Here is a 288,358-nt window from a genome sequence, read left to right as displayed (position 1 = left end):
CTATTTTACCTCCGGAATATTTTACCCAAGAGGACGCCATCATCATTTAATCATACAGTAAAGCTGCATGCACGCGGGAGAAATTACGGCCGTAGTTTCCCCTTGCTTTCAGCCGTTCGCAGTACCAGCACACCAAGGCCGTTTTGGTTATTGTTACAAGGCCAGATCAGTCAATCATCCAGACTGTTGCCCTTGCAACTACTGAAAAGGCTGCTGCCCCTCTTCAGGAACCACACGTTTGTCTGGCCTCTCAACAGATACCCCTCCTTTGTGGTTGGACCTACGGTACGGCTATCTGTATCGCTGAGGCACGCAAACCTCCCCACCAACGGCAAGGTCCATGGTTCATGGGGGAGGGGGGGGGGGAACTAATACGCTAATAATCTTGAGGGTCAATATATATAAAACGTGGCAAAGATGGTTCAAATGGCTCTGAGCACGCTAATAATCTTGAGGGTCAATATATATAAAACGTGGCAAAGATGGTTCAAATGGCTCTGAGCACTATGAGACTTAATTTCTGAGGTCATCAGTCCCCTAGAACTTAGAACTACTTAAATCTAACTAACCTAAGGACATCACACACATACATGCCCGAAGCAGGATTCGAACCTGTGATCGTAGCAGGCGCGCGGTTCCAGACTGAAGCGCCTACAACCGCTCGGCCACAACGGCCGGCAAATGTAGTTAAGTCGCGATATTTAACACATTAGATTTCTTCTTATGAGAAATAGGACACATACCGGATGATCAAAAAGTCAGTATAAAATTGACACTTAATACACCGCGGAATAACGTAGGTAGAGAGGTAAAAATTGACACACATGCTTGGAATGACATGGGGTTTTATTAGAACCAGAAAAAAAACAAAGTTCACAAAATGTCCGACAGATGGTGCTGGACAGCAAAACTGCTACCGTGACGGGTGAGAGGTACGCCGATTTGTTACAGAATCGCATCATCCCCAGCCTGGCTGATAAACACCTGCTGGAGCGTACGATGTGTATGCAGGATGGCGCTTCGCCGCATATTGTTAGACGCGTGTAAGATCTCTTGTGCGTGTCGTTTGGTGATGATCGTGTGCTCAGCCGCCACTTTCGTCGTGCTTGGCCTCCCAGTTCCCCAGACCTCAGTCCGTGCGATTATTGGCTTTGGGGTTACCTGAAGTTGCAAGTGTATCGTGATCGACGGACATCTCTAGGGATGCTGAAAGGCAACATCCGACGCCAATGCCTCACCATAACTCCGGACATGCTTTACAGTGCTGTTCCAACATTATTCCGCAACTACAGCTATTGTTGAAGAATGATGGTGGACATATTGAACATTTCCTGTAAAGAACATCATCTTTGCTTTGTCTTACTTTGTTATGCTAATTATTGCTATTCTGGTCAGATGAAGCGCCATCTGCCGGACATTTTTTGAACGTTTGTATTTTTTTGGTTCCAATAAACCCCATGTCATTCCAAGCATGTGTGTCAATTTGTACCTCTCTGTCTACATTATTCCGTGATTTATTCAGTTTTCAAATTTATACTGACTTTTTGATCACCCGGTATATCACAGAACAATATTTCACATGAAGTCTTATAAATGAATAAGTGAACGGTCAATAATTGTATCGCTGATGTTGGTACGACTACACAAGATAGCGAAATGAAATTTCTGTTCAAGGTTTTTAATCCAGAATTTGAAAATAGTGAACTTTAGAAATTATGTAAAAACTGTGAGAGTTAGAAGAAAACAGATCAAATTTTCGTAAACAGTGAGAAAAAGCCACTCTAACTGACCCACTTTCACGTAAGGCGCCTAAACGTCGCAAGGACGCCCAAGGACTTCAGTAATTACAGATATAAAAGATTTTAAAAACGTACCAATAGGTCTTCATCTGACACAGTGTAACTTGCATAGTACGAAAATGTTGCAAGTAAGTAGCTCTTGACTTGAGCTTTAGTTGATCACAGTGAGGTAGATTTCTTCCACCATCAGGGTCGTGGCCATATACACTCCTGGAAATTGAAATAAGAACACCGTGAATTCATTGTCCCAGGAAGGGGACACTTTATTGACACATTCCTGGGGTCAGATACATCACATGATCACACTGACAGAACCACAGGCACATAGACACAGGCAACAGAGCATGCACAATGTCGGCACTAGTACAGTGTATATCCACCTTTCGCAGCAATGCAGGCTGCTATTCTCCCATGGAGACGATCGTAGAGATGCTGGATGTAGTCCTGTGGAACGGCTTGCCATGCCATTTCCACCTGGCGCCTCAGTTGGACCAGCGTTCGTGCTGGACGTGCAGACCGCGTGAAACGACGCTTCATCCAGTCCCAAACATGCTCAATGGGGGACAGATCCGGAGAATCTTGCTGGCCAGGGTAGTTGACTTACACCTTCTAGAACACGTTGGGTGGTACGGGATACATGCGGACGTGCATTGTCCTGTTTGAACAGCAAGTTCCCTTGCCGGTCTAGGAATGGTAGAACGATGGGTTCGATGACGGTTTGGATGTACCGTGCACTATTCAGTGTCCCCTCGACGATCACCAGTGGTGTACGGCCAGTGTAGGAGATCGCTCCCCACACCATGATGCCGGGTGTTGGCCCTGTGTGCCTCGGTCGTATGCAGTCCTGATTGTGGCGCTCACCTGCACGGCGCCAAACACGCATACGACCATCATTGGCACCAAGGCAGAAGCGACTCTCATCGCTGAAGACGACACGTCTCCATTCGTCCCTCCATTCACGCCTGTCGCGACACCACTGGAGGCGGGCTGCACGATGTTGGGGCGTGAGCGGAAGACGGCCTAACGGTGTGCGGGACCGTAGCCCAGCTTCATGGAGACGGTTGCGAATGGTCCTCGAAGATACCCCAGGAGCAACAGTGTCCCTAATTTGCTGGGAAGTGGCGGTGCGGTCCCCTACGGCACTGCGTAGGATCCTACGGTCTTGGCGTGCATCCGTGCGTCGCTGCGGTCCGGTCCCAGGTCGACGGGCACGTGCACCTTCCGCCGACCACTGGCGACAACATCGATGTACTGTGGAGACCTCACGCCCCACGTGTTGAGCAATTCGGCGGTACGTCCACCCGGCCTCCCGCATGCCCACTATACGCCCTCGCTCAAAGTCCGTCAACTGCACATACGGTTCACGTCCACGCTGTCGCGGCATGCTACCAGTGTTAAAGACTGCGATGGAGCTCCGTATGCCACGGCAAACTGGCTGACACTGACGGCGGCGGTGCACAAATGCTGCGCAGCTAGCGCCATTCGACGGCCAACACCGCGGTTCCTGGTGTGTCCGCTGTGCCGTGCGTGTGATCATTGCTTGTACAGCCCTCTCGCAGTGTCCGGAGCAAGTATGGTGGGTCTGACACACCGGTGTCAATGTGTTCTTTTTTCCATTTCCAGGAGTGTATATGCAACGACCTTGAAAATGAAATTTGTGTTTTGAAATTCGTTACAGCCTTCAAATCGATGTTGCCTCTATCTGTCATCCGCCTGCTGTGGTATGTACTTTGTCGCAAACCACGTCATGTTCAATTCTTTGGAGAATATTTGTTAATAGTTTTTCGATTAAATATTGATTTCCCGTGGGTCCTGCACGGACCGAATGTTCGCGCAGTGTGGGGGACAAGCCTACTAGTGTGATGTCACAAGTTCGTTGCAGGGCCCGGCCTCGGATCGTCTTCACGCAGTAAAATTGCAGAACTGTGCCGATTACGCAGAGGACCAAATTCTGCTATGACAGGGTTCCATGAAGACTCCAACTGAAAACCGCTTTTCCAGTTGATAAGAGCGTCACACAGTGATGTTTCTACTGATACTTTGATAATGAAGTTCCCAAAGTTAGAAATTCAGGGCACAATTTTTTTCACTATATTTCATCGAATGAGCAATAGAAATAATGTTTTCTGCGATAGCAGATTTGCTGTCCTAAAAGCCGTGTAGTAATTTGAACAGCCGAACTTTGGCTTCCCCTTTTTACTAAAGGAAGTCATTAAAAGGCTTAGACTATATAATTCATTTTCACTTAGGCTGTAATATTGGAGCGGCTACAAAAAATTTGGCCAAATACCTTACTCAGACCCGTTGTAGGCAAGTGCCCATATCCTATAAGAAATTCCACTGATTTTCATCAGAGGACTTCATTCATTTAAGCTGAAGCTACAAGCTATTGGTCAGTTGCGATGTCTCCCTTTTTACGAAAGTGTCTCTGGTGGAACTGCTACATCTCATTGGCAACAGGTCTGAGACTGACATTACAGTGTTGTTCGAACACACTCTCTTCTCGTCGTACTTTTCATCTAACAGTGAGATTTTTTTAACAATTTGGTGGTGTCGTCCAAGGAGCCCTTTGTCTCCCTTAGTGGCCATCCTTTCTACAGAAGATTTTGATGAGCTTGCACTCGACTCAACTGTTTTAAAACCAGTAGCATTTTGACTATAATTTTGTAGTTTGGTCCCATGGGTTGGACAGTCTCCGAGAGTTAATGCAACATTAAACTCCGTACATGAAACAAAATGTACCATGAAGATAAACAAAGAAAGATGTTTTCAGATTTCAGACACCTTACTGCGACATAAGAGAGATGGTACACTTCCACACTCAGTATCCCGAAAACCCACTCATAAAGACCTCTGTATTTGCAGGCATCTAGTTGCCACCACATGACACAGACAAAGAGCATTTTGAAGACATTGATACACCAAGTCCATACCGTCTAAGATGCAGATAATTCGAGAGCCTTATTGGAACACACCCAAACTGTGTTCCTAGAGAATGGACGTTCATCTCATCTGAACAAGACTATGAAGTCGAGGCATTGAAGTTGACAGCCTACCTGTCATATATTGGAAAGGTTTCCCCGAGAATAGGGAAAGTACTTCGAAAATGAAACGTTAAAGTGACCTTTCCGTCCTCCATCAAAATTTTCGACGCTTCTGAGATCGGTTGAAGACGAATTATAATCGCGCAAGGCAGGTGTTTATAAAATTCCGTGCGAGCGATGCAAATTATATATAACACAAACGAGCGAATTGTTCAGGAGTGTGTTATGAGCGTCAGCAGCGTTCTCGCCTCCACCAAAGCAGCAAATCGACTTATCGTTTGATTAAATATAATGCAACAAAAATTGCGGTCCATAGTACAAATTTCTCGATCTCCATTATCAATGAATCAGTAGAAGTACGGCTGTCTGAGGCCCTAGACGGCGGTTTCCAGTCAGATTCCGCATCAAATCTTTACACAGAAAAACTTCGTGCTCTGCATAGTCAGCGCCGTTCTGTACTTTTACCACGTGAAGAGGCTCGAGCTGATATCTCTGAAGCCGGTTTTCACCAAAGAAAGCGATCTCAGCAGCGCACAGACTTGGGGCAGAAGCGCGTGCGCTTAAGCATCCCATACACAGCAACAACTGGATACCCCGCGTAAGCGCCGGCACGTTTTTCAGTAGGGGAGCTTAGTGCACTGTCACCGTTATACGAGTACACTTGAAGATGGCCACAAGACTCTGTGCAGAAATATCGTTGCACTAAGTAACTGATATTCAGCAGTTCGTCCGTTATTTTATAGAACAGCCTATGTACTTTGAAAGGTAGAAATTTCAAATTTTTCTTGTTGTTTATAGTGGAAAATATCACTAGGAAAGCTTGTGTCGTTTGTAGATTGACTGTCAACTATCTGTTACGATAAATACTTTATCAACCTGCAACTCATGGAGAACGCAAGTATCAAGTTATTTGAAATGTAATACAATAGAATAGCCTTGCATTCGAGTCCCAGATGACAGTTTATAACCTCCCCCTTCGTAATAGGCCTAGTGAATTGCGATATAATTGACTGTGATCGCATATGCCTAATGAAATTTTACAGTGAGTGAGGCTATCGTTAACCAAGGAAGATAATACCGAGTAGTAAGAGAAAAATGTACAAAAGACCCTTCTGAAGTTTTATTCGAAAGCTAATGTAAATAGTGATAATAATTTTGAAATTAGTGGAATAGAGTGCAATCGCTCACGAACCACTGGGGGGGGGGGGGGGGAGGGGGGGGGGGTTACCATATAATATTTTAATACAAGAAATACTGATAATACAAAAAATATTGATCATCAAAAAATGAATAATTAAACGGTCGCCAGCCCATATAATGACAAAGAAAATCAAGCAAATAATCACTGGCATGGCAACAGAACGTTGTCGCGCTTTTTCACAACACAGCATTTCAACAGAAAATAAGTGAATCAGGAAGCGCTGAGTTTGCAGTTGCTTAATCTGAAGTACTAAATTTTAAAGGCAAAGTCAAATTCAGTTACTCGTTAAATAAATGACTGACTGTAATTGAAACTTTGATACGTAAAAAAAATGACTTTTAGAAACCTCAGCCTAACGTAGTGCAAAACTTGGAAAATGGCAAGCAACTTACTTTTAATTATTGAAAGATTGAATTGAAATTATTTTAAGCAAATGAGCAAATGAATTCACTTTTAACACAAGAGCAGTAAGGTACTTACCAAACCAGCAGGAGTCCCTCGCTAAGCTAAATATAAAATAAATGAAATTGTGCACTCTTAATTTGTGCTGTATCTTTAGTTATTGGTTTTGCAGTGAGATATTAGGTTACTTTCAATGAGTGAAGTTAATACTCAAAATTGAAAATTCTTTGAGCGTCTGTTATGCAATAAAAGAATGAACAGTTACTGAGACAGCAAAATTTAGATTGCAACTGGTCATTAGCAAACAAACAAAACTGGCAGTAAACAATTAATCAATTTTCATGTTTTTACGACACTCTGTGATTGCATGGAAAGGACGGGGACTCTACTTGGTAATAATGTCTGAGGACAATGAAAACACAGGTGCCCCACAAGTTTTAACTACTGCAGATTATTATTGGAGAAAATTATTAAATTTTGTGAATGAAATGCCACTGAGTAATTCCTGTACAATATCGGTTATACTCTGTGAGTTAACAGTCTTACGATGTTGTAGCTATGCGGAAGACGGAGAATGTAACCGACGACAATGCTGAACAGTTGCTGTTGCTGCTGTTTGCGAACCACAAGTCGGTTCCAGAGCCGTGGATAATTATGAGACAGGCGACAGTTAGAACTGCAGCTTCCTCCGTCTGTCCACTCCTACAGCGCTCTCAATCCTCGCGGGTTGACGAAGTAGGTGTGCCTGGACTGGCGCGTTCATAGCTGCACACCGCGTCTGCGGAAGCGCTCAACAAACACTTCCGCACGCTTTCATGACTCAAGCTGCTCTGCTTCCAATACCCCCCATATACAAAAATAAACAACGGCATTTTCGTCGTTGCCACCGATAAATTTAAATAAAGTTCCCTTGGCTATTTCCCAAGTAGTTTCTGTAATAAAACTTCCAGATTCAGAATTAAAAGTATATTACAAGTTATCAACGGATATTAAACGGCGAAAACTTTTTGATGGTGCAGAAGATATTTTATCTGCATTTTCCGTGTTACAAATTATCGCTGACTGAAAACAAACTAATGTCGATGATAAAACACTACTGGCCATTAAAATTGCTACACCACGAAGATGACGTGTACAGACGCGAAATTTAACCGACAGGACGAAGATGCTGTGATATGCAAATGATTAGCTTTTCGGAACATTCACACAAGGTTGGCGCCGGTGGTGAACCTACAACGTGCTGACATGAGGAAAGTTTCCAACCGATTTCTCATACACAAACAGCAGCTGACCGGCGTTGCCTAGTGAAACTTTGTTGTGATGCCTCGTGTAAGGAGCAGAAATGGGTACCGTCACGTTTCTGACTTTGATAAAGGTCGGATTGTAGCCTATCGCGTTTGTGGTTTATCGTATCGCGACACTGCTACTCGCATTGGTCGAGATCCAGAATACGGAATCGGTGAGTTCAGGAGGTTAATACCGAACACCGTGCTGGATCCCAACGGCCTCGTATCGCTATCAGTCGAGATGACAGGCATCTTATCCGCATTGCTGTAACGGATCGTGCAGCCACGTCTCCATACCTGAGTCAACAGATGGGGACGTTTTCGAGACAACAACCATCTGGACGAACAGTTCGACGACGTTTGCAGCAGCATGGACTATCAGCTCGGAGACCGTGGCTGCGATTACCCTTGACGCTGCGTCACAGACAGGAGCACCTGCGATGGTGTACTCAACGACAAACCGGGGTTGCACGAATGGCAAAACGTCATTTTTTCGGATGAATCCAGGTTCTGTTTACAGCATCATGATGGTCGCATCCATGTTTGGCGACATCGCGGTGAACGCACATTGGAAGCGTGTATACCGGCCGGAGTGGCCGTGCGGTTCTAGGCGCTACAGTCTGGAACAGCGAGACCGCTACGGTCGCAGGTTCGAATCCTGCCTCGGGCATGGATGTGTGTGATGTCCTTAGGTTAGTTGGGTTTAAGTAGTTCTGAGTTCTAGGGGACTGATGGCCTCAGAAGTCGAGTCCAATAGTGCTCAGAGCCATTTGAAACACTTTTTGAAGCGTGTATTCGTCATCGTCATACTGGCGTATCATCCGGCGTGGTGGTATGGGGTGCCATTGGTTACACGTCTCGGTCACCTCTTGTTCGCATTGACGGCACTTTGAACAGTGCACGTTACATTTCAGATGTGTTACGACCTGTGGCTCTACCCTTCGTTCGATCCCTGCGAAACACTACATTTCAGCAGGATATTACACGAACGCATGTTTCAGGTCCTGAACGGGTCTTTCTAGATACAGAAAAAGTTCGACTGCTGCCCTGGTCAGCACGTTCTCCAATTGAAAACGTCTGGTCAATGGTGGCCGAGCAACTGGCTCGTCACAATACGCCAGCCGCTACTCTTGATGAACTGTGGTGTCGTGTTGAAGCTGCATGGGCAGCTGTACCTGTACACGCCATCCAAGCTGTGTTTGACTCAATTCCCAGGCATATCAAGCCCGTTATTACGGCCAGAGGTGATTGTTCTGGGTACTGATTTCTTAGGATCTATACACCCAAATTGTGTGAAAATGTAATCACACGTGAGTTGTAGTATAATATATTTGTCCAATGAATACCCGTTTATCATCAGCATTTCTTCTTGGTGTAGCAATTTTAATGGCCAGTAGTATAAATTAGAGAGTATAGCCAAAATTCTTAAACAAATATGGTGCAAAGCACGCATCACAAGCTAGTCTTACCTTCCTGCGTTGTAGTGTGAGTCGTGTGTCACATGTGACTGGACTGTATCTTTCTGAAAAATGTGTTTCAGCGTTAGCAAGGTCAATTAACACGCACGCAACAAATCTGTGGAACAGTAATCATTTATCCTGCCATCTTCTGTTTAAATCTCAGAAGTGTGTGACCTGTCAGTGCATAAATTTAAAAAAATGTATTTTTGTAATCAAACCCTCCTGAAACACACGTTTACTTATGAAGAAATTCGAAAGTGTGCTAATGTGTGTACAAACATCCAAATGATCTAAACTGTGTATCGTATAATTTGCAACAACCCATATAACCCCATATTCCTGTGTGTTCTCTAACCACATGGCTGTGCAGTCCTGTGACTAGATGCAATTGTTACCACACGATACCACAAAAGAACACATCCAACAAGTGCCATTTTAAACTTGTAACTCTCAGATTAGGGTAGAGGGGAAGTGCTGATTTGGGGCAGCCAGCATTGTTCCCAGATTTCCCTAAATTCTTTCCAGACTTCCCTGACCTTATTTCCCTATGATGTCATGAAACATCGCCAGGTTTCCCTCTCTCATTCCACTTCCCCAAACCCTAGAAAGGCCTAATCCAAGACGGCGGTTCTAGGCCATTTATGTTAAGTTTAAAATTGAGAGGGGGGGGGGGGAGATAAAAAATCCAAAATGGCCCACTTGTATTAAGCTACAATGGCTGGAAATTCAAAAAGGCCACTTTTGATAAGTTTAAAATTGCGGGAAATTTGAGGTAGCCCAATTGTGTTTGACGTTATTAACCTGCATCATTTTTATTCAAACAATTATAGTGTTTAAACAATTACCACCACCATATTTGTGGTAGTACAGAAGAGAGCAGGAACATTTATGGACATTTTACTTAAACATTTGTCAATGTCTGCAGGCTGTGACCTTTCTAAGACGTCCGCAATCTAACCATGCCTCGTATTCTAATACAGAATGCTGTGCTAGCCACCCAAGCCGACAGCCACCGAATCGCACTGCCACCCTAGGGTTCTGCACCACCAGCTCTTCAACGTTTCCATTTAAACGATTTGGCTTTGCGTGTGAGCTGAAGCATAAGAGATGTTTTTAACATTTTTGTTTAAAGAATGCTGCATAAGACATAAAAAAGTAGTCTCGAGTAATATCTTGAGTTATATATAAGAACGGATTAAAATCAGGATCCACACTTCTTTTGTGGTCTAATTTGAATCATCTTGAAAATCAAGGACATGAGCAACTTCATTACATACTGGTAAGTAATGCACTGAAAAAAATTCATCGGCTCCAATAATCGTATTTTACATCAACATTAATCCTGATTAACAAGATAGGAAGACCAGTAAAACATAATTTTTACAAACAGATTTAACTGTCGAATAAAAGTTCAGAACATAAAAATGTGAAATGATGTGCTGCGTTAAAAAGAAAAATAAAGCTACCATTATGAGTAACTATGCTGTACTGTATTACTGTACATAGCCAAAAGCTCGTATGGTAGCTCTTCCACCATTTGGTGGAAGATATGCTACTATAGCACACATGTGGCAAAACAATCGGACTTTTTCCCTATCTTTGTATTCCTCCGTTAACGCCAGTTCTTGCATTTTCTTCCACAGGATTTGGTTGAAGTAAAAATTCCAACTGGAAAGTGATGTTTCCGGGAGTACTGTTTTCATAGGTGTGATTGTACCCATTTCAGTGTCTACCACTGCAGTTTTGATGACCACTCAGGCATCTTACTTTTCAGTCTAGGAAAACGTTTTGACTGGGAATAAAGCAAATAAAACAAGAAATAACTTCGTCTCTTCTTCTGCGCTTCCGACGTCAATACATATTCTGTACAGTTGTGTCAATTGTTTGGAAGAACTGTCAAATGTTCCGCCCAGTTCAATTTTCACACAGAATTTTTTCCGATTATTTACAACCGAACACCAGGATTTTTTTTATCAGTAACAAATCCGTATCAATTTTACCTTCAGTCAGTTTCAAAATATCTTCGGTCAGCTGAATCTCCAACTAGTGCCGGGATTATGGGTTAGACCCAGTAGCTTCCCTTCTTTCTTCATACAGTGAATTCTAGGAGATCGCAAAATCAGGCATATTTGCGGTGAAACGCAAACCTTTATTTCTCCGATCTTCATATTCCTCTTCAGAAATTCAAAATAGACGCTGTTTTTTTCTTCGTGGACTGTTTTCCTCCTTTTATGCATTCTTTTCTGATTCTGCACACCTGCTTCGTCATGTGGGCAAAATAGTTGCTGTTCAGTCATGATTCTACCATTTACAATTCTTGAACAACCTCTGATCAACCTCTGTTCGTAATTCACACACAATCAGTTCGTATAATCATCACATTTTCTGTGTATGTGGTAACGATGACCATCCTTGATAAGACACGCCTTCCCTTTCGCCTTTATAATTATTTCCGTTACTGACAATGTGTAGAACTAAAGTAGCTTAGGCATATGAAGCTATAGGGGAACGAAGGCTGTCGGCGAGGACACTGCCTGCCTGATGGTGACAGCACATCCGCTGCTGGTGAAAGAGTGGCGTAAATCAGCAGTGCTCTGGTCGGAAAAAACACGATGCAAAACTGCTTTGTCGGGAGTCACACAGCACCTGCTGCACCTACGAAGGGGTCGGAACACAACGGTTGGAAAATTCACGTAGCTGCAACCCGCAGTGGAGGGTTAAGCTTTGACAACGGTGGCCACACGTGCTGGCGAAACGCCAGAAATAATGTCAAACCGACGTCGGATGAAGAACCCAAAACTGGAGCCAACAGAAATACGTCACGACCACATCATCACTAATCTCCTACAGCAAATCTCACAGTAAATCTGTCGAAACTTTGTAATTTATCTTAGGGTAGGCGGAGGTACAGCCATGCGTGGGGCAAAAACCCGCAGCGAGTTTTTCAATTGGCTGCCGTCGATTAAGGTGTTATAACTTAATTTTCCATGAAAGTAGGTCCCAGCAGATCGCTGCAGAGATGAGAAAATAAGGTAAGTCTATTTTTTGTCGCTACTCACATCTAACTTCTCTGATGTTTTAGTTGAACATTTTGCAATTTAGGGTATGAAAAGAAGAATCAACGAATGATTCGTTAACACTACTGTATTTAAGCTTCACTTTCAAGTGTAAATAATTGCTACAATTGCTCCACAAATTCAACACGCCTCATTTGTCAAAAAGTGGCGATATGGGGCAAATCCCACTAGGTGTTCTGGGGTAAATCCCGCAGCTCCGACAATCTGACAACAGCTCATCAATGATAACCCTCGAAAAAAATGACATCCACACTAGGTAAGATTATCTCACCTAGAGATATAATTCCGCTGCCTAAAATAAAGACTAAGACGAAAGGCTTTGGCAAAACATTGAAACGTCGACTCCCTACAAAGAACGAATGGTAGAAGAATCCATGGGAAAAGAAAAGCTTTTTATTGTGAAGGAAAGAAAAGAGCGTGCTTTATAAACAGAACGACGTAAGATAGATTTCACTACGTCATTGGATTTTTCAGAGTCAGATTCAGAGTCTCAGTTTATGACAGTAGGTCAGATATAGATATGGGCTTCCTGCTCGGAGAAGAGATGTACGGAGAACAGAAAAAAGAGCTTGGGACTTCACGGATGAATCATATTTTCCTATCACTCAATGACTTAGCCGTAGTAAAAGTGCAGGGAATAACCAAAAACTCATTCCAGCTTCTTCTGGCCAAGATAACTTCAGTATACCTAGAAGTATGAAGATACGTTTTACGAAAAGCTTGCAGGAGCCTAAAAATTTACTGAGATACACGAAGAGTCATTTACTGGCACTGAAAAAGTGTTAATGAAAGTGTCAAAATCAGCAGGGACGAACACAGTAAGTTCTGTAACACAATAACTTTTGCAGGGGACCCAGGAAAGTACACTATTTACTAGATACCTCCCGTTCTTAGTCTCAGACATTAAACACTTTCAGATGCCCTAATAATCCTCCTTTCGTGAAGAAGAAAATCTTATTCTTGTAAAAGTATTTTTAAGCATTATGTTCGGATTTAAGAGATATTTAAGTTCAATATTATCTCGGATAAATTGGCTACCATACAAGAACGTTAAAAGGATTACTTCAAATGCTTTTATTATGGAATCATCATTTTTTATCGAAGTTTGAAATGGGGCAAATACTTGCACTGCTGGTCTCCACTCCATTTTTTGCGGTAAAACACCGCGACTTTTTTTTTTCTCCGTAAATAGTAAACAGACTGAGTTGCAATTTAAATGGATTATAGCTAACGACACAATATATGACTTCACTTTACATTGGAGAAAATCTACCCATTATTGATCACAGTGTTAGAAAAAACTAAAATTTGTGGTGTTTTACTCTCACCTGCCCTACATGGACCAGCAAGAATAATTTGGCGCAGATATGTAGGAAGTTTCGTAAGATAAAGAGGAATCAGCACAACAGGACTATAAGGATGGTACAAAAATCGATTTTTCTATAACATACATTCAAATAATTGCTCAGAATGATTGAAATTTTGCACATACTAGCTATCACGCAAAGAGATGGTACTTAATAATAATAATCAGTGCCCATTCTGCATCTGAATATTGGATGTTAAAATTGAATAAAAATGGTATTCTTCAATATCATCGCAACACAAGATGATGGCTTGTGACTGTGGCAAGTTTAAGTAAATTATATAGAGGAAAATACGTCTCTGGCAAATTAGTTCCAAACACTTGTTCTCATTACAAAATATTATCCTTTAAAAACAAATCAAACGTTTTACATTTTCGTGTGGATAATGCAACCCACACTTCTCGTTACACGAGCAACATTCTATCATCACAAAGATAATCCAGAAACATCTGATCAAGAGACACCTTACACTCCATGAAAAGTTAACAAGGGAGAATTTAAGATTTTACGGAATGAAATGTTATGATCTATGCTGTAACCAGCCTAAAGAACTTGATAATTCGCAACGTTTCCGAACCTATTCCACCGTGCATAAGCACGCGGAAGGATACCAGGGCGAAGAGTAATGCCAATAAACAAACCCGCTAATCTCGCACGGTAAACTGTACTTCAGAACAGAAAATAAAATGAACTTATCGTACCCGGCATTTCCAAGCTGTAAAGACCATTAGATAACATTGATCTATCAGACAAAAGTGATTTCAACAGAATAGCATGCATCTTCAAACATAGCTCGCGTACCAGATACAATTCAGAGTACTGTACGGCAATGTAACTAAGCAAAGATAGTAACGGCTGACAACCTTCGAAAGAGGAGCCCATACGGCTTGCTAACAGCGAACGGAACGTATTGGCTTTAGGCCAACCGAGCTTTCAGAGACGTACCACTGATGTAGTGGTTTAGCAAAGGGTTTGAGAAATAATCTGAAACACTATGTATCGGGACTTGTTAGTGCGATATTTCAGTGATATAGTAACGGAATATTTGTTTCTTGCAGGTACTACGACAGAATGCTAACAAAAGAAGAACAAATAGCTATTGTTTCTGCTCGTCTTTGTGGAATGACGTATGAACAGGTGCGGACAGACTTTGCCCGTCGATTCCAGAAAACAGGCCCCACCAGGCTTGCTATCAGGACCATCGTCTATAAATTCCAGCGTACTGCTAGTGTCGTAGATGAAGAACGTCCGGGGAGGCTGGCCATAACGCCAGACGCCGTGCAAAGTGTGAAGGATGCGATCACACGTAGCCCTTCTGCATCTACCAGGAGATTTAGTAAGGAGCTTTGCGTTCCTCAAACAACTGTATGGAGAGTTCTTCGTAACAAGCTGCACAAACGTGTATATCATATCCAGGTCGTACATAAGTTTGAAGCGGAGGTCTACGCAGCCAGACAAGCTATGTGTCATGACCTGCTACAAGCTGTGGAAAATGATAATTTGATGCAAAATGTCTTGTTCAGTGATGAACCTACATTTCATACCTGTGGACATGTGAACAGACACAACTGCAGGATCTGGGCAGACAAACAACCAAGTGTGCTGCAGGAATGGCAACGGGACACAGCAAAAGTGAACGTGTGGTTAGAGATAACGAGGTCAACAGTGTACGGAACCTTCTTCTTTGCAGAACAAACCGTTACTGGTACCACTGCAACCATATGTTGTAACAGTTTTTGGAGCCCCAGTTGATATCTGATGGGATTCTGGATACTGTTGTTTTTCAACAGGATGGTGCATCAGCCCATTTTACCCTCATTGTTCGGTATTATCTGAATCAAGCATTTCCCGGCAGATGGACTGGTCGTGCCTCTCCATGGATGTGGGCACTCGGCTCTCCTGACTTGACACCCTTAGACTTTATTGCATGGGAGTTTATCAAGTCTAAGGTATACCAGGTGAATATCCGCAGCACTGAATACTTAACACAGCGGATTCGAGCCGCAGCTGCTGAGTTTACACCAGATATGCTCGGGCAGGTTTTTCGGTCTACAGTGGAGCGCTGGGGGGTGTATCTAGGCATGCAAGGTGGTCACACTGAAATGTACTGAAATTATGTCCTATTGTAACATAAGTTGTAGTGCCAGTACATATTGGTTAGTAAAATTTGTTTAAGTACAAAATGTATAGTGACTTTAGAATCACCCTGTATTGTGCCTTTATATATGACAAGGCTAACTGACACAAATGCCGGGTGCTACGGTTATACGGTCAACATGGCGTGTAATACATCTAATAGACCGAAAATACACTGATTACAATCCGTACACTTGCCCACTGTAAGTTTTGAACCCTGGCACCGACTGTTCGCCTTGTCAAGACTCGCTAACGTGGTGGGATATTTGTATAAGTAAGAAAATGTAGGGCGTCAAAACAGTTTGAACTTAAATTCGGTACAAATGAAAGTGAGCTACGTAATCAGACACAGGATAAAGTACAAGAAGTAAAATTTAATATCATAGACCTTGAAGAAAGAAAATGTATTTGCTCACCTTAGACAATTGGTCACTCTGGAATAGAGTTTCCTGCAGATATTATTCATACAGTAACTACAAAAGGCACTTATATCTAGTAGTTGTCGCTAACGTCTGCGCAGTGGCACACGACTGGGAGGTATTGGTAATAATACTTGTGGTGGAAAGAATTTTTACATCCAGTATTTCGTCCTAAATAGGAGGAAAGGTGGTGGCATAAAGCTCCGAATTACCTCACTTTGCGCTGGATGAAATCACCACTCCACAGTGTCTCATGAAGTAAGGACGTGACACGTTCCATGGTCATCCTTCGGTCTGATGGGCATATTGAGTCCGGTGATACCCTTGGCTTTATCCGAGAGGAAAAAGCCATGTGTACGCACTTGGTTCTACCCTCTCCCTTCTTTCGTCTTTATACGAGACCACACAGTACACAAACCCTCATAGTAACTACATTCAACAGACAAACATAAGGTACATCTCACATCTACCGCGTGGAAAGGGCCCATCGTGTGCGCAGGAAGAAATCTCTTTCTCAGCAGTCGAAGTCGGCAGCTCGTGATCTAGTGGCTAGCATTGCTGCCTCTGGATCACGGTGTCCCGGGTTCGATTCCCGGCCAGGTCGCGGATTTTTCCCCGCCCGGGCACCGGGTGGTTGTTTTGTCCTCATCATCTCATAACCATTCGGGAAGTGCTGAGACTGGAAATTGACAGATTTGGAACTAGTACGGGCGCTGATGACCACGATGTTGAGCGCCCTCCAAAAGAACATCATCATCATCGTCATCAACACCATTCGACGGAAGTACCCCTCGAGGACTCCCACCCAACAATGTCAGAAATCACTTTCTTTCTTTAATCTCATGTTTTAAATCTATGGAGCAGTTGCCTTGACTGACAGTTTCCATATCCTGTGTAAGTACATTCATGAATTAATTATGCAAAAGTAACCTTCAATTGTGAAAAGGGTAAACAACTTACAGGAATGATTGATACAGCACTGGTCGCAGGTTCGAATCCCGCCTCGGGCATGGATGTGTGTGATGTCCTTTGGTTAGTTAGGTTTAAGTAGTTCTAAGTTCTAGGGGATTGATGACCTCAGAAGTTAAGTCCCATAGTGCTCAGAGACATTTGAACCATTTGATACAGAACTGAATGCAGTATATCTTCAAGTTTTATTCCCACCTAACATTGTTAGTTCCCGACGTTCCAGCTAGGTGGCATAAGCGAATGAGTTACTCCAACAGTCGCCATGAAGTTGTATAACGGTGCAGAGCGTATACAGTGTTGTTTGTGGTTTCATGAATCCAAATCGCTACTACAGTTCAAAGACAATTGAGGACTAAATATCGCAAGCCGCCACCTCAGAGACAAACTGATATTAATTGATACAACCAGTGATCTCTATACAACCTGGATGTAGAAGTCTGTTCTCTGAGTATAGAACTACAGCGTGTCTGCAAGTACAAGTACTTTGCATCGTCTGCCATATATTAGTTTGACAAACAAATTTCCATCGGTCTGCATGCGACAAAGAATTGGAGACTGATTTCTTGTACTGAATTTTATGTCAACATATGATGTAATAGGCTGATGAGGGACCGGAATTGAAAAGTATTTTCTTTTCGTGTTCTAGTGACATTTCCTAGTTTGACAAACATCCAGGTAGTATAGAGATCACTGGATACAACCGTCTCACCAAAACTGACTGTGTACCACATAGGACCCCAGGTCAGGGTAAGCCAGCAGTCTCTAACGCAGCGATTGAATAAGTTCGGCAGTCTCATTTCGTAGCCAGAGAGATGTACCAGATTAGGATTGAATATGCCTAGTGTTACAGTGCGGAAGGTATTACGGGAACGCCTCTCACTTAAACCCTACAAACTACAACAGTTGCTAGCTTTAAGAGAATGTGACAAAGAAACACGAACTGAGTTTTGTGTAGAAATGCTTATCAAAATGAAGACTGGAGATAATTTTCTTAATGAAATCATGTTCAGTGACGAAGCGATCTTCCACAGCTGTGGAAAAGTGAATTGGCGTAATGTTCAGATATGGGGTGTCTGTACAAGAGTAGTGCAGCTCTGTTACGATCTTACGATCTGTCGCAAATAACGAAACGGTGCGCACACCTGCTTTCAGTAACAAGTATTCAGTGAGATCGTGTCGGAATGAACCACGTCTCGTAATCGAACATGTACAAGACTTGTCTAAGGTGAATTATTTTTGCGCTGTAAGCGATAACAAGATTTTTCGGTAGCCGTATTGAACATTTGCAAATTAAACTTGGAGATACACTGCATCCAGTGCTGTACCAAACATTTCTGTATGTGAATTAGCTTTTGCACAATTAAACGTTACTTTTGTATCATTATTTTATAAACACCACGTACAATGTGATTGTGCATTTAGAGGATCACAGAGAGTCAGACGCCACCTTAGAAGATAATATTCCACACTTATTCTACATATTGTTACAAATGGGCAAGTGATGTTCAGTATTGATCGTGCTGGTTGTGAGTAAGACCACAATGGGTAGCACAAACATGTCTGTACGTGAGTAGGGCAGCTATGTTATGATACGATCTGTCCCATATAACGAAACGGTGCGTCGACCTACTTTCAGTAACAGGTAATCAGTGATATCGTATCAGATATTTTGGTCCGCCGCTCCTGCCCCACCATCATTTAAATTTCCTGCCACGACACAAGGGTGAGGCAATGAAGGTGGGAGAAGAATAGGACGAAATGACATAATTGAGTAACATTACTAATTACCCATTGATGAAAGTAGGTCATAGTACCATTAGGCAATTTGGAGGTGTATGAGCGTTATCTTGCTGAAGAGCAGATCTCCGTCGGCCGCGGTGGTCTAGTGGTTCTGGCGCTGCAGTCCGGAACCGCGGGACTGCTACGGTCGCAGGTTCGAATCCTGCCTCGGGCATGGGTGTGTGTGATGTCCTTAGGTTAGTTAGGTTTAAGTAGTTCTACGTTCTAGGGGACTTATGACCTAAGATGTTGAGTCCCATAGTGCTCAGAGCCATTTGAACCATTTTTGAGCAGATCTCCCCGAGATTCTAGAAATAACAAGGGATCAGCATGAAGGTCTGCGCAGTCATTAAAGGTTATGGCTTCCCGCATCATGACGGATGGAGGCAAACTAACAGTCCGTTATCTGATCCTTTCTAGTACTTGTTGCTCTCTTGATTCAAGCATTCGCGCCGATAGGTGACTGGTCAGCACGACGGACTGTTATGCCAACAAGTCCGAGTTCGATTACCGGGTGGGTCGGAGATGTGCTCCGCTGTGTTGTGTTATCCTAATTATCACCATCTCATCCACATCGACATGCAAGTCTCCAAAGTGGTGTCAACTCAAAAAACTTGCACCAGGCGACCGGTCTACACTACGGGAGACCCTAACCACATGACATTTCATTTCTTGACACAAGCAGCGCTTATGAGCGGCCATCACTGGTGCCATGGCAGAATCTTTAATCATGAAACATTTCTTTGACGCAATTTATCCCTTTAGTTCAGCCCGCACTATTGTCTACAAATTGATTAGATGAAGCGATTCAGGTGGAGAACTCATTCAATTTGAATGGTCTCTATTAGTTACAGCTGACATTCCAGGTGTTGTATATGTCGCAATGATCTCTCAGCTTCCATTAGGGCTATAATACTGTCTTACTGAAGATCAGTTGACTGTATGAATTTGACGCGACGCCGCTGTCCTTTTCAGTTGACAATGTTTGCTGGTAGGAGTTCAGTAGGACGCTCGCAGCAACAGGCCACGATCCTTATCTTTCTTCTACTTCTTTTTCATTTTTCTTTATCCAATATCTAAAAGAGGGCAGCATGTTAATTATTGGAACGAGAATTGTTAATGATAGGGAGTGGCCAGATGCCCTTCTGGCACCACCTCCTAGCCCCCAGAGACAGAATTTGTGTACCCTACTGTCTGCGTTGAGTGGAATCCTACGTGAATGTGTACGAACAGTTTCTTAATGTTCGCAGATCGTGTCTCTGAGAAGGGACGGGGGCACTAGGCCGGAATTCAGCTACTCGGATGTGGGAAACCGCCTGAAAGTTACATAAAAGTTGGCCGGCACACCAACCCTCGTCGTTAATCTTCATGGGAGGGGGGGGGGGGGGTGGAGGGGGATTCGATCCATGGCCACTGCAGCTTCCTGAATTCCAACCCTCAAGATTGGCCTTGTGTTCAAAACTTGACATAATCAGGCACCATGAGTAGTGGCAGGAGGCAGATTTTTACCCCACATGGTAAACAATCCACTGCTGTTGAGAATACTAGGACCAGAGACTGTCGGATTCTGGGGCGTCTGAATTGACCCACAGACGGAGGGAGTCATCGTCCTCTGGCTAGCTTCGCCTAAACACCAAAAACCTTTCAGCATACTAAGTGTAAAATACCTACTGAACCAGAAAGAACTATAAACAAACAAAAAATACAAATATTGACACTCCAGGAGGCAAGACCGACTGGCGAAAATGCAATGGATTTTGGGAACAACAGAGTCATCAAAAAAGAAATGGTCAAATGAGTACTGAAAAACACAACACCTTTTAGGACGCGCTTTTATAATCAAGAAAGACATACAAACCTCCATAGTATGTCAAGACCTAAAAACAACAGACTAATGACAGTCAACCCGAAGGCTGCAAATAAGACACACACTCTAATCAACGCACATCTGCCAGTCAATGTTGAAAATAAAACCAATACTGAAATATTTCAAAGAACTACTTAACTGTGCAGAAGAAGCACGAAGATTCCCACCACAGATGAAGAAGTTATAGGCAGACAGATCAGAAGATACATAGGGAGAAGATAGAATCATAACAGCAGCCCTCAAATTACTAGGCAAAAACACCACTAAATAAAGCACCAAATTGATGCAAGACATTTGCAAATAGAACAAGTTACAGCAGATTGGAGAAAATGTGTTAATTCTCCTATTACACAAGAATGGAGACAGCACAACTGTAAATAACTATAGGGGAGTCTCGCTACCTGTCGCATACAAAATTCTATCTCAGCGTCTTCTCGATAGAGCTCAGGAGCAACTTGAACTAAAAACTAGAGAATATCAGGCAGGAGTGAGATCAGACCATTCGTGTCCAGAGCAAATATTGAACTAAAGCTAATATGTAAACATCAAATAATTTGTAGCAGAAATTTAGTCTGCACATTTAATGATTTCGAAATAGTCTGGAATCAAAAGAAAAGTAAACGAAATTAGATGGCAAAAGCTGGAAACGACTTACCTAAACTTTATACTACAAGAAATATATCTCGAAGTACACAAAACAAAGACATTACAGTACAGTTGTTAAATCGGAATATGTCTATGGATCCGAAACACTTTTTTCGAACAGGAAAACAGACACTGAAAACATTGAGGAAAATGAACGCAGAACCGTAAGAAAAACTCCAGGCCTACAACTTGTAAGCGAACAGCGCCGATTCAGGAAATCAAATAATACGCAAACATCCATAGTGGCATTAAAAACGCTGGTTAGGATTCTACGGAGATATTAAGAAAATCAGCTCATGTTATTGTTGTTGTCGTCCTCCGTCCAAAGACTGGTTTGATGCAGCTCTCCATACTACTCTATCCTACACCTACATTTATACTCCGCAAGTCACCCAACGGTGTGTGGCGGAGGGCACTTTACGTGCCACTGTCATTACCTCCCTTTTATGTTACAGTCGCGTATGGTTCGCGGGAAGAACGACTGTCTGAAAGCCTCCGTGCGCGCTCGAATCTCTCTAATTTTACATTCGTGATCTCCTCGGGAGGTATAAGTAGGGGGAAGTAATATATTCGATACCTCATCCAGAAACGCACCCTCTAGAAACCTGGCGAGCAAGCTACACCGCGATGCAGAGCGCCTCTCTTGCAAAGTCTGCCACTTGAGTTTGCTAAACATCTCCGTAACGCTGTCACGGTTACCAAATAACCCTGTGACGAAACGCACCGCTCTTTTTTGGATCTTCTCTATCTCCTCCGTCAACCCGATCTGGTACGGATCCCACACTGATGAGCAATACTCAAGTATAGGTCGAACGAATGTCTTGTAAGCCACCTCCTTTGTTGATGGACTACATTTTCTAAGGACTCTTCCAATGAATCTCAACCTGGCACCCGCCTTACCAACAATTAATTGTATATGATCATTCCACTTCAAATCGTTTCGCATGAATACTCCCAGATATTTTACAGAAGTAACTGCTACCAGTGTTTGTTCCGCTATCATATAATCATACAATAAATGATCCTTCTTTCTATTTATTCGCAATACATTACATTTGTCTGTGTTAAGGGTCAGTTGCCACTCCCTGCACCAAGTGCCTATCCGCTGCAGATCTTCCTGCATTTCGCTACAATTTTCTAATGCTGCAACTTCTCTGTATAATACAGCATCATCCACGAAAAGCCGCATGGAACTTCCGACACTATCTACTAGGGCATTTATATATATTGTGAAAAGTAATGGTCCCATAACACTCCCCTGTGGCACGCCAGAGGTTTCTTTAACGTCTGCAGACGTCTCTCCATTGATAACAACATGCTGTGTTCTGTTTGCTAAAAACTCTTCAACCCAGCCACACAGCTGGTCTGATGTTCTGTAGGCTCTTACTTTGTTTATCAGGCGACAGTGCAGAACTGTATCGAACGCCTTCCGGAAGTCAAGGAAAATGGCATCTACCTGGGAGCCTGTATCTAATATTTTCTGGGTCTCATGAACAAATAAAGCGAGTTGGGTCTCACACGATCGCTGTTTCCGGAATCCATGTTGATTCCTACAGAGTAGATTCTGGGTTTCCAAAAACGACATGATAAGCGAGCAAAAACATGTTCTAAAATTCTACAACAGATCGACGTCAGAGATATAGCTCTAAAATTTTGCGCATATGCTCGACGACCCTTCTTGAAGACTGGGACTACCTGTGCTCTTTTCCAATCATTTGGAACCTTCCGTTCCTCTAGAGACTTGCGGTACACGGCTGTTAGAAGGGGGGCAAGTTCTTTCGCGTACTCTGTGTAGAATCGAATTGGTATCCCGTCAGGTCCAGTGGACTTTCCTCTGTTGAGTGATTCCATTTGCTTTTCTATTCCTTGGACACTTATTTCGATGTCAGCCATTATTTCGTTTGTGCGAGGATTTAAAGAAGGAACTGCAGTGCGGTCTTCCTCTGTGAAACGGCTTTGGAAAAAGGTGTTTAGCATTTCAGATTTACGCGTGTCATCCTCTGTTTCAATGCCATCATCATCCCGGAGTGTCTGGATTTGCTGTTTCGACCCACTTACTGATTTAACGTAAGACCAGAACTTCCTGCGATTTTCTGTCAAGTCGGTACATCGAATTTGACTTTCGAATTCACTGAACGCTTCACGCATAGCTCTCCTTACGCTAACTTTGACATCGTTTAGCTTCTGTTTGTCTGCGAGGATTTGGCTGCGTTTAAACTTGGAGTGAAGCGCTCTTTGCTTTCGCAGTAGCTTTCTAACTTTGTTGTTGAACCGCGGTGGGTTTTTCCCGTCCCTCACAGTTGTACTCGGCACATACCTGTCTAAAACGCAGTTTACGATTACCTTAAACTTTTTCCATAAACACTCAACATTGTCAGTATCGGAACAGAAATTTTCGTTTTGATCTGTTAGGTAGTTTGAAATCTGCCTTCTATTACTCTTGCTAAACAGATAAACCTTCCTCCCTTTTTTTATATTCTTATTAACTTCCATATTCAGGGATGATGCAACGGCCTTATGATCACTGATTCCCTGTTCTGCACTTACAGAGTCGAAAAGTTCGGGTCTGTTTGTTATCAGTAGGTCCAAGATGTTATCTCCACCAGTCGGTTCTCTGTTTAATTGCTCGAGGTAATTTTCGGATAGTGCACTCAGTATAATGTCACTCGATGCTCTGTCCCTACCACCCGTCCTAAATATCTGAGTGTCCCAGTATATATCTGGTAAATTGAAATCTCCACCTAAGATTAAAACATGCTGAGAAAATTTATGTGAAATGTATTCCAAATTTTCTCTCACTTGTTCTGCCACTAATGCTGCTGAGTCGGGAGGTCGGTAAAAGGAGCCAATTATTAACCTAGCTCGGTTGTTGAGTGTACCCTCCACCCATAATAATTCACAGGAACTATCCACTTCTACTTCACTACAGGACAAACTACTACTAACAGCGACAAACACGCCACCACCGGTTGCATGCAATCTATCATTTCTAAACACCGTCTGTGCCTTTGTAAAAATTTCGACAGAATTTATCTCTGGCTTCAGCCAGCTTTCTGTACCTATAACGATTTCAGCTTCGGTGCAAGCCTCTTCATCTACAAGTAAATACTTCAACCTACATCCCTCTGAATCTGCTTACTGTATTCATCCCACGGTCTCCCTCTTTGTCAAATTCTTCACTCAGTATCATATCTCCCTTCTCATCTTCCTTTGCGTCCTCTTCCATTTGCATAGTATTGCCCTCAAGTACATCTCCCTTGTATAGACCCTCTACATACTCCTTTCACCTTCTTGCTTTCCGTTCTTTGCTTAGGACTGGTTTCCCATATGAGATTTTGATATTCGTACAGGTGGCTCTCTTTTCTCCGAAGGTCTCTTTAATTTTCCTGTAGTCAGTATCTATCTTACCCTAATGATATATGCTTCTACATCTTCATATTTTCCCTCTAGCCATTCCTGCTTATCCAATTTGCACTTCCTTTCGATTCCACTTTTTAGTTATTTTTCTTCCCTTTCGCCCGCTTCATTTATTGCATTTTTATATTTTCTCCTTGCTTCTCTTGTTACCCAAGGATTTCTACTAGCCCTCAACGCTTTCCTGAGTAGTAATTTTGAAAATGCTTAAGGTAACATAATTAAATGAAATAAACAATATTTTGGCCCATAAGAATTTTATTTCATTCAAAGTAAATGGTAAACTTAATGAGATTTGTGATATTGTTTAGTCTTGGTGGAATGACACTTTCTGTATCTGGATGAAGCTTGTTAGTTTTAATCGTAAATCTTTTCCACCCAAAGTTTGTTTCTATATTTGTTTATTAAAAATACCAAGCGAGAAAAATCACGTTCACATAAGTAAGTAGTTGTGAATCCCATTAGTTCCTTCAAAGCTATGTTTGCAAGCACTCGATACTCTCCTTTTAATTTGATCCAAAATGAGATTTGATTTAATTCTTGAAATAAAGTTTGCAAAGAAGAATTACACTGTAGTTCCATCAGGGAGTCTTCCGCAGATGCCGACAGTTTTAACTTTTTAAGGTTGACCTCTTCAAAGAGATTTCCAATCATTAGCAGTTCATCAGGAATTCTTGGAAAGTAATACCTACAACAAGAAATCAATATTAAGTAACATTCTTGAATAAGCAAACAACTATCATTGGGATTAACGTGAAACTAACAGTTTCTTTTGAGTTCGGTATGTGGCGACGGCCTAACTGTCATTCTGAAAATGGAGGTGGTTGTACTTAATTGTTATTTTTCTATATTGGATGAAAAACAATAACATGAAAATTATAAATATGTTTGATAAGGAATACTTCAAATCTAAGTGATTACAAGTAAAATTATTTCAGAATTAGTATCTGAAACTAGAGGCCAGTGCTTCATGGCAGCTGCTGTTTCCTTGTTAACTTTGATTCCATATGTTTCTACGAAATCATTGAGGAGTAGGAATGCATCAGAACAGCTCTCTTTCACTTTACTGGACCATCTTTGAAGTTTTTCAATAGTTCCTTCTATTTTATCTTGAACATAGAACTTGTGGACATCCTTCCCTTGCGGCGATGAATTGAGGCTATTAATAGCACTGAATGTATCACCCAAATAAGATAAACGTATTAACCAGTTTTCGTCATTTAATATGTCCAAGAAACTGCTCACTCATTTCGCATCACTTTTGTGCTCCAACAGGAAGATTCTCAGTTCATCACGAAGCTCAAATAATCTTAATAGCACTTTCCCTCTTGACAATCACCGTACTTCACAACGCAGAAGTGTTTTGTGTTCACTGCCCATCTCATCGGACAGTATGGCAAACAATCTTGAATTTTTAGGTATAGATTTAATGAAATTCACAATTTTAACTGAGCCATTAATGATTTTCTTTAAACTTTCAGACAGACCTTTACATACGAGGGCCTCTCGGTGCAGGCCACAGTGAGTCCACTGAAGACAAGGAGCAACTGCCCTAACTTCGGCAATCAAACCTGAGTAAACGCCAGACATAGCACGGGCACCATCAGTCGTCAGTACATCACATTTTGTCCACTCTGTTTCATCTTATACCATAAACCCATCAAGACATTTAAAAATTTGTTCCCCTGTTGTTGTCACTGGCAAACATTTACATAAGAGCATTTCTTCTTCTATACTCCAATCAAATTCAAACCTAACAAAAAAAGCCTCGCCGTCCATATCTGTGCTTTCATCAAGCTGAACTGAAATGTAGTCACTTTGCTTGAAAACAGTGATCACGGACTGTTTTACAAACTATGACATTTCATCGATCCTTCTCTTTACTGTTGTGTTTGATAGAGGTATTTCGTCAATTAGTCTTGAGTGCTTTTCGCTAGATAATGCATCAGATATTATTTTCGCCACTAGTAATATAATCTCCTCTCCTACGGTGTGAGCTGCCCCTTTTTGGCTATCAATAATGACAGTCGATACGAAGCGATTGTAGCTTGCTTATTTTGTTCCCCAGAAGTCGATTTTTGTTCCCCAGAAGTCGATTTTGTCATCACTAATCTTAATTTTAAAAACCCTCGTTTTTCATTTTGGAAAAAATCGATTGACTTAGTTACGTATTCTGGATGTTTCTTTGATAAATGTCTTTCCAGTTTCGAGGGTTTCATACTCTCGTTACCAAGTACTTCAAAGCACACAACACACTAAGGAAAAGACTTTTGATCTCTGCCTGAGAACACAAACCCATATTTCAAATAATCATCATTATATTTACAAAAGCAAAATTTTACCTTCTTCTGGAAGGAGTTCAGTTCACTAACTTCACTAACATAGTCACCTTTAGGTGTATTACACGATGCACTTACCGGATGTGGAAGATTCGTCGTAATTACATGAAGTCTGTCTTTTACGGCACGATGCTGTTTTAATCCACGCGTCATATTTTCATTCGGTAAGATATTTTACTTACTTATTTTAAAAATCTTTCAGCGAACCACTTGAAAAGGTCTCGCGACCCTCTCCTGGGTAGCGACCCACTGTTTGGAAAGCACTGGTCTACTGTATTCCTTTCCCCCTGTATTCCTTCCCCCTGTTCTGGTCAATCGTTTCCCAATGCTCCCTCTGAAATTCTCTACAGTCTCTGGTTCTTTAGTTCATCCAGGTCAAATCTCCTTAAATTCCAGCCTTTCTGCAGTTTTTTCAGTTTTAATCTGCAGTTCATAGCCAATAAATTCTGGTCAGAGTCCACATCTACCCCTGAAAATGTCTTACAATTTAAAATCTGGTTCATTAATCTCTGTCTAACCATTATACAATCGATCTGAAACCTTCCAGTGTCTCCAGGTCTCTTCCACGTATACAACTTTCTTTCATGGTTCTTAAACCAAGCGTTATGCTCTGTGCAAAATACTATCAGGCCGCTTCCTCTTTCATTTCGTTACCCCAGTCTATATTCACCTACTACTTCTCCTTCTATTCCTTTTCCTACTCTCGAATTCCAGTCCCCATGTCTATAAAATTTTCAGCTCCCATAATTATCTGAATAATTTCTTTTATCTCTTCATCATTCCTCAGTCTCCTCCTCATCTGCGGAGCTAGTTGGTACATAAACTTGTACTACTGTGGTGGGTGTGGGCATTGTGTCAATCTTGGCTACAATAATGGGTCCACTATGCTGTTCATAGTAGGTTATCCTCGTTCGTGTTTTTTTCTCATTATTAAACCTACATTTGCGTTACCCCTATTTGATTTTATGTTTATAGCCCTGTAGTCACCTGATCGAAACTCCTCTTCCTCCTGCCACCGATCTTAATTCCCACTATATCTTATTTTAACCTATCCATTTCCCTTTTTAAGTTTTCTAAGCTACCTGCCCGATCAAGGGATCTAACACTCCACGCTCCGATCATTAGAAAGCCTAATTTTGTTTCACCTGATAACGACGTTCTCCTAAGTAGTCCCCTCCCGGAAATCCGTATGGGGGCCTATTTTACCTCCGGAATATTTTACCCAAGAGGATGCCGTCGTCATATAAACATGCAGTGGAGCTGCATGCCCTCGGGAAAAATTACGGTTATAGTTTCCCGCTACTTTCAGTCGTTCGCAGTTCCAGCACAGCAAGGCCGTTTTGGTTGGTGTTACAAGGCCCCTGAAAGTACTGAAGAGGCTGCTCCTCTTCAGGTATCACGCGTTTGTCTGGCCTCTCGACAGATACCCCGTAAGTGGGCTGTTTAGGTTTTTATGTTGGTAACGCCACGTAGTGCTCTGTATGAAAAGCGCTGACTGCGCTGTGTGCATTCTGTGGCTGGTTGGACTCATTGTTGGAATATTCGCTTGTGTAGTGTTGGGCAGTTGGATGTGAACAGAGCATAGCGTTGTGCAGTTAGAGATGAGCCGCCAGCAGTGGTGGTTGATGTGGAGAGAGAGACGCCAGAGTTTTGAGAGGTTATTATAATCGAACGATCTGGACGTGTGCCGACCAGGTAAAGGAAATTTGCGAAGATGGATGTCATGAATTGATAGATAAATATATATGATGACTTTCGAACATTATTAAGGTAAATACATTGTTTGTTCTCTGTCAAATCTTTCATTTGCGAACTATGCCTATCAGCAGTTAGTGCCTTCAGTAGTTAGAATCTTTTATTTAGCTGGCAGTATTCGCGCTCGCTGTATTACAGAAGTTCGAGTAACCAAGATTTTTGTGAGGTAAGTGATTCATGAAAGCTACAGGTTATTGTTAGTCAGGGCCATTCTTTTGTAGGGATAATTGAAAGTCAGGTTGCATTGTGCTACAAATATTGTGTGTCGGTTTAGTGATGATCAGAACAAGTAAAGAGAAAACTGAAACTTCCTGGCAGATTAAAACTGTGTGCCCGACTGAGACTCGAACTCGGGACTTTTGCCTTTCGCGGGCATGTGCTCTACCATCTGAGCTACCGAAGCACGACTCACTCCCGCTACTCACAGCTTTACTTCTGCCAGTATCTCGTCTCCTACCTTCCAAACTTTACACTCCGCTGCAGAGTGAAAATCTCATTCTGGAAGCATCCCCCAGGCTGTGGCTAAGCCATGTCTCCGCTATATCCTTTCTTTCAGGAGTGCTAGTTCTGCAAGGTTCGCAGGAGAGCTTCTGTAAAGTTTGGAAGGTAGGAGACGAGATACTGACAGAATAAAGCTGTGAGGAGCGGGCGTGAGTCGTGCTTCGGTAGCTCAGATGGTAGAGCACTTGCCCGCGAAAGGCAAAGGTCCCGAGTTCGATTCTCGGTCGGGCACACAGTTTTAATCTGCCAGGAAGTTTCATATCAGCGCACACTCGGCTGCAGAGTGAAAATCTCATTCTGAAAGAGGAAACTGTTTGAGTACGTTGATTTTTGCGCAGCTGTTTGACAATCAAATAACGCAAGAGTTTTTCCAGCATTGTCAGTCACAATTTTTCTAAGGGTACGTTACAACCCCTCCACTGTGGTTGCACTTACGGTACGGCTATCAGTATCACTGAGGCACGCAAGCCTTCCCAGTAACAGCAAGGTCCATGGCTCATGAAGCCACACAGAAGTGCAAAACAAGTAGTCGGTTTTTTAAAAAAATGAGAGGAAAGACAAAACGGCCACGATGAAATGAGTTGGCCAGATGAAAACTGACCTGAAATTGGAAAGAATTACTCCACATGATGTTCAAAACCATGAAATCTTCAGATCCAAAATTCACAAATTACAAATTAACCAGAAAGAAAAATCGAAGGAGAAGAAGTAAACTTGAACACATGGTCAGAAAAGAGAAAGGATGCCCATAGGAAGAGATTGAAAGAAGTATGGGCACAAAGGAAGGCAGATGCCTGCCTCTGAGTACTTTGCGTACTCGTAATGGGCGTATTCGCAAATAATAATCAAAATGAATACATTTTCGTTATGTCACTGATACAGTTCTTCCGTGTTTAATTATACAATACCGGTACCGCTGGAGGTGACGACGTCACTGGAACCTGTGAAGCTGGAGAGAGCGATGAGTCGCAGAAACTGATGACGGGGAATGTGGTAAGAATGATGTAACAGAGGTTGTAGAAGCACGTGATATGCAGAGGGCTACATAGGGCACCTGGACCTGGAGCATAGATGTAGACGGCTATGACTGGAGACTGTTAGCGGGTACATGTACAAAGGTAAGGTTTAATGCGATGAGGCGTAACAACTCAATGAAACGCAATGGTTAGATAGTGGGTTAAATACCGACAAGAATACCTAATATGGATCAAAATATTATTCAGATTCTGTGGGAAGGCACAAACGAGGAATGTATGAATTGCTAGTTTGTGGAGTATCTAGAACTTGCAAAGGTGTTCTGTTTAATGATAGTAGTGAAATTAGTTCGTTGGTACTTAGTGCATATGGGAAAAACTATTCATGTGCAAAGTAGTAGATGTATTTCGATATTCTATCCTACTCGGCGTAGATAAAACTCAGGTTACGACGTTCGCACTGGCGGTAATGGATAGACCGGTGATGGCGGAGTTCTTGAAGTGAACGGTTAGCGAAAAGGAAAGTCTAGGGTGCAGCAAAGTTCTCGTAAGCATCCACAAACAGTCCAGGGAGAAGTACGATTCAAAAACGTAATACAGACAAGCTTAAACACTCTACTAATCAATAAATTAGCAAGACTGACTGCTAATTGTCGGGCCTTGGTATCTCCAGGCACTCTCACGTACGAGGACGGCCGCACGTGACATGCCTGCAGCTGCGGCAGCACCTAATCTGGAAAAAGGCTGCGAGCGGAAAATTTAAGCCGGAGTATCTTTGATATGTTGTTCATATCGATACTCTGGCTGGGAGCGTAATCCAAATCACTGTCGGAAGCTAAACTCGGCATTGTAGAATTTTCTGTAGATACAGACATAGATTATGTAGAAAACAGAAGGCACGAAGTGGAGGGGGATCCTGTATGAGGATAACAAATGGCTGTATTATCCATTTTCAGATGGCTAATAGTTTTACTTTATCCCGAAATATATTATCATTGAATAGTTGGCAGTCCTTCATACGTCTGTAGGAACATCCATAAAAATATAAATAGTATTACTGACGACCGTGACGAACCAGTTAGAATTCAGCCACTTTCGATGAGCGAAACGCCGAGCAAACGTTTCTCTGTGGAGCAGGGACGACCGAAGGATGCTTCCGCATTCCTCCCGTAGCTAGGTGTTGTCATGCTTAAAATACTGCCTGTAGAGTTGCCTGAACAAGTCTTTGATGTATCGACTGTTCATACTGTCATCAGCACATGGAACCTGAGATTGTATGGTGTATGGCCAAATTCGTTACTCTTGGAGTAGGACAGCTATGCTGCTCAACAGTACAGGCTCTCAGAATGAAGTCCTCACGGTAAACTCTTATACCCACGCATTCAATGACCCATCAACGACTGCGGCTATTGGAGAAGGTGCTAGATGTAAGTAACAGAAAACAAGTAATTCTTCAAAGTCATTTTTCCGAACGTACGCTGTGCTGCAGACACTGAGTCACATGAAGACCTCCACTTCAAAAGTTTTCATAGGGCATCTCTACGTCAAGTCTCCTCCGGACATTTTTCCAACGGAGAACATACCACGCGGCCCATCCAGTATGGTATCTCATCTGATCGCAACAACGTACCCGTGCGTCACGACAGTCAGTGCTGGGACCAATTTTCTTATTTTTCCAGCTTAAATGCGTAGGGACGATTGAACTGGATTTTTATGAAGAAAGAACGCCTGGAACCTTGTCTGACGCCTGCAAAACGCGAGTACCACCACCTTGAGCCTCTGTAGGGGAAGCAGCCTACTCACGCCGTATAAAATTCACATCAGTCTTTCCATTGTGTGTCAGCCAGTCCGCTGTAACTAGCTCTGACGTCATAAATGTTGCGCAATACTTCAAAAATCAAGTAAATAACCTGAAACGTTTCTAGTACGTCAGGAGTAGTACTAAATCAATATGTGTTGAATATCAGTTCAATAACTTTAACCATTTTCCAAATTTGGATGTTTTTCTGTAAAAATCATTGGCACAACAGAAAAGAGGTAGAAATTTAAAAATTTATATTTAGATTCCTTTTGCATAATAACTTAGTAGAAGCAGTATTCTGGATCTCACAAATTAAAATTTTAGTTGAAATTCATGATTTTCTGGTTTTTGTCTTAAACATTAAGGAAGCAAGATAGATTAAGTAGGCGAATAAATAAGGCTAGGATGTTTAAATTTAAGTAGAAGAGAGATCCGCTATAATCATAAAGACGTGAGAAGTTTCAACTGAATAACTATAAAAATATAGCGATAGCGTATCTCCAAAGGGCAAGTTCAGAGCTCGTCTATTGCGTGTAATGTAATTAAATTAATTCTCTCGCCCAAAATATTTGACTTAGCCACGTCAGACTTTTATTATGATTACTTACCTGTGTGCTGATTGCACATTTCAACTGAGAGCTTCATCGGCCATCAGCAAAGGAAGCAATGATTTATTCGATAACTTAAAGTGGTGCATTACTAGCCCAGTGGCTAGTCGGGAGAGCGGATTTGATCAGGCGTTCCCTTAGCCGTCCGCACCGCGGCTTTATATATAAGAACGCTGCATGAGAAAGGGAGGCCCCAGTTCTCTCCAGACGCTGATTAGTGCACCACCTGTGCCGGAAGTCGCGTCGCGTCGGTATCATTGCTATAAGCAGCCTCGAATGCCGTAATAAGTTACTCGGGAGTGATGTGTTAATTCTGGGATGACTTTAATAATCTATCTTCAGTTTGCGTATGTCGTATTTTCACGACAGACATTCTACCATTATTTAGCGTGGCGTTTGATGAACATTATCATCAAATTATGGCGAGCACTCACTTAAACATGTAATTTGAACAGTTATAGTTGCATCAGCGTATTAGACTCTGAACTGCTCTGGTAGTTGGATTGTGTGGATTCTTTTTGGTCTGTGACTTTCAGAATATAGTGAACATTTTAGAGAGAATGGTTTTTTGATTATGAATCCCAGACAATCTCCTAATTCCTCAGAGCTATAAGCTGTAGCTATAAATGTATTTCTCAGATAAAGTGGGCACTAGGAATTCTAATTACAGGTTTCACATTTTGCTAATCACTTTCTGGTTGCCAATATTGTAGTTAGAGATCCAGTATTGAGAACAGCAAACAACAGCATTAAATAAATAGTAGGAATATTTTATAACAATCATTCCACCCACCGCCCCACATATGGTGCATTGGCCAGGAAAGAAACTGAGTAAAAGTGAAAGTGATTTTTAAATATTCGGATTCGGAAGTGAAATGTGACACGCAACTGAGCAATGGAACAGTGATAGACAGCGTTACGGGTGCATATGGACGACGCAATTGGATTAACAACGCATCTGGATTGACGGAGCTGGCACTGAGTCTAGCGGCGCTGCCGGCATCGCGAGAAGCCAGTTTCGCCTCACTGCAGTTGTCTGCCGGAGCAACCGGAGCCGCGCCTGCAGTTGTGGGCCACGCAAAAAACATACAGCAGCCGTCGAAGTGCCATCTGCAGTTCAACGCGCCGCGTCGCATCTGTAATTCTGGTACGCCGCGCCGGCAACGCCATACGTCGTGCAGAAGGAACTAAGTTAAGTGAAAAGCTGTTAAAAATTTTACTAACCTGCACTAAAAGACTGTCGGCGATGGAACCTCCAGAAGAAACTGAGGTTAAACTTAAATCAGAACCTATGTGTGTTGAGGGAACTGTAAATGCAGACAACGGTCTAAGTGTAAATATGCATGAGAATAGTAATGTTAAAGTGAAATATGTTGTCTCCTGATAGTAGTGTGAAAAGGGGCAATGATTCAATAATAGAGACCCCTGTAGTAAAGCAGAATTCAGAAATTGTTAATTTATTGGATGATAGTTTATCTGATGAGATAAAAACGAAACAGTCATCAGAGATGGTAGAATTTAAGAAGGAGAAGTTAGATATGACTGATCGATCAGAAGTTTCATTTAGTTTTGATGATTCTGGTACTGGAGCTGGTTTTTCGTCACCTGAGTGTGATAAAAAACCAGTTAGTGAACAACCCAAAGATACTGGGGCTGTTGATTTAAATGTTATATTACAAGCAATAGCTACCAGTAATCCTAAAATGACAGCTGAATTAAAGTCTGAAATAACTGAGGTCAAAAGCAGTAATGCAAAAATGTCAGCCAGTAATGCTAGAATGACAGCCGAGTTAAAATATGATATAATTGAGGTAAATAACAGGATTGTGGCCAGCCAAACCAATTTTAATAAACGGTTTGAGGCAATGGACAATAAATTAGAATCCAATAAAGCTGAATTAGTAACTTCTTTCAAGACTGGCTGCAATAAGTTGAAAGAGGATCTGGACAGTTTAAATTACAAAATTGATTACAACCATGAGGATATTAAGAAAAAGGTTGCTCAACAGTTATCTGAAATGTATAAAACAGTAAAATCCGAAGTTGCTGAGGTTCGCAAAGACTTCCAAATGGAAGATGCGAAGCTGGAGCACAAGTTAACCAACAGAAAAGATCGCGGCGGAATCTGAACTGTGCTCAGATAGGTTTAAAGATGTTAATATAAAAGTAAACACATGTCAAGCAGAAGTAGATGCAATCAGAACTGATACTACTCATATTGTGCAAAGAGCAGATATGTTGAAATGAGAGTAGAAAATATTGGTACTAACATTGCTAACATTGAAAGTAAAGTAGGTACAGTAATTTCTGGTAATGGTAGTATGCAACAAGTTGTAGCTGCAAACGCCGCTTTTATCGGGTGTCGGCAGTTCTTGCGGTTCGATCCAGATAAAAATATCCACCCGCTAGATTTCTGGAACGGTTTTGAAGATGTGATTCTACCAACTTGGTCTGAACGAGAGAAAATCTCATTTATTAGAAGCCATTTAGCAGGTGACGCCATGCGTTGGTCAGCTGATGTTATGTTGAAGTGTAAAACATTAGCGGAATTTAAAACAGCTTTCATTAATGAGTATTGGTCTAGCAATAAGCAAAATGAAGTGTTGAGAGAATTTGGGAGTGGAAAACGCTTCAATGCAGGCAAGGAATCTATTAAAGAGTTTGCTAGGTCATGGATCTCACGTTTGTCACATTTGGCCGAAAAGCTAAAACCTGAAATGATAATACTAGGTCTTGAAGCCAAACTGCCATGGTATTGGAAAACTAGAATTATATCTGCCCCTAGAGACAATCTGGATCGTTTCATTGAATATTTGGAACGTGTAGAGCGTGTGGCTGCCAATGGGGAGCAAGCACGTAATAGCAGAAATGCTAATAACACTAGTAGTAATTTTAAGAACGAGCAGAATGGCAATGTAAATATCAGAACAGTAGGTGTTCGTCATCCTAAGAGAGGTAGGAATTGGAGAAATAATTATCAGAACCAACAATGGCATCCAAATGATAGTAATTTTGTTCCGAACAAAGTTATGCAGGTAAACAACAGTGCAGAAAGCAATGCTGTGCCAGTTAACTATAATAGAAATAAAGGAAACAATAGTAGGTCGAGGCAGAAAAACTAGTTCCCGTCTATGAGGACACTGGCGCTCACCAGGCGGTTACTTTTCCTAAGCCAGTAATTACAGTAATTGGTAAGACAGATCAGAATACTCAGACTGAACATGTGGATGAGGGGTCGGTAGCATCTAAGGATACAACAGAAATATTAGATCACTCACAGTATTTGATAGATACCGTGTTAGAGACGCTTTCTAAGTGGGAAGAGAAAGAGAAGGCGCAGCAGTGTAATGGTAGGGAAGAGCTACAAAATACTGAATTGTCAGGTGAAGAAGCAGAAGAAATTCATGCTTATATTTACGATGAGAATGATGTGCTCTTATCTAAAGTGCCTGTGCAGGATGTTGATACTGTACTAATAGATTTAGGACAGGAGGTAAGTGAGAATGTAGAGGATAGCCTGTTGGGGGTCGATGAACCCAGTAGCTGTGACCAGTTGTTACTTGAGAAGGAACCCGACGATAATAGTGAAAGTGGTTTAGCTGTAAGTAGTGTTATGCCCGGTCTGGAGGCGCAGAATCGCTCAGACTAGAGTAATTTTGGTCATGTTCAGCTAACTAAATGTAATGAAGTCGAACGTGTGTTTCGATTTGAAACTAATAGACCAACTGGAAAAGGCAGCTGAAAACGTAATTCAGGAAACCCTTACACACTTTGACCTAAATGTAATGAAGACAGATGTCGATCACTTTAGTTGGAGACAAATCCAAAAGGAACTATTGGATGAGTTTGAGGAACCACCTGTACAAACTAGAATAAGCCACCCTATAATAATAGAGAATATGTTGGGTATCAATATACGTTGTCTCTTAGGCAGTGGAAGTGAGGTGAGTGCGATATCTCAGTCCTTCTTTGATGCATTACCTGGTAAAGACAAGCTTACACTAATGAGGGTATCAGGACTAAGAATAATTGGTGCTACTGGCAAGGTGTCAAAAACGGTAAAGCAAGAAGCTTTGCTGCCATTTGATATTAATGGTAATTTAATTGATCATCCATGCTTAATTGTAAACAATCTCTGTATTGAGGTTTTAATTGGCATAGATTTCTTGTCTGAATATCAGAGTGTTGTTGACTTTGAAAGAAGCCAGTTAAAAATGGTCTTGCCGATAACCGGAGTAATTATGGTATTGATAAACATGTAGTAGCTAATGATGAAAATTGGGAGCTGCCTATACGAGTTCTGAAAATTAGGAGATATTGGGACGAAGGTGTTAATCTTAGTAAATACCAAGCACCTTTCAGGATCATAGGAAAACCACATGCCAATGCATATAGGCTAGAGTACCCTAAGAGTAAAAAGATATTAGGTCTCACGAACGTGATCGACCTAAAGAAGTTCATAGGTAGTGAATGAATTCTATAGGGAGGAGGTTGTTCTGTAACATCTACACAGTGTGGCAGCTGTGCAATCCCAGCTGTGTGAGATCTTCTTTCCCATTTCAGATTTCACTCTCTCTTCATCTTTTCTATCCACCAAAAATTTCGACCTCTTCTTTCCAACACATTAAATTTTCCGTTATGGTTATCAAGCCAATAATAAACTAATGAATTCTGATGGAGGAGGTTGTTCTGTAACCTCTACACAGTGTGGCAGCTGTGCAGTCCCAGCTGTGTGAGATTTTCTTTCCCATTTCAGGTCTCACTCTATCATCATCTTTCCTATCCACCAAAATTTCGACTCCTTCTTTGCAATACAAAAATTTTCCGTCATGGCTATCAAGCCATGAGTTCTGTAACCATTCTATCCATCGATTAGTGAAGAAAATACCTAATGTGACAAACCTAACAGTGACATAAACAACAGAGAAGTATGATGTAATTAAGATACAAATGTATTTGAGTAACAAGTATGTATAGAACCCTGGTAATATTGTAAGTACAAAGTGTTGTTTTATTGGAAATGGTCCACCAACAGTAATTTAAAAAGAGATACAAATTCGTGTACAAGCAGGATCTGAAGAGGCAGTGAAACCTATTGTATGCTGTAGAGCTAACTAATTAATAGTGAAAGAGATTGCTTAGTGTTATGAAAAAAATGTAGATAAGTTGTAAGAATGAACTCACCTTGTGTAGCAAGGAATGGCAGAGTAATGGAATTGAACAGTGTTTGTGGTTGAGACGTGAAGGACACGTCCTTGAAATATTTATAAGGTTTAAGCTGGCCGTTATTTGGTGTAGTGACATGACACACCTACACGTATTGAGGTTATGAGTTGGAGGCGTGAATGTGACCATAGGTACCCTTATGTTAGACGAGACAGAGCAGCTCATGGTGTCCTATAGGTTTAAGGAATTTAGCATTACGCTCGTCCATAATTACTTAATGCACTTCAGTGGTAGGTCGAGAGAGACTACCTGTGGTTTCAGCGTCCGATCGAGTGGAAATGGATTGCCACGTGAGCAACCTGATCAGCTGCAATACACTATAGATATGAAATAAATGTGCTATACTATGCGTTAAATGTTAATAGAGTGAGTGTTAAATAAGTACATACACTAGCGACATAATTGAGTAACATAATGGCAGACGTGAAAAATTATTTATAGCTCAGCATAAATACACTTCGATGAAGTGAGTACATAATTGCAGATGTGGAACTGACACAGCAGCAGAAGGCCAATAAGTGGATTTAGTAGTCAACTAAACGTAGTGTGTTTTGAACATTCAGAACTGTACTATTACCACAAGTTACTCACATGTACAAAGAAGCCGAGAAGACAACTACTAATCAAACATACTCATACTATTTCTAAGAACAAGGTAATCGAAGACGAGTCAGCTAAGCAAATAAAATAGAAATGTGTCAAGAATGTACTGAGCATTGGTTCAGTGTTCCGCCCAGAAATAATAAATTGAGATTAAAATAGAATTTATGATTGTATGCCTTGAGCAGAAATTTTATCTAGTACGTGACTAACGGCGTTTTGAGCCATTTGTTTACTGATTTTATGACAGTTAAGTAACCGCGAAAGTAAAATTGAAAAAGTTCTGTTAACATTGTTCCATAATATATTGAAAGATAAAATGTATATATCCCTATTTCATTGTGACCCACCCTTAGATATTAAGTGAACAGAGTCTGAGGCACTCTTTTTGTTTGTTCTACAGGACAAACCAGATAATGGCAGCCTGGTAGCTGTGTGAAAGCGTGGAGTGACTTGGACACAACTCACAGTGACCCCTCCCCTTTCCCCATGTAATTTAGAGTGAACGTGAAGGACGCACTCCATAGCAACTTCCCCTCCTTTACCCTTGTGAATGGAAGTGTAGAACGCCAGCCAAAGCAGCTACTATCACGTGTGTAAAAATGAAATTGTCATGATTTGTGAAATTTTCTTTCAGGTTTAGAAAAGACTGCTAAGAGATAATTATCTGTTTATGAATCATGAATAACTGTGTTATTTTCTTTGAATTTGTGTATGTAAAAATGTATTTAATGGATTTAAGATTTTCATAATTTTACATATTTTTATGTGTTTGTCTGTCTAAGGCAATATGTATGCCAAAGTGTTTCATTGATTTTGCTTAAATTTTGAGTGATAATGTTGCTTAAGAGGCAGTGAACATGCCAGCAATTTAAATAACTGAAGTAGGTAATCAGTTTTCCTTTAATATTTCTATATGTTTACATTTCAATTTTAATTTTTCATAGGGAGTTAAGCTGTACTCTTGCTTCCCTTTTTGTAATTAATTTTTTTTCATTTACATTCAAATAAAAAAATTAGGTAGAGGGTGATGTAGGGAAGCAGCCTACTCACGCCGTATAAAATTCACATCAGTCTTTGCATTGTGTTCCAGCCAGTCCACTGTAACTAGCTATGACATCATAAATGTTGCGCAATACTTTAAAAATCAAGTAAATAACCTGAAACGTTTCTAGTACATCAGGAGTAATACTAAATCAATATGTGTTGAACATCAGTTCAATAACTTTAACCATTTTCCAAATTTGAATGTTTTCTGTAAAAATCATTGACACAACAGAAAAGAGCTAGAAATTTAAAAATTTATATTTAGATTCCTTTTGCATAATAACTTAGTAGAAGCAGTATTCTGGATCTCACAAATTAAAATTTTAGTTGAAATTCATGATTTTCTGGTTTTTGTCTTAAACATTAAGGAAGCAAGATAGATTAAGTAGGCGAATAAATAAGGCTAGGATGTTTAAATTTAAGTAGAAGGGAGATCCACTATAATCATAAAGATGTGAGAAGTTTCAACTGAATAACTATAAAACTATAGCGATAGCGTATCTCCAAAGGGCAAGTTCAGAGCTCGTCTACTGCGTGTAATGTAATTAAATTACTTCTCTCGCCCAAAATATTTGACTTCGCCACATCAGACTTTTATTATGATTACTTACCTGTGTCCTGATTGCAGATTTAAACTGAGAGCTTCATCGGCCATCAGCAAAGGAAGCAATGATTTATTCGATAACTTAAAGTGGTGCATTACTAGCCCAGTGGCTAGTCGGGAGAGCGGATTTGATCAGGCGTTCCCTTAGCCGTCCGCACCGCGGCTTTATATATAAGAACGCTGTGCGAAAAAGGAAGGCCCCAGTTCTCTCCAGAAACTGATTAGCGCACCACCTGTGCCAGGAGTCGCGTCGCGTCGGTATTATTGCTATAAACAGCCTCGGATGCCGTAATAAGTTACTCGGGAAATGCGTAACCATGAAATCGTTTTCGAGTGAAGTGTTAATTCTGGGATGACTTCAATGATCTATCTTCAGTTTGCGTATGTCGTATTTTCACGTGCCGTCGCGGGACAGACATTCTACCATTATTTAGCGTGGCGTTTGATGAGCATTATCATCAAATTATGGCGAGCATTCACTTAAACATTTAATTTGAACAGTTATAGTTGCATCAGCGCCTTAGACTCTGAACTGCTCTGGTAGTTGGATTGTGTGGATTCTTTTTGGTCTGTGACTTTCAGAATATAGTGAACATTTTAGAGAGAATTGTTTTTTGATTATGAATTCCAGACAATCTCCTAATTCCTCAGAGCTATAAGCTGTAGCTTTAAATGTATTTCTCAGATGAAGTGGGCACTAGGAATTCTAATTACAGGTTTCACGTTTTGCTAATCACTTTCTGGTTGCCAATATTTGAGTTAGAGAGCCAGTGATGAGAATGGCAAACAACAGCATTAAATAAATAGTAGGAATATTTTATAACAATTATTCCACCCGCCACCCCACACTTCGAGCGGCTTTCGACGCAGGCAAAATCCAAACGACACTCTAAGCAAAAATAAAAATGAAAGACGCACAACGAAGGCATGTGACGTACACATAGAAGCAAACAAGTGATTATAATTTCAGAAAAATAGAAATCATCCAATTCTTCTACATTTGTAATCATTTGCTTCCCTGTAAATGTGCAGCACATCTATCGATTTCCGATCCATTCTGATAACTCCTTCGTGATGCGTCGCATTTTTGGCTTAGTGTGTATTTACTGTATCATAATGTACAAGGTGTACAACTTCGCTTCCGCCGTTTTTGCCCCAACATTTGAGGCTTTAATGAAACAAATTGTTTACACATGTATCATTCAAAGTATTTTCCATCGCTGGCCACTACTTTCTCCCATCTTCTGGGCAGTGTACGAATCCCGCGTCGAAAAAATTGTTCGTCTTTTGAAGCGATCTACAAATCGATCCAAGTTTTGATTTCTTCATGAGATCGGAAGTGCTGCTCAGCCAAGCCGTGAAATCGATCCAAGTTTTGATTTCTTCATGAGATCGGAAGTGCTGCTCAGCCAAGCCATGCGCCATTTATCTAAACAGGTGATAGTCAGTGGGAGCAATGTCTGGAGAATACGGTGGGTGGGATATAACTTCCCATTTTAACATTTCTAATTACGTTTTGAACTCTTTTGCAACTTTGGGTCGAGCGTTGCAAAATCACTTTATCGTGCCTCTCGCTGTACTGCGGCCGTTTGTCTTTTAATGCTCTGCTCAAACGCATTAATTGCGTTCGATAACGAGCACCTGTAATTGTTTCACTTGGTTTTAACACCTCATAGTACACGACGCCAAGCTGGTCCCGCCAAATTCAGAGCATGATCTTGGAGCCGTTAATATTCGGTTTGGCCGTCGACGTGGAGGGATGGCCAGGATATCCCCATGATTTTTTGCCTTTAGGGTTATCGTAATGAACGCATTTTTCTTCCCTAATCACAATTCCACGCAGAAATCCCGTTTTGCGTCTGAAGCAACTGTTCACAAGCGCCGTTCAACGACTCTTGGTTTCGGCTCAAACGGGACCCAAGTTCCTTCTTTCTGAATCATACCCATAGCCTTGAGAAGTTTTGAAATGGCTTTCTGTGCCACTCCCACTAATCGTGCCAATTCTTCTTAAGTTTGGCGGTAGTCTTCACTCAGCAATGTCTCCAAATCTGCATCTTCGAAAACATTCTTTGTTCCACCACTATGCCGGTCTACAAAGTTAAATAATCGTTCTTGAAGCGCTGAAACCACTCACGACACGTTCTTTCACTAATTCACTAATAGCGTCCTTACCATACGTACTTGAGGGTATTCGATGAGACTCAGCCACTGTTTTCTTCATACTGAAACAAAACAGTAACACCTCCCGCAGATGACGAAAATTAGGCACGTAAACTGACATTTTCAATCAACTTTATGATGCGTACACAAATCGACTAATGTTTGAATGAGGTTATGTCGACCGAGGTCCAAGCTAACAGCCTGACGTCTGCGATCTGTTTCTTTCGACCGCTACTTACCGTTGTTGCCACCTATCGGCAATTGGCGGAAGCAAAGTTGTACCCCTTATAAAAAAATCGTTTTTCTCATGCTCCTATTTGGCCTTCTGTTTAAAATCACGAGTAGTTTATATGTTTTTATGTCTTCTGTTGCTAAAAGCGTTTTAATGTTTGTTGGTAAAGGATTTCCAGAGGTCATCACATGCTGTACTAGTTTCCTAGTTTCTTGATAACTTCTGGGACAGTCAAAGGTGATTAACGTCATACTCAGTGCGACGAAGCTTTGACGTTAGTGGTACGTGAATTGCGTGGAAAGCAGGGATGACAATTTGACTCCACGTTGAGGAGGGACGGAAGCATGTTTGATACCCACTATGTAATAGCGCAAACCGTTACTGCGTTTGAAAGGCTCGCCACATCGACGTCGCTTTCTGACTCTTCAATAACAATCACTGTGGGTGAGTCAAAACGGACGCTACACTGCTCCATTGCCCACCCGCAATGTCTGTCTACCTCGGGCGACACACAAAGCGAAGACAGTAATTTTCTCTTATCTGTCCATCGTTCGCATTTGAGAAGACAAATCAGCTACACAGTGACACGATGTCACAAATTGCATAACTTGAGAAGAAGTTTTTCTCATTTCTAAAATCGTTCTCAAAGTTATGTTTTCTTCCTGAAACCCAAGTCCTCGAATTCGACCAACAATTGTAGTGTCACGTAGTATTTTAAACGCTAACTGCATCAATGACAATCTGTCTTTCATCTGAGTAGTGCCTGCCAAACGAATGCTTCCTTTTTCCAGTTGGTTCGTCTTTCTCAAAGAATGTCATTGCATACGTCTTCTAGTATCAGTCTTACAGGCTTATTAATACTGGCACACAATTTATGAGGTGTGTTCTTTTTCCATAATGGAGCAAAGCGATATGCCGCTAAATGTAAAAGACTACAAGTAAATTTAGTATCTGATTAGAAATTAAAACAGTGAACAACTTGTGTGCTGCTTCGCATGAGCTCCGTAACTTGGTGGAACATACTGTCGCCATATGCAGGAAGGATTTCGCTTGCCTCTTTGCCCTCCAGAAGTTCCGGTGCATATTTATGCAGGATATGAAAAAACTTCTGAAGTTACTCATCCTACTGAAACTACACTATTGTGATCTCTCACGTTTTGTCGGAGTGATGATCAATGAGGTACTTATGGGTGTACAGTCGATTTGGTCGCACGGTTAGCCCTGCGGATTAGTGTCGAGGACCGGTGTGCCGGCCAGTCTGTGGATGGTTTTTAAGGCGGTTTTCCGTCTGCCTCGTCGAATGTGGGCTTGTTCCCCTTATTCCGCATCAGTTACACTATGTCGGCGATAGCTGCGCAAACACTTTCTCCCCGTACGCGTACACCGTTCCCGGAGGGTGGGGGGGGGGGGCACTGGGGGCCGAACCGCTCAATAACCCTGGGTTCGGTATGGTGAGGTGGGGTGAGTGGACTGCTGTAGCCTGTTGTGGGGTTGTGTACCACTGCGGACTACGGCGGGGAAAGGGCCTCTGCCGGCCGCTGTGACCGAGCTGCTCTAGGCGCTTCAGTCCGGAACTGCGCGATTGCTACGGTCGCAAGTTCGAATCCTGCCTCGGTCATGGATATGTGTGATGTACTTAGGTTAGTTAGGTTTAAGTAGTTCAAAGTTCTAGGGGACTGATGGCATCGGATGTTAAGTCCCATAGTGCTCAGAGCCATTTGAACCATTTGAAAAGGCCTCTCCGTCGTTTCTAGGTCCCCAGTACAATACAGTCGAATTATTGTTTCCATTTTTGCTCAGTATTTCTATAACCGAACCAGTAGTCTTCTTCAGTTGCTGCGAGTTTTGCTGTTATCTGTACTCGCTGCCTGATCTCCAACGAGACTGTGTTGTTGGTTTCGGCCCACTATTGATAGCTGATTGTTAGTTCGACTCTCGACGACCACTGCACCTTCTGATACTGTTTTGCCTTTTCTGTTTTCAGAGCTCGGACTGATATTTCGTGAATCGTACACTGTCTCAGTGTTTCCCATCTCTGATGGATGTGATAACAGGCAACGTCTTAATGAACTGAGTGCCAGGCTCCAAGCCTTGTTTAAATCGAAACGTCAGCCTATATCCATTTCAACCTAATTATTATAATCAAATCTGATCCCTCCGTATACATCCTATGAACTGATGCCATTTTTAGTAAAGTTGTGCCATAAATTTCATTTTTACCCAACTCAATTCAATGCCGTCTTTCGGGGAGCCATCATCCAGGTTTTCGAGATGGCAGCTCATCCGGCAGTGTAAATAGCATGTGTGGGAACGATGGTCGAAGGACTATGTACCAGAGTTGAAGCAAGGGACTAAGTGCTCGTCAACGGAAGACAATCTACAGCCACGTACATTGGGTTTCCTGAAGGAATAAAACTTGTAAGCCCTCGTGTGGCGATATGGGGCCATTGTTTGCAGAAATGCTGATCCTGACTGTTTGGTGCGGGTTGTTTCATTGCACGCAGTAACGGGAATCTATAAACGACAGCTGTCGAAGATCTCTGTTGTTGCAAGGGAAACATAGATATTTGTGCTCGTAACTATTCAGTTGCTATCTGATCTTACGTTTCTTTTGTATACAGTGGATATAATTTCTTCAATCATTTTATTTCCTTGTTTATTTGCCTAAACTTGCGCTGCCTGTGATTATTTGTATTAGTGTAGTTTATATAAATTACGTGGGCGAAATGTTCTGTAAAGGTGTAAGGTGCCGCAAGAGTGCAGCGGAGACTGGACACTCGCTGCAGTAAGAATTTCTACCCGACCTTCCGCACAATGGGATGGCCCACTAGGCAAAGCTAGCAGAGACGCATGGCCGCCAAATCGCAAGGACGCAACTGTAACTGTGTCTCACAGTACTGTGATAAACATATAGTCTACTCTTAACGATCATTTACTTTTATTTTCAGCCGTTTTTCCTTTGCAAGGAATGTGTACATTCGTCTCAAGTGTCGAAAGAGCGAGGCAGCGCAAAATTACCGCGCGTTTTGGAGCTGGCTACAGATAACCTTTCGTTCCCTATATTTTATTCCTGCTACCTTCAGAGTTTCAAAAACCGAACTCCAGTCAACAGTGGCTAAAACTTTCTCTCAACTTACAAATGCTACAAACATACGTTTGACTTACTTCAGCCTATAAGGTGCAGTCAATGGAAAACGAGACACATGGAAAAAAAGTAAGTAAACTGTTCGTTACTGCAAAAGTAATCGCCATAACTGTTAATACATTTATCTCACTGTGAGATAAGATGGTCAATGCCTTCATGGAAAAAATGTTTGCGGTTTCCTACGGGACCATGATTATATCCATCTTTTCGTCCGAAGTAAACTGACAGCCACGAATGTCTTTCTTTAGGGCTCCAAAAATATGGAAATCGCATAGAGAGAGATCGGGACAGTTTGGAGAATACGTACGACTAAGTGCTTCCCAGAGAAACTTCTGCAGCGTACCCAAACCAATCTTTGTAATACATGGGTGGGTCCACATATTGGTACAGGGTGGGGCAAACGAAAGTGGCAGGGAGAAACAGAGTTCCAGGGTACAAAGTAAAGGAAGTACGGTACTAACCTGACTACAATACATGCTGAAAGTGACCATCATTCATCTCTAGGCACGTTTGGGCCCTGGTCAGCAAGTTGCTGAAGACGGATCGAAGGTGGACTGCTAGAACTGCGGCATTCCCATCCGAAATGTTCTGCTGCTGTTCTTGAAGACTATGAGGGTTGTTGCGATATACCTTAGACTTGAGGGCTCCCCCCACAAGGTAATCGTACACTGACACATCACATGACCTGGGCACCAGCTAAGGCCACGACCAGACTGCAGGTCGACGTGAATATTCGTCTGTTCGTCGTGATATTTCTTGATTGATTTGATAAGACTCTGAAGCATTTTCTGGTGAACTGCAGGCAAATTTTCCGGTATGCGGGCACGTTCCGAAATATTTTTTGACTTGTTCAAAACAGATCCTGTCTGACGCTATTTTCGGACAAAGCGTCGCATGGTACTCTTTGCTAGCACCTTGACAGCGTTAAACTTTTCAGCAAACAATTGACCACACCGTTTCCACGACGTTGTTGTCACGTAAAGCTCCGCTGTGAGTGCCATCGACTCCTTTGCGCTGCTCCGCTCACACTGACACAGCCTACACTACTCTCTGAACCGGATGCATACATTCAAGCCCATTCGTATCCACTCGTCCGGGCCACTTTTATTCGCCCCACCCGATATCTAGTAGCATGGATAAAGATGAGTTGTACCGATGTGTCTTAGTACACATGGTGCCCGCCAATAGTTAGGTACGAGTATAACGAAACCCACATGAGTTGTCGGTTGTGCGTTTATACTTTAGAATGGCTCGTGGAGTCTATGCTGTGATATCTGGCCACCGTCATCAGAATGCGCTACCTGCTAGTGTAAAGGTTGCCATCCTTTTTGAGCCCGTTACCCTTGAACCACATCAGGTGTCATCCAATACTGTGAGTAAACTCTGGGACCTAATTCAACATTAAACTGTTAAAAACTTACACTCCTATTTTTAAATTGACAATTCGTTTATAAAACTTAGTTAATGTTCAAACAACCGATACTCACACGTTTTACTACGTTTTTCACCAAACCAAGACGTAATGAGTGAATGGGGTGTCGACTCTTCCTTATTTCTAATAATACTTTTTTATGTATGGTTTGGTGTCCGCCTTTGCACGTCATGAGTCGTGTTTCAAGTTCGTTCAAGCCTTCACTTGTGTTTGCATTGCTACTGTAGTCGAAGGTGAAACCTTCACGCCTTTTGGGATGATAACTGTTGGAAGGGAAGGAGACGGACTGTCCCGACTGTTGTTTAATTGTGTACTAGAATAGGTAATCAGGGACTGGAGGAAAAGAACAGAAGAAGAAGGAATTTTTAAAAAATAATAATAATTTGGGAGATACTCTGAGAATTAATTGTTTAGTTTTTGCAGACGATCTTACCATCTTAGTTGATGCTATAGAAGATGCAAAAATGCAGACACATCTCGTGTTATAGAAAGTTCAAATGCAGGTCTAAGTGTATCTTTTGAACAAAGGATAGAATATATGACAGACGCGAAAGAGACACCGAAATACACGGAAACTGATGGTGGAAGAATAAAAAAGGCTACAAAATTTAAACATCTAAGTGAAATAATAGAAACAAATGCTTTGGACTAAGAAGCTGCCTTAGTAGGTACAAGGGAAATGGAAGTACTTTTACAATTAACAAAAAAACAAAGCCGGTGTAACAAGAAATCTTCATCCATAAATGTAAAACTCCGGCACTACATCACTGTCATTAGTCCAGAATGCTTTTATGTTCCAGGAAGCCTTTCGTTAAATTAAGCCAAACCAGGTGAAATAGAAAAAAAGGAAAGGAAAATAATCAGGAAAATCTTGTAACCAAAATATGACAACGGGAAATGGAAATTAATAGACACAATTGGAAAGAGAAGAATTGCTTTCTATGGCAACATAAAAAGGCTAGACGGAAAAATAATAACAAAAAGAATTTTTTACTTTTTTGGCGGGAATCCAAAAACATCAATGAGGTGAATGAATGAAGTTAAAAAAGACTTGAGGAAAATGTAAATAACGGCGGAAGAATCAGGAGAAAGAGAAAAGTTCAGAGTAAAAGAAAAACGTATCAGGGGCTTTCAGGAGAAAACAAACAGACAGATTAATATGGACAGAAGAAAGACGAGAACGTAAGAAAACGAAAAACTAATAGAGAAAAAGAAACGAGAAAAGAAAGAAGACACAAGGAATTTCATGTGGTCCTCAGTAGGCCAAACCAATTACTTGGTTGGTGCACAAGTTCGTAGCGTCTTCCCATATGTTTAATAAACACAACACATACACATAAAAGAGGTTTTACTCATCAATAATATATTCTCATTCACTATTTACAACAATCTGCCAACGCTGGGTTAACTTTTCGATTGCGTGACTGTAGAAAACACGTGATTTTGAGGTGAAGAACTCGTCTGGTAAGGAAGTTCCTTGAAGGTTCTTCGAAAGAGAGTGGAAACGCCGAAAATATTAGGGTAAAAGATCTGGTGAATAAGGTGGGTGCGTAACTGCTTTCTAACCTAACTTCTGCGTAGTGTTTTTGTCAGTCTAGCAGAATGTGGGAGGGCTTTGTCGTGGATTAGCATCACTAGCCGTCTCTGTTGTTGACAGTAAATGTCAGCAGTGATGGTTACACCTCGGGGAAGTAATTTATAGTACACCATGTCATCATTGTTCCACCAGATGCATAACATTATCTGTTGTATATGTATGCAGGTCTTTGTACGGGGGGTTGCTGCTTTGTTTGGGCTCAAACATTCCTTCTTTTACTTATGCTGGCATAAAGCCACCATTTCTCGTCGTCAGTAACGATTCAGTATAGGAGTGGTCGGTGTTGTTCAGGAACCAACTGATGACGAATAAGCAGATATGAACATACACCTGATATTTGAACCTTTCCCATTGCATACAAATGTCGGACGATGGTGGAATGATCACAGTCCATCACACTGACCACTCAAATATTTCTGACTACCTCCGCTGCTGTCACCCCTCTATTGAACTCAAATAGAAGAATATGTCTAAAATATTCGGATTTCTCCATTTGGCACTCTGTTTCCTAGCGTCTGCGGCTCCACTTGCTATCTCCAAATGACAATACCATATGTAAACTCAAGTAGAGACAATGAACTGCAAATAAAAGAGAATCGATAAATAAACTCGTAGCAACAGGAATATCAACATGCAAAACAAAAACACTACGGATTTATGCACCAACCTAATACACAGAAAAACAATAGCTACTTTCCACATCTCTTTCGCTAAAATAATGTCAGTTCTGTTTCATGAATAAGCCCGCCTGCATTCTGCTAGATTGCCAAAAAATACTATGCAGGAGTTAGGTTAGAAAGTAGTTAAGCACCCACCTTATTCACCAGATCTTGTACCCTCATATTTTCAGCGTTTCCACTCTCTTTCGAAGAACCTTCAAGGAACTTCCTTACCAAACGAAAATGCGCTCGATAAGTTCTTCACCTCAAAGTCACGTGTTTTCTACAGTCACGAAATCGAAAAGTTAGCCCAGCATTGGCAGATTGTTGTAAACAGTGAATGAGAATATATTATTGATGATTAAAGCCTTTTATGCGTATGTGTTGTGTTTATTACACATATGGAAAGACGCTACGAACTTGTGCACCAACCAAGTAATTGACTTGGCCTAATGAGCACCACATGAAATTCCTTGTGTCTTCTTTCTAGCTGAATTCAATCTTTTCTGAAAATACTTGTTTCTAGTGGATTTAGTTTAATTTGAAACTCAGGGACGGCAAGTCACAGAGAAATTTTTTATGGTTTTTATTCTGAGGACTGGTTTGATGCAGACTAATCTATCCTGTGCAGGTCTCTTCAACTTTGTGTAATTGCTGCAACCTATCTCGATTAGAAACTGCTTACTTTAGTCAAGCCGTAGACTCCCTCTGAAACTAACATCTCCTCTTACCCCTTAAATCCGTCTTGATAAAAGATGATTTGTTGATGCCCCAAGATGTACCCTAGCAACCGATCCCTTCTTTCAGTTAAGATGTGCCATAAATTGGTTTCTCCCCAATTATATTCGGTACCTTTTCATTAGTTATCTACTCTATGTACATAACCTTCAGCTTTCCTCCGCAAAAAAAAAAAAAAAAATTCAAAAGCTGAACCTTCTATTGTCCACGTTTTTCTGCTGTGTAATTCTACAGTAATCGTCATTTTGCTGTCCAAACAACAAAACTCATCTACTACTTTCAATGTCTCATTTCGTAATGTAGCGCCCTTGGTATCACCTGACTTGGTTCGACCACATTCCACTAATGTTATATCTTTACTGTTGCTGTTACTCTATCAATATTTTTTCAAGACGGTATCCATTCCGAGGATCTGCTCTTCCAAGTCCTTTGGCATCTCTGGCAGAATTACAATGTCATCGATAAAAAGCAAAGGTTTTTTTTCTTCCACATATCTAAGGTCTACTGCGATGTGGCATCTAGAAACAATGTACGAAAATAGATGTGGAAAAACGCTTGTAGAAATAAGAAAATAAGGGAGATGTCCAAGAAACTGCTAGGACAAAATTTATTGTAACGTTGTTCATATATTTACACCTTGGTCTCCGCATACCATTTTTCTTCTCACACTTCCATTACCAAGTTTACGATTTCTTTAAGTTTCAGGACGTGTCCTATCAATCGATCCCTTCTTTTAGACACGTTTTATCATAGCAGTGAAATACAAATACAAAGTAAAATAAAAATTATTTGATTTTGTCCAATACAAATGGTTTTTTGAACCTGCAAAATAACATGACGACACACATACGTAATACAGACACTCATTAGGAAAATTAGAGAAAAATGTCAAAGTACTCCATCAACTAAATGAAGGGCATAAAATGGATTTGTTAGAAGAACTGGAGACGTATTCACATTACAGAAAATATAAGGATAAAATATTAAGCGAAAAACTTGGAAGTGATACAGTGAATTTCTTCGGATGCTTTGGCAATACACTTAAAATGGTAACACAAAGAAATAAGCATCATTAAAAAACAGGTTAATAAAGTATTATCCAGATTGCTCAGATAAATGCCCTCTATACAAAAGCATATCACACTCTGTGACAGGCCTGTAACATTATCTCTGTCAACTAGATATAAAAAAAAATCTTCGTAACTCTTTGTTTATGTAAGTTAATCTTGATGTATATTGGGTACAGAAAATTGTGTGTGATGCTAAACATGTGTGAGACTTTGTACAAATGGAGCACAGTAAAACTGTAAGTATAAGTTTTTCCAAGTTTCGTCACTAACTACAATTAAAAATCGATAACTAACCAAAAGCTGTGCGTTTTTATACATTGCAATAAAGCCAACGAAACGAGCCAGAACCTCACACTTTGAAAACATTACGCAAAAGTGGCACAACAGACAGAGCAAACGCACTTCAAAATGGAAATCATTTTCCGAAATGTATTGTGCAAGATATGAATAAAAGAAAGTCGTGTCTGGTAGCAGAAAAGTTATATATAAAGAAACCCATTAAAAATATTTATAATCATGACAGTACCGTTCCTCTCTCCGTATCCTCCAAGTGTGGAATCATTCCCTAGACACTTACGTGGCTTTAACGTTTCCAGTATTGTCGAGACTTCCAGCTGTTCAGACTTTGAGGCTGGGATTCGCAGTGTACATAGTAGTCCATCCAAGGAGCCAACATTTAGAGTCAGTTAACGCCATTCTCAGACGTTTTCCTACTCCAGACCGCAGCAGGATCGCTAATAGAGTAGTTCCCCGCCTTGGAGCAGTAACCATGTAAAGACTCTTTTCCTGTATGTGACCAGCGAGATCAGCAACCTACCTGTCGCCTTCATTTCGTTCTTGTCACAGGTTCTCTCTTTCTAATTCCTTCAAGCCACGTGAAACTTAATGTATCATCAGTGAAAGTCAACAACTTTCTCTTAGGTAGAAGTTCTGGATTCTCATATTCATTCTGGTAGAGAACAGAATATTCTTCCCATATTATGATAGTGTACCATTATTTCGTATTTGAATGTATCTGACGCAGCCATATGCTGTGTGATAGCGGTGCAATTTGCCATATTAATAATTATTTCAAATAGCATTTTTTTTTATTTGATTCAGAGATGTCCTGATAAGGCTGCGCGTACACAATTTCTGAAATGAATAAATTTCACATGTAGCCTCTCATCGCTCTGTTTATAAATAACTTGTGGACGGAACCATTTTAACGTGGTATCATTTCTCTTGAAGTAAATTGGACAGGAAAAAGTAATAAAATAAATATGCACCGATATAGAAAAATTGGGAAGAATGAAAGAGGTACTAGAGTGTAATTAAACTATCCAAGAAGAAACAAGTTGTACCCCAATTCGGATGGTTATCAGTATGGTTAGCAACAATACTTACACGTCGAGCGATGCCGGCGTAACATCAAATTTCGTAGATATCTCTAACTGCAGAAAAATGTGTATCATGAAGTCACTAGGCCTGTTACTGTAAGAAGAAACGTTTTCTGTAAGATGGATCTGCTATTTGCCAAGAACTCATTATATTTTTCTTTAATTTATGTTTATATTTTCCAGTTTTTTTGGATATTTACGTTACATCTAAATCTTTCATTTCATGTTTGAAATTGATAACTTCGTTATCATCAAACGATTTTCGATAACTTGAAACTTTAATGGATTACCTACCCAACAAGTACAAGAAAAATTGAAAACTGACAAACGTCATGCAATACCAGGAACAGAAAATGTACGAAGACAGAAACGCTAAAAATTGAAGATAGACATGGAAAGCATGTTATTTCCCAACCAGATAGTGCTGCCATGAATCAAGAGTGATTCATCTGGCTCCTTTGCAAGACACACTGCAAGTAGTTTTTCCGGTTGGCATACACAGATTACGCAATATGTCACAGATCTTTCGCAATACCTGTTTAAAAATTTGATTACGAAGAGATTAAAAAATTCGTAGTCATAATCTTAGAAGTATTGTTCACTTTTCCTGAAATACACAGCTTTTGAGAAATCCTTCGGTTCAGGTTCAGTAATAACCCTCGAGAAGGAGTACTGACTCAACTTATGTTAGTATACTGAAGAATACATACATCAGAGCCACAGATTTCACCGGGTTAACAAAAAATTCCGAATTGAAAGCGGAATCAGTCGAGGAGGTTCCAGTTCCTCATTACATCTACATCTACGTGACTACTCTGCAGTTCACACTTAAGTGCGTCACAGAGGCTGTTTTCAGCAGACCTAGAGGAACTCCGCAAATCTTTAAACTGTGAAAGGGCAAAAAGAATGTTTATTGTTAGAACAAATCTGAAGAATTTTAGTTTAATGCCTTTCTACTGTTTGCCTCTATTGCACACGTACTGCTATAGCGTTATGCAGTCAACCCAGTATTCGGCTAGTGAACCAGACCATACGCAGTATGCAGTAGCAAAGGTTATGTTCAGTAAACTATATAAATGTGACCTGATACCACTTTTAAATTTCTTCTATTTGCATATAGTGCCAACAGAAGAACCCTTGCTAGTATGAAAAGAACAGAAAAATGAAAGTGACTGATGATGCCAACTGTGAATAGGATAAACATGTTTGGTTGGAAACAAAATAAAAATTCACTCGAAGAGACGGAATTGTTATGGTAAACATATTTAAATAACAACAATATGAGAATGGCTGCAGTTATTAACAATGATAGAAAGCAAGTTTGAAAGTAGACCTGAAAATGAGTAACAATAGAAGTAAAATGTACACTTAACGCATCGAAATAAAAATAGTACAAATTAAGAATTAAGTCGTAGAATTAGCACAGTTTAAAGATTGGAATCAGGAGAGTTAGAATACAGCGAGTGAACGGACAGAAAAAGAAAGAAATGGAAGATTACGTATAGATTTAAGTGTTTTTTGTTAAACTAAACAGAGTTTCCAAACCCAAGTTAAACAGAAAGTTTTTGATCAGTTTATAACATCATTTTTCATTTATGGCAATGGAAATGGAAATGAGCGTTTGGTGTCATTGGCCGGGAGACCCCTTACGGGGCAGGTCCGGCCGCCTTGGTGCAGGTCTTATTACATTCGACGCCACATTGGGCGACCTGCCCAGAGAAAATCCCCGACCCAGCCGGGAATCGAACCCGGGCCCGTAGGACAGCAATCCGTCTCGCTGACCACTCAGCTATCGGGGCGGACATTTATGACCATGAACCATCACTTTAATTGTGGAAAACCATCAAAACTGGTAGTTGCTCAGCGAGCAATGGTGTAACACATTTTGGAAATCAGTGGCGTAAATATACGGTTAAAAAAAGGAAAAGACAAGCAAGTGGGGTTGGCAACAGGCAGGAGCAGAAGGCGTAAATAGGAAGGTAAAGGAATTGAAATCTGCGTCTACACATCTCAAGCCCTTTTCGGTGTGTGGCAGAGTATATTTCGTGTACAATTTGAAATGTGCCTATGTTCACATTCCGGCCGCCATCAGTAGTTTCTCAAATCTACAACTCCCGTGGATATATTTATCGTGTTGCTGTCTTGTTCATGGTAACATGTTCACAGCTTCATTTTATGTCTGAGGTGATGTGAAAGGTTTGTGTAACAAACAAAAACTTTGCCCAATATCTCTTTATTTCTATTACGCACCAGTACAAATACAAACATGTATTTGCTGCACTTCAGTACTGTCGATGTCAGTATCATCACCATACTATTATTTAAAAATGAAAACACAGTACTATCTGTAGCTGTCAAGCAAAACCATCACCACCTGCCCCTGTCGCCCCCGTCACTCTGCTGCCATAGCTGCCCACTCACAGCTGGAGTAGCTGTTTTTACTGTGATATTTTGTGAGGTCATTCTAATGTCGTCAACAAAGTCAGAATTACACAATGTCTTTTGAATCAAATTACCATCCAAAGAATTTAAAATTTTCTTAAGGCTAGTTTTAAGCGCGAATCAGTAGGTCAAAGCAAAGTTTAGGAACTCTCATAAATTGTCGGTTATGTTGGCCTGCATAACATGTTGTGTCAGAGATAAGCGAATTCGAACGTTGGAAAATTGTTGGTGCTCGTATGATGGGTGCTTCCGTAACCAAGATGGCCGAAGTGTGTGGTGTTTCAAGAGGCAGCGCATCGAAGATTTACTCCGCATACAGCAACGCAGAAAACCGTCAGCCCACGAGTCACAACGCGGACGAAAGTGTATGCTGCGAGATAGCGACGGACGGTCAATGAAGAGCACGAACCCTGTCAGCAGCAAAACAGCACGAAGGGAGCTCCATAATCGGGGAATGGCACAGCGAACTGGAATTCAAAAACCACTCATCTGTGATGCAAATACTCGTACCAGGAAAAACGTGGTGCCGAAGTCATAAAACCTAACTATGAAGCACTGCTTCCAATTTCTGACCGTGTTAATGTCCCAGAGGTGAAACATGATTGGATTTGATGATGATTTGGGCAGCCACATCGTGCTTTTCCATGGGCCCCATGGTTACTCCACAAGTCAGGTTCCTGCCTAGGATTATGAAACCAGACTGGCTGATCAGGTCCATCCCAATGTACAGTGTTTGTTCTCCAATGGTGATGCTGTGCTCCAAGACGACAGAGCCCCCCTTCACACAGCTCGCATCGTCCGGGATTGGTTTCGTGAGCACCAGAATGTTGTCGCATCTCCCCAGTCACCATATCTAAATATTATTGAGCCTTTGTTGTCTACGTTGGAGAGAGGGATGCATGATTGCCATCTACCTTCATCACCGGTACCTAAACTTGCCACTATTTTGCAGGAATAGCGGTATAAGATTCCCTTGAAAACCACAAAGGGTTTGTATTTATCCATTCTGGGGCGTCTGGAAGCGGTTTTCAATGCCGACGGTTTTCCTACAGCGTATTAAGCATGGTAATGTGTTGTGTCTTTGCTGTTTCCATATTCTTATTCACCCCTGTATATCTGTCTGATAGAAAAGTTATGGCCAACCATATTGAGATCCTAAAGCAATCTTGTTTGGCGATTTTATGGAATACGGATGATGATTATGTACAGAAAATAGCTGTGAGACGTTAAGAAAACACAGAAGAGCCATTAAAAATAAGCGACAAGGTGTCTTGTTCATCGCTATCGTGGTTTTACGTTTGACAACACTTTTCCCAGCATAGACGGAAATTTTTGCGTCAGTCCTGTTTTCTAACATCTGCCCTAAGCCCACATTTGGCTCTAAATCATTTCCACTTGTTCGTGATCGTGAAGAAACGGTAGGGATGGCAGTTATAGCTGAAACAATCGGTTTTCGGTCATATCGTTTTTTTAATCCGCGCTACTTTAAACTGACTGTTAAAACACGCTCAAAGTAACCATCTTCTGAAGTAACCGATTTTCTTTTCATATATATCTATTATTTCCCGCAATAAACGTAAAAATCGAAAAAGATTAGAAAATATTAACATTTTCAGTTTCAAAATACATGGAATTCAAATATTACAGTAAATAGGCAAATTAGAGAAAAGTTAGTCCGTCCACCGTTAGCTGCTGTTCTCATAAACTAGCAAGTGGTTGAACACGACAAAAAATCACGAGTATTCTGCTACTGATACCAATTTTTTAAAACTCTATTCAAAAATTATGTTGCTACTATCTGGATATTACGAACAGTCAGTGCCAAAGGTTGAAAACTAAGTTTGAAGAACTCTTGTTTTCTGTGTTAATTTGTCAGTTTTCCAAGGCTACAAGCAGATGAAGGTATATTACGTGAACATAGGTAGCTACACTTTATTTTTACTCTGTACTATGAATGAATTGCTGTTAAATTTTAATTTATTTCTGCTAATTTTTTCATAGAAATGGCCGACAAATTTTTAATATTTTAAATCAAATGAAGCATTGTACTTCATAGCTGCTTCACTGCACAAAAATTTGGCATTCTGCAATACAACGTTTGTCCATCGACGACAAAGAGAAACTGCCGTACAGTCCATGTGGAGACAGTCTTACTTACACTCTGCGCGTACACGGGTACCGACACACAGCAACAGGGACATTTTTGTCTCAACAACGCTGTACAGATCTTATGCCATGAGTTTTTTGCTCGTATCTCTCGACGTTGTTATTAAAATAGCACTGACCGCTTTTCCTATTTCCTATAATAATGCAATATTTGAAACCAATGCAAATATTACGAATAAAAATTACTCAGTTTTTTAAAAAAAAGTCTATTTAGAAACGAAAAATTTTAGCTCTGCTCCTACGAAGAATGGATATTTCGTTTTTTTTACTCGGTTATCAGCAAAAAATAAAATAACTCTGCTGTAACCGAGACCAGACAAACACCGAAAAATACTAGTTATTCAGAACTAAAATACCAGTATCTGTTTTAACCAGTCGGTTTCTCTTATCCCAAAATACAGTAGCTTGGAACTCATCACTTTGACTTGTAAGAAGTATTGCAACTTGCTATTATGGTCAGGCTGCGATCTCACGCCGTTCATTTTTACATAAAGAAAACCTCTCAACTTGGCAAGAGATACGGTAAAAGCTTAAATCTGAAAACTGGTTTTGTAGAGAGTAATACAAAGATATAGTTTTAAGATATTTCTAACAAATTTGCTTTAACTATTCCACTATTTTACTTCTAGCCTAATCAATGTTAATTTCCCTACGGTTAGTATACGGAGATGTGAAAACATCCGCTTGTTAATGAAACGTCCATTCCACGAGGTTTCTCGTGCAACTATTGCGCAACATGTACGCGACCATGCGAAATGCGAACAGCAGCGTGCTAACCAGCTACAGAGCGGCTAACTGGACTCTCTGGCGCAAGTAGAAAGATTTGTAAGCGCGGCGACGAGGAAGCGTGACTCATCGCTCGTAAAGGTGAAAGGAAGCGAGTATCCGGCAGATAGCACGAACCACGCCCGAAACACGCTCTCGCGGTGTGAAATCCTCGACTCTGACGCTGACTGCTCACGACCACGATCGTCAGGGGTCGTTTTTTCATCTCCAAATAGCCAACATGCAGAGACACAACATAACTAGTTTCGACAGCTCAGTCGTCATATAAAAAACTTAACTTTTGAAACAATAGCCATTTCTGTACTAGTAAGTTGACAGCACTATATTCATCTGTTTTCATTGTGTTTGCTATAGGGGTGCTTAATCACGGAACAGCATGTTGTTAAAGTCTAAACGTATTACAAATATGGAATAAGATTGAGAGAAAGCCGGTCCAGCTAAAAACGTTCCTTTAAGTTTAGTGAAATTTATTGGACGATGTTTACAACTGAATATTCCAGAACCAGCATGCAACAAATTCTGAGAGAAGACCTGGGCTTATAAAATCCAACTGACACAAGAAATGAAGCCAAACGGTCACGAAAAGCACCAAATATTTGCCTGTTGGGTATTTGGAAAAGAAAGATTGGACAACTATTTCGTTAAGAAAATAATGTTCACTGATAACGCGTACTTTCATCTGAATGGATTTGTGAGCAAGCAGAACTACAGAATTTGGGGCACAGAACATTCTCGAGTAATTATGGAGAAACCATTACATCCGCAACGAATGACTGCTTGTATTGGCATTTCGGCTAAGGGCGTAATTGGGCCGTACTTCTTCGAATATGGCCAGGAAGCGCATTAACAGTGGAAGGCGAATACTACCGCAATGTGTTAAAAAGTATTTGTGGTATGAACTGTAACGTGTGAATGCTGCAGAGGTCTGGGGTGGACAAGGGGTGCAGCCTGTCACAAATGGACTGCAATAGTTGACTTACTGTGGAGACGTTCCCCTTAACAACAAAATTAAAAAGAAACAATGCACACCTCCTAAATTAGGTTCACAAGAAGGAAAAAACACATTTGCCCGCATACCATTTATAGGTAAAATATCATACCAAATTGCCAACCTCATTCGGAAAATTGATATTCAAATTTCTTTCAGCACAAACAACAAGCTACAACTGCACATCATCCGCAACAGTAACACAAATAACCAATGCCACCACAAATCAGGTATTTACAAACTTTTATGTGACAATCGCCCACAGTTCTGAATAAGCCAAACTGGAAGAAGTTTCACTATAAGGTACCGTGAGCGTATGGATGCCTTCTGGCTGAATAACTTTGATAAATCCACCTTTGCAATGCATCTAAAAAAATCATGGTCACTCAGCCACAGCCGTTACAGACAACCTACAAATACTACACACTGTCAACAAAGAAAAGAAAATGAATCTGCTCGAAGAGCTAGAAATTTACATCCACAGCTCTATTCACAACACTTTATTCTCAACAAACAAGTGTAGCTCGCAAACAAAAATCTTATCTCCACATATTTCATGAAATATTCGAAAACAAAAACCCATTATCCTCTGATATAATAGCAAAGTAATATTGTATGGAAATCCAATGTAGCAATCATACAACAGTTCAAGTGTCATTATCGTAACTTGTAAAAGTGATATTGTAAACACAAGCTTTAATTGTCAGTTTCGCAATTTGTAATAGCTTTCAAAATTTCATGTGTATAACATCATCGTAGTTCCTAGCACTAAGTTCTCTGACAACAGTGTGGCTCAAAACAGTTCTGTCATTTTTTTAATTTTTAATAGCGTGTAGTAATTTCACATATGTAATATCATTGTAGGTCCTAGATCTAAGTTCTCTGAGAAAAATGTGAATCAACAATTTCATAATGTGGATCAAAAAACTTCACAATTTATAGTAGCTTTTTAACTTTCTACGTGTGCAACATCCTTGCAATTCTTATGGCTAAGTTCTTTGTCAATAGCCCACATGTCTGTATGAGCATCATCTTCACACCTCCTACGTCTAAGTTCTTTGACCATAGCCGACATGCTTGTATGTAAACACGGTGTATATCACGAGTGTACGTCTCAATTGTGTAATATTTTGTCAAACTGAAACATGGACGTGAAAATGATAACAAATGTGCAACTAAGCGGAAAAACTGTCACTCCAGCGTAATTGTAGTAATGATGCTTCAGTTTTATGTAAGTATAGATATAATTTCGACAAATGCTGCCTTGCCACTTACAATTGTTCCAATTGTATCTGTTTAGTCACCAGCAAATAATTTTCTTTGTATTTATACAGTGACCTGAACCAATATAAACATGTACATTAATGTATAAACACCTGAGGATGGGCACATACCCGAAACCGGTCGTATGACGAATAAATAATCTTTTATTGTGAGCTGGCCGGCGTGGCCGTGCGGTTCTAGGCGCTTCAGTCTGGAACCGCGTGACCGCTACGGTCGCAGGTTCGAATCCTGCTTCGGGCATGGATGTGTGTGATGTCCTTAGGTTAGTTAGGTTTAAATAGTTCGAAGATCTAGGGGACTGATGACCACAGATGTTAAGTCCCATGGTGCTCAGAGCCATTTGAACCATTTTTTATTGTGACTGGTAGCGGAAATTTTTCTACACCACATACAGGAACAGATACGGAGTTCAACAGCATTCACTACGGATAAAATTCACTTATTTGATACGTCTTTCATCGCATATTGTCCAAGAAGTCGACACTATCTCTTGCTGTCCTGTTACTGCAGCTGCAGTCGGCCTTACGCCAATCTTCTGTGTCCAAAAACCTACGTCGTTAATCTGTCTGTTAGTGAAAAATGTATCAAACTCTATTTATTGAAATTATCCCGAACATACAGACAGAAATTGTGGTGGGGCACTTTAATTTACATATGTGTAGAGAAAAGATAGATAGAAGATAGTCCTTTTCACACTGTGCTCTAGATACACACTTCCAGGAACATTTTCAAAGTTGCGCTCAATATCTCTCACTGGTAGAGATCTTTTAATGAAGAAAGCATTTATTCTCGGTGTCTGTCTTCGTCTGGTATCTACCTTCCTTCTTTATTCTCCATTCTATTATACTTCATCACTTTCTACTTTGCTTTATTTTTCCTTAAGAATTTCCTGTGCTGGGCGTAATGTCCTTCCCTTGCAGATCCTTTCTTACGTCCGACCAGAAGGGCACCTTTCAGTCTGTCCGAATTGCACTTTTATTCCTTTTCAATAATTATCTTCAATATTTCATTATTTCAACATATAGCTAGAAAACACTGATGTAGGAACGTTAGTGGTGACTGAATATACGGTTCTCGCGTCTTCTGCCAGATCACATTGTGTAAATTCCACAATATTTCTGGGAGGCAACATTGGTCAGTAATAAAAGATACAAAACCCCCAGGGGACATGTCCGATCCGGTCTTCAACAAATGGTAGCTTACAATTGGCGAACAGTACTAAATTCTGCGAAACCTCTAACTACCACAAGCGCAACAAGAAACCTGATATTGACAAAGAAGATGAAGCTAATAACGATGCATTTACTATAAAACTCTTGGTTCATGGCCCAAATTCTAAACCTGACTGAAGAACTTGGGGAGAACTATAATACAAATGGTCTCCTGGTTACTGCGACATGGAGACGTATTTCATGTTTCATACACCACATGCAACCACATGAAGGGAGCTGTGATACTGTGTGAAGAACTTGACAAAGCATAGAAGGGCTTAAGTCGAAACAATTCCCTGCGAGTAGACAACATTCCGTTCTAGCTACTGACAGCCTTGGAAGAGGCAGCCGAAATACCCTATGACTTCAAGAAGAATATAATAACTCCAGCTACAAAGAAAGTAGGTGCTGGCATGTGTGAAAATTACCAAACCATCAGTTTCATAAGTCACGGTTGCAAAAAACTAAGACGAATACTTTAGAGAAGAATTGAAAAACTGGTAGATGCCAACCTCGGGGATGATCAGTTTAGGTTATAGAGAAATGTAGGAACAGGCGAAGCAATACTGACCCTACGATTTCTCATAGAAGGTAGGTTAAGGAAAGGCAAACCTACGTTTATAGCATTTGTAGACTTCGAGAAAGGTTTTGATAATGTTGACTGGAATACTCTCTTTCAAATTCTAATGGTGATAGGGTTAAAATACAGGGAGCAAAAGGATATTTACAATTTTTACAGAAATCAGAAGGCAGTTATAACAGTCGAGAAAACACTACAGGAAACAAAAGGGAAAAATTTTGTGTAGGAATTGTAGTCCACGAAGAAGAAATAATAACTTTGAGGTTTGCCGATGACATTGTAATTCTGTCAGAGACGACAAAGGATTTGGAAGAGCAATTGAAAGGAATGGACAGTGTCCTGAAAAAAGGATATATGACGAACATCAACAAAAGCAAAACAAGGATAATGGAATGTAGTCGAATTAAATCAGGTGATGGTGAGGGATTTAGATTAGGAAATGAGACATTAAAATCAGCAGATGAGCTTTGCTAATTGGGAAGCAAAATAACTGATGATGGTCAAAGTAGAGAGGATATAAAATGTAGACTGGCAATGGCAAGAAAATCATTACTGAAAAAGAGAAATTTGCTCACATATAGATTTAAGTTTCGGGAAGTCCTTTCTGAAAGTATTTGTGTGGTGTGTCGCCGTATATGGAAGTGAAGAACGAACGACAGTTTAAACAAGAAGAGAATTGAAGCTCTTGAAATATGGTGCCACACAATAATGCCGAAGATTAGATGGGCAGCACACGTTACTAATGAGGAGATACTGAATAGAAACAGGGAGAAGTGAAATTTTTGGTGCAACCTGACTAAAGGAAGGGATCGGTTGTTCTGAGGCATCAACGGATCACCAATCAAGTACTGGAGGGAAGCGAGGGGGGTAAAAATCGAAGAGGGAAACCAAGAGATGAATACAGTAAGTAGATTCAGAAGATGTAGGTTGCAGGAAGTACTGGAAGATGAAGTAGCTTGCACAGGACAGAGATGCATGGAGATCACAACAACACAACTCTCCATACACTCTTTTTTTTAAAAAAAAAAAAAAAACTGCGGCGCTGCTCTGCTGATACACAGAACATTATCAAACCAATACTGCCATTCCGTCACCGGCTGAGGCCACAATACTAGATGTAGTGTTAGCAGTTAGCCAACACTACGACCACTACCTGAGTGAGGAAGCCGATATGCACGCGTTAACCCACGCAGGCTAGAGATAGGTCTGAAACAGGATACGTTATGAATGCTATAAAGAAAAGTACGTAGCTGCTGGAATACTTAACTTTAATCCATCATTGTTGTACATCGCTCTTGACGATACAAGTGAGACTCTGTAGATACATGCCATGTTACTAATGGCGCCTTGCTAGGTCGTAGCCATTGACTTAGCTGAAGGCTATTCTAACTATCTGCTCCGCAAATGAGCGAGGCTTCGTCAGTGTGCATCGCTAGCGAAGTCGTCCGTACAACTGAGGCGAGTGCTAGTACGTCTCTCTAGACCTGCCGTGTGGTGGCGCTCGGTCTGCGATCACTGACAGTGGCGACACGGGGGTCCGACATGTACTAATGGACCGCGGCCGATTTAAGGCTACCACCTAGGAAGTGTGGTGTCTGGCGGTGACACCACACTAGACCTATATGCAGCAGAGCTATTGCGCTCAATCTCAGAGAGAAGACTGCAAAGAAAACACGTGACGGAGTCAGAGGAAACTCATTTAAGAATATCAGTGAGTCAAAATTTCAGCAATGCCAGCGGAACATCGTACGGCAAAATGTCTCATCGTGGTTTTTATCATCAGAAGCTCGCAGCACATGTTGTTAATAGAGCGATACCGCCCAAAGTAGATCCCGCAGGTTTACACCTGAACAGCACAGACTTCTGCAACAAGTGCAGACACAGGATTCTGTGTCGAACGATCGCAGACGTTTGAAAAACTAGTAGACTGATACTCAACCTGATACATAACTGCGCGCCAAATCATTTCGCCACAAGAACAAGCATGTCAAAGTACTTAAACCCTTCTCTGCCTGCAAGAGATCTGTCACCACATCGTTAGTCGCCCGCCAGTCACACTCTGCCACCTACAAAACATTGAGAAATTACCATTTCTAAGTTATCAGTGGGATGAAGATTTGAAAACAAGGAAAATACCAACATATGGGGAACTTTTTACGAATTTGTCAATGATGCATTAGACACAGTCCTCAAAAAACATCGGTTACTGTCGGTGACTATGCCAGCCAAGAAACAGTTCAACAGCAACAACAGACCGATGGGCACCTATGAATGTCAAGACGTTGCAATACAGCGCATCAACATCTGGGAAGGAGAAAAGCGGCAGCAGCCGGACCAACGTGGCATCCCCGTACATAGAGTCGGCTTCCCAATAACACCTCGTCACAGTGAACTATATCAAGTGCCAGTCAATATGCGGCTTACATTATTGAATTAACTATGAAAGTTCGTAAGGCAATAATAAAAATTTATTTAAAAAAAGTATCCACACTCTTGCTGTCAACTTATGGAATCTCCGTACGGAAGTCGCGCGTCCGCGACAGAGTTACTTCCAAGAGGATGACGGTAGCCTGCCCAGACCAACCCCCCTTCCGGGAACCAAGGTTTGACCTTTCCCACATGCGCTGCTGCCGACCTTCGCTGTATCCGGGAGCCAAACCGAAATTGGAAGCTAGTTGGATCCAACACCTGCTGTGGCGAAGCAGCAGTCAGAAATTCTTATTCTACTTTATATCTAATGACAGCTAGCTTGGGGTTCCGGGCACTTTCAGTGAGACGTCTGTATGTCTAAGGAAGACTGTCAGCCTCTTCTCCCTCGAGAGCCAAAAACAGATAAGGTATTTACGTTACACGGAGGATTCTGGAGCGAAGTCGACGTTCTAACTCATCCCAAAAGTGTCCCATTGCCTTCACGTAGGGACTCGGGGTAGGAGGTCCATTTTGGGAATATTGTTCTCCACAATCCTTTGCCTCACAGATGCTGCTTTATGACAGGGTGTGCTGTCATTATGATACAGTCACTGCCACCGTACTATCCACCTACTGCACGCGGTACAAAATGCTGCAAAATGTGTTCATGTCCTTCCACAGTTAGCGCTTTCCGGTGGTCTAGCAGGCCATGCTACAGGGCCTCCACAACCTTTCCAACGTCCGGGGAAGACGTTGTTGCCGGCCGCGGCGACCGAGCGGTTCTAGGCGCTTCAGTCCGGAACCGCGTGACTGCTACGGTCGCAGGTTCGAATCCTCCCTCGTGCATGGATGTGTGTGATGTCCGTAGGTTAGTTAGATTTAGGTAGTTCTATGTCTAGGGGACTGATGACCTCCGATGTTAAGTCCCATAGTGCTCAGAGCCATGTGAACCATTTTTGAAGACGTTGTTGAGGTGTCGGCGAACTGTAACGTCGATCAGTTGTAGAATTTTGGAACACGTATTATGTTCGAGTATAATGACTTCTCTGGAGATTATAAATCTACTCTGTAAGAATCAGCATGGGTTTAGAAAAAGACGATCGTGTGAAACCCAGCTCGCGCTATTCGTCCACGAGACTCAGAGGGCCATAGACACGGGTTCCCTGGTAGATGCCCTGTTTCTTGACTTCCGTAAGGCGTTCGATACAGTTCCCCTCAGTCGTTTAATGAACAAAGTAAGAGCATATGGATTATCAGACCAAATGTGTGATTGGATTGAAGAGTTCCTAGATAACAGAACGCAGCATGTCATTCTCAATGGAGAGAAGTATTCCGAAGTGAGAGTGATTTCGTGAGTGCCGAAGGGGAGTGTCATGGGACCGTTGCTGTTCACACTATACATAAATAGTCTTGTGGATAACATCGGAAGTTCACTGAGGCTTTTTGCGGATGATGCTGTAGTGTATTGAGAGATTATAACGATGGAAAATTGTACTGAAATGCGGGAGGATCTGCAACGAATTGACGCATGGTGCAGGGAATGGCCGTGTAAGTTTGCGCCATCCTTTTTGATACACCCTGTATATGCCTTCAAGTGGCAATGAGATCTGCAGCTTTGCACTTCGCTGCTCCCGTGCCGTGCTGGCGAAGCGATTTCGAGAAGAAAGAAGGAAAAAATGGCAATATGTTGCAACGAACACGTGACTGTTCTAATTGACAGTATGAACTGAAGCCGTGTCTCTTTGACATCAAAAGTAAAGTATATCACTACAGACACAGACATGATCTAGCATTAAATGAAATATGCAATGTATTGAAAAAACGTAGACTGCAGATAAGAGGGGAAGAAATTATGGAGAAAATAAAAACTCTGCGTTCATAGTTCTGCCGAGAAAGAAATGTCATTGTGACCTGTAAGAGTAGCTGGTGGCGAGGATGTTTGCGTACCACAAGTACAACTTTTTGACAAACTTCGATTCACCAGTGGCTTGGAATCTTGCAGGAGCCGATAGTTTCTCGAAAAAAAAAAACTGCTTTTTCATGAGTGGCCTGGTTCGTTAATTTCTGTTACACAAAGTATAATAAGAATCCATAATTATACTCACTCATCCTCAGTTTAGAAACGTTCTGTAAATGGAGTTATTTATGAAGAAATGTTAGGGTTCCCGCCTGCTTATGTCTGCTCATCTATTTTTTTCACCCATAATGACCTTTTTCTTCTTTCCGTGTTGTTCACTGCCACGACATCCGCCTCAGAGAAAGCAAGAACTGCTGACTTCCCCTTAGCACCTGACGTCAACACAGCTTGTTTTCTCTGCGTGCAGTACTGATGTGCGCTTTGTCGCGCCTGACCTGTCTTTTCCCGTTTGCTTTAGCGCGCACTTTAAATGATAAGCATTGAGGCCTCCGAAAGTAGACACTATCATGGCTGCTATAATACGGCAGTATTTCTTGAAAATTCAGATAGATCCTCAAAAGAACCAACATTAAATGTGTCTTCCGTTCACCAACGAAACTGAAGAACCTTTTGGGTTCTGACACAAACGATATTGATCTTAGGAAACTAAGCTCATACGAGACTGAAGCAACGCTGAACTAAAGCAATAGCTGGCAAATCTGCATTAGAAATCTTTTAGACCATACAACTTTATATTTCTTTCACGCTCAAACTCAGAATTTGATTACAAGTATTATCGCTTGAAGTCGCATGCGTAATTTTGACCAGCATCGGTAATGAAGGAAAACTATTTCGTTTGCACAATTAACAGAATTTTTTATATGAAAAAATTAAAGGTATTTGAGTGTAATCCAAGTGCCTAAATTACACTATTGATACTTTGCCAGATGATTTTCTTCATTTCTATGAATAATGTGAGGTAAAAATGTTAGTTTGGTGCATGAAGTCGTAGCGTTTTTGTTCTGCATGTTAGTATTCTGATTGCTCTGGGCTTATTTACCAAATGTTATTTTTTATTTGTATTTCACTGACACTATTTGAGTTTACATATTGTCATTTTGTCATTTGGAGATAAAGAGTGGAGCTGTGGGTGCTAGAAAATGGAGGATCAAGTGGAAAAATCGGAACGTTTTCGACATTTTCTGCCACGGGTCTCCAGCCACCTAGGGCACAACCGACATGGTCACGAGCCCAAGAGAAGCGCTGCAAGCGATGTCGTGCTATTAGCAAAGGCACTCCCGCTGTCGTCTGCTTGCACAGCCCATTAACGCAAAATTTCGCCGCGCTATCCTAACCGATAACTTCGTCGTACGTTCCACATTTATTTCTGCGGTTGTTTCACTCATGCTGCTTGTCTGTTAGCATTGACATCTCTCCGCGAACGCCGCTGCTCTCGGTCTTTAAGTGTAGGCCGTCGGACACTGCGTTGTCCGTGGTGAGAGGTAATGCCTGAAGTTTGGTATTCTCGGCACACTCTTCACACTGTGGATCTCGGAATATTGAATTCCCTAACGATTTCCGAAATGGAATGTCCCATTGGTCTGGCTTCAACTACCAGCTCGCGTTCAAAGCCTATTAATTCCCGTCGTGCAGCCATAACCACGTCGGAAACCTTTTTGTATGAATCACCGGAGCACGAATGGCAGTTCCGCCAATGCACTGCCCTTTATACCTTGTGTAGGTGGTAATACCGCCATCTGTATATGTGCATATAGCTGTATCATGACTTTTGTCACCTCAGCGTATTTCTCTTGTGGCTCCCTTCTAAAAACTGTCAGTGTGTGTACGCAGATGTAATTTTATAACTCCTTATATTATTTGATCTGCCGGCCGGGGTGCCTGAGCGGTTCTAGGCGCTACATTCTGGAACCGCGCGACCGCTACGGTTGCAGGTTCGAATCCTGCCTCGGGCATGGGTGTGTGTGATGTCCTTAGGTTAGTTAGGTTTAAGTAGTTCTACGTTCTAGGGGACTGATGACCTCAGAATTTAAGTCCCATAGTGCTCAGAGCCATTTGAACCATTATTTGATCTGACTGAGTTTACTGAGTTTAAGATGTAAACTGACAACTTTTCTGAAAATTATTTACAAGTCCTGCGAACGTGCAGATAACCTCAATATAATCAAATATCTTGAAGAATCATCCTCTTCGTCTTGAGAATATTATCCTAACTCCTGTAAAGTAATTAACCTTTTCAGACTTGATTTTTCCTCTGGAGGAAAGAAAGTTTTTTATGTGGTAATGCTGTTAGGCGATTTTTTAATGATTTTAGATACAAGATTTATCCAAAAATACTTACTTCGTTCAATTGGCTTTATTTTATGGACTAAAATAACCAATTACGAAATATTCTCTATTGCGATAATAGAAGAATGATAGTGCAGGTATCTACCATGCAAAATTATAATTACAATATTCCACTATACAGTGGAACATAACGAATCAACCTCATCCGTGTGCTGTGGTGGTCACGGCTGCTGCGCACTGCTGTGCGCAGCTTCGCTGACTTGCTGACATATTCATAGTGATGCCCAACAGTTGGCTTCACTTGCATATGATGAAAACGTTGAACATCCACAAATGTGTACCTAAGATTCCCACTGGGAAAAAATACTTCTGTAGCAGCCAAGAGGCAGTAAAAGTTAATGTATACAACTGCAGCCAGAGGGTCTGAAAAGTTTAATCTGTTGTCTTCTTGTGTTGAATTGGCGCTGTGATGGGTTGCGTCGTTGCTGTCTAGAGTAACTTTATTGTCAACGCGCTAACCTGAAAATAAGGTCTATGGCCACATTTTTTATTATTCCCATTCGAATTTCACTGTAGTTGTGACACACTTTTTACCTGATTGCATCATCTTTGTTCACTCATTTGACATAAACTTGTGCACGCATTTGTAATCACATTTTAGTTCTCTTTAACATACGCCTTGTACTGCCTAATCTTTATCAGTTACCAATTTGTTCAATTCGAACTAACCACTCCCAGTGCGCCATCAATCTTCAGACCTCTTCCGCCAATCTCTTTCCGCATCTGCTGGCGTCTGCTGCCTGCTTCGGTCAGTCTCCCTCTCGTCTTCGCCCCTCCCTTCTCTCTCTTTTTCCGCCTCTGCTTGGCGTCGTTCCTGAGTGTGTATCTTCCGGGTGACGTTGCCGGTAGCGTTCGGACGCTATCCAAGCCGCTTGCCACTTCTTGCACCATATGCGTTCACTGATCCAACAACGTATTCATTTTTTTCCTAACAATTGTCTTTTCCGATTGGTGCATCATGACAGATCAACTTTTAACTCGTCTGCAGCTTGTGTTGTTTCAGTACTGGTTCATTTCAAATCATACTTCTCATACACAAAATCTGATTGTTTTCCGATAAATAAAACGGTGACGAAACATCGGAGTTCACAGTAGAAGCCGTCACATTACAACGTACATACCAAAAACATAAATCACATAGAAAATGCAAACTAACGGCGAAGTTCTCTCAACCCAGAGATATTAGAAATGTACACTTAAATTTACTCTGATTACACAGCTAGTACGTCAATTAATCTTCTATCCACTTCTGATTCGGAAATATAAACCCTAAACTCAGCAAAAATCGCCGTTAGCTGTGTACTGATTGTTTCAGTTAGAAATCTGCTTTGTTGCAGCTCTCCGCAATTGTCGACTCTGTGCAATGTTCTTAATATCCGAGCAACTAAGGTTGGGTCGGTAACAAAACAGAGTAGGAAGAAAAGAGTATTGCTGCTAGGTATTATTCATGGGCGAGGGGGTGTAGCGCAGATGGTGTAGGACAAATTAGGACCAGGGTACCAGGTCGCAAGCATTGTAAAGTCAAGCGCTGCTCCTAGTCAAGTGACAGAGGACATAGGGAATCCTTGTAAAGATTTTGACAAGGAGGATCGCATTATCGTAGTAGATGCAGCAGGGAACAGCCAGGGTAAAGAAAGAAATTACAGTGTTAGGGGTTATCTGGATGAAATAGGAGTAACAACTACACACACAAGTGTGGGTTTTGTGGAGGTCCTGCAGCGCCATGACCAGTTGGTTCAGGCATCATAACCGTTTCCCAGCGCTTTACATGTCTTGTGGAGTCCATGCTGTGACGGCTCGTCGCCGTCATCAGGATTCGCTACCAGCTAGTACAACTCTTTTTGAGACAATTACCCCTGAACGAGATCAGGTGTCATACAATACCCTGAGTAAAGTTTAGGATGTAATTTAAAAAATGAATGTGACTTGTAATTGAAACAGCCGGCCTAAGTGGCCGTGCGGTTAAAGGCGCTGCAGTCTGGAACCGCAAGACCGCTACGGTCGCAGGTTCGAATCCTGCCTCGGGCATGGATGTTTGTGATGTCCTTAGGTTAGTTAGGTTTAACTAGTTCTAAGTTCTAGGGGACTAATGACCTCAGCAGTTGAGTCCCATAGTGCTCAGAGCCATTTGAACCATTTGTAATTGAAACAGAAATACCGTTGTTCGCGCTAATAACTTTTCAATCACTGAAGCCAATACTAGTTATATCCAGTTCTTCTTTCTCTTAAGAAATCAATACGCTACGGTAAAAAGGCACTGAATAAATACCAACGAATAGAATGTAAATGTCGTGTGACTAGGGCCTTCCGCCGGGCAGACCGTTCGCCGGGTGCAAGTCTTTCGATTTGACGCCACTTCAGCGACTTGTGCGTCCATTGGGGTGAAATGATGGTGATTAGGACAACACAACACCCACTCCCTGAGCGGAGAAAATCTCCGATCCAGCCGGGAATCGAACCCGGGCCCTTGGGAGTGACTATCTGTCGCGCTGACCACTCAGTTACCGGGGGCGGACAGCAACGAATTATATAGCAAGATTAAGAGTTACTTACGACACGTTCCCTTTGAGTGCTCCCGCATCCTTGCATTATTCGTGGCTAAATAAAACATTACACTGCTAAGAATAATTTAGTTATCGGACCAGATTATACACACTTTAAGACGGGCAGTTAATCAGATGATGGTACACATTCGAAAGCAAGCTTCTAACTGCATATCCTTCACCAAGAACTGTCAGAAATAAGAAATGGTTGTCTTTTGATATTGGTAGCTTCGTAACTAAGCACAACTCTTCAGAAGACTCTCTGTCTACATCACGAGATTGTTCATGATCGTTAACGTGTAACGGAGTTAGGATGTCTTGTATTCCTCCATCCCTGACTTACTCTAATGTCGTTGAGATTTGATGCTTCCGAAAAGTTGTTAACGGATGTGAAGGGTCTAGTCACTCGTGACTTGATCACTGCTCTTTACTTAATTCAACTTCGTTTTTGGACAGCATCCATGTTGAAGGGTACTAGCACAGGATAACAGATGAAGGAAATAGAGCCAGACTGCTTACAGAGCAGCACGACTTTACCTGCGGCTGTGGCGGGCTGATTGAGCTGCAGCTGCTCACCGGCGTTAGATCAGTCTTGCCTCGCGAAGTTCCTCCGAAACCCAAAACAGTCTTCCACGCGGTCGATTTCCAACGGTTTTTACACTCTTCCATAAAATAATTCGAGTTAGTATTTTGCAACCATGACTAATTAAGCCGATAGTAGGATAATATTCAGCACTTGCGTCTTTCGAATTGGGATTATTATATTCTTCCTGAAGTCAGAGGGCATTTCGCCTGGCTCATATATCTTGAAGATAATCTAGAATAGTTTTGACATGGCTTGTTCTTAATAATTCAAGACGGCCGAAGTGGCCGTGCGGTTAAAGGCGCTGCAGTCTGGAACCGCAAGACCGCTACGGTCGCAGGTTCGAATCCTGCCTTGGGCATGGATGTTTGTGATGTCCTTAGGTTAGTTAGGTTTAACCAGTTCTAGGTTCTAGGGGACTAATGACCTCAGCAGTTGAGTCCCATAGTGCTCAGAGCCATTTGAACCATTTTTTAAAATAATTCAGAGGAAATATCGTCTACTCCAGAGGCCTTGTTTCGCCTTAGGTCTTTCAGTCCTCTGTCAAATAATTCCTCCCGCTTTATCATATCTCCTGTCTCATGTTCATCTACTTTCTCTTCCCTTTCTTTAATACTGCACTGAAGTTTATTCAGCTTGTATACTCGCTGTATATATTTCTTCCGCCTTTCCCTTCTTTGCTCAGTACTGCCTTGCAGAATGGGAAGTCGGACCGCATTCAGATTAAAGGCACTTCGACTGTCAAAATTTTAGTTGTAAACTATCGAAGTATTCATAACAAAGTTCCCGTATTCACTGCCCTCCAGGAAAGTTCTCGCGCTCAGATTATTCTCAGGACCGAGCGCTGGCTGAAACCCAAAGTGAAAAGCTAGTTCAAAAATAGTTCAAATGGCTCCGAGCAGCCGACCCGAGCGGAACGCTGCTCTCTGCACCTGGCGTAGCTGCCCGCTGATAGCTCCTCGGAGTGGTGTCTAATAAGCTGCAACTGGCGTAGCTGCCAGTGACGCTCTACTGAGCGGCACGAACCAGCGCAAGCCGCTTAACGCTTTCGGGCGCTAAGTGGTAAGAGCTTCGGCTCAACTTCCTGCAACTTCGGTTGTAAATCTCCCCAGCGGGACTCTCCCGTTCTTTGGTAGGGTAATTTCAGTGTCAGGGGCCCGTTCACGTCGGATAACCCCGCGCACTGTAGGCCGCTCTCTTCAACCCGCGCTCTCTTGCGCCGCGCATTGCACTCCGCGCAGATAGGTCGTAGGGACACCCCTCTTCTGTAGGAACACGATACACAGCGTTTTCGCTAAAAAGCAAATGTTGTCGCTTCGTGAAAAGAGCAAAATTGTCGTGCATCCATCCTTCCCTATCCAAATAAATACTCCCGAAACAGCAAAGATGTCCGATCTTTCCTGTGCTTCCCCACCACTCACCCGCAGCAAAGCTGCAGCACAAGAGGCGGTAATGCCGGCTACTCCCGCCATCATTTCCGTCCCACTGTCCACCTTCCAAGAACAGGTTGCCTTGAAGGACAAACAGATCGCGGAACAGCTGGAGCTGATCGCAGAGCTGATGGGCAGTGAAAACACACAGACAGAAACACCCACACCACACACACACAGGCACCTGCTGAACAACAGAAGGACATGCCCCCTATTTCACCTCTGGCGGCCCAGGCACCGACGGAACCGGATCCAGAGCCGACAGAGGACACAACAAACACAGATGAAGACGGGCCGTGGCAGCAGGTCGGCCCAAGGCGCAAACAGCAGCCAACTACGCAAACAAGTGAGCCCACGAACTCACGAGGCAACGGCCGAGCGCTGCTGCCAACACCATCCACGCCGCGAACAAACAACACAGGGACCAACACAAACAACCCTGCGACTGCAGCAACCACAAATATACAAGCAGCTACGCAGAACACAAACAACACCGCGACTGGCTTCCCACCGGTCATCATTCACAACTACGGAGACCTAAGTCTCCTAAACAAGGAATTTAACAATCAGCACAGCCCCACAACATACTACTCTAAGCTCACCGGGGAACACGCCGCACTGTACGTGGCGAACAAGGCAGACTACACCGATCTACTGGACTTTCTCAAAGAAAGGAAGGTAGAACACTTCACGTACAGAACAGTCCTGGAAAAAACACAGCAGTACGTGATGAAGGGGATAGACTCACGAACCCCGACCGACAAAGTACACAATGAACTCTCTGCTCTCGGGTGGGAGTGCATTCGGGTAAACCGAATGTCAGAGTTCGGCACAGCAAGACCGTCTCATAACTACATGGCGGAATTGGCCGACACGGCCAAGTCCCGCGACCTGCTGAAGTTAAAGCTATTTCTTCACATGGTCCTCAATGTAGAGGTTTACAACATGCCGCGCACCCGCCAACAATGCCACAACTGCCAGCGCTTTGCGCACGCGGGTATCAGATGCGGTCTCGCACCCCGCTGCCGCATTTGCGCTGGCGGTCACACGACCCAACGCTGCAAACTCCCCCATACAGCACCTCGCAAGTGCGCCAACTGTGGTGCTGCCCATCCGGCAAACTACAGAGGGTGCATTGCTTACAAAGCAGCTCTGAGGAACAAAATCGCGAAACATGCGAAACCTACCGCCATCACAGTTCCAAAACCGCCCCCGCGCCCAGTAAGAAGTGGAATATCCTTCGCTGGAGTGGTCGCTGGTAGCCCCAGCAGCGCGGGACGGTCAGAGGGGCCCCAGAGCTCAGAACACGCTCGGCAAACACCCCCAGCAACAGACACACAACAGACAAACACAACACCTGACACCAAACCCGCACTGGGCACACAACACGAAACCAGCAACAACACCACCCTACCCCCTGAGATCGCGAACTGCAGCCCACCACAGGCTACAGAAAACGCACCTACTCAGGGACAACCACAGCGCCAGAGGAGGAGGAGAAGGAGAAACAGCCGCAGCACGAGGAACACAACCACACCACCACAAGTACACAGACAACAGGACACTAACACTCACGAATACAACCCGGACACCAACTCAACAACCCACATAACACACCCACTCACCACAGAGAATACACAGGCGCCCACAACTGCCACACGAACAACCGACTTGCAGGCCAGCCCTCACCAAACGCCAACACTGGAACAAGCGGCCGCTAACACGACCAATAACTCGCAGGCCGACATGACCAACATTACGACAACATTCCAGAGAATAATGGAAACATTATTCCCCGGACGCACGACCACCGAAATAGTCTCGAAGATTATGGGGTGTGTCTCACAACTCTTCATGCAGTTCATGTCGGGTACGCTCAACTGGACTAGCTTCCAAGCCACTATCACACCGCTTTTCACACTACTACATGGATAATACACCACACCAGCCCCGAAACGCAGACTTAAACACAATCACACAGATCCTGTTTTGGAATGCCAACGGGATCGCAAGCAAAAAAGCCGAGATGGCCGCGTTCATGGAGCGAAAGGGTATCCGAATCGCTCTTGTGAACGAAACACTGCTTACGCCTCGCAAACAACTAAACTTCCCAGGATATTGCGTCTATCGTACCGACCGGGCGGATGGCAGGAGGGGGGGGGGGGGGGGCGGCACGGCAATCATCATACACAGAGACATAGAACACACGAACATCGAGCTCCCAGCACTTGAAAGACTAGAGGCTACGGCCGTCAGGGTCAAGTTCAACGGGGCCAACACCACACTGGTATCACTATACAACCCTCCTAAAAACATAGTAACACGTGATATCAGCACAGTACTCAACATAGCACCGCGGGTAATCGCCGCTGGAGACCTCAACGCAAAACACCCTGATTGGAACTCACGAATACGAATCTCCAGCGGCAAGAAACTGTACGAACACGCACTAGGCCGAAACTACATTATACTTGGGCCGGACGTTCCCACGTTCGTGCCTACACAGGCTCGACAAAGGCCAGACGTGTTAGACATAGCCCTCATAAAGGGCATCACATGCGCACTGAACCTAACGGTTGAAAACGATCTGGACTCGGACCACATGCCTGTAATACTGCACATGGAAGAGACACTGCAGGACATCGAACCACGCAGGATGCTTAACTACAAGCGTGCGAATTGGACACTGTTCAAGGAAACGCTTGATAGTCGCATTCCTAACACTCACGAAATTAACAACACACAGCAAATCGATGAGGCTGTGGAGACTCTCACAACTGCCGTCCAAGACGCAATGATTGACGCCATTCCATTTACAACACCAAGACAACACTCTACGGCCCTGCCCCAGGAAATCCTGGGCCTTATCTCAATGAGGAACCGCCTCAGGAGATACTGGCAGCGTACCAGGCGCCCGTTCTATAAACTGCACGTCAACAGACTCCAGGGCATAATACGGAATAAAATACAAACATTCAGAAACGAGCAATGGGGACAGAAACTCGCTGGGCTGGATACCACACGTCCTGGCGTGTGGCAGCTGGCCAGACACTTCACCAGGGAGAAACATTACATTCCCACGTTACAAGGACCAGACGGCCCAGCCTACTCCGCGACGGAGAAGGCAGAGCTTATGGCCACAACACTTGCAGCGTCCTTCATGCCGAATCTGGTTCCTTCAGACCCAGCATTCACACTTGAAACGGACCAGGAGGTTACACGACTTGTAGCCCAGCCCTCGCGCAACGAAATAAGACGTACTAGCACAAATGAAATCACATGGGCTATCAAGCACACCAACGCTAGAAAAGCCCCTGGGCCTGATGGCATTCAAAACCGTGTCCTCCAGGAGTTCACGGATAAAGCCGTAGAGTACCTCACACACTTAACGAATGCCATCCTGACACACCAACACTTCCCTGACTTTTGGAAGGCGGCCAAGGTCCTGATTTTCAGGAAGCCAGGGAAAGACCACTCCCTCCCACAAAATTACCGACCCATCAGTCTGCTGTGTTCGCTCAGCAAGATTGTTGAGAAGGTAATACTGAAACGTATCACTAGGCATTGCATCGCCAACGACACCCTAAGACTGGAGCAATTCGGCTTTAGGAATCACCACTCGACAACACAACAACTCCTCCGCGTAGTCGAACATATAACACACGGCCACAACATGAACAAAGCCACAGGGGCCGTGTTCCTAGACATCGAAAAGTCTTTCAATCGTCTCTGGCACAACGGACTCATACGCAAACTAAGCGAAGCTGGTTTCCCAGACGGACTCGTACGTCTCATACACTCATATCTCACGAACAGATGTTTCAACATTAACGTGCAGGATAAACAATCAACACAACACGGATCCAAGCTGGAGTACCCCAAGGGAGCATCCTAGGGCCCATCTTGTTTAACCTGTACATTAATGACTTCCCAGCGACACAAAACACGACATTAGCCGTCTACGCGGATGACACAGCCATCCTCGCGCAAGACTGGAAACCGTCGAACATCAATTCATGAATACAGACAGCACTCAGAACAGCTGAGCCTTGGTTGGAGCGATGGCGTATTAAAGTAAACGTCGACAAGTGCGAAGCAGTTCTGTTCACAGACCGAAACTACTGCTCAAACACCAACACTGTAGACCAATAACACTATATACACGCCCCATACGTTTCCGAGAGAAAGTCAGGTACCTTGGTGTCTGGCTGGACCGGAAACTTACATGGGGGGACCACATCGAATACGTTGCCAACCGAGCGCACGCGAGGCTCAAACAGCTCTACCCAATGCTCAACAGGGAAAGCACACTGAATAGGAGGCTGTCGAGGTCCTTATACATGACACTGATTAGACCTCTGATGACGTACGCAGCTCCCGTCTGGGGATATGCAGCTCCCACACGACTGCGCCGCCTGCAGATCATACAGAACAAGGTGCTACGAATCATTAGCAATGCTCCACGCTACACACGCACCGTGGATCTTCACTATGAATACCGCCTTGATACCCTCAAGGAAGTATTCAAAAAACACGCCACACGACTATACAGGAACTCGAGACACTCGAACAATCCTTTCATCCTCACTCTGGGAAACTACGATCACAACCACAGGTGGCAACACAAGCGCCAAAGACACTGCTAGCTAGGGCATAGCCACCTATGGTTAACTAACATACGCAAACAGCGACAAACGTCGGCAAGCCCCTGCATATCAGCAACACTGACTGGCAACTACCAGCTGCTATTAGTGCCGACCAACAGGCCACAGCAGGGACATCGACGAGCTCGCCCACAGACGCACAAACAATCTGCTAACATTCCCTCACACTGTGCCTCCGGTATATGACCTATCGGACACAAGATCGATAACAAACCTAACTGTTGCAGGATGCTGACGCTGAACGAGGACTCTGTACCAGCAACCAGCGCCAGCCAACGAGCAGCACAAACGCACAACGTCATGGTATCGACATGCATGATACCCACTACTAACAAAGCCTATCCTTACACAACCTATCGCAGGCAGCAAGACAACCGCTACTGCTCTTGCCGCCCGACCTAACTTTCGCAGAGGTTTTTTTCCCTTGGTCCTTGCCTTGGCACTTTTTTTCCTCTGCCCTTCAAACCGCTACCCTTCGTCAGATTTCGACCAATCTATCTCCAGACGAGCGCGTATTAATGGTTAATCCTAACCAGACGTACGCAAACATCGCAGTACCCACATCCTGCGACACCTCACTTTAGTGAATACTAACCCTTATGCAGAGATGGCAGTAGACCTTTTGTGTTGGCCATCATGCCGGTGTGGGCGTGGAGGGGCTCCACCTCTAAAAAAAAAAAAAAAAGAGTACGGAAAATCTAAATGAGGATGGCCGGACGCGGGTTTGAACCGTTGTTCTCCCGAATGCGACGCCATTGTGCCAACCACTGCGCCGCCTCGCTAGGTGGCTTTCATGATAGAGACCTGAAGCATCTCTGAGTCGCCGCAGCTATTGTACCCACTGTAGGTGGGGATACTAAACTTAGTGTAGGGGCACACAAAGTGCTGTATATCGCCAAATTCAATATGTCTAACACTGTGTAATACGACACACTGGAAATAGTTGTACCCATTTCCTTTCACAAAACCCCAAAATATGTAAATCTATATAAATAAAATTCAGTTGCATTTTTGAAATATCATCTCCTGAGAACGTCTCGACGAATTTGGTCGATTTTTTGTTGTCGTATTCGTTATTATCAAGACAAGGTTTGTATGGAAGAAAGTTCTTTGGAAAATCCAATTGTGAAAGATCATCACTTGAGAACGGCTCGACCGATTTGTATGATTTTTTTCGTAATTGTGGATGTTCATAGCATTGCTGACATGAAAAAGAGACTTTAAAAAAATTATTTTCCGTTTGACAGTTCTTGTGTCAGATGTTTTCGTAACAAAAAATCACTTTGACAGTTATGTATTTGATATATAGGGTGTCCCATTCTTCTTGCTCATCAGAACAACTTTTTTCTGATGCATTAAATGAAAAATTATTTCCATCAATATTTTCCAACATCATTGGGTAGTTCTTGTTGAGGATATACATTTTACGATGTAGGAGATACGGGGTAGAGGCTACATTTTTTGAATGGACCCCTGTACATTTATTCAAAATCACGCTCACCTTCTCAAAGAGTTATTCAAAAATACCTGTATATTACACTGCACCATTTTATCCACGAAACTAGCAGATTTGGAAATGTGAAATAATATATAAGTTCTCTAATTTAAATATCACTTCAGTGCATTTCATTAACTAAATCATTTTACTTCTTCAAGTCACGTTTGTACATTTTACAAATTACCGATGAAGATTGCACGCAGCAATATTGCACTGTGCAACAACTGGATCTTTAGAACGAGATTTTCACTCTGCAGCGGAGTGTGCGCTGATATGAAACTTCCTGGCAGATTAAAAGTGTATGCCGGACCGAGACTCGAACTCCGGACTTTCGCGAGCAAGTGCTCTACCGTCTGAGCTAGCCAAGCACGACTCACGCCCCCTCCTCACAGCCTTACTACTGACAGTATCTTGTCTCCTGGATCTTGTTATTGTGCGGTACCATATTACGGTACTCATTACAATGCCGAAATAACTTGCCCCTTTGTAGTAACTCTTACTGTGGTACTACCACTACATGAAAAACAGAGCGTTTACATTTTACGCTCAAAATGGTGCCCATTGGTATTCATACATAGGGTCAATCTGTGGATGAAGGACGCCCCGCATCGTGCTGATACTTCCTCTTTGATTACTGTGCAATGATCAATAATCCGTCGCTGGTGTTGTTGGAACATTATTGTAGACGGCATCCTTGACTGCTCCCCACAGAAAAAAATCCAGCGTGTAAGATCCTGTGATTGTCCAGGCCAACTAAATGGCCCACCACATCCAATCCATCTACCCGGGTATTAAGTTCAAGAATTAGTCGTGTTCGTAAGGTGTTAGGTGCATAGTATCCATCATGCTGATGCCACATGACCATTCTCTGATTCAGAGGTATGGCGTCAAGAGAACAAAAGAGTGTGTCTTAAAAATCAGGCATACTTTATGCCATTTTGGTTGCCATTTACCAAGAAATACGAATAATGGTATCTCCAATAATTCAGTACCAAACATTAACGTTCCATGGACTTTGATGCTCTACCTGTCAGATTCATCGTGGGTTGTTGATGGACTAATAATGCCTAGTGGGAAAGGTACAAAGCCCCTCTTACTCCACGACGCACAGCACTTTTTTTTTTCGATTGGCGGAGTGTACGAAAGAAGTACAGAGAAATTTTAAACCTTATTATTTCTAGAAAATTATTATTTCCAAGGAAAAGATTATTTCGAAGAAAATAGTTCGTTAATGTCAAGTTCATTACAATTCGGGAAAGGTCCAGTACGTAGTACCTCGGTTTAATTTTGGGTCTCCAGTGTAGCAAGATTACATCCATATATATTATTTTTAAGATATTGTCACCTGATGTGAATTTTTTTCTCTTACCTTTATTCTACCCGCATATAGTTACTTACGTAATTTACGGGAGGTATGTGCATGAATATTTCAAAATGTTACCTAGGCTGAATTTCACTTAGATTCATTGGTCAGGTTTTTAATTTAAATGGGTTGATTCTTCTAGTTCGTGTAGTTTTCATGAAAGTATTGCTAATTATAACACAAGAATAATTTAGCTTTTATACAGTACGACTTGGCAAATATCATATGAGCTAATACGTATCTATGGACTTAATGACACCACTCATTAAGGATTGGTATTCAGATTTTTCAGTATCGTACTTCAAATTCTGCGAAAATAATTAACTTAAACTTAATTAACAGTTAAGTTCAGAAGCAGTTACAATTTCCTTTGCACTTTCGCATCTGTGCTTGTCTCATTCTGATCTTTTCCATAATATTTTTGTGACCTAATATGTATGCAAGATGTGGCGTAATTCATTAATTTATTATGACATTAATTTGGATTTTTGCGTAATTTACCACAATTTTTCATATGGCTCTTGTTCTTGTAAACAGGATACTCTGACTGTGGATGCATAAAATTATTTCGTAAATTTTCTAAAATCCTAGACAGAGGCATATTTTGCAACCCAAATTTTTATCCATTGTTGCGGTTTGTCCTGTGAAACAAATTCAACCTAGCAGTTTTTCAAATGATTGCATAATTTCCGAAATAACAGTTTGTTCATACACCAGTCTTTGAAGAGTCAGACGTCATGCAAAATAGTAAGTCCGCACTTGAATGTGAACAACCGAACGTCTTCGTGAGAGTTCCAATCTTATGAAGTTGAGAAACTGTTAGCCATTCCAACAATAGGACAAAGGATAATAAATGCATGAAAAAGTAAAACTAACAGTGTTGTGCTGTGTACATTATTGAGCGTTGTTAAGAATTTAGTTTTCACGGTTACAAGCTGACATGCTACTGAGGAGGTTAGGCAACTCAAAATCTGGGTTAGGAACTGTTCCACATTGGCGCATTCATAACCGAACTTACGTAGTTAGGGATGCTGGTTTAGTGAAAAACAATTTATTAAGTGATGGACAGTGAAGTTAAGATCAAAAGTGACATCGGAGGTAGAGAGGAAAAGACGACGAAAATCAGGTTAGGCAACTCAAAATCGGTGCCTTTCTGTGTTAGGAACTGTTCCACACTGGCGCATTCATAACCGAACATTTATTACGTGATGGGACAGTGAAGTTAAGATCAAAAGTGACATTGGAACCTGTGATCCGGGGGGGGGGGGGGGGGGGGTCACAGTGGCAATGATCAGTATGGACATCTCGTGTAGCACAAGCAAAGTAAAACGGTGTTTGGACGGCGAACAGAACTGTGCGTGGAACATTAATGACAAGAGGATAATTATGCCGCTGTATCAACAAATAATAAATGGACGCCACCATCCTGTAAACTTCAGCCAATCCGGGATGCCGAGATTGACGCCATTTTCGACAGACAAGCCAAATGGGGATCCAGAGTATAAACAACTCGAGGAGTTGACGCGGGAGTTACGACGATCAGTAAACACAATTACGAAAAGTTGCAGCAAATGGTGCCAAGACAGTTCAAGATAAAAGTATTTGTGTTATCAAGCTGACGAAGTAAGTGACGGAAGGGTAGAAGACAGTTCGTTTGGGTGTAAAATACAAGGAAATTCTATAGGTGAAAACATTAAATTATTATTGCTGAAATCAGTGACAGAGAAGGGATCAGAAATTGATAGTTTTAAGGGAAACATTGATGACTTCAGCTGTTTAAATTCGAAACTGGGCATAATTAACAGCAACCTCAATAATACGAAATCAGGTTCGCAGGATGTAAAATTGCTTATATAAGGATACTGATGGCGTGGGGAACAATTGGGATCATCATTGTGTGCTTGGAGGCAGAATCTTTGGGATAGCGGAGATAAGCTTGAAAAACTGTGTATTTAGGAGATGGAAGTTGAAGTTGTTGATTCCTGTCAGTCTGAGTTAACGGAAGTAGTGCATATCTGTACTGATGATAGTAATAGAACGGTTTCTCTTACAAAGCAAGAAAATACTATTGACATCAAAACTTTTATGGTAAATCAGAAGCTTGTAATGTAAATTTTGGTACAAGTGATGTTGTTGAAATAGAATGCCTTCAGTTAATGAATGGTGTTTTTGAGAAACTAGGTGAGAGCGTGGATGAGCGTCAGTCTGAAAGAGAACGTAAGTCATTAGTAATATGCAATTATGTACGTGAGAAGGCTGATGATGTAAGTAATGAAATTGGAACAGAAGGTCTATTGATAGTAAATGAAATGATTAGCAGGGTTGATGAGCTTGTTAAGGAATAACGTAAGAAGTGTGAAATTAGTAACATGTTAAATGGAATGCAATTAGAAAAAGTTAGTGTGAGTAATGTTGAAATGGAATGTGGACAGGCAAAGAACGTCAAACGTGCCAAAATAAAGATGCCTGTTGTAAAGTTACCAGCAGAACCTATGTACAAATTATTAGAAACAGAAGAAATTTTCAGTATAATATTCATAAATTGATTAAGAATGTAGAAATAGTATTCAGTGTTTATGTGTTTGTCGGTGGTCAAATGTTTAAAGATTTTGTTGTGTTTTGCAGACAATGGCAAATGTTTCGGAAGGTAAATGTGGAATTTCACCCATTGTTACAAAATTGCATGGGAGGAGCAGGGGTCAATATAATTGTGAACCCACAAGTAGATAGACAGGGGCTTCCCTGCTTTGAATGAATACATTACTTGGTGAACAATGCCTCTCTAGCTGGGTGATTCTTTTCATACATCACTATTGTCCTCTCTATATCAATAATCTCCTATCAATAGATTATAAGGAAATGTAATCATCTACTTTGCTCATTTCTCATGTGCGTAAAAGTTAATTATTTTAACCGTTGCTTTTTTGTGTATCAACATATGCCAGTAGTGTTTCAGAGGATGGAAGCGTATGATGTTTAAATACTATGTCAGCTAAAATTTTGTGAAAAATATCTTCGCTATGTTTGGATTTAACAATGTCGAAAAATTTGTATGAATAATTCCAAAATCTTTCCCCGCTCAAAATACGAATTTAAGAATGCATAATGTGATAATACAGCAGCACTAAGAAGAAATTCACATTCGTTTTGGTCAGTTTAATATTTAAATAAAGTTAGCTTGCTATCATAATGTGCCAGTGTTCTTAGGAATATGTCAACATCATGTCCATAAGTCTAAAGTAAATAACTTTGGGATAAAAGGTACAGTAACACCTACAATATTGATTATGAGATAGAAGTGCGTGTCATGAGAAAGTCCTTGAGATATAATGAGAGCAAGACAGAGATTTTAGACTAAAGTAATAGCCTTGCGTAAGATCATAAAAGATGGTTAATATGTTTTATTCAGGTGATTAATAAAGAGTAAAGTTTTGTTGGTTTGTTGCTGTACTTTGTATGTAACATTTCGTTTTTGAGTCATTTTCGTAGAAGAGAACAGAGAACCGACGCGTTTGATTCTACATTTCATTTATGATGTAAATGTAAACCTTTTGTGTTCTAACGGTTGTTATTTCTGTTCGAAATTTACTTCATTGTTACAAATGGGATTGTAGAGCAAAATATGGCTAACCATTTTCAATATCTGATGAGAAACTACGTTTATCATGGTTCAGGAGCGACGACGTGAATGTAATAGTTTCCCGTTCCTATCGGGATGCTTGATATCGTTGAGTCTCCTTGCCCCTCACCATTGGGGTGCTTGATTCCGGTGAGCGTACATGTCACTATAACTTCACGGACATTTTACCTGATTACAGTGCTTGATGCAGATGTAGACGTTGTGGTTTTTACTCCACTGGCAGCCGCGTAACGGCCATCGCGAGAGTTACTGCGGTTGAATGGAAACACACATCGACATCAGTCACCGTGACTGCGGCATTCGAGGATGGCCATCGAAATCAAGCAAACCGATGGTTTGGAAACTCACTAGAATCATCATACAAGTCGCTTACTTGCCAGAAATGTTAATGACCAGCCATATTATTTGTGCTGTACAATGACATTTGCAAAACTCAAGTAACATTTGAACAAAAGTATCCATCTTTAGAATACAAAGGTTCCCGGCAGTTGTATCACAGACAGGTGTCCGCTTTACTAACATTCACTTTTCACCTAGAATTTTTGTTTTTCGTATGATGCGTCATCTTCTGTACATTTAGTTGTCTCCGTTAAAATAAACACCCTGTGTATATCTCTTGTCTACATGTAATATGTTTTTTGTTCTATGTGTTTTTCGGAGAAACTGTGTTAAACAAAAAAAATATTTTTGTAGCAGTGCGTACAGTGACACGCACTGAGAAAGATTTTCATTTGTGTATGACTCATTTTTTAATAAACTTACGAAAACTAACCTTTTCATGTACAGTAAAACTACTAAACGTTAGATGTGTTTTCTTTAGATGTAAACATCTGCCTTTTGATGTCTATTCCATTATTACAGGTATTGATGTATTTTCTTTCTACAGGTATGTGAAGTAATGCTCCAGGACCCCCCAGTCAAAAGACTGAACAGTAACTGTCACTGACACAGAACTTTAACGCCTCAACACTAATCCATGAAACACAAAACCATAGCAAATGTATTTTTGTATACCGAATGTAGAAACTTTCACCGATAATGTTTGTAAGTTCTACTTACCATCTTAATACCTACGTCAAAGTAATTTGAACATAGGCAGAAATGATTCTAACTAAATAATGTCAACCTGTGCGGAGGCAGAAGTATCTCAGTTTTATTTGGCGCCTCCAAAGAAGCTAGATTCGTATCCATACGTATTATTTTGAAGATATTGTCATCCACTACGCGTGCAGCAAAGATTTAATTTACACTCTCGGTGTTCAATTGTCTCCACTACGGTAGCAGGTTCGAATCCTGCCGCGGGCATGGATGTGTGTGATGTCCTTAGGTTAGTTAGGTTTAAGTAGCTCTAAATTCTAGGGGACTGATGACCTCAGATGTTAAGTCCCATAGTGCTCAGAGCCATTTGAACCATTTGTATTAGCCAGTAACACTGTTACTGTATTTGGAAGTGAGAGTTATTCGGTCGTCTCGTGTGTTTAAATGTGCGCTTGAAGCCGACCACAATTTTCTCTGGTGTTTTAACGACCAGACGGCTTGCCCGCGAAGTTATTCGGAATTCAGTAGTATACACGACAGTTGAAAAGACTGATGTGGTTCGTATTTATTGTAATGTCACCTCGAGTTTCCGATAACGGCACGGGAGGGCAAGTGTAACAATTTCGTGGTACGGTGGTACACTCAGCATAATCAGCATCATAATATTCAGCGAAAATAAACAAATTAATCTTACATAACCGTGTCAAAATGGTGAATGTTTGTGGCATTGTCAGAGTTTTGCTCGATGCAAAATAAACAACATAGATAAAGAGAATTTTATTTCTGGGACTTCCCTGTTAGTAATGAAACTTGACTTTCACTTTTCCAGAATCCTGGACACAAAGGACCAGAAATAAAAGAAATTTTTTTATTAGATTCCCTCTCCCATGAAAAGAGGCAACGTGGACAACAAAATTCGAAAAAAATAGGCATAGACAAAACAAGAACCAAATCAGATGATTAAAATATAGATCTGCCGAAATAGCAGGGACTAAGTAACAGGCATCGTTTACAAGTAGACGACCTGTCCCTCTGCTCTGTGCCTGCATTTATTTGAAATATTACAGGAATTTTTCACTGATTACAGCTTTGCCGGGCCATTTCCCTTGAATAATTGAGAGTAACAGATATGATCACAAGTTGAGACGCAATTATAAACTTATTGAACTGTTACGTATCCAGTCAGTGGTCTCACATATAAAGTCTCTGTTCTGGCAACAAGTATCGTTTAACATGACTAATTCGTCCCAAAAAGTTATCTCCGGTCAATGTTTCGCTGTTGTTAAGTTTTATAAAGTTTCTGGGACGGAGCACTGTGCTGAAGTGTCTTTCTTTGACGAATTACCTTGTAACAAAAAGGAGAGCCAAAAACAGGTATTTTGCTTGTTTGTGTGTGTATGTGTGCGGGCGCTTGTGTGTGTGTGTGTGTGTGTGTGTGTGTGTGTGTGTGTGTGTGTGTGTGTGTGTGTGAGAGAGAGAGAGAGAGAGGGGGAGAGAGAGAGAGAGAGAGAATGAGAGAGAGAGAGGGAGGGAGGGAGGGATAGAGTTAATGCGGATGAGTAAGGAAATCACCCCATAATGTTCGGATGCAGCATTTGTAGTGCGCTGCTTCACAGAGATGCCTCGATTAGATATATAGGCGTAACGCTGCAGAGTAATATGAAATGGAATGAACACGTAAGAACCGCAGTAGGGAAGATGGATGGTAGACGTCAGTTTTTTGGAAGAATTTCAAGAAAGTGTAGGTCATCTATAAAGGAGACTGCGTGTGGCATACCAGTGCGAGCCATTCCTGAATACTGTTTGAGTATGTGGGATCCCCACCAGGTCGGATTAAAGGAAGGCATCGAAACTTTTCAAAGACGAGATGCTAGATTTGTTACTAGGAGGTTCGATCGGACCCCCAGTCTCAAATGGGAATCCTTGAAGGGAAGACGACTTTCTTTCCGGTAGGCGCTATGGAGAGAATTTAAAGAACCGGCATTTGATGCTGACTGCAGAACGTCTCTGCAGCCGCCAACATACATTTCGCGTAAAGACCATGAACATAAGAGAAATCAGGGTTCGTACGGTAGCATAGAGATAGTGAGCCGTGCGCTATTAAGTTAGTAGACTGTTCCATCTGGCGCCACTAGCTCAAGGGTAGTATCGACTACCCCACTTGCAGCCTCGTGGCCAATACCTATGCGGAAGAGTTGGTATCTGTGGGTTGTGTCCTCAGAAGATCTTTGCTTTCCGATACATATATGGGTTCGCTGGCCCGAGAAGAGGGGCAATAAGTTTGGGGATTGGCGGTAACGTAGCGACAAGAGGCGGTCACGAGGTCTGAGCGGCCGAAGCCATGAGGTACGCAAGGAGGGCCTGCACAGAGGAAGGATTCCGGAGTACTTCCTGGGGTCAGCGTCCACTACAAGCAGCAGGCCGACATCCAGTCGGTCGGCAGGGAACAGGCCTCGTGGCCTGGCTCCCCTCCTCTACCTGGCTGTCATCGTCACCACCCAATAACCGTCGCGACGCACCATTGATCCATGGAGTAACATTCTGTAATCCTTGTGGTGATTGGTGTCATTGTCTACCCGACCTCCTAATTATATTCTGGTTTGTACCCGACCCTCAGAGTTTCACTCGGTCGGCTCTTTGGTCGTAAATATGGATCGTAGTATTGTACTAGACACTGGTTGTCGGTTGAAAATTTGTTCTGATATTATATTGCCCTTCCTTTCTAGTTCATACCAAATCATTAATGTTTTAATGAATCTGCTCCTGGTCGGAAATACAATCGGAACAATTGTACCAAGACAGAGCTTGCCGTTAAACAAACAGCGGTCTTGTGGTTAGATTTAGATGTTAACCGGTTCAATTCCGTTATTGTTATTTTATTTGAACTAATCTAAACTACCTGTTGTATTAAGCTGTGCGTTCCTGTCTTTGAAAGACCGTGCCATTATTGGTGTATTTTTATCTGGATCTTGTGGTCTCGCCGAGTCTCTTCTAATAAGTGTTCATACGTAATGGTTTAAAACGTTCCATCAGAGAGCGGCCTTCATAACTGAGAAGCAATTTAACGTTTGACATAAAAATGTCGTATGACTAGGACCTCCCGTCGGGTAGACCGTTCGCTGGGTGCAAGTCTTTCGATCTGACGCGACTTCGGCAACTTGCGCGTCGATGGAGATGACATGATGATGATTAGGGCAACACAACACCCAGTCCCTGAGCGGAGAAAGTCTCCGACCCAGCCGGAAATCGAACCCGGGCCCGTAGGATTGACATTCTGTCGCGCTGACTACTCAGCTACCGTGTTTGACGTATTAACAGCCAACTGTCACCAGGGCTTTAGTCACAATAAGATTGTTAAAAGGGAAGGGTTGAGATGAATTGAAATGAAAAGGTTGCTCGCTTTGATGCAAGCATTATCATTGTCATAATTGTTTGTTAATTTGTTTAACCTTTAAGCATAGGTGCGCATCTTAACCCCGGACCTTTCGACATGGTTTCCAAATTTTAAAAAAAAATTACGTCATTTGTTTGAGTAATTGAAACACTCTTATCAATATTACTGATGTGTTTTCTTGTGTTGCACAAGGACATTTAATAAGAGAAACTGTGTACAGCTCGGTAGTAAACACCGCTGTTTCACCCGATAACGGGCGGGCTGCAGGTCCGGGCCCTTGTAATTATTGTGACCTTGTTCTTCTTTTGATTTCTCTTGTAAAAGCTTATTCATTCCACAAATTTGTTGATTTGTAAAGAAAACAAATTTATGATTATATATTCTTAACTAAACAGGCCGTGTGAAAAGAAAGTTACATTGGTGGGTCCCCCCTTCCACGTTTTCCTTAACACCGGTAAATATCGCGTCTCAGATAGCAATTCTTCCTCGTTGCGTTTTCGAGTGGAACAGAAAAGGAAATGGCTTGTGGAGTATATATGTAAATGTAGATGTAGAAGAGAGGAAGTAAGCTCACGTAAAACGTCGAAACCGACACACTCTAGCAAATATTAAAATAAGGCAACATGAGTAATCATAATATAAGGTTACGAAGCATTTGAAATACAGCGGTTGGCAGATCATATACTTAAAAAGAGGAATAACATGGTTAGGGCGTAGCACACAAATCTTTGTTTGTTCTTTTATTGTAGGGAGGTGTCCAGCCCCACATGTATCTTCAGTGTTTTCATCAGACTTCTCTAATTACCACTTAAAATGAAGGTTAGGTTCCCAACTGGACATTGAGATTCACCTCTGTAGGCACATTAAACATAAGTGTTTGAAATGACCCAGACTGGAACTCTTCTGCCTCAGGAGATGCAGGATATTTGTTCCTCCCACAGAGGGAGGCACCATGTCTGTCAAAGGGCATGTGTGTGTTATTCTTAGAAATTACTCTAGTGACCTTTAGTGACTGCGAACAGGTTTGTACGCCATGCTTTAACGAACTCAGGTTTATTTTACACTTCCAGCCAGTCATTTTCCCATTGACGCACAACTTTTCTGTTGAGCGGAAAGGTAATGATGTCATGCGGGAAGGCACACCGTGCCAGTTTGCTACAATCAAGTATGCATTAACTCAGTAACAGCTTCCTCGTTTTCTTTATTTTCTTGTTTCCTGCTAAACAGTAGAATGCCGTTTTCTTCCCTCACTCATGGTCGCATGTTACATTTCAATACCGCATGTTGCTGAAAAGGCTGTGCATACATTAGATGCGTATAGATGCGTATACATTAGATGTGTCAACCGGACATAAATCCCATAATTTATCGAGTATTATAGGGTAAGGCGGTTGCACGAAAGGAGATTGTGTTGACAAATAAGGTTTTGTAGCCAAAAAATTGGGGAGTAATATGGTGTATTGGAACCACAATGAGTTGCATTAGTTATTGAACCCCTTGCACTACGCTCACGAGAAGGGTTCCATAGTTACAAATATGTTACCCTTTAACACCCACACTACCATGTATTCCACTCAGTGCCAAGACCACAACTCAAATGGTATTGTGCGGCGCACGCACAAGCAACAAAGTAAGGAGGGGTAAGGACTACACAGCTTTCCGTTGTGACCGCGTTCTTCAATTCCAGAGTATGATATTATACCATTTAAAAGTCGATGCAAGAACCATTACCTACATATTATACGATAAACAACACTCACAATTTATGAGAATTTTGCGTAATGAAACGAAAATTTTGCTCCGGCTGTTGAAGGTATGCCTGAATTCATAAAGGAAAGAATTACTTACGTCAAACTTTATCGTTTTGGTAGCGTGATATCAGTATTTTAAGCGGAACCTTATATGACGTGAGTTTAAAAAATCTGTGAATGATCCAGAAAAAAAAAACGAATTGTCGCCGAGGTGCAGAAGACTCACGTAACTTACCACCTACGCAACACTGGATCTAACAGAACTTATGGCTACGATTACAGAAACATTTATCCATCCCAAAGGGTTGCACGTCGTATGGGGCATTGTCCGAACGGCAGTGATGTTCGTTTATTTCGTAATTTTGTTCATATATGAAATACGGGAAACAAATACAGCAACCAGTCATTAGTACTCCAGTTTTGTTATACGTATTGCAGTCAACTGTCTGTGCGATATGGAGCAGAGTTTAAGACGTGGATACCTGTTAGAAGTAATGGAGTCATATTGTCCTTCACGACTTCCTAATTCACACTTCCGATGTTTCTCTAGGTACTCGTACTTACAGAAAAAAATTGGGTATAATTTCTTAAATGGGCCACGGGCTTTTTCTGCCACATTGTTCTACAAACATTGTAAGGGGAACCTTCCACGTGAAAATTATTGAACGATTCCAGGACGAATGACGCAGTTCATTTTTATTGTCTGCAACGTCCTACATTATTTCGTCTGATAAGGATCACTCAAAAAGCACTAGATCACTCGGAAAACACATGAGGAATATTTCAGCTACAGCGGGCTAATTTATCTGGGACATAGTGGGCATGATAAGATATGTTACCAGTTGTAACCAGATAGAGGACAATTGCATACTCAACAGGTGAAAATGCAACTACAGCAAAGTTATCGTTGAGGACTCAGCAGAAACCAGAGTTACATAGCTACGGGAAATCCATCGTAGAACTACTGACACGTTTTAATATCAATGTGTAACCAAAGCGTTTAAGCACTGCAACTCCCAAAGAATTGGAATTCACCATTTATTAAGAAAACTTTAGTGATGTGGGGTCAGCAGGTCTTAAAATTCCATTCGGGAGAGTTTTCTATTGACTGCATCGTGGCGTATTTAGACCCAAGCAAATGTTTATCAATTGGATCGTCGTGGATATGTTTAACATGACAATGCTTTCGGCTGATTATATTCTCACAGAAAACCTCAAGTGTTTAGAAAGATCGTAAGTGAATCACTAGTGAGTTTAAAAACGTCTCTAGAGGAAGTCATATGAAGCAAGTTTCTAAGTTTCTTTCAAAAAATTGAAATAGCAGTGGCTAAAGAAAAACGTTTGCGTACACAGACATGGTAGCATGAGACCAGCTTTGCTGCCGCTGGCGATACACTATCTTGCCTTTCAGTTTCTCATCGTGATGAGTGTCACAACTGTAAAACATCCATTCTTGGCAGTTGTGATGTCAGCCTTTCCTCGCCTGTCGTACTGTTTCTCTACACTTTAAATGGATCAGCCGGTCGAACGCATGTTATTAGTTAATCGTTTGTGCTCGTACAGCACCTCCATCTGTCACATAAATCGCTCACCGGGGGAGATCGTGCCTCAGTGACGTGTATCGTAACGAAAAAACGGTTTCCATACCATTACGCATACGTCATTGGTACAAACCGAGTGTTTCACCGTAAACGCTAAAGATCTCCGCTCCTAGCAACAGGTGTGTGGTTTTCCCCATCCTCAACTCGCCAACCTGAAATGAACAACAGCTTTCAATTTTTTTTTTTTTCCCCTCGTACGAGGGTCGTTCAATAAGTATGTAACATTCAAATAACTTCTGGGAATTCAGCCAGGTAACACTTTCAGCGACCGCTGAAAGTGTTACCTGGCCGAATTCCCGGAAGTTATTTGAAAGTTGTATACGCCAGGAGAAACTCAGGTATCACAAGTGTGTAACACTTTTCTCTGGAAGGAGATTGGTTTTATTCAGGATTCCAATATACCATAATATTCCCCACTCTTGTGGCTAAAAAACCTCGTTTTTTAACATAATCTCCGTTTAATGCTTTACTCCACTTTACTGGCGGGGGGAGGGGGGAGGGAAGAAGGCGGCGGGAGGGCTGTATGTCTGCAGAGCATCACTCGACGTCGGAACCAACGTATTGCTGCATCAATAACCTCCCACGCATCCACGTACTGCTTCCTGCGGAGTGCATTCTTCATTGGGCCAAACAGATGAAATTCGGATGGTGCGAGATCCGGGTTGTAGGGAGGATGACGAAAAGCAGTCCAGTGAGTTTTGTGAGCCCGTGTCGAGTGCGCAGACTTGTATGAGGCCTTGCGTTGTCATGGAGCGAGAGAAGTTCGTTTGTATTTTTGCGGCGCCGAACGCACTGAAACCGTTTTTTTCCATTTGCTCAGAGAGGCACAGTACACTTCAGAGTTGATGGTTTCACCATGAGGGAGGACATCAAACAGAATAACCCATTCAGAGTCCCAGAAGACGGTCGCCACGACCTTGCCGGCTGAGGGTGCTGCTTTGAAATTTTTCTTCGCAGGAGAGGTGGTGTGGCGCCACTCCATGGAGTGCCGTTTTGTTTCCGGTTCGAAGCGATGAACCCATGTTTCCATAGTCTTCTGTTAGACGGCGAGGAAACCAGAAGGCACACTGGTGGACGAGTGTGTCAATACTGCTGAGACGTCCAGTCGAGCAGCGAGGTTTTTGTGATAAGTCGATCACCTCGAATGAGAGTGTCCGCACTTTCCAACAATACAGGAGTCATATTGTGTACAGCCGTCCGGTCCGCTGGAGATCGGACAGTTTTGTTGCCATGATGGCAGATGCCTCGCCCAACGGCTCACCGTGCTTTTGTTCTCTGCCAGGACTCCTTAGACATTCTGCAAGCACCTGTGAATACCTGCGATGCTCTGATTTTCCGCCAAAGGGAACTCCATGACAGCTCTCTGCTTGGAACGCTTCTCCGTTACAGTTCGAAGGCTACGAAACTTCGTGTAACTATAGGTGCTAAAGTGGGAATTTTCCACGATGTCCCATAACAAAATCCTGATTTTTTTCAACCGAAATTGGCCTAGGAAAGAATATATTGCATTACTTACTGAATGCCCCTTGTGCAAGCAATGGGGGAAGCTGAAAACTCAGCTGATAAAGCAAAGATCACAGCCAAAAATTTTGCAGTGACATGCTCTCAAAGAGCATGAAAGGGCAGTAAGCACAGAAAATCCCCCTTCCCCTTTCCTAACTTTAAACTAGCCAGCGTGCCTTAAGACGGCCTTTGTGAACTCGCCGCCTCCGTAAGCTCGGAGACTGACTCTCGACGCTACACCGCCGCCCGTTTAACTGAAAACTCGTCACTTGAGCTTGTTGTTCGGTATAACTGGACTGTGTCAGGGTAGAGAGGAGAGCGAGTGGACGAGTCCGCAATCATAATTGTGGATTCTCGTTATTGTCGCTACTTACGCAACAGTTGAGCATGACCATTATTATACAGAGGGGTCCAAAAAAATGTATCCACTGTTTAAAAGTCCATAACTGGCAAACTAATTTGGTAGTGTAATAGTTTGTAGTTCCGGCAATCTCCACACAAGCGTTGTATTACGTTGTTTTGTTTTGTCAGATGACAGTCGCCAGATAGTCAGTGTTTTGTTCGTAGTTGCACCTAGTTACTCGAGTAAACATGGCTGGCGCAAGGCTCACATTCGATTAAAGGAAGTCAGTTTTGAAGTGGTATTTTAAGTACAAAAACATTAATGACGTTAGACGGCAATGGCGAAATGAGTATCAAACAGAGCCACCGACACGTTTAACGATTCGTCGCATTCGAGACAAATTTGAAGCCGAAGGCTGTGTTAAAGATGTACACAAACAACGATCTGGACGACCTGTAACAGTAACAAGTCTAGCGAACTCCCGTCGTATGTTACTACAATTCACTCGCTCACCACAGAAGTCTGTGGGACAGTGTGCCCGTGAAACTGAAATGAGTCGCTCAAGCGTTCGGCGAATTTTGAAGACAGCAAAGTGGAAGTGCTACATCCCACGATTGCTACACGCAGTGAACGAAGACGACCCAGATAGTACAATGGAGTACTGCGAGTGGTTTACTAACATGGTGCGCAACGATGAAGAGTTTGCAGAGATGATTGTGCGGTCTGATGAGGCACAGTTCAAACTCAGTGGTACAGAAAATCACCACAATTGCATCTACTGGGCCGCCGAAAATCCGAACGTCCGTGTAGACAAAGCCGTGAATTTTTCCAGCAGTAAATGTGTGGAGTGGGTTGTCATACCGGGGATTCTTTGTCGACACATTTACCGGTGAGGTGTACCTTCAGAAGCTTCAGACGTCCATTTTACCTGCCATCCGAGACTCTTATGGAGACGGAAGAGTGTACTTTCAACAAGATGGTGCCCCAGGTGTTAGGGCGTATCTCGACGAAAATCTACCAGGAAGATGGGTAGGCCGTAGAGGTGCTGTGGAATATCCACCACGTTCCCCAGACCTGACTCCTCTGGACTTTTACCTGTGGGGAACACTATAGGACGTCGTTTATCGACAAAAGCCACGCACATTGGATGAACTTCGAGAATCCATCGTACATTCGTGTGCAAATATCCAACTGAACACGTTGCAGCCAGTAGTTCGTGCTGCAGTTCGGCGGCGCCGTTTGTGTATGGATGTTAATGGCGACCATTTCGAACACCTACAGTGATATCTTTAAGTTAGACTTTAAGCTATACTTTCACCAAAAAGGAGACAACTCCGTCAATTAGTTTGCAAGTTATGGACTTTTAAACAGTGGATACATTTTTTTGGACCCCTCTGTATAATGACTGATTTGTAAGCATGGAATATTGCTCTTGTAAAATATAGATTTATAAAGATGAATGTGTATGTATGTATTTATGCACGTATATGTATGCGTCTGTGTATATTTATACATTCGTTTGTGAACGTGTTACTTTTGTGTGTGTGTATAAGACCTTCTTGAAAACTGCTGTAAATTTATTTTAATATGTAATCTCTGTTCAGAGAATGTCTAACAATTACGTTAACATACACAAACCTTCAAAAAGTTATCGAGTCTGCGACGACAGTAGAACAAAACAGGACACGAGAATGAAGTATATTCTCTAAATGATTATTATTTTTTAAATTAATCTGTAGGAATCCTCGAAAAAGTTACGGGAAATTACTGGTTGGCTACACAACTTACTATTAGCCCATAAAGGTGGGTTGCCACGACTGAAGGATTACGCAAACTGTTTGCACTGAGAGAAGAGTGTGTTGCTCTGTGCCTAGTTCTCATCTGACTGAGCACATATGTTTTCCTACGGTGCAGGTGGAATGAACAAGTATGTAACCATTTTCTTTTCATTGGACGAACTTTGTATCCTTTTCGTCATATGCATGGACCATAGCATCGAAGTCTACCTCTAGTGGAGCACATTTGCAGTTGAGTACAATACGTCATTGAATTTTATATATTACACAATGTCACAAAGAACAATTTCGTTAGAGTCCATCTGATCCCGACAGTCGGTCATTTCGCCCTGTCACTTCTACTTTCAAACAGCAAGATTGTACCCTCAATATCCATACGACTTGTTTCATTCCAGCACGCCTCAGTAAGAGAGAAAGAATCGACGAAGAAGTCACCGTAGCGCAGGTGTTCTCATTGTCGTCATACCTGCGGAACAATGCGGGAAGGAAGGAAGCCGATATAGTACCGGATTGACAGTGGAACCTTGATTTCTAATGTACGCAGCCGTAAACATTAGATTCGTAGTTGCTCCGTTTCTGGTTTCTAGAATACATGTGGAAGTACTGTAGAAAGAATAAACTACCTATCAAAATTATTTACTCGATGTTTTAATCGTGAAGCATGTTCAGGAATTAGGAAAATTTATACACAAATCACAGAGAACAAAGTTTTACCACTTGCAGAAGATTACTACCAGGTTACAAAAGAAGGCGTCAGAGAATCAAATTAGTTCTAGCAACTCGTATTCGGAAGGACCAACTTTCAAAACCCTACCCAGCCAATCAGGATTAGGTTGCCTGTGGTTTCTCCAGATCAATTAAGACAAGTGCCAGAGTGCTTCATTTGACAATGACATGGCTGATTACGTCTGTCCCCGTCTTTCCTGAGTCAGACCCCGTACTGATCTCGTTACCTTGTCATCGATTAGTTGTTAAGCGCTAACTGTCCTTCCTTCTTGCATATCGAAACAAGAGACCATTTTTGGATAAGTGATGTCTGGGGACTGACTGTGCCAGCCATAGAAACGCTTCTTGACGGCAGAAGAAGTCGCGTCCCCAGTGAGGCAGAGCCCTTGCTGAGGGGGTTATTTAACATCTCGCTTTCAAGGAAAACTACCTTCCTGCATAGTCAACCTAACTGCACTGTTTTTAGTAATGTGCTTTCTTGAGTAAGTTGCCTGACACTAGCTTCATATAACGGCCAGAAACTATTCTGTGGCGCTTCTCCATTGTATTAATGCACGAAGGAGCGTTAAACAGCTCAAAGGGCTCCCTTATAGCTAGAAGCACCATCTTGGGCAAAACTACCATTCTCTGCATTAGCTGAAACTACGGCCAGCAAAATTTACGGACAATACCTCTGCAACGTGACATCATTGCGTATGTGGTATCTTTCGTTCGCCCTCGCAACAAATGTAAATTCACTAATCGAATTAATTAATATCATTGTTAGTCTCAAAGACTTGTTAATCTCTAATTAGTCTAATTCTGATATGGTGATAATACCTTGCCACCCATGGAGAATGTGGCATTGCAGTCTCCGTGACATTAGCTTTCAATGACATAACGCAAGTCCGGATGTTTCCCGCTCTGTTCTCACCTGCCTCAACACAGAGGGTGGTCGATTGGTCCAAGCCAGCACGTTTTCCAAATCTCTCATCCACTGAAAACAAATGAATATAGACTGCCGAGTGTCTGGCACACCACCACTCGTAAACTACTACCATCTAAGACTATTAGCGTCGAGATGAAGCAGTCTGGAATAACGTAAGAGCATCTATCAACAAACCTCAGTCCGAACTTATGTTTATTTGGGTTAGAGCCACGGTTGCGAAGTGAAATTCCTGTAGCTCCGTGTAGTAAATTCCCACCCTGTACACCGCTAATCACCTCGTGATTAATGATGTATTCTTTCTAATATACGTAAGCACACAATAAGTAAAGCCTCGTTATTTCGTAACATTCACTGATGCAATTTTAATGAGGAACCATTTAGTTCAGAATTTCTATGGCTAGAGGCTGAAATAGAACCTGTACCAACTGTTTAAGTAAAGAAAGTTTAAATCGATGTTCATCTTGCACCTTCTTAACATAGCAACTAAGATTTGTGAATTTATGGATACAGTGAATAGTACCATATCAATGAAGAAAATACTCATCTTTTCGAATCCTTTTATGGAAGTCGTCTTCAGGATTATTTGTATGGTCCTTGGGTGGTGGTAATAGCGAAAGAGAAACCTATTAATTAATCTTTTTGAGAATTTATTGAGATAAGAAAGTGAAGACATTGTCATAATAGTTACTCCCGCTATTTCACATCACCTCTTTCCAAAGCACTTCCACAGCTTTCCAATCACGATAACAATTGCGTAACAAAGAGCGTATACATGTTTCCGCTAGGATAAATGTGAAAGACGTTGGAAATCTACATGAAGACTATCTTTGGGGCCGAGCGCTAGTATTTATAATGAATTTCATTGTTCTAAAATATTCTGGGATAATGCTATCATATTAATTTACACATTTAATATCTGGTACTTCAAACATTGAAGAGAAATGAACAAAGAACATTGCTGGTTCTCAAACAGTCCGTAAACCATACTTGATATGATAAAAAGTGCAAAAAACGTTAGAATAACAATTAAAGTGTCCAAAATACATGCCTCGGAAAATATTTTTACTTTCGACAAAATTACATTTTTTATGCCTATCACGATTTTGTGTGAAGTCATATACGGTGTTACTATCAGTGAATAATTAAATGCTGCTGAATACATTATGGAATAGATTTGGCGAATTCATAAGTACACTTGCTTTCCTTGAAACAGATCATTATCTAACTGAAATTAAATTACATATTTTTGGTATTATAATGTATTTCAAAATTATGTTTTCGGACCTTTTTAGTGAATAATTTATAGGATGGTTATTGCCTTGAGACTTTATGTCAACTTCAGAAACAAACCTGAAATTTTTGTAATTTGGCAATTTAGCTCTGTAGATCAAGTACCTCATTAGCAATCTGGTATAGAACTGACATCGTACGCTTCATTATATCAGTTTCCCCCGATTGTGATCTGCTGTTAATGCCTAAAAGATGAAAACTTGAGACTTATGATTTAGAGTACATTAACATCACGTACAAGACTAACATTCCCTTTTTAGGTCGTATTAAGAAACACTATTGCTTGTGGAATAGAAGATTTACATAAAAACGTACATCAAGAATTAGCGGTGTGGAGAAGTGTTACCTGAGGCAATGTTATGCTACCACACCAAAAGTGAAACAGGTCTGATGAAATTAAACAAAGACGATTTAACTGAATAGAGAAATATCAGAAGTTTTGGTACGGCTACATGAGAAAGCTACATGGAGAAAGAGGGCAACAAAATGGAATGAAACGAGGTACCTGCGCGACGAGAACCAGAAAAAGACAATACAATCGGTAAATCTACTAAAATAGATGTAAAGAAAAGAATGTGGAGAAAAAGAATACAAATATATCAAAGGAATTATAGGAACGGAAAACGGCGAATAGAATAGTAAAGTCATTGTTATTGTTGTTGTTGCGGTCTTCAGTCCATAGACTGGTTTGATGCAGCTCTCCAAGCTACTCTATCCTGTACAAGGTTCTTCATCTCCCAGTACTTACTGCAACCTACATCCTTCTGAATCTGTTTAGTGTATTCATATCTTGGTCTCCCTCTACGATTTTTACCCTCCACGCTGCCCTCCAATACTAAATTGGTGATCCCTTGATGCCCTACCAACCGATCCCTTCTTCTAGTCTAGTTGTACCACAAATTTCTCTTCTCCCCAATTCTATTCAATACCTCCTCATTATTTATGTGATCTACCCATCTAATCTTCAGCATTCTTCTGTAGCACCACATTTCGACAGCTTCTATTCTCTTCTTGTCCAAACTATTTATCGTTCATGTTTTACTTTCATACATGGCTACACTCCATACAAATACTTTCAGAAACGACTTCCTGACACTTAAATCTATACTCGATGTTAACAAATGTCTCTTCTTCAGAATCGCTTTCCTTGCCATTGCCAGTCTACATTTTATATCCTCTCTACTTCGACCATCATCAGTTATTTTGCTCCCCAAATAGTAAAACTCATTTACTACTTTAAGCGTCTCTTTTCCTAATCTAATCCCAGCTGCATCACCCGATTTAATTCGACTACAATTCATTATCCGCGTTTGCTTTTGTTGATGTTCATCTTATATCCTCCTTTCAAGACACTGTCCATTCTGTTCAGCTGCTCTCCAGGTACTTTCCTGTCTCTGACAGAATTACAATGTCATCGGCGAACCTCAAAGTTTTTATTTCTTCTCCATGGATTTTAATCCCAATTCTGAATTTTTCTCTTGTTTCCTTTACTGCTTGCTCAATGTACAGATTGAATAACATCGGGGAGAGGTTAAAACCCTGTCTCACTCCCTTCCCAACCACTGCTTCCCTTTCATTAGAGGATGAAAATCTAAATATGCTTATTACTCCATGTTCGAACCACCATTGATCACTTTACATATTACTACAGTACGTGAAGGAACACAGTTGATTCAGGTGTCTCTCGTTTATCGCCGAATTTCATGATGGGAGAATAGTTGTTAAAGCTATCTTGACGCAATTGCAGTTCAACCATCTCTCTTTTTCATTGATGCGACATATTGAGAAAGACTAACAATGAGCCAGTCGTTGGCAATTTCATTGTGCATGTTTGATGGTGCCCTTTTTCACAAGTCTTTCTGTACTTGTCCGTCCGCAGCTCGTGGTCGTGCGTTAGCGTTCTCGCTTCCCGCGCCCGGTTTCCCGGGTTCGATTCCCGGCGGGGTCAGGGATTTTCTCTGCCTAGTGATGACTGGGTGTTGTGTGATGTCCTTAGGTTAGTTAGGTTTAAGTAGTTCTAAGTTCTAGGGGACTGATGACCATAGATGTTAAGTCCCATAGTGCTCAGAGCCATCTGAACCATTTTTGTACTTGTCTAAAGAATGGTTGTGCCAGTGACCCGAGAAGTACCTCATATATATTCACTGCCTGAAAACCTACTTTCTTCCGCTTCTGCTGCCACACTCTGGTGCAAAAGCCTTGCCAGTTTCGCTTGCCCTGAATCGTCGGAGATATCCGTTTCTCAGCGCCTGCTTCCGCCACTACCGCCGCCAACAGGTGCGTCCGCAATTTTCCGGGGATTTCCTGTTGCCTCGTGGCCTCTAAGGTGCAAGATATCCTCATTCAGACGACGCATGGGAGAAGAAGCGTCAGTGCAACGGCGGGAGAGACGTCAGTAACACCGTGTCAGCAACAGCAGTGACGTCAATAACTCCACGTAGGCTACAGTGACGCTCCAGCACCCCAGGTCGGAGCACGTCTGATGGGAGCCTACGCCCGGTCTCGCTTCCCGCAGCTGTCAGTGGGAAGGAGTGGGGGGAAGGAGTGGCCGTGCGGGTGGTGGGAGTAATTCGCGGAACCGCAGGAGCCCGGGTTCATCTCGCCGGCTCCTCGCCGGGGAACCTCAGTAGCCCACCGCCCGCCCGCCTCCTCGTAGCCCACGTGCCCGGCTGCGTCTGGACCTCCGTGATAAAAGCGCTACAGGTGCCTCGTTGCGCTGCGTGATCCCGGGTCACTGGTGTGGCTTACCCTGTCCACTGAGAACGGTGAAGCTTAGGTTTTATCTGGTAAGTGTTACCACTCACAAATACATTTACTTACTGGCATCATTTCATGAGCCTCTCGATGAAATACTGAGGACCTTGGGGCGCACACGATTTTCATTGTTTCTGTAGATATTTATTTTTTATTTCTTTATTGAAAATTATATACTTGTTACCTGATGCTTAAAACAGGTCGTACATCTTACAATTTTCGTTTTTCATCTTTTTAGAGTTTTCTTCTGTTTTGTTTTATCTACAACATTTACGAAGACTGTTACTTTTCAAAATAATAATAATTTAAGGTTGAAATACAAATAAATTTTGTTGTTTTTAAGAAGAATGTAAAAAGAAGGTAGGATAGAGGAGAGATTTGTTAGTACCATCACCGAATGTGACTGACGGTGAATACCTCGGAATGGTTTCTTCGAGCCGTTGACCGCCAGTCACACACACACACACACACACACACACACACACACACACACACACAAATGGTTGTTAGTAGAGAAATAAAGTTGCTTATCCTATTTATTACTAATCCTATGTGTTAACTACTTTAGGTGCCCATCCATGTACAGCATTTGGTAATTTCTTGGCTAGATTGCCAGAACCTTATGCTTATTTACTGTCACATCTCAGCTTCCTCCTCCTGTTCCTCCTCATTTTGTAGATAACTGAAAGTCGTATCGGACTGTTGTCACATGTACTTTCGACTCGAGCTGAATTAGAGCTGTGTCTCTGTTCAGGATGATTCAATGGCCACAGAATATTTTGTTTCATATGTTTCACTATTCATAACATAACAATACTTTTACTTGTAAATAGTGTCGTATTACAAATGCAAAACACAGTAGCGAAAACGAAACCTTAAATTGAGACAAGCGCTATGTTTTATTGTAAAATAATTTCACTGAAAATGTGAAACAACTTTGGCGCTGCTATTATCTCTTTTCTGGTTCTTGATACCTTTACACTTATTCAGCTACGACTTTGTCGCTAATTCTGGAAGTGTAGGAGAACGTGAGTGAAGATAGAGGTAGACAATTTTTTATATACTTCGTTACTTCCGGACTAGCAGGTTATCGTAGCAATTGAATACTGTGACACAATATTTCATAAGAAATTTACCGAAAACGGCCTTGCCGCAGTGGTAACAACCGTTACCGTCAGATCACAGAATTTAAGAGGTGTAGGGCTTAGTTAGTACTTGGAAAGGGTGACTGCACGGGTCTGCCGAGCGGTGTTGGCAAGCGGGGTGCACTCAGCCCTTGTGAGTTCAATTGAGGAGCTACTTAAATGAGAGGTAACGGCTCCGACCAAGAAAAATGATAACGACCGGTGTTGGAGGGACGGGGTTGGAAGGGGGCCAGTGTGCTGAACACATGCCCCTCCTTATCCGCATCCAGTGGCACCTATCGGCTGACGATGACACGGCGGTCTGTAGGTACTGTTGGATCTTCCGAGGACTGTTCGTACTGGGTTTCGTTTATACATAAAAAGGAGGGACCCAGAGTAACTTTCAGTGAAACAAAATATGTAACAGGTGGACGAATACAAGTATTACAATGTGTTACTTTCTAAAGAGGGACGTAATAAGAAAGAAATCTCTCTAAGGACGCCTCAGGAAAAATTAAATAAAATTCAAATGAGTTCTGTTTTATTGTCGTAAACAATTACGAAGGCGACAAAGAATAGATTGAAATGGAGTATCATTCAAAGTATGTTACACTGTGAAGGATAAATATTGACAATGACGCAAAAGGAGCCACGAAGATTGGCAGCTGTATAAACTGATTTAATGACAAGAAGTTGTCGATTATCGAGACTGCAAAAGAAGACATATTGACGAAAAAGGGTAGTGAGAATGTAATACGGTACGGTGGAAGAAACAGAGAACCGAAAGCTGAAGTGAAATGGCCTTATAAGGAGACTGGCCTAAAATCACCCCCCCCCCCCCCCCCCTTTGCTAAAGAATGTGTATACCCCATCTATCCATCTGTCTGCATCTAACGCAGACCTCATATTGAGGTGTGGTAACATTTTCGAATTATTTGCTTACTTTATATCCGAGGTGGGGACGTGAGAACCAGACCATTATTTACGTAGAAGAATGTGGGAAACCGCCAAAAATTACATACAGGTTAGCTAGCTCTCCAGCCCTTGTTGTTAATAAGCGAGGTGGATTCCACTCGGGGCTGGATCGACTCCCAATATCCCGGAAGCGAGTGCTTATCGGTGTCGTCTATCCCAGTGGGTCCTCTATGGCTATAACTGTTAGTACGAGAAGAAAATGGTTGTTTTATCTACCAGACAAAGCCGTACACAGTAGTCAAATAACGGAACAAAGAGTTGATTGTAAACCAGTTTAAGTTAAATAATGGCATGGCTGGCACGCGTGCTTCCAAACAGCGAACGACTGTTACAAATTGCAGAGCTTTGCAAGTGTGCGCTGTAGGGCACGAGTAAATATAATTCATTGATTTTACGAAGTATCTGAGAGGAAGATACTACGTTACACACTGAGGTGACGAAAGTCAAGGGACAGCGATATGCTCATATGCAGATGGCGGCAGCATCGCGTGCACATGGTACAAAAGGAGTTGTCATTTTTCCTCAATTAATTCGAGTGGAATTGTTTCCTACGTGAGTATGGCTGCACGACGCGAATTAACAGCCTTTGAACGTGGGGTGGTAATTGGAGAAAGACGGACGGGACGTTTCACTTCAGAAACCGTTAGGGAAATCAGTATTCCGAGATCCGTAGCGTCAAGAGAGTGCCGAGAATACGACATTTCAGGCGTTACCTCTAACCATGAACAACGCATTGCCTGATGGCCTACGCTGAACGACCGAGAACAGCAGCCTTTGCGTAGAGTTCTCAGTGCTAACAGACAAGCAATACTGTGTGAAATACGTGCAGAAATCAATATGGGACGTACGACGCACCTCTGTGAAGTTTCGAAGGTAGGAGATGAAGTACTGACAGAACTGAAGCTGTGAGGACTGGTCGTGCGTCGTGCTCCGGTAGCTGTCAGTAGAGCACTTACCCGAGAAAGGCAAAGGTCCTGAGTTCGAGTCTCGGGCTGGTACACAGTTTTAATCTGCTAGGAGGTTTCGCATCAGCTCACACTCCGCTGCAGAGTGAAAATTTCATTCTGATAATTTCACTTGTGCGTGGACAGTATAGAAGAAAGAATACATTATTAAATTTGTAGACGATATGAGGATAAAAAGGGGCACCATTTAGTACACAGGTATGGCAGCAACAACGGCTCCAACCCGTCTGGAATTCTAGTTGGAGTGAGCTTGGAGGACAAATACGGGTACGTCATCCCATTCTACTGCAACTTTATGCCAAGAGTTCGTGAATCATACAACCTGGTGAGTGGCGGCAGGCCCTCAGCAACCCACGACCAATTGCTTTAATGGGTCAAGGATCTGCAGAAGATGGAAGCCAGTTCGCCAGTGGAACATCTCCTGTATCCAGATTGATCAGAACAGCTGAGACAACATGCGGTCTGGCGTTATTTTGTTCAAATACACTGAAGGAACAAAATCGCAACACCAGGAAGGGGTTGTGCGACATCTGAAAGATGATGTCTACTCCACTTTCGTGTAAGAGTGACATTAGTAGCGCCACTATGAGAATCCAAATCAGGTTTGCTTTAAATACGCGCTGTAACGGTCATGAGTGTTAGCTATCGTTCAGATTGGAGATGGTGAGTTGATGTCAATCAAGAATGCCTTTAAGGCGACAAAGTCGCCGCTATCAAGCCTTCACTGAGTCTGATCGAGGTCGTGTAATAGGGCTACAAGAAATTGGATGCACCTCTGGCGATATTGCCGAAAGACATTTCAGGAATGTAACCACTGTACATGGTTGCTGGCAGCCGTGGTGACCAGAATTTACAGTCGCAGGAAGATCGGGATGAAGAAGGTCTTGTGTCACTACCGAGTGGAAAGATCATCGTGTTCGGCATATGGCTCTGACGCATCGTACTGCACGTGCAGCAGCGATTTGAGCAGCAGCTGGCACCACCGTGACGCAACGGACTGTTGCAAATCATTTACTTCAAAGACAGCTCCGATTCAGATGCCCTGTAGTGTGCATATCACTGACGATAAATAACCGCCTTTTGCGGCTTCAGTGGTTTCAAGCGAGAGCTCATTGGAGATCAGGGTGGAGGTCTATTGTGTTTTCTAATTAAAGCTGATTCTGCATCGGTTCCAGTGATGGCCATGTGTTCGTTGGACACACCGTCTCCGTGCTGGTCACACTGTACCTACCCCACCTGGCGTGCGATTTCATATGACTGCAGGAGTTCTGGCGTGGCTACCCCACACATACTCGCTGCAAATCCGACCTGTTGTATTGCCATTCATCAACAGCATTCCAGGCGGTCTTCTCCAAGATGATAACACTCGCCCACATACCGATGTTGTAACCCAACATGCTCTACAGAGTGTCGCTGTGGCCTGCTCGATCACCAGATCTGTCTCCAATTGAACACTTATGAGACGTCAACGGACGACAACTCCAGCGTCATCCAACAGCATTAACCGTCCCTGTGTTGACCGACCAAGTGCATCAGGCATTGAACTCTATACCACAAACTGACATCCGGCACCTTTGCAACACAATGTGCGCACGTTTGCATCCTTTCATTCAACATTGTGGCTGTTACACAGGTTATTTAATGTATCAGCAAATCACATTTTCAGTGTTTTATCTCGCGCTTACATTAACCTGCTATCTTGCAATGTTAATCACTTAAATATGTTACCTACTACTCTACATTAATTATATTTTGGTACTACGATTTTTTCCCGTTTGTGTATATCAGGGAGACATCGCAGATTGGGCACAGCCGCCGGCCTTAACGTGTCAGAAGGGTAACAGTTACTGTTTAAATTACCAGCTACTAGAACCAGAGAAGATCGTCTTGTGTACAAAATGGCACTCCGTTCCTTTGTACCAGGTGGCGGTCCCGTTTGACAATGTTCGTTCTCATCGGATCCTCTACACACGGCTGCGTCTATCGTGATGCTGAACCCAGGATACGGACTCGTCTACTAAAACGACGGTGGTCCGTCGTGGCATTTATTACATCAGAAATGGAAAACCTTGGGGAACCACTCTGAACTATGATTATTTAATAGTCGCCATTAATTCACTATGAGAGTTTGAAGCTGTGCCGAAGGGTCGTTTTTCTTACATCTATCTACATGGATACTCTGCAAATCACATTTAACTGCCTGGCAGAAGGTTCATCGAACCACCTTCACAATTCCCTATTATTCCAATATAGTGTAGCACGCGGAAAGAACGAACACCTATATCTTTCTGTACGAGCTCTGATTTCCATTATTTTATCGTGGTGATTGTTTCTCGCTATGTAGGTCGGTGTCAACAAAATATTTTCGCATTCGGAGGAGAAAATTGGTGAGTGGAATTTCGTGAGAAGATTACGTCGCAACGAAAAACGCCTTTTTTTAAAATGATGTCCAGCCCAAATTCTGTATCATTTCTGTGACACTCTCTCCCGTATTTCGCTATAATACAAAACGTGCTGCCCTTCTTTGAACTTTTTCGATGTACTCCGTCAGTAGTATCTGGTAAGGATGCCACACCACGCAGCTGAATTCTAAATGAGCACGGACAAGCGTAGTGTAGGCAGTCTCCTTACTAGATATTGGTACATGGTTTCCTAGATATGCTCAGTTTGAATGACGTGTATTTGGCTGTGATGAGCCGCCGAAGCACGCTCATTTCAATGGAAAAGTTCCTCGAGCCATTGTAACTCAATTCAAAACCGATTGACGGCACAAGTCGCATCCAGATTCCCTTCGATGAACGAACTGCCGGTTGCGGTGGTAGATAGTTCTTGATTTCCCGCTGCTAGTAAGGGAATTAATGGTTCAAATGGCTCTGAGCACTATGGGACTCAACTGCTGAGGTCATTAGTCCCCTAGAACTTAGAACTACTTAAACCTAACTAACCTAAGGACATCACAAACATCCATGCCCGAGGCAGGATTCGAACCTGCGACCGTACCGGTCTTGCGGTTCCAGACTGCAGCGCCTTTAACCGCACGGCCACTTCGGCCGGCAGTAAGGGAATTAGGTCGCGGTGGTTGGAACTGGGTAAGTGTGAGTGGCAAAAACCGTTTTCTCACACACTGTGTTTATGAACAACGTCTAAAAATTGTTTTAGAATTTTCTAGCAAGTTCCAAAATTTAATCTCACAGAACATTCTAAAATATTCAGAAAGTTTTATATTTCCGCGCTCGACGATGTGTAGGACTAAATTCTCGCAAAATTTCTTCAAGTTCCGAGATCGAGTAAGTTCAAATGTTTTACTGCAGAATCTAGATTCGCCGAAAATGTGTAACGGAACAATGCTCTGCAGAATAATATCATCGAAGCCTAATGACTGGCAAAGAAAAAGAGCAGACGATATTTACACTGCCCTTCGGTTTAAGGAGATAGCAATTTCCAGTATAGTTGGCTTACAGGACGACTATCATCAAAACACATGGCCAGACACTCCGATATTGAGGCGTTAACTTAAGGGAATGATGTTTTTCGCACGACCCGTTGTACATCGCTTTCTCACTTGTTGGATCACCTCAAAATTTATTTATTTATAGTCCGAAAAATACAATTATAAATGTTGTGTATAAGCAAGTGCTCTGAAAAAATTAAAATATAATACGTGCATACAATAAAAATTAAATTTCTTATTAAATTAAGTGACATTTTCATTTTGACATGTTTTATTTAAATAATAATAGTCGTATTTATCGCATCGTTGGTTAATTAATTTGTTATACGGTACACTAGTTAGTTAGTTGGTTGTGTGTTCCATTGACCAATCACACGGTACGGTGGCGGTTATGATGTAGAACGTGTCAAGTGCACAAGAAATGCACATATGAAACAAGATTTTTTTATATTATATATTACAGTACAGTGTTAAAGATTAATATTTCTGTTATTTAACCCATTCCCTTAAATGGCACACATGCATACACTACATTTATAGATTTATTTATTCCTCTTCAAGAATTCATCTATGGTATGCAAATACACTCCTGGAAATGGAAAAAAGAACACATTGACGCCGGTGTGTCAGACCCACCATACTTGCTCCGGACACTGCGAGAGGGTTGTACAAGCAATGATCACACGCACGGCACAGCGGACACACCAGGAACCGCGGTGTTGGCCGTCGAATGGCGCTAGCTGCGCAGCATTTGTGCACCGCCGCCGTCAGTGTCAGCCAGTTTGCCGTGGCATACGGAGCTCCATCGCAGTCTTTAACACTGGTAGCATGCCGCGACAGCGTGGACGTGAACCGTATGTGCAGTTGACGGACTTTGAGCGAGGGTGTATAGTGGGCATGCGGGAGGCCGGGTGGACGTACCGCCGAATTGCTCAACACGTGGGGCGTGAGGTCTCCACAGTACATCGATGTTGTCGCCAGTGGTCGGCGGAAGGTGCACGTGCCCGTCGACCTGGGACCGGACCGCAGCGACGCACGGATGCACGCCAAGACCGTAGGATCCTACGCAGTGCCGTAGGGGACCGCACCGCCACTTCCCAGCAAATTAGGGACACTGTTGCTCCTGGGGTATCGGCGAGGACCATTCGCAACCGTCTCCATGAAGCTGGGCTACGGTCCCGCACACCGTTAGGCCGTCTTCCGCTCACGCCCCAACATCGTGCAGCCCGCCTCCAGTGGTGTCGCGACAGGCGTGAATGGAGGGACGAATGGAGACGTGTCGTCTTCAACGATGAGAGTCGCTTCTGTCTTGGTGCCAATGATGGTCGTATGCGTGTTTGGCGCCGTGCAGGTGAGCGCCACAATCAGGACTGCATACGACCGAGGCACACAGGGCCAACACCCGGCATCATGGTGTGGGGAGCGATCTCCTACACTGGCCGTACACCACTGGTGATCGTCGAGGGGACACTGAATAGTGCACGGTACATCCAAACCGTCATCGAACCCATCGTTCTACCATTCCTAGACCGGCAAGGGAACTTGCTGTTCCAACAGGACAATGCACGTCCGCATGTATCCCGTGCCACCCAACGTGCTCTAGAAGGTGTAAGTCAACTACCCTGACCAGCAAGATCTCCGGATCTGTCCCCCATTGAGCATGTTTGGGACTGGATGAAGCGTCGTCTCACGCGGTCTGCACGTCCAGCACGAACGCTGGTCCAACTGAGGCGCCAGGTGGAAATGGCATGGCAAGCCGTTCCACAGGACTACATCCAGCATCTCTACGATCGTCTCCATGGGAGAATAGCAGCCTGCATTGCTGCGAAAGGTGGATATACACTGTACTAGTGCCGACATTGTGCATGCTCTGTTGCCTGTGTCTAAGTGCCTGTGGTTCTGTCAGTGTGATCATGTGATGTATCTGACCCCAGGAATGTGTCAATAAAGTTTCCCCTTCCTGAGACAATGAATTCACGGTGTTCTTATTTCAATTTCCAGGAGTGTAGTTGTCAAGGAGATATGATTTTAATTTATTTTTGAAGCTATTACTGCTGTCTGTCAGACATATTATTTCATCTGGTAATTTGTCAAAAAATTTAATAGCAGCATACTTTACCCCTTTCTGTGCCAAAGATAGATTGAGTGAAGGATAGTGTAAGTCTTTCTTTTTTCTGGTATTATAATCTTGAACGCCACTGTTATTTTTAAACGTGTCCATGTTGTTGAGAACAAATTTCATTAGTGAGTAAATGTACTGTGAGGCTATTGTAAGAATTCCCAATTTTTAAAAAAGATGCCTACAAGATGTGCGACTATGAACCCCATACATTATTCTATCCACTTGCTTTTGAGCAGAGAGTGAAAGTATGCAAAGTATGCCAAGTATGTTAGCTTACTAATTTCTATATCCTCAAAATTGGTAATTATTCTGATTTCAAAAAATGCTGAACCTAGTCTCTTTAGAAGGCCCAAAACATGAATTTTCCAATTAAGATTCTCATCTATATGTACACCCAAAAACTTCGTATGCACTACCCTGTCTACTGACTTCTTTTGATGTGTTATATTTATTGAAGGAACTTTACTTTTTGCAGCAAAAAATTGGATGTACTGTGTTTTTTCAAAGTTTGAAGCAAGCCCATTTGCAGAAAACTAATTAATGACTTTTCCAAAGACCTTATATGTATCATTTTCAGTTGGAGTTTCTTTTACTGGATTAATAATAGTATCATCAGCAAACAGTGTCAGATCGCATATATCAAGAACGGAAGGGGACCCATGATTGAACCGTGTGGAACACCTAATGTAATTTCACCCCAGTTAGATGAAGTGGCAAACTTATTCAAATCACTTGACCCATGCAAAGAAACTTTTTGTTTCCTGTTCTGCAGGTATGACTTAAACCACACATATGCTATTCCATTTACACCATAGAATTGTAAGTTCTGAAACATGATCTCGTGGTTCACACTATCAAATGCTTTGGTCAAGTCACAGAAAATTCCTATTGGTGACATTTTACTATTTAAAGACTGTGTTATGTGGACAGTGAAGTTGTATATTGCTGCCTCAGTGGGACAGCATTTCTGAAATCCGAACTGCGATTTACTAAGTATCCCATTACGGCTGAGATGGCTAACCACTCTTGACTACATTACTTTCTCAAAGATTTTTGAAAATGCTGTAAGCAAGGCGTTCTCTTTTTGTACAGTCCTGACAATGGCATATTTTAACCTGTCTGCATGCATCGTACGTTGAATTGAATATGCGTCTGTATATGTTATCTGGAAGGGAGAATGGTCCCATCCCATCAACCGTGCGACCTATTCTGATCGAGACAACACCATAAATTGCAGCTAGTATAGCAATAAAATGTACGTACTGCAAATCACTGCAGTTAATCTTGCGACATTTTTAGTTGTCGAGCAAGGAAACGCAGTCTCTCGCCATCATTCTGCAGATGTCTGAACACCATTCAGAACGTAAGTTTGATGGTAACAATACATCTATAGTGTAAGTAGGCTGTTTAGGTTTTTATGTTGGTAACGCCACGTAGCGCAGCGCGTAGCGTTGCGCAGTTGGAGGTATATATATATATATATGATGACTTTTGAATATTATTAAGGCAAATGCACTGTTTGTTCTCTATCGAAATCTTTAATTTGCAAACTATGCCTATCTGTAGTTAGTGCCTTCAGTAGTTAGAATCCTTTATTCAGCTGGCAGTATTGGCGCTCGCTGTATTGCAACAGTTCTAGTAACGAAGATTTTTGTGAGGTAAGTGGTTCATGGAAGGTATAAGTTATTGTTAGCCACGGCCATTCTTTTGTAGGCATTATTGAAAGTCAGACTGCGTTGCGCTAAAAAATATTGTGTGTCATTTTAGTAATGATCAGAATAGGTAAAGAGAGAAATGTCTGAGTACGTTCAGTTCTGCTCAGCTGTTTGAAAATCAAATAACGTAAGGGGTTTTCCAGCACAGTAATTCATAAATTTTACTAAGGGGAGGTTTCAACAGCCGTTAAAATGTTCAACTGTATCGCATTTACCAAAGAACTAATCAATTGTTGCATGATGAATTCGACAGATCAACGTCATGTTTAAGCTTAAATATTCCAAAAACACATTGATGAGAAAAAACAGTATGGCCACCCGCTTGACGGAGCGTTGATCCACTTTTCGAACGCAGTACATTAATGGCTCTGCGTGCCGAGGATTCGACAATCCTTGGTAGTTTTGCAGTAGCATTCATCTACACCAGAGTTCTCGAAGTTTCCGTAAATTATAGTCCAGTGGTATGTGGAAGCGGAGCTGGGGCACAATAATGTCCCATATGTGTTCCATAGGATACAGGTCAGGTGAACATGGTGGCCAAGACATCAATGTGAGTTCACTTTCATGTTCTTAAATCACTTAGCGTGATTCTGATCTTGTTACACGATTAACCTGTTTCCCCTGTCGGAGAAAGCATCAAGCATAAAAGGAGCCTCACTTAGACCCCAGTTTCTGCCGGCGTATACAGTGTTAAAATAACTTTCAGGAATATAGCCGGGTGGCGTCGTCAACAACCGCCGATATTTTGCCAGGAGCACTACGCCCTTTATTTTCTAGGTCTAACTGCAGCAAGTAAGCGCTGTGCAAGGGAATTTAAATCCTCGGTTAATAGAGAAATTACGGAAAGATAACACACACAGATACTGTAAACACTAGCGCCATCGCAAACCAAAGACGATCGACATCAGAAGTTGTCGATAGTAAAATTAGTAACAACGGAAAAGGTAGCATTAACTCTGTGACTCTTTTTTTGAGAAGGGAGAGAACAGGATTCCATGTAGAACTAAAACAAAAACCACTTTCTCTTTTTGTAAGGTTACTTACTAATTTAATTTCGGCAACTTCCTTAATAACAATGACGCCAACAGCTGTAAGTGCATGCCAGAATCTCCGTGTTAGCCGGCCGTTGTGACCGAGCGGTTCTAGGCGCTTCAGTCCGGAACCGCGCTGCTGCTGCGGTCGTAGGTTCGAATCCTGCCTCGGGCTAGGATGTGTGTGATGTCCGTAGGTTAGTTAGCTTTAAGTAGTTCTAAGTCTTGGGGACTGATGACCTCAGGTGTTAATTCCCGTAGTGTTTAGAGCCATTTGAACCATTTGTTGGTAGTTCTGCAGCAGCAACGAGCAATTCTTCTTCGATATTTTCTTTAATCATGAATGTAGAAATAGGTTTTGATATCGATGCTACCGCGAATCTCTTTGTAAGACTCTTCGTAGAAATGTGATGCCTGACATCTGCCTTGCCTCCAAGAATTACTGAAACAGCTACAAATCTGACACTACGTTTCCTGGTCCGTACATCCTTTTTACACTCTTTTGTGTACTCATCCGAAAAGTCACACTTTCATCTACATATACATCTACATCTACACAGATACTTCGCGAGCCACCATACGGTGCGTGGTGGAGGGTACCCTGTACTACTACTAGTCATTTCCTTTCCGGTCGTGCGGTAGCGTTCTCGCTTCCCACGCCCGGGTTCGATTCCCGGCGGGGTCAGGGATTTTCTCTGCCTCGTGATGACTGGGTGTTGTGTGATGTCCTTAGGTTAGTTAGGTTTAAGTTCTAGGGAACTGATGACCATAGCTGTTAAGTCCCATAGTGCTCAGAGCCATTTGAACCATTTCCTTTCCTGTTCTACTCGCAAATGGGGCGAGGGAAAAACGACTGTCTATGTGATTTTGTGTAACCCTCAATTTCTCGAATCTTATCTTCATGATCCTTACTCGCAATGTATGTTGGTGGCAGTAGAATCGTTCAGCAGTCAGCTTCAAATGCCGGTTCTTTAAATTTTCTCAATAGTATTTATCGAACAGAGCGTCGCCATCCCTTCGGAGATTCCCATATGAGCTCGCGAACGTCTCCGTAACACGTGTTGTTCGAACCTACCGTAACAAATCTAGCAGCCTGCCTCAGAATTGCTTCGATATCTTCCTTCCATCCGACCTGATGAGGATCCCAAACACTCGAGCAGTACTCAAAAATAGGCCGCACTACGGTGCTGTATGCGTTCTCTTTTACAAGTGAACCACTCTTTCCTAATATTCTCCCAATAAACCTAAATCGACCATTCGCCTCCTCTAGCATAGTTCTCACATGCTTGTTCCATTTCATATACCTTCACAACGTTACTCCCAGATATTTAAAAGACTTGAGTGTGTCAAGCAGGACACCAGTAATAGTGTAACCGAACATTACAGGTTTGTTCTTCCTATTCACCAGCATCAACTTATATTTTTCCACATTTGTAGCTACCTGCCATTCATCACACCAACTAACAATTTTGTCTAAGTCACTCAACTTCGGCACCTTATCGTACACCACAGCATCACCAGTAAACAGCCACAGATTGCTGCCCACTCTGTCCGCTAAATCGTTTATGTATGTAGAGAACAACAGCGGTCCTACCACACTTCCCTGGGACACTCCTGACGATACTCTTGTCTCTGATGAACACTCGCCGTCGAGGACAGCATACTGGGTCCTATTACTTAAGAAGTCTTCGAGCCACTCTCGTATCTGTGAACTTATTCTATGCGCTCGTACCTTCGTTAACAGCCTGCAATGGGACACCGTGTCAAGTGGTTTCCGGAAATCTCTTCCCATCCTTAAGCATTTTCGCGAGTTGTGATAAAATAAGTGTATTAGACGGTAAATAGTCGACAGTAACATTTTAGTCTTCGAAGTACACGTCACTATACACTTCAAGCTCTATACACTTCAAACGTTTCTAACTTGCACTCGTAGTTCGTATTACGTTTAGAAAATATGTTCGTCTTTTTAAACCGCTCTTCAAATGGGAACTGCCCGATTCTTCCGCGTTGCGGTGCTTAAGTAGCTCCAGCCCCGTACTATCAGAGAAATCTGGTTCAAATGGCCCTGAGCACTATGGGACTTCACATATATGGTCATCAGTCCCCTAGAACTTGTTGTTGTTGTTGTGGTCTTCAGTCCTGAGACTGGTTTGATGCAGCTCTCCATGCTACTCTATCCTGTGCAAGCTTTTTCATCTCCCAGTACCTACTGCAACCTACATCCTTCTGAATCTGCTTAGTGTATTCATCTCTTGGTCTCCCTCTACGATTTTTACCCTCCACGCTGCCTTCCAATACTAAATTGGTGATTCCTTGATGCCCTACCAACCGATCCCTTCTTCTAGTCTAGTTGTGTCACAAATTTCTCTTCTCTCCAATTCTATTCAATACCTCCTCATTAGTTATGTGATCTACCCATCTAATCTTCAGCATTCTTCTGTAGCACCACATTTCGAAAACTTCTATTCTCTTCTTGTCCAAACTGTTTATCGTCTATGTTTCACTTCCATACATGGCTACACTCCATACAAATACTTTCAGAAGCGACTTCCTGACACTTAAATGTATACTCGATGTTAACAAATTTCTCTTCTTCAGAAACGCTTTCCTTGACATTGCCAGTCTATATTTTATATCCTCTCTACTTCGACCATCATCAGTTATTTTGCTCCCCAAATAGCAAAACTCCTTTACTACTTTAAGTGTCTCATTTCCTAATCTAATCCCCTCAGCATCACCCGACTTAATTCGACTACATTCCATTATCCTCGTTTTGCTTTTGTTGATGTTCATCTTATATCCTCCTTTCAAGACACTGTCCATTCCGTTCAACTGCTCTTCCAAGTCCTTTGGTGCCTCTGGCAGAATTACAATGTCATCGGCGAACCTCAACGTTTTTATTTCTTCTCCACGGACTTTAATACCTACTCCGAATTTATGTTTTGTTTCCTTTACTGCTTGCTCAATATACAGATTGAATAACATCAGGGACAGGCTACAACCCTGTCTCACTCCCTTCCCAACCGCTGCTTCCCTTTCATGCCCATCGGCTCTTATAATTGCCATCTGGTTTCTGTACAAATTGTAAATAGCCTTTCTCTCGCTGTATTTTACCCCTGCCACCTTTAGAATTTGGAAGAAAGTATTCCAGCCAACATTGTCAAAAGCTTTCTCTAAGTCTACAAATGCTAGAAATGTAGGTTTGCCTTTCCTTAATCTATTTTCTAAGATAAGTCGTAGGGTCAGTATTGCCTCACGTGTTCCAACATTTCTGCGGAATCCAAACTGATCTTCCCTGTAGGTTGGCTTCTACTAGTTTTTCCATTCGTCTGTAAAGAATTCGTGTTAGTATTTTGCAGCTGTGACTTATTAAACTGATAGTTCGGTAATTTTCACATCTGTCAACACCTGCTTTCTTTGGGATTGGAATTATTATATTCTTCTTGAAGTCTGAGGGTATTTCGCGTGTTTCATACATCTTGCTCACCAGATGGTAGAGTTTTGTCAGGACTGGCTCTCCCACGGCCGTCAGTAGTTCCAATGGAATATTGTCTACTCCGGGGGCCTTGTTTCGACTCAGGTCACCATGTAATCATACAGTAAAGCTCCATGCCCTCGGGAAAAATTACGCCCTAGAACTTAGAACTACTTAAACCTAACTAACCTAAGGACATCACACAACACCCAGTCATCACGAGGCAGAGAAAATCCCTGACCCCGCTGGGAATCGAACCCGGGACCCGGGCGTGGGAAGAAATCTGGTATTTTCTCGAATGATAACGCTGGATCTAGAAGGTGCATGCACATTCGACAAAAAGTACGCAACATGCAACGCCATCTGTGAGGCGACCTTGTCAACATAAACTTGTTGACGTAAATAAAAATAACAGAGGCTGAATTTACATGTTGCGCTAATTCAGTACTTGAGTCAAGTTAGTAAAAGTATTCTACAAAATATGGGCAAAATTGGGTCTTGTCGAGATGGCGGGACAAGGAGGTCCATAACGGTGATGGTCCCAATACATCGGGACGGATGGCAACCGTGCTTGATGACGAACTGCCTCTCAAGGTTAGGCCATACCACGAGGTCTGGCGCTGAATGTAGCGAGCTCGGCTAAACAATGCAGTCGCTACTTAGCTCATGCAGAACTGTTTCACGTGTTCTGTACGTTACGTAACGGCGCTTCTAAATGTTTACAGAGCTCTGTGCCTGTAACATTCTCAGACGGCTTTGAGGGAAATGCTGTTACCATCGTATAGTGAACCTGTGGCCGGAAAAATCCTGGGTCCTTAGTCATATTTCGGATACACACAACAGTCATTGATGTTAGGGTTAATAGGCAATTCACTTTAATAGTAATGATGGTTTGTTACCTTTTATTTATGCTTGAGCATGAAGAATTGAGTTAACGCATCTTCATGGCACTTTTATAGAAAATGCGATTCCAGAACGAAGTTTATTGGACTTCCAGCTGTGTCAAGTGGTTATATAGTCACAAGCTTTTGGCCGAATGCTCCTCAGCCATTGACAATGGCTTAGGAGCACTTAGCCGAAAGCTAGTGGATATTTAACACACTGGAATGGCTGGCACCCGAGTAGATTTTATTCAGTCACACAGCTGCGAGACCATGCGTTCATACACAGAGTTTTATAAGCTACGCCGGCCGGGGTGGCTGAGCGGTTCTAGGCACTATAGTCTGGAACCGTGCGACCGCTACGGTCGCAGGTTCGAATCCTGCCTGGGGCTTGGATGTGTGTGATGTCCTTGGGTTAGTTAGGTTTAAGTAGTTCCAAGTTCTAGGGGACCGATGACCTCAGAAATTAACTCCCATTTTATAAGCTACACAAGTACTTACTTCTAAAAGTCCTGTGTCGTATATTGAAGTTCATAGCATGCACTACACATAATTTAAGTAACAAGTAATGTAATGTGGTGGCTTAAACCATTTTAACACTTATCCGTGAAGATGGTCCAAGACTGAAAGCGGTTGATATTTGGCTTTAAAATGAAAGCAGCTGATGGTCAAATACGCATTTTATACATTACTTGACGGCTGTTGACAGTCACCTTCCAAAAATGTTTAAATTCAGGAGATAACGACTGTTATGGGAAGGTTTGTAAAGGCGAAAAGATGTATATAACGCAAAATGTAGGGTAAAACAATTCCAGAATTAGGTCAGCTTAACATGGAGGGATGGCGACAACACTTTTTTCCTCGATCCATATCTGAGAGCGACATAACAGGGGGGCACCCTCCGATGAAACTGTTTGCTGCACAAGTGTTTTGATTACATGCTCACGAGAATAAATTCAATAATGCATAATTAGGTGATGAGCTAGAATGAAATTTTCGCTCTACAGCGGAGTGTACGCTGATACGAAACTTCCTGGCAGATTAAAACTGTGAGCCGGACCGAGACTCGAACTCGGGACCAGTGCCTTTCACGGGCAAGAGCTCTACCAACTTTTTTTTTTGTGTAAGGAAGGTAGGAGAAACAGAAACCTATATTACTAGTACCTCCTTATACATTATAACTGTCCTGGAAGGAACCTCGGTGCCGTCCTACCCTGCTGCGTGAAATAACAACAAGGTCAGAGTGGGGCCACCTCCGGCACCCGAAAGAAAAGTATTTATAGACATGAAAACAAAATTTGAAGCACATCCATTGCTAACTGGGAAAGCGTTATTTTTTTCCTAGGTCGCATTCTCGCATAGTTGTTCTTAGCTGATCACTTTACTTGGTCGGCTTCACAACAACAGCACGGCCGCTCATCTTTGCGCACCCGGCACACCCCAAGTATATGGCGGGTCCGCAAAAACCGTTACTAGGAAATTGGCATACCAATCCTTGTACTTTTGTAGCCGTAACAGTTTTGTGTGTCCACCTTGCAAGTATTGCCAGTAATCCAGTACGTTCCGTAAGTTCAGAGGCGTGTCTATAGGTGTATTTGACCGTCATACCTGTGATCCACGCCACTGCGTTCGTCTTATGACGCGGAAAAGACGATTCCTCTGGAAGAAATATTATGTGTGAAAAGACTGCTGTATAGATAGTGCGCCGCATGAACGTTATCATCTTCCTTGCGAGAGTCCAGGCAGCCAATGCCTCGCCGCAGACCAGCCGATGGTCGTCCGTATCCAGCACGCCGCATTGCTGACACATGGGCAAATCCGCCAAACGTATTGCGTACTTTTTATCATTCGTAGGGTATTTTCGGTTCACTACAATGTACCATGTTGATCTGGCTGTTGTAGGGAGGTGAGGGTGGTGTACCGTGCGCCACACCATGTGCCAATTAACGGCTGGATGATTCCGCTCCACCCTATTCCGGGCGATCTGTCGAAGAAGCAGATGATACACGTCCTTCGATGTCGACTGTCGGGTCGTCGGTAAACGCTCTCGAACGTAACTGTGTTCCACGATGAACGTGCGCACATACGCTAACGGGGGCGATATAAGGCCGACGGCTGAGCTACCCAAGCACGACTCACGCCGCGTCCTCACATGTTTCCGAGTTCTAGTCTCGGTCCGGCACACAGTTTTAATCTGCCAGGAAATTTCAGATCAGCGCACACTCCGCTGTAGAGTGAAAATTTCATTCTGAAAACATCCCCCAGGCTGTGGCTAAGCCATGTCTCCGCAATATCCTTTCTTCCAGGAGTGCTAATTCTGCAACGTTCGCAGGAGAGCTTCTGTGAAGTTTGGAAGGTAGGAGGCGAGGTACTAGCGGAATTTAAGCTGTGAGGACGGGGCGTGAGTCGTGCTTGGGAAGCTCAGTTGGTAGAGCACTTGCCCGCGAAAGGCAAAGGTCCCGAGTTCGAGTCTCGGTCCTGCACACAGTTTCAATCTGTCAGGAAGTTTCAGGTGATGAGCGTTGTTCACACAAGAACTGGATGAGAAACGGTTGTGAGCAGAGTTGGTGTGGTACATCGTTCACGAGCACGTCTAAAACGGATATCTGCCCATTGTGATGTGACACGGAAGACCGAGACGGTGCGAGAAAAGACGAGAAACCAACATCGTTGCTCTGTTAGCATCTGTCAACGCGCCTCCACTACTCGGCGTCCTACCACTTGCTGAGTGCTCGCCGAATGTGACATGTCTGACGCCGCCTTTATACACTCCTTGAAATGGAAAAAAGAACACATTGACACCGGTGTGTCAGACCCACCATACTTGCTCCGGACACTGCGAGAGGGCTGTACAAGCAATGATCACACGCACGGCACAGCGGACACACCAGGAACCGCGGTGTTAGCCGTCGAATGGCGCTAGCTGAGCAGCATTTGTGCACCGCCGCCGTCAGTGTCAGCCAGTTTGCCGTGGCATACGGAGCTCCATCGCAGTCTTGAACACTGGTAGCATGCCGCGACAGCGTGGACGTGAACCGTATGTGCAGTTGACGGACTTTGAGCGAGGGCGTATAGTGGGCATGCGGGAGGCCGGGTGGACGTACCGCCGAATTGCTCAACACGTGGGGCGTGAGGTCTCCACAGTACATCGATGTTGTCGCCAGTGGTCGGCGGAAGGTGCACGTGCCCGTCGACCTGGGACCGGACCGCAGCGACGCACGGATGCACGCCAAGACCGTAGGATCCTACGCAGTGCCGTAGGGGACCGCACCGACACTTCCCAGCAAATTAGGGACACTGTTGCTCCTGGGGTATCGGCGAGGACCATTCGCAACCGTCTCCATGAAGCTGGGCTACGGTCCCGCACACCGTTAGGCCGTCTTCCGCTCACGCCCCAACATCGTGCAGCCCGCCTCCAGTGGTGTCGCGACAGGCGTGAATGGAGGGACGAATGGAGACGTGTCGTCTTCAGCGATGAGAGTCGCTTCTGCCTTGGTGCCAATGATGGTCGTATGCGTGTTTGGCGCCGTGCAGGTGAGCGCCACAATCAGGACTGCATACGACCGAGGCACACAGGGCCAACACCCGGCATCATGGTGTGGGGAGCGATCTCCTACACTGGCCGTACACCACTGGTGATCGTCGAGGGGACACTGAATAGTGCACGGTACATCCAAACCGTCATCGAACCCATCGTTCTACCATTCCTAGACCGGCAAGGGAACTTGCTGTTCCAACAGGACAATGCACGTCCGCATGTGTCCCGTGCCACCCAACGTGCTCTAGAAGGTGTAAGTCAACTACCCTGACCAGCAAGATCTGCGGATCTGTCCCCCATTGAGCATGTTTGGGACTGGATGAAGCGTCGTCTCACGCGGTCTGCACGTCCAGCACGAACGCTGGTCCAACTGAGGCGCCAGGTGGAAATGGCATGGCAAGCCGTTCCACAGGACTACATCCAGCATCTCTACGATCGTCTCCATGGGAGAATAGCAGCCTGCATTGCTGCGAAAGGTGGATATACACTGTACTGGTTCAAATGGTTCAAATGGCTCTGAGCACTATGGGACTCAACTGCTGTGGTCATAAGTCCCCTAGAACGTAGAACTACTTAAACCTAACTAACCTAAGGACATCACACACATCCATGCCCGAGGCAGGATTCGAACCTGCGACCGTAGCGGTCGTGCGGTTCCAGACTGTAGCGCCTTTAACCGCTCGGCCACTCCTATACACTGTACTAGTGCCGACATTGTGCATGCTCTGTTGCCTGTGTCTATGTGCCTGTGGTTCTGTCAGTGTGATCATGTGATGTATCTCACCCCAGGAATGTGTCAATAAAGTTTCCCCTTCCTGGGACAATGAATTCACGGTGTTCTTATTTCAATTTCCAGGAGTGTAGCTCTCCAGGGAGCCTACCGTGACCAGGGCTTTCCCATTCCAAAATAGAAAATATCCCTGATCAACATCAGAAAATTTTGTTAGTGGAGTTGGGGTTCACGCTAACAAAAGCAGCGGCGGCGGCCCTCGCCCAGGAGATGCCGACGGCCGGACTTCGGCCCCTGTTGACTCAGACGTCGGAGCCGCGCGGCGCAATCGCCGCTGCTCGGTATCTGGGGCGCGCGCGTGCTGTTATCGCTCAGTGGCCCGCGACAGCTGACAAACGTTAGCAGCTGCCAGCACCGCTGACAGCCTCGCGATATGCTGTAAGTACCATCCCAGCTCCTTTGTCGTTTCTCTCTGTTGGGCCGCTACGTACGTTGGTGCTCACATGTGATACCTCTGCGTACACGTCCGTTTTCTTACCACTGGCTTGCGAGTCCTATCTCAATTCATTCGATCTTACGCGTGGTAAAAGACACCTGCATGAGCTACCTCTTTACCGCGCACCCACTGTACCGAGCCATTCCGCGATTATGAGCTCCTCATTAAGTTAAAGGGGAGAGTAAGTTAATCTCGTCAGCATCGTTGTCATTAGTAATGGAATGTGCGACCATCGACCTCGGCAGTTTGGATTTTAGGTAATTTTCATTTTGAGTCTGATCACGTTCTTTTGCTGATATTTTCATGGCAACTCCGAAATAATTGATATTAACTTCACAATGGTGAGGGAATTTTCTCCCATCTTCCCCATGTGTGCGTGGTAGTCCCGTCTACTACTGTGCTCGCAAGGGTCAGATTTCGGTTGCAAGAGAAAGGATGTTTTTGTTCTCTCTGAAAATTATAGACCACTCCAGTGGTCGCATCTCAGTATTTGGAAAGTGGTTGGATTGCTACAGGGTATTAATTATTGCCTTGGGTGTTGTGAGAAGTTTAACCCTGTCTGGCGGGTCAAAGCGAGGCTACCGACCCTCGGTTCCGCCAAGTTTTCTATTAAAGGCGCAGAGCAAAGCTTTGCACAGTTTGTCCCGCATGCCTCGCATCTTCCAATTCGTGGATTCGGGCCGCGACCGTCAACAAGCTACGCCAAGGAATATTCGAGGTATGGGTGGCGCAACTGCAGTGTGACACGGGATGTAACGGGTGCTTCGGAAATGTCTAACAATATTTTTTTTCTAATTTTTTACATCGTCTATCCTAAGGTATGGCGGCATGTTTGAATTCAACTCTGCTGTAGATCTCGATTCATTTCAGTTAAGCGCAGTGAACTAGCAGATGTATTCTGATTGGGAATACATGTTCCGGCATGTGGCCTTACAACCAACGGAAAGCTCTTAGTAGGCTTGGTCATAAACACCGAGCGAGTTAGCGCATTGCTAAGACACTGGACTCGTATTCCAAAGGACGGGGACTCAAATACCTGTCAGACCTTCCAGGCAAACGCCTGGACGATTCCTCTGGAAGGGCAAGGTCGATTTCAGTACCCCGTCCTTCGCCAATATGATCTTGTGCATCTTTTCTAGTGACCTTATCGTTGATGGGACATTAAAACCTAATCTTCCTTTCTTTTCTTCGTCTGATCCTGGGAATTGGGGCTGTTGTTAGTGGACAAAACGCCATAGACGTATGAACGCCAGGTGTATTCTGTGCGTCTGCGAGTGACGGTAAACTGAGGGAATTTAAAGATTACGTGGGTGCTTCCATTCGCGAAAGTAATAGGGAATGGGGCAGGTCAAGATTTTGGAACTTAGATGTAATACATGCTATAAAGTCGTGTGTTAGACTTTAGGCATGATAATAACGCTAGTTTTGTGGAATTATCGTGGCAAGATGCATGTGAGAGATATAAAACGTTAATAATATCTCAACAATAATGTTATTGTTGTAATTAATCCAAAAATATATAAAATTGAAATGCTTCAACACATGATTTCTTTTTCCTTCTGTTCCTCTTCACATCTGACAAGAATCACTGAAACAATCAGTTGAAATACAAGAATTCCTTCAAGGATTCGAAGAATTATTTTCCTAAAATAGCAAAAAAAAAAGGGAAAATCGACACATTTGGATTAGAATCGACCGAGAATTCCTCCCGTTTCGAAGGTTCAGCCGCCATCACGGCAACAGCAGCTGTTTACATAGCGGCATGCTTCCACTGCTGGACGATTCCATCCCGTTACGATATCTGTTTCAGTCACTTGACGCCCTTTCTTGTCTTTGTGGAAGAGGACTGCGACGCAATAACAAGGTTTACTAGAGGAGATTAACTGATATCGCTGTTGGGACTACGTGTACCCCTTATTTCCTTCAGAGTACACAATTACTATTAGGAAAACAATACTTTCAAAATTAACTTTTACTTTGAGGACAATTTTCTAAACGAATTAAAGAGGTTTCACTGTTGTTGTTGTTGTGAATATTACGAATCTGTAACACAAAACTTTTTTAACGGAATCTTTTCTATTTCTCCATTTCATCAGACCTTTTGCCATATTCTTGAACATGAGCACAAATCTGTTTCTTAGAACTGCTGCGAATTGCAATGCCTGCTTTCTCGTACGAAATCATCTGCTGCAGATGTGTTTTACGTGAATATTTCGCATAGCTTTTGCTTATTCTTTACAGATAAATGATATTTTCGTCAAGGGCTTGTGTCTCTGCGATCAGAAATGTAAGATGATGCTATCCTTAATTGTGCAGATTTGAGTTTTGACAATATTAAGTTGAGGGTTAAAAGTAAAACAACTGAAAAATTGTATCTTATCGCATTATTTTTCTAAATATTGGCAATGTTAGCGTTACAGCCAGTAAAACACATATTTCTATTTTTTGTCATTTGAATGAAAACACAAACTTGTGTAATACATAGTACACCCTTTCTTTCATGAATTGTTCAAGAAATCAAAATGTCAAATGGTACGACGCAGAAGTATATGTAATTCTGTTGTATGTTTAGCCCTTCTTGAATCAGCAAGATACTGAAGCAAGTAGTTTTTCATTGCAGCCAACCTCGACCCTGGCTTCTCTACAAGCTGCAAATTGCATTTCATTCCCTTTATTTTGCACCTGTTACCTTCAGAATTTCAAAGTGAGTATTCCAGTCAACATTGCCGTAAGCTTTCTCTGCCACAAATGCTGTAAACATAGATTTGCCTTCCCTTAACCTATGTTTTAAGATAAGCCGTATTGTCAGTATTGCATCGCGTATTCCTGCATTTCTCTGGAATGGAAACCGATCTTCCCTGATGTCGACTTCGTACAAAATTTGTATGTCAACTAGCGTCGCAACGTTGTCATATACCACAAAAAGACAGGACGACGCCGATATCGTAAAACGTATTTCATCTTGGTCCCACTTCATACGGCCTAGACACAAAGTCAACCACAAATCTTGTTTTCTTGTAAACAGGGCTATATGCTGACTTCTAGCATATTATAAGAGACTTCGTAAAACTACTTCCTAAGTGAGTATGTTCTTGTGCTGAAGCGAACAGATTTCGTGGAAGCGCGTAAGCACACGAGAGGCTGCATACAACGACATAGTCATGCGTGAGAGCCATACTACGCGGTGGTCACAACGCAGTGAACGAGTCCGCCGCCCACCTTTCCTATCAGTTTTGGTGCATTTCTGGGATTTTGCAAAAAGTTTCAAACTTTAAACGTCACCGCTAACGAGCGTTATCACTGTAATAGACTCATCTCGAGTTTTCGAATGCCGTTTCTTGAAGTGAATAAGTCTAACGAACGGAAGTGTTTCAGGTTTCAAAGGTATTCTCAAAAACATGCATTGCTCGTAATGTATATTTGTAGCATAATTGAAACTGGCACCAATAAACTTCCACTTTCGTGGCAGTGTCTTTTGTTAACAATGCTACCTGTTTCGCAGGACTGATCTTGCTTGCCCAGGCCAATAAACGTAAACATTAACATGTCTCGAAGTGAAGGAGCAAAAAGTTAAAGTACATAAATATGAAATGAACATTCCTAACGAACGGAAGTGTTTCAAGGTTTAAAGGCATTCTCAAAAAGACGCATTGCTCGTAATGTACTCTGTAACTATAACTGGCACCAATAAAATTCCACCTTTGTGTCAGTGTCTCTTATTAACAATGCTATAAATTTTGGAAGATTAACCCTCCATATCCAGGCTAGTAAACGGTAAAATGCCTCAAAATGAAGGAGTAATGCTCCGAAGTTTGTAAAGGACGTTGCGGCGTAAGTACACAGGGACAGCGGTTATCGCTGAAACAATAGGTTTTCGGTTACACCGGCTTTTTCATCTCAAGTTAATCAGATTGTTAAAACCGCTCACAATAACCAGTTTCTGAAATAACCGATTTTCGGTTTCTTATTGCTGGTATATCTAGCTGTAGAAAGTTTTTCGAGTTAAATTATGCTTTCCAAGGCCTACAAGAAGATGAAGGCCCTTTATGCAGACACGAGCGGCAGATGAGCCAATTTCTATTTTTAATCTATATTATGAATGAATTATTAAGTTTTCACTTTATTACTAATTTCCTTTCCCTTTTATTATTTCATAGAAATGGTAGACCAATAGTAAGCTTTTGTGTAATATTTGTAGTGTTCTATTTCTATTAAAAGACTCGTTTTATAGTCAACTATTTTTATTTATGGCGAATTTGAGTACGACTGACTTCAAATTAAAATGTTCTATCAAAAAATTAAATTCAGGAGTTTAGATAGTTGGTTAAATATAACACTTACCAGCAACAGTTACATGACAGTAGATAAAATTTCAATAATGACATAATCCACTGGCCATTATTTATTGTCCAATCTTGTAAAGTACATGGAACATTTTACTTCATTGCTACCTAACTTCATAAAATACTTCAAGATCAGGGATGAAGTCATTCTGAAACGAAAACACCGTCCGGCGACGGCAGAGAGAAGCTACTCTATAGACCAGGTGGGAACAAGTCTACAAAACTGCACGGACACGTGCATCGTATAATAGCCTACACCACAATGCAACACATACGTTATGGTTTCAGCAACGTGGTACCGATTCTTATGTCTTAATTGCTTGTTTCTAATTGTTGGTGTTGTTATTAAAACAGCACTGATCGCTTTTTCCGTTTTCAATAATAACACAATATTTCAAAGCAATGGAAATAAAAATTGCTCCTCTTTTTTTTAAAAAAAAAATTAAATTAAAACCCCAAAATTTTAGCATATTTTGTGGCAGTTTGGTAGATGGGGTTTGGCAAGTTATTAATAAATAATAAATCAAATCTTGTTATATCCGAAAACAAAAGAAATACTGTACCGAAAAACAGCTGTTATTCAGGATTAAGATACCGGTATTGGTTTCAACTGCAACCCACGGAACGTTGGTAATGTACTTCCGGTGACTCATTAATCACGCATTTTACGATGAGATCTCTCAGTGTCTTAGAAACCAAACTACGTGGTGGCATATCTGCAATCGCATGTGGTTATGTGGATCCAGTAACTATTGGGTTGGTGCATAAGTTCGTAGCGTTTCACCATAAGTTTCACCATAAAAGACTTTGGTCATCAATAAATATTCTCCTTCATTATTTGTAACAGTCTGCCAATGATGGGGTAACTTTTCGAGTCAGTGATTGTAGAAATCACGTAGTTTTAAAGAGAAGAACTCGTCAAGCCATGTTCTGAGCACATTTTCATCCGGATATGAAGTTCCTTGAACGTTATTAAGGGGCTACGGAAAGGTTCAAAATCATGAAAAGTTCAATTTTTACTTTTTTGCGTTTTCTGAATCTTCAGACTATTACCTTTTAATAGATATATAATTTATTCAATTCCGAAGACTACAACTATTTTTAAATTTTTTTGAAATGTGTTCTACATGGGCGTGACCCACTGTGGCGCTGTTAAACTGCTGTCAAATGGTGTTATTATTAACGTCCGTGTTCATCAGGTACATTTTAGTGATGTGAGATAAAGTATGTGTTGTGGCTAATCTGTGATGGTTCAATACATATCGCTGGTGTGATTGTCGATTGTTTCATGTTTATTTACTCTGTCGTTATCTCGAAAATATTCGTCTTTAATTCTGTTTCTTGAGTCTCTGTTTTGTTGAAGTATAATAATGAGTAAAAGTAAAGTTATTAGAAATCCTCTGAAGGCTTTTAAGAAAAGGATAAATGTTGGAAAGCCAAAGGTATGTGTTATTACTGTAAACAATAAAGACGATAACCAAGTGAGTGAACCTAACCTCTCAAGTACACCTGCCCATAGCAGTCAAAGTGGGAAAGAAAATACTTCACAGAAGAAGCTTGGTCCAATGAGTGAAAACTGTTGTGTCGGTAGCTGGGCCGACACCGTGAAGTTGAGATGGCTGAAAAGGCAAGCTAGACTAACGCAGACGGGCGTGATGTACTGGAACAGGATACGTAATTAATGTTAGGAAGAAAAGTACGGAGCAGGATTAATACTTATCTTTAATATCATTGTGGTACATCGATCTTGACGATACACAGAAGACTTTAAGTACAATCACTGTATGGCTAATGGCGCCTTGCTAGTTCGTAGCCATTAACTTAGCTGATGGCTATTCTGTCTCTCGGCTAATGAGAGAGAAAGGCTTCGTACAACTGGTCGGTAGCTAGGTTCGCGTACAACTGGTCGGTAGCTAGGTTCTCGTACAACTGGGGCGAGTGCTCTCTCGTATCACGAGACCTGCCTTGGTGGTGGCGCTAGGTCTGCGATTACACAGTGGCGACACGCGGGTCCGACATGTACTAAATGGACCGCGGCCGATTTAAGCTACCACCTAGCAAGTGTGGTGTCTGGCGGTGACACCACATTCCTCCCCCGCAAATCGGCGAACGGTCGTGTGATAAGGCTTCCGCCCGCCGTGGGGAGGACCACATGTTGACGTATGCGATGAGGTGGGGAGCCTAACAACAGGCGAGGCTGTGCCACCCGCACCCGGCCATTCGGTCCGAGGGGAGCTAGGAAACGCCTGAAAAACTAGTCCAGGGTGCACGTCAACATGCGGGGTATGCGCCCGTAAAGAGACAGGAGGGACCGAAGGATCAACCTCCATTGCGTCGGGGTAGCCGACGCGCGATGACGTCATGTGGTCCGGAGCGGGCGGGAGTTCCATGGCGGAGGACAGCTGGTCACGGGAAGCGATCGGCGGCGCGTGACCCTGGGAGGCGCTTGGCGGCTGCAACGAAGCGTCGAATGCGGGCGGTGCCGGCGGGAGAACAAGCGGCGGCGGCGGCGGCGGCGGCTGCTGCTGCTGCTGCGGCGGCGGCGGCGCGTCGCCATGGGGCAAAATGGAAGGCATCGTCGGTAACACCTGGGGATGAGGCGAGCCAGTAGATGGGTCCCCAGGGCGCTGACCGGACGGCACCGTCGCTGAAAGCAGACGGGGAGCGGCAGAACCCGAGCGACGACAGAGGCGCAGCTGATTGAGATGCCGACGCACCTCACCAGAGGCTCCCAAAACCAAATACATCGCGCGGCCGAGGCAGCGAAGAATGCGCCCTGCGAGCCAACGCCGGGAACCTCGATAGTTGCGATAAAATACAACGTCGCCTGGAGCAAAAGCAGGAGTCTGCCGCTGCACAGGAACCTGATGCGGCGGATGCAGCAAAGACATCAAGGTGCGATGAGGACGACCGTGGAGCAACTCAGCCGGCGAGCGACCATCTCGGGGCTGAGAGCGATACGAAGACAAAAAGAGCAACAATGCGTCCTCCCGAGAATGCGACTCTTTCAATTTCAACATCTGTGACTTGAAAGTCCGGACCAATCGTTCAGCGGCACCGTTAGACTGAGGCGAAAACGGCGCGGATGTCAGATGTTGAATACCATTGGCCTGGCAGAATGACTGAAATTCTGCGGACATGAATTGTGGGCCATTGTCGGAAACAATAGTCTGCGGCAGACCTTCAATGCAAAAAATAGCAGACAACGCTTGGATGGTGGCGGAGGACGTCGTGGAAGACATCCGGACAACAAAAGGAAAATTACTGAAGGCGTCGACCAGAACCAACCATCGAGCATTCCAGAATGGACCAGCAAAATCAATGTGCAAGCGTTGCCAAGGGGAAGTGGCTTTTGGCCACGCAAAGACCTTCCGCGGCGGTGCGGACTGTTGTTCGGCACACGCCGGGCACGAAGAACACATATTCGTAATCGCAGCATCGATTCCGAACCAAGTACAGTGCTGACGAGCAAGTTGTTTCGTTCGCACTATACCCCAATGTCCTTGGTGAAGAAGCCGTAAAACAGAGGACTGTAACGAACGTGGGACCACGACTCTGGACTGATCATTATCAGAACGCAACAACAAAACACCACGTCGAACAAAAAGTCTCTCCTTGTGAGCAAAAAATCGGCGAACCAACGGATCCTCGATCCGAGACTTTGACAAAGGCCATTGCGTAGCAACAAAACGTAAAACAGTAGCAAGGACAGGGTCAGCAGCTGTGGCTGCAGCGACACGACGAAAATCAATCGGAAACGATTCGACCACTTCATCGGTTTCCGAATCAATGAACATGCAAGCAAGTTCGGAAGAATCGAATGCTTTATCCTCAGCAACAGGCAAACGGGACAACGCATCGGCGTTTCCGTGCTTAGCAGTGGACCGATACAAGATATCGTAGCGGTACTGCGAGAGGAAAATAGACCAGCGAATGAATTTCTGCGCTGTACGTGGAGGTACAGGCTTGGTCGGATGAAAAAGCGATGTCAAAGGTTTGTGGTCTGTGATGATGGTAAAGTGACGACCATACAAGAAATCATGGAACTTAGTAACACCAAACACGAGAGCCAAAGCTTCTTTCTCTATCTGTGAATAATTTCTTTGCGCAGACGAGAGCAATTTGGACGCAAAGGCAATAGGGCGATCATGGGAGCCAACTTTGTGCGCAAGCACAGCACCGATCCCGAAATCCGATGCATCTACCATCAACAAAAGGGGTTTCTGGGGATCGAATGGCGTAAGGCAAGTATTAGAAAGCAACGCCGATTTCAACTGGCGAAAGGCGCGTTCACATTCCGTCGTCCAGACGAACGGAACACCTTTACGGCGTAAGCGATGAAGCGGAGCTGAAATGGAAGAGGCATTGCGCACAAGTTTATTGTAATAATTAATTTTACCCAACACACTCTGTAGCTGTTTCACATTGTGAGGGGAAGGCAATTCTTGTATGGCACGGAGGTGCTCTGGACTCGGATGTATGCCTTGGGCATTAATGACATGTCCCAGGTAAGGTAAGTCACGAGCAAAAAACACACATTTGTCCTTCCTCAAGCGAAGACCATTTTGCCGCAAGACCTGAAATAATGTTCGTAAGTTCGCAAGATGATCTTCTTCTGTCTGTCCGGAGATCACTATATCGTCCAGATAGTTTGCTGCAGTAGGGACCGACGCACAAATAGTTTGTAAATATTGCTGAAACAAGGCAGGGGCGGATGCACACCCGAATGGCAGTCTTTTGAAGCGGTACAATCCAAGATGCGTGTTAACCACCAATACGCGCTGGGATTCGTCGTCCACCGGTATTTGCAAGTACGCATCGGCTAGGTCCAACTTTGAAAAATATTTTCCCGGGCACAGTTTAGCAAAAAGATCTTCCGGGCGGGGCAAAGGAAAAGTAGCAGTCACTAGCTGAGGATTCACTGTGGCCTTGAAGTCCACGCAAAGTCTCAATTTTCCGGAAGGTTTCGGCAAAATTACTAAGGGTGAGGCCCAGAGAGAAGCTTGCACACGTTCAATTACACCCTGTGATTCGAGATCGTGTAACGTTCTTGCGACCTCATCACGCAATGCGTGGGGAACATTGCGCGCCCTGAAAAATTTCGGTTGCGCGTTTACCTTCAGTTCTAAATGTGCTTCATAGTTTTTAGCGCAACCTAAGCCCGGTGCAAAAATGTCTGCAAATTCGTCACACAGCCGAGAAACACTGTCTGTAGGCACAGTCTGATTCACTGATAGGACCTGATTTACAATAGACATGTTAAACAACTGAAATAAATCTAGACCAAACAAGTTCACTGCCGAAGAAGAACGAAGAACGTAAAATGACACAAGTTTTGTTTGTCCCTTGTATGTTGCAAGAAGGCTGCACTGTCCTAACACTGGAATTGTCTGTCCGGAATATGTAGTTAGCTTAACATTTGCGGAACGCAACGGAGGTTTGCCCAGTTGTTGGTACGTGTCATGATTGAGCAATGAAACTGCAGCTCCGGTATCGAGCTGGAATGGTATCACTTTGACTTCAAAGTCTAAGTCCACAAAAAGTTTATTGTTCTGCTGACGACAAGAGCGACTGTTTTGTGCAATTGGAACAGACACTGGTACAGAATCACTTGCTAATTGACGTGATTTCCGGCGACGTCGACGCACAGTTTTTGTGGGACGATCACAGTCACTGTTTGAGAAAGTGTCACTGGACGAAGTGGAATTAACGACATGAATGTCCATAGGCGAAGGTCCACGAGCCTGAGTGTCCTTGGTTCGATTCCGGCGCGAAGCAAAGGGCCTGGAAAGATTGTGATTGTCTGATCTGAGCTTTTTCTGGCAAACACTTTGAACATGTCCTTTCTTATTGCAGAAAAAGCAAATAGCTTGGCGTGACGGGCAATGTTCACGCAAATGTCTAGTAGCACACCACGGGCACGATTTCACTACATTTGTGGGCTGGCGCGGCACACGTGGCTTAGCGCGCGGCGGCAGCTGTGCGGACGTGCGCGAGGCCCGGTTACCGGGCCGCGCAGCGCGTCCAGCGGGCCGGTTAACGTTACACACGGCTGGCGAAGTTTCAAAAGATTCCTGAGCACAGTCAAGTGTGTCCTGTCTATCCAATATGTCTATCACTTGTTGAAGGGAGGGATTAACTAGTTTCAAAATTTGCTCCCGTATGCGAACATCACAAACGTTCTGTGCAATTGCATCACGCACCATTGTATCTGAATAAGAAAGACCACAGTCACATTCAAAGGCACAGTCCCTAGTAAGTCCTTGCAATGTTGCTACCCACTCCCTATTAGTTTGACCGGCCGTACGTTTTGTACGAAAGAACGTATACCGTTTTGCAACCACATTAACTGTTTCTTTGAAATAGGCATCTAATGCAGACAAAATTTCCTCGTAGGACAGAGTTGCTACGTCTCGTCGGGGAAACAATTTCACTATCACACGGTATGTGGACACACCGACACAAGAAAGCAAAAACGGCTGCCGCTCATTACCTTGAATTCTGTAGGCTGCTAGATGAAAGTTGAACTGGCGAGACCACTCGTGCCAGGTCTCATCGGCTGCCACGTATGGTCGAAAGGGAGGTGCAACAGCGTTTAGTGGCAGCGGTAGCGAAGAAGCGGCTGCGGCCGCATCGGTGTGCAGCGCACGTTGACCCTGGACGAGCTGTCCAAGGGCATCCAATAACGCCTGCGTCTGCTGATTCTGCAAGCGATAAAATTCGGACAGTACATCTGGAGAATGTGGCGAAGCCATGACACAATTAAATGGAAGCAATCAGAAAGAACTCTTTTCCCTCGTCGCCAATGTTGTGTCGGTAGCTGGGCCGACACCGTGAAGTTGAGATGGCTGAAAAGGCAAGCTAGACTAACGCAGACGGGCGTGATGTACTGGAACAGGATACGTAATTAATGTTAGGAAGAAAAGTACGGAGCAGGATTAATACTTATCTTTAATATCATTGTGGTACATCGATCTTGACGATACACAGAAGACTTTAAGTACAATCACTGTATGGCTAATGGCGCCTTGCTAGTTCGTAGCCATTAACTTAGCTGATGGCTATTCTGTCTCTCGGCTAATGAGAGAGAAAGGCTTCGTACAACTGGTCGGTAGCTAGGTTCTCGTACAACTGGGGCGAGTGCTCTCTCGTATCACGAGACCTGCCTTGGTGGTGGCGCTAGGTCTGCGATTACACAGTGGCGACACGCGGGTCCGACATGTACTAAATGGACCGCGGCCGATTTAAGCTACCACCTAGCAAGTGTGGTGTCTGGCGGTGACACCACAAAAACTATGAATGTTTAATGGGCGAATCGGATGTGAATGAAATATTTGATATGTCGGTTCTCAAAAGAATTTTTTCAAACTGTGTAAAATGTATTCATTGTAGTGAAGTTGGCCTGGAACACTCCATAATAAAGCACATAGGACTTGCTAGTGAAATACAACTGAAATTTGATAAGTGTTCATACATGACCATCTTTTGGAACAGTGTTGCAGTAACTGCAACTGAAGAAAATGGTAGCAAAATCTACGAACGCAACAACGAGCGATGCTTGCTTTAGACAAGGAACGCCTTCGGGCTGCAGACAGGGCTGTAAAGAGTCTAGAAATACAAGCAAGAGTAAACAGGAGGAGGAACAAGAGGAAGCTGGAGGAGTTTGCAGAGGATGAAGATAATCCATCCTATGGACCTGGAATGCACTAAAAAGTTAATCCAATCTTTGTCGCTCGATTCGCAAAACTTTTATTTTCTCACACTAATTACATGTATTCTAAGGATCTTCCAAACATATTTGTTTCAAACTTTCAGTAAATGTTACACAGTACCTTCTGCATAATTTAACACAGCCTTTTTCCAAAAAACTGTATATTTTTGAATATATAAATAAAAAATTGCAAAAGAATGTTGTGAATTTTCATTACAATTGAAAAAAAATCATCTTTAATAACTGAACTAAAATTTTGTAAAATCCCTGTGTTAAAAAGTTCAACTTCCTACCTCAAATACTTTGTGAGGAAAGATGTAATTTATAAGCGTTATTTTAACATTGCAAGTATAGGGCGTTCCGGAGCCCCTTAAATAGAGACTGGAAAAGGTGAAAATCTGAGGGCTCAAGATCAGATGTACAAGATGGGTGTGGAACGACTTCCCACTCACACTTCTGTACAGACTTTTTTTTTTTTTTCAGTCTAGGAGAATGCGGACGGGCTATTGTGGAATAGCATCGCTTCACGCCGTCTTCCTGGTCGTTGCTCTGCTAGACGTCTCGGTCGTTGATAAATATCAGCAGTGATGGTTACATATCACACCACGGGATAAGGAATTTGTGGTACACCAAACCGTTGCTGTTCCACCAGATGCGTAACATTATGTTTTGTGGATGCATGCAGGTCTTTGTAAGGAGTGTTGCTGCTTTGTTTGGGCTCAACCACTCCTTTCTTTTCCTTGTGTTAGCGGAATCTCACCATTTCTCGTCAGCAGTAAGGATACAGGTCAGGAATGGTCAGTGTTGTTCACGAGCCAATTGATGACGAAAAAGCAGAGATGCACATGTGCCTTCCCGGCGATTTTTGTGATTTTGGCTTAGAGCGTGCTGAGTCCACAAACCACTGTTAGTAGCTTTGTCAGTGTCACGTAAATCAACTCAAATTTCGAGGAAATGGATGTTAGTTTTACCTCCAACAGGTGAATGACTATTAAAACACTATGATGTTCAAGCCTACCTTTTAGATTGATGACAACTTAGTTTCGACTAGCTTTCAGTTCTTACATAATCCTATTAAAATTTATGCTGCATATTCATTCACGCGGTTTACAACGGACTATGGCGTAATCATATATGTATCGTTTCTTTATCTGATGAGTAGACGCTTCTTGCCATCTCAAGCAAAATTCGTCAGTGTAGATCGACGGCGACGCCATTATAAGAACCATTAACTTATTAGGTAGTGCTCTAGAGTAATACAAAATATGGCTCACATCGCACAGTGTTTGACTAGAAACCTATTTTGTATCCGAAATACTTAGTGAAACGTCATGAGTGGCGAATTTGGATTAAATCGTCGATTTTTCTCGTTGCCAAGTTAAAATTTATTTGTTTTGCCAAAACACAGTAGAGTTTACACAATGTCACCTCACTTAAATGTTGTGCAGTCGCAGTTGCGAGAGAATTGTGAAAAAGTGGCTCTCGAAGTAAGGTCAATAGCTTATGAAAGAGCACAACATCGGTACAAAAATAAACATGTAATGTCTTTACTTACTTTGTTTCAAAACACACACTATTTCTCACTTGACCAGCTATCAATGGCCCTTAAAAATTACATTCTTTCGTATAAAGACTATGGTTAGTGGAATAACACGACAGATAATGAAGTTTCACGTAATGACAATTTGGAAAAATACTCTCCTCTTTGCATTTGCCAAAATTTCCTCTCGATATCTCAAACCCTTCGTGAGATACGCAGAATGTTACGGATATTTCATTCTGCTTTCATCGCGCTCGTAAATGAATGAGCTAAATAAGATCATTTTTCTCGAGATTGGTGACAGAGACCTCAACACAAATATAAAGAAAAAATCTGTATTTTAGCTAAATTTCATACGCAGCAACATACTATTTTTCATTGCAAACTTTTTCGAATTTCACGCAGTGTGTTACTTAAATTAAAATATCACAATTACTACGACCATTAACGAAATGATGGACACTTCATCATGAAGCTGGCATACAAAGCTAAAAGTGTAAGTAGGCGGTTTAGGTTTTTATGTTGGTAACGTCACGTAGCGCTCTGTATGAAAATCACTGGCTGTGCTGTGTGCAGTCTGTGGCTGGTTGGCATTGATGGAATATTCGCTATTGTAGTGTTGGGCAGCTGGATATGAACAGCGGGTAGCATTGCGCAGTTGGAGGTGAGCCGCCAGCAGTGGTGGATGTGGGGAGAGAGATGGCAGAATTTTGAGAGCAGACGATCTGGACGTGTGTCCATCAGGAGTAAATTTGTAATACTGTATATCATTAACTGAGATATATATATATATATATATATATATATATATATATATATATATATATATATATATATGACTTTTGAATATTGTTAAGGTAAATACGTTGTTTGTTCTCTATCAAAATCTTTCATTTGGAAACACTATGCCTATCTGTAGTTAGTGCCTTCAGTAGCTAGAATCTTTTATTTAGCTGGCAGAGTAACGACGATTTTTGTGAGGTAAGTGATTCATGAAAGGTATAAGTTATTGTTAGTCAGGGCCATTCTTTTGTAGGGATTATTGAAAGTCAGATTGCATTGCGCTAAAAATATTGTGTGTCAAAATTCCTGGCAGAGTAAAACTGTGTGCCGGACCGAGAATCGAACTCGAGACCTTTGCCTTTCGCGGGCAAGTACTCTACCAACTGAGCTACCCAAGCACGACTCACGCCCCGTCCTCACAGCTTTAGCATTTGCCCGCGAAAGGCGAAGGTCCCGAGTTCGAGTATCGGTCCGGTACACAGTGTTAGTCTGCCAGGAAGTTTCATATCAGCGCACACTCCGCTGCAGAGTGAAAATCTTATTGTGTGTCAGTTTAGTGTTGATCAGAATAATTAAAGAGAGAAATGTCTGAGTACGTTGAGTTCTGCTCAGCTGTTTGAAAATCAAATAACGTAAGAGGTCTATCAGCACAGTAATTCACTAATTTTTGTAAGGGGGTATTACATAAGTAATGCAAAAATGATATTTTTTTGCCGAAGAGTTTCTGTAAAACCGTTTGAGAAAGACTGCAGGGCGGGCGCCTCGATTCTTTCATCTTGCCAAATGCGGGTAAACAACGTCGGCCTTCCCTTCTGAACAAATGAATGAAGCTTCCCAGCGCTTCTGACGTAAGTTATTGGTCATTGCGCGCCGGCCACCGTATTCTGCGTTCACTCTCCGGCCGGGGGGGAAGGGGGTGGAGGGCCAATGCTTCGTCGTGAAGATGGTTGCAGTCACTACGCCCAGAACGACCCAGCATCGTGGCGACCTCGCGTGGACGTCATTCCTGAGCGGCGGCTGCGGAGCTGTGTGAAGTGCTGTTACGGCGATCTGGCGCTGTGGCCTGGCGCGGCTGCGCTTTTGCGAAGGTGTGCTTCTGCTGTGGTGATGTCCGGGTGTGAAATCCAGCCTTCAGCGGACGCCCTGCTGATCAACTATTAAAACAGTCTCAGTTCGACCCGTCACCCACTGTTGCTGCTGTTGGGCTCTTTGCATGGCAGACGGAGATAACTGCTCCAGTGGATGGCAGGTGAGCATCGACCGTCTCGACGCTAGCCCAGTCTGCAGCGGTCGACTATTCGATGCCACTTGCTGGTTGGACAGCTAGTGTTACGCATTAGGGTGGGCTTCTTGTTGAAATGACGCCCCAGGTGTCACGTACTTCACTTTCCACAAGGCCACCGAAGCATCCCGGGTTGCGGTAGTGCTGTTGGTCAGTGAGCAAGGGGTTGTGTCAGCGTACTGGGACCGGCGTGGTGGGTAAATGCTGTGTTAGCTGATCACGGTGCGCAACACAATAACAAGAACGAACACTTACACAGACCCACACCGCTACAGTCTTCCTCTGTAGACAATTCAGCCCCCTAAATCTGCTGCTGCGATTATACCTGTAATTGGCCTATTTTTCACACATTTCGTACTAGACAGATTTTCATTCAGCTTTTGGCTCACACTACGGAAAATTCAGATACACACGCTTGTAGCTTCCCAGCATCGTGAGTGCCGACATTGTTACTAGATTCATGCAGGTGAAAGGAAAGTAAGGGCGGAATCTGGGCGACTTTGCACCAACTAGTCCATGCTGATACCCTTTGTGGTACTGCCTTATATGCCTAAACGGTTGCTCCATTCGAATCCTACCGTTCTGGGTGGCTAGCATATGGTCCAGGAACGCGAGAAGTGTCAGACCAAAGGCAGCGTTCAGGTAGGTCAGGTGTTGAATAGGAATGGTTTTGGAAAGAAACTTTAGTAATGCAAGAGATAATCCTCAGCATAATCGAACTCCTCGTGATTTTAGGGCATACAGGTAGGCAGTCGCATCTGCAGAGGCATTTCGCTGAGCGTTACCCTCTCCCTCAGTACTGCCCCACTCCATGAGAGCTGCTGGCAACTAAAACAAAACTTCACGAGCGCCCTTAAGTGACGAACTGGCGCCATGGTAGCTGTCATATTTTTAATCATTTAGTATGGTGACCAGATGTCCCCATTTTCTGAAGACAGTCCTCAGTTTTCACGCTTTGTCCTCAGTTTCCTAAAACTGATTGAGGGCAACAAATGTCCTCAATTTCTAATTTTTTCTTCTGTTTTTGAAATTTCCCAAAATACTTGACATAGGAAGAATGTACTGGACATTTTAAACTAGAGTTCAATTGAATATACCAGTGCAAACCAAATTTCATATCAATTACTAATTTTATTTAATTACCAGAAAAGGGACTAACAAAGATGTGTATCTACACTCCTGGAAATTTAAATAAGAACACCGTGAATTCATTGTCCCAGGAAGGGGAAACTTTATTGACACATTCCTGGGGTCAGATACATCACATGATCACACTGACAGAACCACAGGCATATAGACACAGGCAACAGAGCATGCACAATGTCGGCACTAGTACAGTGTATATCCACCTTTCGCAGCAATGCAGGCTGCTATTCTCCCATGGAGACGATCGTAGAGATGCTGGATGTAGTCCTGTGGAACGGCTTGCCATGCCATTTCCACCTGGCGCCTCAGTTGGACCAGCGTTCGTGCTGGACGTGCAGACCGCGTGAGACGACGCTTCATCCAGTCCCAAACATGCTCAATGGGGGACAGATCCGGAGATCTTGCTGGCCAGGGTAGTTGACTTACACCTTCTAGAGCACGTTGGGTGGCACGGGATACATGCGGACGTGTATTGTCCTGTTGGAACAGCAAGTTCCCTTGCCGGTCTAGGAATGGTAGAACGATGGGTTCGATGACGGTTTGGATGTACCGTGCACTATTCAGTGTCCCCTCGACGATCACCAGTGGTGTACGGCCAGTGAAGGAGATCGCTCCCCACACCATGATGCCGGGTGTTGGCCCTGTGTGCCTCGGTCGTATGCAGTCCTGATTGTGGCGCTCACCTGCACGGCGCCAAACACGCATACGACCATCATTGGCACCAAGGCAGAAGCGACTCTCGTCGCTGAAGACGACACGTCTCCATTCGTCCCTCCATTCACGCCTGTCGCGACACCACTGGAGGCGGGCTGCACGATGTTGGGGCGTGAGCGGAAGACGGCCTAACGGTGTGCGGGACCGTAGCCCAGCTTCATGGAGACGGTTGCGAATGGTCCTCGCCGATACCCCAGGAGCAACAGTGTCCCTAATTTGCTGGGAAGTGGCGGTGCGGTCCCCTACGGCACTGCGTAGGATCCTACGGTCTTGGCGTGCATCCGTGCGTCGCTGCGGTGCGGTCCCAGGTCGACGGGCACGTGCACCTTCCGCCGACCACTGGCGACAACATCGATGTACTGTGGAGACCTCACGCCCCACGTGTTGAGCAATTCGGCGGTACGTCCACCCGGCTTCCCGCATGCCCACTATACGCCCTCGCTCAAAGTCCGTCAACTGCACATACGGTTCACGTCTACGCTGTCGCGGCATGCTACCAGTGTTAAAGACTGCGATGGAGCTCCGTATGCCACAGCAAACTGGCTGACACTGACGGCGGCGGTGCACAAATGCTGCGCAGCTAGCGCCATTCGACGGCCAACACCGCGGTTCCTGGTGTGTCCGCTGTGCCGTGCGTGTGATCATTGCTTGTACAGCCCTCTCGCAGTGTCCGGAGCAAGTATGGTGGATCTGACACACCGGTGTCAATGTGTTCTTTTTTCCATTTCCAGGAGTGTATTTTCGAGCGCGAATGAACTTTTCCATGAATTTAGAAATTATTCTGTTCTGGTTGGGGACGTGCTGAAGCATCAAAATGGGTCATCTGCACAATCGTGGTGTTATTTAGTTTCTGTTGTAATTGAAATATTTTTGGAATAAGGAATAAGTCTCATCTTTTTCGGTATTCACTTTCCTGTGATTAAATAAATAAATGACGCCTTGTTTGAATTTTTCGTTCATAGTTCTACGACTTCTATTAGCCTTTGTAGTGGCAAACTGGTCGAAGCGGTTGGCTTCTGATCATTCATTCAACATGGGTCCGTGTTCGAAACCTGGTGACGGACGGATATTGAGTATGTCTAAAGGCACTGGCTCTTTCCTTCCATTTTGCCGACTCTAAAATTTTGCCTGGCTAGACGGCCACCTAGTCTTGCCAATTGATAGAAACGGCCCTGGATGCAAGTAATATCATTCCTCATAAATTCACAATAATGTTCTCGATAAGCATTACACCTTGATGTTCATTTTCGTTTACGATTAAGCAACCACATATTGTAGTGAACACCAAGAACTACACGAGTGGACGAGTGTACTTGGTAACAGTAGCAGTATCATAAAAAATAGAGTTATTGTTGAAAAAAATGTACTGCTTTCTTCGACTGAGAGTTTCTCGAACGTATCTGAAAATTCCAAGTAAGAGTACAACTGTTATACAGTACCAGTTTATCACCGCCTACAGTTTTTCCATTAACTAAAACAAAATTGATCCTCAACGTTCTCAAATCTCATCGAAGGGCTGGGTTTGTGGTAAGGTACCTTGTGATTTCAAAAGAAACAGTTTAGTATTCTTAGGGTGCTAATGTAGAGCCCTCGCATCTACATTTGCGTGCGTTACTACATATGCGCCAGATCCCCGTGTATGCTCACGTGCGAGCTGAACGTTTCGGCGCTGAGTCATTCGGCCATTGAGGAAAAACCTGCTCGCGAAGACCGGTGAGTGTGGAGCGCAGCAGCCGCCGGGGAACCCCGTCTCCTTGAGGTCGGCCGGCAGCCCGGCAGCTCAAGGACGAGGCGACTGCACATTTATCAGCCATGTGCTTCTGGCACCAATCCCTATTCCCGTTACGCGGTTTCTTGGCATTTCTCGCATACTTCAGTTGTCTGTTTTCTATTTTTCTTGTATCCTGCTCCTTCATCGGTGGTTCAATCTGCGCAAGTTTACTGAGAAGAAGCATTTTCCTTCTTGCTGCTGGATTCTGATTGGTTTTTTTGCCAATTTAAACAAAGTGATGCAGAGCCTAACTTTTCTGCTTGTGGCGCTATATGCATTCACTGTTGTGCTCATTACACAGATATTTTTGTACGTAATAGAAAGCGAAAAATAAGTCGAATAGCACTAAATTCTACAAATGAGTCATTTCGTCTATTGCTTCTTGTGTTTTATTGGTTTCATAAGACAGCGAATTTCTCACAGATATCAACTGAATATACCTGAACGGAATATTTAATACTGTTATCGAGGTTCTAGGTACAAAATAAGTGAATTTTAATAGTTAAAAGAAAATGAAGGCTTTGGTTTTGGATCAGTGATGCCACTAGCTGTCTGCAATAACACATCAGTGTAAACAAATCAAAGCTGTGAAGAAGAATTCGCAGCATTTAGTCCGCATCAACCATACGGTAAAAGAGCTTGAGCAAAGGCGAGTAAATCACACACTGATGACCCAAAACATTATGACCACCTGCTTAATACACTACTGGCCATTAAAATAGCTACACCAAGAATAAATGCAGATGATAAACGGGTGTTCATTGGACAAATATATTATACTAGAAGTGACATGTGATTACATTTTCACGCAATTTGGGTGCATAGATCCTGAGAAATCAGTACCCATAAAACCTACCTCTGGCCGTAACAAGGGCCTTGATACGCCTGGGCATTGAGTCAAACAGAGCTTGGATGACGTGTACAGGTAAAGCTGCCCATGCAGCTTCAACACGATACCACAGTTCGTCAAGAGTAGTAACTGGCGTATTGTGACGACCAGTTACTCGGCCACCATTGACCAGCAGTGTCAATTGATAAGAGCTCTGGAGAATGTGCTGGCCAGGGCAGCAGTCGAACATTTTCTGTATCCAGAAAGCCCCGTACAGGACCTGCAACATGCGGTCGAACATTATCCTGCGGGCGTGCATAATCCTGTTGAAATGTAGGTTTTCACAGGGATCTAATGAAGGGTAGAGCTACGGGTCGTAACACATCTGAAATGTAGCGTCCACTTTTCAAAGTGCCGTCAATGCGAACAAGAAGTGACCGAGACGTGTAACCAATGGCACCCCATACCACCACGCCGGGTGATACGCCAGTATGGCGATGACGAATAAACGCTTCCAATGTGCGTTCACCGCGATGTCGCCAAACACGGATGCGACCATCATGATGCTGTAAACAGAACCTGGATTCATTCGAAAAAATGAAGTTTTGCCATTCGTGCAGCCAGGTTCGTCGTTGAGTACACCATCGCAGGCACTCCTGTCTGTGATGCAGCCGTGGTCTCCGAGCTGATAGTCCATGCTGCTGCAAATGTCGTCGAACTGTTCGTGCAGATGGTTGTTGTCTTGCAAACGTCCCCATCTGGTGACTCAGGGATCGAGACGTGGCTGCACGATCCGTTACAGCAATGCGGATGAGATGCCTGTCATCTCGACTGCTAGTGACACGAGGCCGTTGGGATCCAGCACGGCGAACCGTATTACCCTCCTGAACCCACCGATTCCATATTCTGCTTACAGTCATTGGATCTCGACCAACGCGAGCAGCAATGTCGCGATACGATATACCGCAATCGCGATAGGCTACAATCCGACCTTTATCAAAGTCGGAAACGTGATGGTACGCATTTCTCCTCCTTACTCGAGGCATCACACCAACGTTTCTCCAGGCAACGCCGGTCAACTGCTGTTTGTGTATGAGAAATCGGTTGGAAACTTCCCTCATGTCAGCACGTTGTAGGTGTCGCCACCGGCGCCAACCTTGTGTGAATGCTCTGAAAAGCTAATCATTTAAATATCACAGCATCTTATTCCTGTCGGTTAAATTTCGCGTCTGTAGGACGTCATCTTCGTGTTGTTGCAATTTTAATGGCCAGTAGTGTAGCTTGTTTGTCCATCTATGAAATGAAATACATCACTGATTCTGCGCATCAGGTATCCGACAGTTTGTTCGTAGGTTTATGGAGGTATGCGGCAATTAGATGTCTACTCACAGATAGTGTAATCCTCGTAAATAATGGGGCGCTGATTCGCGTACGCCGTGATGGCTCCCGATAGCGACCCATATAGGTTTCATAGATTTAGGTCAGGTAAATTTGGTCACCGAGACATCAACGTGCGTTCGCTATAATGCTCCTCAATCCACTGTTGCTCCGTTCTGGTTCTGAGACACGGACAATTATACTGCTGAAAGATGGCATCGCCGACGGGGAAGACATTACGCTTGAAGGGATGCAGGTGGTTCGCAGCTGTCAGCATGAATTCGATTACTACCACAGGCCCCATGCAAGTGCACGAGAATGTCTTCAGATCACAATACTGGTCCCACCAGCCTGCGTCCGTGGCGCGCTGCACGTTCAGAGCCGCCGTTCACCTCGATAACGGCGTTTGTGGAGGCAGCCATCGACCTAGCCAAAACGTGATTCACCCGAAAAGCTGAACCGTTTCCATTGATCGACGGTCGAATCCCTATGGTCCCTTGCCCACTATTTCGTGGCATGTGAACACATTGGGGTGGTCTGCTGCGGAGCTCCTTATTCAACCATGTACGATGAACGCTGTTCTCCGAAACACTTGTGCGTGCACCAGCATTGTGCTCTTTAGGCAATGATGCTGTAGATCACTGTCTATCCTACTTTACTGGGGTGATAAGCCTCAGAACTCCACGTTTTGTGAAGAGTCGTGGACGTCCAACTACTTAGCGCCTAGTGGTAGTTTCACTGTCTTTCTTTCCCTTTCCGCAGACCCTCATGACAGTAGCACGTGAACATTCCACCAGCTTCGCCGTTTTCGAGATACTCGTTACGGGCTCTGCTTAATACACACATTAAAAAAAAAAGTTTGCCGCCTGCGGTAGCTGCGCGGTCTCAGGCGCCTTGTCACGGTCCGTGCAGCTCCCCGCGTCGGAGGTTCGAGTCCTCCCTCGGGCATGGGTGTGTGTGTTGTCCGTAGCATAAGTTAGTTTAAATTAGATTAAGTAGTGTGTAGGCTTAGGGACCGATGACCTAAAATGTTTGGTCCCATAAGACCAGAGCGCAAATTTCCAAATATAATTTTGCATTACCTCGGTTCAGAGAGCTCCGGAACCTGTACAGAAAATTGGAGTAGTGATCAACATAAACATAATTTTCGCCCTTTTTATTTCTCATGAAAACCACACACTGCATGTTGTATCACCACACAGCGAGACCTTCTGAGATGGTGGTCCAAATTGCTGTACACACCGGTACGTCTAATACCCAGTAGCATGTCCTCTTGCATTCATGGATGCCTATATTCGTCGTGGCGTACTATCCACAAGTGGATCAAGGCACTGTTGGTCCAGATTGTCCCACTCCTCAACGGCGATTAGACGTAGATCCCTCAGAGTGGTTGGTCGTCCATCTTTGCTTTCTCTTACTTTGTTATACTAATTATTGCTATTCTGATCAGATGAAGCGCCATCTGTCGGACATTTTTTGAACTTTTGTATTTTTTTGGTTCTAATAAAACCCCATGTCATTCCAAGCATGTGTGTAAATTTGTACCCCTCTATCTACATTATTCCATGATTTATTCAGTTTTCAAATTTATACTGACTTTTTGATCAACCGGTATATCAACGGGGAGAGGTGAAAATGTGTGACCCGACCGGGACGCGAACCCGGGATCTTCTGATTACATGGCACACGCTCTACCCGACTGAGCCACCGAGGGTACAGAGGATAGTGTAAATGCAGCGACTATCTCGCGCACGCCTCCCGCGAGACCCACAGTCTCACCTCGTATGTCCACACACTACATTCGTAGTGTCCCTACCCAACACACTCATTACCCGTGGAAGACATTCTTACCAAGTCCCGTAAGAGTTCGGGTAATATGTGTGCATCCGCAGAGAAGAAGAAGGTCATGGCCGGTACTACCAGAACTATATACTTATATATGGATATGTCCGAAAGTACAGACACCATATCCATATATAAGTATCTATCTTCAGGAGTTCTGGGAACTGGGGTGATGCAAAACTTTTTTTGATGTGTGTAATAATCTGCCCTATCCCAATGTCCCCATTTCCCCATCTTAGCTAGGGTGATCCCCCGTCCGTGTCTACTCCGCTTACATTCTTTTGTTACAGTGTCACGTGTCCGCAACGTCACCAGGCGGCTTCCAACGTTGCGGTGGGCAGTGGTCATAATGTTTTGGCTTACAAACGTACATCTACATCTGCACTCCACAAGCGAACGTGTGGTCTCTTACGACCGGGGTTACTTTGTGCACCACAGACACCTGCCCCACTCCCCTTTTTCCTGTAGTATGGGAGGACTGATGGTAGCTACGCCTCTGTGTAAGCCCAAATCTCTCTAAATTTCCCTTCATGGTCTTTTCGCGAAATATACGAAGGAGGAAGCTGTGTACTGCCGAATTATTCTCGGAACGTACGCTCTCGGAATTTTAACAATAAAATGTACCGTGTTGCTCAACGACTTTCTTATATAATAGGTGGTATTTGTTCGTTTGGACATGTCCGAAAGAACAGACATATGGCATTTATATAATTGTTTCGCTTCGATGGGCAACGAAACCAGCATCTTCAATGCGGATGCACGATTGTGTCTGACCTTTTGCGGGAATCTCACAGTAGCGAGCATTGACGACATGGCAGGACTGTGGACAGGTGGCGCTCGGTGGGGGTGCCGAGACAGTCCGCGCATTTGCTGTAAACTCTGTGTCTTCGTGGCGCAGTAGTTAACGCAGCTGCTTGTAACCAGGAGATCGTGTATTGGAATCCCAGTCCGGCAAACATTTTTACACCTCGCCGCTGATTCTGCGTAAAGTCCAGATGCAGCTGACGTCAATAGCCCTACCCTTTCCTTTCCTTTTCCCTGCTCGACTATCAATTTACATTTAATGACTTCCTTGTAGTCACTGCCACTGGAGTTGCCTCAGCATCTCCGTGACACTTTCGAGCTTGATGAACGAACCTGTGACGTAAACTGGTCTTCCATCTAGCAATTCTATCACACTGTCGAACAATATCAAATATCCAGAATGAGATTTCACTCTGCAGCGGAGTGTGCGCTGATATGAAACTTCCTGGCAGATTAAAACTGTGTGCCCGACCGAGACTCGAACTCGAGACCTTTGCCTTTCGCGGGCAAGAGCACTTGCCCGCGAAAGGCAAAGGTCCCGAGTTCGAGTCTCGGTCGGGCACACAGTTTTAATCTGCCAGGAAGTTTAATATCAAATATAACTCGAACGAGGATTTGACAAGCTACCTCCCCTGTGCGTGGACTGTACTTTCTTCCAACAAATTCTCGACCGCTATTTGCATTTCCTGCGATTTGTTTTAAGTGGTCGTTCCACTCTAAATCAATCAGTACGCATTATCTCAGATATTTGTTGTTAGTTGGACGTTCGTAAAGCAGTTATAATGAAAAATACTGGGTAATTATAATTAAACTGACGGTGTTCCTAATGCTGTAGTGCTGGCTGTATACACCGCAGGACGCTGAAACATCGTAGTGGGTATCTTCATTAATCTGTGCGCTCGGGGAGTATGCTCAAAAAAATAATAGTACCACTTTCTGCCACAAAGTGAAAATATGGCGCTGTAAGCAGTCAGAATTTGGTGTGGGTGCAGAAAAAGTGGATGAACGATCAGACATATGATGACGGTGATTCTGTCACGTTTATAAGGTTATGATAACAAGTTACATGTGTTCAGTATGGTCTCCCGACTCAGCAACGCATGTATCATTAACACAGCACGGTCGATAGTTGCTCGCAGCATATAAGGTGAAATCAGAGCGATATGTCGTCGTATGCTACCCTACAGATCAGGAAGCGTCTAGGTACGTCCCTAATAGACAAGATCTTTCAGACATCCCCACAACCAGAAGTCACATGGATTTAGGCCGGGGGATATGAAAGGCCATACATCTTGAAATTGCCCAAAGATGATGCGGTCGTTGTCAAAGGTTTCTCGAAGCAAATCTTTCACCTGGCAAGCGAAATGTGATGTCGCCCCATGTTGCGTGAAAATAGTGGTGTGGACACTGTTGCATTCTTGCAAATCTGGAATCGTATATTGCACAAGAAGGTCCTTACAAAGTGCACATGTCACTGTACACATAACAGGCTCCACGAGGTGTCAACTCTTCGAAGAAAAACCAACAGCATATGAAGGAGCTTGTGAAAACACAGCAGGCAGTCACATAAGATGAGTGCAGTGGACGTTCCAGTACAACATGTGACAGAATAGAACACCATATGCGACATTTCTGTGGGTCCACAGCATCGTGTAAAGTGTCCCTCGTCCGTCCAAAGAATATTTCCTGGCCACGTGTCATCCATTTTCACATGTGCCAAAAAAAAAGGGCGAAGTCACGACGTTGTAGCCTCTTGGAGCTTCCTTTGGTGCACATTCTGAATCTTGTAGCGATACCAGTGTAAAATAGACCGCAATATCTTTTAAACTGTCGACCAGGGGAGAGATCATTCCCGTAAGACAGTTCGAGCACTGTCTACAGAATTCGGGGCATGTGCTGCACGGTCGGCAATAGATACAGCAACTTCATCAACAACTGCCATGGGTTTGGTTCGCCTCCCTCTCCCTGCTGCGCCACATAATTCACCTGATTCTTTATATTTCTTGATCGTATTCTTCAGTCCATTCGTTGACGTGGAACCTCTTCGCCCCCCTTTCTCCTGACGATATTCCCGCAATGCAGCGCTGTTGTTGATGCCATTCAGATAAAGCACCGTCTTTGTTCTCAATAGCCACTGCGTTTCGTACCGAAAACTTCTGCTTTCTTAATCCTTGACACCAACATCTTCTTCACAAAAGAAATCAACACGCGTCGCAAGAGACAACAGCTTACTAACGTCAGAACAATAAACGTTTAACATTTTGCTTACAGCGCCATATTTTCTCCTGGTGACAGAAAGTGGAACTTTTATTTATTCAGCATACTTTGCGGGTGCACCGATTAATGAACGTATCTACGATGTTTCAGCGTCCTGCGAAGTATACAGCCCACTCTGCAGCATTGGAAACGGTGTCAGTTTAATTATTTTAATTATAACCAACCGGTAGTCGTCATATTTAGGTGAACTCGGCATGATGTTTTTATTGCTGGCATCTCAAAAGTCAATTTTATGACTGTGCAACTGTAACCATTTCAATCGTGTTTTATATGTATGAACTGGATAAATGGAAGAAAGGGAATATAAAAGTAATGTCACAGCACTAGTGCCACTTATCGTCTAGCACTTGAATCATTGTACAAAAAAATTGTCGCAAGTTGTCTGTTGATGCCCCGGTCAAACATAATTTAATTTTAATAATGTTTAATAGATTAAACATAATTTATTATTTGACAATGAACAATGACATTGAAAGTTGTTTTACAAGTTCTAAGGTATGCTGAGTGAACTTTTTAAAATTTTTTAAAGTTTAAAGTTAAACTGATACACAATATTTTTTTTAGCGCAACGCAATCTGACTTTCAAAAATCCCTACAAAAGAATGGCCCTGACTAACATTAAACTATACCTTTCACAAATCACTTACCTCACAAAAATCTTCGCTGCTCAAGCTACTGCAATACAGCGAGCGCCACTACTGCCAGCTAAATAAAAGATTCAAACTATGGAAGGCACTAACTACTGATAGGGATAGTTAGCAAATGAAAGATATTAATAGAGAACAAACAATGTATTTACCTTGATATCATCATATATAAATATAGCAGTTCATGACAAATTTCAAAACTCCGCCATCTCTCTCCCCACATCCACCACTGCTGGCGGTTCACCTCCAACTGCGCAATGCTACGCGCTGTTCACAGCCAGCTGCCTAACACTACAATGGCGAGTATTACAACAATGCAAAGCAGCCACAGACTGCACACAGCACAGCCAGTGATTTTCATACAGAGGTGGCGTTACCAATAAAAAAACCTAAACAGCCTACTTACACTCGTTCTTTATAGTTTGTTAAAGTATTACAAACACCCTCATTCTTCTGCTCTTTTAATCTTGATTAAAATATGTTACAAATAAAGTAATTTATTAAGCGATCTAAAGCTTTTATTCACCAGGTGTCCACAATGATCGTAGACTCATTAGGGAAATTTATTTTCTTTCATAAAAAGTAGTACATTTTCTACCTAGATGATAAAGATTCAAAGTTTTTTTTAAATAGACGATTTAATCAAGCAAAGGAATAAGATGGCATTACAGGTGCACATCCTGGAGATCGTGGATGAAATGAGAAGGAAAAATAGGTAGGAACTGTCGCTTTGATTGAGATGATACATCCTGAGAAAGCCTTTTATTCAGTTTCACCAAAATCAGCCTGTGTCAGCCTTTCTTGAGGATAGAGAGATACTCAGAACTGGCCAGAAATTGCATGTACCGAAATAAAGCGGGCTTCATATCCTTACACTGGGAAAATCATTGAATCGTATTAAGGCACCTTCATTTTGTTGATCATATAATACTCTTTGGTAGATAACCTTCAACAACGGCTGGAAGAATTTAACAGAGGATGTTTGAATGTAGGCTTAATAATCTACAATGACGAGACGAAACATACTGACAAGGTCCACTGCGAGACTGAATGCCACCTGGTGGCACTATAGGAGCGTGACGCGATAAGGAAAGTGCACATGCGGAGCACAGGCGAATGCAGAACCATTCTATCGACGATACGAACCGCAAATGGGGAAATCCTCTGACATAAGCCGCTTTGCCAGAGGGCAGATTGTTCTGGTCCTGCGCCTGGGAACTACTATCTCGGAAACGGCGAACCTATCCGGCTTTTTGCGTGCTGCTGTCATTAGCTTCTATGCAATGTGGTTGAAATACGTCAACGCCTCGTCGGATGGCTGTCCGCTCCGCAAAGCAGGATGGGCGCGGATGTGTAACCGATCTGACGACAGTACAATATTAGTGCAAACACAAGTGTACCGGAGTTTACCGTTCAGCGTACATTCTGGGACATGGGCCTCCGCAGCAGTCGACCCCCAAGTGCCCGCTACTTTGACCCAAAGACGCCGTCAGTTCGGCCGGCCCGTGTGGCCGAGCGGTTCTAGACGCTTCAGTCTGGAACCGCGCGACAGCTACGGTCGCAGGTTCGAATCCTGCCTCGGGCATGGATGTGTGTGATGTTAGGTTTAAGTAGTTCTAAGTTCTAGGGGACTGATGACCTCACATGTTAAGTCCCATAGTGCTCAGAGCCATTTGAACAATTTGAAGCCGTCAGTTGCGATTGCAGTGAGAACGGGATCGTCGAAATTGGGCCGTGGATCAATGGAAACGTGGCGCTTGGTAGGATGAATTGCGTTTGTTATTACACCACGTCGACGGTAGTGTCCGAGTATGGTGGCTTCATCCAGGAAAACAGCTGCTCCGAACACCCACCGCACCACAGACGCAATTCGGTGGGGGCAGTATTATGCTGTGTGGGACATTGACATGCGTGGGACCTGTGGCAGTAATGGAAGTCTCCATGACATCTGTGGACTACGTGAATATTACTGCGGACGGACGACACGCATCCCTTCCTGCTTGATGTCTTGCATCTTGCAGCACAATAACCGTCCGCGTCACAAGGCAAGAATCGAGCTACATTAGTCTGAGAAGCATGACAGTGAACTCTCGACGTCTTGTTCGCCAAATTCGCTTGATCTTGACCCAATGCGGCCCCGGCTCCTGGTTCTCAACACGCCGACTCGCAATCTACTACAATTGCGCTGCTTCTTCGCAAACATCTGGTGCCACATACCTCCATAAACCTTCCAAGCATTGAAACTTCCTGGCAGATTAAAACTGTGTCCGGACCGAGACTCGAACTCGGGACCTTTGCCTTTCGCGGATAAGTGCTCTACCATCTGAGCTACCCAAGCACGAAACGCGCCGTCCTCACAGCTTCACTTCTGCCAGTACCTCGTCTCCTACCTTCCAAACTGTACAGAAGCTCTCCTGCGAATCTGGAAACATCCCCCAGCCTGGGGCTAGGCCATGTCTCCGAAATATCCTTCCTTTAAGGAGTGCTAATTCTGCAAGGTTCGCAGGAGAGCTTCTGTAAAGTTTGGAAGGTAGGAGACGCGGTACTGACAGAAGTAAAGCTGTGAGGACCGGGCGTGAGTCGTGCTTGGGTAGCTCAGGTGGTAGAGCACTTGCCCGCGAAAGGCAAATGTCCCGAGTTCCAGTCCGGCACACAGTTTTAATCTGCCAGGAAGTTTCATATCAGCGCACACTCCGCTGCAGAGTGAAAATTTCATTCTGGCTTCCAAGCATTTTTCGAATACATGCAACGCAGAATTGCTTGTGTATTGCCTTCCTGAGGATCAGGCAGGTGGTGACAATTTTTTGCCTCATCAGAGTATTGTAATAAGACTAAAATAACAAAGAATCAAAAATTTGAACATAAAAATGGCAAAAAAATGTTAAAATGTGTGCGAAATCTTATGGGACTTAACTGCTAAGGTCATCAGTCCCTAAGCTTACACACTACTTAACCTAAATTATCCTAAGGACAAACACACACACACACACCCATGCCCGAGGGAGAACTCGAACCTCCGCCGGGATCAGCTGCTCAGTCCATGACTGCAGCGCCCTAGAGCGCTCAGCTAATCCCGCGCGGCGTAATCACAAGAATAAAACTCGAGTCACAGGTTTTGGTAATGTAGGCAGTTTTCAAAACTAAGATTCCATTGTATCTAATAGCTTATAATCGGTGTGTTTTATGTCAGGTGAGACGTGGATTCTCAATGCGAAATCATTCAAATATTGAGGGCTAATTAGCGAGCATAGGAGACACACGCGTTGGGAAGTACTAGGAGAGATAAGGAAAGAAGCACGTGGACCAACTAACAGACTGGTCCAGAAGAAGTAATTATTATCATTTATGAAAACTGGCTGTATACTGGTCGGTGCCCGGGTATGTGCTCCTACTTAATCCAATTCTATTCGTCCACCTCCTCCTCCCCCTTTACGTCTACCTACTACTCTTACTGCTCTCCCCCCTCTGTCCATCTCTTCGTCCCCTCTCTCTCGGTCCGTCTCCTCCTGCCCGAATCTCCGTCTATCTCCTGCTCCCCATGAGTAAATATTCTTCTTCCCCTTCTATGTCTACCCACTTCTTCCTCTCCCTTCTCTCTCCACGTCATCACCTCCACCCCAACAGCAAGTTGCTTATTCTTACCCCACACTATTTCTTATCAGATAGTAATATGTGTGCCAAGTTTGTTTGAAATCGACGCAGGTGTACAGAAGGAGCTGTTTGCTTGCTGCTTTGCCCGCGGATTCATATGTCACATTTAACATACTTCACACATCTTTGTACATATATTTCACCGGTATCTTCAGCGAATTTCACCGTGCCATTTCGTCTTCACGCAGCTCAATGTTTATTAGGTCATATTTCGTACAATGATATAATTTTCCAGGTACATCCATTGGTATATGTGGATACTGCAAAATATGTTGCGGATAGATTTATTAGCAAAGTACCAATAAATTTAAAAAATCATGCCTGATGCGGAGATTTTACTGCACCTTTCATTATTTTGTTAGGCGTACATTCTCGTAAATGTTTGAAATTATATGTAACGTCTTTTTCAAGGTAGTCAGTGCTCTCACTCTCAATTACTGGATGATTATACTCTCAGGTAACAAAAATCATATTTTAAATACCGTCTTTTGCAGCTGTAATGAAAGTATTATTAAAACTACATTCGTTTCGCTTTATTGTAAAGCTTCTTCAGTGGTCACTTTAACGATATGGTCTTTTTGTCTTACAATTTTGTAAGCTAGGACCATGAAAGTTCTCATGCTATACATACTACTATAAACAATTTTAATTTTTGCCGTTACTCATCGCCTTCATTTTTCTCGATCTTCCACGTGTATGTGTTGGGTCTTCGACACTGCACTTTTTACGAAAGAGGATCAGGTACTGATTTTCGGTGGATCTGGAAATGGTTTTGATATGGACGGGGAGTATGACGATGGTGACCTGAAAACGATAGCTACACAAACTGGTGGCACAAATGTGCACTTCGTGCAACTGTTTCAGCGACATGATCAGCCTTATCTTAATGCTCACGATAGGCGCTGTTGGCGAAGGACATGGCTCACATTGTAGTGGTGCCACATGAGTCTATCAAAAGAACAGGTTTCACCAGGCATGGCCTACAACTCAATAGGTATGGGCAGGGGAGGTTCGAGAAGCTTATAGGTCAGAGTGTGGTTGGCAGTGCCGGGATCATTCATGGGAAAACCCCTGTAGTAGTTGGTATTACAGCTGCACCCCTTTTAGATTGAAGTCAGCTGATATGCATCCCTGTTTGAAGGAAGCTTCTTTAACAAAGCAACCAGTTCAGAGAAAGTCAGATATCCAAGTAGTGAAGGAATTAGCAAATTTCATCAAAATATAAGAGGTATTAAAGTTAGTGAACTGCTTATGGATATTTACTGACATTATTGGTTTACCAGAGCACCACTTAAATAATGTGGCAGTTCAGAGGCTTCCTTTACCGGGATACAGATTAGCTGGCTATTTTTCAAGGATTTCTTTGTGGAGTGGGGGTGTGGCAATGTACATAAGAAACAGTATTCTTTTTCAGATCGTATATGTATCAAAGCACTATGCTGAAATGATATTTGAATGTTGCGCAGGGGCAGTGGAACTAAGTGAAACTAAACTTTTAATTTACTTATTTATAGGTCCCCTAATTCTGACTTCAAAGAATTTCATCACAAGCTAGGGATGGTTCTTGGTTCACTTTGTAGGAAGTGCCACAAATTAGTTGTATGTGATGACTTCAGTATTAATTTTGGACTGATTGTGCAAGAAAAAGGATGTTGGAAGATCTAAGTTCGTAAGATCTGATGCAGACTATATTTTTTCCAGTTAGGGTGCAGGGTAGCAGTAACACAACAATAGACAGTATTTTTATTGATTCTTCATTACTAGATGGGTATTCTCTTAGTAAAAGGATGGATGGCCCTTCAGTCCATGATGCACGAATTTTAGCACCAAAAGGGTTTTGGACTCAAACAAATGTTATGTATAATTACAAACTACGTAGAAAAGCTAATCCAACGGCAATAGAGAGTTTCTGAAACCTCGTTAAGGAGCAAGAGTGGCACGATGTTTGTCGTACTACTAACCTAGATGAAAAATGTAATTATTTCCTTCACACATTTATCATGCTCTTTGAATGTTGCTTTCCATTAGAAAGTTCAAAACAGGGTACTAGCAGTAATAGTGGGAAAGGTTATTATTTAGAACAAAACGGGAATTATATCAAAATGTGAAAAGGTATCACAATCGAGCTATAGTAGCGCATTACGAATTGTACTGCAAGGTGCTTGAAAATGTTATTAGGAAGGCAAAGAGTGTGTGTGTTACGCAAATAAAACAGCTAACCCATAGGATAAAGTTATAATCATTTGACCATTCGTGAAGGAAGTGTCTGATCAGCAGCGCAAGGTCGAGGAAATAAAGCCAGTGGGCAGTAAAAATGTTTGTTACTGGTAAATCAGATGTATGTACATATTTAATAATCACTTTCTGAACATACAGGAGAGAGGAAAAATGTCAGCAGTGGTACTAATGGGATGGTTGTGTTTGACGGTCAACAATGCAGGTAAGGCATGTGTCGCGTTGGACTGTGCGTGTTCAGTACGGACTAGGCATCAGTGCAGGTTGTTTACCAGTAGTGCACACTTCGTATTACCATTCAGAGGCCGAGGTCGGCGTGCAATGAAAGACCTAACACAGTTCCAAAGAGAGCAGATTATAGGGGCCCGATTAGCTTGAGCATCGGTAACCAAGACAGCCAACTTATTGAGTGTTTCAAGACCAACTGTTTCAACACTCATGACAGCGTACACAAAACATGGAAAGACATCATCGTGTAAACGTAACAGTGGGCCCAAATCAAATCTAAATGATGGAGATCGTCGTACGCTAACACGTATTGTGTCAAAACAACACTGAGGCATCTAAAGTGACTGCAGAGCTACATAGTCATCTCCGAGACGCCGTCTCTGTGGAGATTGTATGCCGAGAACTCCATAAATCGAATATTCACGGACGAGCTGCTATACCGAAACCATTAGTGGCGACAACCAATGCAGAGAAGCGTAAAACATGGCATCAGGAGCGTAATCCTGGACGGCTGATCAGTGGAAAAATGTCATAGGGTTCGACGACTCAACGTTTTCTTTATTTCCAGCAAGTGGCCGGGTTTACGCTGTAGAAAGCCAAAAGAAGCCTGCAATACTGATTGCTTGATTCCAATGGTTAAACATGGAGGGGGAAGTGTGATAGTGTGGGCAGCCAAATCATGGTATTTTACTGGTCCGATCATTACTCTCAAAGGCCGTGTTACCGCCAAAGATTATGTGAACATTTCAGGAGATCAGCTGCACCCCATTATTCAAATGTTGTTCTCCAACAATGATGACATATTTCAGGACGATAACGCATCCATTCACACAGCCAGGACAGTGTAATCGTTGTATGAGGAGCATGCAACTGATCTGCAGCGTCTTCCCTGGCCAGCACAGTACTTTGTGGGCGGTATTGGAGCTCAGACTGCGGGGCAGATTTCCGCCTCCCTCGCCGCTTCAGGAGTTTGAAGAGAACCTCGAAGAAAGGCATAACATTCCACTGGAGACTATACAATCATTATATGCCAGTATTCCAAGAAGAATCGCAGCTGTATTACGGGCAGATGGGGGCCCAACAACTTATTAATAAACCATTCCCAAGTAAGTACTGGTGTTCACATTATTTTGGCTATCCCATGTAGTTGGTGAACTAAATAAAAACTTAGTTTCTACAGTGAACCATATAATTCCCTTGGAAAATGGCTTTCCGATAATGATATCTGAAATTCCTCCTTGATAACGACAAGGGGGAGATTGAGTCAATGATTAAATCAATGAAGACTAAGGACTATCATAGATATGTTGGAGTATCTAGCAGAACAGTGAAATACTGTGCTGCACATGCTGGCCCTTTACTTAGCCATACTTGTAATTTTTCCTTAAGGAATGGTCAATTTCCTGAACCACGAAAGTACTCATTAGTAAAGCCGCTTTATAGAAAGAGAGGAAGGGGTAATTTAGACAATTTTGGACCTATTTCTATGCCATCAATGTTTGCTAAAGTTATTGAAAAGGCTGTGTGTGTAAGAATAACTGATCCTTTCATTTCACATAACTTGCTGTCAAATGTACAGTTTGGTTTCAGAAGTGGTTTAACAACTGAAAATGCTATTAATTTTTCTCTGTGAGGTGCTGGATGGATTTAACGGGAGGCTTAGAACGTTAGGCGCCTTTTTTTATTTAACTTAGGCGTTTGATTGTGTTGATCACAAAATATTGGTCCAGAAGTTGGGCCATTATGGAATGTGGGAGTAGGTCACAATTGGTTCACCTCATATTTTAAGAACAAACAGCGGAAATATGAGTCTCCATAGTATTGAGACTGGCTATGATGTGGTGTTCAATTGGGGCACGGTTAATTGGGCGGGGGCTGTCCCAGGGTACCACTCATGTTCCTTATTTATACAAATGTATACTTCTAGTATTATAGATGATTCCAAAATATGTCTGTTTGCTGATGGCACTAACTTGGTAGTAAAGGACGTTGGGACGTTGTGTTCAACCTTGGCATGTTTGAAATAGTGCAGTTCAAGTTCACGGCTTGCAGAAAATAAAACTAACGCTAAATCACAGTAATACTAGGTTTTTACAGTTTCTAAGACACAAGTCGACAAAACCTGACGTTCTAATGACACATAATTGGCATATGATTACTAGGGCTGAATATTTCAAACTTCTAGATGTACAGATAGATAGCAAACGGTCATGGAAAGCCCATGTGCTGGATCTTGTTCAAAAAGCTGATCTGCCATTTTTACTGTTAGAGCAGTATTTGAAGTAATTGATAGTTTGACATGAAAAATAGTCTACTTTGCTTATTTCCTTTCGCTTATGACGTACTACATTATATTTTGGGCTAACTCTTCCCATTTTCAAATGGTATTTTTGGCTCAGAAGTCATTTTCTAGTGTTCAGGGCGCTGTTCTTTCTCTACAATACGTTTTATTAGTTTAAATATCGTCTGACTGCTGATGTTTGAATGATCATTTATTGTGTGGTTCTTGTCTATTATTGCTTTTTGAATTTGTAAGCTCTCTTGTAGGTTCAGAGATGTTTGTTCTTTCTGAATATAACTATTTTCATGTCCTTTTCTATTGTGGTGGGGTGGTGGTTTCCTTGCTTGAGGTGTTCTGAAAATGTTGAATATTTGGTGCCATATTTCCATGCTCTTCTGTATCCCTTCTTTAAAAAGCACTGCCCGTCTGTCCTTTTTGGTACATGTCTATGTGATCTTCCTTTTATAAACATTTCTATATAGAGTTACTTTTTGCATGCCTTTTTTTATTCCTTGTTTCTTGAAGATGTTCCCAATTATGTGCGTCAGTTTGTATCCGTGTATGTGTGTGTACCAGCGTGTCAATTGAGTTTCTGTGTTAGAATATGTACGGAAAAATATAGATGGACGAGATGTATAGCCAGTGGTTCAAATGGCTCTGAGCACCATGGGACTTAACAACTGAAGTCTTCAGTCCCCTAGAACTTAGAACTACTTAGAACTAACTAACCTAAGGACATCACACATCCAGGGCCGAGGCAGGATTCGAACCTACGACCGCAGCGGTCGCACGGTTCCAGACTGAAGCGCCTAGAACCGCTCGGCCACATCGGCCGGCGTATAGCCAGTGCATTGGGTAGTTAATATGAAAAAAAGATCGAGAGGACGATCTGACGAATGTTACTCTGGAACCACTGAAGTGCATGGCTGAGGGTACATCCCGTTTTACTAGTTATTATGGCTTCTTCCCGTTCGATACATGTATGGAATAAAAATGTAATATAATCTTGTCCTCACCATCCCTACGGTAGCGATACATAGGTGGATCTAGTACATTCTTAGAGTCCTCATTTAAAGCTGTCTCTTGAAATTTTGTAAGTAGGCTTTCTGGGGATAGTTTTCGTCTATTTTCAAGTGCCTGCCAGTTCAGTTTCTTCAGCATCTCTCACAGGTCAGCAGTCGTATAATCATTCGTGCTGCCCTTCGCTGTATGCGTATAATACCCTCTGTTAGCCCAAAACTAAGGTGAAACAGAGAGAGAGAGAGAGAGAGAGAGAGAGAGAGAGAGAGAGAGAGAGAGAGAGAAGTCACGTGAGAACGATATGCACATACATAGATGGCGGTAATGTCATGTACACAAAGTACAAAAGGACAGCGCATTGTCCGAGCTGTCATTTGCACTCAGATGGTTCATGTGAACAGGTGTCCAACGTGATTATGGCCGCGCGATGGAAATTAACAAACTACGAAGGCGGAATGGTAGGTGGAGCTATACTCACGTGTAATCACAAGGGAATTTAATACTCTGAGAAATTTAATAGTCTGAGATCCACAGAGTCAAAAGTGTGTGGTAATACCAAACTTCTAGCATTATCTCTCACCATGGACAACATTGTGGCCGATGGTCTTCACTTAATGACCGAGAGCATCTGCGTTTGCGTCGAGTTATCAGTGCCACCAAGGAAACAATACTGCGTGAAATAACGGCAGAAACCAATGTGAGACGTGCAACGAACATATCCGTTAGGACAGGGCAGCGACATTACGTCAATGAGCTGCGAAAGCAGACGACCAACGAGAGTACCTTCGCTGACAGCACAACATCGCCTACAGCGCTCTCCAGGGCTCAGGACCAAATCAGTTGGTCCCCAGACAAATGGAAAACCGTGGTCTGATCAGATGAGTCCCCATTTCAGTTGATAAGAGCTGAGTGTGGCGCAGACTCCACGGAGCGATGAGCCCAAGTTGTCAACACAGCACTGTGCAAGTTGGTGATGGCCCCATAATGATGTTGGCTGTGTTTACAAGGAATTGATTGGGCCCTTTGGTCCAATTGAACCAATCATTCACTGAACTGGTTATGTTCGGCTACTTGGAGATCATCTGCAGCCATTTATGGACTTCGTGTTCCCAAACTACGACTGAATTTTTATGGATGACAATGCGCCATGGCACCGGGGCACAGTTGTTCGCGATTGATTCGAAGAATATTCTGGACAATTCGAGCGAATGATTTGGTCACCTAGATTGCCCAATACGAATCCCATCCAACATTTATGGGAGATAATCGAGACGACAGAAAATCCTGCACCACCAACACTTGAGCAGTTATAGACGACTATAGAGGCAGCACCGTTCCTCACAAGCGTCTTCAAACCAAACTGAGTCCCTATGGAGTATCGCATCAGTCAAAAAAGGTCACAGTTCGTAGTAATAGACGGAAAGTCATCGAGTAAAACAGAAGTAATATCCGGCGTTCCCCGAGGAAGTGTTATAGGCCCTCTATTGTTCCTGATCTATATTAATGACATAGGAGACAATCTGAGTAGCCGTCTTATATTGTTTGCAGATGATGCTGTCATTTACCGTCTTGTAAAGTCATCAGATGATCAAAAAGACTTGCAAAATGATTTAGATAAGATATCTGTATGGTGCGAAAAGTGGCAATTGACCCCGAATAAGGAAAATTGTGAAGTTATTCACGTGAGTACTAAAAGAAATCAGTTAAATTTCAATTGAGCGATAAGTCACACAAATCTGAAGGCTGTAAATTCAACTAAATACTTAGGGATTACAATTACATATAACCTAAATTGGAACGATCACATAGATAATATTGTGGGTAGAGCAAACCAAAGACTGCGATTCATTGGCAGAACACTTATAAGGTGCAACAGGTCTACTAAAGAGACTGCTTACACCACGCTTGTCCGCCCTATTGTGGAGTATTGCTGTGCAGTGTGGGATCCATGTCAGGTGGGACAGACGGATGACATTGAAAACGTACAAAGAAGGGCAGCTCATTTTGTATTATCACGAAATAGGGGAGACAGTGTCACAGACATGATACGTGAATTGGAGTGGTAATCATTAAAATAAAGGCGTTTTTCGTTGCGACGGGATCTTCTCATGAAATTTCAATCGCAAGTTTTCTCCTCCGATTGCGAAAACATTCTGTTGCCACCCACCTACATAGGGAGAAATGATTATCACCATAAAATAAGAGAAATCAGGGCTCACACAGAAAAATTTAAGTGCCCGTTTTTCCCGCGTGCCGTTCGAGAGTGGAACGGTAGAGAGACAGTTTGAAGGTGGTTCATTGAACCCTCTGCCAGGCACTTTATTGTGAATAGCAGAGTAATCATGTAGATGTAGATGTTCAGTATTTCTGCGGGGGACTTTCAGCGACTTGTTGAGTCCATGCCATGTCGAGTTGCTGCATTTCGCCGCGCAAAAGCAGGTCCAATGCGATACTGGGAGGTTTTCCTTGACTTTTGTCACCTCAGTGTATTAGAAACGGATACCAAGCACTTGAGCATTATTCTAGGAAGGGTAGCACGAGTGATTTGCAAGCAATCATTTTTGTAGACTGACTGCGTTTCCCTAGCATTCTGCTATCAAACTTTGGTCTGCCATTTGCTTTACCTACGACTGAGCTTACATGATCGTTCCATGTCATGTTCTTGCCAAGTGTTAAACCCAGGTATTTGTACGAGCTGCCCGATTCCAGCTTTGACCTGTTGATGCTATAGTGTTAGGATACTGCGATATTTCGTACCGCGAATGGACTATTTTACATTTTTAAAAGATTAAAGTAAGTTGCCATTCTTCGCACCACTTCCAAACCTTATCAAGATCTTACAACATCTGTGCAGCTTCTGCCAGACTGCCTTCGTTACGGATAACTGAATCATCTGCGAAAAGTCTGAAGGTGTTATTGATGTTGCCTGCAAGGTCATTAATACACAACAACGACAGGAGTCTCTACAGACCTCCCTGGGGCACAGCCGATGAATCTCCACAAAAGAAAACATTAAGAAAATGTGCTATACCTTCCCTGCCGAAAAATGTTTAATCTAGTCACAAATGTTGATTGATATCTCTACGATTATTTTTCTGATAATAAGAGCAGGCGAGGTATTGAGGAAAATGCTTTTCGGAAATTGAGAAATGATGCATCTACTGATAGACTGATAGACTGATAGACTGAAATATGCTATTGTTATACCTTTGCATAAAAAGGGGGATAGATCTGATGTCAACAATTACCGTCCAATCTCCCTTCTAACAGCTTTATCCAAAATTTTTGAGAAAGTAATGTATTCAAGAGTAGCTTCACATATCTGTAAAAATGAAGTACTAACAAAATGTCAGTTTGGTTTCCAGAAAGGTTTTTCAACAGAAAATGCCATATATGCTTTCACCAGTCAAATTTTGAATGATCTGAATAACCGAACACCACCCATTGGGATTTTTTGTGATCCCTCAAAGGCTTTTGATTGTGTAAATCATGAAATTCTGCTAGACAAGCTCAAGTATTGTGGCGTGAGTGGGACAGTGCACAAATGGTTTAATTCGTACCTAACTGGAAGAGTGCAGAAAGTTGAAATAAGTAGTTCTCGTAACATGCAAAGATCAGCACAGTCCTCAAACTGGGGAACTATCAAGAATGGGGTTCCACAAGGGTCAGTCTTGGGTCCTTTGTTGTTCTTATTATATATTAATGACTTGCCATTCTATATTCATGAAGAGGCAAAGTTAGTTCTCTTCGCTGATGATACAAGTATAGTAATCACACCTGAGGAACAAGAATTAACTGATGAAATTGTCAATACTGTCTTTGAGAAAATTACTAAGTGGTTCCTTGTAAACGGACTCTCACTGAATTTTGATAAGACACAGTACATACAGTTCCATACAGTGAATGGTATGACGCCATTAATAAATATAGACCTTAATCAGAAGCATATAGCTAATGTAGAATATTCCAAATTTTTAGGTATGTCCATAGATGAGAGATTAAATTGGAAGAAACACATTGATGATCTGCTGAAACGTTTGAGTTCAGCTACTTATGCAATAAGGGTAATTGCAAATTTTGGTGATAAACATCTTAGTAAATTAGCTTACTACGCCTATTTTCACTCATTGCTTTCATATGGCATCATATTTTGGGGTAATTCATCACTGAGGAATAAAATATTTATTGCACAAAAGCGTGTAATCAGAATAATAGCTGGAGTCCACCCAAGATCATCCTGCAGACATTTATTTAAGGATCTAGGGATATTCACAGTAGCTTCTCAGTATAAATACTCTCTTATGAAATTTGTTATTAACAACCAAATCCAATTCAAAAGTAATAGCAGTGTGCATAACTACAATACTAGGAGAAAGGACGATCTTCACTATTCAAGATTAAATCTAACTTTGGCACAGAAAGGGGTGAATTATACTGGCACTAAAGTCTTTGGTCACTTACCAAATAGTATCAAAAGTCTGACAGATAACCAACAAGTATTTAAGAAGAAATTAAAAGAATTTCTGAATGACAACTCCTTCTACTCCATAGAGGAATTTTTAGATATAAAAGAAAAAAAAATTGTTTTATTAACTTAAGTATGTTGTTAAATTAACCTAATTATGTCATGTATTGGAAAATTCGACTCGTTCCACATCATTACGAAGTGTCGTATTCATGATCCATGGAACTAGTATCTAATCTAATCTAATCTAATCTAATCTAATCTACTCCAGTGCCTTGATTGATGGCTTTAGGGGTGACATGTGAGAAAAGTGCGAGTTGGGTTTTACATGATCAATGTTTTCGGAATATATAGAAGAAGTCATTCTGTTCGTGGCAATACATCAGAAAACATATAGGAGCGTCCGTGATGCTCATACTTAATGTCCATAAAGCTGGAGAAATCTGATGGTGGCATTTATTCAGCATTTATCCGCCATTTGTTTCCATGATGATGATGATGATGATGATGATGATGAAGATAATGAGGACAGAATTGCTTACTGGAGAAAATTAGTAAAAGGAAGCGAATTATCGATATAACCGAACGGAATGCCATTTGTGATAGCGTAACCGTTATTTTCCGATCGCGAAGGAAGCAAGTATTTTCTGTGTTCAGCTACCAGTCATTCCTCTAAATTAAATCTGTCTTACAACGCTGGAAAAATTATCGTCAGTGATCAAAATGACGTTAGAGACTAATAAGAACTTCAGTCTCTACGTCTGAACACGCAGCTGTGCCCCACCACTCCTCACACGGTGTTAGCATGTTTGCTGCTTTGAGCCGCTGCGCTTTCGAGGAAACCTGCTCCACGATAAACCGGAGCAGGTATGCTGGAGCACAGTGGCTGTCGGGGAAGTCCAGTTTCCCCGAGATATTGCGAGGTTCGTGCTGTACCTCCTCAAGGACGGGCTAACCGCTGACGGTGCTTATCAGATCCTCTCCCGCTATTGGAATCCGAGCTGCACGCCACGGCTGTTCCCCTTCGCTTGCATACAGATTCAAAATTCACGGTCTGTCTTTGGAGGATTCAAGGTGCATCCATATCTACATAGATACACCGCAAACCGTAGTGAAGTTTATACTCACATCAAAAAATATTTTGCATCACCTCGGCTCAGAGAGTTCCGGAACCTGTACATATAATTGGAACAGAGATCAACATAAACATCTCCGCCCTTTTTATTGCTCATGAAAACCACACATTGCATGTTGTACCACCATACAGCGGCAACTTCAGAGGTGGTGGTCCAGATTTCTGTACACGCTGGTACCTCTAATACCCAGTAGCATGTCCTCTTGCATTGATGCCTGCCTGTATTCGTCGTGGGATACTATCCACAAGTTCATCAAGGCACTGTTGGTCCCGATTGTCCCACTCCTCAACGGCGATTCGGCGTAGATCCCTCAGAGTGGTTGGTGGGTCACGTCGTCCATAAACAGCCCTTTTAAATCAATCCCAGGCATGTTCGATAAGGTTCATGTTTGGAGAACACGCTGGCTACTGTAGTCGAGCGATGTCGTTATCCTGAAGGAAGTCATTCACAAGATGTGCATGATAGGAGCGCGAACCGTCGCTCATAAGACGAATGCCTCGCCGATATGGTTGCACTATCGGTCGCAGGATGGCATTCACGTAAGGTACAGACATTACGACGCCTTCCATGACCACCAGCGGCGTACGTCGGCCCCAAATAATGCCACCCCAAAACGACAGGGAACCTCCACGTTGTTGCACTCGCTGGACAGTGTGCGTAAGGCGTTCAGCCGGACTGTGTTGCCTCCAGACACGTCTCCGACAATTGTCTCGTTGAAGACATATGCGACATTGATTGGTGAAGGGAACGTGATTCCGATCCTGAGAGGTCCATTGGGCATGTTGTTGGGCCCATCTGTACCGCCCTGCATGGTTTCGTGGTTGCAAAGATGGACCTTGCCGTAGACGTAAGGAGTGAAGTTGCGCATCATGCAGCCTATTGTGCACAGTTTCAAACGTAACACGACGTTCTGTGGCTGCACGAAAAGCATTATTCAACATGGGGCGTTGCTGTCAGGGTTCCTCCGAGCCATAATCTGTAGGTAGCGGTCGTCCACTGCAGTAGTAGCCACTGGGCGGCCTGAGCGAGGTGTGTCATCGAAAGTTCTTGTCTCTCTGTATCTTCTCCATGTCCGAACAACATCGCTTTGGTTCACTCCGAGACGCCTGGACGCTTTCCTTGTTGTGAGCCCTTCGTGGCACAAAGTAACGATGCGGACGCGATCAAACCGCAGTATTTACCGTCTAGGCATGGTTGAACTACCGACAACACGCGCCGTGTACCTCCTTCCTGCTGGAACTGATCGGCTGTCGCACCCCTTCAGTCTAATAGGCGCTGCTCATGCATGGTTGTGTACATCCGTGGGCGGGTTTAGTGACATCTATGAAAAGTGAAAGGGCATGTGTCCGTGATATGATATCCACAGTCAACGTCTATCATTAGGAGTTCTGTGAACCGGGGTGATGCAAAACTTTTTTTGATATGTGTAGAAGAGGGTACATTACTTTGTACCACGTATTCCAGTTCCACTCGCGTATAGAGTGTGGCTTGATTGAATGCATAAATATGAATGAACACGCAGAGATCTTGTCTTCACTGTCACTACGGGAGCGATCTATGGGAATGCATGCTGTAGTATATTATTTGACTCCTGACTTAATACTGTTTCTTGAAACATTGTAACTAATCTTTCACGGCACTGATGGTGTCCATCTGAAAGCGTCTGCCATTCCGGTTTTCTCAGCATCTCCAGGCTGCTTCCTCATCAGTCAAATCTGTGACAGTTTGCGCTGCCTGAATACGTTCAGTATCCCCTGTCTTTGATACAGGTCTCACACACTGTTACAGTATTCTAAGACTGGTCGCACGAGCGTTCAGTAAGCCATCTCCTTTGCAGACCGACTCAATTTTCCAAGTATTCTACCAATGAATTATAGTCTGCCACTTGTTTTGCCTACGACTGAGCATTTGTGATCACTGCATATTATACACCCAAAAACTGTTACACCCAGGAATTATTATCAGTTGACTTAATCCAGTTGTGATTTAGTGATATTTTGTTCAAGGGAAGCTACGTTTTCTAACACTGTAAAGAGCAAAATTGTACGTTTCTGAACATTTAAAGCAAGTTGCCGATCTTCGCACAACTGAAATCTTATCACGATCTCACAATGTTTTTTTCCGTTCTTTTTTCACTCAGCACTTCATTATAGATAATTGATAAGTTTGATATTACTGTTAAATATTGTCTGGCAGGTCATTAATATACGACATGAACAGCAAGATAGTCATATTAATCGTCTGAGACACGCTTGAATTTCTGGATAGATCGATGACTTTCTATCCAAGATAAAATGCTGTCCCCTTCCTGCAAAGAAATCCTCAATCCAATCACAAATATCATTTAACCCTCAAAAACTGAGCTGAAAGAAAGAGTCATGGGATGGCGATATGCACGTATCCGGATGGCGGTGGAAACGAGATATAAAAGGGCAGTCCAATGGCGGAGGTGTCATTTGTACTCAGGCGATTCACGTGAAAAGGTTTTCGACCTGATTATGGCCGCACCACGGGAAGTGAAAGATTGAACTCAGATCTGAAGTTGGAGCTAGACGCATGGGACATTCCATTTCGTAAATAGGGAATTTAATATTTCGAGATCCAAAGTGTCACAGTGTGCCGAGAATACCAAATTTCAGGCATTATCACTCACCATGGACAAAGCAATGGGCGACGGCCTCCACTTAACGACCAACATCAGCGGCGTTTGTGTAGAACTGTCAGTGCTAACAGACAAGCAACACAGCGTGAAATAACTGCGGAAATGAATGTAGGACGTACGATGAACATAAGCGTTAGAACGACGCAAAAATTTGGTGTTAATGGGCTGTGGCAGCAGAGGACCGACGCGATTGCGTTTGTTAGCAGCACGACGTCGCCTTCAGCGCCTCTCCTGGTCTCGTGACCATATCGGATGGACCCTAGACGACTGGAAAACCATGGCCTGGTCAGATGAGCCCCGATTTTAGTTGGTAACAGCTGATGGTAGGGTTGGAGTGTGGCGCTGACCCCACGAAGCCATTGACGCAAGTTGTCAACAAGGTTGGTGGTGGCTCCATAATAATGTGGGCTGTATTTCTATGGAATGGACTGGATCATTAATTGGAACAGGTTACATTCGGATAGTTGGAGACTATTTGCAGCCATGGACTACCTGTTTCCAAATAGCAACGTCATGTCACCGGCCACTATTGTTCGCGATTGGTTCGATGAACATTCTGACTTCTGGAGTGAATGATTTGGTCACCCAAACCGCCCGACGTGTATCCCATCGAACAAATATGGGACACCTAGAGGTCGGTTCGTGCACAAAATCCTGCAACACTCAATTACCGACATCTGTAGAGGCAGCATTTCTCATTGCTTCAGCAGGGGACTTCCAACGACTTGTTGAGTCCATGCGACGTTGAGTTGCTTCACTACGCCGACACGATATTAAAAGGTATTCCATGACTTTTGTAACCTCGGTGTATGATTGTACTCCCGCTAATAAGTGTTGGGGTTGTACCAAGCGATAGGGTTTTCAGAACTCAAAAAAATGCTGCTTGTACGTGACTCTCGCTATGTGGCTTTGAGGATGTCGTGTGAGAAATGCGAGATTGGAGTTTCGCATGACCGATATTTTCGGGATTCATACTGTTGGCGTGGAGAAAGCCGTTGTGCTTAAGATATCTCATTAGGTTTGTACTTAGAATACGATCTGAGAGTCTATAGTTTCTAGAAATTTGATGTGAACGTACACTCAATAATTGTTGTTTTGATTATTAATTGCAAAAGAGATAATTATGGTGATAAATAATAAATTTTTGAAATAATAGTAATGGTGACTCATCTGTATGAACAGTAGCCCATGCGTTAAATTTCGAGTTTCTGTTCAGCAGTTCTCTGTAGTTCATAGGAGAAGAATATTTTGTTTCTTTTGGCCTTTTCGTGTGGCAGATGAGTACTGACCGAACACTTTCAGCTCTCTGGAACCTTACTGCGCTTCCACCTACAATTTCTGATTCCTCTTATTGTTATTCAAGGTCATCTTCACAATAATCTCCGCAGAACATCAACTTCCGAGGCACCAAGAATAAAGAGGTTAGGGCTCGACGCATTAGACTGAGACTACCAAATCCCTTTATCAGTGAACACTGGGTCGTTACTAAGCTTTGTACTGTCGCTGTTTGCTTTACGTCACACGCTTTGCAAATCTCACTGAAAATTCGCTGTTGCTATGCTGATTCTGACTGGAGCAATTATCAGGCACTGAGGAGAGAAAAAGGAACGCGTGGCATTACTCCTACCTGCTTTTATGGTTGCGCTGAAATTCTGATCATTTGCATATCCAAGCATGTAGTACACTTCATGCCAATCTGACGTCCGTTGCATTCCACATCGATCGTGTTGCAGTTGTAATGGATAGGAGTGTATAAACACCTAGTACAAAAAATTACTCATCCCCAGGACACATCACCGTGTGCTTCGGTAAAGGCATCCGTTTGGCGAGAAGAAAGTCCATATCCGCTTGAAACCATCCATTGATGATTAGAATCCCTAGAGCTACGAGGTAGGTCGGTTGTTGATTGCTACGATCCATCCACTGTTCCACACAGACCCAGAAATTTTCCGTGGGATTAAAATCGGTTGGTTTAGCAACACTGTCAAGGTGCCATACGGCGCTTGACTGGTCGCCAAGGTCGTAAAGTATGTAAGTAGCTCTGCGAACATGACTGTCGTCATATTGGGAGAGTGGAGTTCCACAACATAAGATATAGAAGAAGTTATAGGAGAAATGCAAACACTTAGTCAATGGAACTGTTGAACTGAACATCCTGGTTCATGATTACGATATCCTGAAAGTATCGCCCTCAAATCATCACAGAGTCCCCTCAGGCCGGAACTACACCCTACACACGCTGAGGGTTAACCACATTATTGTGGCGTCTCTTGCACTCAACCTCTCGCATCATTTGAAAAGAGGCGAAATCGTGACTCGTCGGACCACATTACAAGCCTCCATTTATGTGCCATATGGTCGATTTAGGGTGTGCAATTTCATGTACCGCCGTGAGCAATGGCCTTACCCATTGTCGTTTACGAGACGACAGTCGCCTCCGGTAGCTGATCTTGGAGCTCGGTTCTTACACCGTGTTACATGGCTGAGAGTATTATAGTTGGACACGTTCAATAATCCGCGTTGATACATCAACAAATCGGGAAACTTGATTCACGGTATGGTTATGGGCACGTGAAACACGACACGCCTCTCTGTCATTCTGTTGCGATCCATCATACTTACTCTGATTCCGATTAACACACAGAACTTCACTGCCGTAGCTTACGTCAGGAGTGACGGGTCAAATGGCCATCTGTTACCAGTTCTACACCATCCACGTCTATTCAAAGCGACGACTGTGCTCTTTCTAGCGAGTGGCCGGTACGATGTCGTGCTCAAAAAGTAATGTTTTCAAATTTTTATTCTGTTCTCAATATCATTTCATGTAGTACATGCCACGCATATCATTCTGTGGAGTTTCGCGATTCTCTGAGCAAGCTGCAACCATCTGACGCTAGAGGGCTCCGAATTGTAGCGTGTAACATGGCGGTGCGCAACTTAATTATGTTCGAGTGTGCTGTAATCGATTCCCAACAGCAGAAGAGTTCGTCAACCCATGGAGCATGAAGAGCATGATGACGCTACACCTCACACGAGCGCTGTGTCATCTGCGATACTGGGTACACCGTCATCGATGATCCTACACTGAAGAGCCAAAGAAACTGGTACACCTGCGTAATATCATGTAGGGCCTCGGCAAGCACGCAGAAGTGCCGCAACACAACGTGGCATGGACTCGACTAATGTCTGAAGTAGTGTTGGTGGGATTTGACACCATGAATACTGCAGACCATAAAACCGTAAGAGTACGTGGTGGTGGAGATCCCTTCTGAACAGCATGTTGCAAAGCGTCCCAGATATGCTCAATAATGTTCACGTCTGGAGAGTCTGGTGACCAGCGCAACTGTTTAAGCTAAGAACGGTTTTCCTGGAGCCACTCTGTAGCAATTCTGGACGTGTCGGGTGTCGCGTTGCCCTAATGGAATTGCCCAAGTTCGTGGGGATTCACAATGGACATGAATGGATGTAGGTGATCAGGCAGGATGCCTACGTACGTGTCACCTATCAGAGACGTATCTAGACGTATCAGGGGTCTCATACCACTCCAACTGCACACGCCCCACACCATTACAGAGCCTCCACCAGCTAGAATAACTCCCTGCTGACATGCAGGGTCCATGAATTCATGAGATTGTCTCCATATCCGTATACGTCCATCCGCTCAATACAATTTGAAACGAGACTCGTCCGACCAGGCAACATGATTCCAGTCGTCAACAGTCCAATGTCGGTGTCGTCGGGCCCAGGCGAAGTGTAAAGCTTTGTGTCGAGCAGTCATCAAGGGTACATGACTAGGCCTTCGGCTCCGAAAGCCAATATGGATGATGTTACCTTGAATGGTTCGCACGCTGACACTTGCTGATGGCCCAGCATTGAAATCTGCAGCAACTTGCGGAAGGGATGCACTTCTGTCACTATGAACGATTCTCTTCAGTAGTCGTTGGTCTCATTCTTACAGAATATTTTTCCGGCAGCAGCGGTCTCGGAGATTTGATGTTTTACCGAATTCCTGATATCCACGGTACAGTCGTGAAATGGTCGAACGGGAAAACCCCCACTTCATCGCTAGGAGATGCTGTGTCCCATCGCTCGTGCCCCGACTATAACACCACTTAAATCTTGATAACTTGCAATTGTAGTAGCAGTAAAAGATCTAACAAGTGCGCAAGACACTTGTTGTCCTATATAGGCGTTGCTGATCGCAGCCCGAGTTCTGCCTGTTACCATATATCTGTATTTGAATCCGCGTGCCTATAACAGTTCCTTTGGCTCTTCAGTGTATATATGGAGTTCCGATTTGGCCCCATCCGATTTTCATCCTTCCAGACATTAAAGAACAGCTTCAAGTACTTCATTTTGATAGTGAAGAAGTGGTGCAAGCAGGGGTGAGGTTGCGGCTCCGTCAAAAAAGCAATGTTTCCAGTTACGATTTTGGTTTTACCCTGGTTTCTTTCGAAATTATCCCTAAAATATCCTAAAAATCTTAAAAATTCCTAGATTCAGGCCGTATAATTATAATAGTGAGCAACATATTATATGTCGAATTTAACAGCATAAAATACCTATAGTACAGTACACAAAACATTCACAGATAAACGGGATCAGAAGCCGAAACATTACTTTTACATGTTTTCGCTGCGTTTGTCATGCCACTGTTGGGTTCCAAAATTGATCAATTGTTTACTAGCATTCCCAGTTTTGTATAAAGCAACCCGATAAGTGTTTCGTTGTTAAGTCTATTTTTACATTTTTGAGAACACTGAATAATTTTTATACCTCAGTATTTGAAGATGAAACTAGTAGTATAAATGAAATGCCCACTTTGAGATTTTCGTAATTAAAATTGCCACTATGACCTTTGAAGTTTCTTGCATAAAATTTGTTCATTTCTTCTACTGGTGCTTTTGTCTTTAAATCTTCCAGTATCGCATATGCTTCCAGTACAACATAAATATGGCCGTTACTTAGGTGAATTTCTGTTTTAGTGACATCCAATTTCATAAGGCTGTTCAAAATTGATCTAGGGCTCAAGTACACTTTTTTGACAAAGCTGAAGATAACTGTTTACAACTTCTTTCGAACCACCCCAGACAGTATATAAAATTGTGATGATTATGACTGAAGAAAGGTATTAAAATCGTTGGTTACAGAGGGCACGTAACTCGTGAAGTGCAATAACGCAGTACTAAACGAGTTCTTAAGACTGTTCAAGATAGAGTCTTTAATATGTGGGTATTAGAAGAATCGTCAGAAACTGCTTTCGTGAAAAATAACTTCAGGTTATCGTCCTGCTCTAGTACCCTATCGATACAAACTTTAAATGACAGCCGTCTCGTATTAGACGCAGAAAGTAAATTATGATCATCAATCCTCAGAAAATCATGAAACTGCTTTGACTATTCTGTTCCCTTTGGCCTCATATGAAAGTATGCAGGTATATTACGACACAAATCTTCTAAATTAGATAGTCTGTGGAAGGCATGTGATGTCGCAAGCTGAATTAAATGATATGAGCGCCTTACAAGGACAGGATGTGACATTTCATTTTTATTAAGGCCTGAACCGAATTGTACTTTTCCATCACAACGTTCATTGTATCCGTTGTGTATATGAAGACGTGAAGAAGTGGTATTTCTTGTTTTGCAGATTCACCTTTTATTGTCTGGAAGATGCCTTTTGCCCTCCCGTCAATTACATCGATTATATCAAAAAAATTGCATTACACTTTTCTTGTCACACCGTTAAAGAATGTTCTAATGACTGGGTACTGTTTTTCCGCAGCCTGACCTGTTGTCTTATCTGTTGTAAATGAGAGTAATGGTTCTTCATAAAATCAACAATTTCTTGTTTATAGGTCGATCCTGTGATTTGACGTAAAATATTTTTTACTTTTTGCTTTCCTAGATTTACATCTTCTAAACATTTAGACTCTGAAAACAAGTTTCGTATTAGTGCGATGCCACAGAGTCATCAGGTAATGAAATAGGTAGATCCTGTTACGGAAGAAATCCTCATATTTTTAATTCTACTTCTGACACCTTAGTGGCATGAGGCAGATTTTTGGTTAAAATGTTGATTTATTCCCACATTCTGATATAACATCCATCTCTTTGGAGTTTTTGGCACTTTTTTGTGTCTTAATAATTCAGTCATTCCACACACAAGATCACTAGCACAAATTTTATTATAAGCTTTTATTGTCAGATCCCTTCAGCCAAGTCTTAAAATCGGAATGCTCCAACCAAGAAGTTGTAAATTTGTCACCATTTTTTTTCTTTATTTACTGTGATCCGAAATCTTGAGACGATGTAGGTGCATGGTCGTCATTTTCTTCAAACGAATGTTTAATCGAATATTATATTGCTATTGTTTCGCGATGCAGAATTAAAATCAAACTAATTGTTACAATACCCGCACGAGAAGCTGGCCAACTACGCAAAGAAACTGTCACATGCTGAACCACTTCGAGACGACAACTTTTTTGCCCATGGCAGCCAACGTCAACGACCTTACTGTTGTAACATTACTAATAGCATAGTATTACAACAGCTTTATTTTAATTTAATATTCGTTCCTACAGATGAGTACCACGTTTGAAGATGAGAGTCTGTATAATCCACATTCTCGAATCCTTGTTACTTACATGTACTATATTTCCCATTCTAGATGACTGGAAAGAGACGCGCATGGCTGTGGGTTGTCAGCCTTGAAGATAAACACGAAAAAATTTCCCTTGCCGCCTCCCGACATCACGCCGCGGCGTATCGGGTTTTCCTTTATACTTTACACACCCGGAGTAATCGGTCTGCGTTTCGTGCGATTACCGTACGTATAATACAATTGAAGTCTGATCTCGCCCTTAACAACTGTGACAGTACAATAAATACAATAAGCTAAAATTAGACAGATTACATTCAATAAGAATTTGAGGGAATCCTCTTTAATAAGTCGGTGAGGCCATAAAACATACATCGATTGATACCTGTGATAAATAATAGTGTTACCATTTTAAGTTCAATTTTACCCGAAATTTCCCCAAATCTCTGTCAAAATAAAACAGCCTTAACCACGTTTAATATAAAACGTTTTGTCGCAAAAAAGAGGAAACATTGCAACAAAACCGTTCTGAGGCGCCTTGCCACGGTTCGCTCGGTTCCGCCCGTCGGAGGTTCGAGTCGTGTGTGTGTGTGTGTGTTTGTGTGTGTGTGTGTGTGTGTGTGTTGTCCTTGGCGTTAGTTTAAGTTACATTATGTAGTACGTGAGCCTAAGGAGCGATGACATCAGCAGTTTGGTCCCATAGGAACTTACCACAAATTTCCAAATTTTCAAAATCATTCTACAATGTCGATATCAACAAACTGGTCTTTCGTTGGGAGAAATGTGTTCGTCGTCACGGTAACTGTGTTGAGAAATAAATGTATAGACATAAAGAATAACGATGTAGAATGTTAATAACATTTGTAGTCACACTGGACGCGCATTTGGGAGGGCGAAGGTTCAAACCCGCGTCCGCTCGTCCTGATTTAGGTTTTCCGTGATTTCCCTAAATCGCTTCAGGCAAATGTCGGGGATAGTTCCTTTGAAAGGGCACAGCCGACTTCCTTCCCCACCCTCCCTTAATCCGATGGGACCGATGACCTCGCTGTTTGTTCCCCTCCACCAGACCAAACAACCAACCAACATTTGTTTTATTTAAAATGTTTTAAGAGTTTTCAGGTAACAAATTCGGGGGTATTACTTTTCAGCACGCCCTCGAATGTTTTACGACGAGTGTCTATGTTATCCATGTAGTAGAGTATCCTTAAAGTGCCAATTTGTACGTATAACATATACAAATCCAAATCCCACCATTGTCTGTGGGTAAGATTCGAACCGATGGCAGTGTGATCACCGATCACTCAGTTGAGTGATCAAAGGCAATGGTACCTAAGAACATTACAGTATAGTCAGATTTATATGGAAGAATTCATTGTTTGAAGGGCACTATTTGTCGCTGAAAAGATGCACTGTATAACTCGTAAGAGATGTTGCGAACTATCCCGATATGCATAGCCACGTGTACGAACTCCCGATGAGGTTGACTAGTTTCACTGACGTCCTTGTACAGAGTCACACCGTTGGGTACAATATGCGCCAAAATAAAGACAGTGTTGCGGAAGAAGCACGATGGTGTATTGATGATGGAGGACGGTAAGTGGCAAAATGAAAGTGTAGCGTTGTGCGCTGTCCACTGACGCCTGACCCGTTGGCGGGTGGCAGAGCAAGCTGCCTCTCGCGCGCGTCAAACGTGAATGGGTCGCGGCGTAACTCCCGCCGTGGCGGCTGATTGGCCGTGTGGAGAGGCGCGAGGAAGAACCCCATCAGCAGCGTTACGAGAACAGAGGCACGCACGTGGACGCAATCAGCTAACTGCGTGCTGTGCTGGCGTGACGCGTTTAGGTGGTGGGGGCAGGGGCTGACTCAACCTATTAAGACTGAGCTAGTGGCTCCTACGTAACTCACTGTATCACTCAGAAATGTTTATTGGGTTACTCAGAATAATAGGGTATTCAATCATAAAGGTGACTCAAGAGGCCAATCGCATGAGGCACGCTACAATGGAGTTCTATGCGATAAGAAGACGTAGAACGTGCAGTATCTCTAGATGAATACGCAGCAAGTGTGGCAGAATGTACTTCTGATGCCATTTATCTAATTGTCCCTTCACGGTTCCATTAGCGTAAGGCGCTTGGGAAGAATGATTGTCGTTAAACCTCTGTATTAACTCTCTTCACTGTTATACAACGACAACCGGTATTCTAATCAAGACTGCAGGAGCAAGCAGTTCATCAAATGTACCCTATCACATCCCACTGGAGTTTAATCCTGTAAACGTGGAATTATTCGTAATCCTCAGCACTGTAGGGATCTGTGGTCTAAGTCATTTCATTTGCTGCATATGAAATCCTGTGACGTTGGCGTCATCCATTCAGAAGTTGCTTAAACTTCAGAACGGGTAAATGAACTTCTTAATTTCGTTCTTTAAACTGGAACTGTAAACTCCAGAGTTGGTGTATTTCGTTCGAAATCCACCGGCAAGACAGTGAGCATTGAGGAGACGTCCTCTCCCCCCCCCCCCCCCCCCCGCGCCCTCATATCCGCCATAGGAGGCGGACATAGGAGGTACACAGTGGGAATATCACTTCTCATCTTGCTACTACAGCGTAATAAGTTCGAGGAATAAAAATTCATCAGTATTTTGAATTAGTCTTTCTTCCGTAGAATACAAAGACTATATGAAGACGTATCCTCTGTCCTCCTTACGACATTGCATTATTATTCTTTCGTTTACAAAGGAGTACGAATGTATTTTGTTCTTTAACGCTTACCAGAACCAAATGGAGACTTCAGAAGCAGTTCTTAATTTTTGTCATACCCCGCAATAACTTTGAAATTCGATCTTCGAGTTCTGTTTCATTATGTGTCAGATCTCCTACACTCAATGTTGCTACGAGGACTACCCAGAAAGTAACAGTCGATTTTTACGAAAAAATTAACAATATTTATTACATAAGTTTTAAAGTTACACTCTTAAGCTATTTTTCTACTGACTGCTATTCAAATTGAGGCACTTATGATACCATGGCACAAGGTTTTCAGTACAGTCTCCGTAGAAATAAGTCGCCTACGATTGGAACCACTGGTTTATACCGGCATTCAGTTCGGCGTCAGTATCAAAGCGTTGTTTAGCGAGCCATGTCTTCATTTCTGGGAGGAGGTGGTGGTCGCTTAGCGCCAAATTCCATCTGTATGGTGGATAATCAAACACCTCCTATCCAAAACCCCGTAGAAGCTCTCAGATGCAATTGGCCGCGTGTGGACGTACTTTGTCATGAAAAAAACAAAACGTTCACGCTATGTTTTCCCTGACACTTGTTTTGTATGGCCCGCCTTAAGTATGTCTGTGTTTCGCAATACCTCTCTGAGTTAATTGTTGTGCTACGTTCGAGTAAACGAACGAGAATCACTCTCTTAGTCCCAAAACACAATAGCCATGATCTTTCTTGCTGACATTATTTGCAAACGTTTCCTTGGTTTCTTGGGAGAATTTGTATCCCTATTCCATCTACTGCCTTTTTGTTTCACAGTTGACATGCTTCACCCAGTTACGATTGAGCAATAATTTTACTAGCATTCTTCTCGTATGTCAGTGCTGCAGCCAGTCTCCGTTCTTTGTGGTCTTCCGTCAGGATTTTGGGAACCTACTTAGCACAAAAATTGTGGTAACCAAACTTCTCCGTCACAGTTTCATGTACCAGACTCCGTAAAATTTGGTAAAAATGTTTCGAAAGTTCCGTAATCGTGAAGCGACGATTTTCACGAATTTTGATGCTGATTTTCATCGCCAGTTCCTCAGTCACAAGGCTAGGCCTACCAGTGAGGTCCTCGTAGTGAACATTGGTACGGCCTTCTCTAAACTGAATGAACCACTGCATCACTCGTCTTTCACTCATTATTCCTTTTCCGTACACTTCACAAAGATAGCAATAAATTTCAACTGGTCTGTAGTCTTTTGCCAACAAAAACTGTAATCACGGAGCACACTTCGTAAGTGGCGGGATTTTCTAATGAAACACACATTTTAACACTTCAGACGAAAAGTAGCAGAGACACAGACCACACGCTACCACCGCTGGATGCGTACCGAGTGTAGGAAAGTTATGGCACCAAGACGGGGGCTGTACTCCTGTAAACCGCTATGATGGACCGAAACGTCTGTTACTTTCTGGATAACCTCCGTATTTAAACTTTTCTGTGAGTCCCCTGGCAACATCGGAAAGTCTGTGCAGGATAAGAACAGTGATGCGGCTTCTGTCGCAGCTGATTTTATCTCAGATTTGATTTGCCCTACACAGATTACCTTCTCTACAGCTTCGAGATCTTTCCTCCCGTTGTTCTAGTTTATTTAATTTCCCCGGGATCCGCCATTTCTAGGGAGAATTTTCGTATCTGCCACATGGGAAGACGCCAGATGGGAGACTAGCAAACTCCAAACGGAAACCATAAAACTGAGATAAGGAAATACCTGCGACTTCATTAACAATAGTTAAAATTAATTCAATAATTCGTTTCTGTGCGCTGGACGTGTGTGTATTCAACCTAAGGACATAGCACACATCCATGCCCGCGGCAGGATTCGGAACTGCGACCGTAGCGGTCGCGCGGTTCCAGACTGAAGCGCCTACAACCGCTCGGCCATTCCGGCCGGCTGTCCAACTACAACCTCTTGTCTTGTTGGGCGAGTCTTTATCTTTATCACTTAGGCGCTGGCACTTCACGAAACTCATTCTATAATTTTGGCTATAAACAATGGTAGCACATACTTACAAAATTTTTTTCATTCAAAGCCAAAATGGAAAAAGGGAAGAAAAACTGGATTAACTTTTGTTGCACTGGTTTTTTTGTGGTCATGTCGACTGGTAACAAGATTTGTCTATTTCCTTGCAGGGATGAACGCCATTTTAATATAGCTAACATAATGTATTCTCACGGTTGCCACCGTGTATCTACATTATTTCACCCTTTTATTGAATGAAAAACTCGGACAATCTTATTATCACCTTCAAATAGCAGCATAGAGTGTATGGGTAGCAGACTGTTGAAAGGCATCCTCCCGAAAAATGGTAACTGAATTATTGGATTCGACCTTCCACTAATCATTTTCGAGCCGTATGGGCTAAGTATTGGTTTCGTGCTTCATGCTCTCACTTCATTTCTATGTAACGTAACACTGCAACATTAATTGACTCAGTCCCTTGTACTGTGTCCCTCACTGTATAGGTACCATTCTGGCACTTCGTGCTTGGGAACCGCAACAAGGTAACAGAGGTCGCCTCCAGCAGGGCCCCGCTGCGGCGCAGTATGAATGTTCCTACCCCATCAACATATACAGCCACTGAACGGCTTAATTCGTTTCTGCATCTGTACAAATACCAGGTGCATAATTTCAGCAATCAGGAAATTAGAAAATAGCCAGACAGTAGCCACCAGGACTTACGAAGTCTCTTCGAGACATTGGCTGGTAGTAAACACGACAGACATCTGTGCCGATTGTGACGTTTTACAGCGACGATGAGATACGGCAGCTGTGCTGGCATCGACCCAAAAGGAACATCGGAGATAACGTGGTTCTGTGTCTTGAGCACCTCAGGGGCCACTAGGCCGGTGGCGTCTGTCGACGTAGCTACTCTTTGTCTCACTTGGGTTACTTTTTAATGACGGGGCTCTTCAAAGCATTGCGCATTGCGAAATATCTTGGGATGACGACGGCATAGATTCAGCTGCGCCTATTTCGCGGACTCACGGGCTGATTCCGCAAGAGCGTGACATTTGATATTGAGTCACACATCTAATGTAAAAAAAAGGAGAAACGTTCCTTTTCAGTTCCTCCTTCTCCAACAAGGAAACATCACCAACTTGACCTCATATTTTAAAGAGGAAAAGGCACAACTGCAAGATACCAACTGTATAAATATAGATTGCTACTCACTGTAAAGATGACACGTTGGGTTGCAAGCAGACACAACGAAAAGACTGATATATATTTAGCTTTCTGCCAAATACTTCTTCAGAAAACGAAACACTCACACGATCTTTCACACAAGCACGCATACTTCTCACGCACATTACCGCCATCTCTGACATTGGTCTGCAATTCAACGTGTCACCTCCTACGGTGAGTAGCAATCTGTCTTTTTCCTTATGTTGTTGATACTCCAGCCTGTAGTTACACTTGCAAGACATCAGCGACAGAAATCGATCCCAAGCGAAAATTTGGGCCAAAATTTAGCATCTTTTTTACGCGAACAAGAGGTAAGTAATAGGAGTACATAATACACTCCTGGAAATTGAAATAAGAACACCGTGAATTCATTGTCCCAGGAAGGGGAAACTTTATTGACACATTCCTGGGGTCAGATACATCATATGATCACACTGACAGAACCACAGGCACATAGACACAGGCAACAGAGCCTGCACAATGTCGGCACTAGTACAGTGTATATCCACCTTTCGCAGCAATGCAGGCTGCTATTCTCCCATGGAGACGATCGTAGAGATGCTGGATGTAGTCCTGTGGAACGGCTTGCCATGCCATTTCCACCTGGCGCCTCAGTTGGACCAGCGTTCGTGCTGGACGTGCAGACCGCGTGAGACGACGCTTCATCCAGTCCCAAACATGCTCAATGGGGGACAGATCCGGAGATCTTGCTGGCCAGGGTAGTTGACTTACACCTTCTAGAGCACGTTGGGTGGCACGGGATACATGCGGACTTGCATTGTCCTGTTGGAACAGCAAGTTCCCTTGCCGGTCTAGGAATGGTAGAACGATGGGTTCGATGACGGTTTGGATGTACCGTGCACTATTCAGTGTCCCCTCGACGATCACCAGTGGTGTACCACCAGTGTAGGAGATCGCTCCCCACACCATGATGTCGGGTGTTGGCCCTGTGTGCCTCGGTCGCATGCAGTCCTGATTGTGGCGCTCACCTGCACGGCGCCAAACACGCATACGACCATCATTGGCACCAAGGCAGAAGCGACTCTCATCGCTGAAGACGACACGTCTCCATTCGTCCCTCCATTCACGCCTGTCGCGACACCACTGGAGGCGGGCTGCATGATGTTGGGGCGTGAGCGGAAGACGGCCTAACGGTGTGCGGGACCGTAGCCCAGCTTCATAGAGACGGTTGCGAATGGTCCTCGCCGATACCCCAGGAGCAACAGTGTCCCTAATTTGCTGGGAAGTGGCGGTGCGGTCCCCTACGGCACTGCGTAGGATCCTACGGTCTTGGCGTGCATCCGTGCGTCGCTGCGGTCCGGTCCCAGGTCGACGGGCACGTGCACCTTCCGCCGACCACTGGCGACAACATCGATGTACTGTGGAGACCTCACGCCCCACGTGTTGAGCAATTCGGCGGTACGTCCACCCGGCCTCCCGCATGCCCACTATACGCCCTCGCTCAAAGTCCGTCAACTGCACATACGGTTCACGTCCACGCTGTCGCGGCATGCTACCAGTGTTAAAGACTGCGATGGGGCTTCGTATGCCACGGCAAACTGGCTGACACTGACGGCGGCGGTGCACAAATGCTGCGCAGCTAGCGCCATTCGACGGCCAACACCGCGGTTCCTGGTGTGTCCGCTGTGCCGTGCGTGTGATCATTGCTTGTACAGCCCTCTCGCAGTGTCCGGAGCAAGTATGGTGGGTCTGACACACCGGTGTCAATGTGTTCTTTTTTCCATTTCCAGGAGTGTATATCAACTTCATATACAGTATAAACCTAAGCAACAGTGTCAGCTTTACAATCCAAAGAAAATAACACACGACAGCGATGTTAATAACTATATAGCGCTACGCTACATTTTTAATAACGCACTCATTCTAAATGGTTCAAATGACTCTGAGCACTATGGGACTTAACATCTGAGGTCATCTGTCCCGTAGACTTAGAACTACTTAAAACCACTAACCTAATGACATCACACACATCCATCCCCGAGGTAGGATTCGAACCTGCGACCGTAGCAGCAGCGTGGTTCCGGACTGAAGCGCCTAAATCCGCTCGGCCACAGCGGCCGGCAAGGAATTACAGACTTCGGCCACAATTGAGCAGTAATTTAAATCAATGGGTAAGGTTGAATATTTGTGCCACACTCATATTCCAAACCTGGTCTCCTACTTACTAAGCAGATGCACTGACCAATGCGCCATCCGGACACAGTGGTCATTGCGAATACACGGACTACTCAAGCACGCCTTCTGTCAGACCCAAATTGTCAACCTATCCACACATTACGTATGTACTCGTAATACCTCTTACCCATTACCCTCATTACTTGCAGCATTTCACCGATTCCCGTAAGCGATAGGCTTGCTGTGCAGCTGTAGACAAGAGATCATTGGCAGTCTCGGCATTTGTGTATATAGCTCTGTTGCTTCTCCTTCACCGATATTATGAACACAAGCCTTTTACTCACCCCATTATACAGTATTTCGCACTCGACATTATGCAGCAACTGTGGGCGGAGCGAATGACAAGCTACCGGTGTTCGTGAGAAATTAAAACCTGTGATTTCAGGTCACAACGTGCACTATCAGAATTATGGCCTAAATTTTCACACGGGATCGATTGCTGAGGCTGACATCTTGCAAGTGGCCTTTTTTCCCCCACTCCTTAAAATGTGACACCAAATTGGTGATGTTTTCTTGTAAGACATAATACGCCAGTTCTGATTTTGCTAGGGAATGATAAAGGGCCTCATGTTTTCGACGTATCAAGATCAAATACACTACTGGCCATTAAAATTGCTACACCACGAAGATGACGTGCTACAGAATGCGAAATTTAATCGACAGGAAGAATATGCTGTGATATGCAAATGATTAGCTTTTCAGAGCATTTACACAAGGTTGGCGCCGGTGGCGACACATACAACGTGCTGACATGAGGAAAGTTTCCAACCGATTTCTCATACACAAACAGCAGTTGATCGGCGTTTTCTGGTGAAATGTGGTTGTGATGCCTCGTGTAAGGAGGAGACTTTGATAAAGGTCGGATTGTAGCCTATCGCGATTGTGGTTTATCGTATCGCGACATTGCTGCTCGCGTAGGTCGAGATCCAATGACTGTTAGCAGAACATGGAATCGCTGGGTTCAGGAAAGTAATACGGAACGCCGTGCTGGATCGCAACGGCCTCGTATCACTAGCAGTCGAGATAACAGGCATCTTATCCGCATGGCTGTAACGGATCGTGCAGCCACGTCTCGATCCCTGAGTCAAAAAACTGGGACGTTTGCACGAAAACAACCATCTGCACGAACAGTTCGTCGATGTTTGCAGCAGCATGGACTATCAGCTCGAAGAACATGGCTGCGGTTACCTTTGACGCTGCATCACAGACAGGAGCGCCTGCGATGGTGTACTCAACGACGAACCTGGGTGCACGAATGGCAAAACATTTTTTCGGATGAATCCAGGTTGTGTTTACAGCATCATGATGGTGGCATCCGTGTTTGGCGACATCGCGGTTGGAAGCGTGTATTCGTCATCGCCATACTGGCTTATCACCCGGCGTGATGGTATGGCGTGCCACTGGTTACACGTCTCGGTCACCTCTTGTTCGCACTGACGGCACATTTAACAGTGGAAGTTTTATTTTAGATGTGTTACGACCCGTGGCTCTACCCTTCATTCGATCCTTGCGAAACCCTACATTTCAGCAGGATAATGCACGACCACATGTTGCAGGTCCTTTACAAGCTTTCTGGATACAGAAATCGTTCGATTGCTGCCCTGGCCAGCACATTCTCCAGATCTCTCACCAATTGAAAACGTCTGGTCAATGGTGGCCGAGCAACTGGGTCGTCACAATACGCCAGTCACTACTCTTGATGAACTGTGGTATCGTGTTGAAGCTGCATCGGCAGCTGTACCTGTACACGCTATCCAAGCTCTGTTTGATTCGATGTCCAGACGTATAAAGGTGGTTGTTCTGGGTAGTGATTTCTCAGGATCTATGCACCGAAATTGCGTGAAAATGTAATCACATGTCAGTTCTAGTATAATATATTTGTCCAATGAATACCCGTTTATCATCTGCATTTCTTCTTGGTGTAGCAATTTTAATGGCCGGTAGTGTACTAACACTTGCCACTTGTCATTATCTCGTGTCTAAAAAGAAACGTTGGACTAAGTAATAAACTCTTCAGTCACGAGCCCTAAGAGTGTGTAAAGAATCTGTGTGTTTAGGGAAGTCCGACCATAAGCAGCGTCGGCAGCTGCTGGTGAGGATGACGCAGTTGGAAATGGTGGCTTCGCGGGGGATTCCCCAGAACGGCTGCGTGCGCAGCCTGCTGCGCGAAGAGGCGGCCAACCTGACCACAGATGACGCCCCGGAGGAGAAGGCGCTGCTGCCGCAAGCCGACGTCAGGGTAAGCTCGCACTCGTTTTCTTTTGCTTTGGTGATAAGTTATTTACGAGAGCCGATTTTACGTCTCAAAGTGTGCAGTACTGTTGTTGTTGTTATGGTCTTCAGTTCTGAGACTGGTTTGATGCAGCTCTCCATGCTACTCTATACTGTGCAAGCTTCTTCATCTCCCAGTACCTACTGCAACCTAAATCCTTCTGAATCTGCTTAGTGTATTCATCTCTTGGTCTCCCTCTACGATTTTTCCCCTCCACGCTGCCCTCCAATACTAAATTGGTGATCCCTTGATGCCTCAGAACATGTCCTACCAACCGATCCCTTCTTCTGGTCAAGCTGTGCCACAAACTTCTCTTCTCCCCAGTCCTATTCAATACTTCCTCATTAGTTATGTGATCTACCCATCTAATCTTCAGCATTCTTCTGTAGCACCACATTTCGAAAGCTTCTATTCTCTTCTTGTCCAAACTATTTATCGTCCATGTTTCACTTGCATACATGGCTACACTCCATACAAATACTTTCAGAAACGACTTCCTGACACTTAAATCTATACTCGATGTTAACAAATTTCTCTTCTTCAGAAACGCTTTCCTTGCCATTGCCCGTCTGCATTTTATATCCTCTCTACTTCGACCATCATCAGTTATTTTGCTCCCCAAATAGCAAAACTCCTTTACTACTTTAAGTGTCTCATTTCCTAATCTAATTCCCTCAGCATCACCCGACTTAATTCGACTACATTCCATTATCCTCATTTTGCTTACTATCTTGTGCAGTACTATCGAAGGAAATTCTCAAAATAAGCACTTTCTGAAATAAACAATTATCGAAATATCAGCTCTCGGCCTACAAGGCCCTTGTCGAAAACAGATGACACACACACACAAATGCAACTCACACAAACAGGACTGCAACCTCTGGCAGCTGAAGCCACAATGAAGGCCTTATTGGCCGAAAGCTTTGTTGTGCCTATCTGCGACCAAGCATCTCCAATATATGGTGAGTAGCTACTTTCCTTTCAAAATATTGTTACGTTCCATCCTGGATTTTCCACTGTTTGATAACCAATTATCGGTTTTTAATTTCTGTTATTTACAGCAATAAACGTAGACATCGAACAAAGGTTGAACAATTTCGCATTATATGTTGAAGCAAACGTAGAATCAAAATATCAGCATAAATAGGTAACTAAAAAAGAACTTAGTCCGTCCACTGTTCGCTGCCTTGCTCGAAAAGTATTGAGGGGTTGAGAACTACAAAAAAGTTCTCTAGTATTCTCTCACTGTTTCTAATTTTTTATATTTCTGTTCAAAAACCATGTTGCAATCGAGGATCGTACCACTTACTGGTATTGTGAATGGTCAGTGCTAAAGCGTAAAACTGAGACTGCAGAACGGTATTTTTCGCGTTAAATTGTCTATTTTTAAGGGCTACAAGCAGATAAAGGCACATTTTGGAAACACAGGCAGCTACCTTATGTTTTTATTAAGCTATGAATGAGTTGTTCAGTTTTTCATTTGTCACTGTTCTCATAAATCCGTTTCTCTTTCATTATATCACAAAAATGAGAGATTAATACTACGTTTTTGAATAAAATTTTTGGCGTTGTTTCTGTTTAATTATTTCAACTGAAGAAGTAGTTTTTAATGAAATATATATTTTTTACTTTTTAATGGGAATTTAATTACAATTGACTTTTTACTGACTAAACCAAAAATGCTTTTTCAAAAAAGTAAACTGAATAATTAGACAGTAAGCAAAATATACCATTTATTAAGAACAATTACAAGGCATTAGTTAAAATTTCAATAATGAATTAATCCATTGACCAACATTTACTGCCGAATCTGTTCATAAACACTTGTGTCGATATATAAGTACATTCCTTTCATCTGAAACGATGTCATTCAAAGGCAGTAGTAATCCTTCAGAAGCCACAGAACTACCTACCAAGCCAAAAAAATTGTGTTTAGAAGCTGTTATCAGGAGAAATAAAAGTAGCTGTTATAACTGTAGCCAAACAAAAATCGAAAAATATTGGTTATACTAGTATCGATTTTAATCGGTTGGTTTTTTCCATCCCCACTTCATTGCTCTTCGTTGTCAAAAAGAATATGCATCAATATTATAGGCTTCAAGGAAAAAGTGCGTACATTTATTAAAAAAACGCCATTTCACAGATATATTGGCCACCCTATGGTAGCATACAATACAGTTACTCTTACGAAGAGCTTATGTTTGGGGCAAATCTGTGGGAATAAAAAATTTTGAAACATCCAGCACTACTCTAGTTCCAAACTGTCTGAAGGAGAAATTTGGAAAGCGAATTAAAGCTCAGGGGGGAAATCTTTAGGATTTCCACTGACGTAATAGTGTCACAGACGGCAAACGACTTTCGAGAGCACTTTAACGGAATGGACAGCGTCTAGAAAAGACGTTGTAAGATGAACATCAACAAAAATAAAACAATGGTAACGGTACATACTCGAATTGAATCAGGCAATGCTGATATAAATCAGTTGGGATATGGGGCACTGAAAGTAGTTGTGTTTCCGTATTTGCACTGCAGAATAACTGACGATAGCCGAAGTAGAGGGTATATAAAATGCAGACTGGCAATTGCTAGAAAGGTGTATCTGAAAATGTAAAATTTATTAGCATGGAATATGAATTTTAAAAAAATGGTTCAAATGGTTCTGAGCACTGTGGGACTTAACATCTGAGGTCATCAGTCCCCTAGAACATGAATTTAAGTGTTACGAAGTCTTTTCTTAAGGTATTGGAGTGGAACGTAACCTAGCACGGAAGTGAAACGCGGGCAGTGACCAGTTCAGAGGCTTTTGAGATGTATTGGTACAGAAGAATGCTGAAAATTAGGTGGGTGAGCCGAGTAACTGATGAAGAACCATTGAATCGAACTGGATGAAAAAGAAATTCGCAATCTCACTAAAAGACAGGATCAGTTTATAGTGCATACCTAAGGCATCAAGGAATTGCAGTGTGGTAATGGAAAGTGGGGGGGGGGGGGGGGAGGACGTGTAAAATTTGTGGAGGGTGACCAGGGCTTAAATACAGTGAACAGGTTCAAATGTATACGCATTGCAATAGTTACGTGGAGATAAATAGGCTTGCACAGCATAGATTAGCGTGGATAGATGTATCAAACTGAAAACCACAACAACTGTAAGATACATTGCAGTTTACTCATTGTTATTTGATTTTAATCTCCTAAGTATTGCCGTCTTCTATCCCCATTAATTCCGTAGGCGACAACTATTACATCAGTTTTTAAGAGAGGGCGGAATATTGTAGTCTAACACTCAGCTGACAACCTAGAGATTAAAAACGGAACACTGGCTCAACTTGGACAAGAACGAGGAAAGGGATCGGCTGTCTTTTTCAAAGTATCTATCTCTCAATCTGACTTAAGAAAAACACATACAACGATAGTATGAGTGACCGGAGAGGATACGAACCCTTCTCCTCTCAAATGCGAGTCCAGGGCCATTAACCAATGCGCCATCTCGCTTAGTCATTTCGTTTTATGTTTCGAAGCGAATTTCTGCTTCTAAAAGTTGCAAAGACAAAGTGCCCTATTTACTTTGTAGTAGGTAATGAATTATAGTACTACATTGAAGATTTGTGCACCATTTAATATTGGTGCAACACTTTTCAAATGTGTCCTTTTCCAATGAGATAAATATACTTTAGTAAAATCTCCACTCAAGAAAGTAGAAAAAGAGTTTGCCAATAATGGGAGTTCGTAGTAATTGTCATACGTATTCTCAGAGAGAGATGGCGCAAGGCATTATACTCGTATACGGAAGACTGCTGGTTCGAATTCCCTTTCAGCCATCCACATTTTGGTTTTCCGTAATTTACCTAATCACTTATGGCGAATGCCAGCAAGTTTTTTTGAAAGGACCGATTAGTTTCGTTCCTCATCGTTTCCACTTTATTGTGCTCCGACTTTCTGACCTCGTAGAATTTTTTCATACACTTCCTCTATTATGGGTTCTCTATATTATATTTATCCAACCGGGTTTCGTGAGATATTGTCTTGCAAAGATTTCTGTTTAAGTTCTCTGAGGACCTCTCTTACACAAATAAGTTATATTGACGTATTACGATCCTATTAGTACTCCTCTGAATTTGTTTTTCGCTATCTTGCCTACTTGCCGATTCCAAACGATAGAGCCGATCTAAGTGTCTGAAGTAGACACTAAACTTACGTACGATTGTACGAGTAATGCCGTCAGTCAGTACTGTTACTCTTGAAATGAATCTTAAGGTCAGGGCCTTTGAATCATTCTGGCCTGTTACTCTTCGTCGACTAGCCACTAATGACATGGATGCAGTTAGCGTTTGCCGGCTAAATACTCCACTGACGTATACAGAGCGTCATGGATGATGCGAACTATGTCTGCTTGAGCTTCTACGACAGACAAGTTGGGTACTGTGAGGTCCACATCTCAACTCGTGGTGGTATCATGTACTGTGTCGTTAGTATGACATCGGTCCTAGACAGCGCCCTCAGTCGCGAACGACGTCAGCAGATGGTGAGTCTAATTGAAGTATAACACTAAAGCGATCGATATGGCGTGGTGATTCACACACAGGTCCTGCCAGAATGGGTTCTAACATTTAGAATGTGGATGAGCTTCCGACTAATTTGCTTCAGACTCTAAGTAATTGTACGCTAAAAAGTCCCCATTTGCAAATGGGGAATACTTAATCGTTTTAGTTACGTTAAGTAAGCTGAAAACTAGTCTTCGGATAACAGTATGACATATATTTCAGAAATCCGTTACTGAATTAAGCAAAACTAAACTAAAATTTTGTTTTCAATATGTTGTTATTGTCGTTGTGGCCGTCAGTCCGCTGGTTTGATGTATCTCTGCACGTTAGTCTATCCTATCTTCAATTCCGTATAACTATTGCTGCCCACATCCGTATGACCTGCTAACTGCATCCATCCCTTGATCTCCCTTTGCAATTTTTACCTCCCAACACTCCTCACTATTGCCAAATCGACGATTCCTTGATAGCATAGAATGTGTCCTACCGACTGATTCCTTCTGTTAAAGAAGTTCTACAAATTACTTTTCTCCCAAATTCGAGTCAACTAGATCTGCCCATCGAATCATCAGCATTCTTCTGCAACCTCGCATTTCAAAACCTCGTAGTCTCTTCTACTCTCAACTGCTTACTGTCCACGTTTCACTGACGTACAGGGCTACACTCCAGACAAATACATTCAGAGAAGACTTCCAAACACTTCGATTTATGTTCGATGCCAATAAATTCCTCTTTTGAAGATATTATTTCCCCGCCATAGCCAGTTTGCATTTGATAACCTCTCTACTTCGACCACCGTGAAGTATTTTGCTGCCCAAATAGCAAAACTCACGCGCCAGGTACATATTCGGTAATCTGCGTCCGCGAGCCCGACTTACTCCACCATCAGCAATGGAGGTAAAGCATTGACAATGCCAGCAACTCGTACTGGCGAAATATCGAAAAAATCATGAAACAAACGTCGGCTGAAGAACCCGAGACAGAAGCCAACGGCCAATTTGTCAACAAGTGGCCACGAAAGCCTTAAGAATTTAGTTTCTCTTTCATATCCTTGGACTGCTATAACTACAGTCTGATTTCTGTATAGATTGTAGATAAGTTTCCGATTTCTACATTTTCTCTCTGTTAACTTCAGAAATCAAACAGTGTGTTCCGTTAAAATTTCTAAATCTACGAATACTATAAATTTAAGTCTTCCTTTCTTCACTCTAACTTGTAAGGTACTTCGTAAGGTCAATATTGCCTCGCATGTTCCCTGGAACCGAAGGTATCTTCCCTTTGATCGGCTTGAATCAGTTTTTCACTTTTATGTAAGTAATTTGTGTCAATAGTTTACCCTCATGACTTATTAAATTGATAGTGCGGAGTGCGCTAAGATTTACAACTTTTTTTTTTTTTTGGAATTGGGTTTATAACATTCTTCCTGAAGTATGGGGATATTTCTTTTGTCTCACATATCTTGCACAACTGGTGGGATAATTTCGACATACAGTCCAGAATCATGACATGTATCTCTGATTTCGAGTAGCACGACGAATAGATATTGGTCGTATACAAACAGTATAAATACATTTGTAATTTAAGTCTAGGAAAAACGTACCTAATATTGTTCCTGAATGGCCTGTACTTTCTGAAATCAATCAGGTGCCTGGTTTGTTATTAATTTAAGATGCTGACATGGGACTGCATGAAATTCAAAAGAGTTGTATTTTATAGGAGAAGTGAAAAACGTTTGTGAACGTATTAGACAGGAGTTTAATTTGTATAAACTCTTTGCGCAATGAACAAAACTCATGTGAGCTAATTACTCTCACGTAAAATGAATCAAGCAAGTCCACTGTGTTAACTATAAGAAGATGAATAAAAAATTTAACGAACAAGTTTTAGCTGCATCGGCGAAATTGAATCACGGAAGCCTGTGTGTAATACGTTGTATTTTTCATCCAAAACTTCAAAAATGATAGATCTTTCATTTCAGGTTCGCTAGCAGATGTTCTGGCCTTGAGAGATTGAAGAGGTTTCATATCAAAGATGTTGTCAAAGGAATAACTATGTAATGTTGATTCTTCTGTCTAAGAGAATTTAAAGCGTACTATTATGAAGGGAAAATCATTTTTTGACATCGCGACCCAAGAGTGGGTGTTGGTAGTTGTTTTATTTACGTATGGTCACTTGCATTTGCCACATCCTTGTAATCTTAAGGCTCCATCAAGACAACACTCAATATCTGTACATGCTTTCTTAGATTCATATCTGTCTTCTAGAAATTTCAGATTTCGGATCATTACTGGAAAAAGGTGTATTAGCCCGAAAACAAATGCTTGATATTTCCACGTTTGTTTCCTAACCTCACCATATAGTTTACGTCAGTTGAGTCCTTTTAGGCGTAGGACACTTGCAGAAGATGCTCTCTTGAGGAGCCCAGCCACGACAACTGTTACCTCATACGACTATAAGAATGATATAAAAATTAAAAGTAATGAAGTTGCTCTTGGTAGCATAGTTTTCTCTATGCCAAAGCCTTCACATTTTCCATTAATACTATATTTGGAGTGCTTAAGCTATTCCCTCAAGCGACTTGCCGGCTTCACCATCTGCTGCCAAGAGTCCTTGCTATGTTATCCGCCAAAAAAATTAAGTTTCATTTCGTGACTTGCTTGGTTACTGAAGCATCAGTTGTTTCATAAAAGTGTAAAATCCCCACAAAATTAATGAATCTCTTTCCCAGCGTTGAGCTTCGGAAATAAGATCGGATTCTTACTCACTCTTGCCAATGAACTTCTGTAGGAAGCTATTACCTTTTTCGTTATTGTAATGAAATTATAAATGTGTATCCTACGCATGGATGACAGTCACGTGTGTGTGTGTGTGTGTGTGTGTGTGTGTGTGTGTGCAGAATCGTGTCGAGTTTTTATTGTTATGGTCGTTTCTGAGAGACAAAAGAGCGATCTGATAAAATCCTGTGCCAGCACAAAGGCTACAACACTAACATCAGTGGAGTCGCCGCCGTTAATGTCTTCATCCCGTCCGACAGACGGATGAGAAAGCCGACGGTTTAATTATGGGGCTGTCGGTATGGACAATGCGCGACCTAATTATTTGTCGGATTGACTGGTCGTGTTGTCTAACAGGTTGGTCATGCACCGTTGCTTCAAAGCCCGTGCACACAATACGTAACTGTTTTTCAAACCCTTACTTAATAGGCAGACACGTTAAAGAAAAAAATAAAGAAACATAATAACCAAAAATTTAAAAATGGGTAAAATAGTTGTATAAAATTCTATAGGATAATGATGCAGACTGAATCAAATAGTTTAAAACTAAAGCCAATGGATGTTTCTGACAAAATTTCCGTATACAGTGCCTGAAAACAAATCGCAACACAAAAAAATGATTAATGTAGAACAATTATATTTCGGAAATACTGTTATCTAGGTAACATACTTAACTGATTCATGCTGCAATATCGCAGGTTAATGTAAGCGTGAGGTAAACCATTGCAAATGTGAAATCCTGGTACGCTAATAAAAAGTGTAACCGCCAGAATCTGGAATGCCAGCGTGCAAGCGTCCATGCATTGTATTCTAACCGTGCTGGATGTCAGTTTGTACGATGGAGTTGCAGGCCTGTTTCACTTGGTCAATACAGGGACGGTTAATGCCGTTTGTGTATGAAGCTGTAGCAGCCGTCCGATGATGTACCATATGTGAGCGACTGGAGACATATCTGGTGATCGAGCAGGCCAAGGCAGCATGTCTACACTCTGTAGAGCATGTTGGGTTACAAAAGCGGTGTATGGGCGAGTTTTATCCTGGAATGATGCTCATGAGTGGCAGAGGATGAAACACCAGACTGACCTACAGATCTGTAGACATGCAGTCCGGGTGCGTGGGATAACCACTAGAGTGTTTCTGCTATCATACGAAATCGCGTCCTCATGCATAATTCCTATTTTTTTTAACCCTTTACTCACCTGGCCAGAGATCCTGTTCTTCCTGCCACACTACTTTACTAATCGCACTACATCTGACCTAAACCTATCCATGTACCTTTTTAAATTCTTTAACCTCCCTACCCGATTAATGGATCTACATTCCACGCACCGATCCATAAAATGCGAGTTTCGTTTTTCCTGATGACGATATCTTCCTGAATAGAATGAGATTTTCACTCTGCAGCGGAGTGTGCGCTGATATAAAACTTCCTGGCAGATTAAAACTGTGTGCCAGGCCGAGACTCGAACTCGGGACCTTTGCCTTTCGCGGGCAAGTGTTCTGGTAGAGCACTTGCCCGCGAAAGGCATATCAGCGCTCACTCCGCTGCAGAGTGAAAATCTCATTCTGGAAACATCCCCCAGGCTGTGGCTAAGCCATGTCTGCAATATCCTTTCTTTCAGGAGTACTAGTTCTGCAAGGTTCGCAGGGGAGCTTCTGTAAAGTTTGGAAGGTAGGAGACGAGGTACTGGCAGAAGTAAAGCTGTGAGGAACGGGGCGTGAGTCGTGCTTGGGTAGCTCATGGTAGAGCACTTGCCCGCGAAAGGCAAAGGACCCGAGTTCGAGTCTCGGCCTGACACACAGTTTTAATCTGCCAGGAAGTTTCATATCAACGCACACACCGCTGCAGAGTGAAAATCTCATTCTGGAAACATCCCCCAGGCTGTGGCTAAGCCATGTCTCCGCAATATCCTTTCTTTCAGGAGTGCTAGTTCTGCAAGGTTCGCAGGAGAGCTTCTGTAAAGTCTGGAAGGTAGGAGACGAGGTACTGGCAGAAGTAAAGCTGTGAGGAACGGGGCGTGAGTCGTGCTTGGGTAGCTCATGGTAGAGCACTTGCCCGCGAAAGGCAAAGGTCCCGAGTTCGAGTCTCAGCCTGGCACACAGTTTTAATCTGCCAGGAAGTTTCTTCCTGAATAGTTCCCGCCTGGAGATCCGTACGGGGGACTATTATAACTAAATAATATTTTACCCAGTACGAGATCACTATCATTTGACCACACAGAAGATTTGCATACCCTTGAGCAAGATAATGGCTGTAGTCTCCCCTTCCTTTACGTCGTTCGCAGTACAAGCACAGAAAGACCATGTCGACTAACATTACAACATCAGATCAGTCATCCATACTGTTGTTCCTGCAACTACTGAAAAGATTGTTGTCCCTCTTCAGGAATCATGTGCTTGTGTGTACTCCCCACAGATGCCCCTCTGTCGTCATTGCACTTTTGGATCATATACCTGTATCATTGACGCATGAGATCAACTAACCCCGGCAAGGGGGACTATACATTTATACGAGTAAATTAAAATCCCGTGCAGCGTTTGTGTCTCTGTATGTAAGGGTTAATCTCAGGAACTTCTGTAGGTCTTTTGTTGCAGTTTTCACTAACAGATAGACGAATTCACGAGAAAGATTTGTGTATGTAATTTATTACCGCTGCACCAGGCAAGTCGCCCAGCTGCAGTTTCTTAGTGCTACCTGTGTCTAATTCGGGGTGACCGCTACAGTAGATTCTAATTGCATGTAGTACAAATTATCACACTGTGCACTGCAGCTACTCGTCTCATAAAGATACCGTACGTATCGGTACCTAAAATTCGCAGGCATCTACATCTACACTCCAAAAGTCACAATACGGTGTGTGGAGGAGGGTACTTTGTGCACCACTGTCACTTACCCCCTTTCCTGTTCCGGTCACGAATGGCTCGTGAGAAGAACGAATGTTGGCAAGCTTCCATGTGAACTCGAATATCTCTCATTTTATCTTCTTTGTCTTTTTGTGAGGTACAGGTAGGAGGAAGAAATATGTTGGTGGACTCTTCTAGGAAGAACTTTAAGAGTAAATCACATCGTGATGCAGAGCGCCTCTCTTCAGGATGTGACACGGGAATCCGCTGGGTTTTTTCATGACATTTCCATATCTAATAAAGGAACCTATAACGAAACACATTACTCTTCTTTGAATCTTCTTTCCTTTCCCTATCAACCTTACGTGGTACGGATTTCAGACAGACGAGAGATACTCAGGTATTGCTCGAACGAGGATTTTGTAAGCTACGTCATTTATGGGTGGAGTAAGTCATAAGGCACCCATATCCATCTCGACTGTACCTCATTTTTTCTCAACAATGTCTGCGTTACGAGATATTTAGCATTAGCCAAAAACCCTCATGTCTTTAAAGTAGAAATATTTTGACACATTTCCGTAGCTAGTGAATGGTATACCTACTTTCTGTCAAGGGCTGGAAATTGGTAGGAAAAAACGGCGGCATAAGCTCTGCCGGAGATCTTGCATCGTTTGCTTCTAAGGGATGACCAGACATCCCATGTGACCCTATTCCATCCATTGTAAGCTTTCCTCACATTGGCACATATGTTTCTGAAGCACTGCCCATTCTTCTAACGGCGAATAGCGGCATTCTTGAACCCATGACAACCCCTATAACCAGTGAATTATAATTAGCACGAGTATTCGTACAGAAAGTTATTCCCTGAACCCCAGGGCGATAGCTGAACAGGTGTTGTTGACATAACCCTAAGTAGGAAATGAATTGATGAACAGTTCCTCGCTCATCGTTGTTATGATTCGAGATGGACGATAACGATTCCTCTAGTCGACAAGCTATTCACGTTGGTAATAGAGGTTGGTAGTAATCAATTACCATGAACCGAAGTGCTAAAGGCAAGATTTCAGTTGACGAAAAGGAAAAGAGAATTAAGGGAATATGGTGACAAAAGAGTGGTAGAATTTATTGACTTAAACCGAACCATTAACAATCTTTTACATGTTGATGACAGTAGTTTTAGTGTATCACGTGGGAGTAAACTGAAGGATGACCAAAATAAAGTAGGTACTTACGCTTGGTAGGTGTCACGTAATACCTGTCAGGATTTCGGACGTTTATCGTCCGGACACCAGGTGTTTCAGTGACACTGAGATATCAAGCAGCCTACAGCGATGACTGCTCCGCAGGGATCCTAAAAATTATGCAGTTACTCATGTGTAACTTCTCTCTCTAGGTCTCTTAAAAGATGAACATCACAATAATATGTGTGATAATTTACGTGAGCATTCTGCGCCACTTCCATTCGCTGTCGTGTAGCTGAGGCGGATACAAAGTTGATGGTCTTCGCGGCGTGCGCTTTCTGAGAGTCGATTAGCGCCACTTGCCAGAAGTGCTTCAAGTGGTGACCTTTCCACGAGGTACATGACCTACGCGATACCACCGGCTAACGACGGATGATCGTACGGATGCCTCTAATGACCAATTAGCAAAAGATCGCAGACCAGCGGCATCCTGTGGAGTGCTGACCAGGAACATCTATTTCCGCTGCTAGACTGTACCAATAGGTACTATGTTCACAAGAATTTCCCTGCATTCCTCTGCATAAAATGTGCGCCTAGCCTGTCCACAGAATCTTTAACAGCCAATTTTCATTATTTTCCATTTACAGAAAAAGACTGTTTACAAACCCTGTGTGTGTGTCGCGAAATGAATTGTGTTTGCTTTCTGCAAATTTTAAATTTTTGAATTCTGTCTATAGAGTTACCGCCCTACTATTCCTCAAGACAAAGAAGTATTTGGTAAATAGTGTACTTTGCTGATTTCTTTTTTTATCTCACCGAAAGTGGAAAAAAGATTTCGTGAAGAGTTTTTGTTCGGGGCGTGGCAACAAGTAGATCAGATATCTGGATTTTCCAGAAGAAGGAAAGAAGCGATTAAAGCAACGCCAGCCGGCCGGAGTGACCGAGCGGTTCTAGGCGCTACAGTCTGGAACCGCGCGACCGCTACGGTCGCAGGTTCCAATCCTGCCTCGGCCATGGATGTGTGTGATGTCCTTAGGTTAGTTAGGTTTAAGAAGTTCTAAGTTCTAGGGGACTGATGACCTCAGAAGTTAAGTCCCATAGTGCTCAGAGCCATTTGAATCGTTTTGAAAGCGACGCCAAAGGTGGTGCTGAAACGCAATGCTTTCGTTCTCTGGGCAAGTAGAAGAACCTATGAGGAGATATGGAGAAACGCAGAAAAAACTAACCTTTAATGGCAATAACTGAAGAGCGTCACAGCAGTTATATCGGAAATTTCTTACTTCACTCGTCTTGGTGGGAAAGTGTGAGAGTAAAAGGAATGCTATTATCATAATTCGTAGAGGGCGTCAGAAGATACAATTCATATCAGCAAACAGCAACACGATTAGTCGGGGAACGTTAAAACACAATGCTGCCTGCCAGTTGTAGGGACAAGGAGAAGGAGAAGAAGAAGAAGACCTTTTGAGGGTGATCCAAAGTCGTGCTCATAAAGACTTACACAGAATGCCACTTAGTTTCGGAACTTCAGATTCATAGCATCCCTCGTGTGCAGAAAGCTTACGCTTGCGCTTGCGTCTCCGTCACGTGTTCTCATGTACAACTCCAAAAGATGTTCTTCGTATCCTACTTGTTTTGAGCCCAAACAGCCTTTCTCTTCAAATTCCTCCAAGAAATTTCTTGATGAACAACAAGGCATCTGTTGCTTTGAAGCGTTAATACTACGCACGCAACTATTGGTGAACAAATGTCCACATGCGCACTGTGAATCTTGATAATATCTCGTAGGGACGTCTCGGTGTAACACAACTTTCAACTTCGTAGCGCAAGTTAAATGCAAGAAATCCAGTTTCATTACGCACTGCAACATAGTTCCATGAGTGACAGATCAATGTCAGCAGTCGCACGCTGCATGACGAATAAAGCCGAAATATATAGGATAGCCAGAAAATCTGAGAAATTGTGTGTTGGAGGGTAGGCTGTACTCAGAATAATTGTTAAGAAAAAATTCGATACGTTATGCCGTTCCTGAGTTAAATAGCATTGAAGTTACCTAATCAGGCCACTGCGCGAACAAATTCAAGCGGCCCGCCAGAGATTGTGTCCACAAACGTGTTCTTCTTTTGGTATTCTAAAACCCTTCAAGAGAGAGATACAAAAACTGGACGTAGGATCGAACCCGACTAAAAGGCTGAGCAATCTCGTGCACTATTATCTGCGATTCTACGGTACGAGAACAGCTGGCGCTAACTGTATCTGGCGGGGCGCCTGAATTCGCACGCGCAACGGCCTGATTGACTGACTACAGTGCTAATAAACTCGGAAACGACACAACACTTCGATCTTTTTTCTTAACATTGACTTCTCAGCACAACCAACCCTGCAACACCATTAGAAGCTTCTCAGATTGTTGCTGACCACCCCGTGTATTTAAACAGCAACAGACAAAAGTCCTGTGACCTCAGAGGATCAGCTGCTGGTAAGAAATAAAACTCGTATGGCAGCATCTTCCCTTATTAAATTAGTCACGTAGCGTACTTATGTTGAATAAGCTTCGGGCTACTAAAGTAACAACTTTACACAATTTTTTCACAAGGAAGAAGCCAAAATAACGAGTATTATAGGATTACACGCTTCGCCCTTCACTGTTCTCTTACACATTATTGATCCTCCACAGTATTCACTTTTCGTAACGTTTCTCACGTTGATGGAATCATATTTTACAAAAGTCCAAAGTTACGCCACGTTGTGTCTCCTGTGATTTTTATTCACCATTTCTGTACCCAGAAATCGAAGGTTGCTGGTATTTCTCTGTGCGAAGGGGAGCACTGTTATGATGGAGGCGCCAATTGTTGATCGCCACAACGCAGACGGTTGTCTTTCACAGTGCCTCAGGCAATCTCTTTAGTATTTGAAAGTGTTAACACTGGTAAAATATGCAACCTAGGAAGACAAATTCATAGTTTCTGCACCCTTCAGGTTGAAAATGAAAATCAATATCGTTTTACATTGTTTCTCGCCTACTTTACTTTGTTTGATAGAGCGAAGAGCATTGCTCCATAGTGTCAGTTGTTGCTTCGTTTCTGGGTAAAACTCATGGCACCATCACGTATCCGGCAACCATTACTGTTGAAACGCGCATTCGAAGCCGATGTCGGTAACATACGCCTGTGGTGTAGTGCACGACTCGCAGGTAGCCATTCCGATTCCTGAAGCAGGAAGGAATTTTCACCATCAGTATTTTGCCGCCAAAGGGAGAAGAGGTGATGGTGTAAACATCCTGATTACTATATTTTACGCCAATGTTCTCAACTAAATTCGAAACCCCTCCGCAGTGTCACACGAAGTGAAGGTATATGACACTATGGTGATCAATCCGTTGGATTGGGACGTTGATCCCAGTGGTCCCCCTGCTGCTACTGGAGAGCAGTAGGCTATGTATCAGCACCAGGTACAACACATTCCCTTCTTTCATCATTCAGCACAAATACTACACTATACACCCAAAAGATGTAGACTGCTCTCAAAGGCAACACGGTGAGCGGAGGAAGCGGAAATTCATACCATCAGCGGCTGACCGGCCGTGACTCGGTAGCTGTGTTAGAAATTTGCTACAAAAGGAAACAGCATCGTCGCAGATTTAGTTGCAACGCCAAGATGTCGTAGCGAAATCTAGGATGAACAGCAGATGGTCTGCAATTGGTGCATGGACAAGCAGTTGACACTCAACATAAATAAATTCACTGAGGTGACAAAGATCGTGGGATATCTCCTAATATCGTATCTCTGTTGGTCCAGCATGGACAGGGGACATCGACTGGTTAAGTAATTGGCAATGTCAATGAATTTCTCCAACAGCCGTGTAACTTAAGATGCTATTTTATTTTATTTTGAAGACTAACAATTTAGGCATTTCATTGTGCCGTGTTCAGGCCCCATATGCATCTCTCAAAATAAACAATAATGCCATGCAGTGCGATATATCCCTGGATTTCGTGAATTCAAATCGTTTCATAAGTGCTTCATTCGAAGACGAGGTAGGAACTCTGAGTTGTTATCAAGTCTTCGAATGAAGCACTTTAAGACTAAAACAGTAGAATACCAAAGCACTAAAAAACGTTAATGTAGAGTAATGAAATTTCTGGAATACATTTGCCCAGATAACATATTTGAGTGATTAACATTGCAAGATCACAGGTTAATGCAAGCGCGAAATAATCCATTGTAACTGTGAAATATTGGTACATTAATAACAGATGTTACCGCCAGAATGTTGAATGCAAGCATGCAAAAGTCCATTGATTCGTAAAGGTGCCAGATGTCAGTTTGTGGAATGGACTTCCAAGCATTTTCCTTTTGGTGGATCAATCGATATAGAGACGGTTAATGCTGCTTGTGGACGACGCTGAAATTGTCGCCCTTTGATATCCTATATGTGCTCTATAGGAGACAGGTCTGGTGATGGAGTAGGCCAATGCAATATCTCAACACTTAATAGAGCATGCTGAGTTTCGCCAGCGGTATGTTGACGACCGTTATCCTGTTGAAAAATACCCCCTGGAATGTTGTTCATGGATGGCAGCACAACACCAAACTGACGTACAAATTTGCAATGATGGCGCATGGTGTCATACGAAATTACACCCCAGACTATATCTCCAGGTGTAGGTCCAGTGCTTCTAAGACGTGTACAGTTACAGCGTGTCCTGCTCGGAACTGTTAACCGACTTGTAACAGTTCGTTGTGTCACTGTGGTGCAGACTGCGGCTCAAATTTCTGCTGCAGATGCAATACGTTGCGCTAGAGTCATATGCCGAACACGATGGTCTTCCCTCTCAGTAGTGCCACGTGGCCGTCTGGAGCCTGGTGTTCCCGCGACCGCCACAATTTCCAGGAATCATGTACACTGGCTACATTACTGCCAAGTCTTTCAACATTGTTTCAGGAGAAACATACAGCTTCTCGTAGCCGTAAACACGTCCTCATTCAAACTCAGTGAGTTGCTGGGGACGTCTTTGTCGCCTTAATGGTATTCTTGACTAACATCAATTCACCTAGTGCCGTCTCAAAGGCAGCTAACGCTGACGATCGTTACAGCATGTATTAAAAGCAAACCTGATTTGTATCCTCTTAGTGGTGCTACTAGCGCCACTCTTAAGCGACTGGCGCGAAATTTGAATTCAGACGTAGAAGCACGCCTACCAACTTTTGTTTGTACCACACAATTCCTTCCTGGCGTTGCAATTTTTTTTCCATCAGTGTAGTCCATCCCCAGTAGATGTTACAATTTACTAAGGTAAGTATGCACCGAGGTGGCCAAAGAACAGTCGAACTTTATTAGTCTTCTGAAAAAATATCGTAAAGTATTCTTAGAAGATATGAGCTGTATCGTTTATGTTAGTTGTAATCATTGCCTTCCATTGGTCTGTCCTAATAGAGCGTCACTTACATATCCAGAAAGTGCTTGTGCGTTGACATAGTCCACGATTGAGGCACTCACAATGACTCAGTGGTTTGGAAGTGGCAAGTGAGACAGTGATCTCCGATTGGTGGGCTACAGATGTGGCCTGTGTAAAGCCTGGAGTGTATTGCACGCTCAGTAAAGAAACTCCGATTGAGGGACCACATGATTCTGTCTCCATTAAACCCAGAGTACCGTGAATTGTGAACTCCCAATGTCTACTGCTCAGAGAGCGGCCGGGTGGTGCGCTATAAAGCCATCAGGCAGAAGGATACCGAGAAAGCCTGGTGATGGTATCTATCCCGTGGAGGCGGGATAGTGCCAACAATAGCAGCGCTGAAAATAGCGAACGTAGTGCCACCTGGTTGTGAGGCAGCTGTTGGACGTGTGATATCCTATGGCTGTGCTGCTGGCATACTAGAAAAGCGGCAACCCGCAATACACAACCGTGTGGCTGGGGGCTGCGCCACAGGCGATAGTTGAAGCTACAGCATCTGTTTTTCCTAAGGCTGCATGGCCAGCGGCTGTGACGAAGACATATGTGACAACCTTGGATACAGCAAAATATAACTTAGAAAAAACACAAGGTTTTGATCATACCAAATTACATTCAATAAAACAAGGCAGGAAACTAATGTAAGGAGTCGTAAGCTGCATGCCACTCGATTCAGCTATCGGTAACCCACTGTTAGTTTCACATTTGTTTGTTTGGTGCACGGTGGGTGGTAGTTACCACGTAAATCCAGAGACTGTTGGGATCCTCCAATACAGAGAGATGGAGAAAGCTGACTTGCTCATCTGAGCAGAGGCTGGAAGCGAAGTTAAAAGGTTTATTTAAGTGGTAAAATGGCAATCATTCGGTGGTGCACATGTGCTTATGTCACACACTTGCAGAACAGTATATTTCAGTGCACCATTTAAGACAATTTGTGCATGTTGCGACTTAAATTCGTATACATTAGTCACGTTTTATTAACTGAGCAATGTGTTTGAACGGTGAACTTTATCATGGGAATTAACTATGGAAATACTGTGCTGTGTATTATACGTGCACTGTGATTAGATTATTTTGATATTTACAAACGAATTAAGTGATTATCACGATAGGAGGAACTTGTTACCACTCATGAGAAAGCAATTGATAGTCTTGTATGGTTTAGCTCAAACAGTGATCCCACTTTATGTACTGGGATAATGTGTGAACAGTGCAATACTGTGAAAGAAAAGTTTTCACAATATAACCGATACTATCATAACTGTGATAACTTATCTCGTATAGTAGCACCCGTTTGTTGCCCTTCATATTGAACTTTTGTACTGTGTTGAAACATTTCAGCATTTCTACGAACGACATTGTAATGGAAGAAGAAGCAACCCATGCTGAAACTTCAGGTTAACGAACTTTTCTATCACCCACCTTCCTCCATATGCTTCCAGTTGTAAGCCTACAAAGTACATCAACATGATAAGATTTGGAGCTTTGTAAGCAAACCAAGTGGCTCAAGTACAAAAGTTGGAAAAAGGTTTTTTCAAAGTTTATGCTATGTTTCCACCCTTTACATATCACTAATCAATGGTACTTTTTACTAGTCGTTTTTCTTGATATCCGTATTACTACTACAGTCGTTCTCATTTCTTTTTATATTTCAAATTTTCATTTTTCAGCAACCGTTAACATTAATGATTAATCAGTGAAACTATCTTTCGTGGATATTTCCTAGCTTTATTTTCCAGTTCGACAGATAAAACTGCATTTATTTACTGAAGGATGTAATTTAGTATCATTAAGTCAAGAGCTATGTAATCCATTATTATATAAATAATATGTAAGAATCTGTTTTGCACGCCCTAATAAAATATACTTGTCTTGAAGCTATCAAAAAACTACTGAGTGGACAACTATCTCTCATTTGAGAGGCAGTGAATTTTCTCTATACCCATCATAACATAGTTCTTGGGCTGATTCTGTTATGTGCATTGCCTGACAAAAATGGACATGGTCAGATCTCAACATAAATTCATACACATGCACACCATCGCTGGATATGTAAATGATCAGCGATGCAATTCTCTTTGACACAGAGAATGGCCACCAGAGGAGTGCATTAAAGCTGTTCATGTTTAGTGTTGTTTGAGTAGGGTGGGGTACATAAAGGGTGTGAACAGCATCAGATGTTGAGTGATGACTGTGAAGGACAAGGAGATGCTGCGTATTTGTGTGAAACGGCATTGTCTGCATTTGACAGAGTTTGAAATGGGCATCATTGTGGGTCTCCATTTGGCCAGCTGATTGAATCATACATTGTTCACATTCATGGGGCATTCGGTTGTGACAGTGGCGCAATGTTGTACTGCATGGGAACGTGAGGGCAGGAATGACGTTGTCAAGATTCCAGTCGACCACGTCTGACCACAACAAGGGAGGATTCTGCACCAAGTACGTCATAATACCTTAACATCTCCACCCGCCATCCGAGAACACGAAATGGATTCCCTGCAAATTCTGTATCATTCCGCACCATTCGTCTAAGACTAGTAGCAGTCAGGCTAGGGAGGTACGGTCCCATGTGTAGCCTGCCGGTAACACCCAACACAAACAGCTGCGTCTGCAGGGATGCTATGACTAGGAAGTATGAACTGTGAATGAACGGCGTTGCACTGTGTTCAGCAAATTGGAGTTCTGCACTACTCTGAATGACCATCGCTGGCGAGTATGAGGGTGACCTGGCCAGAGGCTCCATTCTTCCAATGTTTGGGAGAGACACAGTGGAGCTGTTTGTGACGTCATGATGTAGCCAAATATTGTATGACGTCAGGGTAACAACTCATAGTGATTTAGGTAAACCTGACGGCACAACAGAACGTCAGGGACATATTCCATCCTGATGTGTTATCTCTCATGAGATAGCATCGTGGTGCCATTTTTCAACAGGTGAAATCTCATCCACACGTGTCACATATCAGGATGACCTGTGTGTGATGTTGTATCCCTATGGCCAGCAAAGTCCCCCGATCTGTACCCAACAGAATATTTGAGGGACTAGGTCAGACGTCAACTCCATCCATGATATCAAGGATCAGTTATAACAGTTTGGACAAGCTTGCCTCAGGAGAGGTTATATAATGGCTTTATGACACTGCTACCAACCAAATCAGCGCTTGCATCCAGGCAACATCGTACTGATAAATGGCCTCGTACTGGCAAGTTCTTCATAAATATGATTCGATTGCGTAATCACTGAAACAACATCACATACCCTTTCAGCCAGTGCAGTTTCATTCGTTTTCTCGTCCCCTTGTTGGTGCTTCACATTGTTTGCCACGCAGTGGAAAAGAGTGGCGATTTAGAGAACCCCATCCTCCCTGGGACGACATATCTACTTACGCCCATAATTGGGAGAGAATTCATAGCTGCCTCTCCCTCGGAAGTGGAGGATTTCTTGTTTCTTTTAGATCCCCCCTCATAATAGATTAAATAAATGTACACGAAGATTAACACTTTTGCAGAATTTAATATGTTTCTCGTAGCGTTAAGTTGACGTAGCTTAGTTGACAGCTGAACCGCAGTACCTTGAAGCAGCTGTAGTGTGAGTTGATACGCTACCTGTTGTTAGGTGAGGATAGAGACTACGGCGGCGGACCTGTGCAGCAGCACTGGGGTAGTCTCCACCTCTTGTGGCCTGGGATCGTGGGCGCCGCGCTGGTTGCAGCCGCTCGCCAGCGATAAGGCCTATGCTGTGCTACACGGCTTGCTCGGCATGTCCTCCTTCGTGCTCGGCTCGTACTTCGTCGGCACTATCAGCACGCTAGAGAAGAGGTTCAACATCCCCAGCAGGACCACAGGTAAGCAAACAGATACACACACACACACACACACACACACACACAATGGACAACAATACCTGTTATCAAGGAAAAAAAAAGCATAGTAGGCCATGACCAAAACCCAATTAGCAGGATTATGAGAAGATGTAAGTAGTGGGGCAGTACCAGTTCAACCACAAAACCTGCTATATGCAGTTTCTCATCTCAACGTCACGGATAAGACATCAGGGGGTAGAGGAGATCTTGTTACACCTGAAGCAATTGTGTGAGGTATAGTCAAGGTCAGCTACCTCTGCTCCTTCCCTTCCCCCCCCCCCCCCCCCCCCCGCCAGCTTGTCCACCCACCCGAGACGATTAGGATTGTTATCCTCAGGGTGAGGATGTAACTCGATACCCTGCCCATACCTGTTGGGCATTTGTGTGTGTACAGTAAGGGTCAGTATGTAACCTGATACCCCACACCCCACCCACATATCTTTGGCAATAGCATGACACAAAATTGGTGGGAAAATGTAGGTCATATTCGCCCTACCCCCTTTTCCACTGAGCCAATGGTAAGACATTAAAATGGCGGAACCCCCCCACTCGCCTCCTGTATGAGCATCATGATACGAGATCTCTTCACCTTAGTGATAGCAACAAATAATAATAAATTAATATCTGAATTATTGGAAATAATTTCCGACTTTTTGTCTCTCCAGCATAGCTGCATGAGCGTAGTGAACTCTGAAGTGAAGGGGTTAGGTCCTTTTCCAAATAATACTTCATGGTTTATTGACAGAATTTTTTTCTTTTTGTTATTATCTTTTACATATATTCAGTAACAATTTTTTTTTAATTTATCGTTAGTTATAAAATAAATGCAAAGCTATTTTTCACAAAAGTTTTTTTGTACTTTGAAAAATTGTTTGTACATACATATACACCTTTTTTAATAAACCAATACTATCAGATACAGCGGAATTATCTGTACACGTTAAAATTAGCAAGGAAGAATAAGAACCAGTATACTACATTTCCCATACGATTATTACTTTATAATTGGGATTTTTATGCAATTTAATTTTATTTTATATATATAGAAGTTTCTTTGTATTATTGACTATTTGCAGTGCACAGGTAATATCCACTTGCAGCAGCAGGTAAAGAAAAACACACAAACAGCATTACACCCTAAGCGAAGAAAACGACGCACCACAAAGGAATTATCCGAAAGGGACGCAAATCGGTAGACGTAATGAACATTTGCAGGCAAACAAATGATTACAGCTTCAGAGAAATTGGATTATTTAGTCAAGAGAAAGAGCTTCACAAACTGAACATGTCAATAACGCGGTGGTCCACGTCTGGCCCTTACGCAAGCAATTGTTCTGCTTAGCATTGATTGATAGAGTTGTTGGATGTCCTGCTGATGGATATCGTGCCAATTTCTGTCCCACTGGCGTGTTAGATTGTCAAAATCCCGATCAGGTTGGAAGGCCCCGTCCATGCTCCAAACGTTCTGTATTGGGAAGGGACCTGGCGACTTTGCTGGCCGATGTAGGGTTTCGCAATTAAGAGGACAAGCAATAGAAACTCTCCCTGTGCATGGGCAGCATTGTCTTGTCGAAATATAAGCCCAGGATGGCTTGCCTCGAAGGGTAACAAAACGGGACGTAGAATACCATCGACCTACGACTGCGCTGTAAAGATGCCACGGATGACAACCAAAGGGGTTCTACTATGAAAACGAGTGACATCCCAAACCATTACTCCTGGTTGTCGGGCAGTATGGTGGGTGACAGTCAGGTTGGTTCTCCGTTGATTTCCTGGGCGTCTCCAGACACGTATTCAAGCTGGAATCTGATTGGAGAAGAATTGGCTTCAGTGATGAACCCCGCTGACGAGGCCCCGGACATTGGTGGATATCAACACGACTGTTGCCCGTCGTGCGGCCCGAAAACCAGGAGTGATGGTCTGAAGAGCCATTTCTTTTCAAAGTAGGACACATGCAGCACAGCGTTATGTCGACGATGTTCTACGCCCCTTTGGTTGGCCTCCATGGCACGCCATCCTGGGCTTCTATTTCAGCAAGAAAATGCCCACCCGCACACGACAACAGTTTCCACTGCTTTTCTTCGTGCTTTTCAAACCCTACCTTAACCAGCAAGGTAGCCGGATCTCCTCCTAATTGATAAAGTTTGGAGAAATATAGGCAGGGTCCGGGATTTTGACAACTAATGCACCAATTGGGCAGGATTTAGCAGGGTATACCTCAGGAGGACATTAAACAACTCTGACGATCAGTGCCAAACGAAAGAACTGCTTCCATAAAGGCGAGAGATGGACCAACGAGTTATTGACTTGCCCAATTTGTGAAGGTCTTTCTCTTGGATAAATCGTACAGATTTCTGAAATTGTTATCATTTGTTTGCACATGTACAATAGATCTACGGATTTCCGCCCATTCAGATAATTCCTTCGCGGTGCATCGTTTATTTGTATATACAATATCTGTGTCTGTCGGCTCTCTGTATTCTGGGGTCTCACTGGTCGCCTTGTCCGCCACATATCTCATGCTTCTGTGTTAGGCAACCTTCCGCCTGGCTGTGTGTGCTACAAACTATGTGCTGTTGCATGCTTTCACCCACTCCAGCCCCCATAGAGTAACATTCTTGTTAGCTGCTTTTCGACCGACATATTTACGTAACGTATTTACAATATTGCTTGTTTCAGAATATTGTGGAAACACCATGTACTTACTGTGATAAAATCTTCTCGGGTTGACCGCCGAGTCAATGTGTTGTTTTCCAGCAACGTTTCAGCAAGTTTCTTACTTGCCATCTTAAAAAAAATGTTTCAAATGGCTCTGAGCACTATGGGACTTAACATCTGTGGTCATCAGTCCCCTAGAACTTAGAACTACTTAAACCTAACTAACCTAAGGACATCACACACATCCATGCCCGAGGCAGGATTCGAACCTGCGACCGTAGCGGTCTCGCGGCTCCAGACTGAAGCGCCTAGAACCGCACGGCCACACCGGCCGGCCGCCATCTTCAGGCGAAGTGTCGGGTTCATGTCTCGTCCGCATCTTTATAGCCGCTGGACCATGGGCTTCTCTGCTTCCTCGGCGCCGGTCGGGCCAATCAGGCGCGAGCGTAATCGGCGCGTCGGGCTCTGAAGTTTTCTACCAATGACAGGGTTCATGTCCATTTACAGAGACACTCAGTCATCTGCATCTACATCTACATACATACTCCGCAATCCAACATACGGTGCGTGGCGGAGGGTACCTCGTACCACAACTAGCATCTTCTCTCCCTGTTCTACTCCCAAACAGAACGAGGGAAAAATGACTGCCTATATGCCTCTGTACGACCCCTAATCTCTCTTATCTTATCTTTGTGGTCTTTCCGCGAAATATAAGTTGGCGGCAGTAAAATTGCACTGCAGTCAGCCTCAAATGCTGGTTCTCTAAATTTCCTGAGTAGCGATTCACGAAAAGAACGCCTCCTTTCCTCCAGAGACTCCCACCCGAGTTCCTAAAGCATTTCCGTAACATTCGCGTGATGATCAAACCAACAAATCTAGCAGCCCGCCTCTGAATTGCTTCTATGTCCTCCCTCAATCTGGCCTGATAGGGATCCCAAACGCTCGAGCAGTACTCAAGAATAGGTCGTATTAGTGTTTTATAAGCGGTCCCCTTTACAGATGAACCACATCTTCCCAAAATTCTACCAATGAACCAAAGACGACTATCCGCCTTCCCCACAACTGCCATTACATGCTTGTCCCACTTCGTATCGCTCTGCAATGTTACGCCCCAATATTTAATCGACGTGACTGTGTCAAGCGCTACACTACTAATGGAGTATTCAAACATTACGGGATTCTTTTTCATATTCATCTGCATTAATTTACATTTATCTATATTTAGAGTTAGCTGCCATTCTTTACAACAATCACAAATCCTGTCCAAGTCATCTTGTATCCTCCTACAATCACAGCAAACAGCAGCACATTGTTATCCACCCTATCCAAAAGATCATTTATGTAGGTAGAAAACAACAGCGGACCTACCACACTTCCCTGGGGCACCTCCGAAGAAAACTCACCATCGAGGACAACGTACTGGGTTCTATTACTTAAGAAGTCTTCGAGCTACTCATATATTTGGGAGCCAATCCCATATGCTCGTACCTTAGTTAGGAGTCTGCAGTGGGGCACCGAGTCAAACGCTTTCCGGAAGTCAAGGAATACGGCATCCGTCGGATACCTTCATACATGATTCGCAAGATATCATGTGAAAAAAGGGCGAGTTGCGTTTCGCAGGAGCGATGCCTTCTAAAGCGGTGCTGATGCATGGACAGTAACTTTTCTGTCTCAAGGAAATTCATTATATTCGAACTGAGAACATGTTCGAGAATCCTGCAACAAACCGATGTTAAGGATATCGGTCTGTAATTTTGAAGATCCTTCCTTCTATCCTTCTTATATACAGGCGTCAACTGCGCTTTTTTCCAGTCGCTCGGGACTTTACGTTGGGCAAGAGATTCGTGATAAATGCAAGCTAAGTACGGAGGCAATGCAGTAGAGTAGTCTCACCTATGCCTTTGGCTCGTACAACAAAGATGTAAAGTCATCCGCCCTAGCACCCAGACTGCAGTATTGCATCACTTTGCATCACTTTGAGAAAAAATGTTACACTAACATACAGTTTTAAAACAGTCACTATCTCGAGGCTAGAGAAAGCTCCCTTCCCCAAACAGCGAAAATCGGCTGTGGCGTCTGCAATAGCCAAGAGGACAAACCCGTACGTTACTCGCCAGAAGCCACGAGATGGCTGCGGACGGAGGAGGCTGAGCGCTCGGGCTGCCGGCAGGTCTGATTTACGGCGCGTCCGAGATGGCGTCGACGGTGTCGGTGCTGGCGCTGAGCTACCTGGGCAGCCGCGGGCACCGGCCGCGCTGGGTGGCGGCCGGCACGCTGCTGGTGGCGCTCTCCTGCCTGCTGCGGCTGCTGCCGCACGCGCTCTACGGGCCCGGACACGACGCGCTGCGGCTCACCGTGGAGCACGGCTCGCCCGACGTCGTCGCCACCGCGCTGCACTCCGGAGGGGGCACCACCGCCGGTGAGTCGCCGCGCCCAGCTGTCGCGCTGGCAGGCCCGTGCTCACACCATTCGTACAGAACCAAGATCCACTACAGGATTACACAGTCAACTGGTTGCGCAGAACTGGTAGGTACATTGACCCACGTTTCGACACCTACTGGGGGAGTCTTCATCAGAATGAAATTTCGCTAAATGGTAAAATAACATTGCTAAAAAGCAATGGTCAGATTTTAGAACAGCTATGCTTAAGTCAGCCAGCGGCCTTGCCGCAGTGCTAACACCGGTTCCCGTCAGATCACCGAAGTTGAGTGCTGTCGGGCTGAGCTAGCACTTGGATAGGTTACCGTCCGGTCTGCAGAGCGCTGTTGGCAATCGGGGTGCACTCAGCCCTTGTGAGGCAAACTGAGCAGCTAGTTGACTGAGCAGTAGCGGCTCCCGTCACGAAAACTGACAACGGCCGGGAGAACAGTGTGCTGACCACATGGCCCTCCGTATCTCCATCCAGTGATGCCCCTGGGCTGTAAGGATGACACGGAGGCCGGTCGGTACCGTTGGGCCTTCCAAGGCCTGTTCGGACGGAGATATGCTCAAGTCAAAAGTGAAATAAAACGTTATAGCCTTTCCCACGTCTGCCTAGCTGGGAACATCAGCTGCTCTAAATAATGAACGTTGCTTTTTAGCAATGTAATTTTACCATTTATCAAAATTTCATTCTGATGAAGACACTCCTAACAGGTGTCGAAACCTAGGTCAATGTACCTATCAATTATGTGCAACTGGTTGGCTGTACAGACCTATGTTGAAACTACACTCATGCCCATAATTAAGGATAATGCAGATACATGGTGAAACAACGCTCTGGTGGGCGGTTTGCGGGTTTAAATCACCTCAGGGTATGACAATGCGGTGCATTTGAACTGCGGTCTTTGCACATTGGCGCTGGCAGCAGTCCACATTCGCAGAGATCTGTTGGTGCATGTCAGAGTACGGTGCAGACGTTTTCAGACGTGCTAATGGTGACTGTGTGTTGAAAATGGCTCAAAGAACACATATTGATGACGTTATGAGGGGTAGAACACTAGGGCGACTGGAAGCTGGTCAAACACAGCAGGTCGTAGCACGGGCCCTCCGTGTGCCACAAAGTGTGATCTCACGATTATGGCAACGATACCAGCAGGTATAAAAAGTGTCCAGGCCTACAGTACGGGACGTCCACAGTGCACAACACCACAAGAACACCGATATCCCACCATCAGTACCCGCAGACGGCCACGGAGTACTGCAGGTAGCCTTGTTCGGGACCTTACCGCAGCCACTGGAACAATTGTCTCCAGACACACAGTCTACAGATGACTGAACAGACGTGGCTTATTCGCCCGGAGACCTACAAGGTGCATTCCACTGACCCCTGGTCACAGCAGAGCCCGTAAAGCTTGGTGTCAAGAACACGGTACATGCTCATTGGAAAAGTGGTCCCAGGTTATGTTCTCGGACGAGTCCAGATATAAGTGATTCTCGCCGGGTTTTCATCTGGCGTGAACCAGGAACCAGATACCAACCCCTTAGTGTGCTTGAAAGGGACCTGTATGGTGGTCGTGGTTTGATGGTGTGGGGTGGGACTATGATTGGTGCACATACACCCCTGCATTTCTTTGACAGAGGAACTGTAACAGGTCAAGTGTATCGGGACGTCATTTCGCACCAGTATGTCCGCCTTTTCATGAGTGCAGTGGGTCCCACCTTCCTCCTGATGGATGATAACGTAGGGCCCCACCGAGCTGCCATCATGGAGTAGTACCTTGAAACAGAAGATGTCAGGCGAGTGGAGTGGCCTGCCTGTTCTCCATACCTAAATCCCATCTAGCACGTCTGGGATGCTCTCGGTCGGCGTATCGCTGCACGTCTTCAAATCCCTACGACATTTCAGGACCTCCGACAGGCACTGGTGCAAGAATGGGTGGCTATACCCTAGCAGCTGCTCGATCATATCATCCAGAGTATGCCAACCCGTTGTGCGGCCTGTGTACGTGTGCATGGTTATCATATTCCATATTGACGTCGGGGTACATGCGCAAGGAACAGTGGCGTTTTGTAGCACATGTGTTTCACCAATACCGTGGTCTTAACAGATCTGTGTCGTGTGTGTTCCATATGTGCCTATACTATTAGCGCCAGTTTTGTATAGTGCCACGTTTTGTGGCACCACATTCTGCAATTATCCTTAATTTATGAGCATGAGTGTAATATACGAGTGCTGAGTAACAGCCATGTTGAAAACTGTAATAATCAAAATCTTTTATGTTCAAACCTCAATTCACAAGCATTGAATGTGATACACTGCAGTATAGCAATGTTATACATACATTTTCATTAAAATAACTTCGTGATTGACCTTTGCCAATTAAAGTGCTGGTTGCCACGCGCCAGCCAACCGCAGTTCTTTGACGTACACCACGCACTTGCTGTGTTGCTTGTCTCAAGCTGTGTATGCACTTCGTAACCAACGTGCAGACTAGGTGTTCGTGGGCGCCTTGTAAGCCGTCCCTCGATACTATTTATCGATTTATACTTCTTGTTACTTGCTGTGGTCTGCTTGTAGAAAAATGAGGCATCAGTTATTCAAAGGTAACCAGTTTTGAGGGCAAACTTACTCCCAAAGTACATGTGCCGATAAAGTTCTGACTGTAATCCTAGAACACATGCCCTACCTATTATCCTATGCTGTTTACAGCTCAGTCCCTTCCAAAATTTTCTAATGATAGTGAAAAGATTGCAATATGTCAACACTTCTGTATGATACAGTTAATTTATTTCACTTCAATTTCCAATATTGCGTCCCTACTTGTTCTGATCGCACTCATCATTACAATCACTTATTTGTCACGAGCTCATTTGAGTTTTATGTAAGTCTACAGGTATTCGTCGCCTTTCTCACTAAAGTTAAATTCTGGGTTGTTAAACCGCGTCATATTTCCTTCTAAAGTAATCGACGTTTCGACCTCTCTGTTGGGATCTTCTTCAGGATGTTTCGGTGTTCACTATCGTTCGAGCGGTGGCAGACGCCACTTGTCGTATGGAGCCGCGGGAGGCGAGGCTCAGCGAGTGTGCACCATTGGGTCCGCCGGATCCCACGCAACTGCTGTCGGCGTCTGACGGAAACTTGCAATTCCGTTGTCAGCTTTGAGACGCTGGTAGGGTGGGTTTGGTACGTGATACCACAGAGTTTACCACTGCTGATTCTTTTTTAATTATACAACAACTTCCCGAGACGAAATTAATCCTGTGGTTCAAAATTATTAATTTAATCGCAATCGTTTTTGTCCCATACATACACGTCCTACTCGCCTAATAGCCCTCGCGTGACTGACTCATCTCTCTGCGCCAAACGATCTCCAGACGCCAGGCTGTCCCTTCTGGAACAATGGGGCATCCCCGTTAGCGATACCGCTACGCTGTAGCAAAGAAGCGTAAAGCTAGATTCGATACATCAAGACAGGTCGATATCTGTACGCTTACCAGATCTGGGAAAACACACGCACACACCCACGAGAGGACGCCCCCGTGCAAACTTATGTGGGAATAATTGAACATCGATAGGGACTGGACTCACAGAGGCAACATTAATTCTGTGTTTTGTGAGATGGGAAAGAGTCATTTATGAATGAAATGCCACGAAATATAAGTAGTGCTTATGTGTGCATCTCAGCAACAGCTGAGAGTCCAGATGAGAAAGAATTTTCGGAAGCTATCTGTAAGCAATCGGCAAACACATCTGCAAAACATTTTCGCACAACGAAATTACGTTCTGAGATAAAATGATATATTAACTCACCAACCAGACTTGCAGTAATATCATTTAAATGCAGATGACAAGTTACTAGTATTCATTATTGCGCAGAGGATCCTACACAAACCAAGAATGTAAAAAATTAATGACAACAACAGACAAAAACTGTCTTTAGGTCTAATTTCATTAGAATAATTATCGCTTACAACATTATGGCATTTTACAGAATTGAATAAAGAATAGACAATAAGTATGGATCGAAGATGTTGAACGTGTTAGAGTTGTATGTCAACAAACAGTTGTTTGCTTAGCAGGCGGACCTGCAGTAATTTTGTTTGCAAAAACGATTGCTGCAAGAGTTATTAAACTAAATAAACGAAATGATGACTAACTAAAAATAAATGTTTCTGATTTTAAAAAAGCACACACAAATCCTCCATCGAAGACAGCATTTCTCATGCAGCCATGTACGCTGTTAAAACTCTCTGGGCTGTCTACCACCACCAGACTCTCTTGGAGTACAGGACACTGCACTATAATTTATTTCGATGTTTTTCCTTGTTGCTTCAAACATTTTTGTCCCATCCCGTGCAAATCCTTGTCAATCGACATCAATTTCATAGCTGAGCTTCTTAAAATGCTTACGTTTTAGGTACTGTGTCCTTTCCTATTTGTTTTGGCTTAAAGGAGCACTATTTGTTCAACGTCCCGCTTCTTCAGTTTGCTCTGCCTTATGCAATCAGGAGGTTCATTAAAAGTTTACCAGGTCGTAAGTGTTGTAATATGAGCAGGAGCATTTTCAGTTTCGGTATAAGCCGTAACGAGAAGATCTGAATTTTTCTGCACAGCAAATTGACATTCGTTAAACACAAAACGGTCATAAAGTTGGATCTCACTTTCTGCGAACTAATTAACGACTGTAACTGTAAGAAGCATAGCTTATTACATGACAAGGCCGACATCTGGACCCATTCAAATTCCGAGTCGCCTTATGTTGAATGTTTTTGATTTTTGGAATAGGATTAAAGGAAACATGAATATACAGTAACTGTGAAACGCATACTGTCTGAGGTAGTAATCTACAGCAGAGCGTAACCAAGTATCCTACACGTTGTATCACAAGATCTCATGTAATATCTTAAGACTTGTACCATCAGACAACACACTGGACCGCAGGCAGCGGCTTCACTCTGCAAGTTGTTAGTCTCTCATCGTGTGAAGTGTTAAAAGCATCCGTATGGCACATGAGTTCCAAAAGAAATCCGTTGGAATACGATTACTCGATAAACAGTACAATTGTCAAGGCTGTCAATTCAGCTAAGTACCTGGGTGTTAAAATTACGAACAACTTCAGTTGGATAGACCACATAGATAATATTGTGGCGAAGGCGAGCCAAAGGTTGCGTTTCATTGGCAGATGCAAGAAGAGTAGTAAGCGGTTGAACCCTGAAGAAACGTAACGCTAATAACTTTTGTGGCTGTCCAACGAAGTCAGACACTTGATGTTTCGAAGCGACCAGTTGCTTCTTGCGTTCTGTCTGAGATCACTTGTCACTCAGTATCGATAAAGTGGTCGACACATTGGTATCTGGCGTGAATCCAGCTGAATGAGGAAATTTTCATCATCAGTACTATAAGAAGACGAGAGTAGAAATACGAGTAGCATCGAACAGGTCATGACAATCCGCCTCTGCACCGCTGTATTGCATCAAATATGAAGCACCTCTGCCGTGTCTCATGAAGACACGGCAGGTGATCCTCCATCGGATAACAATAAATTCAGCCAATTAAGTGCTCGCTAATTGAGTAGAGTATGCTATGTATGGCCTTCTATAATATAAAATGAAGACATATACAATTAACTTTATTTCCTCATTGTTTCAACGAATGTCGCGAAAAGCGATAAAAATTAATCGCCAAAGTTTAATACGAACTAATGGTTAAGCGCCAGGTGCATCTTACCAAGTGCGTCAAGTAACAGAAACGGAATAACTTCTCCTCCCGTATCTAAATCTACGTCTTCGTTACTACACTGCATTCACAGTTAAGTGCCAGGGTAGGGATTCACCGAACCACATGCAGACTCTACCGTTCCGCTCTCGAACAGTGCTCAGGAGAAACGAACACTTAATTCTTTCCGCGAGAACTCCGATTTCTCTTACGATGATCATTTCTTCCTTGTAGGTGGGTGTCAACAAAATATTTTTTCAGGAGGAGAAAGTAAGTGATTGAAATTTTACTAAAATATCTCGCCGCAGCAGAAAATGCCTTTGTCTTCGTGACTACTGCCCCAATTCGCAAATCATAACCGTGTCACTCTGTTCCCTACTCCGCGATGTTACGAAAAGAACTGCTCTTCTTTGAAATTTTTCGATGCTCTAAAATAAAGGAAAATACATGAATTGTTAACTTGCGTTGCTGTTGTTGTCATTTAGTTCTAAAATTTCCTGCCCTTATGAAATTGACGATTCCTTGATGCCTCACGATGTACCCTATCAACCGATCCCTTTTTTTAGTGAAGTTGAGTCATAAATTCATTTTTCCACAATTATATTAAGTGCCACCTCATTAATTACTCGATCTATCCAATTGATTTCCAGCATTCATCTGTAGCACCACATTTCAGTTTATCATTCAGACAAGTACGATGTAAAAAGACTTGTTAGCAGTCAAATGTATATCAGACGTTTAAAAATTTGTAGTTCTTTAGGAACGCTTTTCTCGGTATTGCCAGTGTGCTTTTTATATCCTGACTACTTCGACCATCTTCAAATATTTTGCTGCTGAAATAGAATTCGTCTACTACATTTCGTGCCTCATTTTGTAATCTAATTCTCTCAGCATCTCCTGGTTTCATTGGACTTCGTTCCAACACCCTTCTATTGCTTTTGTTGATATGCATGTTATAACCTCTTTCCGAAACATAATAGCGTAAGGTAAGGCAATTTCGTGGTATAGGTAATTCAGCTGTATTTTGTTAAAAGTTGGCTGCGATGATCCCATTCAGGGTAGTTTTCCTGGTTTTTCCGACAGATGGCATGACAATGTGTTCATTAGTAGCACTACAGCTGCGCTCTCCCGCGATCAAAAGTATGCGCTGACAAAACAACTTACTGTTGTGTGGCACATTTGACGCTTGAGCAGAGTAACAAATCGAAATTTCGCGCCGTTGTCCTCTAAGTTAGTAAGCGTGCTACAAACAGCGTGCAGAATGGCCTGTAGGTGGCAGCATAGTGCAGATGCTCACATACCGTCGCAGTATCGTATAAAGATGGCCGCCCCACTTTCGACTTGCACCAGGGAAGAACAGCGTTCTGTTATTCGGTTTTTGCGTAGTGAAGATGTGAAACCTATTGAAATTCATCGACGAATGAGGGTTCAGTATGGTGATGCATGTTTGTCACAGCAGCAATTCTACAAATGGAACGGGAAGTTCTCTAAATGGTGTGATTTCAGTGGAAGATGCTCCTCGTCCAGGTCAGGCACAACGAGTTGTGACTCCACAGAACATTGCAGCAGTTGAAGCCATAGTGAAGGAAAACCGCGTAGTGACACTGAATGACATTACAGCATGTTTACAGATTAGTCATGGGTCCGCACACCAAATTGTGCATGAGGTGCTCCAGTTTCACAAAGTGTCTGCAAGATGGGTGCCACAGCAGCTGACTCCTGAAATGAGAGAACGACGTGTTGATGCTTGTGAAGAACTTCTTCGGCGCTTTGAACAAGAAGGTGAAGGCTTCCTTGCAAGAATCGTTACTGGGGACGAAACCTAGGTTCACTTCCACCAACCGGAAACGATGAGAGCGAGCAAGAAATGGCGCCATTCCTCATCACCAAAACCAAAGAGGTTTCGAACAGAATCATCAGCAGGGAAGGTTATGCTGACTCTCTTTTGGGACGAAAAAGGCGTCATTTTGGAGCATTACAAGCCTAGAGCGACCACTGTCACCAGTGCATCATACACAGATCTCCTAAAAAATCATCTGCAGCCTGCAATCAAATCAAAGCGACATGGATTGCTGTCAGCAGGTGTCCTTTTGCAACATGACAATGCAAGGCCCCACGCTGCCTGTGCAACAGTTGAATTTTGAGTGTCTTTCTCATCCACCATACTCACAAAACCTTGCCCCGAGTGATTTCCATATATTTGGACCACTCAAAGACGCAATGGGAGGAAAGAAGTTTCGTTCTGATGAAGGGGTACGCCGCGTGGTGCATGAGTGGTTGTGCGGACTACCAAAAGAATTTTTTTCTAAAGGAATTTGTGCACGTTGTAAGTGCTGGAGGACTTGCATTGAGCGTGGGGGAGATTATGTTGAAAAGTGATACCGCTTGTTACTACTTCTGCACAATAAATAATATTTTTAAAAAAATTAATGTTTTCATTTGACTCACCCTCGTACGTTTTATTTGTACACAATAGGTGCAGTGAGGGCTATGGTGATATATCAATAATTTGGCTTACTTATTTTGTGAAGTATTGGCGACAGGGACCTTAGGAAGTCAACGCTTAGCGTTACGACAGTAGAACTCCATCTTGGGTTACTCATTTGGACGACTGTAAACGATGCTCCTACGTCAGTGGTAGACTTTTATGCAAGATGTTTATAGCAAATATTGATGGAGACAAGTATTTCAAAAAAATGGTTCAAATGGCTCTGAGCACTATGGGACTTAACTGCTGTGGTCATTAGTCCCCTAGAACTTAGAACTACTTAAACCTAATTAACCTAAGGACGCCACACACATCCATGCCCGAGGCAGGATTCGAACCTGCGACCGTAGCGGTCGCGCGGTTCCAGACTGTAGCTCCTAGAACCGCTTGGCCACTCCGGCCGGCCAAGTATTTCACACGCGTAACTGACATGAAGAGAGAAACAGGTGCATGATGGACACAGTGCTCTTTTTGCTTCGTACCCTGCCATGGCAGCTGCCAAAACAAAACAAAAAACGACTAAGAAAGGTGTTTACTTACGTGACAATTGTTGTGAACATTCAAGTTCTGAAGATGAGGACTGATGCAGTAGGATGAATGAAACTTTGTGTTGGTAAGTTACCTTACCGCTACTGCCGAATGACCTTACCTATTGCAAAAGTACATTCCTGTGTATGCTTGAAGGTTGCGATTATGAGCAGTGCCGATAACAAGAAGAGTGTAATACGTTTATAAAATGGGGTTCGTGTAAGCAGTTACTTAATAAAATTAATTAAAACGTTTTTTGTTATTTTTCTCTAATAAAACGATACGTCTCTTCGAAAATATTGCCAAATTACTGCACCTTACTCTACATTCCGTTTAACTGATTTTACATTCCTTTGGCATCTCTGATAGAAGTGCAATGGCATCTCCTAACCTTACTAAAAATATTATTTTAGGTAACTGAATTCTGTAGCTCGTTATTTGCAAATTTACCGTGCCATGGAGATAAGAGAGCAGGCATGATTGCAGCTACGAAGACGAGCCTCTGCGGTGCGGTGGGCGAGGGCAGCGACGCGGAGTCGTGCGGGCAGCGCGGAGGCGCGGCGTCGCTGGCGCCGGCCGCCATCTTGTTCCTGGCCAACGCGCTCACCGGCGTCGGCAACTCTCTCTACTACACGCTGGGGATCGCCTACATGGACGACAACGCGCGCAGGAGCCAGTCGCCCATACTGCTCGGTAAGGAAACGCAGCCTGCCACTTCTTGTGTCCTTTGCCTTGGCCAGTGAACAATCTCTCTTAATTCAGGGAGCCTTAAATTCGGCGTCAGTATGGTGTGCCAGTAGTAAGGGGGCATCATGGTAGAGAAGGTGGCAGTTTGGTTAGCGCGGCTGCTTCGGGATATCACCTCAACCAATCATGTAATGATGATTTGTATACGTCTCCATGGCAACACTTCAGTCTTTCTGCGGCTCTATAGGTGGCAATAGTTATCGTCTGCAGCCATTTCCTCTTCGTAGTTGAAAGCTGGCAACAGAGCTGCCAGCTATATGGGATATTCCTTCACCAATTCTGCTACAGCTCAGGTTGGGTGCGATGAGAAAAGGAATTGGCTGTGGCCATGTTAATTAAATAAACATGCCCATATACGAGTAATACCAGGTCTATTCGGAAAGTAAGGTCCTATCGGTGCGGAATGGAAACCACAGCGAAAATCCGATAAAGCTTTGCACAGATGTGTTGTGTAGTGTCTTAAGTATGCCTGTGACGTCGCTCTTTTCACGCACATTGAGAACGTAATGATACCTAAAAAACAGTGTCTTCCACCAAGCATGAGCACCTGGTGAGAGATTTCACCCGTTGTCCTACTGCCTGCGCAACGTACCAACTGTCATAGTTTCCTTCTTCATAACAATTCTCTGCTGCACTCTGAAGGGCAATTAAGATCCTCCTGCACCGTTTTCGACGGGAAGTGTTTGATCACCCACAATAGGGCTCGTAACTGACTCCCCCATAGTAACCCCAGGTGGCTGCCTTCAATGAGGAGGGTATTGGGCGGTTGGTACAACGCTACGACAGATGTCTAAGTTGGAACAGTGAGTGTGTAGAGAAGTAGCTGGGAGATGTAACTAACTGTTGCAAATAAAACATTTTCGATTTTCACAGTTGTTCCCATTTGTGAGTGATGGGACCTTACTTCCCAAAAAACTCCCGTAGTTTAGGGAAAGTCCAAAAACACCTAAATCTGGATGGATAGACTGAAGTTTGAACTTCGCTGCCCCAAATGACAATTTTCCTTCCCACCCCCCAGTCAGATACTACAAATGGAATAAGATTCTTCTTTATTTTCATCCTTGCTTTGCATGGAGCAACTGAAATGCGGTTGGGAAGTGGAAGTGCAGCAGTGGATTCTGTTCAGGTGTGGGATCTGTACCGAGTATCGATTTCACCAGTAGTTTGTAATAGATGGCAGTGGAAATAATGCTGGCCAAAGTATGTAACATAGCATAGTACAGAATCAATACAGTTTATTGAGATGGTGCATTGAAACGTTTTAGGATGTAATTTTTTGAGCAGGGAGCTGGAAGATGCTGTGTTGGAACTGCAGTAACCTATGACATAGAGGTACCTAATAGAAACGGTAGTCTTAGACAGCTCTTAATGGATAACAAAAAAATATAGTTCGGAAGATTTCAATCAAATCTGAGTTTATAACTTAATGAAGACATTTGGGACCTTAGTTAACCTTGAATCTAATCATGCCTCGACATTAGTGGTTATGCCGTATTGTGTTTGCGATACTTCAGGTGCCAAGTTTACAATATCACGTTAAAACAAGCATTAAATACCAATTTTTTGTTAGCAGTTCAACAAGGTTCTAACTACGCAGTTCACAGAAAGACATTATTTCTACATTATTAAAGCAAAATACGGCAATTCTAACTCCACAACGCATATGATATCATCCATAACATACTGCAAGAAAGATGAAGTATTTGTAAAGCCACTGGATTCGTATTCAGCGATGATTCATGTCTAAAATCCTGGCTATCTGTTTTCTCTACGGTCTCCGCATTCATCCTCAAAAACTTTACGTTAAAGGTGGAATGGTATCTTTGGCAAGCACACAGCAGATTTCCTTCCCCATTTTTGTCAAATTCTACCTTGAGATCCATTGTCGCGAGAATATTAAACCCTCATTTCTTTTTTCTTTCCTTTGGTAAGATATATATATATATATTTTAATTATGAATTTGGCCAGCTATGGACCGCATACAACTTAAGACTTATGGTGTTTCTTTTTCTTCCCAGTACTTCTTCATTTTCTCGCCAACTGCTCGTCTCTGCTCATCTGTCCACACTCTCTTGGGTCGAGGTTTTGGCGCATCTTCTTCATAGTTTGCGTTTTCTATAAGTAGCCTAAAGTTGTTCCTGTCACGTATTATTTCTTCTGTAACACCTATTTTGTTGGCGTCTTTCTTTACTGCTTGTATCCATCCTACAGTGTTTATATATATATATATACGCAAAATTACACAGTGCTAGTATTGTGTCGTGGTGGGAGGGAGGGTGGGAGGGAGAGGGGGAAGGGCAGAACTATCCTCATATTCGGAGAAAAGTGTTTTAAATTCCCGACCGACTATTTAAAATATCCATGGGTTCCGTGAATTGCTCCAACCAAATGCAAGGAGTTCCCCTTTAATAAGACCATGCCCGATTCACCTCTCTGTGCTCATCAGACTTATAGGTGGGTCTCGGGAAAAGATAGAAGGTCAGAAATTAAAATATTTTTCTATATCTTTTATTTCCTGACCTGTCTGTTTATCCCCGCCCCCAGCTCTACTACGTATAACGCACTTACCTTTCCACTCTTGCTTTGCGTAACATGTTGTTAGTAATCCCTATGTTGCTTATTACTATATCTTCCACCTTCAAACTTTCAGTGCCCAACAATCAGTCTTTCCTTCTTACCCCGGCCGGTATGTCTCCCCCGACCCAGGGTTCTGGGCGACTTTTCCATATTTCTCCCCATTTGCTAAACCTCGACAGTCATTTTCCTTCATCCCTTTTTCTTCCCCCTTCAGCCCTTCTGCTAGAAGAGGAAACCACTGGCTCCGGAAGTTTGCACATTTCCTTAACTTTTATACGTGTTTCTCCTGTCGTCGCTTGGTAAGATTTTTTGACTATCCAATTATATTTTCAAAAACGATTATTCTCGTTGATATATTAACAAATTCCGTGTGTGTGATGCCTACACTACAATGCCGGCTAATCGCAGTTAATCCTCCCTTCCTTCTTTTTGAGATTTTGACAGACATAGAAAGATAGTGAGTCTAACTCGTCATCTCTGTACGATAGAATCTGCAAGTTGGTGTGTTCAATAATACCAGTTCAGAAAAAGTAAATCAATAATTCTACACTGTAGCTACTGATAACGGAACAACTGAATTGTGTTGTTAATTTTATTTATTAGTCTAAGATAATAATTTAATATGATATACAAAATCAAAAGTAGCGTGACGACGTTTCTAAAAATCTGTAATTCTGAAGCAAAATTAATTTACTGGAAAAGTCATGGAAATGACAAAGAATTTTGAGAGACTCTAGGGAACTTGAACTGTTGATTCATGGAAAGAAGTGTTCTCAGTCAATTTGTTGCAGACTGCTTTGAGATTCTGCATCGGAGTAAGTCGGTGGTGGAGTCGATTAAGGAAAAAATGGTTCAAATGGCTCTGAGCACTATGGGGCTCAACTTCTGAGGTCATCAGTCCCCTAGAACTTAGAACTACTTAAACCTAACTAACCTAAGGACACCACAAACATCCATGCCCGAGGCAGGATTCGAGCCTGCGACCGTAGAGGTCGCGCGGTTTCAGACTGTAGCGCCTAGAACCGCTCGGCCACCGCGGCCGGCTCGATTAAGGAAAGCTAGAAAAAGCATTATGAATTGTTGTATTATTTGGGTGATTGATTTGGAGGAAGAGAGCAGACAGCGAGGTCATCGGTCCAGTTGGACTAGGGAAGGATAGGGAAGGAAGTCGACCGTATCCTTTCAAAGGAACCATCCAGGCATTTGCCTGAAGCGATATAGAGAAATAACGGAAAACCTAAATCAGGATGGCTGGACGCGGGATTGAACCATCGTCCTCCCAAATGCGAGTCCAGTGTGCTAACCACTGAGCCACCTCGCACGGTTTGTAATATTTCTCGCTCGATCGTGGCCACCCAAGCTAGCTCACATCGGGAACTTTGGTCATTGTGCGTAGGTTCGCGGCCTCCAGGTACATTTCCTATTATGCGATATTTTAGGCCCACGGATTGTAAAGTGCGTGTGAGAATTTTGTATAGATGTGAATTTATCATTGGCATAAGAGCGAAGGTTTTTTTTAGTTTTAGAAAAAAATACGGATCGTAGCTGAATATGCATATTTTATAATCGCTGTATATTCAGACTTCGGGTCTTTTTTACTTAATTCGATGGAAGGTAGTACTTTGCCGGCTTTCTAGCTGTTCCTTGCTGTAAGTCAACGATGAGTCTGAATATTGTTAACACATTTCAGCAACGAAAGTTCGAAGCATGTTACTGAGAGGATTTCTAGTATACCTGAGGTTATTGCACAATTTCATGGCATGGCACAGAATTGCAATTGACAACAGTAACGAATGAATTTCCAAGGGCGGCATGAGCTTATAAATTAAAGAATTACTGACAAAACTGTAAATCCAAACTCAACTCGGAATAATCACTGGTAAGTGCACCGTTATTCAAAAAAATTATTTGTTATCATGAAAACTAGAACAGTACAACTTCCTCTTACGTGCATTAGAAACTTATTCAGAGATATTTGGCATTTAAACCTGCAAAAACCAGGAGAGCTGTGGAAAATATTTTGATGGAACGAAGTCGCCACTCTGAAGAGAAAATACCAAAAGGCGGAGGGGTGTTAGCAGGGTTTTAGGCTAGACTGCCTAACTACTATGTTATGATAGTTACACATAATCCATCATTTTTTATGGAAATAAGAATATAAGAAGTAACCAATTTTGATTCCATCAGGAACCGTTGTGCACAGCGACCGTAGAATGCGAGGAAGGAGAAGCACACAGCAGTCACAGTCCCATTAGTTTTTATTATGCTTGTAAATCTAAATTTCGTCTGTAAATAACCAAATTGAGTGCACTTTCGTTACAATTCAATAGACTCGTGGCAGTACACGTCTCCATACGTTCTTACAGGTGTACAGGCAGAAGTACGATCGTGCCTATACAGCTGTAAGAATATGTGGAGACATGAACTGCCGCGAGTCTATTAAATTGTAACGAAAATGCACTGATGACGGCTATTCATAGCCGAAATCTAGATTCGCAAGCTTAATAAAAGCTAATGGGACTGCGACTGACTGCTGTGTGCGTCTCCTCCAATACAAGCAGTAAAATTCTCTTGTCCTAATCACTAAAAGATTTCCGAACGTAATCTGATGTTTACTAAAGTATCACTTTATGCATGTTAACCAGACGTAGATGCAAACACTAATACAATAAGCTTCTCTAAATTAGTAATTCTAATATGCTTACTGGAGTACAAATGTGTCCGCCGACGCACAGCTACAGCTATTATTATGGTGTACAAATATTCAGTTAGATGAAGAACAGGACTATGAACTAGAATGTACGTATGTGAATAATTTGGTACAGTAAAAAGCAAAATTCTTTTTTTTTTGTGGTGTGATACAGTTTGTTTGGTACTAAAAAGATACGAAACATCCACGGATCGAGGACCTTTCAATAACTCTCTGTGATGCTTACAGGCAGCATTGCATCATTTTGTGATTTTTCAGATAAATTAAAGATTTTTGAAGCGGGCATTTCGATTACATGCGGCAGACTGAAACTGTATGCTGGACTGAACTCTAATGCATTCCCGCTCGTTCCCGTAGAGTTCTCTGGCGATACACACGTCACGGAGCGATTTTCACATTCAACTTTCCATTACTTCCTCTACACTCCTTAGAAACTCTCGGTCCCAGAGATACGCCCACCTGGTTCAACACGTACAAGAGTAAACTCACAAAGGATACCTTCAGATTTTAGTGGCAGTCATTGAAACAGTTTTGTCACAGATGATCAACGCAGTGCTTACTCCACCTAAGCAGTGGTTTGTTTGGCGACATTATTTGTTCACTAGGCAACGGCCTTGCCGTAGTGGATACACCGGATCCCGTGTGATCACCGAAGTTTAGCGCTATCGGGCGTGGTCGGCACTTGGATGGGTGACCATCCAGGCCGCCAGGCGCTGTTGCCATTTTTCGGGTTGTACTCAGCCTCGTGATGCCAATTGAGGAGCTACTCGACCGAATAGTAGCGGCTTCGGTCAAGAATACCATCATAACGACCGGTAGAGCTGCGAGCTGACCACACGCCCCTCCTATCCGCATCCTCCACTGAGGATGACACGGCGGTCGGATGGTCTCGGTAGGCCACTCGTGGCCTAAAGACGGAGTGCTTTTTTTGTCTGTTCACTAGAATGAGTAACTCTGTTTGTTTTTGTTCTATACAACTTACATCTGTATCATCAAGAAGGTAACAGATTATGATCTGCCTGCAGCGGTGTCGCAGTGCCTGCGCATGCTGGGCCCCACGCTCGGCTACGTGCTGGCGTCCTACGCGCTGCGTCAGTACGTCGCCCCGGACCTGACGCCCGTCATCGACAGCAACGACCCGCGCTGGATCGGCGCCTGGTGGCTCGGTGAGTTATCCCGGCGTGTACCAACTAGCAAGCTGTTCACTGACATCCACAGAGCCTAGGACACTATGCTGAGGATGTAACCCATTAAATTAATTGATTATTGAAAGTCATATGGAACTATCACTAACTCCAATGATTAGACAAGAAGAAGAGACAGGATGATAGGACATCCATTAAGACATCAGCGAATAACTTCCATGGTACTAGACTGAGCTGTAGAGGGTAAAAACTATAGAGGAAGACTGAGACTGGAATTGTTGTTGTTCTGGTCGTCTTCAGTCCAGAGACTGGTTTGTTGCAGCTCTCCATGCTACCCTATCCTGTGCAAGCTTCTTCATCTTCCAGTATTTACTGCAACCTACATCCTTCTGAATTTGCTTAGTGTATTCATCTCATGATTTCCCTCTACGATTTTTACCCTCCACGCTGCCCTCCAATACTAAATTGGTGATCCCTTCCTCTAGTCACGTTGTGCCACAAATTTCTCTTCTCCCCTATTCTATTCAATACCTCCTCATTAGTTATGTGATCTACCCACCTAATCTTCAGCATTCTTCTGTAGCACCACATTTCGAAAACTTCTATTCTCTTCTTGTCTAAACTATTTATCGTCCACGTTTCACTTCCATACATGGCTACACTCCGTACAAATACTTTCAGAAACGACTTCCTGATACTTAAATCTATACTCGATGTTAACAAATTTCTCTTCTTCAGAAGCGCGTTCCTTGCTATTGCCAGTCTGCATTTTATATCCTCTCTACTTCGACCATCATCAGTTATTTTGATCTCCAAATAGCAAAACTCCTTTACTACTTTAAATGTCTCATTACCTAATATAATTCCCCCAGCATCACCCGATTTAATTCGACTACATTCCATTTTCCTCGTTTTGCTTTTGTTGATGTTCATCTTATATTCTCCTTTCAAGACACAGCCCATTCCGTTCAACTCCTCTTCCAGTTCCTTTGCTGTCTCTGACAGAATTACAATGTCATCGGTGAACTTCAAAGTTTTTATTTCTTCTCCGTGGATTTTAATTCCTACTCCAAATTTTTCTTTTGTTTCCTTTACTGCTTGCTCAGTATACAGATTGAATAACATCGGGGATAGACTACAACCCTGTCTCACTCCCTTCCTAACCACTACTTCCCTTTCATGACCCTCGACTCTTGTAACTGGTTTCTGTACAAATTGAAAATAGCCTGTCGCTCCCTGTATTTTACCCCTGGCACCTTCAGAATTTGAAAGAGAGTATTCCAGTCAACATTTTCAAAAGCCTACAAATGCTAGAAACGCAGGTGTGACTTTCCTTAATCTGTCTTCTAAGTTAAGTCGTAGGGTCAGTATTGCCTCACGTGTTCCAGTATTTCTACGGAATCCAAACTGATCTTCCCCGATGTCGGTTTCTACCAGTTTTCCATTCGTCTGTAAAGAATTCGTATTAGTATTCTGCACCCGTGACTTATTAAACTGATAGTTCGGTAATTTTCACATCTGTCAACACCTGCTTTCTTTGGGATTGGAATTATTATATTCTTCTTGAAGTCTGAGGGTATTTCGCCTGTCTCATACATCTTGCTCACCAGATGGTAGAGTTTTGTCAGGGCTGGCTCTCCCAAGGCTATCAGTAGTTCTAATGGAATTTTGACTACTCCCGGGGCCTTGTTTAGACTTAGGTCTTTCAGTGCTCTGTCAAACTCTTCATGCAGTATTATCTCCCGTTTTATCTTCATCTACATCCTCTTCCATTTCCATAATATTTTCCTCAAGTACATCGCCCATGTATAGACCCTCTATATATTCCTTCCACCTTTCTGCTTTCCCTTCTTTGCTTAGAACTGGGTTTCTGTCTGAGCTCTTGATATTCATACAAGTGGTTCTCTTTTCTCCAGAGGTCTCTTTAATTTTCCTGTAGGCAATACCTGTCTTACCCCTAGTGAAATATGCCTCTAGCTCCTTACATTTGTCCTCTAGCCATTACTGCTAGAATACATCTAGCAAATAATTGAAGACGTAGGTCGCTAGTGCTACTCTGAGATGCACGGTTGCACAGGAGAGGAATTCGTGGCGGGCCGCATCAAAACAGTCAGAAGACTGATGACTCAAAAAAAAACTGCAACTTCACTAGGGCTCGGTACCAAGAATGAAAAATTAATCGCCGTCAGCATCAATTTGTAGCTACCTAATCACTAATGGGCGAGTACACGACCTTAGATCTGAATATGGCTCATCTGATTGAAGGGGGTTCTGTCACGCACGGAGGTGTACAAACACTCCTTCCAGCAGCCTGCCTGCCCCTGTCTCCACCGTAAGCACTGAAGTAGTTCAGAATGCCGCAGAGTACACGTGAGCTGAAGCACAGTGATTAAAGCAGGCCAGCATGGGTTTTCGAAAGCCTGGCAAGTTTCCGGGACCCGTTCAGCTTGATGCACCTGACAATAGGTTGCGCTATCAATCTACTGTGATTCCAGAACAGCCAGGTATTTGCGTAGGTTGTTTCACTGCAGCTGATTTATCATAGCGGTGTGAGCAGCAATATGAACAAACTAAACTTAAAAGAGATTGAGGAGAGTTTAAGATTTGGGAAATATATACCAGTCAGGTGACAGAGGCCAAGTCCAGGAGCGGAAATGTTATCGTGGGTTTATGAGGCAGTTTCAAATAAATTGGTAGGTGTCTCGCAATGCAAACTGTGTAAAACGTTACTAGACACTCACTCGTGAACCTCGAGTACGTTACGGTAAGGTTGTAAATTTGACTATCAGTTTCCTCACTTCATAAATATTTTGGAAGAAGACTTAGTAGCTGACAAGTGTTTGGAGATGTGTGCTAAGGACTCGAGACCATTTAAAAGTATATGGGATTTCTGAATTTAGGGTAAACATTGACTTAAACAGGAAAAAAATACGGCCCAGTGGATATTAAAAACCACTTTCTTGTGGTACGAAACGTAGTGCAAAGAAAGTTTAATATGAAAGAAAGGCTTCTTCTTTCAAACATATAGTTTTTAGATTAATTTAATATGAAAACTGAACTACGCGTTTACTAAAATGCATTTCGGGAATTCAGTATGTACTATTTTGGCCATTTAGAATGAGTACAGCGAACCTGCGATACAATACTAGAAAAAGTAATTAAATGGATATAATTGAACTCATATTTGACTGAAGCACGCTAAGGTTATGGAAATTAGACTTCCAAAACCTTACTTAAGTTGGTGTTGCAGTTTAACAGACATCTTCATGTTCCTAGGTGCAAAGGATCTCGACTTTCAGAGATGATTCTCAGTACTACATAAAACATGATTTAGAAGCGACCTGAATACGGGTCGATCGAAATAAATAAGCAAGCCCGAAATATGCAAAAAAGATCAGATAAAATCTGCCACTTTCTGGCCTACAATTACTCAGAATGAATATATATTTCATGTAAGTCTGCAGGCTTTCGTGGCCGCTGTCACTGAAGTTAAAATCTTCTGGGTTATTGGGCTGCGTCATATTTCTTCTAAGATGATCGACGTTTCGACTCCTCTTCTGGGATCTTCCTCAGGATCTTCTGGTGCCCACTACTGCTAGAACAGTGTCAGAGACTAGTGTCGCGTCCTCTTATATATATATATATATATATATATATATATATATATATATATATATATATATACATGGGTATCACTAGACGAAGCTCAAGATATATATATATATATATATATATATATATATATATATATATATATATATAGCTTCGTCTAGTGATACCCATGTAAAAAAGGACTTCTCATTAAATTCCGTAAGCACTACAATGAAAGCATACAGAATAAACTGAAGGCCCCTTTAGCCTGATTGAGTTGGGCACAGCTTGGTTTGGATGGGAGTAGAGCAGCCTGCCCGTTCTGCTGATTACATGCGGCAGCTTGCCTGCCTGGCTAACAGGCAAATATGGGCAGGCTAAAAGCGGACTCTGTACTCCTCTGGTCACGCACTCTTTCTTTAACTCCTCATAGAAGCATGCGTCATTCATGAACTACTGTAATTTAGTTTATTCTGAAACGTGGACTGACAAGAGTTGCTGCTGAAGATAATATATACACAAGAGGCAGTGCAAGCAGAGAGTTCGTACGTAGTAATAAATGTTAAGAAAAGGCATAGTAATACACTTGGCAAATTTGTCCAGTGCTGATGCAGGGAACATGACTAAGTGTCCGTCCCAAGCAAACTGCTGTAATAACCTTCACAAGCAAGCATATCTTAAGTTTCTCAGCGAAGGGTAATTAATTATCAAGAGATAAACTTGGATGCTGTCATTGACGCCTCATGTAAGGAGTTTATGCTCCAAGGTGAAAGGTGTTTTTATGAGCTCTAGAAGAGTGTGTCGAAAAAACTGTGGTTTAAAGCCCAGAGCACATCCGGGTATAGGCCGCTGTAAAAAGACCTACGATAATTTGTGAGATTACAGTGTGGTGGAACGAGTAGCTGCTAAGTAGCTTGGCAAGGTGCAGAGATTGGTCTTCTTAGCCACAAGAGGCAGAATTAGCAGCACACCAACTGGTGGGATGGAAAGCATGCCGGATATATCCCCGTTAAAACCATAGATTACAATGGAGCCAGCGGCAGGGGCATACTGGTGAAAAACTGGAAATAACTGGATACCTTTAGGGTATCGGGAATCCCACACCAATATAGGGAATGTGGTAAATATAGGAATGGTCTGGAAAATGCCAGCTGACCATTTAATAACTTTCAGCTGCTTCAGTAAGACTTTCAATGTAACAATTGGAAGAAGCGAACAGTGAAAGGATGGACCACGACACTGTGCAAGGGACATAGTACATTAGGATCGAAAACAGACGAATGCGCTGGTACCGGCGTTTACCGTAAATAACATAGATCAGAGATAGAGATCTCCCTAGAGAAGATGGCCATGGCACTCCATGTGGATATACCCGCTATCAGGGTGTGCGCGGTGGAGAATTTTCGTAAGCGCTAAAAAGACGGAGCTTATAAAACTATTCGGATAGCCAGTACCTCTGAAATCAGTTTCATCCCTGCAAAGTCATAAATGATAACTGCAAAAATGGAAAAATTTTCTGACACTCCTGACAGGAAATACCACCTTCTAAAAAGGTTCCAGTAGCGGAAGCACGAAATTGCAATTACTTCACCACGGTTTCCGTCTGTAGGTGAATGTTAATCTCAGTAATTACTGTAGATATTTTGATGTGGTTTACAATGACAGATAGACTGATTCGTAAGGTAGGTTTGTGTACACAATTTCTTACTGCAAAGTAATAACGAGCGTATAATACATGTATTGATAACTATTGCATATTCAAATGGTGTTTGGAGTGACGTGTCGTGCCAATGATGGGATCTGGAGATTGGCATCTACACAGCAGGTGGTATCTGGCGGGGAGAGCAATAAGCAGCCGCCGAAACTGCAAACAGCAGGGAAGCTTGACAAAAATCTTTGACGGTCTGGCGGTCTAGCGGTAAAGGGCGTGTCTGGAAATTGAAAAAATGGCTCTAGGCTCTATGGAACTTAACATTTGAGGTCATCATTTCCCTAGACTTAGAACTACTTAAACCTAACTAACCTAAGAACATCACACACATCCATGCCCGAGGCAGGATTCGAACCTGCGACCGTAGTAGGCGCGCGGTTCCGGACTGAAGCGCCAGAACCGTACGGCCACAGCGGCCGGCGGAAGTTGAAAGATCGCAGGTTCGAATCCCGGACAGACAACGGATTTTTAAATTGCTTCGTAACCTAGCATTTGCCTTTCAATAAAGTGGATCGTATTTCACAGTAAACTATAGTTCTCTTTCCGGTACTTGGGTAAGTGGGGTAGGTTAGGGACACACGAATCACCGAAGTGACGCCCAATTGAAAGACCTGCACCGAATCACTGAGGCATATGAAATCACTAATACCAGAATCTGTACATCAGTACGTACGGTAATTTCTTCCTTATGTTGTTTTTGTTGTGTTCCTTAGTCCAAAGACTGGTTTGATGCACCTCTCCATGCTACAATATCCTGTGCAAGCCTCTTCATCTCCAAATACCTACTGCAACCTACATCCTTCTGAATTTGCTTAATGTATTCATATCTTGGTCTCCCTCTACAATTTTTACCCAACGGTTCCCTCCAATACTAAATACCTGGTACTTTGACGCCTTTGAACGTGTCCTACTAATCGATCCCTTCTCCATTTTACTCTTCCCGTCGACCTCATTTTTCAAATGTTTGCACTACTTTTCGCCTGCTTCATTTACTGCAATTTAATATTTTCTCCTTTCATCAATTGACATAGATCTCTCTTGTCTTACCCATTACACATATTATAAATTAAAGTCTCCTGTCACAGTTTCCTTCTGTACGTGAAGGCTAATCTGAGGAACTAATGTAGCGATTTTGGTACGGTCTTCACTAACAGACTGATTCAGGGGCAGAGTTTGCGTGTATAACTTATTACCGCTACCCCAGACAAGTGACCGGTCGTAGAAACTTAGTGTCATCCGTGCAGAGCCGGGGATGTTCGCTAGTGCGAAATAATTTCGTGGAGCAGCATTGAGCTGACGAAATCGCAAAGTCAGCCGTCAGTAGCAGTAGCAGGGTTGAGGTGGCAATATATGGGGCCATGTACGACAAATTTGGTGTTGATCCTTGGGAGCCGATGATCCTTCGTGACCAACAAAATTACTTTTAAAATACGGAAACACTACAAGAAAGTGCATTCCCGTGTACGGACGTGGAAATCCGTTTAGTCCCTTTCTGTCTTTCTAGGCAACTGTTGCTATTTTTAGTGAGAGTGCAAATGCTGGGTAGGAAGTAGCATATTGAACTAGAGCCTGGAGCCATTGGCTAGCTGGAGGTACTGTTCACTGAACGAAGCGAATAAATTCCATGCATCTCGTGGAAAAATTAGCAGAATCTTTCTGCATATCTTTTCACCTATTGATGTTGAATTGTATTCCTGTTTTGTTATTGTGGAGGTTATCGTCAGACGTTGCTAATAAACAGTTGCAGATGGTGTATGAACCGTCAGAGGTGTGCATACTCGACTGCAGTGGTCAGATCTCGGAATCATCCAGAGATAAGTTAGATACTTACAGTACTTCAATTATTGACTTTGGAGGACTGAGAAGCTTAAACCCGCGTCGCTGGTCAAAGTGAGGCTGCAGACTACTATTTAGATTAATTTTAAACGAATAGCAGTGCAGAAAATTAATCTGGGTCCACCATTAAACGTTTCGAAGTAAATTGGCGGTACTATATGACGCATAATTGGTCTTGTATCACGCCCAGTGCTGGTAGTACGTGTATTCTGGTTGCAGTAGCAAGTGGGACTTCGCTTTACGCCACGGAAGCTCTGGCGATGGACGCTGTGTACGACACAGGCATCAGCAAGAAAGCAGCAGCTCAGATGAGATGCCTAGGACGAGCTGCTCGTGAAGAGAGTGATCAGGACATGTCCACATACCGAAATAGTGCGTTTTATGAATATATTTCATGAAAGATTGCACGAGGCGCCGTGGTTAGTAACAACAAACGTGGCCAATGTCATCTTTACTTACCTTTCCATTTGTGACTCTGTTGCACAACACTTGACACTTTGCTACCTTTGTGAGACAAGAATCGGAGAAGCAGGATACAGGCAGTCCTAGTTAATGATAATAGATGAACTACACTATATGTTGACAAAAATTTCAGATAGCTTTGCAAAAAAATTTGTCTCGCAACTAGATAGCGCCCTTTTACTGTAAGAACAACATAGCTTGTTTATTAATCAATAGCAAAGACGACCAGACACCTTTGGCACAGAGCAGCGTGTATATCATCTGCAAGCACTGTTGCAAAGTACATGTTGGTCAGTCAGGTAGAGCTATGGCAATTAGGTTATCGCAACATGAGAGAAGTTGGAGACGAGAGATGACTGATTCGAGCTTCGTGAAACGTCTTTTAATACGAAATCACCCATATATGTACACTCTAACGTCCTACATGCAATTAATAAAGAAAGATGACATTATTTTAAATGCACCGATGAAGAAAATCGCAACGCTAACAAGGAGATACGTGACAAAAAAAATGGCACTGAGCACTATGCGACTTAACATCTGAGGTCATCAGTCCCCTAGAACTTAGAACTACCTAAACCTAACTAACCTAAGGGCATCACACACATCCATGCCCGAGGCAGGATTCGAACCAGCGACCGTAGCGGTCGCGCGGTTCCACACTGAAGCGCCTAGAACCGCTCGACCACACGGACCGGCGAGATACGTGACATAAATGAAAGTTCTACATCTGAAAGATGATGGCTATGCAATTTCGCGCCAGTTTATAAGAATGTCGCTAGTAGTGCCACTGCGAGCATGCAAATCAGGTTTGCTTTACATACACGTTGTAACGGTCGTGAGCGTTAGGTACTTTGAGACTGGACGTGGTGAGTTGATTTTAGTCAAAAACGGCTTTAAAGCGACAAAGACGCCATTATCAGCACCTCACTGAGTTTGAACGAGGTCGAGTAATATGGCTACGATGAGCTGGGTGTTCGTTCTGCGATACTGCAGAAAGGCTTGGCAGGAATGTAGCCACTGGACATGACTGCTGGCAACGGTGGTGACGAGGATGTACGGTCGCAAGAAGATCGGATTCCGGACGGTTATGTGGCACTACTGAGAGGGAAGACGATCGTGTTCGGCGTACGGCTGTGGCGCATTGTACTGCATCTGCAGCAGCAACTTGAGCAGCAGTTGACACCACAGTGACACACTGAACTGTTACAAATTCGGTTACTTCAAGGAGAGTTCCGAGCCAGACGCCGTGTAGCGTGCATTCCACTCACGCCAAACCAGCGCTATTTCAGAGTTCAGTGGTGACGAGAGCTCATTGGAGGGCAGGGTAGATGTTTGTTGTGTTTCCTGATGAAAGCTAGTTCTGATTAGGTCCTAGTGATGGCCATGTGTTGGTTACAAGGAGGCTAATTCGGGGCCTGCAACCACCTTGTGTGCGTGATAGACACACTGGACCTACACCTGGCCTGGGCTGCGATTTCGTATGACAGCAAGAGCACTACCATGATTATTACACGCACCCTGACTGGAAAGGTGTAAGTCAATCTCGTAATTCCACCTGTTGTGCTGCCATTCAGGAACAGCTTTCCAGGGATTTCCGGGGATGTTTTCCAACAGAATAACGCTCGGCTACATACCGCATGCTCTACAGAGTGTCGACATGTTGCCTTGGCCTGCTCGATCACAAGATATGTCTCCAATCGAGCATGTAAGGAACATCATCGGACTACAAATCCAGCGTCATCCACGAACAGCATTAACTGTCACCTTGTTGACCGAGCAAGTGCAATAATCATAGTGTTCCATTCCTCAAACAGACATCCAGCACCTGTATGACAGAGTGCAGACACGTTAGTACGTTCACATTCAACATTCTGGCGGGTACACCCGTTATTAATGTACCAGCATTTCACATACCCAGTGCCTTATCTCGCTCTTATATTAACATGTGACCTTGCTATGTTAATCTCTTAAATAGATTACCTAGACAAATGTATTCCTGAAATTTCATTACTGTACACTATTTTCAGGTGCTGCGATTTTTGTCGGTCAGTGTACTTGGAAGCATGTGCACATCATGCGAGCTTAGTTTCAAATGACATATTACATTTCTTTTATTCATTCAATCAAGTAAAGTTCAGTCATGCAAATATCAAATTGAAATAATAAATTCAATTTTACTTTTCATATTTTGTTAAATATAACGAATTCCACGTAAGGAAAAAAGCATATTTTTCATTTTACTTTAAGCTTTGCGGGCTTTCAAATAGAAATATGTGATGAACGGCCCTCAATTATGTATCCTTTGATTCAGAGTTGAAATATTGGAAGTTTTGGCTGGTTTCGTTGTCTATGGGCTGGCATAGGTAGTTGCCGCATTACAAGCCAAATGCTGAGTCTACAGTATACAATATGAATATACACCTGAATCGAATTGTCGAAGGTTCCTATCACCCGGCAATTGCGAAATTTGAACATAATATAGACATTTATAAATGAAAGACTGCAATTAAATAAATTCTGCAGGTACTATTCTAAGGACTTTAAATGATGAGTACGATAGCAGAAGTACGTTTAAGAATGCCCTTTATTACTGTAAAACACTTAATGGCGTCGATGGTCCAGTAATTAAGTACAATATAAGTTGAATAACAGGGAAACAATAGATTTCTACTTCACGTAATTAGTTAAGAACAGCAACATAGCTCGCGAGATATTCACTTCTAAACGCACACAACATCTTCATTTCAGAAGCCACTGAACTCACACAAGAGCACAAGTCGGCACTCCGAAATATTTCTATCTCCCGTGACCACACACAAACTGCTCCACACTCTCCAAATCTCTCCTGCGACTGTGCGTCAATCGCGCCATACTGTCCAGGACCCTCTCATGTTCTCTCCCGTACTGTCAAGAGCTCCCCTGTCCTCTGTCGAAACGATCCTCCTCCCCCACTTCCATAGTCTCTCCACGTGTCCTTTTTGGAAAGATCGCTGTGACTGGCTAGAGAGCTCCCGCCCTGTCTCCAAGCCAATGCACACTCACAAACATAATGAAAACACATTCTAAATACTGGATTTACATTTAAATAACTTGAAATTAAATAAATATTCCTACAGCTGGACCATAAACACGCTCTAACACACATTATTAAATACATTAAAAATCGAATAAACATGTGTCAAAGGAATAGAAACAAAAGATGGGCCAGTAGCCTAATGTCTGTGCTTTCTAAAACACAGTAAATATTTAACCAATTTCTTCACGAACAGTATATAAACAAAGACATAGATGGAGAAGTATGTTTATAAGCATGCTGCTGCCGTTTTTTCCTGTAAGTGTGGAGTACGTATGGCCTGACGGGATTAATAGTAATCGCCACTTTGATCTCGAATAATTCATGTACTATTTAAGTTACATGCCTGTAAGTCATACCAATTTAGGTTTACACTAATAGCTCTCTAAAGATATGGCGATCGACAAAATCGGCCAAACCGTTTAGATTTTGGAAATTCGTTGCTGGTTGTTACTTGTATTATTTACAGTCAGATACTAAACTTTAAACTAATAAAGATACTGAAAATCTGATTACACCATCAGAATCGTCGTGCAAATTATGGTAATGTACATGTTTCTTTTTAAGGTATCATGATTTCTCTGGCTATTTTTAATTTCTACGTGAGCTGTGTAACGTCTGCGATTATGGTTTCACAAGGTCCGCCATCTTTGGCCCTCCGCGGCATACATATCTCCTTAATGGACACAAAGCTCATTCTGCGACACAGCGTTAACATGGAATTCGCAGCCACGTGGTCGGCCTGAACCACGCGCTGGGGCTGGCCCTCTTGCTCCGGCTAACGTACGGCACCACGCGGTCGCTGACAAGCCCTGGCTTGCCGAGCGGCACATGCGGCCACGCCATCTCCGAACTTAGAATATTTTGAGGGCGCCACAACTCACCCGTTACCTCACAGCTTAAACGTTTATTCATACCATAAAAAAGGTAGTACTTTCCTTCGTAAATACTCATTGTCATTATTTTATTTATTTTTATTTATTTATTGTTCCGTGGGACCAAATTAAGGAGAAGTCTCCATGGTCATGAAATTACAACACGATAGTAGAAACAGATAAAATGAAATATAAGTAACATATTCGGGCGACAAATCGTAAGTTTAAATAAAGAAAGTCGACAATGTAACACTGGAATTTGCTTAGTTTTTCAGCTCTTCGAGGAGCTCCTCGACAGAATAGAAGGAGTGAGCCATGAGGAAACTCTTCACTATAGACTTAAAAGTGTTTGGGCTACTGCTAAGATTTTTGAGTTCTTGTGGTAGCTCCTTGAAAATGGATGCAGCAGAATACTGCACTCCTTTCTGCACAAGAGTCAAGGAAGTGCATTCCACATGCAGATTTGATTTCTGCCTAGTATTAACTGAGTGAAAGCTGCTAACTCTTGGGAATAAGCTAATATTGCTAACAACAAACGACAATAAAGAAAATATATACTGTGAGGGCAATGTCAGAACTCCCAGACTGTTGAACAGGGGTCGACAAGAGGTTCTCGAACTTACACCACACATAGCTCGAACAGCCTGTTTTTGAGCCAAGAATACTCTTTTTGAATCAGAAGAATTACCCCGAAAAGTAATACCATATGACATAAGTGTATGGAAATATGCGAAGTAGACTACTTTTCGTGTTGAACTGTCACTTATTTCAGATACTGTTCTAATGGTAAATAAAGCAGCATTTAGTTTCTGAACAAGATCCTGGACATGGGCTTTCCACAACAGCTTACTATCTATCCGAACGCCTAGGAACTTGAACTGTTCCGTCTCTCTTATCATATGCCCATTCTGTCAGATCAAAATACCGGTTCTTGTTGAATTGTGAGTTAGAAACTGTAAAAACTGAGTCTTACTGTGGTTTAGCATCAAATTATTTTCCACAAGCCACGAACTTATTTCAGGAACTACATTATTTGATACTGTTTCAATATTACACACAAGATCCTTCACTACCAAGCTGGTATCATCAGCAAACTGAAATATTTTTGAATCACCTGTAATACTAGAAGGCATATCATTTATATAAATAAGAAAGAGCAGTGGCCCCAGCACCGACCCTTGGGGAACGCCCCACTTAACAGTGCCCCACTGGGACTGATCATCACTACCACTCTCAATATTGCGGAGAATTACCTTCTGCTTTCTGTTCTTAAAGTAAGAGGCGAACCAATTGTAAGCTATTCCCCTTACTCCATAATGGTCCAACTTCTGCAATAATATTTTGTGGTCAACACAGACAAAAGCCTTCATTAAATCAAATCTCATCATTTTATGCATCTTCTGCGCGTAAGTCGCATGTCATTTTATATGTGCTTGTGACATTGAGGAGTTGCATGACGCTGGACTAAGAATCTGAAATTAACTTCATGATCAAATAAATAATATTTTACAGGACACAAGCAGAGTGCGTCCTATTTAATGTTAATGGTAATTGAGATGAAGGCGTCATTTTCGAGTAGTCCCTTTCTTCCGTAGTGGCAGTGAATGCTAGGAGAAGCACATGAGCTAACTTGGCTGGTGCAGAATGGGTGCTGACAGACACGTACTGTTCTCGTGGTTGCAGCGTGGGCGCCGATGGGCGTGGTGGAGCTTGCGCTTGCCGCCGCGCTGTGCCTGTTCCCGCGCCAGCTGCCCGCCACGGCCCGCCGCAAAGCCAGGGCGCCCACCCCTCCACACCTCCAACAGCAGCAGCAGCAGCAGCAGCTGCCCAAGACCTCATTCAAAGGTAAGCTCCACCTGCTGAGGTGTACTTAATGTTTATTTTAACTGTCAGTAGATAATGTAAATCCACAACTCCAGTAGAAATTATAAGAGTTCGGTCCCAGACTCCCACAGTTCTCAGGAGAGAGCTGAACGGGATGCGGTGGTGAGGACCTAGTTATGGTTGAATGTGCCAAGAAGACATCAGTAACAATAACACATTTATTAGGCAGTAATACCGGATTCCCTTCCAAAGCGCCACTCCACAGCCGGGCCAGTATCATTCCAAGAAACAAATACAAAGGTAATTTTCATTCTTTACATTGGACTGCTGCAGGTTTTAAGAGGAAGGAAGAAGAAGTGGATGCGACATTCATTGAAACGGTGAGTGTTTGCTAACAGGCGCTTTGGACGGACTAATTTGCGAGAGAAGATTGAGAGTCAGGTGGAGATACAAGATCACAGACGACATAAAGGGAAGAGGGAGAGGATGGCAGATGACAGGAGAGCATGGAGGGTCACCATGCGAAAACCTGCCTTTGAGCAGAACAATAAAGATGACATCAGAAGTAGGCATATCCACATTTCTCCTTGTTCTTCCTTTTAGCAATTTCTTCTGGTTTTTAGTCCTTGCTGTCTTTGAATTAATTCTATATGTTCGAGATTCATTGGGTTCAAACAGCTTTTTTTAACAATTTCTACCTTTTATCGCCCTGTGCTTTTATTTTTCTACATTGCGTTTCCAGCTGCCGTTGGCTTAAAATTTCCTTGAATGGGGTGTGAAGGTACGTTTATATATTTGGTTTGTATCGGCACAACTATGCACGACATGTATATACGTCTCCGGGACGTGTATCGCGACTTGTGTGAGGGCGCTACTTCCAAGTCACACAAGTGCGATCGTGCGTTTACATCTGGCAATTTGTATCAGTGCCTTTGGTGATGCAGACCTGTTAGGAATTCGCGATGGTTTCCCAAAACGATGTTGAATACTTTACGGTTTTCTGTGCTGGCGTGCTTTTCCTTTTGGATGAAGAAACGAAATAACGGTGCAACACAAACGCAATGAATACAACAATGGATCAAATAGGCAGTTGTAAACAAACATGGCGGTGTGGCATCAAGAAAGACTGCTACTGCGCATGCGCAGCTTCTGTGACTTGACAGGTATATCGCGATCCAGCTATATACAAAACGTATATGACACATATATACGCGGGAAGGTCCGGTGAACTTTTATATGAGATGGTGTGTCGCGACATGTCAGATCGATATAACGCCCATACAAGTTGCGATACATATAACCCAGTGTAAACATACCTTTAGAATGGCAATGCAATATAGTGCGTAAACCTGCACCAACAGAACTGCGAAAACGTGCCCGATTTCCATGTTTGAAATAGGTTCAGAAATATAGTAGCAACTTTCAGGCTTTCAACGCAAGTGTAAAAAACCCTCTTTACTAACTGATGACTAGTTTCGAATCTTTTCAGTCCATTTTCAAATCATCCAAGTAAGGCACACAATGACATCTATTATGTGTGGACGTTCATCGCATTGTACAAAAGTTCCTTGTAAAGTAGAATCATCTCCTGTAAACGAACATATATTTATCTATTCTCAATTCTAAGGTATGCTCCCTAGGAGCTTCGATATTTGACTAATAAAATTAACTCACCTTGCACAAAATTACAAATTTTTTTCTTTGGGCTAAGACGTTCATTCAACAGCCGCCGTAAAGTTGGTGAGAGCCCCCAGCAGAAGGTAGTACTAATACTCCACTACCCGTCGCGTTCTAGCAATAATGGTACCCGGTAAAAGTGCTCTGTGCAAATGTGCCCCGGCCTTCCCTTTCAGTTTCTTTGTTAGACGCTGTATGTACACCCCGCCACACTTCGTACGGCGGCCTGTAAAGTACAGATGTATGGCCCAGATAATAACATATAGGCGATAATACGTCAAATGCTGTATCGTAGCCATCAGAGAACATGAGTACTGTTTGTTAACTGCTGACACCGTTTCTGGCCGCTACATGCTTAAATTCTCCGTCGTAGGGCGCAGGTTTGTTCTCCCTTTCTTCAAATTCGTTGACAGCCACATCACGAGTGTACCTTCTATTGAACGCATGCTGCAAAGTATCATATAGGCAGGCCTCCTTCGCGTTCCGTTGCGTGGTTCTTAGGTGCAGATCTACAAAATACAACTATTTTTTCCGTCAAAATTCAGCACCAATTTGCGCGACAAATTCGAACAAAATCATTGCCAACTATGCAAAAACGCCGCTCCAACGATGGGGTCTACTTCCTTAGTTTGTGCAGCTCATCATGAAATTGCATCGTTTATAGGTAGCAGGAATCCGATATGTATCTGTAATTGGTTACATATAAGACAAGATCACGTTCCAGATGCACAGGGCATGATATGTTTCTCTTGCTCATTGGTGAACCAACCAACCCAGCGCATACAGTGAGCTAACATTCATTTGCACTTAAAATACGATCCACAGGACGGTTCTTAGCTCAGCAGTTAGATATAACCTGCGAAACAAAATATCCTAGATAAATATACACTATCCCAGGGACTGGAGACTGTCAAAACCTTTCACTATTGCCAAGGAGAGGAGTCTTGTACTAACAAAGAAATTTAATCAGTAACTCCAGTTCTGTACTTCAATTTGGTCAAACATACGAAGAACACACTTCATAAGTTCGAACAGCTATCGCATTACTAACAAGGGAACCTCCCCATCGCACCCCCCTCAGATTTAGTTATAAGTTGGCACAGTGGATAGGCCTTGAATAACTGAACACAAATCAATCGAGAAAACAGGAAGAAGTTGTGTGGAACTATGAAAAAAATAAGCAAAATATACAAACTGACTAGTCCATGCGCATGATAGGCAACAACAAGGATGACGTGAGTTCTGGAGCGCCGTGGTCTCGTGGTTAGCGGCTGCGGAACGAGAGGTCCTTGGTTCAAGCCTTCCCTCGAGTGAAGAGTTAACTTTTACTTTCTTTATTTTCGCAAAGTTATAATCTGTCCGTTCGTTCATTGACGTCTCTGTTCACTGTAATAAGTTTAGTGTCTGTGTTTTGCGATCGCACCGCAAAACCGTGCGATTAGTAGACGAAAGGACGTGCCTCTCCAATGGGAACCGAAAACATTTGATCGCAGTCTCATAGGTCAACCGAATCCTCCACAGGAAAACACGTCTGATATATTCTATACGACACTGGTGACGGCATGTGCGTCACATGACAGGAATATGTTGTCGACCTACCTAACTTGTACACTTGGGGAATGGGTAAAAAGATTCTTCTACCTTGCCCGATTTAGGTTTTCTTGTGGATGTGATAATCACTCCCAAAAAAGTGATGAAAACATAAAGAGTTTGTCAGATAAACTGCAACAAATGAATGCAACAGTTTCACAGTCGCACAGTTTTCCCTGTACTCTGTCAAAACATATGTTCTTAACGTTTTCAAATTTTTCCTTTTAGGTGTAGCGTCCCCGTACTACGGCGCAATTTCCTCCCATCGGACGGTCGGACGGACAGATAATAATTGTCTGAAAATAAAAAATTAAAATTTTCACTTGAAGGACTTTTCGTTCCGCAGCTGCTCACGCTAACCACGGGACCACGGCGCTCCTGCCCTCATATTGTCCTTGATGTTGCCTATCTTGCGCATGGACTCCTCAGTTTGTATATTTTGCTTATTTTTTCATAGTTCCACACAACTTCTTCCTGTTTTCTCGATTGATCTGTGTTCAGTTTTTCAAGGCCTATCCACTGTGCCAACTTATAACTAAATCTGAGGGGGGTGGGATGGGGAGGTTCCCTCGTAAGCAATAAGAGTCGCTGTCAGTAGTGTCTTGTTAACGGTGGTAGCTGAGTTATTCTGCTGCCATCTGGAACGAAACGATAAGTGACGGTTGCGCATACTGCTGTAGCATGGCGCTTGTTATCTCTTTCAAGGTTAGTTACACATCTGAAACACAGATGGCATCACTATGACATTTCCTGCGTATTCTGACCTTTATCTTCAGACATATGCCGAGTGAGTCATGCGATGATTTTCAGGAAAGCGAAAACCCTAAAGAACAACTTTTTCATCCTAGATGGACAATACACGCAAGGAACAAGGGAAAAGTTTATTGTTAAGACAGGCACGTTGCAATAAAGACCGGAATGAAGTAAGCACTTTATCGAACACAGCGTTGAATGGTGTACCGTCTCGATAAAGCCTCGACCAAGAAACCGAATAAACCTCGCCTAGGGTTATGGCCAGAATGGATTGGGCTGCCGTATTATGGAATGTGAAAAGACAATCAAATATGAAACCTACTGTGAGATATAAAGAACACTACGCATAGCCAATAAAAAAAAGAAAAAGATGCAATGTCTTCACTGACGGAGTCGTGTCGTTGCACAGTAACGCTTGGCGACATTCTGCCTATCAAACACACAAGCCAGATGATTTTTGACATTTCTAATATTTGAAAATGGCCTAAGGCTGAAGTCTAGATCGTGCAATAAAAGCATGCCATGCAGTCAAATTGTGGTTATGTCTTTCGGTAAATATCAAACACCTGTTACGTCGCTTTGTATGGGGCGTCTTTGAACATATGCCGTACAGCCCAGACTTGACTCCACGTGATTTTCTTATGTCCCTTCACACCAAAAAGTTGCTTGGTTCTCAAAACTATAGCTCCGACGAAGAAATTCGAAATGCTGTCACGGGCTGAGTCTCTCCGGTGGTAGATTATTATGCCACGAAAATTTGTCATTCCATTAATATACTACATGACAAATGTGGTAAAGAAAATTAAAGATCCGTTAGATAACGATCAGTTTGGCTTTAGGAAAGGTAAGGATACAAAAGAGGCAATTCTGACGCTGCGGCTGATAAAGGAAGCAAGACTGAAGAAAAAGAGGAAAGAAATCTAGACATGCTCATAAGATTTGTCGATCTACAAAAAGCGTTCGACATTGTCAGATGGTGCAAGATGTTCGAAATTCTGAGAAACATAGGAGTAAGTTATAGGGAAAGACGGGTAATATACAATATGTACAAGAACCAAGAGGGTAGGATAAGATTAGAAGACGAAGAACGAAGTGCTCGGATTAAAAAGGAAGTAAGATAGTGATGTAATCTTTCGCCCCTACTGTTCAATATACGTATTCATCGATGAAGCAATGACAGAAGTAAAAGAGAGGTTCAAGAGTAGAATTAGAATTAAAACTAAAGGCGAGAGGATATCAACGATAATATTCGCTGATGAAATTGCTCTCCTCAATGAAAGTGAAGAAGGATTACAGGCTCTGTTGAAGTGAATGAACAGTCTAATGGGTACAGAATATGAGCAGAGAGTAAATAGAAAAAAGGCAAAAGTAACGAGAAGTAGGAGAAATGTGAATATCGAGAAACTTAACGTCAGAATTGTGGGTTACAAAGTAGATGAAGTCCAGAAATTCTGCTACCTAGGAAGACTAGCACTGGCAAAAACGGCATCCCTGGCCAAGAGAAACCTACTAGTTTCAAACATAGCACTTAATTTAAGGAAGAAATTTCCGAGAATGTACCTTTGGAGCACAGCATTGTATGGTAGTTAAACATGCACTGTGGTAAAACTGCAAAAGAAGAGAATCGCATAATTTGATACGTGCTGCTACAGAATAATGTTGGATTGGGGTGGATTGTTTGGGGGAAGAGACCAAACAGCGAGGTCATCGGTCTCATCGGATTAGGGAAGGACGGGGAAGGAATTCGACCGTGCCCTTTCAAAGGAACCATCCCGGCATTGGCCTGGAGCGATTTAGGGAAATCACGGAAAACCTAAATCAGGATGCCCAGAAGGGTGGGATTGAACCGTCGTCCTTCCTAATGAGAAATGTTGGAAATTAGGTGGAATGATAAGATGAGGAACGAGGAGGTTATCCGCAGAATCGGCGAAGAAAGGAGTAGATGGAAAAAACTGACAAGAAGAAGGGACAGGATGATAGGACATCTGTTAAGACATCAGGGAATAACTTCCGTGGTACTAGAAAGAGCTGTAGAGGGTAAAAACTGTATAGGGAAACAGAGATTAGAATACATCCAACAGGTAACTGAGGACGTAGGTTGCAGTTCCTACTCCGAGGTGAAGAGTTTGGCACAGGAGAGGAATTCGTGACGAGCCGCATCAGACCAGTCAGAAGACGACTCAAAAAACAAAAGAAAACATATATTAGCTTTTCAGGCTGTCCTGGTATTTCTATTGCACATATATCTCACCAGTTTTCCGCTGGATATCATAGTGTAAGCCCTACAATATTTCCTCGAAACATCTGTTCGGCATCTTAAGGTGGTTACAGTAGCTACTGCCGTAAAGTGCACCTCGCAGTAGTAAGTTAACGTAATCAACAGAAGATCTCAGACGTTGTTTCAAAGAAATGTTGTGGAATCTAACACAGTGTCAGTATGGGCACATCGGAGAAGGGTATTTTGAATATAAAAAAAATCGGACAACTGTGACAGGACTTATGCACCGAGGGTTCCGCACAAACGCAGTTAAGTATGCAGATGCCTCATCCACCCAGGAAATCGAGAATCTCGACGCTTTCTTCCTGTTATCGATATCGATAGAGGCAAGATGTACGTCTACCCACCACTGAAAAAAGAGGATCTTAACTGATGGACGCACAGACAGTTGGATAAAAAATGACAAAAAGTTTTTATTTGTGAGATATAGTTACAAATTACCAATTTGAAGTTTTTTTCCCTTACTTGTAGTGAGGAGCTTGCTACATTTCTTGAGTCTAGATCAACGGGAAGAATAGGTTTTGACTGAGTTTGAGAGTATCGAAATTTGTGACATAAATGGTCGTATCTTTTGATTGCATTGGGTCGGAACCATCAACTTTTTACGCCACCAAGGGACCGTAGACCTTAATACGTGACATAAATGTCAGCTTGATACGTCAATCCAGTCCTGAGAAAAATGGATCTTTACAGACTGATAGGCAGACGGACAGTCGGTTAACGAATGACCAAAAAATTTCAAGAAATGTCATGACTCAAGAAGTCTACTTATCTTACACAACGTTTAAACTGAAGACAATTATACTTAATAAAATTATAAACAGCCGACCAGTTGCAATGGATAAAGAATTCTTTACCTGGGTTTCAACAAATTTAAATTTGTCTTCTTCAGAAGGTGACCTAAGGACAATGAACATCATAGCTTACATTAGAAAGGTATGAAACTTAAGTCAAGAATAGATATTAACACAAATTAGAGAGCTCTTGTATTACAGAAATATGAGAACGACGACTGGTACTTACAATTTTACATTAGTATGGACTGATGTATCATCGCCGTTTTTACAAATGTCTGCATAGATCCATTTGTCAAAATTAAAATATAGCCCTAAAAATAGGGTTTGTCACGTAAATATAAATTAGTACATGGATGTTGCAGAGCTCACAACCGACTGAGTGTAATCGGTCAGCGTAGTTACTCTGCGGCCAGGGCAGGTGGGGCTCATAGCGCGAACCATGTGCCGATTGGCGTACAAAAGCAACGTGTAAATTATCAGTATTAATAACGTCCTTAGGCCACCTTCTGAAGAAGACAAATTTAAATTTGTTGAAACCTAGGTAAAGAATTCTTTATCCATTGCAACTGGTCGGCTGTTTATAATTTTATTACGTGGAACCGTTGATATTGTGCAGCTATGTTTAAAATACTGACAATTATACTTATTGAATCATTATATTGGCACAATTCTGTGAGGATGTGTTACGAAGATTGTTGGCAGTGTCACTTTTTTTTACTGAAACCGGTCGTGATGCAATCAGTGTACATTACTACAGCTATGATCATATAGATTTGGAACATAGATCATTTGTTAGTGTTGTGACCCGACGAAACTATTTACGTCTGGCTGTAACTGTGGGTTCTTGGGTTGCTATGGGAGAAGGCTCATCAAACTAGAACATATGGAATATTAGTTCACTTTATTACCTAAATGGATAAAAGATTTAGTTAACTTTGACACAGTTCTTTGCCACAAGATTGCTTGATAATTTACGTCATTGACCATGAGAGCATCACTTGGTGCACAGATTAATAAAATGTTGTCTCGCAGTCCAAAATGCAACATTTACGAAAGTATATTTCACTTTTCTACATGAAGACGTTGACTGCTATAGCTGAGATGACGAACTGGGGCTGAGTACTTGCATCCTTAACATTATATTGACTTCAGCGTGAGGGCGCTTCTATGCTGAAAAGGAGGTGTGGTCTTCTGGAGTGCCTCCCATTGGTTGTTGCGGATTCCAGCGAGCCCTTGCTAATGTCTGTGGTATCGATTCGCGTTTCCGACTTTGGTGTGACACCGCGATCTCTGGACGATACAACCGTTAGCATCCTCTTTAGTTTTATGTGCCATGAACATTATACCATATTTGTAGAAGCTAAAGATTTACTTCGCTGTTTCACTAGCTGCTACATAAGCGTAACAATAACAATGATGATGATGGTAATGAAGGTGATGAACTTTGTGTGCAGACTTCCGACAAGCTGTGCTGCGGCTGCTGCGGAACAAGGTGCTGATGCTGAACACGATCAGTTCTGTGTGCTTCATGTTCGGCTACGTGGGCTACTGGACCTTCATGCCTAAGTACATGGAGACGCAGTTCCGGCAGTCCGCCTCCAGGGCCAGCCTCATCACAGGTCAGTTCGCCAGCTCATACGCCTGTTTAAGGACGCCCTTCTTGTCTGCACGACTTCTGAATACAAAAATTAGGCGAATGCAATTCGTGTTAAAAACGTTTGCAGGAGCATTCACATGGAGAAACCCATTGAGATTCGCCACATAATGTCTCACACAGTAAATTCAGCTGCAACATCTAGCATGGTGTAACTGGTATAAAGATTCTGGAATGTCTTTACCGGCCGAAAACACTGGCCCCAACGCTAGCTGTAACGGACCGAAGAGTGAAGAATCACGACAGACAACATCGACAGAAACTTCCTGGCAGATTAAAACTGTGTGCCGGACCGAGACTCGAACTCGGGACCTTTGCCTTTCGCGGGCAAGTGCTCTATCAACTGAGCTACCCAAGCACGACTCACGCTCCATCTTCACAGCTTTGCTTCTGCCAGTACATCGTCTCCTACCTTCCAAACTTTACAGAAGTTCTCCTGCGAATCTTGCAGAACTAGCACTCCTGAAAGAAAGGATATTGCGGAGACGAGGTACTGGCAGAAGTAAAGCTGTGAGGACCGAGCGTGAGTCGTGCTTGGGTGGCTCAGTTGGTAGAGGACTTGCCCGCGAAAGGCAAAGGTCCCGAGTTCGAGTGTCGGTACGCCACAAAGTTTTAATCCGACAGGAAGTTTCACATCAGCGCACACTCCGCTGCAGAGTGGAAATCTCATTCTGGAATTTCGATATTTCTTGTCGCATACATTTAAAACTATTACAATTATGCACTTGCGAGTAGCGTAACGTATTTCTTTTTTCAAAATATACAGTTAAATACTTCCACGTAGAGTAAGCAAAACGAGAAAAGGAAGAAAGATCAGGATTCAATACGGCGTCGACGAAAGTCGTTAGATACGGGCACAAGTTGAGACATGGAAAGAAAATCTACCGAGTCCATTTGCGAGCAACCCGCCCTGTTCGGAAATCAAGAACTGGTTTTGCCGTAGTTTCCCTAAATTTCTTAAAATTTCCAGGAGGGAGACCAGTTCTTGATTGCCGAACAGTGTATAGAACCATCGTCATTCGAATGCATGTCCAGTGTCTCATTGTAAGCAAAATGAGCACTTACGTGCGAGAACTTGTACAAGATATTCCATCGAAAGCTGTCTGTGAATATATTCATATAACAGCGGTATTATATTTTATTCCTCTATTGCTTTGTTGCTTTTAGGAGTCCTTTCGCACCTCGCTTAGCTTATCTTTAAATCACTTTGCATCCCTGCTGCATCACTTACCGGGGTCATTGAACTGTTTTAGTCGACGTAAACGTTACCATAGTTAACAGCAATCCTGCAGCAATAACATCACATAGCTGTGTGTGTCTGTCATTCAAATCTGCTGTGACTTCACGGTGTTTATTTGACGCAGTGGATCGTTCTACATCCGTTGGATATCGGCCGTCAGCTCCTTGATCGATCAGCTAAAAGTATAATTTCCAATAATAGTCTCAAATGGAGCCCTCTTTTCTCAGTTTTTGTGCCTGCAAGTCTTCTTGTTCTAAATTTAGCCAATATCCTGCATCTTGGCTTCCTTGGATGCTATCTGCTGCATCGCGTTTGACGTTGCATGAAGTTTAATGTAATCATCTCCTGCCCCATCTTCAGCCATTAGCAGCATTTCCAACAGCCCATCTAAGTATCTTTGCAATGACCTGAAATTTGTCTGCCTTCGTTTGTTACGTCTTGCTTCGCGAAATATATGCGGATGAGTATGAAATAGTCCTTCCTCACGTATAGGAGTACTAGTTCTTATTGTCTCATAACTAGTTTCGAGACGAGAGATCTCATTCTCAAACGCCCACCAATGTACACCTTCCACAACACAAGTGTTGTAACAAGCAGCCGTTACAATATGCTCACAGCGTCACAAACCTTTCGTTACACACATACTTCACTGGTATTCCGAGGAAAACGGGACTTGTTGCTATAGTCTACGCCGGTGGTCCAGAATCAGTATAGAAGTTTCTCCCAGAGAAGTAGGGAGACTGATCAAGTGACACATGGTTCGCACATTTGACTCGCATTGCTACCGTACAGTACTATAAACAATAATCATCACACTAATGTCAGCGATACATATCGATACCACAGAAGTTAGTGAGTGCTCACTGTATAACCTACAATGACGAATGGGAGATGCTCCAGAACACCATTGCTCTCCCTCAGCACTGCAGCACCCTCATACTGAGGTCAATATCTTCATCTACCCGTGCTTGAACCACGGCCAGACCCAAACTTCCATATGTCACAACCTGCACTCGTACACTGGATATATTCCCGCCCAGCAAGCACATACACTCCTGGAAATTGAAATAAGAACACCGTGAATTCATTGTCCCAGGAAGGGGAAACTTTATTGACACATTCCTGGGGTCAGATACATCACATGATCACACTGACAGAACCACAGGCACATAGACACAGGCAACAGAGCATGCACAATGTCGGCACTAGTACAGTGTATATCCACCTTTCACAGCAATGCAGGCTGCTATTCTCCCATGGAGACGATCGTAGAGACGCTGGATGTAGTCCTGTGGAACGGCTTGCCATGCCATTTCCACCTGGCGCCTCAGTTGGACCAGCGCTAGTGCTGGACGTGCAACCGCATGAGACGACGCTTCATCCAGTCCCAAACATGCTCAATGGGGGACAGATCCGGAGATCTTGCTGGCCAGGGTAGTTGACTTACACCTTCTAGAGCACGTTGGGTGGCACGGGATACATGCGGACGTGCATTGTCCTGTTGGAACAGCAAGTTCCCTTGCCGGTCTAGGAATGGTAGAACGATGGGTTCGATGACGGTTTGGATGTACCGTGCACTATTCAGTGTCCCCTCGACGATCACCAGTGGTGTACGGCCAGTGTAGGAGATCGCTCCCCACACCATGATGCCGGGTGTTGGCCCTGTGTGCCTCGGTCGTATGCAGTCCTGATTGTGGCGCTCACCTGCACGGCGCCAAACACGCATACGACCATCATTGGCACCAAGGCAGAAGCGACTCTCATCGCTGAAGACGACACGTCTCCATTCGTCCCTCCATTCACGCCTGTCGCGACACCACTGGAGGCGGGCTGCACGATGTTGGGGCGTGAGCGGAAGACGGCCTAACGGTGTGCGGGACCGTAGCCCAGCTTCATGGAGACGGTTGCGAATGGTCCTCGCCGATACCCCAGGAGCAACAGTGTCCCTAATTTGCTGGGAAGTGGCGGTGCAGTCCCCTACGGCACTGCGTAGGATCCTACGGTCTTGGCGTGCATCCGTGCGTCGCTGCGGTCCGGTCCCAGGTCGACGGGCACGTGCACCTTCCGCCGACCACTGGCGACAACATCGATGTACTGTGGAGACCTCACGCCCCACGTGTTGAGCAATTCGGCGGTACGTCCACCCGGCCTCCCGCATGCCCACTATATGCCCTCGCTCAAAGTCCGTCAACTGCACATACGGTTCACGTCCACGCTGTCGCGGCATGCTACCAGTGTTAAAGACTGCGATGGAGCTCCGTATGCCACGGCAAACTGGCTGACACTGACGGCGGCGGTGCACAAATGCTGCGCAGCTAGCGCCATTCGACGGCCAACACCGCGGTTCCTGGTGTGTCCGCTGTGCCGTGCGTGTGATCATTGCTTGTACAGCCCTCTCGCAGTGTCCGGAGCAAGTATGGTGGGTCTGACGCACCGGTGTCAATGTGTTCTTTTTTCCATTTTCAGGAGTGTATTTTTACTGAGAGTTGAGGTTCTCGTGTAGGGAATAAATGTGAAATAGCGGTGCCTTTATTAAGAAGTAAGATTCAATGTTCTTTCTGGGAGGCGTGCATAGCCGAAGCGGTGAAGGCGACCACTCGCGTAAATCCAAGTTCGAGTCCCAGTCCGGCACAAATGTTCATTGTCGTCATTCCAGCGTACAGCCGATGGCAGCTAATATTCGCAATTGCGAATACATTTCCTGTATTTCATTCGGAGAGCCTGGAGATTCTAAAGACCGTCCGATCATCGTTGCTTAAAGGCAAACAGTGGGGTAGCTAATTTGAGCCGCGCGTTATTAGCCGAGCGGTCTAAGGCGCTGCAGTAATAGACTGTGCGGCTGATCCGGGCGGAGGTTCAAGTCCTTCCTTGGGCATGGGTGTGTGTGTTTGCCCCTAGGATAATTTAGGTTAAGTAGTGTGTAAGGTTAGGGACTGATAACCTTAGCAGTTAAGTCCCATGAGATTTCACACGCATTTTTTAGCTAATTTGAAAAGTGCGCGGCCTACACCGTTAGTTCAAAAAGTTTTTCATTGGGTTAATAAAAATTATATAATAGTTAAGATGGCGGTTTTATGCTTCAGATGTTCAACATAGTCTCCCCTCACTTGAGTACAATGCACAGAACGTTCGTTTAACCCGGTGAAACTGTCAGAGGAGTCCTTCTTTGGGATGTTGTTCAACTCGCGTGTCACACTGGCTTGAGTGTCTGTTATGTAGTCAAGGCGTTGACTTTTTATATGAATTTCTGCACTTTGTCGTTTTATGCTAGGTTCGTAGTGATAACACCAAATCTCTTCAACCGTGATGATTTTTTGCAAAAAAGAATTATCCGCGTTTTGCGTATCAATCGAGTCGCGGCAGGTGTCCACACATCGCTATTTCTGATCGGGACTCGAAGTGTGCTGAACAAACTTTGGACACACTTTTCTCTTCTTCAGAACATTTTGGAGAACTGAACACTTGAGTCACAGATGTTGGTCCATTGCGATTTAGGACACGACGACGTCGACACGCTACGTTCGCACGTTAGCTGCTTAAAACTGCCTGCTCGCAACTGACTGGTCGACTGTTGTTTACAGTTGTTAGTTCAGGTTGCCACCGTAGTTACTGCGGTGACGTCACTTATACTCCAAGAATAAAATCAGTCTCGTAACTTTTTGGGTGGACGATGTATTTCCTTTCCCATCCTTCCCCCAGTCCGACATCGTGTTACGTCGCTAATGACCTCGTCGCAATCCATAATCTTCCTTCCTTTTTCTTCTTCTTTTTTATGTCTTTTTCCCGCGTCTTTTCTGGGTAGGTGTGGTTACTGCTGGATGTGGGATTATTATTTTTTAAGGGGTGGCCGGATGCCCTTCCTGTCGGTACCCCTTTACCCCCCCCCCCCCCCCCTCCTACACCCGCACACCGGTATGGAGTATGTGTGCCCCAAAGTCTCTGCGTGCAGTGTTAGCCATATGAAAATGTGTAAATGTTTTCTGGGAATCGTGTAACTGCGGTGCGACTCGTCGTCAATCCTCTGGGCGCATTTCATGCGGGGCCGGCTTGCATCCCAGTCCCTGTAGCGCCACTTTAACACCCACGGCTATCCGAGAGGATCTTCCTTCTTTTCTTCACCAAAAGAGGAATGCTAAGGTGACCAGCCACTCGCTTCGCCCCTGATAGTTACCTGAGCACTGATGTGACATAAGTTAGCGATATCTCCTAATACCGTGTCGGACCTCCTTTTGTACGGGGTAAAGCAGCAACTCGACGTGGCATGGACTTAACAAGTCGTCGGAAGACCGCTACAGAAATATTGAGCCATGCTGCCTCTTCAGCCGTCCATAATTACGAAAGTGTTGTCGTTGCAGGATTTTGTGCACGAACTGACCTCTCGATTATGCGCCATAAAAGTTCAATGGGGTTGGGCGATCCGCGCGGGCAGATCATTCGCTCTAATTGTCGAGAATGTTCTGACATGGCGCATTGTCACCCGTTAAAATTTCTTCGTTGTTTAGTAAAGTGAAGTTCATAAATGGCTGTAAATGGTTTCTAAGTAGCCGAACATAACCATTTCCTGTCAATGATCGGTTCAGTTGGACCAGAGGACCCAGTCTATTCGATATTAACACAGCCCACGCATCGGGACTCACCCCACCAGGCCACGATTTTCCAGGTGTCTAGGGTCCAACCGACACAGTAAAGAGTCGAGGAGACGCGCTGCAGGCGATGTCGTGCTGTTAGCAAAGGCACTCGTCTCGGTCATGAGCTGCCACAGCCCATTAACGCCAAATGTCGCCGCACTGTCCCAACGGATACGTTCGCTGTACATCCCAGACTGATTTCTGCGGCTGTTTCGAGCAGTGTTGCTTTTCTGTTCGCACTGACAACTCTACGCAATCGCCGCGGCTCTCGGTCGTTAAGTGAAGGCCACCGGCCACTGCGTTGTCCGTTGTGAGAGATAACGCCTGAAATTTGGTATTCGGCACACGCACACTGTGGACACTGTGATCGTGGAATATTGGATTCCCTAACGATTTCGGAAATGGAATATCCCGTCTAGCTGCGACCACCATTCCGCGTTCGAAGTTTGTTAATTTCCGTCTGCGGCCATAATCACGACGGAGACCTTTTCACATGAATCGCCTGAGTACAAATGACGGCTCCGCCAACGCACTGCCTTTTTATAGCTTGTGTACGCGATATAGGAGCCATCTGCATATCGCTATCCCACCACTTGTGTGACGTGAGTGTATAACGTGAGTGTGGTGGACTGCCGCAGGCTCTGTGGGGCTGGGCTTCACGGCTGCGGGTCTGGTGCTGTCGTCGGTGTACATCTCGCGGGCCAAGCCGTCTGCGCGCGCGCTGGCCGCCTGGAACGTCGCCGTCGAGCTGCTGGACGTGGCCGTCCACCTGGCCAAGCCGTTCCTCGGCTGCCCCAGCGACGACCTGCGAGGCGCCTGGGACCCCGCGCACCACTCGTGAGTCAGCCGCCACTTGCTGCTGAAAGAGACACTACACTCTCAACTCGTCACGCAAATTAGAAAAGAAAGCTTACAATAATTGTTAAAAGAATCTTTGCAAGAGTTTTTTTTATTTACTGATGAGTAGTTTTTGGTATCCTGTCCGTTATCAAATCCCATCCAGAATGAAATTTTCACTTTGCAGCGGAGTCTGCGCTGATATGAAACTTCCTGGCAGATTAAAACTGTGTACTGGCCCGAGACTCGAACTCGGGACCTTTGCCTTTCGCGGGCTAGTGCTCTACCTCTCTCTCTCTCTCTCTCTCTCTCTCTCTCTCTCTCTCTCTCTCTCTCTCTCTCTCTTTTTTTTTTTTTTTACTCAGAGAGTTGCCTGTATACCAGGGGAAATATGGGAAGTCAAGGTTAGGGCTATCCTTACAAACAAAACAAAATCTTCCTTTTTCTAAATTTTATTGTTATTTTTATTTTTTTGTGTTTATTTTTGTTGTGAAATTGATAAGAGGCCTTCTGCACCCCGCTGCGAGTATGTTGAGTCACGTCTTCTTGAAATTGATGTGTTCCGTTCAGTTGTTCAGAAATGTTCATTGGTTCAAACAGGAAACCTTCTTCTCTCTTGGCTTAACACATTCCAGCTGCGAGGCGGGTCGTGGAAAGCACTCCCAAGGAAGTTCCAGAAAAATTGTCTGTATTCTGGGTGACGGACAACGACATAATGACGGTCATTGAGGTATGTCCAAAAATCGAGTACAGAAACTACAGTTTGTCCAAATAGGTAGTGAATGGCATGTCCGCGAATCCAATTCACAGCATTGGTCTTTGTCCGAGGAAAATAGTCACGTTCCGGAAATAATAATGAAAGGGGAGTAATCCGATCCGGAATGTCCAGCGCTAGAAAAGCCACAATACGAGGAATCAATTGCCAAACCTCCGCCGCAGGTCCGCAAACAAACTGATGTTCGTCATTGTCTGGCACTCCACACGTGGAAGATAGTGATTGGGTGAGGTGGACGATGAAGGCGAGATTGGTTGGTTTGCTTACCATTGACAGTTAGGTACCAGACAGATTGAACATTCGTGTCAAGGTAACAGGCGAACACCGCGCGCCATACATGACGCCAGTCAACCTGGGGAACTTTTGTTCAGTCGGGTTAAGGTGGACGACCTAATTGGAGCACATTGTATACTGCCCTTGTCTTGAGTAAAAACTGTCTTGGTAAGGTGAGGCGTAGATAACTGAGTTCAAGAAAGAAGTATCTTATATAATGGAACTGATCCGGAACATCCGAGATCATCACTGGCGCTGACAGTGAGACCGGCGAATATGCCGACAGGAGGAGACCAGTGTGGCTCGTTGGGCAACGTGTCCATACCGTCATCCGGGAGCTGACAAATAGGGCGGGATCTCTATTCGGCACGTGAAACAGACCTATCCCACCTCGTTCACGCGGAAGAGTAAGGGTTGCATAGTTAACTTTGAACAACAGCCCAGAGCTGACAAAAGATGCCATCGGGGCTGCCAACATGCGACGTGCCACAGTAAGCGGGAAAGGTAGAACTCATGCGACATGGGGAACTCGGGATGCGATATATATAGTGACATATCGAGCTCGTTGGAGAATGTCTAGGGATCGAAGCCGATGGTCCATAAGACCTGCTCTGATCATTAAAAGGAGGCGTCGGCAGTTGATGGTGGCTGAACGCCGGAGATCAGACGAAAAATCTATTCCCAAACAGCGAATGGTATCAACGGTGGTGAGAGGTGTAACGCACTCCACGGAAAGTACCGTGCCAATGAACATAACTTGTGACTTACGAACGTTTAAGGAGCTACCCGACGCCTCACCATAAGTCGCTACCCACGTCAAAACAGCTGGAACATCGTCGGTCGGCATTACGTAAACAGATGACTACATCGTCAGCATAGGCCGTGCAACAGAATCGGCAGTGATCTATGGACAACCCTACCAAACGTTGTCTTAGTCCACATAGCAAGGATTCCAAGGAAAAGGCGTACAAAATCGCTGATAGAGGGCAACCTTGACACCATCTGAGCTACCCAAGCACACAGTTTTAATATGCCAGGAAGTTTCATATCAGCGCACTCTCCGCTGCAGAGTGAAAATTTCATTCTGGAAACATCCACTAGACTGTGGCTAAGCCATGTCTCCGCAATATCCTTTCTTCCAGGAGTGCTAGTTCTGCTGGATTCGCAGGAGAGCTTCTGTGAAGTTTGGAAGGTAGGAGACGAAATATTGGCAGAAGTAAAACTGTGAGGACGAGGCGTGAGTCGTACTTGGGTAGTTCAGATGGTAGAGCACTAGTCCGCCTCTGTAATAAAAAAACTGAGTTAATCGATCAACAACGAACTTCAGCAGATGTCTTATGACGTCCGCCCCGAGCAGATGCAACGAACAAAAGCGAACAAAAATGAGATTTAAAAAAAAAAAAAACGCGAAAGGCAAAGGTCCCGAGTTCGGGTCTCGGTCCGGCACACAGTTTTAATCTGCCAGGAAGTTTCATAGGGACGTAATATTTGAAATTTAAGTGAAATAAATTAACTGTGTCATACAGAAGTGTTGGCATATTGCAATCTTTTCATTATCATTAGCAATTTTTGGAAGGGACTGAGCTGTAGAATAGCATAGGAGAATAGGTAGGGCATGTGTTCTAGGATCACGGTCAGAACTTTATCGGCACATGTACCTTGGGAGTAAGTTTGCCCTCAAAACTGGCTACTGTTGAATAACTGATGCCTTATTTTTCAACGAGACAGACCACAGCAAGTAATAATGGAGTATAAATCGATTAAATAGTACCACGGGATGGCTTACAAGATGCCCACGAACACCTAGTGTGCACGTTGGTTACAAAGTTCATACACACCTTGAAACAAGCAACACAGCAAGTGCGTGGTGTACGACAAAGAACTGCGGTTGGCTGGCGCGTGGCAACCAGCACTTTAATTGACAAAGGTCAATCACGAAGTTATTTTAATGAAAATGTATGTATAAAAATTGCTATACTGCAGTGTATCACATTCAATGTTTGCCAAATGAGGTCTGACCGTGTTTTAACCTAATGGGCAGAAGGTACCGAGCAGTATTTTCGTTTCTATGGCAGTTAACAGAAAGACTAACAGACTGAGTTTTGGAGATAATGGAAGTAATAAAATGCATACAAATGAAATAATCGACGGTCGCCTGCCTAATTAGGTATAATACTTTGAAACATTAAGTTTAAAGAAAAATGAACATTGACTGCTGAAGTTACTTTCGTTCCAGGTGGTGGTGGTGATAGTGATGTTGATGTTGATGTTGGCGTTAGTGGTGGTTATGATGAAGGGGGTGATAAAAGTGGTGATGCTAATGGTGATGATCTTAGTGTCAGTGATAGTGATGGTGAAGATTGATGATGATGATGAGGACGATGATGGCGATGATGATGCCTTATGATACCTTATGATGACCGAATACACTTGAAAATTATTAATATATGCAGGGTATGGAGTCTGGGGCGCGTGCCCTGACCACTATTCCTGTAGGGGTGCACTTTCGTCACAGACGAATTTTTTGGTAGGAACGAGAGTTATTGTTGGTCACAATAAAGAGTGAACAAGTAGTCAGAAACAAAGACTAAACGAAAAATGGGGAATGCTGACTGCGACAGAAGGGGGCAGTCACAAAGTAATACTTCGTCCTGGTAAAAGTCGCCCTGCTGAAGATTTGTGCTTTGAAGCCGATTGCTGCATATAAGATAATAACATAAGGATAGTAAGTTATTTATCAGCTGATGTCCCAATTTCTTCCAGCACTATGAAACAGAAATGGTCCCTAGTTGTATTTCTATAGTTTACTTAGATAATAAAGTCATGATGCCTTCTCCTACATCTGTAATTGGATCAGAGTAAGAAATTGATTGATAGCTGAGAATGCAGAGGGCTATGTTGTTCATTACCAGCGTGCTGGTGCGATGACAGGAGCTTTGTGTGTCCACGCTGAGTGGATTGACGCGTGCCCTGTTAATGTGCAGTATGGATTTTGCTTTGTAGAGTAGTAATAGCCTGATGACTTCACACATCACATTGCGTAAGAGTAAGACATCGCACAGAGCAACAAAGGACGTAACAAGCACAAATCACGACTGATCAGGTACATGCCACAGTTGTCGTTCGACGCTGACTCCGGTCACCAGCACTTGAGATAACTGAGCGATATGACGCTGATGAACGGAACAGAAACCGTGGCCAAACTCATTTTCTGACTGTTTACTGCTAGCTGTCAGCCACTTTGCTACGCTGACGCAGGTATAACCAAACACAGTTTAAAAATTCTGACACTGCATTGAGTTGGTTGGATTGTTTGGGGGAGGAGACCAGACAGCGAGGTCATCGGTCTCATAGGATTAGGGAAGGATGGGGAAGGAAGTCGGTCGTGCCCTTTCAAAGGAACCATCCCGGCATATGCCTGGAGGGATTTAGGGATATCACGAAAAACCTAAATCAGGATGACTGGACGCGGGATTGAACCGTCTTCCTCCCCATTGCATTGAAACAGAGCAATGAGTATAAACATTAATTATGCCTGAAATGCATAGAATTTCAGACAGCGTTAAACTCTGTTTCAGTTATGTCCATGTCACACTCCTTGAGAAATAACGCACTGTATGCCACCTGAGGGATAGTAGATGTACTGATGTACTGACAATGGTTTCAGCGTCGTCCGCCAACAGATAGGGCAATGGCATAGCTACCAGGGCGCTGTATGTGCCTATCCTTTAATAGGGAACGCTCACAGTCAGGAAACTAAGTGTAGTGCTGACGTGTGAAGTAAGCAGAAAACGATGCCACGGAGACTCATTCGTGCTTCTTACAGCCAAATGAGCGATTTTGGTAGGGGTCGAATTGTAGCCTTCAGAGTGGCTGGACGGTACTTTCTTAGAATTGCCACACACGTCTGATGTGCTGCGTCAGTTGCGCAACGGTGCAGGTATTAATATTTAGTGAAGAACCTCACACCCGTAGATGAGGTTATGGACGTCCATTCAGCACAGACGCCTACGAGGATCGTCGTATTTGTAGGGTAGCGGCGTCAGATAGTACAGCTACCACAGCAGAGATAGGAGGGCTTGTGAGCCCAGACGTGTCAACACGAACTGTAGCGAACCGATTATTAGCAGTGGGACTTCGGCCACACACAGCTGACGCGCGGGATTAGCCGAGCGGTCTAAGACGCTGCAGTCATGGACTGTGCGGTTGGTCCCGGCGGAGGTTCGAGTCCTCCCTGGAGCATGGGTGTATGTGTTTCTCCTTAGGAGAATTTAGGTTAAGTAGTCTGTAAGCTTAGGGACTGATGACCTTAGCAGTTAAGTCCCATAAGATTTCACATACATTTTGAACACACACAGCTGTAGCCCGTCTTCCAGTCACGCCACAGCATCGCCGTGCACGGCTCGACTGGTGCCGTTAGAGGACCACTTGGAAGATGGAATGGCACGCAGTGGTCTTCAGCGATGAAATGGGATTCTGGCGCGCACAAGTAATGGCCGTTTGCGCGTACTGTGCAAACCTGGTGAGCGTTGTCACGTACAGTGCATTCGTCTAAGACACTGGCCCCATCCCAGGCCTTATGGTGTGGGATTGCGGTAAGCTACAACCATCGTTATACTTTGGTGTTTCTGGAGGTGTCGCTAACCATCGTTTGGTATGCGCAAAATGTGGTTGGACCCTTTATTTTGCCGCTCTTGCAAAGAAAATGACATGTTGTTCCAACAGGATAATTCTCGCGCACGCACCACCCGTGAAACAACGTGCTCTACAAGAGGCGCAGCAACTTTCCTGGCCAGTAAAATCTCCGGACTTATCCCAGTCGAGCACGTGTGGGATATGATGGGATGAAATGTGTCTCTTGCAACTCGTCATTCAACAACTCTTCCAGAACTACATGAACAGGTGAAGCACACCTGGCATAACGTACCCCAAGACAGAATTTGCCATCTGCACGATCGACTGGATGCCGGAGTCATCGCCTGCATTGCAGCCCGTGGACGCTAAACCACATGTTTCAGCGTGTTCGCTCATAACCGCTTGTGCAATTGATCTGTAAATGCAAACATTTCATTTACTCCATATGCACTGTTGCAACGACGCTGTCGTTTATCGACTAATAAAGTCATCAGAAGACCAAAACAAACTGCAAAACGATTTAGAAAAGATATCTGAATGGTGCGAAAAGTGGCAGTTGACCCTAGTTAACGAAACGTGTGAGGTCAACCACATGAGTGCTAAAAGGAACTCGTTAAACCTCGGTTACACGATAAATCAGTCTAATCTAAAAGCCATAAATTCAACTAAATACCTAGGTATTACAATTACACGAACAATTTAAATTGTAAGGAACACGTAGAAAATGTTGTGGAGGAGGCTAACCAAAGACTGAGTTTTATTGGCACGACATTTAGAAAATGTAACAGACCTACTAAGGAGACTGCCTACACTACGCTTCTCCGTCCTCTTTTAGAATACTGCTGCGCGGTGTGGGATCCTTACCAGCCAGGACTGGCGGAGTACATCGAAAAAGTTCAAAGAAATGCAGCACGTCTTGTATTATCGCGAAATATGGGCGGGAGTGTCACAGAAATAATACAGGATTTGGGCTGTACATCATTAAAAGAAAGGCGTTTTTCGTTGCGACGGAATCTTCTCTCGAAATTCCTACCACCAACTTTCTCCTCCGAATGCGAAAATATTTTGTTAGCACCGACCTACATATGGAGGAACGATCACCAAGATAAAATAAGGGAAATCAGAGCTCGTACCGAAAGATACAGGAGTTCATTCTTTCCGCGAGCTATTCGAGATTGGAATAATAGGGAATTGTGAAGGTGTTTCGATGAACCCTCTGCCAGGCACTTAAATGTGATTTGCAGAGCATCCATGTAGATGTATATGTAGAAATGGAACCCTGTAAAAGGGTGTACTAATTTTTTCCGGCAGTATATGCGGTACATTAAAGAATAAATACATATCTCAACGTCACACTGCCGGCCGCAGTGACCAAGCGGTTCTAGGCGCTTCAGTCTGGAACCGCGTGACCGCTACGGTTGCAGGTTCGAATCCTGCCTCGGGCATGGATGTATGTAAAAAAAAAAAGTTCAAATGTGTGTGAAATCTTATGGGACTTAACTGCTAAGGTCATCAGACCCTAAACTTACACACTACTTAACCTAAATTATCCTAGGGACAAACATACACACCCATGCCCGAAGAAGGACTCGAACCTCCGCCAGGACCGGCCGCGCAGTCCATGACTGCAGCGCCTAAGACTGCTCGGCTAATCCCGCGCGGCTTAGGTTTAAGTAGTTCTAAGTTCTACGGGACTGATGACCTCAGATGTTAAGTCCCATAGTGCTCAGAGCCATTGTTTTTGAACGTTCCATTTTTCATTAGAGAGTATCGGAACAGTGAAAAAAGCAGAAACAAAGGAAATGCATGCAAAAAAACTTGTAAAAGATGTACATTTGTTAATGGAAACACTGTAATGTCTGCCTCCAGTGCTGACAAACTTGAGCATCTAATGAAAGATTTTAATGGAGAACATTTAAATGTAATCCACGTCACGTGGTGCAAGCGTTGCTTTTACTCGTACTCACTGTCTATAGTCCAGCTTTAGAGACGTGCTGGCAGATGAATCTCCTTATCACACGAAGCATAACATGATTTTCTTGCCAAAAAGAAACAAGATTCAAATGCGATTCCCGAATCAGATACGCGCTGCATAATTTTTCCACATATACAAAATACAGATGGTGACTTATCTATCTGTTTCTTGTGGTTCTGCAAAAATGCTGAGCAGCTGCATATCTAAGCAGTTAGAACACTACTTTCCAGTCTGACATTTGTTGCATGCCGCCTTCTTGTTTTTGCGCTTTTAATTGCTAGTGGTGTACTTTAAGACAGGTACTGTGCGGCATACTCGGCAGTTACTCCTATAACCGCACAGGTACATTCTCTAATTCTTACATAGGTTGTCAGTAGAGTGCCCGTTGCTTGTTTAAAAACAGAAACTGGAAATAATAGATAGCCAGGAACCGATGATTAAAATGAGCTTTAAGTCATCTTTCAGTAACAGTTGCATGTGTCTGCACGGTCACACTTCAACGTATAAACGTTTGCTTGTTAAATTCCAGCAATGTTTGCGTTGCTTGCCAGGTGGAACATGACGTCGGAGTGCAACGCGGGCTGCCTGTGCGGGCCCCACGTCAAGTACGCCCCCGTCTGCTCCGCGGACGGCGCCGCCACCTTCTTCTCCGCCTGCCACGCCGGCTGCCAGGACAGCGCCATCCTCAACGGCACGCTGGTAAGCACCGCCCGCCAAAGCGATCTGCTTACCCGGCCGGGGTGGCAGCACTGTCGTGTTAAGCAGGCAGGAGAGGTAGCTATGGGTACACTCTAGTACTTGACCTTGGCCTTATGAAGCTGAAGTTTATCGCATTGCGATCGAAAAACCTTTTGTTTACCTTGTACCGCAAATCAGTAAAAAGTACAACATGAAGCCGCAGCAGGAAAGCAAGGAAGTTTGTAAAACCCATCTGAAAACGGTTTTGTAATGGTTTGATTCAAACAAACTTTTATCAACCACACTTGTGGCTAGTTGCTGTTTAAATTACGAAACTTGTAAAAGTGCTCATCGCTTTTAGTTAGTAACGCGATAAGTCGCACAAATCTGAGGGCTGTAAATTCAACTAAATACTTAGAGATTACTATTACAAGTAACCTAAATTGGAACGATCACACAGATAATATTGTGGGTAGAGCAAACCAAAGACTTTGATTCATTGCAGAACACTGCTTACACTGCGCTTGTCCGCCCTATTCTGGAGTATTGCTGTTCGGTGTGGGATCCGCATCAGGTGGGACTGACGGATGACATCGAAAAAGTACAAGAAGGGCAGCTGGTTTTGTATTGTCGCGAAATAGGGGAGATAGTGCCACAGACATGATACGTGAATTGGAGTGGCAATCATTAAAACAAAGGCGTTTTTCGTTGCGACGGAATCTTCTCATGGAATTTCAATCACCAGTTTTCTCCTCCGATTCCGAAAACATTCTGTTGGCACCCACCTACATAGGTAGAAGTGATCATCACGATAAAATAAGAGAAATCAGGGCTTGCACAGAAGAATTTAAGTGCTCTTTCTTCCCATGTACCGTTCGAGAGTGGAATGGTAGAGAGACAGCATGAAGGTGGTTCATTGAACCCTCTGCCAGGCACTTTATTGTGAATAGCAGAGTAACCACGTAGATGTAGTTGTAGTGGTCCTGGGTTTGTCTCCCAGTGACAACTTCATTTGTTTCTGGTGAAAAGGTCTGGAATGAGCTTAATTCTCCATCGTGAGACCAACCAAGCTGGTCACTTGAACAGCAAGTCACCTAAGTAGCGTTTTAGATGGAAAGGCTTGCACCAGGCAAGGTAACACACGACGATTATTTATCACCAAGAAAAGCATCAACCGAGATTTTTTCTCTAGATTAGAGTGCGAGGTGCTTGACATATTACGACTACAGATCGTTGTTTTTGCAAGATTTTAGAACAATTCTATAGGATGTAAGTCTAGTTTTTGGCAAAACTGTGCCGGTGGAATAAAGAGGAGAATGCTAGTTTTCCTTAATTGATGCCAGAATCTCAGCTTTCCTTGCCTCCGCATATTTTTAATTTTTTTCTGTCTATTTATGAATGATGGTCTGACGTTTGCTGTTATAGCCATAGAGAAGAAGTGACCACGAAACGAATCTCTGCATTCACAATGAAACATTACTTGGCCTGTTGTTTGACAATATTTGTCAGAGACTATCACGTTTCAACAGTTATTCACAGTGTAGTGTGTGTGAAAAATAAATGTGCCACTGTCTGCTTTAACTCTTAGTTGAGGCAGGTTTCGATGCCGATGATGATTTATCCAAGGAAGACACCTTCTTCTTCTGCAACTTGTCCCAGAGGTTTTTCACACCCTATCGACATGTCACTGGTTTAGCTCAGTAGCCTGCTATCGGTGCACCCATTTTGCAGACACCTTGCAAAGTAGTATCACATCATGCACAATGTGGTGCGACGTTTCTTGACATATTTATAATTTTTGTAATTTACGTCCATCGTTGGTTATTTTGCTACCTAGCTAGCGGAATTCCATAACCTCGTGTACTTAGGTGATCCCAAATTTTTATGTAAGGCTCGTCGTTGTCCTAATTTCTGCTACTTCACATTACTTCGTCTTTATTCAATTCACTCTCAATCCATATTCTGTACTCATTAGACTGTTCATTCCACTGAACAATTTCTGTAATTTTTCTTCACTTTCACTGAGGACAGCAATGCCATCAGCAAATCTAATATCCTTTCATCTTGAATTTTAATCCCACTCTCGAACTTTTCTTTTATTTCCATCATTGCTTCGTCGACGTATAGACTGAACAGTGGCGGTGAAACACTACATCTTGCAAATTACGACATAAAGAAAAGTATTATTTTCATACATAAAGAATACATGCGCTTAAAAATATGGCAGATCACACCTGTCAAAAATGTATCCTAATATACACTGCTCAACAAAAGTTTGGAATACCATCGTAAAATGTAGTCTACGATACTAGAGGTCTCACTGACCTAGGCACTCCATGCATTATTCAGTAGAGCCCATACAGCGAAAGGTGCTTACCACTGGCATGCTTTGTGGCCGTTTACCAGTCATGTAACCATACCGCTGCCGTAGGGGCACACAGCGAGCAGTTCAGTTTCAACACAAGCTTCATTTAGTCTGTGTTCAGCACCGCGGTAACATGCCACATAGACGCATACAACACTTTGTTAGAGTCAGGATAGTGGCTTTACTTTCTACAGGTTATACCACTCGCTTGGTGTTAGACAAATCAATGTTACCCTCTGGGAGGATTTTTAATTTTGACCGCGCTTGTGTCTAGTGGATGAGGGTAATGGACAGTAATTTTGAATACATCGTAATTAATAGAAAAACTAAACAGGCTTTTACTTTGGGGACAATGAAAGCAGTAAAGTTCATATACGAATGAAAAATCGAACGGTCGCCAGCCCAATTAGGTACATTAATTTGAAACATTATGTTCAAGAATAATGAATATTAGTTGATATAGTAACTTCCATTAAGGTTCCCTTTCTATAGCACACTGGGTAGCAGTAGTTATTATTAATGCACAAACCAGTAATCATAGAAAGTAAAATTGTACCTCACTCATAATAATAACAGTTACAATCACGATCATTACGTGACTCAGCACTGAGATGTTACTGCAGAAGGCACTGAATTAAAGTTGGAGATGAAGGGGCTTCTGACTTAATTGACATATAAATACCACAAATAAAATTAAACGATACCACAACTACACTGTTTATACTCCCATCTATAGAAATATATCAGATTTCTTTAGTAACGATAATATTCCAATTATCTTTCTAATGTGAGAAAAATATGGTGAGGACCCATAAACTGATACTGTCTCACTAGTCAAACTCTATGATTATTTCAATGGTAAGATTCAGTTCTACTAAATTTAATTCTTATCCTCAATTTGAATAGTTTATGTTTATATTTTTCAAACTATATATTCAACACTGAGTTGCGTAACTTAAAAAAAAGTCGTTCATGGAGTAATCAGGGCTACATTATGTTCCAAATATGTTTATCTTATGTTCCGTTTTCATCACCTGTGGAGCAGGTATTTTACACAGTAACATTTACACAGTCTGGTAGTGAATGTTTTGCACATTTAATACGCAGAAATAAATTACTAGTTCGTTATAAACAGAATACTCGGGTTTCTGAACACTTAGGAGGGGATCCTGCATAGGTTAATGACTAGGATAAAAGTTATGGTTCTAAACACAAATTTATAGCACTTGGATTATTTTTGAAAACATTCACACAAATTAATTGGTCCATGCTCTGATACGTATCTGTATACATGAAGTTAGTGAGCAGCGGCGAAGTAGTGGTGGCAAGCAACGCGGCGGCTACTGTACTCACGGCTCTTGATGTTTGAATGCTCTATACAATATCTTCTTGGCGATGGATTTTGATTGTGTTAGAGCCATTCCTTTCTGCCGAGAGTACCACGCTTCAGCCAAATCCACACCCGAGGCAAAATTCCTTGGAAAGCGGCTTCCAAATGCCTCCCTTGGCACCCACGATGTGTACCGTGCAACGGCTATCCCCTGACCGCGTACCGTTCCCACCAAGGAGCCGCCCAGTTCGACAGCCAAAACCACCTTTTACATCGCGCCAAGCCACTTCCGTTGCGGAGGGACTTCCCTACATCTTTCATGTTATACATGTGTCCTAAGCATGAACCAGCTTCCGATGGACAATGTTTTCTTTATAAACATACATGTATTATAAAATTTCATTATTTTAAACATTATTTAGTTTTTTCCATACATACATTACAAACTTTAAATTTCATGTCACAAATCAATGACCTTAAGTAATGAAAACAAACACTTCATAATCACAGATACCCAGGTACATAGTATAAACCTACTTTTAATCGATATAGGTGTTACCAGGTCATTCATAGCAAGATGTTTCCTATCGGTTACATGTCACTCAAAGCGATGTGACTAAGGTGTGGAGAAATTACAGAGAGACGGGAAATGTGAACGATAGACCTAGCAGTGGTCGTCCTCGTATGACAACACCGATGCAGGAGCGTTTCCTCCAACTGATGACTCGCAGGTGCCCTCCATCAGCTGCCAGAAATATTGGAAATGACTTCTCAGAGGCAACAAGGATTCGTATCTCAGACTGAACAGCGCAGAGTACTTCATCCTAGTCGATGACAATGCAAGATCGCACCGTACTCTAGTAGTCTCTCGGTATCTTCAAAAATACAACATTAGCCGAAAGTAATGGCCAGCACAGTCCCCGGACATGAATGCAATGGAGCATGCATGCGACATGACAATCTTCAGGACCTCACTGAATCTGTGATTAGGACCTCATACCCCAAAATAAACTTGATGGTCTCATCCAGAGCATATATCGTAGAGTAAAAGAACTCGTCCGTTTGCGGGGAGGACATATTCACTACTAAAGACTGATGATCACCATTATGAAATAAGGACTTTCACTGCTTTGTTCCCAAAATCTACTCTTAAGACAGAGCTTTGTTTTGTAATGATTTTTCGTAACTAACAAAAATGGTTTTTGTTTTCAGAAGGAAAAAAATGGCTCTGAGCACTATGGGACTTAACTTCTGAGGTAACCAGTCCCCTAGAACTTAGAACTACTTAAACCTAACTAACGTAAGGCTATCACACACATCCATGCCCGAGGCAGGATTCGAACCTGCGACCGTAGCGGTCGCGCTGTTCCAGAATGTAGCGCCTAGAACCGCTCGGCCACCCCGGCCGGCATTTTCAGAAGGAATCATGTTTATTTTGCTAATAAGGAATTGTACAAACAACAATAGGTGTATTATAAGGAGTCCTTGTAGTAAACTCTGTGATATTCCAAATTTTTGTTGAGGTGTATATTATTACAAATCGTACGTGTTAAGAATATATCCTAATACATTAACTGTTAAAAATACGAGATCCGACAATAAATTAATGAGACTGATGTGAAAAAAATGCTGCTTACCGTTTTAGTCAAGTTTAGTGTTGTCTCCTTCAAAGTATTTCTCTTCTGATTGCACACACTTTTTCCAGCGCTTCTGCCATTGATGGTAACATATCTGGATCTCATCTTCTGTAATATCCTCAAAGACCCTCGTCACAGGTTTTTAGACATCTTGTGTTGTTCGAAAATGGTGTCCCTTGACTGTCGTTTTGACTCTTGGAAACAGAAGAGAGTCGCACAGAGCGATATCTGGTGAATAATGTGTCTGTGGTAGTACTGAAATTTGTTTTGATGTTAAAAATTGCTGTACTGGCAGAGCAGTATGGGATTATCGTGATGCAGAATCCAATTATCAGCAATGTTGGCACGGACATGAAAAACTCTTTCACAAAGTCTTTCTAAAATTTCTTTGTAGTAATAGTGGTTAACTGTCTGTCCAGGAGGCACCCACTATTTATGAACATTTCCCTTGGAATCAAAGAAGCACGCAAGCATGCATGGTTGTCCACTGTGGCCTTCACTTTCAACATTCGTTCTACTTTCACTAAACATTTTATACCAACGAAAAACTTGAGCTCTTGACATAACCTCTTCTCCAAAAGCCTTCTGAAGCTTACTGTAAGTTGTCGTCGCGTTTTCACTCAATTTAACGCAAAAAGAAATGGCATACCTCTGCGCAATGTTATGCGGTTTCATTTCCGTGACGAGAGACACAGACATGTGTTAACTTATTACAGCACAACTCACGACTGAGCAGTTGCATCGATGTGCCGCTTGGACTAGAAACAGCTTATAGACCAAAGTCAAAGATATTGTGCCTACACAAGCCTGGAGGGTTGCCACATCTTGCAAAGAAAATAAGTCTCATTACTTTATTGTCGCACCTCGTATATCCTAATATACTAAAAATAGGGCGACATCGTCAAGAGAAACAAACAAAATCAGCAAGACGTCGTGGAACATAGATAAAAGTACGGTGGGATCTAGGCCACAGTGCCGGCAGTCGTGATGTGAACGGCATTGCTTTTCGTAACTGACAAGGGTACGGTTTCACCAACACACAATTATATAAAGTGCACTTATGTAAAGCATGTAATTAGGTAAAACTATTCTGGAATTACAGGGTGATATTAGTTTTTATAATAATAAAGTGAAATACCGTAAAAACACAGATGAAATTAAATATTACAGTTGTTAAAAACGAAACGTGTAACTGAGAACGTTTTATTCTGAAACACTGTTGCTCTAATTTTAGATAACCATTATAACATTCTCAAGCACAAGTTTAAGGAGTTATCAAAATTACACAATAATTTATAAGATGTTTGTTTACAGGATGTAGACTATCCATTAGCAGTACTTGGTTTCCCATTTTTTTTCTAAAGATCTGAAGATGGTTACCACAGACAGAAATGATGGTCTGGGAAGAAAAGTTTGAGATCATACACTGGAATAACAAATCCGTTCGTAGGCTTGCTGCCTGAACCCACATTTATCACCCTTCTGGACGAATCTGAGTAGGTTTCACCGTGGCTAGACGGAAAGCGCGTAACAGTTGTTCTTCCGTGGAACAGCATGCTAATGACTGGAGACACCATTTTCTTGCGCTTTGAATTAGATTCATTGAAATTGAATGAATGAATTTATGGGGATGAACTCCGTAAAGGTGCAGAGACATGAAATAATTTCGGTACGATACTGAACTGCCTATGTTGCTCAGGAGTACGATGCAAAGCTTCTTCGGATATGCATGCATGTTCGAAAGAACAGAAACTGTGGCGACTACAGCCGTTATGAAATACATGAATGTGTTCGTAGTTGCGAATATGGACAACCATCATTTTAGATGCACTGCACGCAGTAGATGAGCTCTGAACTTGCCCTTTGGAGAGACCCTACAGCTATGTTTTATAGCTACCTTTTGGAAACTTCTCACATCTTTGTTATTATAGAATATCTGCATTATACCTAAATCTAAACATCCTAGCTTTATCCAATCACTTACTTAATCTATCTTGCTTCCATACTCTTAGTACACAAAAACAGAAAATCATGAATTTCAACCAAAATATTACTTTGTGAGATCCAGCATGCTGTTTCCATTAAATTACAATGAAAAAGGAATCCGAATATCAATTTTGAAGTTTCTAGCTCCTTCCTGTTGCGCCGATGGTTTTTGCGTAAAACGTACAAACTTTGAAAACTCTTAGATTTACTAAACTGAAACTTAACACATTATCATTTTAGCATCAATCCTGACATGCTATTAACTTTTCAGATTATTTACTTTACTTTTAAGGTATTGCGCAACATTCGTGACGTCATGGCTAGTTACAGCGGACTAGGCTGGCACACAATGGAAAGCATATGAACTCTATATGGCGTGAGTAGGCTGTTTCACTACAACTCGTTACAAGCAACTTGCTGTAATTGAATTCTCGGCTGCGGAAAAAGAAACCTCAGTGTACATCTTTAAAAGTTTATATACAGTTTACGGTAATGCTGCAGTTTATAGTAGTAATGTTGAGTGACGGGCAAAGAAAACTTAAAGCGTCAAGAAGTGCAGAAACGGGCTCCATGGTCAGCAACGTTCGAGATGTCCTGCCACAGCCGCTGTTCCTGACACAATGAAAATCGCACGAGTGCAGTTTTTAGTACAGGTCGACGCATGAGAAACCGACAATGATGAAAGCGTAATACATGTCGCGAAATCAAGCCTACCAGCACAGGACAGTAGCTTTTATCGACAAGGAATATAGGCTCTTAACAACGCTGGTGTAAAGCTGTGGAACGTGATGGAGACTGTGTAGAAAAATAGTACATGTAAAAGAAATTTTGACTGATATTGTCACCAAATACTAACTCTTACGAGTAAATATGTACTCAGAAAAAATTGTGGGGTATTATTTATTGAATGATTCTCCTACATGCATAGGTTTTTCGAAAATGATTTACAGTAACAGTTTTTGTACCTCATTTATTAATAAGAATGAGTCAGTGTACAGGGGATCTGCCATACTCCTCACAGACGTCAATACACAGCTTCCATCTTCCTGGCAACACCATTACTGTTTGATGGGTCCGGTGTTTGGGACACTACGTACCCATGCAGAGCTGCCTGCATTGTTCCCTTCTGCGTACCTCTTATCTCACTGCGCGTCCGTCATGTTATTCACTAAAGCACAGTCAGATGGAGCGAAATGTGGTGAGAATGGTGGGTGTGGCACAACAATGAACCCCAGTGATGTTAGCTTTGCAGACGTGGCGTTGCTGGGGTGGGACCGCGCATTGTCGTGGGTGAGGAGCACTGCTTCGGCCACTTTCTCTGTCGTCTTTTCTGAGTCTGTCGTCTCTTCTGAGTCTGTTGTTTTGACTCCTTCCACAGAACGCATGCGGTCCATCTTTGTCGACGATAGTCGCCTTTCATCTTGTCCATAGCTTTTTCTACTTGATAACGAACAAGTGCTGTCCTTTCACTATACACGACTGTCACCTAGCGGCTGCATGGTGTGTTAGAATCAGTTCATCGTCCTAGGAGATGACGTCCCTGTAGTTTAAGCGGTACTCGTAAGACGGGACGAGGAGAAGGAAGGAGAGATTAGTGTTTAGTGCCCCGTCGACAACGAGGTCATTAGAGCCGGAACACAACCTCGGATTAGGGAAGAATGTGGAAGGGAGCCGGTCACGCTCTTTCAAAGGAACTATCCCGGCATCTGCACAAACGTTTTAGGGAAATGATAGAAAACCTAAATCAGGATAGCAGAACGCGGATCTGAACCATCGTACTCCCTCAGTACACTTGTAAAACATTTCCGAACGCACCTCGTATCTTGTCCATTCATTATCGTTATAAGACTTCTATTATTTGAAAAGTATACAAGGTTGGTTTTCAACATTATCGTGATATCTTCTTTCTTTCACTTGCGCCGTTGTCCCGCAATGTTCGCAGGGTCGGCGTGGTTACAACGGATTTGGCAAGGTTAATTTAAAGGGGTGGCTGGATGCCCTTCCTGCGGCCACCCCATACACCCCAGGATGGAATCAGTGTATCCCAGCTGTCTGCGTCTAGTAGAAACAATGAAATAGTGCGGAAGTGTTACAAATGTCTGCGTGATGCGGGATGTGGGGACCAGCCCGGTATTCACCTATCGGGATGTGGAAAACCGCTTAAAAACCACATCCAGACTGGCCGACACACCGGCCCACGTCGTTAATCCGCCGTGCGGATTCGATCCGGGGCTGGCGCGCCTACCCGAGTCCAGGAAGCAGCGCATTAGCGCTCTTTTTGTGTGTGTGTGTGTGTGTGTGTGTGTGTGTGTGTGTGTGTGTGTAGTAGGTCAGGGGGCAGAGTGGGCAGGGGTTGTACTTGGAGGCCTGGCCACAGTGCCCCCGTTTCCTGACAGGATAAGGGAGAGGGAGTGGGAAGGAAACATTGTACATTTATATAATTTTTTTTATTAGTAACAATAATATTTTATTTATTCATTTAATTTTAATGTCTCAAAATAAAAATCATATATGAAAAAGAAAGGAAAGAAATATAGGGCCGAAGTGACATCCTCGTCACTTCACAGGGAGTAAATTCTATCCCTCGAAACAACGTAAACCTGGGACTCCCCACCGCTTCGGGGGGTTATGAAACATGCTGCCTAGAAAGTTCGCAAAATGCGTTTTATATTTAGAGTGGCGGCGGATGATTTCGTGTTATTCTAGTAGATAATGCCAATAGTCCATGCCCGATATCAAGGTCCGCGAGAGCACGTAATGCGATGCATGTCCTCCAATCCATCGAATTGCCGAAGTTTTTTGTGAGGGGAAAAAGACAGCGTCAGGGAAAAATAAAGCGTCCGTCGTGATCGTTGATTCGTCGATGCGTCGGAGGAGGGCCATGATGCGTTGCGTCAGCCGCTAAACATCCTTTGCCTCACCGCACTGCAAAGGATGTTCGTCGGTGTCCTGCATGCCACATATAAGGCAGAGCGGGGAATCTACCATGCGAATGTCGTACAATCGTTGGTGGTTCACTGTCTTGCGGTTGATTAATGTATACCATGACGGTCGCGCTGCTGTGGTGAGGAGAGGCGTATGGACAGCTCGCCAAATCTGTCGCCAGTCTCGCGTTGAGTATTTAAGTTCGACAACATTGCTGCCATGATGACGCCGCAAGTATCGATATATCTCACGGGTAGTGGGGAGTCTTGTAGAAGGTATCTGTAACTGAACATAACTAAAATCAACAAAGAATCGCGCGACGTGAGAAAAAGAGGGCGATATTGTGCCTATCACCACCGGCGGTTCAAAGGACGTGGGAAGAAGCACATCCAGGGTTGCCGACGTGATGACGTGTTGCCGTTGGTTCCAAGTTCGTAGCGTCGCTCGCAGGTATAGAGCTAGAGCCTTGTTCAGCGCATCCGTGAGGTTAAGTCCGCCAGAATGGTATGGGACAGTTAAAGTCTCGTATTTGATCTTAAACAACATTCCTTGGCTGACATAGTATCCAAAGGCCGCCATTAATCTTTCAGCAATACCATGCGGCATTGGCAGTACCTGTGCCGGGTGGGGCAGTCGCGAGGCCAGGTGAACATTAGTGTAGTCCACCCTTTGGAGCAGGTCGTGCGTTCGGAGTGAATTGTTGCGTACGTGCAGTCGGACGTGCTGGAGAAGACGTTGATAGCTCGCCGCCGCTGATTGCGTAGCGATCGGGTGAATAATACACCTAAGCATCGCAAGATATCCACCGTCGCAAACGGACTGTGCAAAGTGTCCAGCCCTCGACCGATGTACATAATCTTGGTTTTATTCATTTTGACCCTACTTCCCGCAGCTACTCCGTACGTAGTAAGAAGGGTAACCACCTTACTTACTTCGTTCTCCGACTCGACGAGTATCATCAAGTCGTCGGCATATGCACGACACATGAATGAGCTCGCACGGAGTCGGACGCCTGTTAGAGTCCGTCGAAGAGTCTGCATCAATGGTTCGAGCGCTATTGTAAACAGTATCATGGACAAGGGACATCCTTGCCTAACGGAGCTGCTAACAGGAATCGTTCCTACTTCCCTGCCATTGACTCTCACCGTCGAAGAAGCGCCGCGAAGGAGGCGCATGGGGACGGTAATAAAATCCTGTGGTATCGCCATGCGTCGCATGGTCGAGTCAAGGAAATCATGGTTGATCCTGTCAAAGGCACGATCAAAATCCACCGATACGAACGCCGCTCGCATGCGACAAGGGAAATTACGTCGCGGTATTCGCCTAGGATAGAATGTATGTTGCTCCGAACCCCTAGACAAGCCTGGTCTGGTGGTATTGTCTTGGATATTACAGTCTTGAGCCTTGCTGCCAACATTCGCGCAGCGCTCTCGGCTAACCTGGCGGGTTACCTTATAAAGTTTAACTTCCTCATTCTTACACTTCAATTTGTGCACCCCAAGGGGCACTTACAACGTGCGGTCAGTGTTGCATTTAAATCCACTTGCGCTCCACGATATCGACGGCGACAAGATCAAATGCATTGCGAATGCGTGTATTCGAGTTACGAATGTCTGTAAACTGGGTGCGGTATAGCTGGTGAGGTCGTGCCTGCGGCTGTTGCAGACGTTCAGCCGGTGCAGCTGCATCCCGGGGCCCGGCGGCGGCCACGCCGTGGAGGGGGCGTGTCCCGCCAGCTGCGCCGCCAGCTTCGGAGACTTCCTGGCGCTGCACTGCCTAACCAGCTTCCTCGTCGCCACAGGCCGCGCCGGCAACCTGCTGCTGCAGTTCCGGTACGTCACTCACCACGCACTGCCTTCACGTTGCTTTCATAACATCTTCGCGGTCTTACTTCCTAATCTAATGCCCACTGAACCATCTGACTAAATTTTACTACACTCCATTTCCCTTGTTTTACTTTTCTTGAAGTTCATCTTACAACCTCTTCTCAACAATCTGCCCATACCGTGTAAAATGTAAACTTCCACGGCCTTAAATGTCACACACTAAAAATTTCAGGATATTACGCCGTGGTCGGAAGAATTTCCTGCTGAAACCTAACTTTTTGTCGCCATCTGTGGATATAATCTTCAAGGGAGGTTGAAGCTTTCTCGAAGGTCCGATGCACACCCCGCCATGCTGCTGATCGAAATAAAATATCATTCCCCTCACAGTCATCCAAAAACCCACCAGAAAATAGCAATACCTAAAATTGTGCAAGGATGCTCGAAAATCTTTGGAAAAGAAGGCATTTACAGGATATCGTGTAGCTGTGGAGACGTGAACACGGCTGTTACTACACTGAAGGGCCAAGGAAACTGCTACACCCGTCTAATACCGTGTAGAACCCCTGAGAGCACGCAGAAGTGCCGCAACAACACGAGGCGTGGACTCCACTAATGTCTGAGGCAGTGCTGCAGTGAACTGACACCATGAATCCTGCAGCGCTGTCCATAAATCCGTAAGAGTACGAGGGGCTGGAGATCTCTTCTGAACAGCATGTTGCAAAGCATCCCAGATATGCTCAATAATGTTAATAATGTTCGTGTCTGGGGAGTTTGGTGCCTAGCGGAAGTGTTTAAACTCAGAAGAGTGTTCATGGATCCACTCTGTAGCAATTCTGGATGTGTGGGGTGTCGCGTTGTCTTGCTGGAATTGCCCAAGTCCGTCGGATTGCACAATGGAAAAAATGGTTCAAATGGCTCTAAGCACTATGGGAGTGCTGAGGCCATCAGTCTATTAGACTTAGAACTACTTAAACCTAACTAACCTAAGGACATCACACACATCCATGCCCAAAGCAGGATTTGAACCTGCGACTGTAGCAGCAGCGCGGTTCCGGACTGAAGCGCCTAGAACCTCTCGGCCACAACGGCCTGCTCACAATGGAAATGAATGGGAACAGGTGATCAGGCCGGATGCTTATGTACGTGTCACATGTCAGAGTCGAATGTAAACGTATCAGGGGTCCCATATCACTCCAATTGCACACGATCCACACCATTACAGAGCCTCCACCAGCTTGAACAGTCCCTTGCTGAAATGCAGGGTCCATGGATTCATGACGTTGTCTCCATACCCGTACGCGTCCATCCGCTCGATACAATTTGAAACGAATTTCGTCCTACCAGGAAACATGTTTACAGTCATCAACACTCCAATGACGGTGTTGATGGGTCCAGGTCAGGCGTACAGTTTTGTGTCGTGCAATCATCAAGGATACATGAGTGAACCTTCGGCTCCGAAAGCCCATATCGATGATGTTTTGTTGAATGGTTCGCACGCTGACACTTGTTGATGGTCCACCAATGAAATCTGAACAGTTTGCTGAAGGATTGCGCTTCTGTTAGTTTCAACGATTCTTTTCCGTCGTCGTTGGCCCCATTCGTGCACGATTTTTTTCCGGCAGTAGTAATGTCTGAGACTTGATGTTTTACCGGATTCCTGATATTCACGATTCATTCATGAAATGGTCGTATGAGAAAATCCCCACTTCATCACTACTTTGGAGATGCTGTGTCCCATCGTTCGTGCGCCGCCTGTAACACCACGTTCAAACTCACTTAAATCTTGATAACCTGCCACTGTAGCAGCAGTAAACGATCTAGCAACTGCACCAGACACTTATCTTATATGGGCGTTGCCGACCGCAGCGCCGTCTTCTGCCTGTTTACGTATCTCTGTATTTGAATACGCATGCCTATACCAGTTTCTTTGGCGCTTCAGTGTAAAAAATTACTACAAAAACACAGGGGCAAATGTAAAAGGGGAGAAGTATACAGACTAACTGTTGCGGAACATGCTTTGCAATCAGGAGACCACTGGATTCGATTTTATAAGACTCAAGTATTGACAACCACAAGCGGATACTGCGAAGGACTATAGAGAGACACCATAATGATTACTAATTTCAGTTAGAAGGGTTAAGGTGTGAAACTAAATGGTATCTGGATTTCGGTGCCCTTGGGTGATAGCAATAGCTGGCGACAGCAACCGACAACGCCAATTCCGTTCGAGTTTTCCATCTTTCATCCGATCTTCCAACACTTTTGTCGCGTCTGACAGTATTACGATGTCACCGACAAACCTCAAACTTTTATTTTTCATCCTGAACATTAATATCTTTTAAAAATTTCTCTTTGGTCTGCCTGCACAGTGCACAAATTGACCAACTATGCTGACAGGCTACTAGATGTGTCTGTCACTTCCTTTCATGTCTTGCGACAAAGAAGGAGCCTCCTAGAAGATTGTGAGCCTAAAGACTGAATACAGGCACAATCGGGCGTACCCTGGAAACGGTGAAAGATTTCACCGTCTAATCCTTCTAACACCAGATCAAGTTAAAGTCCAAAACCAAATTAACATCAAGATCCAACGGCCTTTATCAAGACCACCCCTTGTGACGATATCTATAAATATTGAGGGATTCTCTAGTCATAAGAGTGTTTCATTAGCATACATGTGCCATAAGCATAAATGCGACGTATTATTGGTGCAGGAAACACACCAGGGAGCCACCAGCCACAGACCTAAAATAGCAGGAATGGATTTGGCCATTGAAAGACCTCACGACAAGTATGGGAGTGCGATTTTCATCAGACCCGGGCTCAACGTAACATCAGCCGCAATGACAGAAGTAAATAACATTGAAGTACTTACCATTCGCGCCCAGAAGTTCTCTGTGACGTCTGTGTACAAACCACCGGGTGTGGACTTTGTTTTCCATGAACCAAAAAATTTTACATATGACCATATTAATTTTGTCATGGGCGATTTCAACTGCCATGGTGAAGCATGGGTATATAATTAGACTGATGAGAATGGTGTACGGCTTGAATCCTGGGCTGACACTAATGACCTACAACTCATTCATGACCCAAAACAGCCAGCATCGTTCAACAGCAGAAGATGGAGAAGGGGATATAATCCTGACATCTTTGTGAGTAGGAAGTTGGCAGCACAGTGCATGAAGCTTGTTGAAGAACCTATCCCAAGTGCACAACACAGACCCGTCGTTTGTGTTGTGAATGCCATGGTTAAACCAGAGGAGGTGCCTTTCCGAAGACGGTTTAATTTCAAAAAGGCAGACTGGCAGAAATTTAAAGAGCAATTGGACGAAGAGATTGAGAAAATCCCTCCTCGACCAGATGAGTATGGTAGATTTGTCGATCTTGTGAAAGGGATCTCAAGGAAAAACATCCCAAGGGGTTGCCGTACCCAGTACATCCAGGGTCTGACCGGCAGCAGCAAGGTCTTACTTGACAGGTACCAAAAGCTGTTCACTCAGGACCCCTTCAGCGAAGATACGATGGAGGCTGGGGAGGAACTAACGCAGGCTATTGCTGAGGATAAGAGATCACGGTGGTGCAAACTAGTCGAGAATCTTGACATGAAACAAAACAGCAGACGTGCATGGAAATTACTGAAAAACTTAAGTGGAGACCCAACTGACCACCAGCAGAAGAACAACGGGGTAACAGCAAATCAGATTGTTAGCCAACTTCTGAAGAATGGGAAAACCAAAGGGAAAAGAGAAAGGGAAAGAGTTATACCCCAAGAACAAAAAGATTACGGACTCCTCAATGCTTCATTCACAGCAACCGAACTGGAAGACGCCATTCAGAGTATGAAACTGAATAAGGCCGCTGGAACTGATGATCTTAGAACGGAGCAGTTTGGGCCCAAAGCTCGAAACTGGTTACTACAAATGATGAACACCTGTATTAAAGAGCTGAATATTCCATAATTATGGCGGCAGGCGAGAGTGGTGCCTTTACTAAAACCTGGCAAGGAAATAAAGGACCCCAAAAATTACAGACCAGTGTCACTTCTATGCCATCTCTATAAGATACTGGAGCGGATGATTCTCAACCGGGTGGCAGAAACTATAGATGGAAAGCTCATAAAGGAACAAGCCGGTTTCAGACCAGGAAGATCTTGTTGTGGGCAAATACTTAATCTGACGCAACATATAGAAGATGGGTTTGAAAAAAAATTAATAACTGGAGCAGCTTTCATAGATCTTACTTCTGCATACGACACGGTAAACCACAGAAAGCTGTTGCGCAAATTATATCACCTCACAGATGACTGTAGGTTGACGATGGTTATTGGTAGTCTTCTGCAGAATCGAAGATTTTATGTCTCCCTAAATGGTAAGAACAGTAGATGGCGACTGCAGAAGAATGGCTTACCACAAGGAAGTGTACTTTCTCCCATCCTTTATAATGTGTACACTAATGACCAACCTATACCTCAAGATGCGAGTCTGTTCGTATACGGTGATGACACAGCTGTGGTGGTCTAGGAGTCCAATTTTGATGCAACATCTGGAAATAGCCTGCAAATCTCTCTAGAGCGCTTGAAGAGCTGGCTCAATACTACGACGCCAATCACCTCAAGCCAAACCCTGACAAAACCCAAGTATGTGCTTTCCATCTGCGCAATAGAGATGCTGGAGTTGAGCTCGACGTTACATGGCAAGGTAAGAAGCTAAAGCACTGTCCAACACCTAAATACCTTGGGGTTGTACTTGACAGAACGCTTTCCTTCAAGCAGCATTGCCAAAACACCAAGGCTAAAGTCTGCTCCAGGAATAACATCATCCGCAGGCTGACAAACTATGAATGGGGAGCTCAACCATCAGTACTGAGAACATCAGCACTTGCTCTGTGTGTTTCTGCAGCAGACTATGCAGCGCCAGTATGGGAAGCATCTGCACATGCTAAACAGGTTGATGTAAGTGTCAATGAGACAATGCGAATTGTTACAGGCTGTCTCAGACCCACACCAACGGGTAATTTGTACCTACTTGCTGGAATTGCCCCATCCAAGATCAGAAGGCAGGTGGCAGCAGACGCTGAGACAACAAAGAAAGAAACAGACTCTCGACACCCACTGAATGGGCACGTCACTCAGGCTCGGAGGCTTAGGTCTAGAAATAGCTTTATTGCAAGAACCAAGATCCTTGACTGTTCACAGGAAGATAATAGAGTCCGTAAATGGGAGAATGAACAAACCGCACTACAGATAATACCAAAAGAGCAAATGGCACCTGGAAACAAACTTCCTTATACAGTGTGGAGAACACTAAATAGGCTGAGGGGTGGTGTACCCAGATGCAAAACTAATCTGTGCAAGTGGGGACTGCTGACTAAAGATGACGACGTTCTTTGCGGATGCGGAGAGGTACAAGACGAGGCACATCTGCTCATGTGCCGACTACTGCCGGAGCCCTGCAGTTTTAGTGACCTGCTACAAGCCAACGACAAAGCTGTAGCGGTGGCTAACAATTGGAAAAATAAAATTTGATCTGGACACGGAAAAGTAAAGTAAATGTCTTGCGACTCTCGTAACTGCAGTCTGTTTATTTGCGAATAGTACATAACCTTTCGTTCTCTATATTTCATCCCTGCTATATTCACAATTTCAAGTTAACATTGTCGAAAGCTTCCCTGTGTCTACTTACGTGTGCTTGTATGTGTGTAACAAACATTCTGCAAACCTTGAAGTTCTCATAACCAAAATTGCGAATATAGAGATGTCCGTATGCATCATTCTTTATCATCATAACAAAACACTCTGTAATAATATACATAAACTGGTGCTCTACATGTAGTGGACCATCAAATTAAGAATTACTAAAACCATAAAAATGACCGAGTAAGGATCTTAACTCTTCTTGTCTCGCTTCACAGAGTTGTTCTCCCTTCCAGGTGTGTGAAAGAGGCGGACAAGGCGCTGTCCATCGGCTTCGCTGAGGTCCTGCTGTGCGCTCTCGCGTTCGCGCCAGGGCCCGTCGTGTACGGCGCTCTCCTCGGTAAGCTCAACCAATGCGGGCGTTTATCACTTTAAAAACTGACACAATACACACTCATTACAGACAATGTCTACTTTCTTTGTACATACACATTTTTCACTTATTAATTATCAAAATATTATATCTAAGCATGAACGTTGTGCCGGCCATTGTGGCCGAGCGGTTCTAGGCGCTTCAGTCCGGAACCGCGCTGCTGCTACGGTCGCAGGTTCGAATCCTGACTCGGGCATGGATGTGTGTGATGTCCTTAGGTTTAAGTAGTTCTAAGTGTAGGGGACTGATCAGATGTTAAGTCCCATAGTGCTCAGAGCCATTTGAACCATGAACGTTAAATCCAGTTTTTATTATAAAATTATTATAAAATAAATTCAAGATTGTAAATTTGTCTGTGTTGCATGGGAATGGTTGAGGTCGGAGACCTACAACAAAGTTTATAAATTACTCTTTTCAGCTTCAGTCACGTTTTACTCCAATACTTAATGGCACGACCAGTTTCGGGTACATGCTTCCATGTATAGTCCATAAAATATCACGTCCGTGCATTCAGTATTCCAAACATAGCATTATTCCGTATAATTTGATCTCCCACTTCATTAAGCTCACTTCAACTTTAAAAAATCAACTTCGCTTAATCCACAATGTATTCCACTCAGACTCAATTCGTAATAATTATCTTTATATAAACTTACCGACTGAACACATCAAAATTAATGACTTCACTTTTTATCCACTTTATTACAGTGAAATCACACAGTTCTAAATAGCCATGTAGCAAACATTAACAACGTTGATGAGTAAGTTTTCACCCATTCGAGACTAAAGCTGAACATGAACTCACTCGATCTTTACAGTATCAATTCCGTACAAAATCTTTTTCAGTTTGTAACATTCTTCTTTTTTTCCATTATTACGGTAAGGTTGGACGAGTCGCTTCGGGACGTCTTCTTTGGAACTCGACCATCGTTGTCATGTTTCTGATGGCCGGTAACTCTGACTATGTGACGACGGGAAGACCTTTCCTTCCGCCACTGCCACCCCCCCCCCCCCCCCCCCCCTCGTATCATGAAACAGAAATAAACATTTCTTCTAGCATTACAGTTGTAATAACAAAATATAAAATTAATTTTCCCATATCTAAACATTATAACAAACCTACAGCTAATTACATTCCACGTGTTACGTGGCGGGAACAAATCTATGATACAGCACTCCAAACACTGTATCATCAGAAAATGCCCAATACCTTTCTAAGCATTTTAAGATGAAACTTGTTTTGTCACGTCATGATATTGTTATTGTTTTGGTGAAAATGAGCTATTAGTGTTATTCCTGTGCAGAAATGGAAGGTTTCCCACTGACAAGTGTAATATCGAAGGAGAATGATATGGAGATACGGCATGTAGGGCGTGAACGGAATATATATACTGGATACATAAACGGATGTTATGCGATTTTATTGTCAGAAAAAATGTAGCATATTGGAGTTGATACAATACAAAAACGAAGTAGATATGTTTTGATATAGCATAGTGCTGGTGTGCTAAGGTTATGGAAACGAAAGAGATAGGAGCCTTAATTAGCGAATTAATGCGGTCAATTACATCTGATAGTAGTAATTAGATAGTATGAGTCAGTTAAATTCATACTTCGAGTGAAGGTCACAAAAGCTTCTGCAGAAATGTTGTACGACAAATCCAGGAACATTGGCGGAACGAAAGCACATGAGTAAATCTGTCTTTTGCTGTGTGGACAGATTCAGCATGCCTCGTGTGGGGAGAGTCTTGCGGCGAGAGGGGCAGCTGCTGGCTGTATGACGGAAAGACGCTGCGCTATCTGCTCAACTTCACGGCAGCAGGTGAGGTCGCCGGATACTTCAAGCTGTTCTTTGTTCCTTTCTTTCCTCGTAGTATAATTTTGATGTTTGTTGCAACCGTAGCCAACGGGCATGAAACAAGTAATACTGGCACACTTTACACATTTTGCTGTTAGAATGCCGAAGCTGCTTTTGGAAATATCAGCGAGGAAGAAAAGCATACAGCCACACTATAAAATGATTCAGTCATTTACAGCAGCTCTTACATTATTTTCAAAGTCTATGCACCTTAATTACTCGAGGAAGAGTTTTACTTTGCACAATTCATCATAGAAGTCTGCTTCGATGTTTAACATTCTGGACCATGCACCAGATATATATATATATATATATATATATATATATATATATATATATATATGAGATAGAGATTAGGTCCAAGGGAAGCAGGAGAAAAGAAAATGGTGCATTAACTGTAATGCTTATAGAGTTATTGTTATGTCTCTTATGGTAAGGAGTCCAATTTCATTTAACTGCTGTAATGTGTGTTGGCAGAGAAAATATGTATACTGCCATAGTTTAGCTTTGTTAGCTCAACAAAAATAAATATTACCTTCCAAAAGAAATTAAAGGACCCTATTTTATAAATAGCTTTTAAAAACGAAATACAGTTTCTTCACAATCTGAATCATTAATGAAGAGTCTTTACAGTATTAGTCACACCGATAAGTGTAGAAGTATTGTGACACTGTACCACGTTGTTCTTTCGCACAAAAGATGAGCCATTTGAACCATTTTTGTCTGCCATGTTTTCATCAGTCTGGCTCACAGTTCAGCGTCTCATATACCAATGAAGCACCAATATACCATAATTTCTTGTTTCCTGTGAAATACAATGACGACATGTCCCAGAATATGACCCCATAAAATGTCAATAAAAGAAAGAAAACCACCCAAGTTCGGTTATTTTACATTTTAAACTCTCAAGTGTGCTGTTACCTACGAACGTAGAAATCAGTGAGTTTTATGTTTGAGGAAGTTAATGTGTTACAAATTGCTGTCAGGGTACCCACTCACAAATATGGCAAGACCGATTTTCCTCTCTTGAACATATGTTGATAAGGTTATCAGGTGTTGCACAGTGTCAAATTGAATGTTGTGCTTTTACCTAATTTTGATGAAAATTCACTATCACCACTATCACAGAACCAGTTAACACCATTCAAGAAAGATTCATTTACTTACCTTCGTCTTGAAGTATTTTGACTAGACTTTAGTGCAATTCCATCGCTAGTACAAAAAAAGTTTATTTAACACGATGGTGTACTCAGTACCTTTTTGTTTTGTGTGCAATACGAAGTAACAGGAGACACGATTTTGCAGGCTTCCTAATAGCGGGCACGTTGTTGGACGTGGGCGTGTGGTACCATGTGAAGGGCCTCCAGATCTACGACGAGGACTACCACGAGAAGAAGCGCAGCAAGTCGCACCAGTCCGAGGCGTCGGACAAGCCCCACGACGCCGTGGACGTCACGTAGCCACGCCCACACTACGCCCTCGCCGCATACAACTCGCCGCCGCTCAACTCAAGACCAATGCCGGCAACGCACTTCGCCGGCGCGCCTTTCGTACAGCTAAGCACGCCTCTAGTCTACGACAAAACACCCGGATTTTCCGCACGATTTCATATTTCTGGATTCTGCAGCGTCTTTGGACGTCGGAACCTACGTGTCCACCATCTCCGTCGGTGGCATTTTTGCATCCTGTAGTGCATGGAAGTGCCGTGTGATATTATTTATAGAAGTTTGGACACGTGATAGTTCATTAATTTATTCAATAAAGTATAACACTATTTTTATACTTGACCGACGAACTAGCCGAATTCAGGCAACGAACAAAAAGGCGAAAATGTGAAGGATCAGCTTGAAGGAGAAATGCGAATAAGTGTGATTCTATAAAAGAAGAACTTGTTTCAGTGATCTCCCAACTTCTGTTCACAGACGTTTAGCGAACACGTTTTAGAATATGTAAGGGAACGAACTATTGTTTTTTTCCATCATGTTGATTAAGAATCCTAAGTTATTGTGAAATTCGTCCTCTTGTTTTGTGATAAACATTTTTCAAGTAACAAACTTCTTTGGCTGGATTTCTTTTTTACTTCTTTCAGATATTGTAGTGTTGGCAGTTAGCCAACGCTACGCACACTAATTGAGAGAGGAGGCCGAAATGCACGCGTTAAAACTCACGCAGGCTGGCATGAGGTCTGAAACAGGATACGTAATGAATGCTATAAAGAAAAGTACGTAGCTGCTGGAATACTTAACTTTAATCCACAGTTGGTGAACATTGGTCTTGTTGATACAGTATATGCTTCATTAGATACATAGCAAAGGATAATTGGCGCCTTGCTAGGTCGTAGCAATTGACTTAGCTGAAGGCTATGCTAACTATCTTCTCGACAATTGAGAGCGTAATTCTCAGTGAACCTTTCCTAGCAAAGTCGGCTGTACAACTGGGGCGAGTGCCAGTACGTCTCTCTAGACCTGCCGTGTGGTGGCGCTCGGTCTGCTATCACTGACAGTGGCGACACGCGGGTCCGTCGTATACCAGCGGACCGCGGCCGATTTAAAAGCTGGCGGTGACACCACAGATATAATGCAATTACCATAAAAATCTGTCTTTACTATAACATACTTGCGACATCGCATGCAGTGTAACAAACTTCTGATTTTTTCGTTAACATAAAACCTGGCTTCAGAATCTTTCTGTCTCTATATTGATAGAAATGACGTAATATGCTTTTAAATAACGTCAGTTAACTACTAAATAACGACATATACCTTCTTTCTTCTACTTCAAATTCCAGGCCAAGAGCTTGAGTTAGAAGACTTTTTTTATGATCGATATATTTACAACTAACATTTATTCACTATGTGAAACCTAAATTTTGTAGCAGTCGGTTGTTCAAATGTGAATATTCGTTTCCCATTAGGATAATTACATTCAAAACATCTCAGAAGTCCACTTGTTGGACTATTTATGTAAAAACAATGTGAGCAACGTTCTTTTGAAGAAACAATTTTTAGCTGTGTTGTCTTACATCTAAGAAATTGATTTTGATCCCTGTGTACGATCTTCAAAATTTACACCAATTACGGAGAAAACACATGACACTGGTGTAAGAAAGTGAATCAGTAATTTAAGTTACGAAAGTTCTGATGAATTTGAACTCGTCTAAACATTAAAAATATTTATTCCAATAGGCATGGTCCTTTGATAAAATGCGATTTCTGTACTATTTGTAGCGGAAGAAAATGAGCCTTATTTTTTTCAACAATTATTGTTTGACAGACAGCAGATTAATTTCGCGATACTAGGTAGTGAAAGAGATCATGAATCACAAAAAGCAACAATTAAAACTGTTGAAAATAAATTCGAGTATTAATGTCAATATGCACGGTACAAATGGTATAAGAACAGATATTTTTATGTGGTACCTCAATATGTACACACATCAGGGTGTCGTTTGTTTTTTCTCTGCGTCGAACATCACATAATTTACTAGCTGATGTTTTCTGCATAGGCATAACTGCTCCATTAAGTGGACTACAACCGTCAGTACAGACAAACCGTCACCCACACCTCAATGCCTGCCACCCAGCGGTGCATAAGCGTTAACGGTTTGATTTTGTCACTTGTAGGTGGAGATACTAGCCAACCTAAAAAATAAGACTTGTAATAGCTATAATTACTAGTCTACAAATTTGATGTTGTTCAGCACACCGTCCTCAGTCAACAAAAGATATATCAGCATTTACACCCATTGTACCATGTATAATAAGTGAGGTATGAGCTTATTCAGAAACATGTCGTGATCAACATACCCAAGATAACGAGATCTAAAAATACAGTTCGTAGATAAGTCTAGGGAACTATTGGGTAGCACTACTGACAGTGGAAGGGCTGGGAGTTGTAAGTATCTTCTCCTAAGCAACAAATTAATTACAGAAATTGGTCCATAGCCACAATTTCTTTACATATATTAAATATCTTTGGGTTTAAGATACAACAATAGTAAAAATAAAAGTATTCTGAGAAGCAAAAATTCAGACACCGAAACTAACTGAAGTCTTCTGATTCCATGAATGCTGTGTTACTGGTGCTACACAACCCATCGTCCAGCATGTTCCATCCTTTGTTAGAGACGACCATCTTGACAGTTAATGATGGTCGCACTACCAACACAATTAGACAAGTGTGCGGATCAGGCAGCTTAGTTGACCCAAGCACCAAATTGTTATTTAGCTCACGTTAATTCACCACCAGCTTTAATCTGCCAGAAGTCTTTGGCACCCCCGGTTTTGATTTGCCAGAAGCTTTCAGAACAAAGAAAATAGATGTTGCCTAGGGTGTTTTAGGAGAGTGAATGACGTCCTTTTGTAACTTTTTCTCTTCGAGCCTCTTCAATTCTTTCAAACAGGGAGCTGATTTTCTCTCCGGAACTGAATCTGTAAGCTCAGTCTTGTACTGAATCATATTCGTTAACCCCATTTTATTAGTCACAAGATCTGAATTCACCACGTAACAAAAATGGTTCCATGGGACTTAACATCTGAGATCATAGACTTTGATCTACTTAAACGTAAATAACCTAAGGACATCACATACACTCATGCCCGAGGCAGGATTCGAACCTGTGACCGTAGCGGTCGCGCGATTCCAGACTGAAGCGCCTAGAACCGCTCGGCCACAGCGGCCGGCACCACGTAACACTTGCAGCCATTTCTTCTCATACAATGGCAAATAATTCAGCTGAACACCATCAGCACCTTGCTTAACCTGGATAGAAGCTAACGGATATTCCATATGTACAAAAAGCGAAAGGTGCGTTGTTCACAATACCTGTAAAGTAAAACATGCAAGCGTGTTCACCCAAATCTAGAAAGAGGAAGAGGCGGGGCTCCCTTGCAAGATATACCTGGAAACCCTATCAGGTCCCGGTGGTGCGCTGCGGCATCCTGGCCGATGGTCGGATTCGAGAGAGACGCAGTCGCCCAGATTCAGGCAAGTAGACGCGTCCAGGGCGACCATCCGTGCTCCCAACTCAGCTTGCCGCTGCCGGCAGAGACCCGGGAACGTGCTGTCGTGGCGTCGCCGCCGGGAGGCAACACACGGCCATCGGCGGTGACCGGCAGCCCCGGCGCCAGCGCCACAGAGGGGCAAATCCTCAATATGTTTCCGAAGCGGGCTCTCAAATACTTGGTGATGACGATAAGGTCGAAATTAGTCAACATCAAATTAAAAGTGTTGCTTAAATTTTCAGTCACAGTAGACTCCTGACTTCATCTAATTTAACATTAAGCAATGTCAGATGGCAGATCAGCAAAATCAGTGTAACCTGAAATAAAGCAGAGGTCTGTCTATTAAACGGAAGTGTTTCACATTGGCAGTCCTTAGCACAGGACACATAGCACATACGCATAGGCACTGCACGTACACTCCAGCCATAAGAATTCTGCAGGCTCCAGGGAAAAAACCGACCGGAACAGTCCTGACGTATTTCCTCTGTGTAATTGGTGGCTCTTTCCCTGTGTTGTTCTCCCAGCACTCGACGTTAAATCCTCAGCTTTCTGGGGTCGCGGTTCGCAGTGTTAGGGCACCAAGTA

At 43.1% G+C, this 288,358-nt stretch overlaps 1 protein-coding gene across 4 annotated transcripts; it reads left to right on the top strand.

The window, feature by feature from the left end:
- The first annotated feature begins 101,546 nt into the window (after nt 1-101,546).
- Nucleotides 101,547-284,833, top strand: LOC126416393 (solute carrier organic anion transporter family member 74D-like). Of its 4 annotated transcripts, none has more exons than XM_050084084.1 (14): nt 101,547-101,739; nt 183,749-183,930; nt 204,376-204,604; nt 209,451-209,699; nt 218,920-219,126; nt 225,494-225,634; nt 238,848-239,009; nt 247,538-247,702; nt 254,244-254,442; nt 262,652-262,799; nt 274,687-274,853; nt 280,776-280,879; nt 282,633-282,734; nt 284,076-284,833. In XM_050084084.1, exons 2-14 carry the CDS (start codon nt 183,790-183,792, stop codon nt 284,228-284,230), a joined length of 2,169 nt encoding a protein of 722 aa, XP_049940041.1. In that variant the 5' UTR covers nt 101,547-101,739; nt 183,749-183,789; the 3' UTR covers nt 284,231-284,833. The 4 variants fall into 4 exon arrangements, with proteins under 4 accessions (XP_049940041.1, XP_049940049.1, XP_049940058.1 ...); XM_050084092.1 differs by having other exon boundaries at nt 183,734-183,930; XM_050084101.1 differs by lacking the exon at nt 101,547-101,739 and adding an exon at nt 122,108-122,152.
- Nucleotides 284,834-288,358: the final 3,525 nt, after the last annotated feature.

This window comes from Schistocerca serialis, chromosome 1 (assembly GCF_023864345.2).
Source record: "Schistocerca serialis cubense isolate TAMUIC-IGC-003099 chromosome 1, iqSchSeri2.2, whole genome shotgun sequence".
Lineage (NCBI taxonomy): Eukaryota > Metazoa > Arthropoda > Insecta > Orthoptera > Acrididae > Schistocerca > Schistocerca serialis.
The sequence above is the reverse complement of the archived record's forward strand: the minus strand, read 5'-3'. Positions and strand labels throughout refer to the sequence as shown.

Coding starts and splice junctions, on each gene's coding strand:
- LOC126416393 (XM_050084084.1), top strand. CDS start 183,790: ATGACGCAGTTGGAAATGGTGGCTTCGCGGGGGATTCCCCAGAACGGC. Junction 209,700..218,919: donor CGGAGGGGGCACCACCGCCG/GTGAGTCGCCGC, acceptor GCATGATTGCAG/CTACGAAGACGAGCCTCTGC. Junction 282,735..284,075: donor GCTCAACTTCACGGCAGCAG/GTGAGGTCGCCG, acceptor ACGATTTTGCAG/GCTTCCTAATAGCGGGCACG.